Consider the following 288,358-nt stretch of genomic DNA (forward strand, 5'->3'; position numbering starts at 1 on the left):
CAAATTAGGTAGGTGATTCTAATGTCTGCTAAAGTTTGAGAACCACTGGAGTTATGTTTCAATTGGGCTCTTGTTTCCATTTTGCATCATCCATGGGTGTGTGTGTGTGTGTGTGTGTTTAAAACTTTGGAAGAGGATACTAACCGTTAAATTTTTGCTTGCTTTAATCCTGGGGTGTTAGTGAAGAGATTAATAAACACAAAAGTTGTGTCAATAAATAGCAATAAATAATCTAAAATGGTAGAAAAAGGCCAATAGGGAAATATACAAATAGTTTTTTTATATTGTTTTGCTTACCAGTCAAGTGTGAGTCACTTGAACTTCCATTGATTTAAAAATCATATCTGTTTTCATTTACAAGGAAACTTAAGGACGTCTGCTACCACCTTCTCACTTTACAGATGAGGCACCTCACTGGGTAAGGATTTATTGACACACCCAGGTTAAACAGAAATTCGTGAGCCTGGGTCTGAGGAAGAAGGATCACAAGTAATAGTTTCAGTTGAGTAGATATTCTTGATTCGGAGGGAAAATAAAATATTTACCCACGTTTTATGAAATTAAATGGCTCATTTAACTGTTTTCCCCATCTCCTGGCTGTTGCCAGAGGCTGCTGGCTAAGACTCGCGTTGCTGGAGGAACACGTGTTCTCTCAGGAGGCCGTGGATCAGCAGAGGGGACCGTGGCCCCAGCTGCAAGCCTGCCTTTGCCAGGGGAATGAAAGAGCCCTTTCTCTGCCTGTTGCTTCCCTCCCCCATGCCAGGCGCAGGACCAGCAACAGCCCCCACCTTCCTTCTGTGAATCCTTTCTTCAATTCTGGAAGGAAATCATAAGCGACTTGTCCAGGAGGCTTGCTCTTAGTGAGTGAAGGGATAAACTTTACTATAATTATTAATCACTATTACTTTATTTATGCACTACATCCCTCCTTCTTTCAGAAGGTATTTAAGAGAGGACTTCATTTTTAAGAGCTGGTTAGCTGTCCCACCGTCTCCCTGGTCTCAACATCTTCAGAAGGCAAGGAAATGGAGAGTCAGACCTAGAGCCACGTCTCAGTTCTTCCCACAGTGCTGAGTTCACTGTCTTGCACCCTGTAAGGGCACCAGGACTATTTGATGGATTAGTGAGTCAATGTGAGAGAGGAAAGGGGGAGATCGGCAAAGGAAAGCGTGGGGGCAATTTCCCCTTTGCTGGATGAAGGGCTAGTTCCTGAGAGTTGAATCCTTTGTTTTCTACTCTACTTTGAGGAGTAAAGGTAGTGAGAGCCCACAGAGTCACGTTAGGATCACCCCGAAGTGAAGCATGGTAAAAGAGATCCTTGTGAGCTTCCACGTCTGGACAAAGAGATCTTCCGTATTTTCTTCGAGGAAAGTGCCTTGGGTTTGGAATTGCTCCCAGCCAGAGTCCAGGCAGTCTTCACAAGCGGGATGAGTTATGGTCCCAGACGAAAATGAAAACTCAGAGCTAACAAAAGAAACAGTGGTGGAATCGTTGCAAGATTTGGAGCCAGATTGTGTCGTAGGCCATCATACAGCTAGGGTATCTGCCAATACTGCTGGTACTAATAAAGGTCAATACCTATCATCCCAACGAGTATAAAACTGAAATGCCAAATAAACTCTCCATTGAAATACTTCCAATAATTCTGTTATTTTTTTATACTACAACTTTTGTGATAGTTTTTAAGTGACTAAATGAATTAATGTAAGCTTTTTCATTCTGCCTGGGTCTCTTGCTATTTAAACTCTTAATAAACAGTGAAGTGGACAAGACGTTGACACTTGGGAGAAAAGAAAGATGGGAAGCAGATGACTTTGGAAGAAAATCAATAGCTGATTTAATTTAGGGAAAAATAGAAGTATTTAAAGAAAAAATTCTGCAATTTATTTTTTAATCATTATATTTGTGCTCAAAAACTATGATGTAATATATTAGGATTTAAAATTTTAGCTTCAGTAATAACTGATTGGAAAATGTAAAACAAACACCTATAATATATATATAGCTTGACTTCTCTAAATATTGAATTTGATGCATAGTAACCAACTATTAAATTGACAAGATTTTTTAAGTTCTGACACTTCGGCTATCAACTCTATTAGGAAAGGCATATAAACGACATATTAAAAATAACTTTCTATTGGCAATTTTTCTAAAGTAAGGAGAAATAAAAATATCTTGGCTGAGAATCTTAGAGATTGTGGGGAAGTAATATTCTGTTTCCATGATTGAGAAACATGAACTGAATGCTGAAATTTTCTCCGTTCCTTTTTGGACGGTCCCTCTTCCCCACAAGCTTTCCAGATTGGTTTTTGTTTCTATGTAAGCCCAGTGAGGGCAGGGGACATACCTGTGCTGTTTATTCCTATTATTCCTCAGCAGCTAATGAAGTGCCTGACACATGTTGGTAAAATGGAAGGGAGAAAGGAAGGAACAAAAGAAACAATATTTTTTGTTGACATGTTTAAAATATCCTTCACTAATCATTTCCTTGAAAGAAAAGCAATAAGCCTTAAAGTTTTATAGCCATGGTCATCTTACTTAGTGACCAGTGTTTATGAATAGTAATATACGTGTATTGAATCCTTTTCTTGTTTGTAATATTTAGACCTAAGGCATGTTGCAACAAGAATAAGGAAAGCACAAATAAATTATGCACTGTAAATTTGCAGAGGCAAATGATTATTTATCCTTATTCAGAGAACGTATTATTTTTTTAAAGCTTAATAAAAATAATTTTACTATTTGTGCCTATAGTTATGTTTGGACCCAAAAATTTTTAGGATATATTTAATTGAACTAGAACCCTGTACCAGACGACTCCATCATCACACTGGTGAGAGAAAGGATGTCACAGGGAAGCAGAAGTTCTGCTCCTTCTTTGCCTGCTCAAAGAAAAAGGCTGAGAAAACACTGACATCTGCCTCCCTGTTTGCTCTCAGATACCCTGTTCTAGGAGGAGCTCAAATTACATTATTTTAAAACAAAAAAAGTGCATGTAGGTTTCAGCCTTTTATAGCTAATGTATTTTCAGAACTCAGCTGCTCTCAAAATTTCAGCTGGAAGCTGAGTTGAGTATCTTAAATGGAGTCAGTACTTTGCACATAAAGTGTACTCACATATTTGACTGATCCTTTAAAATTCCTCATGCAGAGTTCCTACTCAGGCAGGAAGTTGGAATGGGGAGATTATCTTTGAAATAATGGGGAAATGTAAAGGGTTACAGGGAGGTGAGCAAGGCAAGGGTAGTAGTGGTGGCAACAGTGGTGACAGTAGTGTGATAATTTTGGTGGAGGAATAGGACAAGTACTCAAGGAATTTGTGGCATTTGGGATAGATCTCAAAAGCAAAGAGTTGTGGAAAGCAAAGTCTGTTCTGGAACAGCTGAAAGTGTGTGTGGCTGGAGCCATAGAAGATGTAAAGAGAACAAAAGAAGAGAGAGGAGGCTGAGATAGAAAGTCAGACCAGAGTTTATGGTGGGTCTTGGGTACCTTTCTAAAGAGTTTAGGTTTATTCTCTATGCAATATGGAATCATTAAAGCTTTTTAAGAAGGAAAGTGAAGTGAACAGATTGTGTTTTAGACAACTCTGGTCACAGATGGAGAAAGGATTAGGTTAGAGAGATCAGTGGGAGGAGGCAGTTGCAGAAATCCAGGAAAGAAATGACACTAGTCTGAAGTAGGGTGCTGGTGGTGGGCTATTTAAAGACATTTTGAAGGAGGAAGTCACAGGATGTGGCTGTTGGTTTTGTGTGAGAAGGGTAAGGAAATCAGAGGGAGAGACTTTACCCCCAAGACACTGGGCACTCTAAGGTGAGGTGATATGTCTTTCGTCCCCTCATTCATTCCACAAATATTCATTCACTACCTATTCTGTGTTAGGTATTGTACTAGACTCTGACGCCACACAGATAAAAAGGTATGGTCATTATTCTAAAGGCATCAACAGTATATAAAATTATATCATTACAAATTACATCATTAAAAAGTCAAAGGACTAAAGATAAAGTTGAAAAACTATTGTAACACATATGACCAATATCCTTAGTATAGGCTCTATGGAGAAGTGGGTAGATATCAATAGGCAGTTCTCGGGAGAAGAAACACCTGAAGAGGTGCTTGGCTTTCTTAGTAATCAAGGAGATTTGCATTAAAACAACAACAAAAAAAACATTTGTGGGAAGAGTCTGGCAGACTGATAAAAATCAAGAAGAATAGGGGCTGGCCCCGTGGCCGAGTGGTTAAGTTCGCGCGCTCCGCTGCAGGCAGCCCAGTGTTTCGACGGTTCGAATCCTGGGCGCGGACATGGCACTGCTCGTCAGACCACGCTGAGGCAGCGTCCCACATGCCACAACTAGAGGAACCCACAACGAAGAATACACAACTATGTACTGGGGGGCTTTGGGGAGAAAAAGGAAAAAATAAAATCTTTAAAAAAAAAAAAAAAAAATCAAGAAGAATAGGGGCCAGCCCTGTGGCTCAGCAGTTAAGTTTGCCCATTCCACTTTGGCAGTCCGGGGTTCGCCGGTTTGGATCCCAGGTGCGGACATGGCACCACTTGGCAAGCCATGCTGTGGCAGGCATCCCACATACAAAGTAGAGGAAGATGGGCACGGATGTTAGTTCAGGGCCAGTCTTCCTCAGCAAAAAGAGGAGGAATGGCAGCATTTAGCTCAGGGCTAATCCTCCTCAAAAAAATTTAAAAAATAAAAATAAATCAAGAAGAATAATACTATAGTAATGTATCCCAATTTTATAGGCAAGAACACACACACACACACACTGGCATGTAGGAAAAATGGAAAGCGTATACATTAAATTGTTAGGAGTGGTTCTTCCTGGACAATGGGGTTACAGATCTGGTGGGTTTTGTTTAATTTTTTGTGCTTTTTTTTGTTTTGTATAATCTTTTAATTTGAACTCTGTCTTACTTGAATAAGCTAAAAATAACTAATAATGCCATTTTTACTTTGGAAAAAATGATAAAGGGAATCAAGTGTACAGAGATTGGAAAGAGAGAAGTGCCAGCAGCGGGAAGGGCATGTGGAACAGAGTTGGAAGCCTGAGTGTGGGAGAGAGCCACTAGCATTCAGCATCACACAGCATCAACTGCCAGAGACAGCCTGGAAGTCATGCAAAAGAGTTTATCACTTCACTGAAAAGTAACAGGGAACTAAGTACAGCTTCTCATCAGGAGAGAGACATGGTCCCATATCCCTCTGGGGTCAGCATGGAGAATGGACTGAAGCGGGGTTGGTTAGAGGTCGGACGATCACATAGAGGCCAAGAGATGATGGAACTTCCCATGGCAGGGGGACCCTGGTCTCCCTGTGCCTCAGTTTTCTCAGTGTAAAATGGAAATAAGAACAGCAGCTGCCTTAAAGGCAGATGCATCATGAAACTAATGGAGATCAATTTTCAGCATTCCTCACTTCCACCAGTCCAAGTATTTACTTTTGTAGGTACTAATTTTGATATTTGTAATTTTATTTCTTTAAGTTTATTTTCTTGCAGTAAGAATACTTAACGTGAGATCTACCCTGTTAATAAGATTCTAAGTGCACAACACAATGTTGTTAACTATAGCCATGAGGTTCTAAAGCAGATCTCTAGAATTTATTCATCTTGCATAACTGAAACTTTATATCCATTGAAAAGCAACTTCCCACTTCCCTCTCCTGCCAGTCCCTGGTAACCAGCATTCTACTCTCTGATTCTATGAGTTTGACTATTTCAGAAATCTCATGTTGATGGAATCACATAGTGATTGTCCTTCTGTGACAGGCTTATTTCACTTAGCATAATGTTTTTCTTCAAGGTTCATCCATGTTGTAGCATATTACAGGATTTCTTGATATTTGTACTTTTCTATTCTTTTTCTTTAAAAGGGCCCCTAATACTGTACAAGTTTCAGGCCTCAGGAAACTTGGAGCCATTCCTGACAATGCTCAGGATGAAATGAGCTAAGCTATGTTGGCTGTATGGCACGTGATCCTTATCTGCCACAGGAGTATCAGCTGTTTTTACTATGTGGCGGTGGACTATGGCTGGTGGATACATCTAGGATGATCCCTGGATATTCTGGTGTGGGTTGCAGGGTGCTATTCACCCATATAGAGACCACTTAGCTTAAAAATGAAGGAATACTGGTCCAATTTTGGATATGTTGAAGTTTAAAGTGTATAAAGTACAAAATATTCAGTGGGTGTCCAGAAGTAGCCCATGAAATAGTTAGGTGTAAGCTCAACAGAGAGGTTAGGTTATCAATTTGGGAATTATCCAAATACAAACGATAGCTGACATCATCATTACGGATGAGAAGGTCCACAGAGAGTATGAAGAATGAAAACCGAATAGGGCGCAGGACAGAATCTTGGGGAACACCAACATTTAACAATCAGTTGGATTGTGATGATGGTTACATGAATCTATATAATTTCATAGTACTGTGGACTCCTCTCTCCCAAAGAAAAGGGTGCATGTAAAACCTGGTGAAATCCAAATCCAGTCTGTAGTTGAGTTAACAGTACTGTACAAGTGTAAAATTCCTGTTCCTGGTAATGTACTATTGTTATGGAAGATGTGATCCTTGGGGAAAGCTGTGTGAAGGTTACATGAGACCAGTATTTTTGCATCTTCATCTGGGTCTTTATTTCAAACTAAAAAGTTAAAAAAAAAAAATTAAAACTAGACTGCAGCAAAATCACTATGGATAGCCTTGGAAATGCCCATTTAGACAAGGCTGATCCAAAGTTGCCGGATAATTTTGAGTAAGATATTGTGTGCTGATATTATTTTATGGTTCTTTTGAACTGTGATCTAATTTCAGGTTAATTTCAAAAGAATGCAACCAACTGCACTAGCTAACACAACTGTGACATTCCTGCTACAATCTGTCTCCGGTCAATAAAAGCCCTAAATCTTTATGGGGAAAAAAATCAGGCAGAGGCAGAGGAGACAAGATGGGAAAATTCCGAGAAGGGGGTGGACCAGGCGGCAGCAGCTCAGCCCTTCTCTGTGGCACTGGGGATGCAAGAGAGAGAGAAATGCCTATTCAACCCAACACCTGGTTTATTCCCAGACACGAGGAAAAAGAATTCTATTTTATTCGGATACTTCCATAGAAAAATTAATAAATGAAAAATAAAATCAGATAGATTTCTTTTGGATTGTTGTTGCTTTCAGGAAAAATAAAAATCATCAATAATCTTTAGATTTATCCTATTCTCATAGATCCTAGGAGAGATAAGGACTGTTTGAAGTGATTTAGTTCCATGCTACTCAAAATCTGGTCTGCGGACCAGCAACATTGGCAACCCCTGGGGGCTTGCTAGAAACGCAGCGCTTCAGGCACCATCCCAGACCTCCTGAATCTGAATCTGTAGTTTCTAAAGTATTCAGAGGATGTGCATGCATGATAAAGAATGCAAAGCCCCGTCTAGTCAGTCCTGCCTTTCAATGACATTCATAATCACCAACAGAAAATTAATAAAGGGGACAATCACTTCCAGTACTTGGGAAAATAACCTCACATAACCAAAAAGAGCAGTGGAATAAAATATTAATTTTTAATTTCCCTAGGGAAAAACCTCACTTAGAAAAATCTTCCTCTTCCACATTACGGTCTGCTTTCTTGCTGTTGGTTTCGGGTTAGTAGCTGAGAGGCAGCAGGCCGTGGAGCTTTCTCAGGCACCAAGCAAGCTCTGTGGATGAGCTAGGTGGAGGGGAAGGGCCCACACTTTGGCCCATGCAGCTTCCCCTTGGCCAAGGGCATGAGTTTCCTCTTCACTGCGGTATGGAGGCCGCCTGAGAGAGACTGGAGTGCAGGAAGAGCCCAAAGGGGAGAGAGCCATTAGGGATTCTCCATCCTGGGATTTGTCCCTGTCTGACAGCAATGCCTCCTTTAGAGGGTGATATGGGAATGCATTTTTTTTTCAATAACTGAGTCTTTGACAGGTTGTTTGGCAGAGATGTAGGAAATACATTGCACTCAGTTGTGACTCATGAGCTCTGTCTTTAGCCAAGCCCCTTCATGACAGCCTCCATTTCTTCTTCCATAATACATGGGTAATATTTGCACATGTCCTGTGAGTGATAACAATGCCCACCTAAAACTAAGGGTCGTAGGGATTGCCAAGGTAGTATCTGCACAAGCATGCTGGCAACCAGGAAGCATCAGAGAAGCATAAAATATATTTATTATTGATATTCACAAGATCAAGAATTATCTTAAAAACAAAGAGCAAAAATATTGATTGTAAATATATTTGTTGTAATCAGTACAGCTGGATTATAAGAATGTTGTAATATTATTTATAAAAGCAAATAGTAGCAACAAATAGTAGAGTTTAGAACATTTTCAGTTTCAGTTTTCCATCAGAATGAAAAGAGGGCTTTTGAAGGATGTGGGAATTTTAAAAATAACTATGGTAGTTAATGTTCCCTGAGATTTAGGAGCTATGCTCTTTATGATCTATTAGGTGGAACCATATGAAAGAACTGGTATCAGCACTTTCATATGGTTCCACCTAACATTTGCACTACAGTAAATTTTAAAAATGAATGGCAATTTCCTCTGGTGATGCTTTCGTTTGAAAACTTCATGGGTTCTATGATTTAGAACTTGTTTCTTGGTTAGAGACTTCAGAAATATCACCCTTAAAAAGACAAGTTCTTTTGACTATTTGAGGTTCTGCTTAGTTTAATGCCTTTTGTTCCCAAAAGTTTGAGGTAATACAGATGGCATGCATTATCCAGAAGATTGGAATAGAAACATGCATACTTCAATTTGCTTCCGGTTGGAACCAATTACGTTATATTAACGTTGAAATTGATATAGACAATTTAACTAGGTTAATGTGCAATATTGTTACACCGTGAATTTTAGCTTCATGATAGTATGTCTGTGCCTAATGTAAGAATTAGAGAAATACAGCAACTCCTATGATATTTCTGGGCAGAATAATCTAACTACTACATATTTTCAAGTTATTACTGAACTTTAGAGCGTGCATGGCGTTTCAAAAGGTTCTTTGTCTACGGAGGTATGAAAGGAACCAGGAATAAGAAAGGGTCACTTGGGGTTGAAAGTGGTGACTACTCTAACACACCAACATATGTATTAATGTGAAAATTCAGAACTTAATGGCGAGGGAGGAGGCGGGAAAAAGAATTCTTAGCACTTTATGTAAAAAATTTTTACTTGACAGGTTGATTCACTTGCCTATATGGCACAACACACTTCTTCAAAGATTTTCACAATCTAGAAAATGGAGAGAATAATACCCACAGACAAGTTCTGACAGGGAAATAAGGTGATATGTACACAAAGTGCCCAGCACAATACTTGGGACGTGGGAGATACTAAACAATTGTTAGTCCTCTTTCTCCTCGCCTTCCCGTATGTGAGTTCCTTCTCCAGTGTCCCCCATTTCATTTGATGGCACCTAGAGACACATCCAGTTGCTTAAACTCCAAATCTGAAAAACACACTAACGCCTTCCTCCCCACCTCTCCTCCCCCTCCCCAGCTCCAGAGAACTTATTACAGTAGCTGTAAGACTAATCATTCTGGGGCTGCTGATTTAGTTTTACATATTTCTTTAACAGCAATGAAGGAATTTTCTCTCCAAAGATCAAAAATTTAAATTGCAGTTAAAAAATATATATATATACACGTATATGGTTTTTAAATCACCCAGGCAATTGCAGAGAAAAATAGCTACTATTTATTCAGCATCCTGGTATGTTCAAAGAATATTTTTAAAATTTAACAACCTTTTAAATAGTGCTACAATGTGCCAGGCACATTTAACTTGATAGAGACAATTTTTATTCTAAGTACTTTACACATACTGATTCATGAAGTAGTTATTATGGTTACCGCCATTTACCAGCGAGAAAATGATGGCACACAGGGATAAAGTAAATTTGCCCAAGATCACAGAGACAACCAGTGGCAGACTCAGAATTTTAACTCAGGCAGCTGGTTTTAGGATCTCTGCTCTTAACCACTCCAACCTGCAGCCTGTTGTGGTGTAAGAGCGTTGCATACATTATCTTATTTAATCATTGGCACAGTCCTATGAAGTAGTTATTGTTATCCCAGTTATACAAAGGCGAGAACTGAAGCTCTGAGGGTAAGTTGCCCAAGTTTGTGTAGGCAGTAGGTAAAATTGCTAGGATTCAAACACAAGTCCATTTGATAGTCCATGATTCATGGTACATGTTTATTTTTAGAACCAAACCAAAGAAACCATCAAATTTCTAGTCTTGGCAAAATTTTCTCTTTACTAGAATATTGCAGATTATTCCAAAGTATGTTACCTTTTGGGAATTGGAAAACAACAATAAGACACTGCATTATAGTAGAAAACACTAAAGTTTTAAAGTCAAAGACTGCAGTTTAAGCTATAACTCTACCACTTACCAGCCAGGAGATTTTGATCGTGTTACTTAATGTTAATAAACCCTATCCATATGGTTTTGGGGAGAATTCAAAGATAAGACGTGGAAACTACTCATACTGAGCATACAGTGGTAGTTATTCAAGAAAACATTAATTTCAACAAAATAATCCTGAAAACAATCTTTGGGAATCCTAGCTTTGTCAGGTACTTGCTGTGTGGTTTGGAATATATTACATAAACTTTCTGAGCTTCCATTTCTTCATCTGGCGATGGTCGCGTTATTGATTCAGTGAGAGGTGAAATAAAATGAGGGAGATAAAATGGCCAGCAGAGGACCTTCCTTAGTTGGGCTTCAAAAAATCACATTTATTACTATTGCCCCAGATTTAATTTTTCAGAAAATTTAATGGAACCTGTTTTTTTCTCAAAGAGCTAATCAAATTCCAAAAGTCTTTCTTTAACTTATTCCAAGGGAGTAATTTATAGACTTTGAGAGTAGGCTTAATATATACGTAGTTTCTGTGGGCTGTACGAAACCGGATTTTGTTAGCATTTTAATTTCTATCGCTTCAGAGCTGTATAAGAAGCACCCCATTGTTACAATCAAGGCTTACGACTGCATTCAGTTCAGCAGTGCTTAGCTGTACTGTGATCTGACACCATAGGGATTTGTCTACGTGTAAATTATGCTAAGGAAATTTTTTGCGTGGCAGAACTGGCTCTTTTAAAAGAAACAGGTATTCTCAAGATCTACTTCTTTCCTGAGTGTGACTTTTTTTTTTTTTTTAAGATTTTATTTTTTCCTTTTTCTCCCCAAAGCCCCCTGGTACATAGTTGTGTATTCTTCGTTGTGGGTTCTTCCAGTTGTGGCATGTGGAACGCTGCCCCAGCGTGGTCCGATGAGCAGTGCCATGTCCGCGCCCAGGATTCGAACCAACGAAACACTGGGCCGCCTGCAGCGGAGCGCGTGAACCCAACCACTCGGCCACGGGGCCAGCCCCCTGAGTGTGACTTTTTAATAGCCAATAAACTTTTTGTTTGTAATAACAATACCAATTGTTCCCGACAAGCTGGGAACATAGGGAAAAAATAGACAAATTCAAATTTATTTGATTCCTCGTCTTCATATACTAGTCATGCTACCAACTCTTTGCAGCTATGTTACGGAGATGGAGGTTTTGTAAAGTTTGTATTGCTCTGGGAAAAGAGACTTTATTTTTAAAGATACACCATCAATTAGAAATCCAAACACACACAAAAAGACTAAGAAACACAGACTATTGAGGAAATAGATATGAGTGAACAACAAAGAAAGAATTTCAGGAAAGAATTGTTTGAAAATTTTAACTGTGAAAATGTAACCCTTGGTGTATTTTTACAAAGTCTCATAAAAGAGCAGGCTTTTCTTTTCATGTTTTCCATGAACAGCATCTTTGCTTATGAACTCTCTATGAACTGATATATTCAAACCCATGTTGAGTGCTGTGTTTCTGGTCATCTGCTATAACACCAGTTTATTTATTTTGGGATGGGCCAGCCCCAAGAACTGAGAGTGCTGAAGATGGAATTTCTGGATCTAGATCTTTCCATCCAAATTGCCCAAATATTGCCAAAAAAGTGTTAGCTCTTCTGGAATGGGAATCTCTCCAAGACAATCAGGGATGTCCAGTAATGAATTCCTGGTGTTCAGTGGATTTTGCCAGCAATTCATCACGTACTTTTCTTTTTAGCTTCCCCAACAGCTGATATACTCAAGAAGGGGAAGGGGCTAGTGTCTAACTGGTGTTACAGCCAACCAGCACTAAAGATACCCTCTTCTCTTTATTCTCTTTTTTTTTTCTCCCCAAAGCCCCAGTACGTAGTTATCTATCCTAGGTATAGCTCATTCTGGTTCTTCTACGTGGGGTGCCACCACAGCATGGCTTGATGAGCGGTGTAGGTCCACACCCAGAATTCAAACCTGTGAACCCCGGGCCACCAAAGTAGAGTGTGTGAACTTGACCTCTGGGCCATGGGGCTGGCCCCTCTCTTTATTCTTTTTTTTTTTCTGCTTTATCTTCCAAAATCCCCCCTGGTACATAGTTGTATATCTGAGTGGCAGGTCCTTCTAGTTGTGGCATGTGGGACGCCACCTCAACATGGCCTGACAAGCGGTGCCATGTCTGTGCTCAGGATCTGAACCAGCGAAACCCTTGGCCACCGCAGCAGAGCGAGCAAACTTAACCACTCAGCCACGGGGCTGGCCCCCTCTCTTGATTCTTATAATCCCTAATTATGCAGAACTTGGAAAACCTTTACAAGTATACATGAAATATTTAAATATAACTACCATTTTAATAATGTATAAAATGTAACTGTTTTGCTGTTTTATCAAGGGGTTCTTTCGCATTCTGTTTACAGGTTTCTTCTATAAAAAGACAAGCAGTGTTTAAACAGAAGTTCAAACTTCAGATATATTCTAGTAGTCTTTGGCTGAAGGGCAGTGACATTTTCTTCGAGCCTCCATCTCTACCTCTTGTAGAAAATCTGATGCTCTCTTCAAAACATCCAAAGATTCCCAAGGGGGTGCATAGTCTCAAGGACACCTTTGGTTCTGAGCCTGTGCTTTCTCTAATTTAGTTCAATTCATGGATTGTCTCAGCATCATTCATATATTTGTCTTGTTCTGGACCATGTAAACAAGGTAGAGATTGAAACTCTTTCTTAAATTTCTAGCCAAAACAAAGCACAAAGTACTTTTTGCAAATGGATTCAGGAAATTTAGGCTTTTTATGTCACAATAGCAAAAACAACTTCAAATACGAAATTAGGCAACTTTTTTCCTCTGAGTACTTTGTCAATCTACCATGTTGCTTGGTTTCTCCTCCCAGTTTTCATTGCGCCTCATTCCCCTCTCCACGTGTTGCCAATCTTTGCTCGTTTCTAATACAGTGATAGTATTACAAAATGCTGTAAACATTCTTTCATTTATTTGTCTCTTATTTGCCTGTGTCCTCTGGAACTTACTTCAACTCTCAGTGGCTTACCAAGATTTCCTAAAACTGGAGGCCGGCCCCGTGGCCGAGTGGTTAAGTGCGCGCGCTCCACTTAGCCCGTTCGGATCCTGTACGCAGACATGGCACCGCTCATCAGGCCATGTTGAGGCGGTGTCCCACGTGTCACAACTGGAAGGACCCACAACTGAAATATGCAACTATGTGCTGGGGGGGTTTGGGGAGAAAAAGCAATTAAAAACAGAGAAAATATTGGCAACAGTTGTTAGCTCAGGTGCCAATCTTTAAAAAAGAAAAGATTTCCTGAAACAATACAGTTGCTACAAGAAGAATTTTGGAGTTTGGTATTAAACTCCACCCTACCACTCTGTTATGTGTATAAGTACACGGAATATAAGGTACTTCACTGAATAAGCCATTAGCCTCTCTATGATATAATATAAAAAATATAGATGTGGCTAGAACAAAGCCACAAATCAGGTCAGTAAGAAATGTTAAAAGAATTATCTTCCATACTTCAATTAGTAGATTTTTTTAAAGAGTATACATGTATTTTTGCTAAGGAACAGACTGAATATTTTATATGGAAATATGAGATTTACGAAGCCTACATATGTATCTCCAACTCTGAGTAAGAAATTACTTTTATCTATTTATTATTCAATTTTTAATATGCTGCATTTGCTCATCATCCATTATTTGGTCTGCAAGAGGAAAATTGTACTGTACTAAGCTCATCACAATAATTGATCTTTTGTCAAATGCTTTTCATATACAAATAGTTTAAGGAAGAAAAATGTAAGGAGATCATAGATTGTACACCTAGCCTCATGTCAAACTTTTAGAAAATTATTACCACATTAGCCCTCAACATAATATACTTAGCAGGAGTTTGATTTTACACGGAGTCACCCTATTGATTTCAACATGAGCTTGGAGCAATTAGGTTATATCACCAGTGATAACCTAGATCAGTTCATGAGATGGATGCACTAAAATCTAACTCAATTCATGTCTAAAGTAATTTGGACATTTTTCATTTTAATGATATCCATAATTATCTGATACACTCTCTGGGTTTTCTAATCCCCCTTGACAATATTATATAATAGATGAAGAGGAAAAAATACAATGTATTTTCAGCATGTGGATAAAACAAACAGGACAACATGGATGAAATTGAATCTAGCATAATTTATGATAAAACTTTTAGTACATTCATCTAACTAAAATGCAGGCTTCTACTCAAGAGTCTTTAACATTATCACCCAGGAATTTTAATTATAATGACTATTACATGTCTAAATACTTAAATAGAGTATATCATACCTAAAGACCACTAACAAGTAGATTTTTCTTCTAAGAACATTTATATTATCAAAATAATGCTATATGTAATATTACTGTTTTTATTAGTGGCACTGTGAAAGGGTTAAAATAGTATTCACATTTACTCTTTATTTGTACTGTGAAGTAAATTCTCGATTAAAAGAAAACAACTTCATCACTCATGAAAACAAACTTAAGTGTTTAAAAAATTATTCAGATCTGCTTAGAACAAAATCACTCTTTGCTAATCATTAAAGAATTTTAGCATGAGAAGAATAGCAAATGTGATTACTAGTATTTATTGATCACCAACCTTAAATGAGTTATTTCTGTTAATTTAGGTAACTATCCTATGAGGTAGATCCTATTGTCACACCCCCATATTACAGATGAGAAAAGAGGCTCACAGTGGTTAAATAGTAGCCACTGTGAGATGAAGCTGAATTCCAACTCAGGCACTCGGATTCCGGAACCAGTGGTCTCAGGCACTCAGCTACAGTACGTGATGTGTCTACCCTCCTTAAAGCGGGCATGCATACCACTGGCGGCATGCCAGGACTTTAAAGGACAAAGGAATTTCCAGATACTCAATTTCCAGATTTTAATTTCTTATGTGATATTTTCTGGCCTCTCTTCTCCTACTTCTCCTTTCATATTGAAACTTCTCTCACTTTATACAGAAATGCACAGCTCTCACCTCCCCAAATCTTACTCTAGCTCTTTGCCCAGGGTGTAAAAATCCAAGAATGTCAATTAAAAGGAAAATTCAAAGTACTACTTGGGGAGAAAACTCCCCTAAACCACCATAAACCTAACTTAGGCTTTCCTGTATTTCCCTGTCTTAGACATCCACACTGCAGGTAAAGGCCTTAGAAAAGGAGCGGCATTTTGCGGGGATGTTACTAAATCGCTTATATTGTAGAGTGTGGGGAGGGTGTGAAAAATGGTAATTTTCATTTAAAGACCTCACCCACCTCTTCCAATTCTTCATTGTTGTTAGAGAATGCATTATTTTTTGAGAAGAATCCGGTGAGGACAAAAAACAGGGGAAATATGTTGGAAGTTGAACATTAGCAACTGGTCTATAACCAATTCATACTTATGCTTGGATGCCCGGGTGGAAATGACCAAGTCAAATCTCCTTGCAAACGTGCTAATTGGACCAAGGTACATACTGGTGGAAGGATAATGGAGAGTCCTTGTCCATGAAACGCTTTTAGCAGGGCATACCTGGTCTGTGCAGATGGTTTAAGGTAACTAAACCTGGAATTTATGGATGCACATGGAATGGCCCACTGGAGAATATCAGTGTCAGCCATATAATTAGTATAAACTGGAGATAGTTCCTGACTGAAATAGTTTTGTTAGTGTAACTGATACCTGGCATACCTTCCATAGCGACCTCAAGTGCTAAATCTGGGCCAGAGTGTGTTCTTAGGTGGGATGGAAAAACCTGGGGAGGTGGGTTTCTGGTTTCAGACATCTCCATTATTTTCTTGTGTCTCATGGTCACCTGTATTCTTTTAAATTATTAGTAAAGTTTAATATTGGATAAAAACTCTGATCCTTGTCTGTCTGTTTTGACTGTCTGGTTCTTTTTTTATCTCAGTAAAATATAATGAATGTTGAAAATGGCTTTTTACATATTTTTAAAGATTTTTTTGTATTTTACTTTTTTTTTCCCTTTTTCTCCCAAAGCCCCCCAGCACATAGTTGTGTATTCTTAGTTGTGGGTCCTTCTAGTTGTGGCATGTGGGACGCTGCCTCAGCGTGGTTTGATGAGCAGTGCCATGTCCACGCCCAGGATCCAAATCAGGGAAACCCTGGGCTGCTGAAGTGGAGCCCTAGAACTTAACCACTCAGCCACGGGGCTGGCCCCTGCATGTTTTTAAATATAAGCAATTATTTTCTGCTAATCTCAAGAACCACTTCAGCCTAAGCAGCAGGGACAGATCCAGGTTGTATGGTGCTTGTTGCTTTTTCAATTTGGTTGGCCTTCTGTAAGAAAATGCAAAATTAGGAACAAAAGCAAATATCTGGGGTGAGCCTGGTGGCATAGCGGTTAAGTTCGCGTGCTCCACTTGGGCAGCCTGGGGTTCAGCGGTTCAGATCCTGGGCGTGGACCTAGCACCACTCATCACCCATGCTGCAGCGGCGTCCCTCATAGAAGAACTGGAAGGATCTACAACTAGGATATACAACTCTGTACTGGGGCTTTGGGGAGTAAAAAAAAAAAACAGGAAGATTGGCAACAGATGCTGGCTCAGGGCCAGTCTTCCTAAAAGAAAAAAAAAAAATGAATATTTATTTTGAATGAAAAAATAAAGCACAAAAATTACAAATTTTTAAAAGCTGAGAAATACTACAGACATTACAAAATCCAGAAAAATAACATAATTTATTAATCAAGTGCTTGACAGATCCTATGATACTTTTTTTCTTACCTTTCTTGGCTCTATACTCTTTAAGCACTTTTTCATATGAAAATGATTTTGCAATATAGCCCATGGAGAGAGAATTCAGTTTTTCCACTAGCATGGTTTGTCAGGATTAGTTTTTAAAAGATAATATAGGAAAGTTTATTTCAGTTTCATAATTCAATATTGATACTGTCATACAAATTTTTACACTTGTCAAATTTATAAGTGCTAGAAATTTTAAAAACTTATATGTTTTGACTAGACATTGATGAGAACCAAATTATTTGCTTATACTTTTACTAATCTGATGACTACAATAATTTTCCGTAGATTAGTTTCTGGCCCTATATACTTCAAACCTTGTTTCTCCTCCACCCGTGTTCTTCTGATGCTGTGCACTACAGGACACATTTACAAAGCAATACGACCCCTGGCTGGTATCTTTATGTTATGGCACCAGGGAAGCGAGCAGAGTAGCAATGCCCCTTGAAGTCAATGCTACACCACTGTGACTCACATAATAAAGTTAATTATTCACCATACACTGAAGCGACTGTAAACTCAGATCCCAAAAGTGCTACAGGCATTTCAACACCAAGGACAAAAAGGGAAATCAAGTGTAAAGAGTCAGTGGTCTTAACTGATTGTGGCTAAAATCTTTGTCTTTCTGTGAGTTTTACCAAAAATAACTGTGAGCACATTTCAAGGACTGCCTTGGAAAAAGCCTGTGCAAATAAGGGGCCCTGATGATTAATCAAATAACACATATTATGCTGATCATTTTAAATATAATGGTAATGTTTTTCCGGGCTACCAAATTAATCAAGTTATATGGGATAAAACACAAAGATGAAAATTTTAACACGATTTTTGCTTTGCTGTGCATTTTTAATAAGGCAATTAAAATCTACCTTATTGAGAGTTCCACTTCTAGTAAGCAGGGTGAGGAGCTTGGCAGACCACTCCCCAGAGAAATTGGTGAGTGTTGTTTTTTTAAAAGCCACTTAAAGGGACCGGCCCAGTGGTGTAGTGGTTAAGTTGGCATGCTCTGCTTTGGTGGCCCTGGGTTTGCAGGTTCAGATCCCAGGCACGGACTTACATACCATACATCAAGCCATGCTGTGGCGGCATTCCACATATAAAAGAGAGGAAGACTGGCAACAGATGTTAGCTCAGGGATGATCTTCCTCACAAAACAAACAAACCAACCAAAAAAACCATTAAAGTCTTTGGAACTGGTCCAAAGAGCATATCATAAATGAAGAAATATTGATTTGTGAAAGTCTAAAACTCCATAAAAACAGTGAGAATCTGTGGTTCAGTCATGTGCTGCATAACATTTCAATCAATGAGGGACTGCATATACAGTGGTGGTCCCATAAGATTATAACAGAGCCAAAAAATTCCTATCATCTAGTGACATCATAGCCATTGTAATGTCGTGGTGCAATGCACTACTCATGTGTTTGTGGTGATGTTGGTGTAAACAAACCTATTGCACTGCCAGGTGTATAAAATTATAGCACACACAATTATGTACAGTACATAATATGAGATAATGATAATAAATGACTATGTTACTGGTTTATCTATTTACTACACTATACTTTTATCATTATTTTACAATATACTCTTTCTACTTACAAAAGAAAAGTTTACTGTAAAATAGGATTCCATGTTACACTGGCAACAGCTTCATACATCTCGTGTTTACCACATCTCTTGATTGCATCATTTTCTCTTGTGCTTTATTTAATCTTATGTTGTTTTGTTCATCATGGCCCCTAAGTGTACAAAATCCCCTTTAATGTTGCCAGTAAGAGGCCACATTGAGTGATTGGCCTGGAAACAAAATTAAAAGTGATTGAAGGGGCCAGCCCTGTGGCCCAGTGGTTAAGTTTGTGCACTCCATTTTGGCGGCCCGGGGTTTTGCTGGTTTGGATCCTGGGTATGGACACAGCACTGCTCATCAAGCCATGCTGAGGCAGCGTCCCACATAGCACAGCCAGAAGGACCTGCAACTAGAATATACAATTATGTACTGGGGGGCTTTGGGGAGAAGAAGAAGAAGAAGAAAAAGAAGATTGGCAACAGATGTTAGCTCAGGTGCCAATCTTTAAAGAAAAAAAAGTGATTGAGGACTACAAAGGTGGAAAATGAGTGATGGTTATTGCTCGTCAGTCAGGCATGTCCTATTCCACCATAGCTAGCATCCCGAAGAACAAGAACAAAGTGTTGGAAGCTGTTAAAAGATCTGCTTCACTGAAGGCAATGAGACTAACAAAAATTTGAGAAGGGCCTATTTCAGACATGGAGAAACTTCTAATGACCTAAATCAAAGACCAGACACAGACGAGTATTCCTCTCAGCACCATGATGATCAAAGCAAAGCCAAAAATTTGCAATGTTGAAAGAAAAGGCTGGACCCGACTACGATGTTGAATTTATTGCTAGCTCTGGGTGGTTTAAATGATTCAAGAATTGTTATTCATTACATATTGTAATGTGAAAATGAGTGGTGAGTCTGCGACTGCTGATGTGAAGGCAGCTGAAAAATTTTTGTAAACTCTAAATAAGCTGATTGTGGAGGAAAATTACTTGCCAGAACAAATATTCAATACGGATGAAACCTCCTTATTCTGGAAATGAATGCCTGAAAAGACTTTCACTCATAAGGAGGCCAAGTCAATGCCAGGTTTCAAGGCTTTTAAGGACAGGGTAACAGTCTTGCTTGGGGGCAATATTGCAGACTACAAACGGAAACCTTTTGCGATCTGGCACAGTGAGAACCCCAGGGCTTCCAAGCATATCAATAAGCACGCACTGCCAGTGTACTGCAGGAGCATTAAGAAGTCATGGATGACCCAGTGCCTCTTCCAAGTTGTGTCCTGAATTGCTATGCCAGTGAAATGGAGAAGTACCGTTTGGAGAATAACATACTTTCAAGATTTTGCTATTGTTATAATGCTCCTGGGCATCCTCCTTTTATTGGTGATCTTCATCTCAATATCAAAGCAGTGTTTCTCCCACCAAACAGCACCTCCTTGATCCAACTAATGGATTGGATCATTTGCTCACTGGATCCTTGATTGGATCCAACCATTGGTTGGATCAAGGAGTTGTAGCAGCTTTTAGGGCCTACTACCTGAGGAGGATCTTTGCCCAGGCTATTGCTGCAACTGAGGAAGACACTGATGCAGTTCTGGAAGGATTACAACACCCTAGACTGCATCAAGAATGTTGCTTGGGCTTGGGGTGACGTCACCAAGGAGTATATGAATGGCATCCGGAAGAAGAAACTCAGGAGGTTCATTCATGACTGCAAAGGATTTGCCAAGGGTGAGGAGGTTACAAAAATCAACAAGGCTGTGGTTGAAATGGCAAACAGCTTTCCCCTGGGTGTGGATGAGGATGACATTGAGGAACTCCTAGAGACGGTTCCTGAGGAACTGACTGATGAGTGGTTGGAACTGGAATAGGAATGCATAGCTGAAGAAGAGGCAAGAGAAAAGGAAACTGCAGGAGGAGAAAAAGAAGAACCTCCACAAAAATTCACAGCGAAGGGTTTAGCAGAAGCTTTTGCAGACCTCCACAAGCTGCTTAAAAAGTTTGAAAACATGGACCCCAACACTGAAAGGTTTTCATTAATACAAAAGAATGTTCATGGGGCATTATCTGCTTACGAGCAAATGTATGATGAAAAAAAGAAAGAAACCAAGCAAACCACCATGGACACATTTCTGAAAAGAGTGACACCTCCTCAAGAAAAGCCTCAGGCAGGTACTTCAGGAGGTATTCCAGAAGAAAGCATTGTTGTCATAGGAGATGACAGTTTCATGTGTGTTATGACCCCTGAAGACCTTCCAGTGGGACAAGATGTGGACGTGGAAGACAGTGATATTGATGACCTTCAGCTTGTGTAGGCCTAGGCTAATGTGTGTGTTTATGTCTTAGTTTTTGACCAAAAAAGTTTAAAAAGTGAAAAAATACAATTTTTAAAAATATAAAATAGCTTATACAATGAGGATACAAAGAAAATATTTTGTACAGCTGTACAATGTGTTTATGTTTTAAGTTAGCTGTTATTAAAAAGGAGTCAAAATCTTCTAAAAAATTAAGAATTTTATAAAGTAAAAATGTTACGGTAAGCTGAGGTTATTATTGAACAAAGAAACATATTTTTTTATAAATGTAGCATAGCCTAAGTGTACAGTGTGCATAAAGTCTACGGTAGTGTAATATCCTAGGCCTTCAGGTTCACTCGCCACTCACTCACTGACCACTCTGAGCAACTTCCAGTCCTGCAAGCTCCATTCAGGGTAAGTGCCCTATACAGGTGTACCATATTTTATATTGTATTTTTACTGTACCTTTTCTATGTTTAGATGCATAAAAACTTACCATTGTGTTACAGTTGCCTACAGTATTCAGTACAGTAACATGCTATACAGGTTTGTAGCCTAGGAGCAATAGGCTATACCATAGAGCCTAAGTATGTAGTGGGCTATACCATCTAGGTTTGTGTAAGTACACTGTAGATGTTTGCACAATGATGAAATCGCCTAACAATGCATTTCTCAGAATGAATCCCTGTCTTTAACCGATGCATGACTGAATTTAAATCAAGAGCCATTCCCTTCTTCTCCCCTCCCAGCTCAGCGAGGCAGAAACTCCTCTCCAGACTGGTACAATCATGAACGCAAGACTCCCTCATCCCACAGATAGCAGTGGGAGGGCCATCTGCCTGGGCGGAGCAGGGCTCCAGCATTTCTCCTCCTGACCCCAGCTCCCTATCACTGAAGCTAAGTTCTAGGTGAGTGTGGAAGGGAGGTGAGGGCCCCCTTCTGCCCAGCCACCACTAACAGGAGGCAGGCACTACCTTGAGCATGGAATCACTGAGAACTGGGGCCTCCATGGTCCCAAGATGGTCAATCTTAGTAAAGCTTTTTTGGTGTTTTCCCCAGAAATTGAGGAAGTGAATAACTAACCACGTGGTGACAAATTTTTTTTTTTTAAAGATTTGATTGTTTTTCCTTTTTCTCCCCAAAGCCCGCCAGTACATAGTTGTATATTCTTCGTTGTGGGTCCTTCTAGTTGTAGCATATGGGACGCTGCCTCAGCGTGGTTTGAGCAGTGCCATGTCCGCGCCCAGGATTCGAACCAATGAAACACTGGGCCGCCTGCAGCGGAGTGCACGAACTTAACCACTCGGCCACGGGGCCAGTCCCTGGTGACAAATATTTTTGCATTCAAGTGATTTCCAATTTCTTAATTGAAAAAAATGGAAGAAGGATCTGTTGGATTAAAAAACAAAATGATATATTGTAAAGTGATTTGGGGCATATGATTTAGAAGTAGCTCAAAGAATTGAGTGACAATGCTCATATAGCAAGTCTACGTATAACTTTTTAAGAAACTGTAAAATTGTTTACCAAAACATGGCTGCATCATTTTACATTGCTACCAGTAATGTGTGAGGTTTTGAATTTCTCCAAATCCTTGTCAACACTCATTAGTATCTACTTTTTTATTACAGCCACTCTAGTGCATAACTAATGACACCTCATTCTGTTTTTGATTTGCATTTTGCTAAAGATTAATAATACTGAGCAACTTTTTATGTGCTTTCTGGACATTTGTATATCTTTGGAGAAATGTCTATACAAATCCTTTGCCCATTTTTAAATTGTTATTTATCTTGCTAATTATTGAGTTATGAGTTCTTTATTCTAAATATGTCAGATATAATGATTCACAAATATTTTCTCATAGTTATATTTTCAATTTTTTTCTTTCTTTTTTTTTTTTTGGCTGAAGAAGATTCACCTTGAGCCAACATCCATTGCCAACCCTCCTTTTCTTGAAGAAGACCAACCCCAAGCCAACACCCTCACCAGGCCTCCTCTACCCTGCATGTGGGTCACCGCCACAGCACAGCCACTGACTGGTGCAGGTCCATGACCAGGAACCGAACCTGCGCTGCTGTAGTGGAGCACACCAAACTCAACCGCTAGGCCACAGGGCAGGCCCCTGTATTTTCAGTTTCTTGATGATGTCTTTTGAAGAGCAAAAGGTTTTAATTTTGATGAAATACAACTTACCAATTTTTTCTTGTATTGCTTATATTTTGGGGGTCATATCTAAGAAATCATTGCTTAGCCTAAGTTTATGAAGATTTACTCCTATGTTTTCTTCTAAGAGTTTTACAGTTTTAGCTCTTACATTTAGGTCTGTGATCCATTTCGTGTTAATTTTTGAGTATGGTGTGAGGTAGAGGTCCAAATTCACCTTTTTGAATGGATTTTCAATTGTCCCATTCGTTGAAAAGACTATCTCTTTCCCATTGAATTTTCTTGGCACTTTTGTTGAAAGTTAGTTGACTGTAAATGCAAGGGTTTATTTCTGGGCTCTTAATTCCACATATGTCTGGCCTTACGCCACGACTACACTGAAGTGATTACTTTGCAGCTTTGCAGCAAATTTGGAAATCAGGAAGTGTGAGTCCTCCAACTTTGTTCTTTTTCAAGATTGTTTTCACTATTCTGGATCCCTTGTATTTCCATTTAATTTAGGATTACCTTGCCAATTTCTGCAAAACAGTTACCTGGGATTTTGGTACGGGTTGCATCTGTAGATCAATTTGAGGAGTACTGCCATTGTAACAATGTTAACTCTTTCAATCCATGAACACGGAATGTCTTTTCTCGCATTTAGGTCTACTTTAAATCCTCTCAGCAATGTTTTATAGTTTTTGGTGTACAAATCTTGTGCTTATTTTGTTAAATTTATCCCCAAGTATTTCATTATTCTTGATAGTATTGTTAATGAAATTCTTAATTTCATTTTTGGAGTGTTCATTGCTAGTGTATAGAAACGCTACCGATTTTTCTATGTTGATCTTTTATTCTATAACCTTGATGAACCCGATTAGTTTTAGTAGCTTTGTAGTAAACTTTAGGGTTTTCCATGTATATAGAAATTTTACATTTTTAAACACTTTAACATTTATGGCTATTGCAAAATTTTAAAATTAGATTTAAATTTATGTACTTACTTATGATACAGAGAAGTACGGCAGGTGATCAAAGATTCTCCAGAATAAAAAAATATTACATTGGGATAAAACGTCATGAAGTGATATAGAATTATGAGTTTAAGAAGAAAAGGAAGCTGTATTTTTTCTCCTATTAAAGAAAAGCTTGTTAATGTAGTTTTAAAAATTGATGATGGATATCAGATTGCCGGATATTTAAGTTCTACTGGCTACATTTAAGAGTGATACAGGGGCTGGCGCCGTGGCCGAGTGGTTAAGTTCGCGCGCTCCGCTGCAGGCGGCCCAGTGTTTCGTTGGTTCGAATCCTGGGCGCGGACATGGCACTGCTCATCAAACCACGCTGAGGCAGCGTCCCACATGCCACAACTAGAAGGACCCACAACGAAGAATATACAACCCCGTACTGGGGGGCTTTGGGGAGAAAAAGGAAAAAAAATAAAATCTTTAAGAAAAAAAAAAAAGAGTGATACAACGGTTTTATTTTAAAATGTCAATTTACAATAAAACAATTTGCATCCTTTGCAACTAATTAAGTTAGACAAAAAATTTTGATGGCCAATCTAAAAATGAGGGAGAAGGTACACAGTCACAGCTTTTCAGAATTCTTTTAGGAAGTATAAGAACAAAATTAAAACCCCTATATTAATGTATACCTCCCTAACAGGTTTTTCTGTTTGGGATGAGTTACCTTTCTGAGATTTGAGGGAACTACCAAATGACCCCTAATTTTAAATTTAAAAGCCTCTCCCAAGACTCATTCAACGGTCCCCATCATTAATTTTGATTGAAGGAAGTAATAACTCAGCTGGAATTAAATCACTGCCATCCTTAAATCACTTAGTCTTAAATGCTCGGGGCAATATATATAAACATATGTATATATATGTCTGTGTATATAATTTTTCCAAGGCAGGTCTATTCAAAAGTATAAAATCTGTCATTTATAGAATTTTACTAATTTTAAAGAACTCTTGAAGAACAGTAAAGTATGTTCACTTTGATCTTCCCCTTTCAGCCTTCCATAATCATAAATGGTATGAGCACAGCTGCTGTTTAGCCGTAGGAGTTAGGAATTTAACATTGTTTACTACACTGACACGGATTTCCAGCACGTGCACGCGCACACACACCCAGGCAGACACTCGACTGAGACTTTTATCACGTAGTTTCTGGGGGCTTTCCAGGTAAACGTCCTCTTTGATACGTTAGTCACAAAGGTTAGGTTGCAGAGTTGACTCAGCCTTTGTTCTCCCACGTGCACTGTGCCCACGGCTCCCTCTAGCCGTCACAGCTCCCGGCGCCCGGCACTCTCTCCTAGTCCGTCCAGGTCCTCGGTCGGCGGCGGGAAAGGGATTGCGCAAGCGCGGGGGCTGCCGACGTGGCCGCGGGAGACCCTAGGCGAGGGTCCGCGCTGAGCCGCATCGCCCCCGCTCCTTTGCTCGCCGCCAGAGACTTTTACGGTGACTCCAGGGCTCGAAGCGGACAGACGTCTCCCCAGACAGCATTTGGAAAGTAAGAGTGGACAGAACTTCGGCTGTGCGGGCGTGTGACAAGTTCGCGGAGAAGACGACCGAGAGGGCGTCACGTGAGAGCAGCCTGCGACCGCAGCGAGCTCGGGTCCTAGCGTGGGCGCGAGGGCCGGCGGGTGGGGCCGGCGCGTGACGTGACATGGCGTGACGCGGCGCACGGCGGAGCGCGTGGCTGGGCACGCTCTGAGAGTCCCGGCGTGCAGTCGGGCGCGCGGGGCGCTGGGCACCTTGGGGCCGGCCAAGGCTGAGCGCTTCACAGCGGCGCCGCGTCCGAGGGAGCCGGCCCGTGGGCTGCGGCGGCGGGCGGGGAGGTCTGCGGGCGGCGCCGAGGCGCCCGAGCTCCGGAGGCACAGGTGGGGCGGCTTGGGGGCGGCCGGCGGGGAGGCTCTTGCCCCTGCGTGGGTCCCCAAAGCGGGCGAGTGGCGTGTGCGCCCGGGGCCCCGCGGACTGGGCGGGGTGCGGGGAGGGCCGAGAAGGCCGGGAGCCGTCCCCAGGTCTCAGAGATGAAACTTTCGTTGAAGGGAGCAAATTGCAGAGGGAATAGTTGGAGAAATTGTTCTTAGTTAACGCCTGTCTCACATTTATGGAACCTTCGAGTTCCCTGCGCCTCCTCCCCCTGTTTACAGTTGGGAGGGAGAGCGCTGCCCTTTTCCTCACTTCCACCACCGTCCTTATGCATCGCAGTGACCTTTCTTGCTGCCCTACCCACCCCTGTTTACTTCAGCTTCGAAAATCGCAGTAATTATTCGCCCTTACCAGTGCTGACAGCTTCGTGAAAGTTCGGTAGGCTTTCTTTTCAAAAAGGTCAGCAAGCAGCAGCAGTTTTATTGAGAATGGACAGGGCCCGATTTTACTCTTTCGAATACATTCGTTCGTGTTTATTAGGCATTTAGCCCCGCAGAGGATCCCTCCCACCTAATTTCTGTGTCGGAAAGTTTTTCTTGGAATGCGCACCGTTCCGTGACGCGGCATTATTGCGTTGCTGGAGGGTTGGCCCAGTTTTCCACACTCTAATGGTGCTAATGAATTGCTTTACTTTGTCTCTTGAGGATCCTCGAGATTTGCTTTATTGAATTGTAATTTAATGAATTTGCTTTCAAAATCGTTGCCTTTGAAATATAGCCTTAAATATTTCAGAGTTCAACGATTTTTTCTTTGAAATTTCCAAAAGCAAAACAAAACAAAAGGAGTGTAAGAATGTTGCCAATTACAAATGGAGCTATTTTTTGATTCGCTGTCCTTTACAATAGCACAGCTCATTTGGTGACTCTGTGAAAACTGTTTGAAACTGAAAGCTTCTCTCTTACGTGGGTTCCATCTCGTTTGTGGGGCTTTCTGAAACGTCAGTGGGGTGAGATGCTACGGGAGGGAGTTATACAGGTGTTTGCAGCAAGTTTCCTCTCCTTTTTTTGTGAAGGGCCAGATAGGCAGTAGAGCAATTTCTGCTGCTTGCTTTAGGGAAATAAATGCTGTATTATTGAAGACTACTGGTGATGTGGATGTTAGCGTGATTCTTACTACTCTGGTGTATGGAATTGAGCTACGTTGGCAAGTATTTGGTTCAGAATTTTACCTTTGCTCCTGAGTATTTTTTAAAGCGCGCACACACGCAGATATACTCAAGATTATGTTTGAAACAAATACATTTTACTTATTTTATTCGAAAGTTTAAAAAATAGCTGAAGTGCACCATTGGTATCTGGAACCAGCTTTTGGTTTGGGATTTAAGACGATTATACTGGGGTAGGTGCTGTTTTATTTATTTAATAATTCAAATTGACATTTCAAAGACTTTTTCTCTTCTCACCTTTAAAAATTAAAGCATGTGAAATCATGTAATAATGGTTTTTATCTTGTCAAGATGTTTGATAAGCACTTAATTGTGCTTAGGAATAGGATAGGAATTGTTTAACAAGAAAAGCCACCATCATGTGGTCCCTAGCCCTGTGAAATGCATTTTCTCAGAGGCTACTGAGAATATAGCAACGCCCAGAATAAATCACAAAATAAAAATAGAATATTTTAATACAGAATTTTTTGTGTGCTGAGATTCCCGACTACACTTAATGTGCTAGATTTCCAGGCTCTTCTGCTTGCTGAACTTTTTTTTTCTCTTCAAGATGGAGGTGGCCAGCAAGGAATGCTATTCAGCAGCAGCTGACCCGTGGAATCCCCCCTCCCACATACCTTCTGTCTTAATAGCCAGCCCATTTTCTCTAGTGACCCATTAGTTAGGAAATCTTTCAGCACACTATGTAAAATAAGCTTTGAGTAAAGATGTACACAAGGTAATATTGCTTCTATCTAGAGTTCCTTTATAACTTCCTTCTGCCTTCACATGCTTGCTACCTATTCTTTAAGGCTTAAGCCAAATGCCCTTCTTCCTTGAAACGCTCCAAGTTCCCATCATCCTTTCCTCACTCTGTTAACTTGTAAGCCTAGTAGGAACTTCAAGTTTGGAATCAGACATTTCATTTCATTGTCTTGACAAGTATCTGTTGAACCTGAGTCTTTGAATCTCTCTTGCATTTACATCTCTCTCCTTGGGCAAGCAGTTCAATATTTGTAAAACATTCTCTAAATCTGGTATTCACTTCCAAGCATATGAGGATTAAATGGAGCTTAGAGCAGTGCCAAGCACATCTAATGAGCTGAAGAGCTTAATAAAAGGTAGTAAATTATGGTGCTTCTAAGGACCAGAGACCGTGTACATTTTATGTTTGCAATATAATATAGTAGTCAGTGGTTTTAGAGCAGTGTTGGGGTTTTTTTTTGCTGAGGAAGATTCACCCTGAGCTAACATTTGTGCCAGTTTTCCTCTGTTTTGTGTGTGGGTCGTGTCCACACCATGGCTGCCTACAAGTGGTGTAGTTCCATGCCCAGGAGCCAACCTAGGCTGCCGACCTGGAGCATGCCAGACTTAACCAACAGGCCGCGGGGCTGACCCCAGTAGTGTTTTTAATTCACTTGTGAACCCCAAATAAATTTTGTAAAAGTGACCCCCTTTCACATGTTTACATTGATTTATAACATTTTACATCATACTTTTTAGTTAGTTGCAAAGGATGCAATTTCCCATATGGTATAGATGCTGACATTTTAGTATAAAATTGGTATGTCACTCAACTGTATCCAAAGGAGTGTAATGTTGCACTTTTTTATCCATCACCATTAATTTTAAAAATGCATGGTATTTTAACAGTTCCTTTTTCTTGAAATTATACTTTGCTTTTTATCCTTCCCCACAGAATGTTATCTTAATTTAGCTTATTTATGCTTGAAATCTTTTTATTCTCTATCATGGGTGTCTTTAATAAAAATATTGTATACATTGAAATTAAGTTTTAAAAATTTTCTATGGTGATAACTGTAGGAATTGGTTTTCTTCTGGACTGAGTTATTACAAGTAGTAAAATCGTCAGAAAAGCATGATACTGGATGATTTTGATAAATAATAATTAAATATGAGAAGTAGGAGTTTAGTGGAAATTTGTGTCTTAAAGAGATGGATAGTTGGAGTTGTGCGTAAATTAAAATTGACACCTTTTGCTTTGGTTGGGCTGTTCATCCTAGGGGGCTTTTCCTTCCTGGGGTAGTGCACCATAGTAAGAATAGGAATGGGTGAGAGGTATAACTTTATTTTTTAAAGTGAGAAGATTGTGAAAGGAGACCAGGAGAGGAAAAAACAGCGTGATAATTGAACTACAGTCTATTCCCAGCCAAAGCAGTTTTAGTGAGGAGTACTAAATGGAAGGAGAGGGGTCTGGAAGCCTTTTTCTTAGAATTATTCATGTTGTTGGAACACGTTCCGTTGAAAAGTCCTTATGTTCTCCAGGGTACACTTCCCCCATTTGAAGACCGTTTAGAGCATTGGTTCTTGACGAGGATGATTTTGCTGCCCAGGGTATATTTGGCAATGTCTGGAGACATTTTTGGTTGTCACTTAGCGGGGGGCACGGAGGGGTTTGCCGCTATTGGCATTTAGTAGGAGGAGATCAGAGATGCCACTAAACATCCTACAGTGAACAGGACAGCCTCCCATTAACAGTTATCCAGCTTAAAATGTCGATCAGAATGAGGTTGAGAAACCCTGATTTAGAAAATTAGTTTTGAAATCAGACTATTTTAACTCTGTAATTTAGGACAATGGCTTGGTAAACATCTTTTGTAAAGTGCCAGTTAGTAAATATTTTAGGCATTTTGAGCCACATATAATCTCTGTTGCATGTCATTCTTTGTTTTTATAACCCCTTAAGAAAGTAATAATTCTTAGCTCCAGGGTCTTTCAAAAACAGATGATCTGGGACAGAAGATCTAACTTTAAAACCTCAGTTTTTCCCTGAAAAGTAGTAGTAGTGGTAATAATGCCTCAAGAGTTGTTTATCAGGATTAAATGAGATAAACACCTAGCATAGTGTCCAACCACATTAAATACTCTATAAATGGTGCCTGGTGATAGTGGTGCCCTGTAGCATGTAGGAAAAAGTAGGTGCCAAGTTACAGTGTTTTTCAAGACCTTGTTCAAGTAGTTGGACAAACTTAATGATGCTAGTTAAGTTCCCAGATCAGCTCACAAAAATCTGTTTAACCTCTGCTATCTTGCTTTCTGAACTTTGAGCCTCTTTGTACCCCAAGGAACGTGGAGTGCAAAATTCCTAGCGCATGGTTTCTGAAGGAAGAAAGGAATGGGATCTGTGAAAAGGGGAGGCATTCTAATGACAGAGAGACAGGATGGAATTCCAGGGAAAGGGATTGTCAATTTTATAGGAGCTTTGGGTTAGGGCAAGTAAGGTAGGTCTGTATATGATCAGTTGTATATGATGTTTTCTAAATTGGGCACTGAGTATATTCCCTTGACTCCCATGAAGTTGCTGTGTGATGGTTTATGTTTCAGTTTAGAAAGTATGGGTATATCACTTAATCAGAAGCTAGACCAGATTCTGTAATGCCTTTATAGTGTAGATTGTTGTTAAAATAGTCTTAAATCATTGAAATTATCCAATCATAAGTTTTAATGAGATCACGGGAAAAGAATCTCCAAAACTGCAGTGGTGGCACATGTGGGTATTGAGCATTTGAAATGGGGCTAGCTGGAATTGAGATGACTCTTCGAGTGTAAAATGCACACTAGGTTTCGAAGACAATGCAAAAAAGAAGGTAAGATATGTCATTAGTAATTTTTATGTTGAGTACATGTTGAAGTAATATTTTGGATGTGGGACTGGCCCAGTGATGCAGCGGTTAAGTTCGCACATGCCGCTTCTCGGCAGCCCAGGGTTCGCCGGTTCCATTCCTGGGTGCGGACATGGCACTGCTTGGCAAAAGCCATGCTGTGGTAGGCATGCCACATATAAAGTAGAGGAAGATGGGCATGGATGTTAGCTCAGGACCAGTCTTCCTCAGCAAAAAGAGGAGGATTGGCAATAGTTAGCTCAGGGCTAATCTTCCTCAATAAAAAAAATAAGTAAATAAATAGAAGGCCTATAATTTACAAAATAATAATATTTTGGATGTATTTGAGTAAATAAAATGTCACTGAAATTAATTTCACCTGTTTCTGTTGTTTTTTAAGGTATGCTTTTTGGTGAGGAAGATTGGCCCTGAGCTAATGTTGCCAATCTTTTTTTCCCTGTATTTCCTCCTCAAAGCCCCAGTACATATTTGTGTATCCTAGTTGTAAGTCATTCTAGTTCTTCTATGTGGGATGCTGCCACAGCGTGGCTTGATGAGCCGTGTGTAGGTCCGCACCCAGGATCCTAGTGAACTCCAGGCCACTGAAGCAGAGCGTGCAAACTTAACCACTTGGCCACAGGGAAGCCCCATCTTTTTACTTTTTAAATGTGGCTATTAGAACATTTAGAATTACATATGGTTCACGTTATAATTCTATTAGACAATGCTGCTCTAAAGCTTCTGTTTACTTTTTTTAAATAGTAATTTTTTTTATCATGCGTGTAGTATTAAGAGTTAAATATTTTTATAAGGCGTGCAGTGAAAATCAGAGGTCTCACCACCCAAGCCTCAGCCCTTTCTCCTAAAGGCAGCTTGTATCAATTTTCTTAGCCAGTTCTTTTGGTCTTTCTAAGTCTCTAAACAAGATGCTTATATTGCTACTTTTTATTTTTCAGTTTTAGGCATTGTCCATGAATTTCCTAGTAGGAAAGATGAAGTTTTAGTTCTTTCATCCTATACCACATGCACACGAACTTTCTCTCCATCCATCTTCCCATCTTCTCAATATGGTTGTATCAGTTTTGCTTGTATCAAGATTCGTTATTTACATTGTTATACTAATTAAAACTAAAACATGCAGTATATTATGATTACTTTTTCTTTCTAGCTCAGCATCTTGTTTTCCCCAGTTAATAATTGTCTTGATTTTTATTTCCTTAGTTTTCTATGTATTTATCACTGATTAAACCCTGAATCCTCCCACAGTTATGTAGCTCTCTTCTCAAAACTTAGGAACACATTAAGTGTTCTATCAATTTTAGTTGCTTGAAGAAATCTTCTCTGGCATTCTGTCGTTTGCTCCAGTATGGACCGGTTGCCTAATAGTTATCTTGGGAACTCCCGTCATCAGCCTTGTGATTTCTTTCAGCAAATGTGGAATCCAAGAAACAGAAGATGCAATATCTGAGCAGCCACTTGGGTGGGTTTGGAAGTTATTTTCACTCCGAATTGCGAATTAATTCTACTATTTCCTTCTAACTTCTGCCTTTAAGAAGTTCCTTAGCAATCTTATTTCTCATTTTTTGTGTAATTCCTGTTAAGATGGTCCATTATGAGCCTCATGTTCTGAAATTTTATGGTGTACTCCTTGGTGTGGGTCTTTTTTCGTTCTTTATCCATTGGTCTTTTTAAATCTTGGAAATCGTGTTTTCTAGTTCTAGGATATTCTTTGAATTTTTTCTTCAACTCTTCCATCCCTTATTTTTTATTCTCTATTTCTGGAAGTTTTATTATTCAGATATTGGCTGTTATACACTGAGTCCTCTACATTTTCTGATCTATTCTTTCCTATTTTTCATTTCTTTGTCTTTTTGCTCTACTTTGCAGGCATTTTCTATGATTTACGACGTTTTCATCTATTTTGTGTCTAATTTCTAAGAGCCCTTTTAGTTTTATAAATGTCCTTTTTGTGCGTATCTTTTTGTGTCTGTATCCTGTTTTAATTTTATGGATGCAATATTTTGTTTTTTTATGTTGATATAAATTGTAGGTTTTAAAGTTTTCTTCTCCTTACATATTGTCCATTTCACCCAAATTGCATTACTCATTTTTTTCTTTCATACTAGGCATTTCCTCACATGTTTTGTGATCCTTGGCTGTCTGCTAATTGGAGACTCTCGGGTGGACTATCAACTATAGTTTTTCTCAAAAGTTAGTTTCCTGGACAGTTTTCCTTGGGGAACTCTCAGTGTCACTATCTTTAGGTCTTTCCTCTTGGTGATGATCAGATTCTCCAGAGAAGATACGTCTAATCTCCTTTCTGGAGAGGTACCAACCTGCCAGAACTCTAATAACCAAGGTGTGGGGGAGAAGGCTGAGGATCTCAATATTCAGTATGTAATTTTTCATTTACTTCTGCTTTTGATGTTTACCCTTAATTGTGCCTGATAGTCTGCTGTACAGAAACATTTTATTTTATGCTCCTTTGAATTAAAACATCCAACCTTCTTTCAGGGCTGAAATAGTGTCTTCAGTGCCTGGTGTAGGAGAGATCTGAGGGTCTTAATTTGTAAATTAGGTTTTAATCAGTCATGTTTTTCCAGCTCTACCTCTATTCCCTCTTCCAGAGGAAGACTGAATCAGTTCCTGTGGTTTTTGGAAGTTCTGTGATGTAAATGGGGCTGCTTCTCTGATATCCTCACTGACAGCTTAGGCTTCAGCTTTCACATGTCTGTTTTGTGAGTTACCAATTGTCTGTCTCGTTTTTCAGTACCAAAGCACTGTTGACTCTTCATCCTCCCTCTTTGTCCTTGTGAGTTATGACTTTGCTGTTTATTCTATTAAGGGGTAACACAAAGTGCATTTGGTGTACTAATATTAAATTTACAGCTTAATGATTTTTTAATATATGTATACACACATGTTATCATCACTCAGTTCAAGACAGTATTTTCATATGCCATAAGGTCCCTTCATGTCCGTTCCAAGTCCGTACCCTCCCCCTGTAATTACTGTCTTGATTTCTGTCATCATGGGCTAGTATTTTGCCTCTTCTTCAACTTCACTTATATAGAATCATATAGTACCTAGTCTCAATATGAACTCATTTGTGTCTGGCTTCTTTTGCTCAAAGCATTGGTGAGATTCATCAATGTTACAGGCATCAATATGTATTTTTTTAATTTCTGTGTATTTTTATGTTGTATAAATAGACCACTGTTTATCCCTTCTGTGGGTGGGTATTTGAGTTGTTTTGAGTTTTTGCCTTTGGAATAAAGTTGCTGTAAATATTGTTGTACATGTTTTTGATGTGCGTATTCATTCATTTCTCTTGATTATACACCTAGATTATATTCCTGGATCATAGAGTGGCTGAATGTTTAGCTTTCATAGAAATTGCCAGTTTTCCAAAGTGGCTGTACCATTTTTCACTTCCTCTAGCAATGCATAAGAGTTCTAGTTGCTGTCTTCCCTAATACTTGTCAGTCTTTTAAATTTTAGCCATTTGATAAGTATATAGTGGTATCATTGTGGATCCCATTTCCCTTAGGGAATAGTATATTCAACTCATTTTTACATGCCGTTTAAATATTCTCTTTTGTGGAGCACCTGTTCATGCCTTTTTCTCATTAAAAAGAATGGTTGTGTGTTTTTAATAATCTTGTTAGAGGCATTTCGGTAGTTTTAGGATGGAACAGAGCTAACTGCATGAGAGTAACCTGCCACCTTTAAATGAAAGTCAGGTAACTTTAAAGCTTCATCTAGATATTTTTTTCTCATTTCTTTACTCTCCAATGTGTGATTCAACCTAATTTTTAATTAGCTACCTGTCATCTGAATTTATATTGTAATGAATTTTAGAATGAGACTTTGGTTGTAATCTGAAAGATTGATATATGATAGGAAACTTTTATTTCTTATAAGAAACTGGAACAAGAAAATTATTCAATAAATGTATTCTGATTTATTCACTTCTGTTTTTAATTAAAGAGATGTTTAGGACCAAGAACATTATTTGTCCATTTAACAAATGCTTATTGAGTGCTTTCTCTTTGTCACATCTAATAGTAGGCTTAGGGAATACAATAGTGAACAAGGCAGACAAGCCTCCTGTCATCTTGAAATATATTCAGGTAGGAGAAATTGATGATAAATAAGTAAACAAGATTATTAAAGATAATGTTTCCTATTTTGCAGAAATGGAGCAAGAGCCACAAAATGGAGAACCTGCTGAAATTAAGATGATCAAGGAAGCGTACAAGAAGGCCTTTTTATTTGTTAATAAAGGACTGAATACAGATGAATTAGGTCAGAAGGAAGAAGCAAAGAACTACTATAAGCAAGGAATAGGACACTTGCTCAGAGGAATCAGCATTTCATCAACAGAGCCTGAACACGTAGGCCCTGGGTGGGAATCTGCTAGACAGATGCAGCAGAAAATGAAAGAAACACTACAGAATGTACGCACCAGGTTGGAAATTCTAGAGAAAGGTCTTGCCACTTCTCTACGGAATGATCTTCAGGAGGTGCCCAAGTTATATCCAGAATTTCCACCTAAAGATACTCCTGAAAAGTCACCAGAGCCTCAGCCCTTTAGTTTACCTCCTCCGCACAGTGAAGAATATGGAAGCACTCCAGCTACAAGTTCAGGGTTGGTTCCCACACCTAGTTCTTTATCCTTACCATCTCAAAGGCATCCAGCAGAAGCACCTCCTGCTTATACTCCTCAGGCTGCTGAGGGTCACTACACCGTATCCTATGGGACAGAATCTGGGGAATTTTCATCAGTTGGAGAAGACTTTTATAGGAATCATTCTCAGCCACCTCCTCTTGAGACCTTAGGGCTAGATGCAGATGAGTTGATTTTGATACCAAATGGAGTACAGATTTTTTTTGTAAATCCTGCAGGGGAGGTTAGTGCACCTTCATATCCTGGGTACCTTCGAATTGTGAGGTTCTTGGATAATTCTCTTGATACAGTTCTAAACCGTCCTCCTGGGTTTCTTCAGGTAAGCCGAAGAAAAGCATAAACATTATTTGAAATACGTGTGGGATACATCATTTTTGTTTAATACTTACAATGTGTCCAGGACAAGAAGTACAAAAAGATCGTTGTAAGTTCTAGTTCCTTTTAAATATGTTCCATGCAATTTATGAGCCTTGAACATCTGTTTGTGTTTGATAGCCTTTCTTTCTTTTTTAAGATATAAAGTCTTGTTTTAGTATTACATTTGTGATGATAGGACCTGAAGGGAATCAGAATATTCATCCTTAAAGTTTTAATTCTTTATCTGAAGAAGAAACTTAACTTTAATTTCAAGAGAGATTTATGTAGCTCATGTGGACATAATAACTGTAAATATCCACAAATGTCAAGCCCCGGCTGAAGGGCTGAAGTGGGCTAGACTAAACTCTGTCTAAAACAGTGGTTCTCAACTGGGGGCAATTTCCTGCAAGCCCCCTACTGCCACATTTGGCAATATCTGGAGACGTTTTTGCTTCTCACATTTGGTGGGGGATGGTATGCTACTGCTGCATATGGTGGAGAGGCCAGGAGTGCTGCTATACATCCAAATAGGATAGCTCCCATCAAAAAAGATATCCAACTCAAAATGTTAGTTGTGCCAAGGTTGAGAAACCCTGGTCTAGAAGTAGAGACTGCAATGATAATTTACGATGCAATTCTGATGTTCCAAGCAGATAAGTTTACCAGGATAGCCTTTGTCCAAGAGCAAAGACTGATGCTAAATAAAGGTTGTTAGGGCATTGTTGTGGAATTAATAAGGTATTTTGAAGGTGGTGGTCCAATTTTTAGAAGATTGGATATTGGTCCAGGGAGATAGGTTCCGGAAATGTGGGCTCAGTATACATTGATTATAATAAAGGAGTTTGCATGGAAGGGAGATGGCTATCTGAGCAAGGCAGAGTCCAGATGATATGGTTTAGTTATAGCACTGGTTATCTATATTCATTTTTTTCTTATGGTATACTCTAGTCTCAGTTCCTCTGCAGCTTTTGCATGGAATCAACTTGAAAGTTGTTTGAAGATAGAGACTTACGAGGGGTGTGTGAAGGAGATGTTTTGAGGTCATTGTTGAAAGGAAGACTTCATTATTGGTCAGGATGAATATTGTGAATCTCATAGGTGGTTTCAGGAAAGAAACCTTGAGGTTAAAAAGAGAAGGCTTATTGATTGAGATTGGGAGGGAGCTGATAAAAGCTATAACACTTTCTCCTGATCTGGTAATAGTACTGCATCGTAACAATGGAATTTTAAAAACCTTTGGGGCCTGGGCTGCTGGAGGTGCAGGAAATGAATATCAGAAATACTCTACCTGGACACATGAGCCCAACTGTTAAAATGACTTGTCCTCTAGTAAAATTTTGTCCTGTCTTGGTGCTTTTAATTTTGGTGGGTTTGTTTTTGTTTTTGTCTAAGAGAGTCACCTGAGCTAACAACTGTCACCAATCTTCTTTTTTCTTTTTTCTGCTTTTTCTCCCCGAATCCCCCCAGTGCATAGTTGTATACCCTAGTTGTGGGTCTAATTTTGTTTTTAGTCTTGCTAATAATCTCTTTTTCTGAGTGTTAAATAAGAAGTAAAATTGTACCCAAAGTCTAATTTGTGTCTTTTTAATGGGCTTGCATTTGCATGTATTCAGATATTTGTAGCAGTGTCCTAAAAGGGAGTTACCATATGTTTACTGAATGTTTTTATTCTAAAAAACAAATGATAAACAAACTAAGTATTAGAAGTTTTTTTTTTTTAAGATTTTATTTTTTTCCTTTTTCTCCCCAAAGCCCCCAGTACATAGTTGTATATTCTTCGTTGTGGGTCCTTCTAGTTGTGGCATGTGGGACGCTGCCTCAGCGTGGCTTGATGAGCAGTGCCATGTCCGCGCCCAGGATTCGAACCAACAAAACACTGGGCCGCCTGCAGTGGAGCACGCGAACTTAACCACTCGGCCACGGGGCCAGCCCCTAGAATTTTTATACTGTATTGGTCTATTTAGGAAATTAGAGTAAGATAATTTGGTTTTAAGTAGGCAGACTTAAATTCTAGGATCTCTAAAAGCTATTTTTCTCTTAGTGTTTTAATATACTTTTTAAACCTATTAAATCTGTAATCTCTTCATACAGAACTTGGTCATGAGATTGCCCTCTAAGGTGAAACTGGGAGAAATTAACCTATGATGGATGAGCTCACCAATCTGCAGTAATATGTCCTAACAAAGGTCTATAGAATAGTTTTGAGAAGATTGGGGGTACTCCAGTTCAGTCAAGCTGACCAGGATATATTTAATCTTAGAGACATCATGGAATAGTAAAAGAAACCTTTCCCAAACCTTAGTCATTTAAGTATAACGTTTACAGTTTTTTGTCAAATCCATACCTCTGCTATTACTTTCTTAATATTATTTAAATATCTCATTGTTAATTTCATCCTAAACAATATCAACTGTGAAATGGAAGCATAGATGTTGTATTTTGTCCTAATTCATATTAAAATACATAACTGCTTAAATTTAAATAGTTTGTGTATTACGTGAAGTCATTTCACATGCCACAGATGGTTATATATTATACTTTGGAAAACAGTAATCAGTTTTATTGTAACCTGTCTCAAGTTTGATTTTTATAAAAGATGGAGAGTGGCTTTTGACACAACTAAAAAAGATATTCAGTAAAAGAAAAAGAGTTTGAAAATATTTATTAAGCATTTTCCAGGCAAGAGTCACTTTAGTACTCTGATCCATGCAAGTTTATAGTCTGTTGGTCAGAGATGATGGTAGCATACCAGAATTTTCCATCATTTGTATGAAATCTTTCATGCTCTTTGACTGATGTTCACTACACAATGTTTTGATAATAGACTATTCTCCCAAGTTTCTAACTATTAGGAAGACAGTATCCTGGGCAAGGGGCACAATTATATTCTGGTCACTCAGAATTAACATAACAGTTTTCTCTTTTAGCTCTGTCATGTCTCAGATTCTCTTGGGCTTCATAAAATAATTATTCCATATTGTGAGTGCTGGGTTTCTAATTAAAATAATTGTTTGGCTTCTCTGGTGCCAGACTACATGTGTTCATAGCCTAGCTCCACTTTTTAGTTGTTGACTCTGAGCAACTTAATTAACCTCTCTGTACCTCAGTTTTCTTGTACGTGAAATGACAGTACTAACTAGCTTCATGGGATTGTTGTGAAGATTAAATCAGTAAATACATGTAGAGTGCTTGAAAACAGTTCGATTTTATTTATTTCCACAAAAGGATTCTAATTTGAATAATAAAGAAAACTTTAATTTACTTTGACCATTTATTTAAAACTAGGCTCATTGGTTAACACTGGAGTATTTAAGACCACCAGTTTTAAGGCTGTGTAATTAGTAGAGCATTAACATGTTTAGTATAGTTCTTGTCAGTAGTTTATGGGAAGATCAGACTAGCAGATGGCTAATTTTCATTGGGAATTTGTTGATGCTGATGCTTCTATACAGGTTTGTAAAACGCATTTCAACCTTTGAAATGTTTATTTTTTGATATAACAGTTTTAAACCTAGGTGGAAACCTAGTTCTATTCATTGATTTTTTTTTTTTAACTAATCCCTTCAGGTTTGTGACTGGTTGTATCCTCTAGTTCCTGATAGATCTCCAGTTCTTAAATGTACTGTGGGAGCCTACATGTTTCCTGATACTATGTTACAAGCATCGGGATGCTTTGTCGGGGTGGTCCTGTCTTCTGAATTACCGGAAGATGATAGAGAACTCTTCGAGGATCTGTTAAGACAAATGTCTGACCTTCGGCTTCAGGTAACTTGCATGATCATCTTCAAGTGAAAATCTACATTGACGTAAGAACTTCTGCTTTTAAAGAAACTATAATAGGCTCTAATGCGATCAAATTAGGAGACTGAGAGTATATAATTTGCTTGTGTGTTCACAATTACAAGTTGGGAATTGGCTGTAAATAGTGACTAAATGCTGTGCACCTGAAACTTACTTAATTTTTAAAAAAGACATTCTTTGTAATATGTTACTAGAGAACAGCACTGGATCTAGATAACACTTATTAAATACTAGAAACATTGTCAAAACTTCACACCTAAGTAAGGTTTTGAGGGATTTGTGTGTATTTACATGTATGTTTCTAAGGAGAATAATGAAACCCAATGTGAATAGAAATATTTTTTGTGATATTCTGTCAAATCCCCCCTCCAAAAAAGTGCTTAAGATTGTGGGCTCTGGAGTAGAATTGCCTGGGTTTGGATTTAATTCGAACTCTTCCACTTAGTAGCGGTTTGACTCAAGTTATTGTTCTCTATGCTTTACTTTCTTTATCATAAAATGGGAATAATGACAATATCCACTTCATTGGGCTGTGGTGAAGATTAAAAGTTAATACATTAAGGCACTTATATCAGTGCCAGCAAGTGGTAATGTTCTGTGAATGTTAACTCTTGTTATCAGCACTGCTTTACTGCTCAGTTGGAAAAGTGGGCTAATGGGACTCAATGGGTGAAGTGAAGGTAATTTTAGCATTAACAGATGGGTTATGTTGGACATCTTAGGGGTATGATTGGCATTTTGAGGAATTTGAGGTTTTGGTTGAGGGAATTATCTTTATTCTCATGGTAAATGAAGGCCAAATAAAGAGAAAAGAAAGTGTGATTTAAAATATAGTCGGTCATCTTGTGAACTTTACTTATGTAGCGTTTTTCTTCTCCCACATGCTTATCTGTTATGGAGAGTTGAAATAGAGTATTACAGAGAGGCTTCCTGTAGGTGTTCTTGCACATCCTAATGTAGGACAAAGGAGAAAAATATTTCTGATTGTGAATATTGACGGTTGAAGGAGATTGACAGCATGATAGTATAATCTTTTATTCTCTCCTTCAATCAGCAGATATTTAGAATCTGATATTTAACCAGGTACTGTGTTAAATGATGGGATGGGAAGAGTGTGAGAACAGGAGACAACAAAGTTATGTATATAACAGCCCCTATTCTCAAGCACCTTATAGTCTCTTGAATAACTACAATACAGTGTGATAGGTGATGAAATAAAAGTATATACAAAGTGCAGGAATGAGGTCAGAGAGAATTTCACAAAATAGTTTCCTTTGAATTCAGTCTTGCAAGATTTGTTCCTGTTTTCTCAGGAAGTAGAATACACTTTCAGTCCATTCCTATATTAAAAAGATCAAAGGTGATGGGAGCAGATTACCAGCTAAGTAAAGGGTCAGAGAGTCATCTTAGCATTAGGTTGTATAAATAGTCATGTACTGCATAACAATGTCTTGGTCAACAGCGGACCATGTATACAACAGTGGTCCATAAGAATAGTACCCTATAGGCTAGATGTGTAGTTGGCTATACTGTCTAGGTTTGTACATGTACACTCTATGATGTTCATACAATGACGAAATCGCCTAACGATGCATTTCTCAGAACATGTCCCCATCATTAAATGACACATGACTGTATATGAGAATGACATGGTGATCAGCATATACTTTAGCATAGCCAGTGCTAAACATTTAAGGTATTTTAACAAAACGCATGATCCCCATACAGAAGTGTGCGGCCTCCGTGTGCTCATGGAGAGAAGTTTACGCAGACAGGAACGTAGTCAAATGGATAGGGGTTCAAGTCTTAGCTTTACTCTTTGCTAGCTGAATGAAGTGACATTCTTAAGTATCCAGCCCTATTATAGCACCCTTTCTCCCTTCACCCTTACATTCATTGGACCTATATTCTTTGACTTTAGGAAAGAAATTAAACCCACTTTTAGGTTGTGAGCTTATTTTCTTTGTTGAGTTTTATATTTTGGTTGCATGCTCGTTTTAGTTTGCTCTATTGTCCCAGAACTCCAGCTGTAAACAAAAGCTAGTTACTAGCTATAATTTTGACTTGTCTTTACTCTTGAGCATTTATTCAGCAAAATGTATGTAGCAGAATACCTTTAATATGAAGTGCAAAAGCAAAAACCAAAGTCACTGTTCCAGTAATGAAGAGCAGTTAAATTGGACTCGTTTTGTTAATTGCCTTTAAACTCATTCAGTCTTGTATGTGTTTCCTAAAACTTACTATTTGTTGTTTAATTAAATTTAAATGTAGCTGCATCTGATTTAATGGTAACATATACCAACAACTGCTATAAATTTATCTTTTATGCTTTGTCTTTTGAAATTTGCTTTAGGCCACACGCCGTGAACCAAAGAACTCAAATATTTGACGTTTGATGATGAGATAAAGTAAAAGTATAGGGGAAACACAAGAAAAAGTAGTTGTATTTATACACTGTCAAACAGTGACATTTGAACAAGTGTATTATTAGAGCATATGGTGTGCCATAGCAGAAAGTCATCTGAGAAAATTTGCATTTGAGCTAAGCTTAGTCCTTTACTCCCTAGGCCAACTGGATCCGGGCAGAAGGAGAAAATGAATTCCAAATCCCTGGAAGAGCAAGATGTCCCTCTGACCAATTGAAGGAAGCCAGTGGCAGTGGTACTTCATTGGACCAAGGCAATAAGGATGTGCGTCCTAAAGGAAAACGGGGGAAAAAGGTAAGTAAAGTAAATAAAAGAGCAATAAGATGAGTGTGTGTGTTCTAGTCTAATGGCACTTTGCACCAGTTTCAGTTACTCATAAGATATTATCCCCGTTTGCTAAAGTGAAGCAACTTGCAGCATTACAGAGTGATCACTGGTAAAAATAATTAGAATCAGCTTTAGTATTTCCCTTTCTGAGTGTTACTTAAACTGTTTTAAAAGACAGTCTATGTTTTTGAGGGTAGATTTTTTTTTTCCCAACAATTTTAAAGATCTGTATATTTATATTAATGATGCATATACTTTATTTTGTGTTCTCCACCTTCCTACATACACCAAGATCTTGAGGCTAGATATGCTTTTACCCTGCCATTTTTATTGAGTTCCTTATTTCTTCGTGAATGGTCAAGAGGACAGAGATTGGCTTTTTAAAAATATGTTTAGTAGTTTCTTCTTTCGTTTCTTAGATTCTGAGAATACAGTATGCACTAAATGGTAAATGTGGATTATAGTTCAGTAAGTATTTATTGAGTGCTAGAGTGCTGAGTGTAATGGAAAAAGTTTAAATTTCTCATCTCAAGGAATTTACCATGTAGTGGAGAAGATAGATTAACAAAGAGGTAATTTCTATCTAATGTACAGCCTAGCCTCATAGATATGTGTGAGCATATAGGTGGTGTGGGAAGAAGTAAAGGGGCTCCTCCTAGAGGACATTATCTCTAAGATGAGTCCTGAAGGATGAAGAAAAGCCATACAAATAGCAGATTAAAGAGAGTTCTAGGCAGAAGTGGTAATATAAGCAAATGTATGAAGAAAGAAAATAGCGTTGTGTGAGTATTGAATTTCAAACAGATTGGTGGTGTTCATTGTGGTATTCCATATCATAAATGCTCAGTAACTAGCTTTGGAACGAATGAATATCACATGAATATTCTATATTTACTTGCAAAGTGTTACTGTGATTTATGTTGAACATCCTATACCAGCTTTATGAGGATGTTAGAAGCCCAAAATGGTTCCAAGAAATGTATTTGTTTTTTAAAATTTTTAAAAAGTTAATGCATGAGAAACCAAATTCAAAAAGAACAAAAAATAAGGTAGTGAAAAGCCTGCCTTCTGTTCCTATTCACCAGCCACCCAGCTCCCCTCTCCAGACTCATTGTTATTAGCTTCTTGCTGTTCTTCCAGATATATTTTATGCATATTCAAACATATGTAAACACACATATATTTATTTTGTATGTGAATATATATGTGTATACACATACATATAATTTTTAATACAAGTGGCAGCATGCAAGATATACTGATTTGCTTTTTGCTTTTTCATAACAATACATTTGGAAATTTTTTCATTTCATTTTTTAAAATTTAATTTCTTGGTTAAAATCAAATTATATAAAAAGGTATGTACATTGAAAAGCTTTACTCCCACATTTGTCCCTGTGCATGCCATTCCCCCTGCCACTATAATCACTTTTATTAGGATCTTGTGTTTCCTCCCAGGGTTTCTTGAGGCAGATAAAAGTAAATGAAAACTGTTATTATTTTTTTTCCTTTGTTATACAAAGGGTAACATATAGAGTGTCCTGTATATCATTTTTTTATTTGATAATAAATTCTGGGGATCTTTCCATGTTAGTAAGTAGAGAACTTCCTCTGTCTTTTTTACAGCTACCTTGTATCTCATTGTATGAATATACCATGGTTTCTTTAACCAGTCTCTTATTGAGAGGTATTTGACATGATTCCAGTTTTTTGCTATTATAAACATTGCTTCAGTGAGTAACTTTGTAGATCCATTGATTCATACATTTGTAGGCAATTCGTCAGATAAATTCTTAGGAATGGGGTTGCTGAGTCAGAAGTTAAGTGCATTTGTAATTTTGATAGATTTTGCTAAATTGCCTTCCCTGTGATTATACTATTCAGCACTCCCACCAGCACTATAGGAGAGTACCTGTTTCCCCATAGTCTGGTCAACAGAGTGGGTGCTCAGTCTTTCTGTATTTTGGCAGTCTTGATAGAAGTGGTATATTTCAGTATCTTAATTTGTATGGATTTTATCATGAGTGATGTTGAGCGTCTGCTTAAGGGTTCCTTGAATTTTTTGTGTGTGTGATGTCTGTTCATGTCTTTTGTCCATTTTTATTACTGGGTTGTTAGTCTGTCTTCTCAATTTCCAGGAGGTCTTTACATATTAGGGACATTGGTTCTCTGTCAGAGATAGAAGTTGCAAATGTTTTGTTCAGTTTGTCTTTCGGTTTTACTTATGAGGGCTTTTCCCTCCATATAGAAGTTTTTAAGTTGTTTTATATTTTAAGTGAAGTTCTCTTCGTGTTTCTTTTGGACAGTTTGATTTTCAAGTTAAAAAGGTCTGAGTTAGCCTGCTCCTAAGTTCTTAGAATGAATAAATTTAGCTTTGAAATTTTGAGTGTTGTCCCTAGCTCTCAAAACAGCTGTTAAATTAGAAAATTTCGCATATTTCTATGTTCCTCACTTATATTCAAATGGAATAGCAGGTTGTTCTGTGTTTATATATTTTTACTTGCTTTTACTTGATTTCTGTCAAAACCAGTTTATTTGAATACATCCTTCCTTAATGATTGAGTCATTTAACGAATCTTTTAACCTTACTGAGTACCATGTGCATACAGATATCTAGGGGCTGGTAGTTGTATGAAGGAACTCATAGTCTAGTCAAGGAAAGAAAACAGTTAGTCAATTTAAATATGTTTTGATAAATGGTATATTAGAGGTATGTTGGTATTTAAATCTTAGCACTCGGACCTTATATAAGAAGAGAACAGTTTTCAGCTTCCTGGCAGTTATGGTACTGTGCTTTATGTTATAAAATGTGCTGGTAACTAGATTGGCTGGAGATATTTTCATTAATTATATCTAATATTTGTTGGCTTAATGTTTTATTATTATTTATATTTATATAATATAGATATATTTATATTTTATAAATATATTATTTATATTTGTTATCATTTATTATTTTTCTCCCTCTTAGTACTGTTTCACATTTTGAAACATTTTTACTGTTTAGGCTAAAGATACTTCAAGTGAAGAAGTTAATTTGAGTCACATTGTACCCTGTGAGCCAGTTTCAGAAGAAAAAACAAAGGAATTACCTGAATGGAGTGAGAAAGTGGCTCAAAACATTTTGTCAGGTATTACAGTAATGTTAACTTTTTTCCCTTATAATGTGAAATCTTTGGAACCTGTAAGAGAATATTTAGAAAGATAATACTTTGTATTTTGGTTCTAAATGATCAGTTTATAAATATTTAAACAAAAATATAAGGAAAGAGACTCTTAGAACATCACATATTATCATATAGGTGTAAGTTCTTGGTCTGTTATTCGCTGTTTTACTCTTGGGAAAATTGGTAGTAAAAAGCTTCAGGAATCCCCAAACTCTCAGAATAGCTCTGAACATAAAATTAGTTATTTTCCTTTCCCCTTTGAAATTCCCTCTTAGTTGTTTTCTTTTCCCCCCTTCTCCTCTACCACAAAATGATGAGATATTCATCAATCTTTGAAAACAAAGCAGCACTCCTAATCATACAATTATGCAAGCATGAGATTTATAGCCAAGCTATTTGCAAAGTAGGCCCTACTATTTAATTATGGCTAGAAAGAGCTTCAGGTCAATTATTTTAAAACCAAAATGATCATTGCTCATATATATCTTTCTGCTTTAATTGGTTAACATTTTAACTTTTCAGCTATAGTAGCTCTCAGATTTAGACCTTCTATTTTGTGTTTAAAAACATTACCAGTCACTATTCAGTAAGCCGAATTCATGACCTATTAAAGGGATCTTGACCAGTCATTTAAAAGACTGTCAATATAAGTTTCTGTCTCTGTACTAAAAACCCATGAAAATAATAAAGGTGTCTAAAGCACAGGAAATCTTCGGTGTGAAAAACCAACAAGCTAAAATAAGTGAAAAATAATTAGCTAGGTGCTAACAAAATATTTTGCCCAGTATCAAATAGCTGCTTGAGACAAGAAGAAAAGATAAAGCCAATTTTTTCGAATATAATTGTAATAGTTGAAATGGACCCTTGAAAGGAGATTTTCAAATAAGTTGTAATGAAAAACCTTCACTCTTACTACCATGCCCTCTGACTTTATGCTAAGCTATTGTTAGGTCATTATTCAGAAAACTTGCCCGTATCCACGCATATGTAGATAACTAAATTCAAAGGTCATTTTTCTTAAGTTTTTTGAGTTTATACTGCTATAAGATTGTTCCATTTACTATCGCTGCATAACAAACCATCCCAAACTTAATGGCATGAAACAATAACCATTTCTTTATGCTTAGGAATTCTGTACATCAGGTATTCCAAAAGGTCACAGCAGAGGTGGCTTGCATCTGCTTCATGATGTCAGAGCCCAGCTAGGAAGACTCAAAGGCTGACTAGTGACTTGTCGCTGGGGGCTGAAATCATCTCAAGGCTCCTTTACTCATACATGTGACATCTGGGTTGGGAGAGCTCAAAATCTAGGATTGCCAAATAGAGTGCCTATACATGGCCTCTCCCTGTGCCTTGACTTCCTCACAGCATAGCAACCTTTAGCTAGTCTGGCTTCTACCTAGTAGCACAGGATTCCAACGGTGAATGGTCCAGCAAACAGGCAGAAGTTGCATCACCCTTTCTGACATATTCTTGGAAATTTCCAGTGTCACTCGTTACAAGCAAGTAACAAGCTTGCCTAGATTCAAGAGGATATGATACAGACCCCACTTCTCAATGGAAGGAATGTCAAGGTCATGTTGAAAGAACATATGGAATAGGAGATACTGTTTTTGGCCATCTTTGGAAAATACCACATGCCACAAAGTCTTAGGCCTCCTAGGTACCACACAGATTCCACACACTGGTTCTATTCAGTGAGGCAGAGCATCTTAGAGATCCAGCTAATACTGGGGAGAGATCTCTTTAGAGGTTGCAAAAGAGATCTCAGCAGTGCATCATTTGAAAATGAGCAAAAGCTGCATTCTGGTAGCACTTAGAGACCTTCTTTACTACTTGAAACCTCACTGTCTTCAGGCTTGTAACTCTGTTCCTTTTCATCCTGTACCCTCAGAGCTAGAGTTCTAGCAGTAGCCGTAATAGTGGGTGCCTATCAGAGTATGTCTCCCTATATGCTCTTTAGTGGGTATAATGAAAAGCAACTAGCTCACCAAACACTTAAGGTACTGTTACTTAACAAAGAAAGGTGCAGAAAATATCTAGGTCCTACTCCAAGGAGGATGATTTATCGAGAGACTGTTTCTACCTGACCCATGCAGGCTCTGTACAAAGATGAGTAAACAGGCATCTAAATTGAGCTCATTCACCTTATCCTTTGGTTGCTGTTCATTGTCAAAGGATGAGTAAATATCAGCAAAAGCTACAGTCCTAGGTTTTATGAATGTAAAAGGTAAAAAAAGTGAAATAACTGCTTAAAATTTACCTGTGTAGTCTATTGGCTTGAGAAGCCTTAAACTTTAAGAAGGCAGCTGCCACATATTTCTTTTTTTAAAGATTTTATTTTTCCTTTTTATCCCCAAAGCCCCCTGGTACATAGTTGTATATTTTTTAGTGGTGGGTCCTTCTAGTTGTGGCATATGGGATGCCACCTCAGCATGTCTTGCTGAGCAGTGCCATGTCCGTGCCCAGGATCTGAACCAGCGAAACCCTGGGCCACCGAAGCGGAGCGCATGAACTTAACCACTCAGTCACAGGGCCGGCCCCCTGCCACACATTTTAGATGGAGAGTCTAGTAAGCTAATTTTGGGGGAGGTAGAGGACTGATAACAATAGACTGATTAGAACACCATACTGGGTTAGGTTTATGTTAGATCATTTTCAGTCATCTGCCAACCTCTCATTTATTGAGCAAACATTCTTTGCCTGCTATATCTCAGCAATACTAGGTGCATAGGATGCAAAGATGGACAGAGTAAATCTATATCTGGCACTCACATGACATTTAAGAGACCTTAATAGCTACCGATGAATATTGTATTTCCTTATCTTCTATCACAGTGTCTGCAGTTTTAACGTATCACCTCTATTCTGTTCTTCCGTAGTGATAGCTTGTTCATAATTTGCATCTAGTATTTCTCTTTATTAGTCTTGTGACTTTTCATTTGTTTAATTTCCATTTATTTTTCTCAGTCATTGGTAGACGCCATTCCTCTTGTTACAGAGTTTCGTTATAGCAGTATAGTCTACTTGAGCTCTTCTTTGTTTCATTGTCATTTATTTTATGATTTATCAATCTTCCTTCTTCAAGTTCAGCTGGTTTTTTACTTCTTAGAACTTTTCCATCTGTAAGTTAACTCTAAAAACAATTTTTTTAAATAGACATCTTCAGTTGCTTTGTTGTTATGAGAACTCCTGGCTGGAACCTGTTTGCCTGGGTTTGAGACATGGTCCTTCCTCAGTGGTAGGGCAGTGGGAGTAGGGTTGGCGCTGGAAGTGGACATGTTGACTGAAACAGAAAGAGAAACATCAATTTTTCTAATCAGTTGCTAGTTGGCATTTTATGTTGTTAGCATTTTTAAATAAACAGGGCTGATTTTCACATCATCACTAGATGCCTGCTCACTCATGGGCTGAACTAATTATGTAAAAACCATGCCACAGACATGGGGAAAAGATGCATATTTTATATGTTCAGCTTGAAAAGCTCATTGTTTCAGGGTGTAGCCAAAAAGGAAATATTTAAAATTGTAAGTTCTCTCCAGAGGAGGGTAGCACTTTCCTTCTCGTCTTCAGGGAAGCCATTATCCTTATATCTTTTCTTCTCCCATCTCCTTCCCACTTCTTTCCCCACATGCTTCCTGGCTCAGGGCCTTTTCTCGTCACTAGAGAAGACTGCCATCCTGCTTTCTCTCTGACAATCTCTTCTTTCATTCATGCTGCAGGAAGCATAAGCAAAGCAAAGGACTAGAGCCTGCTCTCATGAGAAATAGCTAAACCATCTAGGCCTCTCAGTTTTCTTCTCTCAGGTTTTTTCTTCTTATGTATTCTTTGGTTGTTCTCCTATCTTTGCCATTCAGGTTTATTTTGCAAGCTAAAAGTTACTGAGATTGAAGGATTTGGGTTTGGGATTGAGGGAGGAACAGGACCCCCTCCCTTATGCCTTTAGCCTAAAGCAAGCAAGCAAGAGTTCTGCCTTGGTGTTTGAGATCCAGGTTTGTTGGTTTCCACTTAAGCATTGTTTGTGTCTGTCCACCTCAGGACTTCATGGGGAACAAGTGGTACCTGGACTAAGGCTGAAAGCACAAGGATACCTGGGTCCTCTAGTCAAATACCATCTTAATGACACCAAACCCCAAAATTAGTCCCTAACTATAGTATACTATGGTAAACAACATATAGAGATAACTACAAGTTGTAGTGGCAGTGTAAAGAATACAGGCTTCTATTATTGGGTGACATATGACCTAAGTATTGAGGGATGAATTTTCTTAGAAAAGGTATATATTCTAGGCAAAAGACTATAAGTTGGCTTGAAAGTTTATGGCATTTGGGATCCGAATATTGAACTCCTTGTTTTTCCTGTTGATCAGATATTTATTAAAGAATTTAAAGTTATAATCAGCCATAATATTGTGGAATTTTAAATTTTCCTTTAAAAAGGTGCTTCCTGGGTGAGTTGGGGTTTAGTCAAAGGTGCTGAATTTACTGGCAAAGCAATCCAGAAAGGTGCTTCTAAACTTCGAGAACGGATTCAACCAGAAGAAAAACCAGTGGAAGTTAGTCCAGCTGTGACCAAGGGACTGCATATAGCAAAGCAGGCTACTGGAGGAGCAGTGAAAGTCAGTCAGTTCCTAGGTAAAGTAGATGACTTTACTTCTTTTCAGGTAAATTAACAATAATCTCTTAATCCAGGTCAACATAAATGCTCATTTAGGTGATTTAACCTTTAGAGTAAAGAATTAGGACAAAGCAGTTTCATCTTGCTATTCATAGTGTGATCTATAGACCAGCAACATCAACCTATCTGAGAACCTTAGAAATAGTTCAGGCACTTGGCACGCCTACTGATTCAATATCTGCATTTTACGAGATCCCTAGATGATTCTTATTTGTGTATTAAAGTTTGAGAAACACTGGTTAAAAGGTTGTTTTAATGTGTTGGAGAGGAGACTGTGCCTTTGAAAAGGAATGGTTCTGAAAGTATTTGCTCTCCTTGAACATGACGTTCTTTTAAGGACAGCTCACAGCGTAGTATTTGAGGGTCAAGTGAGAGGAAAGTATTGCTTGAGTAAAGCTGGCTTAGTGATTCCTGTGTCAGCCTTCCCAAGCCATATACTGCCAACCCCTTCTTTGAGAATCATGGCCTCTAGAGTTTGTTATAAGACGGTCACATAGCTCCTTAATGGATCATTATATTTAGTAAGATTATCTGTTTGATATTTAGTATTCTTTTGAATCAGATTTTGATTTATTTACTTTTATATAGACTTAAATATCTTATTACTATTTCAATGAGAGATTTGCTGATATGGAGAGAAAGTATCCAAATACTCTTGGCTGGAAAACAGGAAAGGTGGACTTGCCAGTCTTGCATTGCAGTAATCACATAGAAAAAGTGGATGGTTTTTTTTTTTAAGCAAATTGCCAAAAAGAACATTATATTTCGAAAGCAGAGTTTAGACCCTACAAACACATCCTTAAACCAAACAATAGCCTCTGTTTAAATAATAGCCAGCCCTGGTTCTCATTCTTAAATAGAAATAGTAACAGCATGCTGCAAAACAACTTTAGATGTTCATATAAGAATTTTGCTGACTAAGAGTGGTAAAGCCAAGGGAAGAATACATTTTTTCTAAGTGTTTTTTTTTTTATGGTTGTATTAGTTGATGGAGTTTGCACTGTAGCAAATTGTGTTGGAAAGGAACTAGCTCCACATGTCAAGAAGCATGGAAGCAAACTTGTTCCAGAATCTCTTAAAAAAGACAGAAACGGAAAGTCTACCCTGGATGGTGCTATGGTCGTAGCAGCAAGTAGTGTTCAAGGTAACATAAAGGCCCAGAAATTTGATGGGGGAGGTCTGTTTTCTTAGGGCTTGTTTTACTCACTTTTAAATACATTTACAGGATTTTCAACTGTCTGGCAGGGATTGGAATGTGCAGCTAAATGCATTGTTAACAATGTTTCAGCAGAAACTGTACAGACTGTCAGATACAAGTAAGTTGAATTTTATCATTTTAATGACTAAGTCTCTTATAGCATTTGTAAAAATCCAGTTAAAATGATTATATAGTTAGTTTTGTTAAGTTATCTGATAAAACAAATTTTTTTCACTCGCTGTTTTTCTTAGGTAGGGAGAAGAATAATATTTTTAGAAAATTAATAGAATCACTGTGACTTTGGCTTATATTACTAATTGTTAGAAATATTTGTTCATCATTAATGGAAATGAGTTTAATTAAAAAAAAAAAGCCTGAAGTTTCTGTCTACCTTTTTAACTGCATGTTCTTGATGGGTGATGTTTACTTATAGTTTTGATGGGAAAAACTTGAATTATAATTAAACTATTGTACCTTGTTAATTTTAGCTCCTTCTGTGTACAAAGAATGTTAAATTTTCTCACATCTTATTGACTCTACCAATCTACGTTTGTATTGGAATGGACAGATGGTATGTCTCCTGTTTCATATGTTAAGAAACAGACAAACAGAAATAAATGACTTGCCCAAGCCCGTCTGATAAGTGGTATTTAAAACGAGACTTAAAACAGGATCTTCTGATTTTATCTGTTTATTCTGTCTTTACAAGTACTAGAGGAATCAAGGTCTAAAAATCTAGTATAGAGGACCTCAGTTGTTTTCTTAGCTTTGAATTAAGGTTAGATCTTAATATTTAATGTTTGTTTAGAAAGAAAAAGTAATACTAATAGTGTTCTCAACTCTTGATTCTTTTGTATTAATTATCCACTAACAACATTTGAGTTAATACTTATATATCAGATATTGTGTTCAGTGCTTTTCATAAGTATTATTTAATCTTTAACACTATCTCCATTTTACAAATGAGGAAACCAAAGCAGAGAGCCATTAAATACCTTATTAAAGACTATATCCCTAATAAGTAGCAGAGCTGGGATGTAAGCCAGCTCTGTCTCTCTCTGTCATGCAGTGTCAGAGAACGGTGCTGGGCCACCAACCCCATTGATGGGACAGCTGTGCAAGTTTAGCATCTAGAGTTATTTTCCATCATTGTCTAGCATGTGTTTAGATTCCCTTCCACCACAGTAAATTACCTTTGGCTTAGGAAATACTAACTTAGTTTCTAGCCTAAGTTGATGTGATCTGCTCAGTCTGGGGCATGCATACCTTTAAATCAAAGCAACATGGCATGTCATCTTGGAATGGCAATTTTACCAAAAGATTTGGAAAAGAAAATACAGATTAGATGTGAAATTCTTTTGATGCAAATGTAAAATCCAAGTTTCCCAGCTCACCTCTTGCTACTTGTGGCATTGACCTCTGACTAATACTAACTCTTTGTTATGCTCTGATGTTAGTACTTGGATGGATCGATCATAATTAGAAAAATAGTTTCTTTTGTTGCAAGAACAGGAGTTAGTCAGAAGTGCCTTTTAGGCCAAAACTGAATTATTTTTAGATTATCAGTGTCTTTTGTTAGCACAGATAATTAGGCTAACAAAAGACACTGTTACATAGGATCGGTTTGCTCTTTTCAATATGATAACTAAAGAAATATTTAAACACCATTATTATGTCCTTTACTTATTTTGTCTTCTAAATGCTACAAGTTCCTTTAACAGTTTCCTATATAGTATGATTTCCACATCCTTCATTCATCAGTGTTGTTTTCAAAATATGGAACCCAGAGTTGAATCTAATATTCCAAATGTGCTGTGACTGGATTGAATAGTGGGATTTGCCTCCTTTGTTTTGGTCATATTTAGCACTTGATAGATATGGCATACAAGACACAAAATATATCTTTTTAGTAGCTGTTACTTTATTGACCCATATCAAACTTGGAGGGTTATTTTAATTTTTAATGAACCGTTTTTTTAAAAAATCTGGACCATCATCTTATTTTTGGACAATTGCTGTTTACACATAAAATTAAGAACTTGACATTTACACTTGCTTAATTTTACTTTGTTGATTTTGACACATCATTAAGTCTGTCCATTTTGGCTTCAGATTTTGGTATTTGTCATATTAGCCAGCCTTCTATTTTGTGCTATCTGTAGATTAGAAAGACGTGTCTTTTTTACATCTTAGATTTTTTCCACGCAACTTTTCATGGATAAGGTCTAACCATTCGCTTTACTGTAGCCTCTCCCGATCGATTTTGCTCCAACATTTAACGCTTATTGAGATTGGAGAGTCAGCTCTCTACAAATCTCCTAGCAATATCCTCATTTAGCTCACCTTTCAGTTTTGTCTTATCAGACTACTTCCCAAGGTTGTTGTCTTCCACACCCATTCAATAAGTATTAGTTCTAAGGTTTTACTCTGTGCTCTAGTCTTCTCTGCTCTACGTGGATATCATCTCTACCTGTGGCTGTAGTTACCACCTATATGCCAGCAACTCTCAAATCTATGTTTCCTATTAACTGTTCTCTTAATCTTCAGGCTCATACATCCCAACTACATACCACCACAGCTATTCACTCACTAAGTCCTTTTGTTTTTTACATTCATCTCTTTCTCTCCAGCCTCATTAACACTACCTTAGAAGCGATCCTCACCATTTCTCATCCAGTTCACGGCTTGTTTCCTAACCCATTCCTCTGTCTCCAATGTTACACCCTTACAGTTTACAGTGCAACCTGAGTTAGATCTTTCTAAAACACAAATATGGTCATACCATTCCTATTGATTTCAAGATAAGGTTTAAACTCATCAGCTTGACCTACAAGGTCATTCATAAATTAGCCATAACCCATCTGTCTTTGATAGACTAATAAGAATCTATTTTAAATATTTAAGGTTAATATTTCTTCAAACAGTTTTGAAGATTGCATGTAAATTGAATTTTAGGCAGATTTATTTGAAAGTTGTTATGACTGAAATTGTGCTCTAATTAATGAAATCTAGAATCACTGCCAACGTGCTGTCTTTGTAGACATTACTAAATGCATTGGAGAAATTTCTGAAAAGTCTCATTCAAATTGTAAGTTGAACTACATTGACTTACTTAGAGCATACTTTATATTCATTTTTCATTGTTATTCAATTGGAAGTGTTACTCAGTATATAAAATCTAATTTAATAAGCTCTAATTAAGGTTAACTTTAAAAACTAAGAAATCAAAAATACGCTTTATCTTTTTTGCCAGAGATAGGCTTTCTATGAGTTTTTAGCAGTGTAGTTTGAATCTAAATGAAGAAAAGAACTGAGCAGTTATTTATCAAGGAAGAAAATAATAGGTGCCTGCCAGGAATACTGGTTCTAAGGCCATTTTGGGAAGCAGAGGTGATAGGTGAGGATATATTAAAAACATAACACAACTGCTGAAAAGCTATTTTACAGGGTCTTTAAAAATAATTATACATTTAGTACTATGGAATTTTCAAAGTACTTTAACATATACCTTTCATTTTATGAGGTAAAGAGGAGACTGATGAGGTGCAAAGAGATCGAGACTTTATTACTTATTGTCATAGTTAGTATTAGAATCTGCTTTTCTAACTCCTAGTTTGGTACTTTTTCTAAATTAACAGAAGTTGCTGCTGAAGTGGAGATAGCATGGAAGAACAAGCAAAATCATCAGAGTACCATAACAGACTCCTTCTTAGTACATTATTAAAAATAAGGTAGCTGTTAAAATTGTGTTATGTATAGAAATATCATGAATGCAGAGGTGTCAAACTGCATCAGTAGAATAGGGAACATTCCAAATATTCAGAAATGGAAGTTTATGAACCTGGAGGATTTCCTGTACTTGAAAACACCACTAGGGGCAAATTCTTAAGTTACCATAGGACTTCATTGTCACTCACTCAGTCCTGGAGAGATGAGTCCTAAGAGAAACCTGCTCAGCCAAGAGTTATGGTCACTCTTCCAATGCTGAAACTGCCCCGGCCCCTTTCTTCTCGTTTGCCTTAGCCATTGGCACCTGATGATGGTATTTGTGACTGGGGCTTGGTTGACAGTGAGAAGGCCGATGTCTTCTGCAACATCAGCAAATCCTGTGGAATGCTGAAGGGTTGCAAAGCAGCAGAGACTGGCAGAAAGCAGTTAAGGAGGCTTTTCTGGTAACTGGCGAGAAAGCCCCAATCAAGAGTGATGTAGATGTAGAGTTTGACAAATTGTAGGTTCTGCCCTGCTCTGGCATTAATTATTAACATTAGGCAAAGGACAGCATGGAATCATCATTCATAAGTATGATAAGATTACTTCACATTTCTAGCATGGAGGTTGAAAATAACCAAACATGAACAAGCCAGTAGGATCACAGACCACTGTTCTAGGCCAGGCTAATAGTAATAGAGGACTTGTTAATTCAAAGGACAGATCCACTGTTAATATAAAATGTCCAGATACACATCACAAAGCGCCTAGAAAACTTCAGTGTGTCCTGGAGAAAATTGTAAAATTTTGCCGTTTATTGTTATAATCAGGGGAATCCATGGGCAAAAAAAGGTTTTTAAAAGCCTGGTACTTAAAAAAGGGTAAGAAATGAAACAAAATAATAGTAGGATAAGTTTTAATATCCTTGGATAGGACTTCAAATTGTGTTTTCTCATAAAAATAGTATCAAGCACAGATATTGATTATCATCAATACTAACTACTTTTGTGCAGTGCTTTGTAATTTCTCAAGCACTTTGCTGTACATTTGATGCTCAAGACACTCTGAGATGGACAGCACAGGAATTACTCATTTCACTCATTCAACAAATACTGAATGTCAGGTACTAAGTGCTTAGGATTCATTAATGAACAAAGCAGAGTCCCTTTTCTAGTGGGGTTTATATTCTAGTGAGACAAACAATAAGTGAAACAAAAACAGTGGGCATAAGTAAGTTCTATAGTATGTATCAGGTGACAAGTTACAGAAGAAGAAAGCAGTTTAAGGAGGATTGACTGGCAATGGGTTAAGATGATGGGTAAGGCAATTTAAATAGGTCAGATACTGAGAAGACCATAGCCGACAAGAAGCAGGTGGGGTGGTTAGCCATGTGACTACCTGAAGTGAGAGTAGTTTAGGCAGATACCAGCCAATACAAAAGTTCTAAGGCAGCACACATGTGCTTGGTGGATTCAAAGAACAGCAAGGAGGCTGGTGAGTCTGCAGGGAGTGAGGAAGAGAGTGTTGTAGAGTCTCTGGTTAAAGACAAAGTCCACTTAAGGTAGAACTCAAAACCATTTATAGTGACTGTAGATTCTTTGTGTCCTCCAGTTGCTTCAGTGATAATTCTCTTATATTTCCAGAAGGGGGGTGGATTAAAAAAGGAAATAATGACTGATTAACAACCTTTATTATAATTTACATTTTATTCTTCAACATTTCACCATTTACATTTCCCATTACCATCTGCTGCACGGGGTGTGGGTGACTGGTATTGCAGTCATCAAACCTATGAAATGTAGGTAGGTGCCCCTGAGGGTGTTCTTCAATCTCAGCTAGCCTGAGTTTATTTTCACACACTGTTATTGCTGAAGGAGAAAATACAGCCTGAGCACAGTGTGATTTCATTCTTTACTGTTGTAAGCTATTAATTAAATTTAAACCTAACCTTTGATTTTGCTTTCAGGGATAACATGCTAATCATGTGACTTATTTAATACTAACTCAGAAGACCTTAATTTATAATTTCATTGTACTTTTTTTCCTAATCTTTCTTTTAAAGATATGGGCACACTGCGGGGGAAGCTACACATGATGCAGTAGATTCTGCCATCAATGTTGGTGTAACCGCCTATAATATCGACAACATTGGTATCAAAGCAATGGTGAAGAAAACTGCAAAACAAACAGGACACACACTCCTTGAGGACTATAAAATAATTGATAGTTCCAAGGGGAAAAATCAAGAAGAAAGGGCAAAGGTAAATATGAAAGAGGAGAAGGATGAGCAGGCAGAGGAACTAAAGAAGAATGAGGCAAAGAAGAAAGATAAATGATGGAAGTGCTGTAAATCACCTATACCAAAGCCTTACAAAATGGATGCAGGTTTGCTAAATAGGGAAATGTGGAATTCGCAACAGATAAACCAGTATTTTAAAAATGTGTTCATTCCTACAACATGACTGTTTCATAAGCTTTATGGCATATATCTACTTACAAGGAGAAGAATCAGTATTCTTGCATCTGACCTTTAGAAATACACAGTTATATTCTCAGTAAGTTTATTTTTTTCAAAATGTGGCTAAAATATTTTTGCAATTAAAATAAGACTAATAATACATGTGCTATAAACTTCATTAAACCTAATGTTAAACTATTTTTGTATTTGTTGTCTTTGAGAAAGCAAAGTAGGAAATTATTGTATATTTACATAAAATTTGGCATTTAGTAACCTTAGTTCTATTTTTTCTGGGAAGGAATGACTTAAAATACTATCTCTTCTTTTTGCACTAATTGTGGATTTTTTTTTTAGGTGCTTGTCAGAATTTTCAGTGTGTAAGCTAAAAAAAAAATGTAATCCTAAACTGAAAGAATTCTCAGATAACATTTAAAAGACTTTCAAAACAGGGGAATAGACTAATCATGAAAAATTAAGCAAGGTTCTAGAAAAGTATTTGGTAGCTTACCTCTTTGTTAGGAAATGGGATGGCGCTTTTTATTTTAAATGAATACAAATAGATTTTTAAGTCTTCTGGATTTAGACTGGTATTTGATCTCTTAAGAGGCTAGGAAATTTGGGGATATGACTGATATTGTATTAAAATTTGAAGTGATTATTATCAGCTTAATTGGACAAAAAAGTACTTCAAGAAATCGTTTTACCAGATCTGCTTCTGTAAGTCTTTACAAAAGACTAAAATTTTGTAAAAACTAAACTATAAATGGAATTCAGCTTATGGATAGGAAATATATTTTTATTTTGAGATTCACTCATTGGAATTTTTTATATGAAAAAGCCAATGAAGTAAGTTATTAAAAAGAAAAGTTTCTATTCATAATCAAATTAAAGAATGTGAAGACTTTAGCCTTAATCCATGGTGACTGGGCATAACAGTTTCCACTTAGGCAGAAGACAGGACATTTACAGACCTATAAGCTACAAATACATAAGTAAATACCAATGGCATTTTATTTCTGTTTAATGGTTTTAAAATATCGGTTTTCATAGCTATTGTCCATTCTAATATTTCTGAACTTCTATTGGCTACTTAGTTTATTGGACTTTATTTCAAACTGTCTAACAGAGTGTACTTTGTGAATAAACTGTCTCGGAATTACTTGGCCTCAGATGTATTCACAGGCTTGTACTTTGGGAACACAGAGAATTGATGGAACCTTCCCATAAGGCCTAGGATAATGTACTAGTTGTTAAAATGGAAATAAAATTGAATTGGTAAAGAGCTTCCAGTCAGTCTCTGCTTTGTTTAGGCTTAAGAAATGGAATGACAGATAGTGGAACCTAAAGTTTAAAGTTACTTTAGGGTCAGCAACATGGCGGCGTGAGCTCACCTGGGACTCTCTCCCCTCCAAAGTACAACCAAAAAGAGCAACTGCTTTCCAACCAAAAAAACAATCCTAATAACGGAAATCGTCAGAGACCCACAGCAGCCAAACGATGGAAGGTGGAGAGGCTGCAGCTGGCCTTGGAGGAGCTGGAACGGGATAGGAGAGAACTTCGCTCCTTCCCCTAGAGACTGGGATCGCTGCAGCGGGTGCAGGAAGGAGTGGGGGAGGGGCCGCACATCAGGGGATCATCCAGGACTCCCACCACTGGAGCAGCAGAAACCCTCTAACAGAGAAAAGCTTTTGCATGGGGAAGCCCCAGCAAGCCAGGGCCCCGGGAAACCAGAAAGTGAGAGCTGATCCAATACGGGTAGGCGTGAAAGTGCCCCTCCTCCCCAACCCACGCTGGGCGCTGCCATCTTGGCTGAAGGCGCAGGGCTCAGAAAACAAGCTTCTCGACCCCCATGTAGTGGCAACAGGCTATAATTGCAGCTGAATAACAGCATCATGCGCAAAAACCGCTCCTCTACCATCCAGCAATTTGTAAAAGCTCCAGTCCAAAAGGAAAACAATGAAAATACACAAGTAAGTCTTGAGGGCTTGGAAATGGGTAAACTAAGTGAAGAGGAGTTCAAAATAGCTATCCTCAAAATATTCAATGATGTAAAGGGAAATATAGAGAAACAAGTCAACAAGTTCTGGAGTTACTTCACAAAAGAGATTGAAATTATAAAGAAGAATCAATTAGAAATACTAGAGATGAAAAATACAATGAATCAGATAAAACAGAATACGGATTCCCTGAATGCTTGTGTAGACACCATAAAGGAGAAAATTAGCATAATCGAAGATAGACAGGCTGAATGGCTCCAGACAGAGGAAGAAAGAGAACTAAGAATTAAAAAAATTGAAAATCTCAGAGAAATAGCTGACTCAATGAGAAAATGCAACTTAAGAATCATCGGAATTCCTGAGTGCATGGAAAAGGAAAATGGAGCAGAAAGTGTGCTCAGTGAAATAGTAGAAGAGAACTTCCCAAATCTAGGGATTGAGAGAGAAATGTGTGTGGAGGAAGTTTTCAGATCTCCTAGATTTGTCAATGTAAAAAGACCTACTGCAGGGCACATAGTAGTAAAAATGGCAAAAATGAAGGACAAAGAAAGAATACTCAGGGCAGCAAGGCAGAAGAAAATAACCTACAAAGGAACCCCCATCAGACTTTCAGTGGATTTCTCTACAGAAACCTTACAAGCTAGGAGAGATTGGAGTGACATATTCAAAACTTTAAAGGATAAAAATCTTCAGCCAAGAATACTCTAGCCAGCAAAAATATCCTAAAGATATGAGGGAGAAATTAAATCTTTTCCAGACAAACAAATGCTGAGGGACTTTGTAGTCACCCGATCTCCACTACAAGATATCCTCAAGAAGGCTCTGATACCTGAAAAAAAAAAAAAAGGGAGTAAGGGGTCACAAAACACAGAGTAGAGAGACAGACAGAATCTGAATAGGATAGCAAATATTCAACCAAAGCATTAGGATAAAGGGAAGGAAATCACAAAAGCAGAGACAATCTTATCACTCTAACCACAAGCTCACAAGTTGGAATAAGAGATGAAAATAATAATTCAGGAGGGGAGGAGGAAAGGGACTGAAACAGTCTAGGCTAAGGAAGTAAGAGACCACCAGAAAATGGACTATGTTATACACGAGATTCTGAATACAAAATTCAGGGTAGCCACTAAACTAAACAACAGAACAGAGACACAAAGCATAAATAAGGAAAAGTCTAAGAAACCCAGTGTAAGAAATTGCAGGAGTCAATGGGTTGGCTAAAACACACAAGATGAGAAACAAAGGAAACACAGGAAAACTGGAAAACGAGCAACAGAATGACAGCATTAAGCCCTCATGCATCAATACTCACCCTCAATGTAAATGGATTGACCTCTCCAATAAAAAGACACAGAGTGGCAAAATGGATTAAAGAACAAGATCCAACAATTTGTTGCCTCCAGGAAACACACCTCACCTCCAAGGACAAACACAGGCTCAGAGTGAAGGGGTGGAAGACAATACTCCAAGCTAATAGCAAACAAAAGAAAGCAGGTGTCGCAATACTTAGACAAAACAGACTTCAAGATAAGGCAGGTAAAGAGAGACACAGAGGGCCGATACATAATGATCAAAGGGACACTTCATCAGGAAGAAATAACACTTATAAATATCTATGCACCCAACACAGGAGCACCAAAGTTCATAAAGCAACTATTAACAAACCTAAAAGAAGATACCAAAAATAACACAATAATAGTAGGGGACCTCAACACCCCACTCACATAAATGGAAAGATCATCCAGACAGAAAATCAACGAAGAAACAGTGGAGCTAAACAAAAAACTAAAATGGTTGGACTTAATAGACATATATAGAACACTTCATCCAAAAACAGCAGAATACACATTTTTCTCAAGTGTGCATGGAACATTCTCAAGGATGGACCATATGTTGGGAAACAAGGCAAGCCTCTACAAATTTAAAAAAATTGAAATAACAACAACCACAGATCAGCAACAGGTATCTAGTTGTCCATTTCACTTCATTCTACTCTCTTCACTTGGTTGTGGGTTGCCATTTCAGATTAACAGCTAGACAAAATTTTGGTAAGTATAGTTTCCATATTAGAGCTCTCCAGAGAAGCAGAACCAATAGAGGAGATATATCTGTAAAGAGATTTATTATAAGGAATTGACTCACACAGTTATGGAGGCTGAGAAGTTCCAAGGTCTGCAGTCAGTGAAGTAGAGACCCAGGAGAGCTGGTGTGTTATGCCAGTCCAAGTCTGAATGCCTGAGAACCAGGAGAGCCAGTGGTCTGTTCCACTTTGAAAGCCAACAGGCTCAAGACCCAAGAAGAGTCCATTTCAGTCTTGAATCTGAAGGCCAAAGACTAATATACCAACTAAAGCTGTCAGGTAGGGGGAGTTCCCTCTTAGCCTTTTTGTTCTGTTGGGTCTTGGATTGATTGGATGAGGTCCACCCACCTTAGGGGATGCATCTGCTTTACTTAGTCTGCTGATGGAAATGTTAATCCCATCCAGAAACACCCTCATGGACACAGCCTGCATTATACCGTCATGGGTTGCTTAAGATGAGGATATGTTCTGAGAAATGAGTTAGGCAATTTCATCATTATGCAAACATCATAGAGTGTACTTACACAAACGTGGACGGTATTGCCTGCTACACACAGGAGCTATATGGTACTAATCTTATGGGACCACCGTGGAATATGTGGTTTGTCCTTGATGGAAATGTTGTTATAAGGTGCATGTCTGTATTTGGCCAAATGTCTGGACACCTTGTGGCCCAGTCAAGCTGACAAAATTAACCATCACAGCTTCTGGGCCCAGTTTGCATTATCTAGAGGGCTTTACCTAGCTCTGCTTGGCTCTTTGAGACTCAACAGATACAGTATAGTGTATGGAAAACAACACTTCTCAATATTTACTGCTTCCAGGGTTTTTCTTCACTTTGCCTCTATAGACTGTTCCTTCCCCAGGTTGTACTGGGTAGTTTTCTGAGAGTGCCTCCAGGCTAGCTATAAAAATAATGGGAGCTAATTTTTTATAGTGCTTACCATGAACCAGCAATGTTCTAAGTGCTTTTACATAGATTAACTCATTTTAACCTCACAACGTTCCTATGAGGTGTATACTACTACAATCTTCATTTTATAGAAAGGGAAGCTGAGGTATGGAGAAGTTAACTTTTCCAAGATGGAAGAGAACAGTATGAAAGAAGAGGTCACACACTAGCCTCGAAAAGGAATGACCTACACAGAGTGTGTTAGGCCAGTCGTCTTGTCTTTCTTAAACAGGTCGATAGGGAAGGACAAATGATCTTTGTATATTTCCTGATTCCAGCTCCTTAACACTGACGAGATTTTCACATATTGAGGTATTTGGGGTAACTATTTGGGTTCAAAACTGCTTTGACTTGAAGTAAAAAGCCTGACTTATGGGCTATCAAACATACATTGTCCATCTGCTTAACCTTTAAAGTAAGGAATACACTCTGTTAAGAATGCATACTTCCCCTCCTATGCCCTAGTGGTAACGCCCTATTGGTAATGCCTGGATTAGTCCCTTTCTCAACGTCAGGGTTATGTTGACCTGCTAATTTGTAACTAAATACCTCTTTGAAACTTTGATGAAAATGTATGCTGGGTGTGTTTAATGTATGTTCTTTATTCTAAAAAGATATGAGACTGTACTGAACACCGTGCTTCTCTGGAACCTTTCCAAGGCCTTACTGGGTTAAATCCTTACTCTGGCTCAAGTAAAACTCACCTTATTTCTCTTATCTACAGAGTGGTTATTGGTTATTTTGCGTCGACAACACTTAGCATTTTTGTATTACAATTCCATTGGCTTAATAGTTGGTAGAAAACTTCCCAAGATATTAGCAAATAGATCATCAGTCCTAGATTTTGGTGATAGTGTGAACTTTTGTCTTTCTCTATTCTTCATAGGTATTATAGGGTAAACTAAGACAAGCCAGGCTTAAGTCTTGTTAGCCAGAAATCATTTCAGGTAAGTCTGATAAATAATGCTCTGCTCAAACAGAAGCTAGTTCTCTGGTCTCTCTTGCCAAACTCAAGACTAGGTGTTTTTAAGCAGACTTCTGACGAGATTTTTCACATATTGAGGTATATGGGGTAACTATTTGAGTTCAAAGCTGACTCGGCTTGAACTAGGAAGCCTGACTTACAGTTTATCAAACATACAGTGTACATCTGATTATCCATTAAAGTAAGGAATCTCTCTTGAGAGAAACAATGCATACTGCCCCTCCTACACTCCATTGGTAACAACGCCCTATTGGTAATGCCTGGATTAGTCCTTTTCCTGGCATCATGGTCATGTTGACCTGCTAATTTGCAACTGAATTCCTCTTTGAAAGTGTATCCTGGGTGTGTTTAATGTATCTTCTTTGTTCTAAAAAGATATAAGATGGTACTGAAACCCACGCTTCTCTCAAAGCCCTTCTGAGGCCTTCTCGGTTATAATTGTCACTCTGGCTCATAATAAATTTATTTATAATAAATTTAAATAAAATTGATTTATAGGTTGGTTATGGATTATTTGCATCAACACTGCCTAATGGATTTTGCCATTTTGTATTTAGTTTAACAACAGAAGTGCTTAAAAGAGAACATTTCATTGACTTCTGAATAGCTTGTTTTTCATTAAAATAATTATTTTCAGGGCCAGCCCAGTGGCGTAGTTGTTAAGTTCATGCACTCCACTGCAGTGGCCTGCAGTTCACCAGTTCAGATCCTGGGCGTGGACTCATCAAGCCATGCTCTGGAGGTGTCCCACATAGAAGAACTAGAAGGACTTACAACTATGTACTGCGGCTTTGCGGAGGGGGTAAAAAAAAGAGGAAGATTTGCAACAGATGTTAGCTCAGGGCCAATCTTTCTCACCAAAAAATAAAAAATTGCTATTCATAATATATTTTAAAGATTCAGAAAGATGATTTTAAAAAATCTGTAAGAACATACATCAGATGAAAAAAATAAACCCCAAATGATGTCTTTAAATGTATTCTATGCAAAAAGTTGTCTTATGTGAAGAAATAGTCTGATCACCAACAGCTCTCGACCCCCTTACCCTCAGCCATGGAGCCGGTGCACATCCCACCCCCCACCCCCCATCCCCCCACCCCCCCACCCCCGGCCATTCCGAGCAAGTCTCGCCCCCTCCACCACTTTGGCTTGGAAAGAGGAAAGGACGGAATGGACCACAGCCTGCGGGTCTTGCGAGGCGCTGTGGTGGAGGGCCTGTCCCTGGGATCGAGCCCTCTTCCCGTTTTAGCCATACTCGGGGGCCCCGCCTCTGCCCCGCCCCTATACTCCCGGTTAGCCCTCCCCCGCCCCTGGGCCACGCCCTGTGACGTCACCGTGAGGCGCCAGAGTGTGGACTGTGAGTCTGTTCGCCATGGCGACGACGCGTGACAATGCTTTCTGCCTCCCGGCCCCTGGGTGTCCCTTCAGGTCTTGGGTTCTGAGCTGTGTGAGAAGAAGGGAGAGGGAGGTCTCTGATCTGACACTATGGAGGAAGGGAAGGGCGACACCTTCGAGGGTGTCAGCACCGACCGCCTTAAATTGGAGTTACTGGAGGAAATCCACAGAAAGTGAGTTGGGGGCGGCGCGCGCGCTCCACGCCCGGCGGAGGGTTCGCGTCCAGGCCGCGCGGGCCCGCTCCTGTGGGCGCCCGCCGCGCGACGCTGCAGCCGCCGAGGTCGATGTGACGCCAGCCGTGTGATTACCCCGGCACATCTGGCGACATCTAAAAACTGTTGTATAGGAAGGATTGGTTCATTTGCCTCTGATTAATTAGGCATTTGGTCTTATAAATAGACAGGATTTGAGGTGGGGGTTCTGCCTTCACGATCAAATCAAGTGGTGTATATTGTGGGCATATACCCAGTGCTAAAATATGTTTTTCATCTTGATGTTCCACTAAATGCAGATTTTCTGTTTCAAATTCCAAAGGTTTCGTTTACTTATGCTTCTCTTTCATCCCTTCAGAAGAACTTAAGAAATGGTGACATTTTGTAAAAATGATGTCCCGCCTATTTGCTTTTTAGAATAGTGTCAGTGCTTCGTATTAAATCTGAAATATTTTACGATGCATAGCATTTTAATACACTACGTTCTTAAGATAACATTTTTTAAGGTACTGCCAACCCCACTCGCAGGCCCCATGAGAATTAGACTCTGCTGTGTTTCCCTATAGCTTCCTGTGCTTTCCTGTGTTGTAGGCCCAGTCACACTATTTTAACTGCTTGGTTACTTCTCTAGTTTGTAGTAAACTATAAGCAGTCAGAGGACAGGTTCTGTGTTCCCGGAGGCAGTAGAAGATAAGAGCAAGTACTTTAAAGAAATCCTGTATTAGTTCGAATCCCAGGACTACCTTCCTGATCTTGGGGAAGTTAACGAACCTCTTCTAAGCCTCAGTCTTCTCCACTCCAAGACTGGGGTGCAGGTCATTATCTCATACCCCATGTAGTTGCCAGGATTGAGTGAAATGTCCGTAAAGCACATCGGCCCGGAATAATTCAGTGGAACTGTGCTGCTGCTACTGCTATTGTTCTGTTCACTTATTCATTGTAGTATCTTCAAATATTTAGCACAATGCCTTGAACATAATAGGCATTCAAAGATATGTATGGAATAAATGATTCCGTCATCATCATATTTTGGTAATTAATGCGCTCTTTGCTGATATCCTAAACAGATAATCTCTGGAATGCTATGGAGGAAGGGTTAAATTAGTGTTTCTTTTTTCTTCTTTGTTTCGAGTTGTCAGTTGTTAGTTGCCCTGGCTGTTCCTTTCTATAATAATTTACGGCCCATTTGCTGGGCTTTGAGAAACAAAGATAACCAACTTCTTGGGATCCTATTTAAGTTAATAGTAAAGGATTTCTAGAGGTGGCCTGGGGGGCTTTGAGCTTTAGTGCATATTAGTGTCTTGGAACTGGGTAATCAGAAGCCATTATTTATCTAATTACTGGTTCTCAACCATGCCTTCAATAAGTGATGTTTCATAAATTGTTCTTGAAGTAGTGGTGGGTTAGTATGTATTATTTTTCTCATATTATTTTTTAATTGAGTCATAATTAACAAATTGTTTTTAAAAATAGGGATATAGTGCAACTCTCAATACTTGAAATAAGAGAGAAGATAGCAGAACTGGAAGCCAAACTCAATACTGACGATGAAGGTATATAAGTAAATACTTTTATACGTGACTCCTGTACAATTCTTGTTCGTTTTACGAAGTTACCTAGAGTGCATTAAATACGTATATGGAATAATAGTACCAAGATTTCAGTATTGCTTTTGGGCAGCATTAATAATAATTTCAGAGTGTCAAACCTGTTACTGTATAATTATTTACCTACTTATGAGTTCAAAATGTTCATTTATCAATTAGCTAAACCTTTGTTACGTGACATCAATACATTATTTCCTTAGTAAATAATAAAATATCACAACTTTTCTATTTAACTCAAGTCATATATACTTCTGGATTTTGGGATATAACTTTAAAATCTTTATCTTGGTTTTGTGTATTTGTGTTGGAAGAATGTGTGTGTGTAGGGGCGGACCAGTGTTGCACAAACACACATGCATATACCCATATATCCTTAAAATGTATAATATACACAAGATGTTAATTCATTCCACAAATATTGATTGAGGTCCTGCCATCTGTCAACACTTTGAATGGAAGACTTTATTTCCCTGTTCCAAAGAGGTTACTGACTATTGGGAGAAACTAAACTAAATACGTCAAACTAAACTATGAATATAAGGAATGATATAAGTTCTGCATAAGGAGAAATGGAAACACAGGTCAGGGAACCTAACACAGCTCAGAGGAGGGCATAGAGCCAGCCTTTCCAGAGGAGGCAGAGCTTGAACACAATGCTAAAAAACAGGAGGCGTTTATTAGGGTTATGGGGGTGGGCTTTGGTTCTTAAACCCATTTATTCTCTCTTCTGTTGGGGAAGCCATGAATGAAAAGGATTGGTAGCCATATGAGGAATAAAATGCTACTTTTTGTAAGTACCCACTGCTCTGTTAAAGCTTGATTGGAGAAAACTGCTTTGTCCCAAGGCTGAAGTAGCTTCCTATGTCCCCATATTTACATCTTGGATCTAACTGGCTCTGTGGGGACAGACTGTGAGTACACTTACCAGGTAGTTGCATGGGCAAGGCTAGCTGGGATTTCCTCATCCAACTAGTTACAGACAATTCAGACATGCTCACAGATACATATGCAATACAATAACTACCCACTAGTAAAATGTCAGCCCAACAAGTTCTATCAACAACTCTCATGGGGAGGAGCTGGAATGTTGGTATAAAGAGAAAAGGTAAAATGGTAAGTGAGGAAGTTCTTTCCTCAGTGGGTCAAAGCGAAAGCCTAAGGTGAAGGACAGAAACACTTCCCCTTCCCCTAACATTAACCAAGGCCTGGAACTGTGTCAGGTGAGGTGGTGATTATTATTCCTGTTTATGGAAAAATGGAATTCAGGAATTGAAATAACTTACTAAGATAATATCGCCAGGGAGTGGCAGAGCCAGGATTTCACCCTAGATCATCTGTCTGCCACTACCACTCTTGCTATGACAACTGCTGTCTACCACATCAGCACTCAACACTTGCGGTTATCTACCGCTGCATAGCCAACCACCCCTATAACTTAGGGGCTTAAAATAACAAATTCTCTTTCACAATTCCGTGGACTGGCTGGGTTCCCTGGGAGATTCTTAACTGATGTCTCTCATGTGGTTGCAGTCAGATGCTGTCTGGGGCTCAATCATCTGCAGGTTCAGCTGGGCTGGACATTCCAGGATGACTCACTCACATGGCTGGCGTCTGATACTGGCTGTTGGCTGGGAGCCCAGCTGGGGCTGCCTATCATAAATGGTGCCTGGGTTTCAAGAGGATGTATCCCAAGAACAAGCATCCCAAAAGGCACAAGTGACAGAAACTGCCAGGCCAGTTAAGGGCTACTCCCAGAACTGGCACACTATCATTTCCACTATATTCTGTTGGTGAAAACAGACAGATTCAAGAGGATGGAGAAGTGAACTCTACTTATGAAGGTCACATTCCAGAACAGCATGTGGGATGAGATACATTATTGCAGTCATCTTTGGGAAATACGGTCTGCCACAGGGAGCATTAAACTTAATGCCATTTGAGGAGAACCCTTAAGTAATTGATAAAGATGGAACTTAGATTGTAATGAGAATGTGACAGGAAATGAGATTAAGTTTTATGAAAAAGACAAATGAAGAATAGTCTTTAATATGGTGCAAATGAATTTGTATTTCTCCTGAAGGCAATGGGGCAATATTAAAGGAGTTTTAAAGTAAATTTATTGTTTTAACATTGTAAGAGACATACATGCACAAGTAACAACTGTGGATATGTCTGTTTAGATAATTCTTTCACACTTTCCACTCCTTCAAATCTCTACCACCTCTCTCTCCATCCTCACTCTCAGCTAATGAGCTTAACTTCCTCTTTCAAAGAGAAAAGAGAAGCAATCCGAGGAGAACTTCCACGTTTCCACCAAGAAAGCTACTCACCTCCCTGCATGTTTGCACATGCTCTTCCCTCCTGTTCCTCTGCATGTTCTGTCCTTAGTCTCACCTAAGGTTAGCCCCTCTACTTGTGCCGTAGATCCCATCTGCTCTCGCCCACTCAAGGATGTCACTCCAGCGATTGTCCTCAGTCTTTCCTGCACTGTCTGTTTCTCCTGCTCCACTGGATCTTTCCCAACAGCGTACAGAGATGCTGAATTTACTTTATCTAAAAGAAAATGACAAACCTCCTTTAGCCCCACATTTCCCCTTCTACTGTCATCCCCTTTGACTGTTCCATGTACAGCAAAACTCTTCAAAAGAGTAGTTTTCTATTTCTACTCTTGTCTGTTTATTCTTGTTATTCTATCTGGGTTAATTTTCAGGAAAACACAACCAACTCCAAAGAGCTTTGCATTTCCATAGTGGCCGTTGGAAGCCCTTTAGGATTCATAGGAAACTATTTACAGAAAGAGTGGTTTATGTTTTAATGAAGTCTGAATTTCGTTATCTTAAAGCTCAACTCAGACAAAGAACAGGGAAGAAAACGTTCAGGTGACTTGTTTAACAAGTGAGAAGAGTAATTGTCTAGACCTTTAAGTGCATTTTTAAAAACTGAAACCTCACAACAACCCTTAGAAAAAAGTATTATTACCCCTTGTATAGATGAAAAAACTGAGACTCAGGGGTTCTAAGTGGCTTTCTCAAGGCTACAGAGGTGGTGAGTGACAGCTCTGGAATTTGAATCCAAGCATTCTGGTGTCAAATCCCACCCTCATAGCCTCTATTTCTTTACACCCCTTAAGCTTACATTAGCTTCTCATTTTTTCTCAGATAGAGAATAGAACCTTAATTTACTGAGCCTCTGTGACATATGCTCGTCTAGGGTTAGAAATGGGCTGTATTTGCCCAGCACAAGCATGATTGTCTCATGCTCTCTTGAGCTCACTCCAATCAGAAGTCCTCTTGTCGAGGTCACCAGTGCCTTCCAGTTTGTTAAATCCAGTGTCAATTCTCAGTCCTTATCTTAGCAGCGTTGCCACTATTGATCACCCTCCTTAAAACCCTTTGCTCACCTGGCTTCTGGGACAGCACACGCTCTTGGTTTTCTTCCTACCTACTGGGTACTCATTCTCTTCATCTTCCTGATTCCTGACCTGCCCCACTGCTCAGTCCTCTGAATTTTCTTCAATAAATGCACCCACTGCTTAGGTGTTCTTTTCTGGTCATCTGGTATTAAATACCATCTGTATACCCACAACACACAAATTTACATCTCCATCCTGGACCTCTGTTTTGACCTCCTTTCAGTCTTCATATAGGCTGGTTTCTTTCACCAAACCGCTCTGGCTGTTAAGTAACATATTAATAGATCAAACATTTTTTTAAAAGTCATCTCAGTAAATGCTAAAAAATGTTTTCATAAAATTCAGTTTCTCTTCCTTATGTTGAAACAAGGAATACTTCTATTTATCTCAAACTGGCATAATACTTTATGATGAAATATCAGAGGCATTCCCATTCATGGGGAAAAAAGGTGTCTGCTGCCAACATTAAAATGTAGTAATGTTTTGAAAGTTCCAGTCAAGTAATAAAATAAGAAACAGAAATAAGACTTACAGCTATTAGACATGAAGATATAAAATTATTGTAATTTTCAGATTTTATAATTTGATATCCAGAACTTTCCGGAGTATCAATTGAAAAACTAATATATTAGTAAAGAATTAGAAAATGAGTGGATACAGTAATGGAAGAAATATTCAGTAAAAAACCCCAAAAAACAGGAGCCGGCCCCGTGTCCGAGTGGTTAAGTTTGCTCGCTCCGCTGCAGGCGGCCCAGTGTTACTGGTTCGAATCCTGGGCACAGACATGGCACTGCTCATCAAACCACGCTGAGGCAGCATCCCACATGCCACAACTAGAAGGACCCACAACGAAGAATATACAACTATGTACTGGGGGGCTTTGGGGAGAAAAAGGAAAAATAAAATCTTTAGGAAAAAAAAAAAAAAAAAAAAACACTTGCCACCAATAACCAGTTAGAGAATAGGTTGTTTAAATGATCACACCCACAATTCCAGTCCAAAGCATAAAATATCCGATAAGATCCTTGATAAGAAATATTCAGGAGCTATTTGAAGAGATAACAGAAGACTATGACTCTAAGGGAATAATTGCAGTTCATGCTGAATTCTCACCTTATTCAACATAAGCGATTTCATACTGGAGAGAACCTTTAGAATAAAATGAAACTGGGAAAGTTTGCAGCCTTGACACGTGCTTTGCTGAGCTTCAGAATCTTTATTGGTGGGTGACACACTCAACACCAAAAAGAAAGTCATTATGAACCTTCTTATAAACTTAATGAGCTAAACTTATTCATAGTAGATGTCAGGAAATTTCTCCTGGAGAGATGCTATGTGAGTTAATGAATAAGTAACAGCTTCGGCTGTGCTCAAGTCGCTGAGCATCTGAGAACCTGTGCTAGAGAGAAAAAAAATGCTGGAAGTTAGCCTGTATAAAGAGCATAGGCCTTAGAGTCAGATGGCCTCAGGGCTTAAAACTTAACTGTGGAACGTAAATATGTAACTTTGAATAAGTTGCTTAAAGTCCTTTTGGTCTCAATTTCCCTAACTGTAAGTTGGTAAAAAAAAATACATAACCCGTAGGGTTGTTTGAGGAATAAATTTGTGATGTGTAGAAATTTTTATTATCTTCAGTATTAAGATTTTAATAAGAAAAGGGACAGATACCTCTCCGATATGGGAGAACTGGATATTATAAATATGCTCATTCTCATCAAATTAATTTATTGATATGTAATTCTTTTTAAAACACAGATTTTTTTTTCTTGAATAACTTATTCGAAAGTTAACTGGATGAATGAAATAGACAAAGATAACTGCTAAGAAATTTTGAGGGAGGGACTCCCACAAAATGTAAAGCTACAATCATTAAAACTGGAAACAAATCAATAGTACAGAATAGATAGAGTATTAGTTTGCTACAGCTTACGTAACAAATTACCACAGGCAGGGTGGGTTAAACCATAGAACTTATTTTCTTACAGTTCTGGAGGCTAGAAGTCCAAGATCAAGATGTAGGCAGGGTTGGTTTCTTCTGAGGCCTCTCTCCTCTTCACATGGTCTTCCCTCTGTACAGCACTGTTTGTATCCTAATCTCTTCTGATAAGGAGACCAGTCATATTGGATTAGGGTCAACCATGTGACCTTATTTTATGTGAATTACCACTTTAAAGGTCCTGTCTCTAATCACATTCTGAGTACTGGGGGTTGGGACTTGAACCTATGAATTTAGGGGAAGGAAGAGAGGAAGGGAGGGGACACAATTCAGCCCATAACAGATAGAATAGAAACAGGTTCTAGTTTATAAAACTATGTTATAATGCTGTGAAGCTCAGGCCGGGTTATTGTTAAGTTAATTTAAAAAAAAAATCTTTTCAGTCTTTTAGCTATCTATGAAAAAAAAAGGAGAAAATCATTTTCATTTATGGGACTGTGGGAAATAGATTATTACAAACAAAATATGCACTGTACATTAAAATAGGAAAGTACCAAATGATCATTGTTTTAGTCTGGTTGGGCTGCCATAACAAAATACCATAGGCTGGGTGACTTAAACGACAGAAATTTATTTTTTCATGTTTCTGGAGCTGAGAAGTCCAGGATCAAGGTGCTGGCTGATTTGACTCCTAGGGAGGACCCACTTCCTGCCTTGCAGATGGCCACCTTCTCGTGTTCTCACATGGCAGAGAGAGCAAGCTGTGCTCTCTCTTCCTCTTCTTATAAGAGCACCAGCCCTATTGGATTAGGACCCCACCCTATCACCTCATTTAACCTTTATCACTTGCTCATAGGCCCTACCTCCAAATAAAGTCACATGGGGGCAGGGCTTCAACATAGGAATTTTTGAAGGACACAAACGTTCAGTCCATAAGAATCATGAAGCTGTCACTTTCTAACTACTATCTGCCCCTCTTCTCACCACCAAGAAGTAAGAACTTCAGCCTGTCTGCTCAGGTTTGGAAAAGGGCTTCCGGACAGAAAACTGGAACAAAGAAGTCAGTTACGAGTAATATTTTATTGGAATTTGTGTCATCACACAAACTTTTAAAGGAGCTAAAGGAAAAGTGATGAATTATTCAATAAATTCTGTTTGGAAAATTGATATAAGATTTAGAAAAGAATTCCTTTAGATCCTCACTCTATACTTAATTCTAAAACTTCCCAGATGGATTATAGAGTTAAACATGAAAAAATTAAACAAAAAAATATAGATGAATACATATCTGTTTATGGATAAGGAAGGCCTTTCTTAGTCTAAGAACAATAAAAGAAATCACTAAGGATATTAGGTGTGACTTCAGAAAAAAATAGCTTCCCTTTGATTAAAAGAAAAAGATCAAATGATAAGTCACACAGCAGTCTAGGAAAGATATTAGTAACCAGCATGGTGGATAAAAGGTCTATATTTTCTTTACATCTATGTCCTCTGCAATTCAGTTAGAAAACAGTGAGTTCCCAGTACTAAATAAATGTAAGTAGGACATAGAGACAATTCATGAGCATGGAAAAATATCCAACTTGTTTTTTTAGTCAAAGTAATTTGAATTGAATTGAAACAGATACAATTTTGTTGGCTATTGAAGAAATAGAGACTTTTTTTAAAAAGTGAATTAGAAATTTTATACATTACTGGTAGCAATGCAGTGCTACCATTTTTTATTTTTTGAGGAAGATTAGCCCTGAGCTAACATCTGCCACCAATCCTCCTCTTTTTTGCTGAGGAAGACTGGCCCTGACCTAACATCTGTGCCCATCTTCCTCTACTTTATATGTGGGATGCCTACCACAGCATGGCTTGACAAGTGGTGTGTAGGCCCTCACCCGGCATCCAAACCAGTGAACCCTGGGCCACCAAAGCAGAATGTGCAAACCTAACTGCTGCTCCACCAGGCCAGGCTCTGGTGCTACCATTTTTAAAAACAATTTCACAGTAAATTTATGATGATCATGATGATGATGAAAATGATCATGACAACTAACTTTTATAGCATTTTCTGTATGTCCTGCACTATTCTAAGCATTTTCCATGTTTTAATTAATCATCCCAATAGCCTATAAAGTAGGAACTTTAATTATCCTTATTTCTCAGATGAGAAATCGAGGCACAGAAAAGGTAACTTACTCAAGATCACAAATAAGCTAGTAAGCGGTGGAGACATGACTCAAACCCACTAGGCCTACTTTAGGGGATGTTTTTCCTCATTAAGTCTTCTGAAAATTTGGTGGGGGGCAAATTTACCCACAAGAGATACTCTTGGTACCATTGTATCGCCTCCTTTTTAGACACGTTGACATTTTTGTTCACCCTGTTCTCGCTGCTTGAATATACTTTCTCACCTTCTCTGTCTTGGAGCATGTGTCATTTCCCCCAATCACACAGGTGCCATTTCCTGACCCTCTTCAATCTTCCTCTTCCCATCTCTCATTCCGTTCTGCCACCTTCCAGATTGGCTGTCCTTCTGTGTATTCCATAGCATTCACTTAACCAAAATTTTTCTCAAATGTTCTGGCTTCATGTCTTTCCCGGCCCCTTGTCTTACTGCTGATTGACACCAGGGACTGTGTCTGGTGTTTTTGTATCCCTGTTGCCTAGTCTAGTGCCACATATTAGGCTTTTTCCTTTCCTTGTTAACATTTTCTTATTTTGGAAAGTCTTTTCAAATTAACATAACTTCATCACTGTGATCATTATAAATATAGCGAATGACACAATTAAACATGACTGAGTTATTAAAGTCCATGTAGGATCAAGTTTCAACCATTCAACTGTTCTTTTTAACACTATTATTTGGCATTGTTGTTCAGTGGGGCTTTGTTTATTTGTTTTGTTTTTGTTACTATGCTCTCTCTTTGGCAAAAAAAAAATTAAAAAAAATCCATATCTAAAAGATAGGACTCCACCTAATTTTCTCTTGCTTTGTAAACTTCCCCTTCCAAGGTCAATTCATAAGATTGACCATGAATCAAACTTCTAGAATTTTTCAATTTTTGGATTTTTGGTTTGATTTTGTTTTTCCTTGTTCTGATCCTAGCCGAGCTCCTTCTTTGAGATTACAAAGCAATTTGATTTTTCCTTTAAAAGAGTACAGTGCTTGAGTTTTTGTTTGTTTTTAGAGTTACTATAGAAGAAATGGTTTCCTGGAGTTATTACTCAGGGTGTTTTTCCCACAAGAGACACAAGTGTTTCTGCTAAATTTTTATCCTCATAATCTGTATTTTAAATAATGACTTAGTGTGTCTTAGGCCTTGATAGGTCAGCTATAGAGCTGAAGGTCAGGGGTCATCTTTTTTGGTGTCAGTTTATTGTAGCTGTCTCAAAGACACGTGTCTTATTTGGGCTGGTTTCATATGGCTCTGAACTTTCCTTAGTATCAAGACTATTCCAGAAACTCGCTAAAGCCTTTTAAACTGCCAGCCTTACTTCTAGTTGAAAACATACTTTAAGCATTATTGCATTTTAAAGACAGATGAAGAATGATGCAAAAATCACAAACTTTAGAATTTTCAGTGCTTTTGGGTTATCATAGAACAAAGTGTCATAGGGAGAGTAAAACTGAGTGTGGTCACTTTTAGAAAAAGAAAACAATTGATAAATAGGAAGTTGACTTGATTTGTGGGAGCCAATGTTATTTTGTGGAAAAAACCTATTAATGTCCAGTTTTGTGGGCCTCCATCCGCTTTCTAAGGAATTAGAAATTCCAACACATTTATTTGGTATTAGCCATATAAATCAGTGATGGCTGCAGATTTTGGTAAGTTATATAGTCTTTATTTTTATGCAATTGAATGTTAATTAATTAATTACTAATTAATGAATTTTTAGTAATGTACACATTATGTTACTATGGATAGAGACATAACTGACCTGGAACAAGTCAATGATATTGACTTAACTGTTCAATAGCGCTGTCTTGTTTTTTTCCATCAGTTCAACAACAGCAACTGATCAGTTGGGCCCAGTTAGTTAATGTCTCTTAAGATTTTTATGAAGTAGAGTCTCCTGTTTTATGTGTACCCCTCCTCATAGTAAGATCAAAACAGCAGTGAATGCCTTCTCACGTCAACTTGGACAATGTAGTAATAGTACAGGCAGGATAGATTAGATGTAGATATGAACTATTTCTAAAAATGTCCAACAAAGATATTTCAAATTAACTTTGGAAGCCAGTCTCAATCATAGCTTAGATAGCTTAGGAACAGTTTATTCTTTGCTCTATACTGATCAGTTTGTATTCTTTATTAGGAGTTTGACGGAACTAATTAAGCTTGCGTTCACAGCTGACCCTAGCTGACTTTATCCATCAGGCACAGTAGGCACATTATGAAGGGCCCATGATACTTTTAGAGACCCATGAGGTGGTTTTTTTAAAGCCTTTATTTTTATTTATTTTATTATTATTATTATTTACTTTTCCTTCCTCTCCCCAAAACCCCCAGTACATAGTTGTATATTTTAGTTGTGGGTCCTTCTAGTTGTGGCCTGTGGGATGCCACCACAGCATGGCTTGATGAGCAGTGCTAGGTCCGTGCCCAAGATCTGAAACCCTGGGTTGCCAAGTGGAAGACGTGAACTTAACCACTTGGCCACAGGCTGGTCCCCCATGAGATGTCTTAATTTCTTTTAAAATCAGAAGAAAAAAATGAATATGATTCAGCCTGGACTCTATTTGTCTTTATACCAATACAGTAGTAAAATAGAATTTTTAATATTTTTTTTATGGAGGAAGGGGTCCACAAAGGTAGAAGTACCTAGGGCCCATGAAAGCCAGAATGCACACCCACAGCAACATAAGACTATTTTCTTCCTGTTTTTATAGACACCACTGTTTTAAATTTTCTCCTTCAGTTCAACAATCCATACGCTTTTCTCTTTGTTCTTTTGTCCTCTACAATCCTGAGCCATCTGTGTACACTGAAGGAATTACACATTTGAGTGTATACGTTGTGCATCAGTTCACCACATTGGGAAACATAAATTTTGACATCATTACCTCCAAGGCCTTGCACTCATTAATATTAATACATCATAGTATAATATTAGGCTTATCCATATTTGACGATCTTTAGATTAATAATATTTTAAAGTAAAATAGGGTCAAACATAAACTACTCTCAGATGTGCTAAAAATAAATTACCTTCCTAATTTTTTGGTAGCGTTTCTCATCTTGCTTGAAAGCCCCATTCTCGTGGTGGAGAATGGGATCCGATTACAAGGAGAGACTTCAGCTAGCCAGTTATAAAGATAACTCTCTCTATTTGGGCTCAATGGCATCTTTTGGATAAGTGTTCAGTCTCTCACAGCTTCTCCTTTCTTCTTATTCCCTAAAGCATTTGGATTAATGACTTCCATCTTCAGTGTGAGAGGGTGTTTCTGCCCCTCCCTTTGGTAGACTATGTTTTTTGCTTAGAGATGAGGGGGGGTAAGGAGACATGTGGCAGGACTGGGGTGGTTGGCAGTGATGTGGGCTAATATTATCTTGCTACTTAAGACTCCTCCATCAACCGTTATGTAGCAGAAGTTGCCTCAGATATCTAAAGAATATTTAAAGTTTAGAAACAAGCCATCTTTTTTCTCTCTACAAAGTATGACTTTCAAGATTCAAAAAAATTAGCTTTGGACCTTGAATTTGAAAAAAATGTTTTAATTCTAGGCTGTATTCTCCTCCTGTCCTAGAGCAATAAGACAAATGTTTTGGCCTTAACAGCCAAAGAGGTTTAGTGAAAGAAATCAGCTTCAGGAGAAGAGAAGACGCCCGAATAAGTACCCAAATGTAAACCGTGTTACCATAGCTCAGTGGTGAGAGGATTCGCTTTCCAGTTAGATAAAACTGGGTTGAAACCCAGTTCCCCCACTTACTAGTTCTATCATCTTAAGAATGTTATTGGACACCTCTGAGCCTTGATTTCCTCATCTGTAAAATAGGTAATTAAGTTTTTTAAAATGAGTATTAAATTAGCTAATATATGTAAAACATTGTGTGCATTACACATAACAAACACATAAGTGGTAGTTATTTAAACAGACTTCAGAATTCTTCTGCAAAGGAAAAAAAAAATGAATGTGACATTGGATGGGAGGCTAGTACTGTTTAGGCTGTTATATACGGATATTTCAAGTTCCAAGGAAAGAAACATGTTCCTGATATTCCCTTAAGTAGAATTCCTTATAAAAATACAATGAGGAATTTAAAGGGAGTAAGGAAATCCAGGCATCAGAGGAGTGAGTGAGGTCTGGCTGTGTGGTAATCTGATGGTGAGTCTAGTCTCTGTGCTCTGAAAGAGCCTATCAAACATAGAAACACACACTTAAAAATCAGTCCATCGTAGTTCCTCTGTATTGCTAATAAAATCAAGTACAGTAACAGAGTAAGATTGAGCTGATTCATGTTATTTTAATGACTATGAGAGGTGGGAAGGTGATCTTGATTTTCCCCCTTCTGAACTCAGGTGGTGAGTGGAAGACCCGTTATGAGACACAACTTGAACTGAATGATCAGCTAGAAAAACAAATTGTTTCTCTCAAAGAGAAAATGGAAAAAATCCATGGAAACCCTGCAGGTACAGAAGCAACTATATATATGTTTTATCAGTTGAGTTAAAACTGATAAAATATCAACTGCTCATGTTTGTTTTATTGTAGATAGACTATCTTCTATTCGTGTGTATGAACGAATGCCAGTGGTGAGTAAAAGATGGTTAAACAAAAAGAATAATTGAAGGAAACCATGTACATTTTTTCCCCAGACAGATTCCAAACGAAAATTTAAAGACTGTGGCGAGGTCCAGATAAAATATTTGTTGAGTGGAGCTGTTCCTAGGCTGTGATGAATCCTGTAGCAAGGCCTTCACCTTAATCTCCCCCTTGTAAAACTGGGCAGGGATCCTGTCACAGATACAAAGTGGAAGAAAACGAATCCTAATAATCAGCTGTGTGGAAATAGAGTGTGTCTATTCCTTGTCACCTAAAAGAGCCTGTTTAACACACAAATACATATCTTATACCTATCTAAAAACATTTCCATTCCAGTTCCTTTGGAATACATACACATGCATATACGTATATGCACACACATACATTCCTATACACACACAGTCATATAGCGTATATAAAATCCAGCAACAGAGAACCCATAAATTTACCCCATAATGTGAATCCTCATTGAGCTACTCCATGTACTTTTTCTTTGGTTGTCCTAGTGACATCTTTCCCCCTTTGAGAGTTCATTTTAATCCCTGAGAAATTACTTAAACTTATATATTTGATACTTTACAAAGCACATTCATTTGTTTTGCATTCATTCAAATATTTCTCTTTTAAAATGTAGAGAACACCCAAAGCATTACTTATACTGGGCCCAAAACATGCTTAGAAATAGCCTTTTCCTCAGAACTCTTGCTAAATTTTTATTTCAAGAATACTCACAAAAAACATGGAAATGATGTAAAAAATCAAAGGTACTTTATATGAAAATGAAAATTCAATACTCAGTTAAGTTGGCAGGACTTAACATTACACTAATAATAATAATAACTTGTCCTTAATGAAATGTATATAGTATGCAAATTAATTTCATGTTCATTATCTCAGCTTCCAACAACCCTGTGAGATAAAATTTAATATTATTCTCTTTAATACATGTGACAATAAACTTAAAGAGATTAAGTGATTTGCTCAGAATCTCACCATCTGGAAGAGTGCAGCCAGATTCTGTCCCTCTAAAAAAACCTTTTCCCATTTGACTACACCATGCTGTGCCAACAGTCCTTCTATCCTGCTTATTAGAAAGGTTTTCTAATAGCTGCACATAGAGCACTAAGCTGACTGCTGTATCCACCAGAGCGTTTATGGAGATTGCTCTTTGAGTAACTGCAGATCTTTAGTGAAAGGTATAGAAAGATCTTGTATTTTTGTTAATAATGAGTCAGGGAGAGAAATAACCGTTTTTGCGCACCTCTCTTTTTCTATTTTCAACCCAGAAACACCTTTATTTCTATGCTTTGGAAAGTCAGGAAAATAACATTTGTTTCGTTTTGTTTTTTAATTGAAAAATTGTAGTGTGGGTTTTTTTCGCCTCTGCCATGGAGTCATATCCCCATCTTGTGGTATTTAGAAATTGCTGCAAGGGCCATTTTAAGCTTAGTGTTTCTTAACTGTAGGTAGAATTTTAATACTACCTGTAGAATATAAAATAGTACCTACAGAATATAAAATATTCTGGCTACCTTCTTCTTGATAACCCACCCCCAGTCCTAGCTGAAGAAACTGGGTATCACTGGCCTCATGGAGGGTGGCAACAGTGCTGGTGTGGCATGGCAAAATACTTTATAGCAGATGTAAGAAGCATTTAGTTAGTTTTCTAGCTGCCACCTCAGGCTCTGTAACATATTCATGTTGGGCAAAAATACGTTTATTTCTTTTGATGAATTTGTGTTATTTTTAAGTAAAATGTGGTTCTCTAAGAGGTTTAGATCTGGAGGCAGAGAATTAAATTTCTCTTCAATAAAGGATTAAAGAAATGTTAGAAGAACTCAGAGTGAGGCCACATACCAAGAAGAAAGGAAAGATAATGAAAGTTCAGGCTCTTAAGGGCCTGGTCCTCTCTGTTCTCTGGGCAGACACCCTGCATGAGCATTTGAGTTTTCTTGCACAGTGGAATCCAGGAGTGTTTTCCTGAACAGCAGGGGTGAGGATTCCAGAAAGGGACTTGGTGATGGAAGCTGCCAGTCAAGAAACCTCTCTCATCTGAGGACAAAAGAGATAGTCTCTCATGCTTTGTATAAAAACAATATTCATGAAATTCAGACATGTACGCTTTGTGTAATGCAAACACTTGCTTTTCTAGGGCTTAAATTAGTTGTTTTTGTGGGATAGAGTATAAATTCAAACACTATTTGTAAATTTATTGATTCCTTATCTTTGTTGTAGATTGTTTAGTCTTTGGGAGTAACCTGTAAAGACATACTTAAGCAATTGATGTCAGATAGTTTGAATACTAATTTTGAGTAACTTCAAATTGCAGGTTTGCTTGTGGGCAACAAAAAGGATGAACACTAGTTTTTAAACAACGTATGTGTTATTTTTTAAAATGTTGTCATTTGAAAAACAATATGAAATGTTAAGTTGTTTTCAATCTGGATCCCTAAAGTGGACTTGATTTTAATATTTTAGAAAAAAATATTCACTTAAGTGGGAATGAGGTTCTAGTCCTTGTTCTGATTCAGACCAGCTTCAAGCCTTTGACCTTTTTGAAGTTTCCTTTTCTCAACTGAAGGTGATATGGTTAGATAATCTTTAGAGTGCCTTTCAGTGGTATAATTTGTTAAAATTTAATTTTAGCAAGATGAAACCAACAGTTAACGGTCACCTTTGGCTGCATGTAAGAGGAAGGCTTACACAAGTACAGTATTGTTTTCTTTCCTGTGACAGAAAGTGTTAGAGGTCTGCAGTCCAGGGTTGGTGCAGGGGCTCTATGTTGCCTTCAGAAATCCAGGCTCCTCCTGACTTTCCGCTCTGCCATCCTCTGATGATGGGTTTTGTCTCCATGCTCACAAGATGCCTGCTTCACCTTCTCACCAGCTTCATATTCTCATTCAAAGAAAGAAGTCTGTGAAGGGAGAAGGGCAAAGCTGAAGGCTTTCTTTCCAAGAGCTTTCAACATGCTGCACCCAGCAATCTCCCTTTACATCTGATTGGTTAGACCTGCATCATATGGCCCCCCTGTATTTGCAAGAAAGGCGGGGAAATGTAGAGTTTTGCTGAGCACAGTAGGAAGAAGGGGAGACTGGAGGTTGGGGATGCAATTAGCTCTATCTGCCATAAGGTCGTTTAAAATCAATGCCATTTTATTTTTAAGTAATATGTATTCATTTAATATTATTTAGAAAATAAAAGACAGAAAAATAATATTAAGTCAAACATATCACTGACTTCTTTTTTTAGTAATTTTTTGTATGCATATATGTTGATTAAAAAGAACAGGTCAGGGGCTGGCCCGGTGGCACAGCGGTTAGGTTCGCACATTCTGCTTCGGCGGCCCGGTTTCGCTGGTTCAGATCCTGGGTGTGGACATGGGACTACTTGGCAAGCCATGCTGTGGTAGGTGTCCCACATATAAAGTGGTGGAAGATGGGCACGGATGTTAGCTCAGGGCCAGTCTTCCTCAGCAAAAAGAGGAGGATTGGCGGCAGATGTTAGCTCAGGGCTAATCTTCCTCAAAAAAAAAAAAAAGAAAAAAAGAACAGGTCATTTAATAAAGTAGCCAAAAAAATGAGTACACTTCATTTTGGTTTTATTTTTATTTTTTTTATTGAGGTAACATTGGTTTATAACGTTATATAAATTTCAGGTGCACATCATTATATGTCTATTTCTGTGTAGATTACATCATTTTCACCACCCAAAGACTAATTACCATCATCACCACACACATGTGCTCAGTCTTCCTTCCCTCTTCCCCTCTGGTAATCGCCAATCTAGTCTCTGTATCTATGTGCTTGTTTGTTGTTGTTATTTTTATCTTCCATCTATGAGTGAAAACATATAGTATTTGACTTTCTCTGTCTACTTATTTCGCTTACCATAATATCCTCAAGGTCCATCCATGGTGTTGTAAATGGCAAGATTTCATCTTTTTTTTATAGCTGAGGAGTATTCCATTCTGTATATATACCACGTCTTCTTTATCCATTCATCCTTTGATGGGCACTTAGTTTGTTTCCAAGTCTTGGCTGTTGTGAATAATGCCGCAATGAACATAGGGATTCATATATCTTTATGCATTCATGTTTTCATGTTCTTTGGATAAATACCCAGCAGTGGAAGAGCTGGATCATATGGTAATTCTATTCTCTGCCCGTTTGTCTCTCCCTTCTCCTTCTGGGACACCTATAATATGGATGGTAGTACACTTTATGTTGTCCCAGAGGTTCCTTAGCCTGTCTTTGTTCTTTTTAATTTGCCTTTCTTTTTTCTGTTCAGCTTGGGTAATTTCCTCTCGTCTTTTATCCAGATCACTAATCTGTTCATCTGTATCATTGACTCTGCTATTGAGTCCCTCTAGTGAATTTTTCATTTCCCTTATTAAATTCTTCAGTCCTGATTGGTTCTTTTTTATATTTTCCAGTCCTTTGTTGAAGTTCTCACTGTGTTCATCTATTCTTCTCCCAAGATCAGTGAGCATCCTTATCACTATTAGTTTGTACTCTTTATCAGGTAGATTGTTTATCTCTGTTTCATTTAGTTCTTTTACTAAGGATGTGTCCTGTTTCCTTATTTGGAACATATTTCTTTGTCTCCTCATTTTGCCTCTTTCTCTGTGCTTATATCTTTGTATTAGGTAGATCAGCTCCATTTCCTGATTTTGGAGAAGTGACCTTACATAAGAAATGCCTTATGAGGCCCTGCCTATGTAGACCCCCAAGTTGCCCAATGGCTTGTTTGTGGTTGAGGCCAGTCCCTAGGGCAGGCTGCATGCTGTGGCTGAACTGGATTAAGTCAATGCTCTAATCGGTGTGGCACACCCCTGGGAAGAACTCCAATGGTGTCTGCCAGCATCTGTGTCAGCATGCCTGTACAAAGTCTCAATAATGGCTGCCACCATTGTCTCAGTCCCTGTAGGGGTGGTCCAGCCACCTCCTGCCTCCCTGAGATGAGTCCAGAGCCTTTCAAGTGAGTCTCTTTCACCAAAAGACTGTGCACCTGTCTTTATGACCATATTGCATTGCTTTCTAAATGGATGAATTTGTGTGTGGGCCCTTTAAGAGCAGGCTTTTCTTTCTCTTATGTTCTATAGCTTTTCTGGGAGTATACCCTTTGGTTTTTTTTAAGGTATGCTTTTTGGTGAGGAAGATTGGCCCTGAGCTAACATCAGTTGCCAATCTTCCTTTTTTTCCTCACCAAAGCCACAGTACATAGTTGTACATCCTAGTTGTGTGTCCTTCTCATTCTTCTTTTTGGGATGCTGCCACAGCATGGCTTGATGAGCAGTGTGTAGGTCTGTGCCCAGGATTTGAACTGGCAAACCCTGGGCCACCAAAGTGGGAGTGCGTGAACTTAACCACTATGCTACCGGGCTGGCCCCTCCCCCCATTTTTAATAGCCAACCAAGCAGATATTATGACAATCGTCTCAGTTGTGCTGAGTTCAAAATCTGCTTATTATGGCAAAACTCTCCTGCTCAGATGCTCCACTCCTCTAGGAAAAGTATCACACTTAAGATTTCTCCCAGCCATGAGGCACTAAATTGTGGCTTTTTCCTCTCCAGAAAGGTATTTCTGCCTCTTCCACCTCAGTCAGTACTGTCCCTTGTTGTTGGAGTGCTCTTTATCCAGTTTCTGGTTCTCCCTCAGGGGCAGCTGTTCCAAGGGTATTTGTAAATTTGTTGTGTCCATGGGAGGAGGTGAGTTCAGAGTCCTCCTATGTCTCCATCTTCCCAGAAATCCTCTGCACTTTAAAAAATGTGTAATCGTAACCTTAATTCCTGGACAGTTTTGTATCCTGCACTAATCCTGGACAATTCAATCAATTATTTCTTATGTTTCCTTTCTGTATATGTTTAAGGGCTACATTATATTCCATTCCATTGGATTATTAATGTTCAATTGCTTTTCCCTATAGTTGAATATTTTATGTTATTTCTGGTTTTAATTTTGAATAAAAGAAACCCCACAGAGGATAATATGGCAGTATTAGCAAATCTTCAGATTTTTGTCACTTTTTGACTTCAATGTTTTTTTGTTTTTCTTTTTTTTTTTTTTTGAGGAAGATTAGCCCTGAGCTAACATCTGCTGCCAATCCTCCTCTTTTTGCTGAGGAAGACTAGCCCTGAGCTAACATCCATGCCCATCTTCCTCCACTTTATATGTGGGATGCCTACCACAGCATGGCCTGCCAAGTGGTGCCATGTCCGCACCCGGGATCCGAACTGGCAAACCCCTGGCTGCCGAAGCAGTATGTGTGCACCTAACCACTGTGCCACTGGGCTGGCCCCTTGACTTCAATGTTTTAATGAAAACAATTTGTAGGTAGAGTTAAGGTCCCTTTTGTTCCTCTCCCTGTCTCCTTCTATTTGCTTCCTCTTTATAGAGAGACTATCATGGATTTGGTGTATGTCATTCCAGTTTCTTTTTAAATACCTATCTGCTTATATTGTGTCTAAAAATGCATATAAAGATATCATACTGAACATATTGTTCTATTTGTTTTTTTATTCTATCCATGTTGATATATAAAGATCTAATAAATTTTATCTGTTATATAGTATTCCATTATATGTATATTACTAATTTATTTATTTATTCCCCTGTTTGTGTATGTCAAGGATTTTTCAAAATCTCACTGTGACAGACATTGCCACAGGGAACATCCTTGTACATGTCTTCTGGTACAAAGTGTTCCTCTAGGGTTGGCTAACTTTTCTGTAGAGGGCTAGGTAGTAAATATTTTCAGCTTTACGTGCTATACCATCTCTGTTGCAACTACTCACCTCTGCTGCTGTAGTGCAAAAGGAGCCACAGACAACACTTAAATGAATATGCTGTATTCAGATAAATCTGGGTTTACAAAAACAGGGCACAGCTGGATTTGGTCTTGAGGCTGTAGTAGTTTGCTGGCCCTTGCTGGTCTTCAAACTTTGATAGGCAATGGAATCACCTAGGGAACTTCATAAAAATACAAAGGGCAGGCCCTGTCCTTTAAGCAGCTTGCCACCTCTGTGTTCTTTATTAACTCTCCAGGTAATTCAGATACACAAAGTTTGAGAACCACTGCTCTAGGGTACATACACTTTGAGTGCAATTTTTAGATTATGAGATATGTACATTTTCAAATTTTCAAGTGATAAAGTCTCTCTGGATCAATATATTTGAAGATGCCCTTGGTTTGCAGTTCTTTTAGTATGTCTGGAATTAGTAAGAGAAGTGATAGAAGATGAGGCTGAAAATATATGCAGGGACTAGATAATAAAGGATTTTGTATCCATGTTAGGGAGTAAGAACCTTTTTTATGTGTGATAGGAAGCTATTGAAGTATTTTACATGGAGTTTAAAAGCCTTTTTTTCCACTCGTGAAGGAAGGATTCCCTGGGGGTGGATGAGACTCAAGGCAGAGAAACCAGTTAGGATGCTTTTGTAGTCCAAGTAAAAAAAGGTAAGTTTTTTAGCTTGGGCAGTAGAATATACGGATGGACCAGATGTGACAGATTAAAGAGATATCTAGAAATGGGGATTTCATCAATACTTGGATGCTGGGGTGAGCCTGGGAGAGGATTTGAGTACAATTAAGGGTTCTGGCTTGAATAACTTTGTGGATTACATGAATAGGACTATAGAAATCAGAACTAGTTGGGATGTTAGGAAATGATGAGTTTATTTTTGTGTGTATTACACAGATGATATTGGTCAATAAGAAACGGGAAATAGTTTTAGACTGTGGAAAATTGTCTCTGAAAGTAGAGGTCATGGAATCATCAGTGTCACTTGAAGTCATGAAAGTACAAGAGGTTGTTCAGGAAAAAAATATATAGGGGGCTAGCCCAGTGGCATACTAGTTAAGTTCTCATGCTCCACTGCAGCCCAGGGTTTGTGGGTTCAGATCCTGGGCATGGACCTACACACTGCTCATCAAGCCATGCTGTGGTAGCATCCAACATACAAAATAAAGGAAGATTGGCACAGATGTTAGCTCAGAGACAATCTTCCTCAAGCAAAAAAGAGGAAGATTGGCAACAGATGTTAGCTCGGGGCCAATCTTCCTCACCAAAATAAATAAATAAATAAATAAATATATATATATATATACATACTATATATGTATATATAGTATGAAAAATAGGATTAAGGATGGAACCCTGAATAATCCTAACATTTAAGGTGTTAGCTGAGAAGGAGATTCATTGAAGATAACTGAGAATAAAAAATATTGAGAAAGAGTGAGGGGGAGAACTGGAAAAGAGTAGAGGAGAAGGTTTTATTAATGTTCAGCAAAAGAATGTTCTCCAAGAAACTTCTGGTGTAGGGTGGGATAAAGCTCCTGGTCCAAAGTTTGCGCAAATTATTCAAAGGTGAAGAAAGTAAGTAAGTGCCAAGCAGAAGATAGGATATTGGGAGAACATGTGGTGTAGTGGAAAAGTAGGGGTGAGAAAATGGAGGGAGTAGAACCTACCTCACTTAGTAACGTGGCTTGTGGAATTAGACTGTCCTGGTTCACACTCAGACCGTGGGGCACTAAGGAAGTTATTTCATCTTTCTGAGGCTTAATTTCCTCATCTGTAAAGTGGAGTTAATTAAGCTCTCTTGCAAGGTTATTGTGAAGATTATTCGAGATAGCCAAAGCAAATAGCAGAGTGCCTGACATAGTAAGCAGTGTGTTAGTTCCCTTCCTCCCTTCCCTTGATAATGAAGTAAATTCCATTAAAACAAGCCTGTTATGACTCTTACCTTAATCCATTTGGAAGGAATAAGGGTAAGGGTAAGGCCCAAAGATGTGCGGTCTGTTTTCACTTATTCAGCTGGGCTGTTATGTAAATTGTGAATCTTCTGGTACCTTCTTAAAACTCTGGTAGAATTTTGTGGGTTTTGGTACCTGTTCAGAAAGCAGGGGCCTCACAAGGGCTTCAGTACTTCTAATAAACAGCAAAGAACCTTTACTTCCCTTGGGCTATCAAGGTGTACATTTTCTAGCCCCTTCTGTTTATGTCCACCAGAAAAGTAACCTAGTGCCTACATACTGTTCCCTCCAGGATTTTCCAGCTGTGTCCAGCAAAGATCTGTAGCCATTCACTGGAAGACTAGAATCTGTTTTAAGCATTCCAAATAACTAAAAGTTACAGCTAATTAGGTTGTGTTGTCTCTGATGAGCAATAACTATTCTTCAGGTTCTGACTCAGCACTCAGACTTCTTCGTTAATCTCCAGTTAGGATAAAAAGCCAAGGATGCAGCTGAGCTCTTTATCAGAACTTCATGGAGCCCCAGTACACAGCCCCACAGATGGTTCCCCAGCAATATTTTGAGTAATCTTTCAGTGCTTTACTGTCACTGTTAGCATCTGGTGGTGCTTGTCTTCTTTCTTAGACTAACTTATTTAGGCCACAAACAGGATGCTGTGCCACAAATAGGAAAGGTGATTGGCACATTTACTTCTCTACTTTCCTGTACTGTCCAGTACTGCCATGTCTTTAGTTGCTGGTCAATATATAGAGTTGTGGTTCTTTAATCTTCAAACTGTTTGAAGAGTCATGGATAATTTATTAAAAGTATACATTCTGAGACTTACCCCCAGAGATCCTCATTTGATAGGTCTGGGGTAAGGCCTGGACATTTGTATTCTTAGCAGGTATTTTAATAGCTTCCATTACAGAGTGGTCTTGCACCTCAATGCCAGGAAGAACCTTTCCTGGTTGTTGTATCCTACATTGGAGGGAGAGTGCATTGTTATTGGAAACCATTTAGGCTGCTTTTGAGTAACAAGGAGGGTTGGAGGGAGGGTCTCAGGCATTTCCCATCTAAAGACTATATTTCTCCAAGGTCATAGGTGTTGGAGATCACCTCAAAATGCTGAGCCAGCATCACCTTATTGGTCAGGTCAGTTTTACATAGGTTCAATAGGCAATAGGCACAGAACTTTACAATAAGTATACAGAGTAAGATTAAGAGCCATACTATATACCCAGTTTGCAAGATGGTTCTAAACCAGGAGCCCAGACCTAGAGGTAACCAGCTGACCACATCAAAAGACAGTGGATTGTTAAGTGAATTTGTTGTAGCCCATGTGCTTCTCTCTAATCTTATATGATTGGGTTTCTACTTTCCCAGAGGCATTTATCTATGCGACACAGGATTTCTTCACCATTGCATAGACACCTCCTTGCTCAGGACTACACGATTATCCAAAACTACCCTGGCCAATGAGTTAAGGCCAATGAGTTAACTACTGCTGAGCTAAAACTCTTTTGGCTGTGGAGGAAGCCATCTCTTCTAGGGTCAGGGAGAAATTCCTGACCATTGGGGTTCACTAGCACTCACTCCAATCCATGAGAAGAAAGCTCTCCCCACAGAGGAAAACCAGAATCACACATGCCTCCTGGAAGTTCTCATTTAAAGTGACTATGGAGATTCAATGGGAGAGTCCAATGAGAAGTCTTTGTTTGGTTATGCAGAGAGAACAGGACAGTAAATACAGCAAGGGCACACTGTCCTTGTATTCTCCAGCTATCAAAGCAATGAGTTGCCCAAGCATGAAGGCTGTTACTCAAACCTCCACAGATGAAGACAGAACCAGCGTTGTATATAAGGCTTCTGCATAAGTGATATCATTTATAGACTCATTCATTGGCATAAAGGTGTTAGCATTATATAACCAAGGCTCAGCTGCTATCTTTTTCCACAGCAAGAGGTTACCTAAATACATGGACATGTTAAGAAATATACAAAAAATTCAACTTACATTACATTCAAATTACATTGATAATTCCACAAAATTTTTCTTACAAATATTAAAAGATCTTGGTTTCTCATCTCAAGGCTGAGTTAAATTAAAGCAAGGAATGAGTTTAGGCAGGCTTAGCACTCTGATTGGGTAAAATGGGCCAACAGAGCAATTTAGACAAACAACAGCATCTGGAATTCTAGTGAAATCACTTATAGGGTGAACTAAAGGTTCATTACTGTCTTAGACAGACCAAGGTTTCTGATGGCAAATGCAGAAATCAGAGAGGTTTCCCTCTTTTAAAAGGGATTGGAAAATGTGGACAAGAGCATTGTCCTTCCAGGAAAGAGAAGGAGAAAATAAAGAAACAACAGTGGGAAGAGGGTATACAGGCCTGGTCTCATCATCTTAGGAAAGCTGTCTGCCTCAGATATTAGCTGCTTCTCTTCCTAGCCAACTTGATTTGTATAGTCAACTGGGGAGTATTTGTATAGGTCTAGAGGTCAGGTAGAGCCTTCTTTAGCTGCGAAATGTGCACCCAAGGCTAAAGTCCCTGAAGTTTGACTGCCATCTTGGTAGTGAGGAGGGCTCAGCATAGTCCCTTCCAAGGAGATTTCAAGGGCAATGAAATTGGAAACATCAGTTTAGAGAATTGTAGCCAGACCTTTAAGGAAACTAGAAGAATTTAGGATCCAGTCCAGTTTATCAGCATGTAACAAAACCTTAAAGACAATTAGTAGGACTAGAATTTAATATCTACAAAGGTGCAAACATTATTTCTGTTTTCTCAGGTACTCCCATTTTTGTTAAAGATAATCATAGTAAAAGTAATTTGTTTATATTAAACGTGGTCTACTTATTTATATAAATGTTGCAAAAATAGTAATTGACCATACAAGCTCTTTTTTAAAGATTGCTTTGCTGAAACCTTATAAGCAAGGTACTAGGCCAATTTTTCCAAGCAGTTCCTTAAAGCTGTCTGGTCATATCTGAGTCTATGTACATCTTTCTCAAATGTAACATTCTAGTCAAACCTGCGTAGTATAACCAATATTTCCAGTTGTGTCCTTTTATAAGGAGAATATACTCTCATTGCATTTATGCAACTATATATATTGTCATGAAAAGAATACTTAAGTTTCAGAATTCTGGAGGGATCAGGTAGAGAGAAAAAGATAAATGTTTCAACCCTTGTTGCAAAGATACACTTTACCAAATTGCTGTAAGATATAGATAACTTAAAGGAGAGGAGAAAAAAGGGTTCTTTACATTGGAAAAACAAAATATTAAAGCAATCAGTCCTCCATTGGAGTTCCAGAAACTCCCACCCAATTCAGTGTTATGATAAAGTTATCAAAACCTGTATTCCAGAGTACTTGTCAAAGTCTTTTCCATGAGGGGCCAGCCCCATGGCTGAGTGGTTAAGTTCACTCACTCTGCTTCAGCAGACCAGCGTTTTGCCAGTTTGGATCCTGGGCACGGACATAGCACCACTCGTCAGGCCATGCTGAGGTAGCATCCCACATGCCACAACTAGAAGGATCTACAACTGGAATATACAACTGCATACTAGGGGGCTTTGGGAAGAAGAAGAAGGAAAAAAAGAAGAAAAGATTGGCAACAGATGTTAGCTCAGGGCCAGTCTTTTTTAAAAAAAGTCTTTTCCATGAATCGCTTTGAAAATGAAGCAAATTTGTAAAAGCATCAGAGTAAAACAGTAACTGTCTTTAACTGACAAAAGACTTTTTAAAATGATAATGGGTAAATGCAATTGACAAGGAAATTTGGATGTTTTTATGACATACATTTTAGACAGTAACTAGAATTATAGGTAGTAGCATTATATTTGCACATATCAGATATTTAGGAATTTTAGACAATTTCTAGAGGACTTTTTAGTAATAGTCACCCATACAATATAACCTAAGAAGGCTTATTATCGCTTATTCAACCATGCTTCTCATGTAATTTGACATAACAAATAAGACTAATTAGTTTAATATCTCTCTTTTCATAAGGAGAGGGAACACATTTTTTGAGATGCCTGCAAGTGCCCTCTGGAAAATCTCAAAGTTACATCCAGGTCAAAAAGTCATTTAGAATTTAACTATCTGGGAAAGCTTGTAAAAAATATCAAAAGGCTTGGACACTTGAGCAGATAAGATTGCAGATCATTACAAAATAATACTTAAGTATCTATTTGACCAAAGTAGCAATAAGAGGTTTCGAAGGCAAATACAAAAGGTTACACAGTTGTAAGCAAAAGTTAACAACTCCCTCATTACTAGGAAGACTCAGTTTTCCTAAGTAATTAAAGACTTGATTTTTAAAAAAACACACACAGGAAATTATTTTCATAAAACACAAAAAAATCTGTTTTCTAGGCATATTACTGAAGGGTAAAGAAGCTTTCATGATCTGTTTCACCAGTAGACCATTAGCATGAGAAAACTTTGTCCTTTTAACAGAAAAAAAAGCCAATTTTGAACTTTGTATCAGCTTATTTTGATATTAAAATTCATTCACTCCAATCTTAGCCAATCTTGACTGCTTAGAAAATTCTTTTCCTGAGATTCTTTCCATAAACCTTCCAAGACTTTCTTTTTTACATTCAGATGTTGTCCTGTGTTTTCCTCTGTCCCATTACAAAATAACCAGACTCTCTTTAGGACAAAATTATTTTCTTTTCCCTTAACAAAATGCATTTCCATTCCTCATACCTTTTTTTTGTCAAACACACATCCTACTTTCCTTGCCTGTGGAGATGTTTCCCTTTTTATTTCTACTATCTGTAGTTTCATATATTAGAATTCTTAACTTTTAGAATTCCTAATTCCTAGTGAAAACTAAGAAGTAAGCAATCGTGGACTGGCAGATTTATAAATACATTTCCTATTTTCTAGGAGCATATGCCCTTTTGAATAATACAGTTTTTCAGTGTGGCACAAGACATGGCTACTAACAGACCCAAATTTATCTTTAGTTTCTCTGCAATAGGAAGCCAAAAGTAGATAAGCCTATGTTCAGTAACTAATGTTTTAGTATTTTATCTTGTTTGGAAAATAATTTTGGTATTCAATGACTATCCATTAATTTAGTATAAACTTCGATCTTATTTACCTGTATTTCAATTACTTGCTTTTAAAATCATGCTTGAGGGGGCCAGCCTGGTGCCACAGCAATTAGGTTCACACATTCTGCTTTGGCAGCCCAGGGTTCGCTGGCCTATGCACCACTTGTCAAGCCATGCTGTGGCAGGCATCCCACATATAACGTAGAGGGAGATGGGCAAAGATGGCACCTCAGGGCCAATCTTCCTCAGCAAAAAAGAGGAGGATTTGTGGCAGATGTTAGCTCAAGGCTAATCTTCCTCAAAAAAATAATCACGTTTGGATTATATATTAAATAGCCAACCATGATCTTAAGTGATTTTCTTGTGACAAATTCTGAAATAGAGACAGCATGAGCCTACCTGACTAGTAAACCCAGGCAGAGAAAAAAGTTGCACATTTGCATTACACCCAATACTAACAATTCTGAAGACAAGCTTGTCTTTTATTTACACCAACAACCTTAAGCTAGCTAGCTTTTATTTACTAAAGATTTATCCTATATCATGTAAACATGAAAAGTATTTGTTAATTTCTATTATATTTCTGAGATTTAAAAATAATTTATAAGCACTTAATTTCAGGCCAATTAAATAGAGCTTTTTATAAATCAATTCTGGCAATACCGTCCAGAGGTAGAAAAATATCACACCTCTATAACACACTTACATAGACATACATAACAGACAGACAGAGCTCTCATAGCTTTTATTTTAAAACTTTAGCTATGTCTCAGGTACAGTAATACAAAACTCAAAAGAATACTCGGATCCAAATTGCATTTCTGGCAGATGAACTAAGTTAAGGTTACTTTTTCAGATGGTCACTGTCTCCTACTAAAGATTTTTATTTGCATTCTGTAAAGATCCTTTTAGAGCTGTTTTTGGAGTCATTTTGTCTATTATCAAAAGTCTAGGGCAGAGCCAGCCCTGGTTGCCTAGTGGTTAAAGTTCGGCACACTCTGCTTTGGTGGCCCACATCAGTTCCGGGGCACAGAACAGTAGCCATGCTGTGGTGGCTGCTCACACAGAGGAACTAGAAGGACTTACAACTAGAATATACAACTATGTCCTTGGGCTTTGGGGAAGAAGAAAAAATAAAAAGAAATCTTTAAAAAAAAAGCCTAAGGCAATTGCTATTTAAAATTTTCCTTCTAGTTATTTGTTCCAGTTAACTTAGAAATAGTAATTAGGGGCCCAGCATTTGAATGCTCAGAGGGTCTGATTTTAAAGGGGGCAGGTTTTCATAGATGGGAAAAGAAGATGGCATTGGGGGTGGAGCCTGAGCATAAGATGCTGCCAGAGTGGAGTCTGAAACAAAGGAGTCTGGGAAGACAAACAAGATGGCACCTGAAACAAAGAAGAAAGGGGAGGAGAACATGAAGCTTCAGAAGCCATTTTGTTCTCTCTCAGTTTTTTAGTTGTTTCAGCTAATTTAGACACGGTATCTTGTAGTGAGGTGATTTTAGAGCTTTGTGTGTGTCCAGAAGCCTCCAGGTACGAATAAAAATAGTCATACCATTTGGTTTGCTTAATTTTAGAGCTGTGGTCTTCCAATTTGGTTTTAAGAAAAGTGAGTCTGGGGGCCGGCCCGGTGGCACAGCAGTTAAGTGCACACATTCTGCTTAGCGGCCAGGGGTTTGGTGGTTCGGATCCTGGGTGCGGACATGGCACCACTTGGCATGCCATGCTGTGGTAGGCGTCCCATATAGAAAGTAGAGGAAGATGGGCATGGATGTTAGCTCAGGGCCAGTCTTCCTCAGCAAAAAGAGGAGCATTGGCAGCAGATGTTACTTCAGGGCTAATATTCCTCAAAAAAAAAAAAAATTAATAAACCAACACAGGAATAAAAAAAAGAAAAGTGAGTTTGGGGAGATTGAAAGTTCTCTATAATGGCCAGTGGAAATGGCATTTTGGACAGCTTTTGGTCTGTTTGGCCCATATAGTTGAAAATGCACATATAGGGGACCCAAAGTTCTTAAACAAAAGCCTGCTTGGGGTCCCTGAAGAAGGGCTGCCCTCAGAACATTTAGATGACTGGGATGCCATTTCTGAAATTTCTTCTGAAACCCCAAGAAATTTGCTAGAGTCCTAGCCCTGATCCCCAAAGGAATCTAAAAACAGAACAAAATTGCTAGAGGGGCCAGCCTGGTGGCATAGCACTTAAGTTCACATGCTCTGCTTCAGTGGCCTAGGGTTCACTGGTTTGGATCCTGGGCACAGACCTACACCACTCATCAAGCCATGCTGTGGTAGTGACCCACATAAAAAAAAGAAAGAAAGATCGGCACAGATGTTAGCTCAGGGCCAATCTTCCTCACCCAAAAAAGAGAAAGAGAGAAAGAAAAGAAAGGAAGGAAGGGAAGAAATTTGCTGGGTTCCTAGCCTTGATTCCAAAAGGAATCTGAAAACCAAAGAAAAATTCCTGGATCCTCAGCAAGCCTGAGCCCCAAAAGGAACTGTGTTACCTTCAGAAAATAACTGATTACTCACCAAGGATGATGCCTCGAACCCAACGACAGAGCCTTGAACCAGAAGGACAAAGTCCCTTCCCAAAAAGGACAAAGCCCCTCCCAATTCTGAATAAAGCTGGAGAACTCAGAATGCAGAGAGAGCAGAGCTCAAAATCTGAGAGAGGACTCTCCAAACTGAAAGCGGGTGGCAATTCACAGAAGTGATGAACCCAAGGGGCTCAGTGTTGGTACCTCACTCAATTCTGGGGGTTGCCATCTCTTGGAGGTCACCTCCTTCGGATCCTACTTCTCACACCAAATTTGTCAGCTGAAAAAACAAATTTGTCTGTTATTTTACCCTTAAAATGAGTTTAGGGGCTGGCCCCATGGCTGAGTGGTTGGGTTGGTGCGCTCTGCTTCAGCGGCCCAGGGTTTTGCCTGTTCGGATCTGGGGCGTGGACCTGGCGCCACTGGTCGGGCCATGCTGGAGTGGCATCCCATGTGCCATGGCTAGAAGGACCCACAACTAAAAAATATACAGCTATGTACTGGGGCGCTTTGGGGAGAAGAAGGAAAAATAAAAAATCTTTTTGTAAGAAAAAGGAGTTTATTTGGGAATAGCCAAAAGAATTGCAACTTGGGATGTGCATGCTATGGCAAACCATAGGCAAATCCAGAAAACAAAGGAGGGGAGCTTACTTTTCTAGACGAAAATCAGGAGTAGGGAAGGGCTGCTCTAAACAAAGTCGATTGGGGGAAAGTAACACTTCACTGTGGCAATGACTTCTCATTGACCAAGCAGTGGCATTTCTCATTGGCTGGGTTGTTGTCAGGTGAGGAGAGAAACCTTCCTTCACTTGTAAAGTAGTTCTACTTCCTGTGAGAGATGCAAGCTTATATCTCTTCCTGTTTGGAGCAATTGGCAATGTTCAATAGGGCATGAGATCTCCCCTTACAGGTCTTCCTGACTCCAACTTAATTGAGGTTTCTCTTACTCATTTTGCACTCCATGCAATTTTCCTGACCATGATATTTATTTCCCTCCTTTACTGCAATTCAGATTCTGCTTTTAGTTATGCTGCTTCAAGGGCCCCTGGATAAACATCCAGCTCAGTTTGGACCTCCCTGGGAACCCTACCTCACTCACTGCTGCATCCAGTCAGTCGTGCTCCCACTGGGCCCACTCTGGTCATTTCCAACTTCAGAACATTCTTAGAAATTTTGTTTTTTAAGTCATAAATATACATTTTAGAACCTAATAACCAGGCATTGAAATTAATTACCCTAGAGTGCTATTGACACCCGTAAATATATTTGTGATTAAAGTGATTTACCAGCCATATAGTGAAAAGATTAATGAAAGGATCTTGGATTCTCAAGTGGGTGATATAAACAAAGCAAGGTAGGAATTCTCACCAGCCCTCTGGCTGGTAGTAGATCTGTAGAGTCAACGCGAGACTGCCCACTGAGGTATTCTGTCACAGACGTCACCAGGTTTGTGTTCTCCCCAAGGATCGGAATGGTCAGTTTGGCAACAGTTGTAGCCTCAAATCAGAGAAGAGTTAGTTTAAAGAGATTTTATGTAGAATTCTAATAACAACATTGTCCACAAGGGGGCACTGGGTATTTAAGCATGCAGAGTGCTGCGATCCTTCATTGTTTGCGATTGCCTTCATTGAAAAGTACTGCATATTGAGGAGCTGTGATTAATTGTTTTCTCATTTTTCTCTTGTAAGCATTCAATAGGGTGATTTTTTTTTAACTTGCAGTTTTTATGTGTTCTTTAGTACTATAGCAACTACAATTTGTATACTAAATTGCAATAAAAAAAATAGGTGGCTAATAGAGCACTAGTGTGTGACCATTGAGTCTACAATCAGATGAAATGAACTCCTTAGGAAAAGAAGAACGTTAAGTTATGGGTCTCCCAATGAATTAGAAGTGATTAGATGACAGAGCATGTGCCTCTGATAAAATAATTTTAAAAATAATTAGTTCATTTTGGAGTCAGTAAGATAAAGAATCAAAATCTAGAATGCACTTTAAAGTTATTATAGTATAATTTTATAAATTGTAAAGGATTTCCGATGTCTATAATAATTTTATAAATGGATAATCACAAATATTTTGCTTTTAATGGTTCAAGATATTTAATGACTAATATAGTTTTTACAAAATCCAGGATGTGTTCTCTCCCCAGGACAATTTTTTAAATTAATTAGTTAGTTAATACTTTGTTTTTTTAGAGCACTTAAGTTCACAACAAAATGAGAGGAAGGTACCGAGATTTCTCATATATCTCCTACTCCCACACATGCATAGCCTCTGCCATTATCAACATCACTTACCGGAATGAACCTACCACGTTGACACATCATAATCACCCAAAGTCCATAGTTTATCTTAGGGTTTACTCTTGGTGTTGTACATTCATTCTATGGGTTTGGACAAATAATGACCTATAGCCATCATGGTAATACCATACAGAGTATTTTCACTGCCCTTAAAATCCTCTGAGCTCTGTCTATTCATCCCTTCCCCCTCCCTCTTATCCCTGACAACCACTGATCTTTTTATTATCTCCATAGTTTTGCCTTTTCCAGAATGTCAAATAGTTGGAATCATACAGTATGTATCCTTTTCAGATTGGCTTCTTTCACTTAGTAATGTGCATTTAAGTTTCCTCCGTGTCCTTCCATGGCTTGATAGCTCATTTCTTTTTAGCGTTGAATAATATTCCATTGTCTGAATGTACCACAGTTTATTTATCATTCACCTACTGAGAGACATCTTGGTTACTTCCAAATTTTGGCAGCTATGAATAAAGCTGCTATAAATATCCATGTTCAGGTTTTTGTGTGGATATAAGCTTTCAACTCCTTTGTGTAAATATCAAGGAGTGTGGTTGCTGGATTATATGGTAACACTATGTTTAGCTTTGTAAGAAACCACCAGACTGTCTTCCAAAGTGGCTCTTCTATTTTGCATTTCTGCCAGCAATGAATGAGAGTTTCTATTGCTCCACATTCTCGTCAGCATTGACAACATGTCAGTGTTCTGGGTTATGGCTATTCTAATAGATGTGTAGTGGTATCTCATTGTTGTTGTTGTTTTTGCTGAGGAAGATTCACTCTGAACTAACATCAGCTGCCAACCTTCCTCCTTTTATATGTGAGCTGCTGCCACAGCACGGCCAATGACAGAAGAGTGGTGTAGGTCTGCACCCAGGAATGGAACCTAGGCTGCCGAAGCAGAGCACACCAAAGTTAACCACTAGGCTACTGGGGCTGGTGCTATCTCATTGTTGTTTTAATTTGCATTTCCCTGATGCCATATGATGTGAAGCATCTTTTCACATGCTTATTTTGCACCTGTATATCTTCTTTGGTGAGGTGTTTGTTAAGGTTCTTGGCCCATTTTTTATTTATTTATTTATTTATTTATTTTTTTTCATGGACTTGGAAAAATTTATTCTTAACAATCAAGTTATCCTGGATGGAAATGTATATAAACATTCTTTCAACAACCAGTAAACAGGTGCTTTTTTGTTGGTAAAAATTCAAGAATTTCTTTACTTCGGGGCAGCTTTCAAATCATTGGCCCTTATACTGGTCACTTCTGAAAGTTTATTCTGTGGTCATTTTCCTTGTCTCTCCTCTTTTATTTTATTTATTTTATTTTTTTTATTGAGTTATTGATAGGTTACAATCTTGTGAAATTTCAGTTGTATATTAATGTTCGTCAGTCATGTTGTAGGTGCACCACTTCACCCTTTGTGCCCACCCCCCACCCCACCTTTCCCCTGGTATCCACTAAACTGTTCTTAGTCCATAGTTTTAAATTCCTCATATGAGTGGAGTCATACACAGATTATCCTTCTCTTGCTGGCTTATTTCACTTAACATAATTCTCTCAAGGTCCGTCCATGTTATTGCAAATGGAATGATTTTGTTCTGTTTTGCAGCTGAGTAGTATTCCATTGTATATATGTACCACATCTTCTTTATCCATTCGTCTGTTGCTGGACACTTAGGTTGCTTCCATGTCTTGGCTATTGTAAATAATGCTGCAATGAACATTGGGGTGCATAGGACTTTTGGGATTGCTGACTTCAAGCTCTTTGGATAGATACCCAGTAGTGGGATGGCTGGATCGTATGGTAGTTCTATTTTTAATTTTTTGAGGAATCTCCATACTGTTTTCCATAGTGGCTGCACCAGTTTGCATTCCCACCAGCAGTGTATGAGGGTTCCTTTTTCTCCGCAACTTCTCCAACATTTGTTGCTATTAGTTTTAGATATTTTTGTCATTCTAACGGGTGTAAGGTGATATCTTAGTGTAGTTTTGATTTGCATTTCCCTGATGATCAGCGATGATGAGCATCTTTTCATGTGCCTATTGGCGATCCATATATCTTCTTTGGAGAAATGTCTGTTCATGTCTCCAGCCCATTTTTTGATTGGGTTGTTTGATGTTTTGTTGTTGAGTTGCGAGAGTTCTTTATATATTATGGATATTAAGCCTTTGTCAGATATATGACTTGCAAATATTTTTTCCCAGTTAGTGGGTTGTTTTTTTGTTTCAATCCTGTTTTCATTTGCCTTGAAGAAGCTCTTTAATCTGATTAAGTCCCATTTGTTTATTCTTTCTATTGTTTCCCTTCTCTGAGAAGGCAGGGTGTCTGAAAAGATCCTTTTAATACTGATGTCAAAGAGTGTACTGCCTACGTTTTCTTCCAGAAGCCTTATGGTTTCAGGTCTCACCTTTAGGTCTTTGAACCATTTTGAGTTTATTTTGATGAATGGTGAAAAAGAATGGTCAATTTTCATTCTTTTACATGTGGCTTTCCAGTTTTCCCAGCACCATTTGTTGAAAAGACTTTCTTTTCTCCATTGTATGCCCTCAGCTCCTTTGTCAAAGATAAGCTGTTCTTGGCCCATTTTTTAATTTATTGTTTGTTGTTGTTGAGTTTTAATAGTTTTTGTATAGTTTAGATAACAATCCTTTATCATATGTGTCTTTTGTAAATATTTTCTCTCAGTCTGTGGCTTGTCTTCTGATTCTCTTGACAGTGTCTTTCACAGAGCAGAAATTTTTCATTTTAATGAAGACCAGCTCATCTATTATTTCTTGCATGGATAATGTCTTTCATATTTTCGTATTGTATCTAAAAAGGCATCACCATATCCAAGGTCATCTAGGTTTTCTCCTATGTCATCATCTAGGAATTTTATAGTTTTGCATTTTACATTTAGTTCTGTGATCCACTTTGAGTTAATTTTTATAAAGGGCATAAGGTATTGTCTAAATCCATTTTTTTGCATGTGGATGTCTAGTTGTTCTGGCATCGTTTGTTGAAGAGACTATATCTGCTCTCTTGTGTTGCCTTTGCTCCTTTGCTAAAGATCAGTTGACAAAGGCTCTGTTTGTCCTGGGGGTCTATTTCAGAGTTCCCTATTCTGTACCAGTGATCTGTTTGCCTATTCTTTTGCCAATACCACACTGTCTTGATTACTGTAGCTTTATTGTAAGTCTTGAAGTTGGTTAGTGTCAATCATCCAACTCTGCTCTTCTCCTTTCATATTGTGTTGGCTATTTTGGGTCTTTTGCCTCACCATATAAACTTTAGAATCAGTTTGTCGATATCCACAATATACTTGTTGGGATTTTGATTGGGATTGCACTGAATCTATAGATCTAGTTGCAAAGAACTGACACCTTGACAATATTGAATCTTCCTATCCATGAACATGGAATATCCCTCCATTTATTCGGCTCTTTGGTTTCATTCATCACAGTTTTGTAGTTTTCTTCATAAAGATCTTGTATTTACTTTGTTAGATTTATACCCAAGTATTTCTCTTTTGGGGGTGCATGTGAATGGAATTGTGTTTTTAATTTCAAATTCTACTTGTTCATTGCTGGTATATAGTAAAGCAATTGACTTTTGTATATTAACCTTGTATCCTGTAGCTTTGCTATAATCACTTATTAGTTCCTGGGGGTTTTTGTTGATTCTTTTGAATATTCTACATAGATAATCAGGTCATCTGCAGACAAAGACAGCTTTTTATCTTCTTTCCAAATCTATATACATTTACTTTCCTTTTCTTGCCTTATTGCATTAGCCAGGACTTCCAGTGCAATCTTGAAAAGGAGTGGTGAGAGGGGACAGACTTGCCTTGTACCTCATCTTAGTGGGAAAGCTTCAAGTTTCTCACCAATGGGTATGATGTTATTATATGGCTTTTTTGTAGATATTCTTTATCAAGTTGAGAAAATTCCCTTCTATTCCTAGTTTACTGAGAGTTTTCATCATGAATGAGTGTTGGATTTTTGTCAAATGCTTTTTCTGCATCTATTGATATAATCATTTGATTTTTCTTTTTTAGTCTGTTGATGTGATAGATTACATTACTTGAGACAATTTATTTTTATGCTTGCATTATTTCCATGAGATTACCACCATGAACTGTCCTAATTTCCTGAGTTATAGCATAATTTCAGAGTATAGTGCATCTAAAACTCAACTATAGGAAGCAGATGTAGGGAAGGAGAGTGAGACAGGTCCCAGGAATTCTACTTGTGGGGGCAGTCTTGAGGCTAACTAGAGAAGATAAAATACCTTATGTCTCTATGCTGAGCCTAGAGGGAACCAACAAGCACAGAGCAGAAGACAAAGTGGTATGTTACAGGCTGGAAGGATAAGAAATCAAGATGTTAAAGTTGAAGATGGTAATGTAGAAAGTCAGAAGGACAAGGCAAGTGGTCCAAATCTGATATGAAGTTACTGCTTAAGACATTTTCCACATGGCATCTATAAGGTTTATGAAATTAGTACATTGCAAAAAGAAATGTTTTTAAATTTTTTAGGAATTCTTAACTCTAGTACAAGATAGGTGGTTAATGTCTCAAATGTGATCTATTTTAAAATTCATCGTGTTTCAGTATAAAATTATTGACGGGGGCCGGCCCAGTGGCGCAGCAGTTAAGTGTGCATGGTCCACTTCGGCGGCCCAGAGTTCACCGGTTCGGATCCCGGGTGCGGACATGGCACCGCTTGGCAAGCCATGCTGTGGTAGGCATCCCACATATAGAGTAGAGGAAGATGGGAACGGATGTTAGCTCAGGGCCACTTTTCCTCAGCAAAAAGAGGAGGATGGGCAGCAGTTAGCTCAGGGCTAATCTTCCTCAAAAAGAAAAAAAAATTATTGACAAAATATTATTGAAGTAATAGTAGTATGGGGCTTTAAAAAATGTGCTTAATTGGAATGGTTCCCATTTTAGTCAAGACTATTTTGACTGTGAAACTAATAAGGGAGAGAATACATGTAGTAGGCTCCCAGGTCTGAGCTCCGTTAAGAAATTTTATTTTATTTTATTTTTTTTGAGGAAGATAAACCCTGAGCTAACTACTGCCAATCCTCTTCTTTTTGCTGAGGAAGACTGGCCCTGAGCTAACATCCATGTCCATCTTCCTCTGCTTTACATGTGGGATGCCTACCACAGCATGGCTTTTGCCAAGTGGTGCCATGTCTGCACTCGGGATCTGAACCGGCGAACCCTGGGCCGCCGAGAAATGGAAAGTGCACACCTAACTTCTGTGCCACCGGGCCTGCCCCAGGAAATTTTATTTTAAATGACTACGACAGTTCATTGTTTGGCATAGTCACCCTTACATGCTACTGTCTCACAAACCCGTACTCTTCTTCCCATGTAAAAAATTCCTAAAATACTCTCAGCTAACCAATCCAAATATCCCATGTGAAATTAGAAAACTATGCTTGGGGGGCCGGCCTGGTGCTGCAGCGGTTAAGTTCGCACGTGCCGCTTCTAGGCGGCCCGGGGTTCGCCGGTTCGGATCCCGGGTGCGGACATGGCACAGCTTGGCAGCCATACTGTGGTAGGCACCCCACGTATAAAGCAGAGGAAGATGGGCACGATGTTAGCTCAGGGCCAGGCTTCCTCAGCAAAAATGAGGAGGACTGGCAGTAAATAGCTCAGGGCTAATCTTCCTCAAAAAAAAAAAAAAAGAAAAAGAAAAAAAGAAAACTATGCTTGGTACCATTAAAAAACTGAGTTTATCAGGGTACAATTTGTGTAAGTAAAATCATAAAGTTGGTTTTGGAAAAGTTGAGTTTCAGATGTCAAGAAAATGTTAAGAATATGCACCCTGGGCTCTAGTTTTAGATTTAGATATGATATTTATTAGCAGAGAAACATAGTTGATAACTGAAGTGAGTCATAAGAAGAATAGAGACAGAGATCTCAGTGAGTGAGAGATTTAAACAAATATTGGAAGACCCAAAGTTAGAGGAATAGTCATTGACTTGGCAGAGCTGAGGAAGCAACTACGGGCCTGCAGAGAAGAATGTCAGTGAAAACAAAGCAGTCGCCCTCAGACCTGCTGAGTGCTTTAGGACTGGCAGCACCAGATGCTGAGGAAGGCAGGGTGAGGAAGGAACTGAAAACTGGGCATTCAGTGGAACGTATATACCTAGAGCAGTTGGCCACTGGGACCCCTCTGCTACCCCACATAGCCAGGATGCTCTCCTTCAGTCCATAGTCTATTTTCTGGAGAAATTAAGCTGCAATAGCTCTGGACTTTGGGGCTTCAGGCACAGAGAGATAGAGGTTTAAAAATGATGGAATTAAGGGAAAATATGCAATCTGAATAATGGAACTCTCAGCTCTCTTCCCGTGCCCTACTCCCAGAAAGCCAGAGCCAGGATTAAACCTCACAGGGTAAGAGATTGGCGGATTCTTCGGTTTGTAAAACTGAAATGCCCTTTAGAAAACGTAGTTAATATAGTGGCCCAAAGAATGCACTTCACAGACTTCACAGACCAGGCAGGGTAATTGACTGGAGGCCCAGGTGTTGGGCTTTGAAATTCATCACTGCTCTTGCATCAAGACCACACCTCCCACAGGCTATTCCCTGCCCATGATTGAGTGTAGTCAGGATACTAAGGCAGACTCATTCCAGGGAAACAAAGAATTCCATTGTCTGCTGACTTTGGAATTTAAGGATGCCCTGATGGCTTTGACAAACTTTCCCTAGGCTGCATGCCATCCTAAGATGCTTCCACTTCCACCCAACCTTCTTTCTCTCTCCTCTTCACTAAACCTCAGACTTGCATTGCTATCGGACTGCTTTCCCAGCCTTCTCCTGCTCCCTCCCTATTTCCTTTCATACAGGCATTGCTTTTTTTTTTTAAAGATTGGCACCTGAGTTAACAAGTGTTGCCAATCTTTTTTTTTTTCCCTTCTCCTTCCTCTCCCCAAAGCTCCCCAATACATAGTTGTATATTCTAGGTGCAGGTCCTTCTGGTCATGCTATGTGGGACACCATCTCAGCATGGCCTGATGAGTGGTGCCATGTCGGCACCCAGAATCTGAACCAGTGAATACCCCAGGCCACCAAAGCAGAGCACGCGAACCCAACAACTTGGCTATGGGGCTGGCCCGCATGGAGCAGGCATTCACATTTAATCCTGTTTCGGTGTCTCCTTCTCAGAAGACCAAATCTAAAACTAGTGGCACTGAGAGTGATACAAGAAAACAGAGGGTAAGACGGGGATTTGGGACTGGCTCACTTACTGCTTGACAGGCAGAGGATGCTGTCCTGATTGGTAGATGTGGCACCAACAGAACTTGGCCCAGCGTGGCAGTTCAATTGTTAAAGATTTCACTTGTTAATTGTTAAAGATGTTGACCTCAGAAAATGTTCTGGTGGAGGAGAATACTGTGGAAGAAGCCATGATGTGGGCATTTGGAAAATATGGGGTTATTGCTAAATTGTATTGACACCTTGCATAAGGATAATGAGAGACTGAGAACAGTTAACAAGCACTTAATATCTAAGAGTGAAAACCAGAGAGTCTTGGTGGTAGCCTCTAAAGAGCCCTCCTATAATGGTAGAGGAAGGGCAGACACAACAGAACAGTAGGCCGAAGACCTGATCGTGAGAGTTACAGAGCTCCAGAGGCCTTTGAATGCTCGGTCCATTCAGGTCTGTTATGTGAAGGGCAGGGCCCTGACAGGGACAATTGGAGATCCTGAAAACTGTGACAGGACATCTGGATGGATGCACCTGAGGATGCTGACTCTACAAGTCCACCTGGACTCTCTGGGCATGCAGAGGCAGCCCACTTCTAGCTCTAGTAAGTGCTAGAGCATTCACTGTCCTGGAAGATGCTGCAGAGGCGTCTCCCCAACAAGGCAACAGGCTCCCTGCCCCGGAGCTGCCCCCACCTCCTCTCCTGGTGCCAGGCCAATTAATGAGGGTGCTGTTCAACATCTATAACAAAAAAAGGCAAGAACAGGGGCCGGCGTGGTGGCATAGTGGTTAAGTTTGTGCACTCTGCTGTGGCAGCCAGGGGTTTGCAGGTTCAGATCCCAGATGTGGACCTACACACTGCTCAACAAGCCATGCTGTGGTGGCATCCCACATACAAAAGAGAGGAAGATTGGGACAGATGTTAGCTCAGGGACAATCTTCCTCAAGCAAAAAGAGGAAGATAGGCTACAGATGTTAGCTCAGGGTCAATCTTCCGCACTAAAAAAAACCGAAACAAATGAGAACAGAGGAGTAGGAGGCTGAGGACAATTAACCCAATAGAAAGCACAATTTTTTGCTCATTTCTCAGGCTTGAACCAGTAATCATTGACCAAAGAGCTGACTGGGTTCCCAGGAGGAAGGACCCTGAAATAACAGTCCAAGTATATATCATGACGGTATCTCCAGGCTTCCTGCAAAGGGATCTCTGGCCACTTATACAGGTTACTGTATGCTGTGGAAAAGGAAATAACCAGACATTTTGAGGTCTGAGTTGACAATGATTCCCAGAATGGGATCTATGCTTAAAGTCCCAATCACACTGGGCCCAATGTGCCCACAGACTCCCCTGCCCCACAGAGATAATTTTCCCAGTCCCTGAGCACATAATTGAAATAGATATACTTGGCAGTTGATATTAACTTCCACACTGGGCCCTCATTGCTGAAGGAAAAGCTATCATGTTGGGGAAGACAAAATGGAAACTTTAGAAACTGTGTCCTCTCACCCAAGGCCAAAATTATAAAACAAAACAATTTCGTAACCCAAGGAAGACAGAGAGATTAGTCCCACAACCAAAGAACTAACAGATGCAAAGGAGCTGGTGCCCATCATAGCTCTGATTAATTTGCCAGTCTGGCCCCTGCAAAAACTGGATGCACCTCGGAGAAAGACTGTAGGCTACCACAGACGTAACCAGTTAGTGGCCCCAACTGCAGCTGCTTTGCCAGATGTGGTAAAACTGCTAGAGCAGACTAATAAGTCTTCAGGTGTAGGATATGCAGCCGTTGATTTGGAGAATGCATTATTTCCATTCCACTTAGAAAAGAGGATCAAGAAAGGCTTGCACTTTCCAGTTTTAGCTCCAATGTATAAGTGCTTGGAAGTCATCAGTCCTATCATCACAACAAGAAAAAAGGTGGATCACCTGAAAGTCAGTGACTCTTCTTGACTCATTAGAGAACTGAGTTTGCAGGGCAAACTTCCACCTTGAAATCTACATAAACAGACAAATCCAGACGGTCACTGAGAACTGCTTGTCTGGAACTGAAGCTGCTGGAAACATAAACTAGTAGGAACACTTAATTGGTAATTTTGGTGAATTACTGGAGGGAAAATAGGCAAGTACATTATGAAAGTTGGAGACTTCAACACCCCCCTGTCAGTAATTGATAGACCAAACAGGCAGAAAAATCAGTAAAGATATAGTTGACCTGAACAGCACTATCAATCAACTTAGTCTATTGACATTTATAGAATATTCCATCCAACAACAGTAGAATACAGATTCTTCTCAAGCTCATGTCTTATATTCACCAAGATGGACCACATTCTGGCCTCCTGTTAGACTCTCAGCTCCATGAGGACAGGGTCTGAGTTTGTAATTCTTACTGTGGCATCCTAGCACAATGCCTGACACACAGGAGGTGCTTGATGAATAATTTCTGAATAAATGAATGAATTGTAAAATTAGGCGACAAGACAAGGAAACTAGTCAGGATGGGAATAGCAGCAAGACATAGTCTGACATAAATAATCATTTCTGACGCAAGACTATAACCAATACATAGCTCCCCTGGCCCCTCATTTTGCCCATCCCAATCCTTCCCATGTCGAGGACCTGACTGCTTTAGCCCACATGGATCAGCCTCTTTTAAAAACTTGTGAAGCGTTTATTATCTGTTTCTCATTTTGGCGTTTAATCATACATTGCCTTGAATTGTAACTGTTTCATATATACACTTCTCATATGAGCTTCCAGAGTTTGGGATCATATCTCATCAAATCATCTGTAATATAAAAATAATTTGTATTCCAGTAGTTTATTTGTAAGCTAACTTCTTTTAGGACTTAGAGTGCATTTTCCCATTGAAACAATATTAAAAAGGGGTTAGATTCTCTTTAACATCTATAAAAATGTACTTAACGGTGATGCAACTGAACCGTATCACTACGATAGGCTAAGCTTGGAAGCCTCAGAGCAAGGGTTCATGCAGCAAAATCTGAAGGGCTTCCATCAGTCCCTGATTATCCCTTCAAAAGCTTTCATGCTTGAGCAGTGGTTTATTTCATAAGGTTTTAGATATTTTCTATAAAGTAACTCATTTTAGCCACTTATATTTGCAGGGCTTTCATTGATTTTTTTCTGGAGCAAGTTCGTACTTGAGGGAGGGGGACTGAAACTCATTGATGATGCCAGTGCATAATTTTCAAAGACAAATAATGCCTGCCTGAGCTATCACCCGATTACGTTTGAACAGGGATGTTAATCAAATATGCATGGTGGAGGATTGTCACTTCCAAGGCATTTGTTTTATCACTGGTGTTATTTTTAGAGACCAGAACTTGCTCTGTTTCAGCTGACCTAATTATCCTGTTGATACAATTTTTTAAATTCTAGAAATTATTAACAAGTACCTAAGAATAAGTAAAGTTTTTAGAGAATTAGCTGTGTTTCAAGAGGAGGCTATGAGCTCTAAAGTATCCTGCAGTTTAGCTTTGTGGAGATTTAAATCAGCTGCTTCCGTTTTTCTTTGTTTCTTTTAATAGAGTCAGTGACCTAGATCATGACCAAGAAGAGTTGTATAGAATTCAACTTGGAGATTTTTTTATTTAATGTGTAAGAATATGAGAAATAATTGAAGGCACTGAAAATGATCAGTTATTAGTTTGGGGACTAAAATTTTAAACCAAATTGGTGTACTGCCTTGTCACTCTGGCACTTCGCTAACTCTCTTCTTTACTCAGCTTCAGCTGTTTGTGATGAGGGGTATCTGGATGGAGGTCTTAGTTTCCGGAACTGCCTTGCTCTGCAATATTCTCACAATTCCCCTGGTTATCAACCTTATTGCCTGTTCTACCACTGCACTTCTGTTTCACTGGTAGCAATCGTGCGAACACACACAGAATAACTGTTGAGCACGTGTGGCCTTTTGAGTCAGATAACCTGTGTTCTAATTACAGCTCCACCATTTATTAGCTGTGCATCTTTGGGCCAGTTATTTAACCTATCAGATGCAATTTTCTCAACAGTAAAATGGAAATAAATATATTAGCCATCTCAAGGGCTGTAATAAGGATTAAATCAAATACTCTATGGAAACCACTTAGCACAGGATGTGGCATGTTGTTAGGGTTCAAGAAATCTTGTAATTATTATTACTACTATTACTTGAAAGGTACATATTATAACATTATGAAATCACAAATTGTTATGAGGTAGAAGGCATTCACCTGTGAACAAATTGTTGGTCATTTCTTACTGTTGTTTAGAACATGAGTACATGTAAAACTTTGCTATTTATACTTTCAGGAATCCTTAAACACATTACTTAAACAGCTAGAAAAAGAAAAGAGGAGTCTTGAAAATCAAGTGAAAAACTATGCACTGAGACTGGAACAAGAGTCAAAGGTTTGTTTTTCTTCTATACTAAGAAATTCCTTTGAAACTGCCATAATTTTTAGTATGTTATCTACAAACCTACTATATAATTATTACAAAATAGTTACAAAACTATTTCCTACACTATTTTTTAGAAAACAAGATTGAGACTTAGTAAAAGTCTTGCTAGTATTGTCAATCTCCTCTCATGCTGGATTCTTTACTTTGGTATCTTCCGTATAGGCGTACCACAAGACCAACAATGAACGCCGTATATACCTAGCTGAGATGTCTCAGGTAACATTTTTTATTTTTTACTTCCAAATTCTAAGAGTTTCCTTTTACTTTATGTTTTTCACTTTTCTAGGTTTTTGATTGGTTTGGGTTAGTAGAGAAACAGATGTTGGAATTATGGGAGAAAAGGTACCAAGTTTCTGAATATGGAGGGTGAAAAGGAAAGTACATAACTTTTATGAAAAGGTAAAAAGGAGGTAAAAGTTTCCCAAATTAAGACAATTTTTTGCATACTTGTTTCCTTAGTTATGCTTTTAGTTTGATCTGTGATTGCTAGAATTCAAACAAATAAGCAGTTATCCCTCTGCTATCATGAAATTCAAGGCGCTTCACTTCATAATTATGTGTGTTGAGGTCTAAGATAGAGCATTGCTATTGCTAGAACAAGTGTACTTACAAATGACAGGACAGGAATGTGAACAGTAAATTATGAAAGATGTTGCACATATTTTCCACAGTTTTTCATTTGCCTTTCAGTTTTATTTATGATGTTGATATTAATAGAGTTTTTGTTTCGATGTTGTCAGAGCTATCTTTTATTTATGGCCTCTGATGTCATAGTTTAAAAGACTATCTGCATCTTAATGTTTCACAACATTCATCACATCTCTTTTAGTACTTATATTGCTTAACATTTGACATTTAAACATTTAGTCCTTATTAACTTCATTTTCGTATGTGTTTTAAGATTAGGATACGAGTTCAGTTTTCAATGTGCATTATCCAAATGGACGTGTCCAAAGATCAGTTGGATATGTGAATCTCAGAAAAAAAAAGATAAAGATTGGAGATATAAATTTGGAAATTATTAGCATATAGATAGTAAATCACGCCATGTGAATGAATGAAACATATCAGGGAGAATACACAGGGTGAAAAGAAAAGATAGTCTAGGATATAGCTCTGAAGAGTTTCAACAGTGATAGTCAAGGGAAGAAGAGCCAAAAAGAGGGTGGGAGTCCTCAGGACATAGCCAGGTGAGGCAAAGAGGTAGAGGACCTCGAGGGCTGGGTTTGTCATAAAGGTAATCTGCTAATCACTGATCCAGAGTATCCATTGAATCAACAAAAGGATTGAGAGCGAGTGAGTTAGGTTTGAGAATTGGAGCTGACAAAGGAAGCATAGAACGATTTGAGAATGGAAGTCAGGGCAATAGTGGGTAATGGGCGGCTTGGACTTCTAGTGCTAAGGTGAGTAGGAAATTGAGACAAGATAGGGTCACTCCTTGTGGTCTCTTACCCATAATATGGACAATCAATTCAAGCTTTATGGTCCCAGGTCCTTGGCTGGAAGCACTGCTTCCTCCTGCAGTGCAGGCACCCTCATCCCTTTCCTCAGACCATGTGCTCCACTTGGAATGTGCTGCTTCTCATACACGCCAGTTCTGTTTCCTTCAAGGGTCCAGCACAAATGCTGCCTCCTTTATGAAGCCGTGATGTGATGAAAGGCCACAGACTTTGGAGTCATTGCAAATTTGGATTTGAATCCCAGCTTTGTATTTACTGCAGTGTGACCTTTTTGTGCCTTAGTTTCTTTCCTCCTCTGTATCAGGGAAATAATAGCAGCATCTTTCAGGGGGATTGTGAATGTTTAGAGATTATATGTATGTAAAGTGCTGAGTGAAATGCCCGGCACGTAATAGGTTCCAAATTCCAGTAAATGGTGGACATTGTCTTCCTGTTTTTCTTTCCTGATCTCCCTAGCCCCTCTCACTGTGACAGGGATGTCAGAATTTCTACTTGCCTTAGCCTTCCTCCTTTGTTTTGATTAGCTGAAAAATTCATGTAGGTGGAATAGTTCCTACCCTGATTATACAGGATCACTGAACATTTAATCAAAGCCTATTTTAACAGCTTCCCAGGAAGATGTTAATCCTGTTCCCCAGTATAAATGTTAATAGGGATTTTCACTCTAGAGTGAATTGTTCATCTTTATAGTCAAAGATGGTTCTGACCATGTGGATACATGGTGACTGGAAAGGTCAATGGATGATTTGCAGTTCTTTCCAAGCTGAATACATGAATAATTGATTCTTTGGTAGATAACTAGAGCTATTTGCTGAGTCTGCTCTTTATACTTCTGCTGTCTTCACTGTTTTGACTGAAACTGAGTTTCTACATCTCAGGATTCTTCTATTTTACACAGTGTGCATAAAGTACAGACATTATTTTTAAAGAATATTCAGGTAGTGCATTACTTAAAAGTCAGACAGAAAGACTGACTAGAGCTTCTTGCAACACATAATAAACACAACTTCTATTCCCATAAATATAGAATTTTAGCAATGGATCTGAAAGTTTGTTGAATATATTGCTTTGGTTTACAGATAAGGAAACTGAGGCCATTTTGTTTTCGTTGTTAGTTAATTCTAGACGTGGTAAAGCATCTTATGATGCTCGTTATTCTCCTTCCCTGGAGCTTCCTTAAAATCCATTGATTTTATTTCCATCCTCTGAAGAACACAGAACAATTCTACACTCCCCTTCTATATGACAACTTTTCAAAGAATTGAAAATAACTCTCAGTCTGCCTATAGTTTTTTTTTTTTTCTGAACTAAAATATTAAGTTACATTAGCCATTCCTCATAACAGGTTCCAGACTATCCAGCTATTTCTGCTGCCTTTTTTGTCAACTCTTATTTTGTTATTGTTCATTTAAAAGTAGAGGTCCCCAGCTTTAAATCTAGACTTAAGATATAATCTCAACAGCATAGCTGTTAACATCTTGTCCTCACCATACTCATTTTTCTTCTCTGCTGCCCAAGCGATCATTCTGAAATACAGATATTATGGTGTTGTTCCTCATTTAAAACCTTCAGTGACTTTGCATTGTAAAAGGATCTCAGCAAAGCTCTTTGGTGTGTTCTACAAGGTCCTCTCTGACACCAGTGCCTGCCTCTTCAGCCTTGTCCCTACTCACAGCCTGTACTCCAGCTAGACCAACAATATGCGCAATTCTTAGGTCTATCACGGTACTTTATACCCTAGGCTCTTGCTGCTCCTTCTGCCTGGAATGTCCTTTCTCTAGTTCTTCATTGACTACTCTTCCATGTGGAGCCCCCTATAGCCTGAATTTGTTGTATGCTTACAAAGCACCTATGCAGACCTCTGCCAAGGCAGTGAATTGTACAATCTATTTGTTTTGCTGTTTCCCCAATAGATTGTAAGAACCATGATTTGTCTTCGTACCCCAGTGCCTCATCTAGTGGTGACACATAGTAGATACTCAATAACATTTGCTGAGTAGATAAATGAGCAAATTCCATCTTCTTGTCCAACGTGCCCAAAGTTATCACTCTTAGCCGGTGATCTAGCATTTTACTTCACAAAAAAAAGAGTGTTCATCAGGTGTGAAATCCAACTATCTTCCCTTTTACCTTCAGATGTGTCTATATCTTTATCCACCATTCCTGTTCCCCATCCTGTCTTAAAGAAAAAGCAGCCCAAACTTCTTCCCAAGTCTATCTACTGCCTCTAGGACTCAGTTAATAATTATTTCCTCTTATATTTTTAATCTCTCTTCTGTTGGCTGTGGCTTAGCCCTTTACAACATGCTCATTTCTTCCACCAAAACAAAATGAAAACAAACTTTTATTTTACTCGGACTATCCTCATAAAATTACTACCTTAGCTTTCTTTTTCTCAGCCAAACTTCGTGAAAGAGTGGCTATACTCGCTGCCTTTGCTTTTCCCTCCTTCTGACCCCACCATTGGACCCTGACACAGTTTAGCTTTTAATAGCCAAATACATTGATTCCCTTCAAGCCTCCTGGTAGTAGACATCTCTGAGGCATTCCATAGTCTAACTATGCTCACTTTTTAAAATATTCCCCCCTCTTGACTTTCATAACAGTATTTTTTCCTGGGCTTTTCTATTGTTTAGATGATGGCCTTATCTATCTTGACTGATTCTCCTATCCCTTAAAAGTTGCTTTCCCAAGTTTATATCATCAACTCTCTTATTTCTCTGTGTGCTCTCAATGAATGATCTCAGTTACTTGTGGCTTCAATTGCCATCTCTAAGGTCATCAGCCTCAATTGCTCCTGAATTGCAGATTATATTTACACCACCCACAAGCAGTCTCTACTTCTGTCTCCTGGAAGAATTTCAAAATAGACAAACATGAAAATATAATCTTGTCTTTCCATTTCAACATATCTACATTTTCTATTGTCTTATCTACCTTAATGACAGAGTCCAAGTATTATTTATATTTAGTGTCTATTACAAAATCCTTAATAATCTATACCATGTAGACGATATGATTTTCACAGTTCTATATTTATTTTTTCACACACTATATTTATTTTTAAAATGGTATGGAGTGTGAGCTTGCGATAGAGGGGTTTATACTAACTTTAGAAGCCTCGTACTGCTGGAGAGGGCCAGAATTTCCCATTATTTTTAGCTTCTCTTATACGTGCTACTAACGGACTTGGTTAACAGTTAATTGAGAATTGATTGTTCCTCTTATCTCTGAAATCAATCATGAAATAAGAGGATGAATGCTTAAATGTTTGTATTTCAGGTCTCTGGCTCATACCAAATGTCTAAAAGACAACAGAAGGATCAACTGCCTAGAATGAAGCAGAATCTCGTGAAAACGTAAGTCTAACTGTATCTTTCCTTTCTAATTAGTTATATTTGAAAGTGAGTGGTACTGACAAAACAGGTGTCCATTATATTTTGGAAGCTGAACATCTAGATTTTATAGCAATGATATAAAGTAGCAGATGGTAAGAGAACTTAAAGAAGTTTGTCCTCTCCTTTCACTATTTATATACATTTTATAGATCACAGGAACATTTTTTGTCCTCCAACATGAAAAGTTCACATTTTCTAAGGTAAAACAATACTGTACCCAAGGAGAGCTTAAAACTACACCATTAACAACAATATAAATACAATTAAATTATCAGCCTTAACCGTTTTAGTGAGGAAATAAATGTAGATGATAGTGCAGTTTAAACTATGTTTTTCTATGTAAACAAAAACAATTTAAGATGAATAAAGAACAGAGGAACGTTTTATGGGTCTAGGAGGTTATATCTACACACAGTTGTTCCTGGTCCTGTACTAAGTACAGAAGAATTACTCGGGCATTCCCTGTCTTATAAAATTTATCCTATGTACGGGAATATATTCACATATAACTTAATATAAAAAACGTAAACCAAGACATAAATTATCTATAAATCAGAATCCTTTTCAAATACAGGCACTCAAGGGGTATGCAAGATAGTAAGTTTCTTTGGTGGAAATTCATAGGATAACAACATTTTGTCCAATATTTGGCTAGATGGATAAGAGTACTGTTCCTTGAGTAGTCATAATACTTTAAATTATAATTATCTTTGTACATTTTCATCAATGGAAATATAATGTAGTTAAAACATTAAAGTACATTTTGGAAAAGGACTTCCCTTTGAAAACTATTATACCTCTGTGTTGCGGGCCCCAAGACCACTCCCACGTTCAGTGATTCCCTAGAATGACTCATGGGACTCAGAATATATTTGTGATGTGGCTAAAATTTATTACAATAAAAGGATATGAAGGAAAAGGTCTATGGGATGAAGTCTGGAGGAAAGTTGGTGCAAGCTTCTAAACATCCCCTGTGGAGTCACAGAGACACGCTTAATTTCTCCAGCAGTGAGTTGCGACAACACTTGCGACAACGTGTGAAGTTTACCTTCCAGAGAAACTCATTAGATATTTAGTGCTCAATGTTTTTACTGAGGACTGATCATGGAGGTACCTCTGCCTAGCACATACCAAAATTCCAGACTCCCAGAAGGAAAACAGACGTTCAGCATAAACCATGTTATTTGTACAGGTTAAGCACGGCAAATCATTCTTTTCATTTAAGGAAAATTTTATATCAGAGTAGAGAACTGTTTACCACGAAGTTCCCAGACACCAGCAAAGGGCCAGCCTTGCCAGCAGGGCTTTCTAAGGATAACAGGCTTGCTATGTTAACTCTTTTCTGCACAATCACCCTAAAAATTTATTTTTTATTTTTACGTTTATCTTTCAGTTCAAATTTCTTTTAAAAAGATATCACCTCTGTTATTCAAATTTACTTAAGTAGTGAAAGGAGAAATATTTTGAAAATAAAAATAAAACAGCTTCATTCTAAGCATATATTAACATACATATACATATATATATCACTAGATTATAGGACTGTGAGGCAGTTTGATTTTCTATTGAATACTGTTGTAGGTTGGATCTCTCAGGGAGTGGACTCTGAAATGGAACCCGGCATGCAGGAAGTTTACTAGTGAACATTCTTACAATCAATGGCAGAAGGGAAGGAAACAGGTTTGGGCAGAGGGACTAGGGTTACAGTGCAGCTGCAGCCCCCCGTACCAAGCTGATTCATCAGTGAACCAAGTGTGGGCCTCCTCTTCCCCTGATGGGATGACCTAGACCTTTCTACAACTGAGAGTCTGAGCCCTGTTTTGCTATGTCCTTTCCAAGCCATGGCTAAGGTTCTGGTCCACTTACTGTCAAAACTGGGAAAGGTAGTACTAAAGGACGATCAAGTAGATCACCCAGGTGCCAAACCCATTCCTCCTTGTCCTCTTGTAGCAGCAGCTGTATATCATTCTGATGATCAGTTGTCTGTGGGGCCCTCCACGCCATAGGTTTGAGCTGAACTTGAGGTGCTGGCACGTCAGAGATGGATGATGATCTTGGATACCTGCTCAGTAAGCTTATTTGTGCCCTCTGGCGCTGCTCATGCTTGATCTTGGATATATCACTTTCATCTTTGATAGAACCTGGCGTTGAATACAGTGCCTGGCATAAATAGGTGTTTAGTAATATTTGAATGAATGAATGGTCACACAAATGGACAAAAACTCCTTCACTTTCTGGAAATATGAATAACCCAAATAACTCATATACTAGAAATATTTCTGTATACCTGTAATCTTCCAAATTAGATGTATATAACTGGCACTACATTAAAATGTTGTTCTGAGTTTCTGACTTAACTCTGGAATTTAGTATACTTCTTTAGTTGATGATTCAATCTTTTTGCCTTAAAAACAAGTTTTGGTGTTAGGTTCCTCACAGAAGAGGATAGCCAAATGGCCAGTGGGCATATAAAAAGTTATTCAACACCATTACTCATCAGCAGAATGCAAATTAAAATTATGAGATACCACCACAAATTTTAAAGATTGATGATTCCAAGCGCTGTCAAAGATGTGGAGGAATTGAGGACTCTCATACACTGCTGGTAGGAGTATGAATTTGTACAATCACTTGGAATACTATTTACATTACTTTCTACATTTAGCTGATTATACACCTATGATCCAACAATTCCACTTCTAGTTACATCCCTAACAGAATGGTGCATACGTTTACACCAAAAGACCTGTACAAGAATGTTCACGGCAGCTTTATTCGTAATGGCTCCAAACTGAAAAAACAACAAATGTCTATCAATAAAAGAATGGATAAAAATTTTTGAGAGATATATATATGAATATTTGTTTTTTATTACTGTTATTATTCATATATATGAATTATTCATATATTATATATTATTTTATATATTATATTATACAATATATTATATTGTATATATTATTCATATATATGAATAATAACAGCAATTAAAAACAAATATTCATTTATTTAAATAAATGATAACAAAAATAAAAGCAAATAAACCACAGCTCACACAACATTATAAACAGTTATCACAGTGTTGGATGAAAGAGGCCAGAAATGAGACTATTTACGTATAATATGATTCTATTCATATAACGTTCAAAGACAGGCAAAACTGTCTGTGGGGTCAGAAGACAGGATACTGGTTACCAAAAGTGGAGGAGAAAGGGAATAATAATTGGCGGGACATGAGGGCATCTTCCAGTGTGATGACGATCTTCTGTGTGCTGACCTGGGTGGTAGTTACACGAGTATGTGCTTTCTTATAATTCATGGAGCTGTACATTTATGTTTTGTGCACTATTCTGTATATGTTATACTTAATACAATGTTTGTTTGTTTTTTAGATTTTTAACTTTTTCCTTCTTCTCCCCCAAGCCCCTCAGTACATGGTTGTATATTTTTAGTTGTGAGTCCTTCTAGTTGTGGCATGTGGAACGCCACCTCAGCATGGCTTGACGAGAGGTGCCATGTCCACGCCCCAGGATCTGAACCAATGAAACCCTGGGCTGCCGAAGCAAAGTGCGCGAACTTAACCACTCAGCCATGGGGCTGGCCCCTAAAACAATGTTTTAAAAGTCAAGTTTTTATTGGCTTTTAATGTTTGCTTTGGTTAATATTCTCATATACACTAATGTTAAAATAGTGACATTTATTTCTAAAGTTCATAATAAATCAGAGCAGTAGAAAATACCCATTTAACTGAAATTCTATTAAAAAATCTATCAGAGGGATAGTGCCTGATTGACTATTAGCTATTATATTCTTGCTGTGTGGAACTATGGCCACAAATGAACAAGATTTCTATACTGCTATTGAAAGATATATTCTAGAAATCCTTAGATATACTGATTGAAAAAAGGCTCTTTAAGATAATAGGAGAAATAGTCTTTGTAGGATGAGGTTTGGAAGTTGCCGAAAGCTTCTAGACAAGTTACTAGGTAACCTTATTGATTGTGACCCGTGGCATGTATTAGCAATGAAATATCATATGCCTGTGAGCAAGGAGCTCAAAAACTGATACCAAAGCAGTGGTTCCTAAAAGTAGAAAACTGTAAAATTAATTTTATTCTTCAGTGTGCAGCCTTGGTTTTTTCCTGCTTATGAAGAGTTTTAGAGTTATTAAAGGCCCAAGAGGAAGAAAATAACAAGACAGTCCTTACTGTCCTGAGAGAAATTGATTGTAGGACTCATTAAGAGAGAGGGCGTTAGGGGAACATCCTTTTGATAAGAAAAGCAGCTAGAATGGAGAAATCACAACCCAAATATCAAACACTAACGGAAAAATTCAATAAACTATAATGATATTATGAAGTTACAAAAAATTGCATTCTGGGAAAATATATAGCTGACATGGGAAAATGTTTACCTATAGTAGTAAATAAAAATTACAATACAAAACAGTAGAGTGGGATTGTGGATAGCTTATTTTTATACTTTTTAGTATTTTCTGTAAGAATATGTATACTTTTAACACAACTTAAAGTACCTAAAGCTCATAAAAGATATTCAAGAAATTGAGGTATTTTTATAAGGTTCTTCTAAGGAAAGAACAATAAAGATTTTAAGTAGGTATAGGAAAAAAGTTAAACTCTGAGAACTTCTTAATTTGGAACTAGATGTATATAGGAAAAGTCACAGTAGTAATTAAGGGAATCCTTGTGTCTAATTGCTTAAGGGTTTGTGTGTTTTTGTAGAATAGTATTGGGACAGCCAATAACAAAAGAATATGTGTACTTTGTGATCATTTTTAATTACTTTCTATTGAAAGAGAAAAATTAAGAGAAACTCTATCTACTAGATAGACTATGGAAGCCCTGAAGTCAAAATAATAGTGTGAATGCTTGAGTAGCTGCTACAGTACAGCATTTTAAAAAATAGTGAGAAGTGGTAAATGAAAATTTGCATTGGCTTTGAAGCAGGTAGACTTGAATCAATTTTTGCCTCTGGCATTTACTATTTAATATGGCTTTATGTAAGTAACCCATCTCAGAACCAGTTTATTCACCTACAAAACAGGGTTGATGGAAACCAAATTGAATAGTTAGTATGAAATTTAGAGTTTATTGAAAAATCCCTACCTCGATAAATGTTAGCTATTCTTCTTCAATGTATAGTACTTTGTTGAATATAAAGAATTAGCTAAGCGGGCCAGCCTGGTAGCGAAGTGGTTAAGTTCACATGTTCCACTTCGGTGGCCTGGGGTTCGCCAGTTTGGATCCCGGGTGCAGACATGGCACCGCTTGGCAAGCCATGCTGTGGCAAGCATCCCACATATAAAGTAGAGAAATATGGGCACAGATGTTAGCTCAGGGCCAGTCTTCCTCAGCAAAAAGAGGAGGATTGGCAGCAGATGTAAGCTCAGGGCTAATCTTCCTCAAAAAAAAAAAAAGAAGAAGAAGAATTAGCTAAGCAACAAAGAATTGATTTGTGGGAAGAGAATAAGACATATGACAATAATTTGAAACTGCAAGTGACAAATCTACAACACTGTTGTGCTAACATAATCTTGCATGGATCTTAGCCACTATCATTTCTTTAAAAACAACAATACTCAGGAGTGTAAAATGTTTTCCAAACTCTGTTGCTTGGGACTGATAGCATATTGTGACCCAGTATACCCAATATATATTTATATGTAACTGAAACAATTTTTGAAATAACACGTACCCTTACTGTGTGTGATGCATACTTATATTTTCTATTCTGTTCTACTTTTTAATGTTGCTATTGTAATTCACTAAATCAGTCCACTAATGAGTTGTATTCTGCAGTTCAAGAAACACTGCTCTAAAAGATGTCTAGGAGATTAAACATATTTTTAGAATGATGTACCTCAGCTTGATGGTTAGTGTCATCATGTCAGTTAGATCTTTTAGAAATGGTTCATATTTAGGAAGCTATTTAAAACATTCTCAAAGTATTATGTAAGCATTTAGTATGGCAAACAATAAATATCCATAGTGAACTATTAATTAAATATGATATAATTAATGCTTGTGGTTAATTCCATATTACACCTAAAGATGGAATTATTCTAAAACATTATTTAACTAAAAATTTTTTCAACACAGGCAACCGTTTATTCCCCAAATACAACATTTAAAAAAATATTTTCAGGGCCAGCCTGGCAGCGCAGCAGTTAAGTTTGCACATTCCACTTTGGTGGCCTGGGGTTCGCGGGTTCGGATCCCAAGTGCAGACATGGCACTGCTTGGCAAGCCATGCTGTGGTAGGCGTCCCACATATAAAGTAGAGGAAGATGGGCATGGATGTTAGCTCAGGGCCAGTCTTCCTCAGCAAAAAGAGGAGGATTGGCGGCAGATGTTAGCTCAGGGCTAATCTTCCTAAAAAAAAATAAGAAAATAAAAATTAAAAATATTTTCAAGGGTGGGCGGAGCAAAATGGCGGGGTGAGCTGACCTGGGACTCTCTCCCCTCCAAACTACAACAAAGGATTGGAAAATATTGAATTTCAGCAAATAAACCTAATGCCAGGACGTCAGAGACGTACAATACCACAAAACAGAGGACAGAGACCCTGCAGCAGGCCTTGGAGGAGCTGGAGCGGGATAGGAGAGAACTTCGCTCCCTCCCCTAGAGACCAGGATCGCTACTGCAGGTGCGGGAAGGAGTGGGGGAGGGGCCGCGCCACCAGGGGATCGTCTAGGACTCCCGCCGCGAGTACAGTGGAAACCAGCTGACGGGGAAAAGCTTCCATGCATGGGGACCCCATAAAGCCAGGGCCCCAGGAGTCCAGAGAACAGAGCTGATCTGAATCCGGATCAGCATGTGAGAAAAACAGCCCTTCCCCCCATCAAACCACGCTGGGCGCTGCCATCTTGCCTGAAGGCGGAGAGCTCAGAATGCATGGCTCTCAACCCCCATCTAGTGGCGACAGGCTGTAACTGCAACCAAATTCTACCATCATGCGCAAAAACCACTCCTCTACCATCCAGCAATTTATAAAAGCTCCAGACCAGAAGGAAAACAATAAAAACACAGAATTAACTCCTGAGGACTTGGAAATAGGTAAACTAAGTGAAAATGAGTTCAGAGTAGCTATAATCAAAAAACTCAATGAGGTAGAGAGAAAGATAGAGAAACAAGCCAACGCATTCTGGAGTTACTTCACAAAAGAGATTGAAATTATAAAGAAGAATCAAACAGAATTACTAGAGATGAAAAACACAATGGACCAGATAAAACAGAATATGGATTCCCTGAATGCTGTGTAGACACCATAGAGGAGAAAATTAGCATAATTGAAGATAGACAGGCTGAATGGCTCCAGACAGAGGAAGAAAGAGAACTAAGAATTTAAAAAAATGAGGAAAATCTCTGAGAGATAGCAGACTCAATGAGGAGAAAGAACTTAAGGATCATAGGAATTCCCGAGAACATGGAAAAGGAAAATGGAGCAGAAAGTGTGCTTAATGAAATTATAGAAGAGAACTTCCCAAATCTAGGGATTGAGAGAGAAATGTGTGTAGAGGAAGCTTTCAGATCTCCTAGATTTGTCAATGTAAAAAGACCTACTGCAAGGCATATAGTAATACAAATGGCAAAAAGAAAGACAAAGAAAGAATACTCAGGGCAGCAAGACAGAAGAAAATAACCTACAAGGGAACTCCCATCAGACTTTCAGTGGATTTCTCTACAGAAACCTTACAAACTAGGAGAGAATGGAGTGACATATTCAAAACTTTAAAAGATAAAAATCTTCAGCCAAGAATACTCTATCCAGCAAGAATATCCTTCAGATATGAGGGAGAAAATAAATCTTTTCCAGACAAACAAAAGTTAAGGGAATTTGTAACCAAAAGTCCTCCACTACAAGAAATCCTCAAGAAGGCTCTCATACCTGAAAAAAAGAAAAAAGGGAGAAAGGGGTCATCAATAGGATAGCAAATATTCAACTATAGCATTAGGATAAAGGTAAGGAAACTACCAAAGCAAAGACGATCTTATCACTCTAACTACAAACTCATAACACAAGTTGGAATAAGAAATGAAAATAATAATTTAGGAGGGGAAGAGCAAAGGGACTAAATCAGTCTAGGCCAAGTAAGTAAGAGACCACCAGAGAATAGACTATATTACACACGAGATTCTAAATACAAACTTCAGGGTAGCCACTAAACTGAAAAACAGAACAGAGCCAGAAAACATAAATAAGGAAAAATCTAAGAAACCCAGCATAAGAAATTGCAGTATTAAATGGGTAGGCTAAAGCACACAGGAAGAGAAATGCAGGAAAACCAGATAACGAGTGACAGATTGACAGCATGAAGTCCACATGCATCAATAATCACTCTCAATGTAAACAGATTGAATTCTCCAATAAAAAGACACAGAGTGGCAAAATGGATTAAAGAACAAGATCCAACAATTTGTTGCCTCCAGGAAACACACCTCAGCCCAAAGGACAAACACAGGCTCAGAGTGAAGGGATGGAGGACAATACTTCAAGCTAATAGCAAACAAAAAAAAAGCAGGTGTTGCAATTCTTATATCAGACAAAGCGGATTTCAAAATAAGACAGGTAAAGAGAGACACAGAGGGACAATATATAAAGATCAAAGGGACACTTCATCAAGAAGAAATAACGCTTATAAATATCTATGCACCCAACATAGGAGCACCAAGGTTCATAAAGCAACTATTAACAGACCTAAAGGAAGATATTAAAAACAACACAATAATAGTAGGGGACCTGAACACCCCACTCACATCAATGGACAGATCATCCAGACAGAAAATCAACAAGGAAATAGTGGAGCTAAACGAAAAACTAAAACAATTGGACTTAATAGACAAATATGGATCACTTCATCCTAAAACAGCAGAATACACATTCTTCTCAAGTGCACATGGAACATTCTCAAGGATAAACCATATGTTGGGAAACAAGGCAAGCCTCTACAAATTTAAAAAAATTGAAATAATAACAACCATCTTCTCCAATCATAATGCTATAAGGCTAGAAATTAATTACAAGAAAAAAGCTGAGAAAGGCACAAAGATGTGGAGACTAAACAATACACTACTGAACAAGCAATGGATCATTGAAGAAATTGAAGAAGAAATAAAAAAATACCTGGAAACACTAGGGATTGCCGGAGATCTCGGAGAGGACTGGGGCTGGAGAGAGTTCCAGAGACCCAGCTTAGTAGCCTAGGGGGAAACCCTACAGGCTCACAGCAGCCTTAGGGAAAGCCTCTGCACAGCACCAGTAGAAGGCACCCAGCCGCCAGCCACAAGGCTGGAAGACCCCAGGGCAAAAGCAGCATAGCTAGGTGTACTAACCACAGACTGTAGAAGATGCCAATAGCTCTCCTGCGACCCATAGAGGACAAGTGAGATTTGGTGGGTGCCGACAGCAACGGAGCGACAAATATAAGTGATCCCACCCCTGGCCGCTGGAAAAGCCCCTAACACCGTTGCAGACCCCAAGGAGAGAGCACATCTAGGTGGGCTGCAACAGTAGGCACCTGCAGCCTGAAGCCCCCCTGTGACGGCCCCCACGGCAGAGGAGGGAATCCAAAGGGCCACTGTGGCTACGAAGAGGGGCCCAGGCCCAGTTAGCAACTACGGACAGGGTCCCTGGTTGGTGAAGTATAAACAGCTGCTCCCCCCACCGCAGCAGCTGAAACAAGTGAAAGGAGCAACTAAACTCTATCTCCATGCAGAGGCACAAATCAACAACATCAAGCAATATGAAAAAATACATTAAATCTCCAGAACAGAAAGAAACAAATACACAGAAAACAATCCCAAAGAAAATGAGATATATAACCTAAATGATGATGACTTCAAAACAGCCATCATTAAGACTCTCAATGAGTTAAGAGAGAACTCTGACCGACAACTCAACGAGTTCAGGAGCTATGTCACAAAAGAGTTTGATACGATAAAGAAGAACCAAACAGAAATATTGGAAATGAAGAACACAATAGAGGAGATTAAGAAAAATCTAGATGCTCTGAACAGTAGGGCCGATAATATGGAGGAAAGAATTAGCAATTTGGAAGATGGCAATATAGAATTGTTGCAGGCAGAGGAGGAGAGAGAAGCAAGACTTAAAAGAAATGAAGAAACTCTCCGAGAATTATCAGACACAATTAGGAGATGCAACGTAAGGATTATAGGTATACCAGAGGGAGAAGAGAAGGAGAAAGGGGCAGAAAACCTATTCAAAGAAATAATGGCTGAGAACTTCCCAAATCTGGTGAGGGAGATGGATCTTCAGGTGACAGAAGCCAATAGATCTCCAAACTTTATCAATGCAAGAAGACCAACTCCACGGCATATAGTAGTGAAGCTAGCAAAAGTCAACGACAAGGAGAAAATATTAAGGACAGCCAGGCAAAAGAAACTAACCTACAAAGGAACCCCCATCAGGCTATCAGCAGATTTCTCAGCAGAAACTTTACAGGCTAGAAGAGAGTGGAATGATATATTCAAAAATCTGAAGGACAAAAATCTACAGCCGAGAATTCTCTACCCAGCGAAAATATCCTTCAAATACGATGGAGAAATAAAAACTTTCCCAGATAAACAAAAATTAAGGGAGTTCATTGCCACAAAACCTCCTCTTCAGGAAATCCTCAGGAAAACCCGCATTCCTGAAAAATCCAAAAAAGGAAAGGGGCTACAAAACCAAGAGCAGAGGAGATAAGTAGAAGGACAACAACAGAGAGTAGCAGCTCTACATCAGAACAGATTAAACCATGGGACGAGAAATAAAGGAAACTGAAGAAAACTGGAAAACAAGACACAAAATGGGAGTGGTAGGCCCCCACGTCTCAATAATCACTCTAAATGTAAATGGATTGAACTCCCCAATCAAAAGACACAGAGTGGCAGGATGGATCAAAGAACAAGATCCAACAATATGCTGCCTCCAGGAAACACACCTCAGCCCCAAAGACAAACACAGACTCAGAGTCAAGGGATGGAGAACAATACTCCAAGCTAATAATGAACAAAAGAAAGCAGGTGTCGCTATACTAATATCAGACAAGGTAGATTTCAAAGCAAAACAGATAAAGAAAGATAAAGAGGGACAGTATATAATGATAAAAGGGACTCTCCACCAAGAAGACATAACACTTATAAATATATACGCACCCAACACAGGAGCACCAAAATTTGTAAAGCAACTCTTAATAGAACTAAAAGAAGACATCAACAACAATACAATAATAGTAGGGGACCTCAACACACCATTAACACCAATGGACAGAACATCCAGACAGAAAATCAACAAGGAAATAATAGAATTAAATGAAAAATTAGACCAGATGGACTTAATAGATATATATAGAACACTTCATCCAAAAACAGCAGGTTACACATTCTTCTCAAGTGCACATGGAACATTCTCAAGGATTGACCATATTTTGGGAACCAAAGCAAACATCAATAAATACAAGAGAGTTGAAATAATATCAAGCATCTTTTCTGATCATAACGCTATTAAACTAGAAATCAACTACAAGAAAAAAGCAGAGAAAGGTGCAAAAATGTGGAGACTAAACAACACGCTTCTCAACAAACAATGGATCATTGAAGAAATTAAAGAAGAAATCAAATATTATCTGGAGACAAATGAAAATGAGAACACGACATACCAAATCATTTGGGATGCAGCAAAAGCAGTCCTAAGAGGGAAATTCATCGCAATACAGGCTCACCTCACTAAACAAGAAAAAGCTCACATAAGCAACCTCAAACGACACCTAACAGAACTAGAAAAAGAAGAACAAACAAAGCCCAGAGTCAGTAGAAGGAGGGAAATAATAAAAATAAGAGCAGAAATAAACGATATTGAAACAAAAAAGACAATAGAAAGGATCAATGAAACAAAGAGTTGGTTCTTCGAAAGAATTAACAAAATTGACAAACCCCTAGCCAGACTCACCAAGAAAAGAAGAGAGAAATCGCAAATTAATAAAATCAGGAATGACAGAGGAGAAATCACAACAGATACCAATGAAATACAAGAGATCATAAGAGAATACTATGAAAAACTATATGCCAACAAATTGAACAACCTGGAAGAAATAGACAAATTCCTAGACTCCTACAATCTCCCCAAACTGAATCAGGAAGAAATGGAGAATCTGAATAGACCAATCACAAGTAAGGAAATAGAAACGGTAATCAAAAACCTCCCCAAAAACAAGAGTCCAGGACCAGACGGCTTCTCTGGAGAATTCTACCAAACATTCAAAGAAGACTTAATACCTATTCTCCTCAAACTGTTCCAGAAAATTGAGAAAGATGGAGAACTCCCTAACACATTCTATGAAGCCAACATCACTCTGATCCCCAAACCTGATAAGGACAACACAAAGAAGGAGAACTACAGGCCGATATCACTGATGAACATAGATGCAAAAATCCTCAACAAAATTTTGGCAAACCGACTACAGCAATACATCAAAAAGATTATACACCATGATCAAGTGGGATTTATACCAGGGACACAGGGATGGTTCAACATCCGCAAGTCAATCAACGTGATACACTACATCAACAAAATGAAAAACAAAAACCACATGATCATCTCAATAGATGCAGAGAAAGCATTCGACAAGATCCAACACCCATTTATGATAAAAACCCTCAGTAAAATGGGTATAGAAGGAAAGTACCTCAACATAATAAAGGCCATATATGATAGACCCACAGCCAACATCATACTCAATGGACAAAAGCTGAAAGCCATCCCTCTGAGGACAGGAACAAGACAAGGGTGCCCACTTTCACCACTCCTATTCAACATAGTACTGGAGGTGCTGGCCAGAGCAATTCGGCAGGAAAAAGAAATAAAAGGAATCCAAATAGGTAACGAAGAAGTAAAACTCGCGTTGTTTGCAGACGACATGATCCTATACATAGAAAACCCCAAAGAATCCACAGAAAAACTATTAGAAATAATCAACAACTACAGCAAAGTAGCAGGGTATAAAATTAACGTGCATAAATCAGTAGCATTTCTATACACTAACAATAAACTAACAGAAAAAGAACTCAAGAACTCTATCCCATTCACAATCACAACGAAAAGAATAAAATACCTTGGGATAAACTTAACCAAGGAAGTGAAGGATCTATACAATGAAAACTACAAGACTTTCTTGAAAGAAATAGGCGATGACATAAAGAGATGGAAAAACATTCCTTGCACATGGATTGGAAGAATAAACATAGTTAAAATGTCCATACTACCTAAAGCAATATACAGATTCAATGCTATCCCAATCAGAATCCCAAGAACATTCTTCACAGAAATTGAACAAACAATCCTAAAATTCATATGGGGGAACAAAAGACCGCGAATTGCTAAAGCAATCCTGAGCAAGAAAAACAAAGCCGGCGGAATCACAATCCCTGATTTCAAAACATACTACAAAGCTACAGTGATCAAAACAGCATGGTACTGGTACAAAAACAGGTCCACAGATCAATGGAACAGAATTGAAAGCCCAGAGATAAAACCACACATCTATGGACAGCTAATCTTCGACAAAGGAGCAGAGGGCCTACAATGGAGAAAAGAAAGTCTCTTCAACAAATGGTGCTGGGAAAACTGGACAGCCACATGCAAAAGATTGAAAATTGACCATTCTTTTTCACCACACACCAAAATAAACTCAAAATGGATCAAAGACCTAAAGATTAGGCCTGAGACAATAAGTCTTTTGGAAGAGAATATAGGCAGTACACTCTTTGACATCAGTTTCAAAAGAATCTTTTCGGACACTGTAACTCCTCAGTTGAGGGAAACAATAGAAAGAATAAACAAATGGGACTTCATCAGACTAAAGAGCTTCTTCAAGGCAAGGGAAAACAGAATTGAAACAAAAAAACAGCTCACTAATTGGGAAAAAATATTTACAAGCCACTTATCCGACAAAGGGTTAATCTCCATAATATACAAAGAACTCACACTGCTTAACAACAAAAAAACAAACAACCCGATCAAAAAATGGGCAGAGGACATGAACAGACATTTCTCAAAAGAAGATATGAATATGGCCAATAGACACATGAAAAGATGTTCATCATCGCTAATCATCAGGGAAATGCAAATCAAAACTACACTAAGATATCACCTTACCCCCGTTAGATTGGCAAAAACATCCAAAACCAAGAACGACAAATGTTGGAGAGGTTGTGGAGAAAGAGGAACCCTCATACACTGTTGGTGGGAATGCAAACTGGTACAGCCACTATGGAAAACAGTATGGAGATTTCTCAAAAAGTTAAAAATAGAAATACCCTATGACCCAGCCATCCCATTACTGGGTATCTATCCTAAGAACCTGATATCAGATATCTCAAGAGTCCGTTGCACCCCTATGTTCATCGCAGCATTATTTACAATAGCCAAGACGTGGAACCAGCCTACATTCCCAGAAACTGATGATTGGATAAAGAAGATGTGGTATATATACACAATGGAATACTACTCAGCCAAAAAAAAAGACGAAATTGGCCCATTCACAACAACGTGGATGGACCTCGAGGGCATTATGTTAAGAGAAATAAGTCAGTCAGAGAAAGACGAACTCTATATGACTCCACTCATAGGTGGAAATTAGTATATTGAGAAGGAGATCTGATCGGTGGTTACCAGGGAAAAGGGGGGGTGGGGGGAGGGTACGGAGGGGGAAGTGGTGTACCCACAACATGACTAACAAAAATGTACAACTGAAATCTCACAAGGTTGTAATCTATCATAACATTCATAAAAAAAAAAAATACCAGGAAACAAATGAAAATGATAACATGTCATACCAACTCATATGGGATACAGCAAAAGCTGTATTAAGAGGAAAATTCATCGCAATACAGGCACATCTTAACAAACAAGAAAAATCCCAATAAGCAATCTTAAACTACACCTAACTGAACGAGAGAAAGAAGAACAAATAAAACCAAAAGTCAGCAGAAGGAGAGAAATAATAAAAATCAGAGCAGAAATAAGTACTATTGAAACAAACAAGGTGGTAGAAAGGATCAATGAAACAAAGAGCCGGTTCTTTGAGAAGATAAATAAAATAGACAAACCCCTAGCCAGACTTACAAAGAAAAAAAAGGGAAAAAGCTCAAATAAACAAAATCAGAAATGAAAGAGGAGAAATAACAACAGACTCTGCAGAAATACAATGGATTATAAGAGAATACTATGAAAAACTATATGCCAAAAGAATGGATAACATAGAGGAAATGGATAAATTCTTGGACTCCTACAATCTCCCAAATCTCCCTCAAGAAGAAGCAGACAATTTGAACAGACAAATCACAAGAAAAGAGATTGAAACAACAATCAGAAACATCCCAAAGAATAAAACCCCAGGACCAGATGGCTTTCCTGGGGAATTCTACCAAACTTTCAGAGAGGATTTAATACCTATCCTTTTCAAGCTATTCCAAAAAATTAGGGAGGATAGAACACTTCCTAACACATTCTATGAGGCCAACATCATGCTGATACCAAAGCCGGACAAGGACACCACAAAAAAAGAGAACTACAGGCCAATATCACTGATGAACATAGATGCAAAAATTCTAAACAAAATTTTGGCAACCAGAATTCAGCAATTCATCAAAAGGATCACACATCATGATCAGGTGGGATTCATACCAGGGACACAGGGATGGTTCAACGTCTGCAAATCAATCAACGTGATACACCACATCAACAAACTGAGGAATAAAAACCACATGATCATCTCAAATAGATGCAGAGAAAGCATTTGACAAGATCCAACAGCGATTTATGATAAAAACTCTGAACAAAATGGGCATAGAAGGGAACTACCTCAACATAATAAAGGCCATATATGACAAACCCACAGCCAACATCATACTCAATGGGCAAAAACCGAGTGCCATCCCCCTGAAAACAGGAACGAGACAAGGATGCCCTCCATCACCACTCTTATTTAACATAGTACTGGAGGTCCTGGCCAGAGCAATCAGGCAAGAAAAATGAATAAAAGGAATCCAAATAGGGAGGGAAGAAGTGAAACTCTCACTGTTTGCAGACGACATGATCTTATATATAGAAAACCCCAAAGAATCCATTGGAAAACTCTTAGAAGTAATCAACAACTACAGCAAAGTTTCAGGGTATAAAATCAATTTGCATAAATCAGTAGCATTTCTATATTCTAATAATGAACTAACAGAAAAAGAACTCAAGAACACAATACCATTCACAATCGCAACAAAGAGAATAAAATACCTCGGAGTAAATTTAACTAAGGAAGTGAAGGACCCATATAATGAAAATTACAAGGCCTTTCTGAGAGAATTGGATGACGACATAAGGAGATGGAAAGACATTCCATGTACATGGATTGGAAGAATAAACATAGTTAAAATGTCCCTTCTACCTAAAGCAATCTACAGATTCAACACTATCCCAATCAGAATCCCAATGTCATTCTTTACAGAATTAGAACAAAGAATCCTAAAATTCATATGGGGCAACAAAAGACCCCAAATTGCTAAAGCCATCCTGAGAAAAAAGAACAAAACGGGAGACATCACAATCCCTGACTTCAAAACATACTACAAAGCTACAGTAATCAAAACAGTATGATACCGGTACAAAAACAGGTGCACAGATCAATGGAACAGAATTGAAAGCCCAGAAATACAACCACGCGTCTATGGACAGCTTATCTTTGACAAAGGAGCTGAGGGCATACAATGGAGAAAAGAAAGTCTTCTCAACAAATGCTGCTGGGAAAACTGGAAAGCCACATGTAAAAGAATGAAAATTGACCATTCTTTTTCACCATTCACCAAAATAAACTCAAAATGGATCAAAGACCTAAAGCTGAGACCTGAAACCATAAGGCTTCTGGAAGAAAACATAGGCAGTACACTCTTTGACATCAGTATTAAAAGGATCTTTTCAGACACCATGTCTTCTCAGACAAGGGAAACAATAGAAAGAATAAACAAATGGGACTTCATCAGACTAAAGAGCTTCTTCAAGGCATATGAAAACAGGATTGAAACAAAAAAACAACCCACTAACTGGGAAAAAATATTTACAAGTCATATATCTGACAAAGGCTTAATATCCGTAATATATGAAGAACTCTGACAACTCAACAACAAAAAATCAAACAACCCAATCAAAAAATGGGCTGGAGACATGAACAGACATTTCTCCAAAGAAGATATATGGATCGCCAATAGGCACATGAAAAGATGCTCATCATCGCTGATCATCAGGGAAATGCAAATCAAAACTACACTAAGATATCACCTTACACCCGTTAGAATGACAAAAATATCTAAAACTAATAGCAACAAATGTTGGAGAGGTTGCGGAGAAAAAGGAACCCTCATACACTGCTGGTGGGAATGCAAACTGGTGCAGCCACTATGGAAAACAGTATGGAGATTCCTCAAAAAATTAAAAATAGAACTACCATACGATCCAGCCATCCCACTACTGGGTATCTATCCAAAGAGCTTGAAGTCAGCAATCCCAAAAGTCCTATGCACCCCAATGTTCATTGCAGCATTATTTACAATAGCCAAGACATGGAAGCAACCTAAGTGTCCAGCAACAGACGAATGGATAAAGAAGATGTGGTACATATATACAATGGAATACTACTCAGCTGCAAAACAGAACAAAATCATTCCATTTGCAATAACATGGACGGACCTTGAGAGAATTATGTTAAGTGAAATAAGCCAGCAAGAGAAGGATAATCTGTGTATGACTCCACTCATATGAGGAATTTAAAAATGTGGACAAAGAGAACAGATTAGTGGCTACCAGGGGAAACGTGGGGTGGGGGGTGGGCACAAAGGGTAAAGTGGTGCACCTACAACACGAATGACAAACATTAATGTACAACTGAAATTTCACAAGATTGTAACCTATCATTAACTCAATAAAAAAAATTAAAAATATTTTCAAGATATAATTCATATACCAAAAATTGTACCCTTTCAAAGAATGTAATTCATTGATTTTTAGTATATTCATAAAGTTGTGCAACCGTCATCCCTATATAATTCCAGAACACTTTCATCACCCCGGAAAGAAACCCCATACCCATTAGCAGCCCCAGCCCGCCCTCCTCCCAGCCCCTGGCAATCATTAATCTACTTTCTGTCTCTATGGATTTGTCGATTCTTGTTAGTTCATATAAATGGAAGCAAACAATATGTGCCCTTGCATGTCTGACTTTGTCACTTAGCATAGTGTTTTCAAGGTTCATCCATGTAGGAGCATGTATTAGTACTTTATTCCTTTTTGTGGCTGAATAATCCAGTTTTTGGATATACCACATTTTATTTATCCATTAATCAATTAATGAACATTTGGATTGTTTACATCTTTTGGCTATTTTGAATAATGCTGCTATGAACATTCCTACACAAGTTTGTGTGCATACACGTTTTCAATTCTGTTGGGTATATACCTAAGAATGGAATTGCTCGGTCAAGTGCTAACTCTGTTTATCTTTTTGAGGAACTGCCAAATTTTTTTCCAAAATGGCACACCATTTTATATTTCCACTAGCAATGTATGAGGGTTCCAATTTCTCCACATCCCTATCAATACTTATTATCCGTTTTTGCTTTTTTTTTTTAGCCATCCTTGTGGATGTGAGATGGTATCTCATTGTGGTTTTGATTTGCACCTCCCTAAGGACTAATGACATTGAGCATCTTTACATATATTTGCTGGCCATTTGTATATCTTCTCTGGAGAAATGTCTTTTCAAGTCCTTTGCCCATTTCTTAATTGAATTTGTCTTATTGTTGTGTTATAAGAGTTCTTTGTATATTCTGGCTGTTAGACCTTATCGGATATATGATTGCAAATATTTTCTCACATTCTTTGGAGTTTTTTTCTTTCTTGATGATGCCCTTTGAAGCACAAATGTTTTGATTTTGATTAAATCCACCTGATCTTGGCTTCCTAGGATTTTTTTTTTCTTATTGTATGACCATATCTAAGAACCATTGCCTAATCCAAGAACACAAAGATTTATACGTATTTTTTCTTCTAAGAGTTTTATAGTTTTAGCTCCTTTTTGATCCATTTTGAGTTAATTTTTGTATATGGTGTGAGATAGGGGTCCAATTTCAGTCTTTTGCATGTGTCTATCCTAGCACCATTTCTGGAAAACACTATTCTTCTCCAATTGAATTGTCTTGGCACCCTTTTAAAAAGTCAACTAACCATAAACAAATGCATTTATTTCTAGACTCTCAGTTCTATTCTGTTGGTTTATAAATCTATCCTTATGCCAGTACCATGCTGTCTTGATGACTGTAGCTTTTTAGTAAGTTTTGAAATCAGTAATTGTGAGTCCTCCAACTTTATTATTTTCAAGATCGTTTTGATTGTTCAGAGTGTCTTTCATTTCCATATGAATTTTAGGATCAGTTTATCATTTTCTTCACAGGGATACCACAGAGCTGGGGAAAGGAGGAGTAGGGCAAGTTAAAATGCCACAAAGCTGTGTTCTTACTGAATTTCAGCTGTGTGTGGGTGGGTGGGTTTAATAAATTCTCCAGGATTGCTGCAAGCCTTTGATTATTTCCAGAGTTTTGAAAAAGTTGCTTCTGACCATTTTTGCCAATTTTCTCAGTGCTTTCTTGAAAGAGAGAATTTTGGGGGGTCTTATTCTGTCATTTTTACTGACATTACTCCCTGATTGATTTAAAAACACATTGCAAGGAATTGAAACTGACTCTTACCATCTCAAGTAAGAGTGTGGGGAGGTTGGTTTTATAAACATACGTAAGTCAATAAGGGAAAGATTGTCCCACGGAAGTCCAAGAACAGGAATTCCAGTATAACTGGGCCTACAGATATTAGAACTAGGATTCAAGGAAGCTTTAAAAACAGCAGTAGTTCAGTTGAACAGTCCTTGGCGCAGGGTGCTATTATGTGCTATACAGGTGTTGCTATTTTTATTTCTAGTATAATCAACCACTCATTGTCTCTACTTTTACTTCTCATTACTGACTGCCATCTTCACTTTCTATATCTTTTTTATGTCACAGTACGTCATAGTTTCAATTTTATTATAATTTTAGCTAAGTTATATCTTTGGCTTAGTCATGGGTCCTTATTTCCTTATTGTCCCTGGTCTACTTCATAGCTTCTCTGTATATTTTCTTAGCTTCAATTCAAATTTCCATGGGCAAATATTAGAATGGTCCATCTCCTTCCTTTTTGGACAGAGATTTCCACATTAGACCACCTCATGGGCTGCTTCCAAGCTTTGGATTATCTGCCCTTGGGTAGGTTGCCTCTCTAGTCGTGGTGAGATGATATAGTATGACATATGGCTGCCTAGGATTGTTCAGTAAGCAGAAAACCTGCACAGGGAGACTTCCGTGTGAAGGACTGTGGGCTCGGGGAACTAGGTACCATATATACTTCTTCCCGTGTGGCATATAATGTTTTTGTTGTATACAATGATGACTGGAAAATCACGATTAACACTTATTTTTTCCAGGGGAAGATGCAATCCAGTTAATCAGAAGCTAATGAATGCCAAGAGAGGACCGGTGAAAAAGATTACAAGATCAAACCATCTTCCAAAACTCAATCCATGATTCCAAAACTGGGTGGATTTCTATTTCTTCCCTTTTTTCACCTGTAATATTCAACTTGTGAAGTTAACGTTCAACACGTTTTTCAGGGAGTGAAATAGATAAGAAATAGCTATCAAAATTCTCTTTAGCTCCTTTTCCAGAAGTTTGTCCCTTTGGCTACATGAAAGTAATTTTCTCAAGTGACTCTAAAATATTTATAGCAGTGCTTATGATTTTTAAAATATCCTAGGAAGCCTGAAGGTTGGCATTATTACACTTGCTTTTAATAGTATATCCCTGATCTGCTCTGATAGTGACATTGCTATTATATTTGGTTTCTAGTTGGCTGTTAGCTAAAAATGTGAGTTTATCAAAACTCTTTGCTATTTTAAGCTATATTATTTTTAGTTTTTTTAAACTAAAGTTTTAAACAAAGCTGCAAATCAAATGCATTTAAAACTTTGACTTGAACTGTCTTGGTGTTGTGGAAACAGCCTTCAATCAGGAATCCACTTGGTTATAGCCCCACCCTTCTTATGAGATCTTGGGTAAATTCCTTCACCTCATCTTTATTTCCACATCTGTAAAATGACTGAGTCAAACTATACAATTTCTAAGGTTACTATTCCAGAAAACCAATACTTATTCAGCCTCAGGGTCCTGCTACTTAGCACATGGTGATTTAAGTCATTTTGTGTTTATTAATTCATAGTGATGGCCTAGTTCTTTGGACCAAACTTTGCAAGTGTTCACAATCCTCAAGTCTAGAAGTGGAGATAGAATGAGGACAGGAGAAGCGTTCTTTTAATGCATTTATAAAATTTATTGAATTCTCCAATTCATGTTTAGACTGTTTTGTAACTATTACTTAAGTCTGGGACATACATATAATTTACTTGCCCAACTTAATAAGTGAAATTATTGGACTTTAAATTTCCAGAAATCACCCAAATTTAAGTATAGTTTCCAGCTAGTGGTGTTCTCACCTTATATCTGGCACTAAAACCTAAATTCTATTCAGTATCACCAGTAATGAACACCCAATGCATTTCTATAACTATCTCTATAGGCATTTGCTTTCTTTAAGGAAGAATACTTAAATTTCACACAGGAAAATCAGTCTTTTATATGACTTTAAAATGTAATGCAGAGAAATATAAAGTAAGTTCCTGTAAATTATTCTACATGGGAACTGTTTTGAAATATTTTCTCCTGTTCTTAAGCGAACTACAATATCAGGTACCATATTAGAGTATGGTTATTATTAAACACACAGTAGATTTTTATGTCTTGGATCATCTTTCTTAGCATTAACAGTAAATTGATTATTTAAATATTGGTAATAATTATAACAATCACAGAATCATCCCTGAAAAATAAATAAATTTCTTTCTATCATACAGAGCTAAGCCATTATAGGGGACTGGATTGAGGAACATTTAAAGTTATCTCAATCACGGGGATGGTATATTAGTTGAACATCTTACTACAGGGACTCTATCGCCTTTAAGTGTTAGTTCTACAGGAACTACTTTGAGATGTTTTCCAGATGTCAGAAAATGTCTGTCTTAAACAGAGTGATGGAATGTTGGTGAGAGTATAAAGAAGTGAAATGGGGGCGCTCTAGGACCTGCGTTCTAATATCAGTTTTGCTACATCTAAGCTTCTGACTTTGAGTAAATTACTTTTGCCTCACTTTGATCATTTGTAGAGTTTGGAATATTTACCCTAACTACTGCCTTGGGATAGCTGTGCAGGTCAAGGGTGCTTACTACATATTTTTTTATTTACCTCTGTATACCCTATTTCCCTCTAAAAAGAATGTGCATTAGCTTTTACTAAACATAGAGGTAGAAAAACAACACCCACAAGATAAAAGATGAAAATAAAAGTTAAAGTTTTGAATTCTTGATTAAGAAAAGCTCTAGAGCCAGCCCTGATGGCCCAGTGGTTAAAGTTCGGCGTGCTCCACTTCAGCAGCCTGGGTTCAGTTCCTGGGCACGGAACCACACCACTCATCTGTCAGTAGCCATGCCGTGGCAGTGGTTCACATGGAAGAACTAGAAGGACAGCTGTGTACTAGAATATACAACTATGTACTGGGACTTTGGGGAGGAAGAAAAATAAATAAAAGCTCTAGCTATAAGCTTTTTAGCAATCAGTACAGAGAAGGAATGAGTTAGACAGCTCTCATATTTTTGTAGAAGGCATATACAGGTAGAAAAAAACCTTTACGTAGTTCTAAGTTCTGAAGGTAATTTGTCATGTGAAGTTTTATATGAAAATGCAATTATTTATTGAAGTAACCAGAGCAAAAATGATAATTTGAGGTCTTTATTTTGTTTAATACTGAAATATGTATTAATATCAGTATTTGGTTTTTTTGAAGAGTTCAGAATTCATAAAGCAAAAAATCAGTACAATAATATTTAATATATTTCAAAATTTTAAATGTCTAAAATGTATTGCAAAATATCAAACATTACTATAATCAAAAAGATGGATAATAACAAATACTGGTGAGGATATAGAGAAATTGGACACTTGTAGACTTCTGGTGGGATGTAAAATGGCACAACCACTTTGGAAAGCAGTCTGTCAGTTCCTCAAGGTTAAACACAGAATTACTATATGGCCTAGAAGTTCCACTCCTCTGTATATACCTAAGAGAAATGAAAACCTATGTCCATATCAAAACGTGTACGCTAATATTTATAGCACCATTATTTATAATAACTAAAAAGTAGAAACTCAAATGTCCACCAACTTGATGACTGAATAAACAAAATGTGTTACATCTAAACAATGGAATATTATTCAGCAATAAAAAGGAATGAAGTACTGACACATGCTACAACATGGATGAACCTTGAAAACATCAGCCTGAGTGAAAGAAGCCAGACACAAAAGATCACGTATTGTATGATTCCATTTATATGAGATGTCCAGAATAGGCACATCCATATGAACAGAAAATAGATGAGTAGTAGTTGCCTAGGGCTGGTGGGCACGGGGGGAGGGGGAGTGATGGGAAGTGACTGCTAACACATACAGAGTTTCTTTTTAGGGTGATGAAAGTGTTCTAAAATTAACTGTGTGATGTTTGCACAATTCTGTGAATATACTAAAAACCCTTGAATTGTATACTTTAAGTGGGTTAATTGCATGTTATGATTTATACCTCAATTAAGGTGTTACAAAACAACAAATGTAAACATATAGCATTTTAAGGTAAATTAGCAGATACGTTTTAATGAAATATTATTTTATCTTTCTCAGAATATATGATCTTAAAAATCAAAATGCATTGTCACTAGTGCTATTGTTGAGTCAAAGCATATTTTTGAGCAGAGTCTTCCAACTAAGAAACGATTTCAGATACTACACTAGTCAGAAGAAGAAGGATTGTATGCTGCTTTCCAATATTTCCTTGACTTCTTTAACTTTGAATCTTCCCATTTCTTGCTTGATAACCTTGTAAAAATATTTATAAAACATCTTTTGATTTTTGACTAGGATTAGATTTTTTAAAAAATTTGTAGGGGCCAGCCCCGTGGCCGAGTGGTTAAGTTTATGCCCTCTGCTTTGGCTGCCCAAGGTTTCGCCGGTTCAAATCCTGGGCGCAGACATGGCACCACTCATCAGGCCATGCTGAGGTGGCATCCCACATGCCACAACTAGAAAGACCCACAACTAGAAATACACGACTATGTACCAGGGGGCTTTTGGAGAAAAAGGAAAAATAAAATCTTTAAAAAAAAAAATTTGTAGAGAGCCATATTCAAGGACTGGGATTTACTGTATGATATGCTTTTTGTTTTTGTTTCAAAGAAATTATTTCCAGTTTTTTTTAGTCACTTTCATTAGTTTTATCATGTATAGCTGGAAATTCCAAAGCAGAGTTACCTATATCAATTTTGGCACTATGCTATTCTAGTCTACTGGACAAGAAATTCTTTATTTTGGACTAACAATTATTCTTGCAACAGAAGCTTATCAATAACACCGTCTGGTTTCTTTTTCCCCTGTGTACTAGTGAGGACTTGCCTAGACTCATAGACCACATATCATATGTATTTTTTTTCACAAATTGAGTAATATTTATTTCAAAATGCAAATAATTTAGGTTTTTTAAAATACCAGAATAACAGAATTATGACAACAAGGCTAGGATTTTGGTATTTAAAGAGAGCAGAGTATAGCAGAATACTAAAAACTGCTATTAAAATCACTAGACATGATTGGGGTATAAAAAAGTACCTTTAAAATAATAAAGCACTTCTTAAATGTAAGATCATATCATTATTGACAGTAGGGCACTATTTTTTAAACAAGTTAACACCAGATCAATCTGCCCTATGAATTAGAAAAGTCTTGAATTTATATGCATCCTTTTAACTTTATCAAAGCAATTTCATACTTACTGTCTCAGTTACAAGGAAAGTATTACTCTCTGTAGGACTACCAAACAGCGAGTTTATCATCATTGGAATTGGTCAAGCAGAGGCTAGGTGACCCTTTGTCAGGAATATTAGAGGATTCATGCAGTGGGTGGAAATTGGATTCAAAGACTTTCGATATCCCTTCTGATGCTATGATACTGTGACTCCCTGCTCATTTCTCAGATAAGGAAACTAGAGGCAAAAATAACTTCCTAAAATATATGTTGATTGAATCATATAGGCTGTAACTATGGACTTTCAAACCAAAGTTAGTAGCCAAAACTGACAAAATCAGCTGTCATATTATTAATGGCCATCTATTAAATGTAAACTAAAATTAGATACCATTTTTCATCTATAAAATGGTTTTCAAAAAGATAATTTCCAGTGCTAATATATCTGAAGTTAAAAAATTCTAATATACTGCTGGCTAAAGTATAAATTAATATAATTCTTTTGGAAAACAATTCTATTATATTCTTGAGTAGCCTTAATGTTCATACATTGGCTCGGTAATTGTACTTCTAGTAATCTATTCTAAAAATCTTGCATACAGGAAACATAGGACAGTCATTTTATCACCATTTTTTACAATATCAAAACAAAATGGAGATTTCCTCAGTGGATTGTGGTACTTTCATGTGGTTGAATATTATGCAATAATTAACACTTCCTATCTTGTACTAAAATTCTTTGTTCTCATGTATTTCCTACATTCTGAAGCACTTCAGTGTCATTTATCTCCAGCACCTTAATGTAGTGAACAATCTTATCATTTGTCACCAGTTAGCTTAGCACCTAGGATATGACATGCACTTAATGCATTTTGTTTAACTTAAATGGATATTTGCAAAACAGAGTTTATAATATCATGGGAGGACTTCACATTAGAATGTTAACACAATGGTACAAAGTCACACATAGAATATGATTTTAACTATTTAAAAATGTCTATAGGAGAGGCTGCAAAAAGCAGACTTTAGTCTACTAATAACGCCAAAAGATGTGTTTCTGTTCTACAAATTTACTGTCCACCTCCACAGAGGAAGGTGAGGTAGGCTCCAAATGATGATCAAGAGATAGGTGGAAGGGGGATGGGGATACTTGTGAAGCAGGAGAAGGGAACATGCTTAACGGGCTGCATAACGTAGGGAAGCTAACTTTCCTGTCTTAAATTTTTATTCTGTAGAATTAAGACAGAACTAATTGATTTCAAAGATACCTTTCTGTGCGTGTGACGGGCAAGGGGGGGGGTGTCAAAAATGTTTTTATTGTAACAATTCTGATATCTTAATGTAATAAAAATAAGTAATAGAAATCACAAAACATCATAAGGTATCTAGAAAACATATATTGACTTAACCAGTGTATAAATAAAGTCTTGAAAGCAGATGACAGCATTAGAGTAATTTGTCTAGATAATGTTAAAGGAATTGGAGCAAAGAATAAGTAAATAGTGGGAAGAGGTCAATGAAACAACCACACTAGGATTTGGGAGATTTCAAGGAGAATATTTTCCTTTACCTCTATCCTTTCCTTTTTCTTTTTCTTCTCATTTCCTTTTCTTCTCACTTAGTTAAGGCCTTTTTTATTGTCAGATAGCTAGACAAAGGAGAAAAAGGCGATGAAAATGTCATACTTGGGTGTTGAGAGTCAGTTAATAACACTTACTGATGATGGATGTGGAGAATCATTTAATCTCCCTAAATGAAATTGATGTCTTTCTTAACTGAACACCTATGATTAACTTCCTTGCTTATGCCACTTCTGTGGTTCTAATCACCTTCTATCCTGAATGATAGGTTTATTTTGTTTTATCTTTTGCGTGTCTTTCTCTGTTACAAGAGAGTTAGCTTCTTGGAGGGTAGAGCCATGTCTGACTCATCTTTGTATCTCCATAAGGACTTAGCCCAAGGACATGTATATTTTGGATGCTCAGTAAACATTTGGAATGAAAAGGTGGACCTACACACAGGTAGAGGTTTTTTAAGGACCCTTAAGGACCTAGAGAATTAGTGACTCATAGTATGAGAAATAATGGAGTAGCAAAGTATGAACTAACAACCCAAGGATCAGAGCCTTAAGAATAGGAACCCCAGCTTGGAAGTAACTCTTATAATGATAACATGCAAAGAGCTAAAGTGAAATGAGAAGTATGGGGACATGGCACTAAAATGATTTTTTATGATTAATATAGACCTAGTTTGTATGATATAGTAAGCAGAGTACTAAAGAAGTGAAAAGGAAAACCAAGAATGCAGGTAGTGATTTTAGAAGAGAAATCTTCCCTCTTCTCTTGAGATGTGGCAGCAAAAAAGTCAACCATTATGAGAATCTTCCATTTGGTAACTACACTGGGCCTATTTTGATAATCTTAAGCATATAAAATAAGCACATAGTAAGCTGTATAAATGTTTGATATTATCATCCTTTCATTAATCCCCTTTGCGAGAGTTTAGACACCTGAGAAGTTAGAGGGAACAGTAGTCCACAGAAGACTGACCCCATTTCTGACCCCAATTGTAAGTTTAGGGGGTTGCTATACCATCTTCAGATTCAATAATTTGTTAGACGTGGTCATAGAACTAAGAGCCGTCATACTCATGGTTACAATTTATTATTGAGAGAGGTAAGGTGAAAATCAGTCGAGGGATGACACACATGGAGTATTGTCAACTAGAGAAGCTCACTTGATCCTAGGTGTCCAGATTTTTTTATTGGGGTTCAATCACATATTCCCAGCATGACCGAGCTTTAATCTCCAGCCTTCAAGAAGTAGAGCTAATATCACGTGGCCCAAAACCCCCATCATAAATCACATTGTTAGTCTGTCTGGTAGCCAAAACCACTAGGTAAACAAAGATACTCCTATCAAGCAAAATGTTCTATGGGCCTGGAAATCACCTCCTAGTAGCTGAGAGCAAAGGCCAGACCTCTCTTTGGGTAAGGTTAATTCTTCACTACACACCCATCCTTAAAATATTAAGATGGTAATATCTATCTGGCATTTTATAAGGATGTAATAAGTTAATGCATGTGAAGCTGCTTGCAAACTCTCAAGTCTGACCCAGTGTGAGGTATCACTGCTGCTGTTTTTTTGATCAACTTTGACCCCATTATTCTAATAAGCCACAGTAACTTTCCTTGGAAACCCATCCATTTAAATTTATATTTACTCACATATTTGTCATTTCTGGCATTCTTCAATCCTTTGTGTAGATCCCAGTTTCCATCTGGTATTATTTTCCTCCCACTTGAAGAACTTACTTTAACATTGCCTGAAGTGCAGGTCTGCTGGCAATAAAATTCCCTCTGCTTTTGTTTGTCTGAAAAAGTCTTTATTTCACCTTCATTTTTGAAAGAGATTTTCACTGCTGTGTACAGCTTAACTGTCAACTCTACAGAGGAACAGGAGTAGGCCCCAAATGATGATTCCAGGTGTTGGAAGCGAGGGAGGAGAGGAATCCTTCTGGAATAGAAGGGAACATGCAAGGTTGATAGTTTTAGTTTTTCAGCACATTAAAGATTCCATTCCGTTGTCTTATGGCATCCACAGTTTCCAACGAGAGGTGTATGGTTTTCTCGGTTCCTTTGTACGTAATTTGGCTTTTTCATAACTGGCTCTTTTGAAGATTTTCTATCATTAGGTTTCAGGAATTGCTTCTAAAGAGCCTTAGTGTGGTTTTGCATTTATCCTGCACAAGGTTCATTGAGCTTTTTGGATCTGTGGGTTTTGAGTTTTCATCAAATTTGGAAAAATTTTGGTCATTTTTTTCAAGTTATTTTTCTGCCCACCCCTCCTTCCAGGACTTTAGTTACTACCTGTGGTACACCACTTGATGTCGTTCCATTGGTTCTTTATTCTTCACACCTTCTATTTCTCTCACTGTATTTACATTTTCCTTTAAATAACTGAATAGAGTTATAATAGCTGTTTTAACTTGCTTATTTGCTAATTCCTTTATCTTTAACTCTATCATCTCTAGGTCTGTTTCTAGTGACTCATTCTCCTGGCTTTGGGTCTCATTTTCTGCTTCTTGTCATATCTACTAATATTTTTATTGATTGTTGGACATTAGTGTTTTCACATTGTCGGTTATAGATTTTTGTTGGGCTTTGTTCTTATAGACGGTTCAGTTACTTGGGGTTCAGTTTAATCTTTTCAGGCCTTTGTTAAGGTGGGTATAGAGTAATCTTTAACCTAGAGATGGTGTAGCCCCATTGCTAAGGCATAGCTGTTGTGGTCTTTAGTAAATGTCGTGAGTGATCACCAAGGACACTCAACTCTGGTTGGAGCTCAAACTCCTCTTAGCACTATGTGAGCGCTCCTCCTGACCTTAGAGAGTTTCACTCTAAGTTTATGTCTTAGTGTCCAACAAAGACCCCAGAGCCCCCGTGTATATTTCTGGAGTTCCGGTTTTGTATAACTCCTTTATCTCCAGTACTCTGCCCTGCAACTTGAGCTACTTTAGCCTCCATGAACTCCAGTCTCTGTCTCCTCAGTTGTGTGAAACTACCATGGATCACCCTCCTGCTCTGAGGTCTGGAATGTACCTCGAGGCAGAACTCTAGAGTGATACTAGGGCTCACTTCATTTCTCTCAGGGATCACAGTCTTATGGTGCATGTTTCTTAATATCTGCAAACAATTGTTTCACGTATTTTTGCGCAGTTCTCTCTTTGTTCACAGCAAGAGAGTAAATCTTGCCCCTGACACTCCATGAAGGCCCGAAGTAAAGGATACATCCCATTTAAATGTAAAGCATCAAAACAGCAAAGAAAATGTTTTAAAATCCAATATAAAAATTCATTTTACTTTGAGTCTATAACATTTTCTTATGTTATCTCCTAAATATATTTTTCTCACCTTAATCCCTGGAATTTGCACTGGATAAAATAACTGGACAGGGTTTTGTCTTGTCTTCCTTGGTGGGGAGGTAAGTGCATCCTGGGAAGAAAGGAGCAAAAGGATATTTTATGATCAAATTGATGGACTGTGGCAAAGACTGCTATGTGCTGTTTCCTTTTTCTGTGGGACACAGAACTAGGCTATGTTTTCCACGTGTGAAATACTTCATGTGCCGGTGCATGGTACACACACTACTTTGTTTAGTGATGTATATGTAAAATGCTCCATTAGTAGTGTATGGTATGTATGCTACTGTGTTTAGAGATAGAGGTGTGAAACACTGTGTGCAGCTAGGTGTGGCCCTGTTACTGACTTCAGGCCAATATAATCTAGGCACACATGGCATGTGTCATTTCTGTGACCAGCCCATTAAAACCTCCCAGGTGATCCTTCTTGGTTGTATGCTTTTTAAATTTTGTTTGATGGGTGGACGTTGAGGGTCTAGAAGTAAACTCCAAGGCCCCAAGCGATGGGAGAAATGGAAGAAAGTTAGGTACTTGAATCACTGCATATAGCAGATCCATTTTTCTCCCCTTGCTAACCCTCAATTGTGGTATGCGTGAAAAGTAAATCCTTGTGAGTGAGTGTGTGTGTGTGTGTTAAGTTACTGAGATTTGGGTTTTACTTGTTGAGGCAGTTAGCCTATGCTCACTAATATAGTATCAAACAGTATTTTTAGTGAGGCTTACAGGTATTTGGATTTTTTTTTCAGTAGATAATATCATTCTTTGAAGCTACATAGTAAACTCAGCTATTCATTGATAGTGATGCCCCTGGCTTGCCTGCATCACTGAGTCACATTCTAGAATATCAATTGCTATTTTTGAATTGATTCTAACTCAGCGTATTTTCCAGTCTGTTGAACATAACTAGAATCTTTCTTTTTTTACTAAACAGAATTTCTTGCTTTCCATCAATGTCTTTCAAGGATGTTGTTCTTTTAAGCCTTGGTACAAATGCTGTACAATCTGATAACCACATGCAGGCTGGGCCCAAACAACTGTGGAATGGACCAATCGGTGTCTGAGTGAGGAAGGAAGCCCATACCCACTTTCACTCAGAAAAGGAAGAATGCACACCATCTCTGGTCCCCAGCGTTTATGGAATCCCGTTGGGCAGACATGATGAAAGCCCTCTGCCCTGGGGAAGGGCTAGGTTCCTCGATTAGGTTTGATTCTGCTTCCAGGAAGGAATGTCCTTGTCTACTTTTCTCAGTGGCCTCTGGCTCTACTCCATGGAAATGTCTTCCTTTTCAATCTTCTTGCCCATATTTGAAGTGGTGCTGGAGGCTCTGCTTTGGGGATACACAGCTTTCAGAGCCCATTTTCTGTTTGAACCAATGTGAGTGCCCAGAGGTGGCTTTATAGTTTAAAAAGTCAAAGCTTTTTAGTTCAAGCTTATGGTTTCTTGAATGATATGATTCTATCAAAATAGTAGTCAGTTCCATATATAACAATGATAATTTCAGAGCATGAGTTGTTTCTTTGGCCTATATCTCTCTCTACCTATTGCAGCTACCTTGCAGCTATTTGAAATAATAGGTTAGGCTGTGAAGTTAACACCCATGGTCTGATCTTTGCCACAAGGCTGACTCTTAGTGGCCTCTTGTTGCTCAAAACCCTTCTCAGTCTTACCTCTTCCTCTTTTTTTTTTAAAGATTGGCACCTGAGCTAACATCTATTGCCAATCTTCTTCTCCCAAAGCCTCCCAGTGCATAGCTGTATATTCTAGTTGTAGGTCTTTCTGGTTGTGCCCTCTTACTCTTTGAGGTCTAGAAGTATTTGGCCTTTTCAACCCTTTAATGCCCTTTGATGCCCCAAATTTCTAGATTCTCCCTTAGACTCTCTTCTCTTTTGTTTCTCCTTGCAAACTGGCTAATTATTTCCCAAGCTCATCTTTTTCTTCTGTCTTGTCAAAGGCAGCCAGTAACATCCAGCACACATTGTTATTAGGGCTTTTTCAACATCTTTTCCTTGACCCAAATTTGGTAAGCACTTCGTCTGTTATGACATAACAGGGATCTCCCTGCTTCCACTTCTGTATTTGTTTTCCTGCATCCCACTGCAGACCTGCTAAGTCATGGCCACACCACTTGTGTTAGTATTTTGTTAAAGCAGCACCTAAATTCGAGTAATCAGCCTCTGTATTATAACCATAAGAAACAACTCCAGACCCCAGAGGCTAAAAACAAAGGTTTATTTCTCTCTCACAACACAGTTCATTCAGGTTTCAGCAGTAAAAAAAAGTGTAAATAAATAGTCTTTATATCTTGGGAGAGAGAAAGGGGGATGGAAGAGGCACATAAGAGATTTCAAAATTACTGGTAGTGGCTGTTAGGCTGGGTGGTAGCTACATATACATTCATATACTTTATATTGTACATCTCTAATATGTATATAATATATATTCTTTGATATGTATGCCATTTTTGGTAATAAAAAAATAAAAATTACTCCAGCTGACTTTTTCTATTTTTTTGAGGAAGATTAGCCGTGAGCTAAAATCCACCGCCAATCCTCCTCTTTTTTTGCTGAGGAAGGTTGGCCCTGAGCTAACAGCCGTGTCCTTCTTCCTCTACTTTATATGTGGGACACCTGCCACAGCATGGCTTGACAAGCAGTGCATAGGTCTGTGCCTGGTATCTGAACTGGCGAACCCCGGGCCGCCGAAGTGGAACGTGTGAATTTAACTGCTGCACCACCAGGCCAGCCCCCAGCTGACCTTTAACTCATGTTAGTATACATCTAAGAATTTACAAGGAAAGTGTGAACAGTACTTTTTCTCCTTCACCTCATCCCCCACCTTCACAAACCAGAAACTTCTCTTCTTTAAGATTGTGTCACTCGTTTGTGATGTAGAAATTCCTCCTGACTTCAAGTCGGCAGTCATTGTGGCTAACGGAAAATTAGTTAGACTGTAACTCCATGGTCTCCTCAGGTAGTAGAGCCAGAATCAGTGACTCCAGGGCAGCTGCATCTAATGGTTTTGCTGTGTTGTTACCCTGGGAGGATGCCTTTTAAATTGACCAACATGGCAGTGCCTAGCCTCACTCTGGACCTTGTATGACACAGCTCCTCATCCATAGTTACAGTGTCACCTTGATAAAGCTCCACATTTCCTAGCAAAGACTTGTGGCTAAAATGAGACAGATTTGCCTCATTTTAATTCAGTAGAACTAAACCCTGCTGTTGAAAGTGAATTGGTGTATTGGATGAGGAGAAAACTGTCACTTAGTGCAATCAATTGCGGGGCATCATTAGAAGTTGGTCCTATTTTTAGACCTTTGTCACTGCCTACTGGCAAGGGTCCCTAACTCATTGGGGAAAACTTGTATTTACTGATCACCCTCTATATACCAGATACTAGGATATAAAGTCTAGCAACACAATCTCTGCCTTATCACGCTACTGAAATAGAGTTCTAATTGCTGAGCAGAGGTGTGAGATGGAATGAGGAATATTTTGAGAATTTTCCTGTTGTCTTCCCAGATGAACCACAAAAGGAAAGTGTGAGTCAGAGGGTAGTGTGGGAGAGACCCCAAGCCAAGACAAATGAGAATGCTCAGTGGTAAGTGTGCTAACCCCTACCCAATGCAGTTGTCAGAACTGAACTTGGAGGTTAGGAGATCTGTGCCAGAGGCAGGAAGGAGGCATGTGAGCAGGAGGCGTCCTATCCTCTTTGATGCAGGGATAACAGGACAGGAAAAGGTTTTAGGCTGAGGGCAGAACCAAAGAAGACCAAGGGATAAATGAGTTAGCAGCTGGGGAGGATGAGAAGAAATATCCAGGGCAGTTCCCAAATCACTGAACAATGCTATCCCTTAAAGGTGGCTCAGGACTTCTTAAGGCTTCAGGGAATTCATCCCATCAGCACTACAGTTCCAAGGAAAGAGGTTACTCTCTCTGTGGTGGGCATCCTACATTGGGTCCTGCTGAGGGGAATCCCAGGACACCAGCAGGAAATAGAAACTACTCTACTTAGCCAAAAGCTGAATCTAGAAAGCCAGATTGGCACAAGATAATGTGGACCCTCATGTCACACTGAGGAATGAGAACTTAATTTGATAAGCAGAGGAGTCCTGCACGTTTTTAAATAGGGAAAGAACATGATTGAAATGGATCTTTCTATCTTTCCTGTGCCAACAACAATACAATTTATTTTAGTTTCAGCCTTGAGATACCAAGCTTGTCATTTTGGTGCATGCAATATTTTATCCTTTCCTCCAAACTCTTTTTCTTTCCACTACAAAATGAATGGAAATATGAAATAGAAGACAGATGGTAGGCCTTGCCTTGGAGCCAGAAAGACCGAAATCTGAGTTCACATATACCAATAAATACTGAAATAACTTTCCATTCATTCATTCAAATATTTTAAGTGCCTGCTATGAGCCAGGCACTTTTCTAGACCAAGGTGATGGTAGTAGATAGTTCAGACAAATTCTCTGTTCTAGAGAGGGGAGAAAGAGAAATAAAAACAAATAAATATGTTATATAACATTAGAAAAATGATGTTAAGAAAAATAAAGAAGTTATTCCATTTGACAGGGAGTGTTGGAGGAGATGACATCATAACAGAAATCTAAATGAAATGGAGACGTCTGGGGGAGGGGGAAAATGGGGAAGACCATTCCAAACAGGAGGAAGAACAAGGGCAAAGTGTAGCTTTGCACTTACTGGTATTGTAGCAAGAAGAAGGCAGTGTGACCAGAGGTTGGGAAAGCTTGTAACAATGGTGAGAGACAAGGCTGGAGAGTCAGATGATAGAAAGTCTTGTGGGACATGGGAAAGAATTTGGACTTTTTTCTGAGTGGATCGTTTTGAGAAAAGGAGTTAATATTCTGATTTGTATTTTAAAAGCTCATTCTGGCTATTCTACGGTGAATTGCCTGAAAGGAGAAGGGGGAAGATGGCAAAAGTGGAAGCAAAAATCAACTTCCTCAGTTAACATTATGAAAATATCCTTGTTCGTATTCTATAATAGAACTTAATGGTTAGTCAAGTTATGGTAGACTCTTGGATTTAATATCCCACAGATAGTGCAAGCATGGTGTGTAAAACTGCATGTACAGTAGTCTCCCCCTTATCTGCGAGGAACACATTCCAAGACCCCGAGTGATCCCTTAAATGGCAGACAGTACTGAGTCCTATATATACTATATGTTTTCCTATACATACATATCTATGATAAAGTCTAACATAAATTAGGCACAGTAAGAGATGAACGACAACTAATAATAAAATAGAATTTTTATAACTATACTGTAATAAAACGTACCATAGATCTTAGCAACCTCAGCATACGATTTTTTTTCTTGCCTTATTAAGTCGAGAACTTCCACCTTTTCACTTAAAGGAGGCACTTTACAGCTTCTCCTTGGCTTATCAGAATGGCCAGCATCACTACTCTTTCACTTTGAGGCCATTATTAAGTAAAATGGGTTACTTGAACACAAGCACCGTGATACTGCAAGAGTTGAGCTGATAACCGAGATGGCTGCTAAGTGACTAACGGACGGGTAGTGTATACAGCTGGACACACTGGACAAAGGGATGATTCACTTCCCAGGGCGGGATGGAGCAGGATGGTGGGAGATTTCATCATGCTACTCAGAACCCATGCAATTTAAAACATATATTGTTTATTTCTGAAATTTTCCATTTAGTATTTTTGGAACTTGGTTGGCTGCAGGTACCTGAAACTGTGGAAAATGAAACGGTGGATAAGGGGAAACTACTGTATTTAAAAAGTGAGTTTAGTGCATTAGTAAATGTAAAAATATAGTAAGTAAAAAAATGGTTGAAATTAATTAATTCTCTGACCTTCAACTTCCATGGTTATATTCCTTATGAGAGCATTCTCTGGGCCTTAGCATCTTTGAAAGGGAAGACAATTAGGTAATCTCTAGGGTCCCATCGAGTTCTAAAGTTCTGTAATTCCAAGAACAAGTCAGTAAGCAACAATTTTGGACATAGCTTATATATAACAGTTCCTGTAAAATAGCTGGATGGAAAATTTGGAAACCATTTATGCATAGGTGCTTGATAAGAGTTCATTTGAACAGACCATGGATACCATATTACTTACAAGCCTATTCAGAATATAGGCATATTGTGAAAAACAATATTTTCGGGGAAAATAATGTAAAGCATATACAATGAATGCCAATAATTTTAAATTACCAGAAAACTATTTTCTAAGAGATGATTTGAATTGTTAATTTTGAGTGCAAGTTTTAAAATATATTTCTCTATGTAGAATTATTCTTGTCATATTTTGTAATTCATAATATTCAGTTTTTCATCAAGAGCATAAGTAGCATATTTTTACTCTTGGGAACCACAAAGAGCATCCATCTGCACATTTGTATCCAATAATATAACGAGTATGATTCAAGAATGTTAAAAGCTTCACGGAAATCGAGCAAAGAATCCTAAAATTCATATGGGGCAACCAAAGACCCTTAATTGCTAAGGCAATCCTGAGAAAAAAAAAACAAAGCTGGAGGTATCACAATCCCTGACTTCAAAATGTACTACAAAGCCATAGTAATCAAAACAGCATGGCACTGATACAAAAACAGACACATAGATCAATGGAACAGAACTGAAAGCCCAGAAATAAAACCACACATCTATGGACAGCTAATCTTCGACAAAGGTGCCAAGAACATACAATGGAGAAAAGATAGTCACTTCAATAAATGGTGTTGGGGAAACCAGACAGCCACATGCAAAAGAATGAAGGTAGACTATTATCTCACGCCATACACAAAAATAAACTCAAAATGGATCAAAGACTTGAAGATAAGTCCTGAAACTATAAAACCTCACCTCCTGGAAGATAATATAGGTAGTACACTCTTTGACATCAACTAAAAAGGATCTTTTTGAATACCATGTCTTCTCAGACAAGGGAAACAGAGGAAAAAATAAACAAGTGGGAGTTCAGACTAAAGAGCGTCTACAAGGCAAAAGAAACTAGAATCAAAACAAAGAGACAACCCACCAATTGGGAGAAAATATTTGCAAATCATATGTCTAACAACAGGTTAATCTCTGTAGTATATAAGGAACTCACACAACTGAACAATAAAGAAAACCCGATCAAAAAATGGGCAGAGGATATGAACATTTTTCCAAAGAAGATATACAGATGGCCAATAAACACATGAAAAGATGTTCAACGTCACTAATCATCAGGGAAATGCAAATCAAAACTACACTAAGATACCACCTTATGCCTGTTAAAATGGCTATAATCACTAAGACTAAAAATAACAAATGTTAGAGAGGGTGTGGAGAGAAGGGAACCCTCATACACTGCTGGTGGGAATGCAGACTGGTGCAGCCACTATGGGAAACAATATGGAGATTGCTCAAAAAACTGAAAATAGAACTTCCGTATGGCCCAGTTATCCTACTACTGGGTATCTACCCAAACAACTTGAAATCAACAAAGTAAATATGTACCCCTATGTTCACTGCAGCACTATTCACAATAGCCAAGACGTGGAAACAATCCAAGTGCCCATTGACTGATGACTGGATAAAGAAGATGTGGTATATACATATGATGGAATACTACTCAGCCTTAAAAAAGACAAATTCATCCCATTTGCAATAACATGGAAGGACCTGGAGGGAATTATGCTAATTGAAATAAGTCAGACTGAGAAAGACAAACACCAGATGATTTCACTCATTTGTGGCATATAAACAAACACATGGACAAAGAAGACAGTTCAGTGGTTACCAGGGGAAGGAGGGTGGGGGGCACAGGGGGTGAAGGGGAGCACTTATGTGGAGACAGATAAGAAATAATGTACAACTGAAATCTCACATCAATGTAAACTATTATGAACTCAATAAAAAAATATACAAAATAAAAACAAAGAATGTTAAAGGTGACAAAGAAATTCTATGTTATAATTCAGAAGCTTTATAGTAGAACTTCTCACCCCCAGCACTAATGACACTTTGGGCCAGATAATTCTCTCTTGTAGGGGGCTCTTCGGTGCATTGTAGGATGTTTAGCAACATCCCTGACCTCTCCCCACTAGATGCCAGTTTTGACAACCGAAGTGTCTCCGGACATTGGCAAATGTCCCTTGGGGAGCAAAATTGCCTCCAGTGAGAGTCATTGTTTTATAGTAGATGGCTGCTCATTTATAAAATAAGCTTTCTTTTTTTTTCTTTTAGGAAATTGGAAACTATTAAAATAATTTTATTCCTATGAAGTTTGGAATCTTCTATTCTTGATGCAGAAGAGATTTATTCTCTTTTTTGCTTCTTGCAACACAGGAATGATTATTTCCTCTCACATAAACTTTGGGGTACTGTCCACTCAAATTTGAAAGTAATGAGTCGGCATCAGTTTCAACAATGTCTTTGTCACTGTTAGTGTCAGACTTGCTAATCTAGAACTCTGGAGCAATGCAAACCTGATTACCATATGGGGGAAAATGCTCCAAACTGCCTCAATTCACACCCCACCCTGTGGCTGGGTATGACTTCCCCTTTGTCCTATTTTGCTGAGCTGACAGCCTCACAGACGTTTATCTAGATACTCTCAGTATTAATTAACTCCAATTGATTAATTGGAAAAGCAATCAAGAGTCAAAATTCCTATCTATTAAAACATGTGGGAGCCAACCCTTTGGCCGAGTGGTTAAGTTTGCCATTCTGCCTTGGCAGCTGGGGTTTCGCCAGTTCAGATCCTGGGCCTGGACCCAGCACTGCTCAGCAGGCAATGCTGAGGCAGTGTCCCCCATAGAGAGCCAGAAGGACCTACAACTAGAATATACAACTATGTACTGGGGGGCTTCGGGGAGAAGAAGGGGAAAAACAAAAAGAAGATTGGCAACACATGTTAGCTTAGGTGGCTTCCGTGGCCAGGGGTTCGCCAGTTGGAATCCAGGATGCGGACCTACACACCTCTTGGCAAGCCATGCTGTGGCAGGCGTCCCACATACAAAAAGTAGAGGCAGATGGGCACGGATGTTAGCTCAGGGTTATTCTTCCTCAAAAGAAAAAAACCACACACACACACACATATATATATATACATTTACTGCCAAAAATAATGCAGAATGATCCCATCAGAAATTTATCTGCACCTCTTCTTCCATCAGAATCATAGAGAACCACCATAATATTTTTGGACGCTCTCATGATCTAAATCAGGCCCCCAGAACACACCACCACCTGCTCAGGAAATAGGAGGCTTACCCAGAGGTCAGGTCCTGGGGGTTCAAGGAGAGCACGTTTGTATGACATGTTCAAGTGAGATCAAGAGTCTAGGCAAATCCAATGTGACAGAACGTCAGATACCTCCCTCTCCCTCCCCTCAACTTCCAGCAATAGAAAATCCAGGACGGTAGTCAAGACGGCAAGAGGAAGGATCCGATACAGGTCCTGGCACGCAGTAGGTCTCAATAAAATCTCTAGAGACGGCGGAACGAAGCGGGTTACGTAGCCGCGGCGACCAGAAGACTTTCTCATTGCTTCACTGTCTCCGTTGAGAAAATGGGAATACTTGTTCAATCACAGGACAAAATGAAATGCTTCTAAACTTTTTAATTTCTCGCTAGTTTGGAAGGAAAGCACCATGGCAGCACTCTCCTTCCCTATCCTCTACATACATTCGTCTAGTAAAAAGAAATTAATCTGTTTGGTAATTCCTAACATTTAAACTTGAAAGATTTCCACTGATAACCTTAAGATTTTTAGACCAACCTCAGGCGGGACAGGGGCCGTTCTACGTTAGGCCTGGGGCCCCGCGATCGCCCAGGGAATAGGGAATGGAACTTTGGGTGGGCAGCGTGCCAATGACAGGGTCCCCTAAGGACCTCCAGCGCACCTGGGGCAGCCCCTCCCCGGCAGCGCCCCCAGCAGCCCGGGTCCTGCGGGGCCCACTGTCCTGCTCCGCCAGGCGCCCAGGCCAGGGTGGCAGGGCCGCTTTAAGGGCGGCCGGGGCGTGCGCGGCCGCAGCTGCGGGCCACGAGGCATTAGCGCGGCCAGGCGGCCTGGACGCGGCGCCTTTGCGAGCTCCTCCTGCGGGGAGGCTGCCCCAGGACCCGGCACGTGGGCAACGGGCCATGGCGGCCTCAATTATCGGCTGTGAGCTCGGCCGAATCTCTGGCCAGGTAAGGGGCGGAGGACGAGGAAGGGGAGGCAGCTGCGCTGATAGCCGCGCGCGGCCCGGGCGGCCCCCTGAGCCAGCGCGGCGGGCGCAGGCGTCTCCCATTCTGGGGACAGCCCGGGAGGGCGGCGGCAGGCAGGGCCCCCGCCAGGGCGCGGGCGAGCATTGGGCCTTGCCCTCCTGGGGTTGGGGACTGGCTAAATCATCCCAGGAAAGGAGGCCGAAGGAGGAGAGTGGACTGAACCGATGTACCAAGAAATCCCTCTCTAGCTCTTGACTCTTGCCCAGCTTAAAATCATGTTTCAAGCTGAAGACCGTTTGCAGTTACCTAGGGCCAAAACTCCGTAGGTATTTGGGGCTGATGGCCAGACAAAATGTGAATGACGACAGTTTTGGTTTTAGTTTGAACAGAGGAAAGTTTATTTTCAGCTTTCTTGTCTCTCCACAACTTAGCATGCCCTGCTCAGGTTGTTTACTGACCTGGCGTCCCAAAGTGTCCTCCTACGTCCGTCCTCAGTCTTACACCCAAACAGGCACTTGTGCCTGGAAACCAAAGTCGAGGGCAGGAAGAGGCATCTGCTGGCTTCACACATCCTGCCCCCCTCCGTGGAACGCAGAAAGCCCACTGGCCTCTTGTGAGAGCATCTGATTTATTCTCCCCTTAGCAGAAGTACAAGATCACTTTTGTGACTGTTTTAGATAAAAATGAAAGACGATTACTGGCCTACTAGGAAGAAAGCATACACAAAACCTCACCCACCCCAGAAAGCAAGGCAAGCCGGTGTTGGTTTTCTCTTATTCAGTATTTCACACATCTTCATAAATATGAGGGGGACACTTTTCGGGCTGTGTGAAGCTTTATTGCCCTTTAGAAGGTTCTGCATACTTAAATCTCCTCACTTCTTAAGGACGGGTTTTCTGAAATGGAATTGTTACCACTTTGGAGTGGACCAGTTTAATGTTTTCTTAATTATTTCAAAATGGAGGCACCTGCTTAAACGCAAAGGAAAAATAGTATTTTATGGTGCAGGATTAGGAAAAGCTGCACAAAATGGAACTCGGAATAAAATATTTGATTATCTAGTAGGACGTAAATAATTGTGGTTTCCTGCCCCTAAGAAAGTCCAAAGCCGCAACGGACGCTTTGTTTGCATCCTAAGAGCAGCTTGCTCAGTTTCTCCAGACAGAGCTGTTTAAATCCCTTGACTCCTGGGGAAACTGGAGGCCCTCGATGGCCCCGTGAGAGCGTCAGCCCCTGCAGCTGCTGCTGATTGTCCTGATTGTCAGCGCTGCTCCCGGTGATAAGAGTGACATAAATAACAACTCACTAAAGTGTAGGCGTGGTTTACTTTAAGCACTTCGGCACCTGCTGTTACTAATTAAGGGTTTAGCCTGCCACAGATTGCAAATGGAAATCCAGTGTTTTAAAAACTGTGGAGCCTGGAGTGCCCTGCGTGTTACTGTGATCTCAGCAATCAGAGTGGATAGAGAGCATTGGTGGGGATGATGTCAAGTCGTAAAAAGTGCTCACACTTGAAAGAGCCACACCAAGGTGTTCGTAGTGTTTATCCCTGAGTGGTGGAATTACAGATGCTTTTTATTTTCTCTTTAGGCTTTTTTGAATTTTCCAGTCTTTCCCAATGGATATGGACTGGTTTTGTTTAAAAAAAAATAAGAAAGGTGCAGTAAGCGATTCAAATAGAGAAAAATTTTCTGCCAAATGAAGTTGGAATCAGTTCCAGTTGTGGCGCTTATAGGTGAAAATCAGATGTACTGAAAGGCAGTTTTCCAGAGCAGAATGTGCTAGGAAGTTCTATTCCTTTTCCTTGTATTATTCAGTGGATCCTTCTCATCACCTATGTTCCTGTTACGCCATCAACAAGATATTTTTAACTGAATAAATATTCAGATTTAAGTTGATGAGAAGCTGTTTGGTTAATTCGAGTTACCTTGGGATGGTGGACTCGGACAGTGGACTAATTTGTCTGATTATTAATGTTCCGAGTGTGTGATGGCACTGATTTTGGAGGGCAGGGGAGGAAGACCTGGCAGGGGAGCAAATCAGTTCTTTCCAGAGCTGCTTTGTTTCATGCCCCCTGTCGTGCTGCAACGCACTCTGCAAGACTTCAGACTCCCGCGCTGAACCGCCAGCTAGTGCTGCTGCACCGCCTCGTCCCGTCTGGATCTCCTTCCCACCTCCTCTTGGATTTCTTCCCACTCCCCAGCACCTGTGTTCTGCCCTTCAGAGCTCACTCCCAACTGTTCTCCACAAGACTAGCTGAAAGGTTCTGGGGAAATTGGGAAGTGAGCCTGAGGGGAAACACTCAGGCAGTCAGAAGCCCCGGGGCTAGCCGGGAAAGGGTTCAAGTTAGCAGCTGATATCTGCTGTTCCAGACTTACTTTTGCTCCTCCGTAGGCCGTGTTCTCCGAGCCCTATGGCTCAAGTAATGCAGAGAGCAGTTTGATTTTGGGCTGTTTTTGCTGCCTGGCATGGGTGCATTTTCCGCTCTCATTCTGCCTCTCACCTCCTTCTTCCCCATCAGATTGATTTGACATCTTCTGTGTTCTTTGTGCTCAAGTTCGGTATTATTTGAGAAAACATGGCAGTAAATACCACCTAGAGGGCATTGTACAAACATTTCTCAGTATAACAGTCTTGTGATATAAGTATTGTTCTCCCCGGGATGGAGATCACTTAAGTATCTTACTCAAAGCCACCAGAAAGTGGCTGAACTAGGTGACAGACTCTGGTCTATGTGCCTCCAAAGCCTTTGCCTTCTTCCCGCTGCATCAGGCTTTTAAACAAGAGTCAGTAACAGCTTTGGTAGAACTGAGGCTCATACACCATTCTTCCTGTGTTCCAAGGATTGAAAGCCATCCTTTCTTATCATCAGCAGGAAAAAAGACCTCTAGAGTGTAAGCCCTGTGAGGGCAGGGACCTGTCTGTCTGTTCACCTGTATTCCCAGTACAGGGTCTGCCCTGTAGTAGGGGCTCAATAAATATTCATGTAGAGAATAAATAGATATCAAGCATATTTAAAGAGATGCATAAAGTGCATCTTATGGATGTTTTAAGGGAAAAAGAAAATAAACCTTTCTAATAGAAAGTTGTTTTTTGGGGTTTTTTTTGGTCAGGAAGATTGGCCTTGAGCTAACATCTGTTGCCAACCTTCTTCTTTTTGCTTGAGGAAGATTGTCACTGAGCTAACATCTGTGCCAGTCTTCCTCTGTTTTATATGGGATGCCGCCTCAGTGTGGCCTGATGAGCAGTGCCATGTCCGTGCCCAGGATCCAAACCAGTGAAACCCTGGGTCGCAGAAGCGGAGTGCACAAATTTAACCACTCGGCCACAGGGCCGGCACCATTATTTTTTTTTTTTGATTTTGTCTTTTTTATGGCTAAGTAGTATCCTATTGTGTGTGTGTGTGTGTGTGTGTGTGTGTGTGTGTACACATCTTCTTTACCCATTCATCCATTGATGGGTACTTGAGTTGCTTCCACGTCTTGGCTATAGTGAACAGTGCTGTGATGAACACAGGGATGCATAAATCTCTTTGAATTGTTCATTTCACGTTCTTTGGATAAATATCCAATAGTAGCTAGCTGGATTGTATGGTATTTCTATTTTTAATTTTTTGAGAAATCTCCACACTGTTCTCCAGAGTGGCTGAACCAGTTTGCATTCCCACCAGCAGTGTATGAGTTCCCTTTTCTCTACATTCTCTCTAACATTTGTTATTTCTTGTTAATTCTAGCCATTCTGACAGGTGTGAGGTGATATCTCATTGTAGTTTTGATTTGTATTTCCCTAATAGTGATGTTGAACATCTTTTCATGTGCCTGTTGACCATCTGTATATCTTCTTTGGAAAAATGTCTGTTCATGTCCTCTGGCCATTTTTTGATTGGATCTTTGTTTCTTTGTTGTTGAGTTGTATGAGTTCTTTATGTATTTTGGAAATTAACGCTTTGTTGGATATGTGATTTGCAAATATTTTCTCTCGGTTGGTGGATTGTCTTTTCGTTTTGTTTGTGGTTTGCTTTACCTTGCAGAAGGTTTTTAGTCTGATGTAGTCCCATTTGTTTATTCTTTCTTTTGTTTTCCTTGCCTGAGTAGACATGGTATTTGAAAAGATATGGCTAAGACTGATGCCTATAGTTTCTTCTAGGAGTTTTATGTTTTCAGGTCTTACATTCAAGTCTTTAATCCATTTAAAGTTAATTTTTGTGTATGGTGTAAGCTAATGTTCTACTTTCATTCTTTTGCACGTGGCTATCCAGTTTTCCCAACACCATTTGTTGAAGAGACTTTCCTTTCTTCGTTGTATGTTCTTGGCTCCTTTGTTGAAGATCAGGTGTCCATAGATGTGTGGTTTTGTTTCTGGGCTTTCAATTCTGTGCCATTGATCTGTGTGTCTGTTTTTGTGCCAGTACCATGCTGTTTTGATTCCAATAGCTTTGTAGTATATTTTGAAGTCAGGGATTGTGATACCTCCAGTTTTGTTCTTTTTTCTCAGGATTGCTTTGGCTATTGAGGGTCTTTTGTTGTTACATATAAATTTTAGGATTCCTTGTTCTATTTCCATGAAGAAGATTGTCATTGGAATTCTGATTGGGATTGCACTGAATCTGAAAAAAGGAACAAGGTGCCCACTCTCACCACTCTTATTCAACATAATACTAGAAGTTTTGGCCAGAGCAATTAGGCAAGAAAAAGAAATAAAATTGGAAAGGAAGAAAAGTAAAACTCACAGTTTGTGGATTACATGATTCTATATATGGAATACTCTAAAGAATCCACCAAAAACTATTAGAAATAATCAAAAACTACAGCAAAGTTGTAGGGTACAAATTCAACATATAAAAATCAGTTGCATTTCTATACACTAATGATGAACTAGCAGAAAGAGAAGTCAAGAATACAATCCCATTTATAATTGCAACAAAAAGAACAAAATAACTAGGAATAAATTTAACCAAGGAGGTGAAAGACCTCTATCCTGAAAACGATAAGACATTATTGAAATAAATTGAAGACATAAAGAAATGGAAAGATATTCCATGCTCATGGATTGGAAGAATAAACATAGTTAAAATGTCCATATTACCTAAAGAAATCTAATAGAAAGTTTTACAAGTTATTCATGGCCCAGAACACTCTGGGTTTATACATGTTATTTTTGTGTAATTATCAATAACACCCCCTTTCATTCTCAAAAGTGTCTCAGCTTGGAAGGTAAATATGGTTACTTTAGCAGATGGGTTATTTTGGGACATTCATAGGTTGCTTCAATAAATCAGGTTAATTCAAAAAACTATAATCACTCCTTTTATGACAACTTGTTAATGATTGTTTCAATGTTTGGCATTTGGTTCACAAATGAAGATACTGGTGTGGAAGAAATCCTGTGCTCTGGTGGAGAGTCACAAACAGTCTGCACTCAAAAGTGTCATGGTGGCTGTTGAAAATGAGGAATGTTTATAAAATGAAAAGGAAATACTCTTGAAGGGTGCTGATACTCTCAACTGTAGAAATTCCAAATTTCATAGCTCATGTGAAAGTATTCTGCTGTCTTCTTAGAACACAAGATATTTGAGGGAAGTGGAGGGAAATAAGGCTGGTGATGTGGGTTGATATTAGGCTGTGAAAGGCCATGCTAAGGAGTTTGGATTTTTATCCTATTTAAAATAGGGGTTGGCAGATGAGTGAGATTGGCTCATGATGGTGAAATGAGCACAAATATCAGCTTCCCCACCCTCCCCAACCTCCAAAGCAGGAAATACTTAAAAATGTGCTGATACCTTCAGTACTTAAAGTAAATATCATGGGGAATAGTGGTGGGGTGGATTCCAAATTAAAAGTCCAAGGGGACATAACAACAAATATAATGCATAGTCCTTAATGGACTCTTGGTCTGAACAAAGCAGCTGCTCTCTGAACATTAAAAAAAAACCCAAAACACAGGAAGACTTGAAATTTAGAAAGCAAGTGGGATCAAATTGCCACTAACACAAAAGCAGAAATCCACAGGTTAGAAGATATGGAGAAGAGAAGAAATGCAAAGGTAAAACAATTCTAGTGATAGTCCAGGCCGAAGGGTAACAGAAACAAAGATGCAAGTGAGCCAGAGGGTGCTCAGCTGGTGAAGAGCTGGCTGTATGCAGAACGCCGCAGCCAGGTGGGCCCCTGGATTCTTTAGCCTTGGACTCTCCCAGCTCATTCCTACCACAGCTGGAGCTATGGTACTTTTAACCCGTGTAAAAGAAAGAGTAAAAAACCAGAAAGTGTAAAAGAGAAGTAACTGCTCTTTCCAAAGAAAATGAACTATGTGGGGGACATGGGCTCCTCGTATTGATAATTTCCAGACCTCTGTAACTGACAAGAATTAAAAGAAAGGCAGCTCTGCCCAGGAGGGAAATAAACTCAAGTGCTTAGTTTTCAGAGTAAAGCCTGCCTTTTTTTGACAAATAATGGTCCCAGCCTCTTTGCTCCCCAGCCTTTGCTTCCACTGTCCGACCCACTCACACTAAACTCTTGGTCAGTTGTCCCTTTAAAGCAAGCAGCCACTGCAGAAACAGAGCACCCAACTGCTGGGGAAACTGCTTATACACGTCACCTGAGTCCTTGATTCATCATTATGTTTGGATAACCAAGGATGGCCAGATGTTAATGGAACCAGACTGCAGATGTGCAGACACTAGACACAACTATTCCAGAGACAGAGTATTAAGGGGATAGGAAAAAATGTTTAAAATTGTAATTTTTGTCCTCAGAGAGTGGTATCACATCCTAGAAATAATGGGTTATGAAAAATTACCAAAGAAGAAAAAAGTGAGCAATTCACATTAAGTTAACTGAAATTGTAAAAATCTTTAGAAGGACCGAAGACTGAGCTGGTGATATGAAAAATAAAGTTAAGGAGGTCTCTCAGAAGTTGAGACATGAAGGATCAATCTAGGATGTCCAACATCTAATAGAGGATTTCTAAGGAGAGACAAAGACAATAGAGAGGAGGAAATTATCGAAAAAATAAAAGAAGGAAATTTCCAGAGCCAAAGATCCACTGAGTGCCAAGTAGGATGTGCCAACAGACACATCCTAGAGAACTATCAGAACCCATAGCAGAAGAGAAAAGCACCAAAAGAGAAACAAAACAGCTTATTCTTTGCATCTGCCACTCTGAGCGTGAGAAGAAATGGCCCGATATCATCAAAGTTCAGAGACAAAGACATTTTGATGATAGAAGTTTTACCATGTAAAGTAAGCGCTGGATTGTGGGCCCCAATTCCACTTAAAGAACACAAATAAGATGTTTAACTTCCAGAGTATTGTAGGAGCAGCAGGAGAGAAAGGAAAATTTGATCAGCGTAACAGAAGGTATGGGAAAAAAGAAACAAAATTATAGTAAACAGGAAACCTGAAAGAACAAATGAAAGGAGTAAGACCATTTCTCATTAAGTTGTAAATGTTTCACAATTAATTAATATTAGTTAATTACATCATATTAGTTAATGCCATTAATATAATCAATTACTTAAATTCCTATATTAAAAACTGAAATCTCAGATTGTGAAAAAAACCCCTAAAAATTCAAATCTATGCTATTTACAAAATTCACACAAAATCAAAATATGTAGAAAGGCTCAAAATAAAGAGGTATAAAAAACTAAGTGCCATATATCAGAAAAAATAAAAATTTCAGGTGAAAAGCATTAAAAGGACAAAGAAGTATATTTCATATATATAGTTTTCTCTCTATATAATTGTCAACATATGAATTTATATATATTAATATATACTATGTAAATATAGGTCAATGTAGAGTATATATTAAATATTATAGTTATATATATGAATATGTATAACTATTATGAACCTTTATGTACCTAACCCATAATTAGAAATAAATGCTAGAGCTGGCCTGGTGGTGCAGCGGTTAAGTGCACATGTTCCGCTTTGGTGGCCCGGGGTTCGCTGATCCGGATCCTGGGTGTGACATGGCACCACTTGGCAACCCATGCTGTGGTAGGCGTCCAACATGTAAAGTAGAGGAAGATGGGCATGGATGTTAGCTCAGGGCCAGACTTCCTCAGCAAAAAGAGGAGGATTGGCAGGAGTTAGCTCAAGGCTAATCTTCCTCAAAAAAAAAAAAAAAAAAGGAAAAGAAATAGATTCTATAGTTAGACAAATTGATATATTGACAAACCATAATTAGAGAGGGAAGATTTTGACACATCTATCTCATGAACTGAAAGATCAAGTAGACCCAAAATAAACAAGAAAGCAATGAGCAAGTTTGATCTAAAGGATATGTAGAGAATATATGCCCAACAGAAAATAACATTGTTTTCAAATATCCATGGAACATTAATAGAAATTGGCTGTGTGTCAGGCCACAAAGAAAATATCAACAAATTCTAAAATGTAGGAGTTATGTAGGGTGCATCTGCTATTGACAAGGCACTAAAATAAGAAATGAGCAACTAGTCAATAGCCAAAAAAATAGAGAATCAAAACCAAAACCACTATCCTCTTGAAAATTAAAAACATCTCTATATAGGTGTTTAATATAACTCTTTGGTTAAAATGGAAATATAAAAAATTACGAACTAGCAATGAATGAACATGAATGCAATATATATTAAAATCTGTAGGGTACGACAAAGTGCCATTTAGAGGGCTATGTCGTCCAATATAACTTTCTGCAACAATGAAAATGCTCTGTGATTATGCTTCCTGAGACGGTAGCCACTTGTCATATGTGGATGTCAAGCACTTGAAATGTGGCTAGTGTAACTGAACTGAATTTCAAACTTTAAATTTAATTAAACATGACTTGAAATAGCCACTTGTGACCACCATATTGGACCACACAGTTACATAGTCTCTAATAAAACATTTCTAGAAAAAGAAGATAGAAAAAATTTAATTACATTTTCCTCTAGTTACAAAAAAGCATGAACTCAGCACAATAAATATTATTTGCATTTAAAAATTAATACATTTGAAAAGATAGATGAATGTATTTTTTAAAATATAAACAAAATTCACTTTAGAAAAGATAGAAAACTTAAATTTACTAGTAATCACTAGGAGCTGTAAAAGGTAGTCTAAAATCCACTTCTCTAAATGGCTTCAGGCCCAGATTTCACAGACGTTTTACTTAAACCTTGAGAAGCAGGTAATTTCTATGTTTTATAAAATAGTCAAGACCATAGAATAATGTTGAAGCTTTCTCTTTCATTCTTAAAGGCTGGCATAACCCTGATACCCAAACCGGATAAGACAATACAATACAACAAAATTGTATCTGGTTTCACTTATACACATAGATGCAAAATCTAAAATAGAATGAATGAATTGAATCTATTACATATTATGTATAGGTTTATCCCACCAATGCAATGATGGCTTGACATTAGGAAATCTGTTAATGTAATTCACTACCTAACAGATCGAAGGAGAAAAAAAATAATACCATTTTGAAAAAGCATTTGATAAATTTCAGCGCTCATTTCTAATTTAAAATTCTTAGCCTCCAAATAGAAACTTCTTTAACTTGATAAAGGGTATTGGCCAGAAACCTTCCATATCATGTTTAGTGGTAATAACCTTTGAAATATTCCCACTAAAGTCAGGAACAAGGTGAGAATGCCCATGGTCACCTCTGCTGTCAGCATTGTTTTGAATGTTCTAGCCAATGCTTTAAGATCAATAAATAAAAGGTATAAATTCTTGAAACAGGGACAAAAATGTTATTTTTGAAGTCAGTATGATTACCTACCTAGGAAATTTGGAAGAATCATCTAAAACATATTGGAACTTAATAGAGAGTGTTATATAGTACTTGAAGCGAAGTCCTCACAGAGACATCAATAGCATTCTCTATGTCGACCATAATCAGTCAGAGAATGCAATGACAAAAGCCTTCACAGTGACTCCAAAATCTTGAAATATCTAGCAATAAACACATGAGAACACATGCAAAATCTATGTGAAGGTAAGTGTAAAGCTGAAGGACATCAAAAAAGGCCTGAATTCTCTGAGTCATACTTCCCAAATAGGGAGACTTACTACAGTAATGATGTTCCCTAACTAATCTTTAACAGAGATACAACCGTAATCAGAATTTTAACAGGGTTCCTTATGGAACTTGACAAGCTGATGCTAAAATTCTATTGGAAGAAAAATTGTGGGAAAATATCTAAGAACCAAATTGAAAAACGGCAAGGAGGGAAACATATGTTCTATCAAATATAAACATACTATAAATAGCTAGTAGTTAAACAGTGTGGTATTAACCAAGAGTAGGCAAAGAGATCAATGGATCAGAATGAAGCCCGGAAAAACATACAAATGTATATATATATGGCATTTCAAAATACTGAGAGAAGTTTAACCTATTCAATAATTATTCAGTAATGCTGTTGGGCAGATAACTCTGCATTTGAAAAAGATGAAATTAGACACCTACCTCACGTTAATCACCAAATAAATTCCAGATGGGATAAAAAGCTAAATGTAAAAAATAACACCATGAAAATATTAGAATGCACTATTAAAGCATATTTCAATAATACAGAGATGGCTTTGAAAGCGAGACAAAATTCACCAAAGCCATAAAGGAAACTGTTGGTAGATTTGTTACTAAATAGTAAACATATTTGTGACAAGAGACCTTATAATCCGAGTTAAAAGCCCTGACAGACTAGGAAAAAATAGTTGACTTATATCCAGAATATGTATATAAACTCCTCCAGAGCAAGAAGAAGAAGTTAAACAACAAATAGGAAGGTGGACAAAGTTAATAAATAGGCAAGCATCATAAGTAGACTATGCAATAAATAGAAATGGAAATCACCACTAAAATTAAAAGATACTCAGCTTTACTATTAATTAGAAAAATGCAAGTGAAAGGGGAAATTGAGGGGTTTTTTGCTCACATATTGGCAAAAAATAAAAAAAAGTATAATCAGTCTTACTAAGGATTTGGGGAAATAGGTACCCAGATGCACTTGGTGGGGACATAAATTTTTGTATCTTTTGGGGACAACAGTTTGGCATTAAGTTGAAAAGCAAAAGCAAAAACTTACCTTCTGATCTTACAATTTTGTCTCTAAGATATATGCTTATTTGCACAAAGATATATTTATAAAGGTGTTCATCGCAGCATTGTAATAACATCAAAATCCAGCATTAGGAGAATGGTTCAATACATTATCATCATCATAAATGAGGGACATTGGATCAAGGTGACAGAGGAGCACATGTTCTCCTTCCTCCTCAGATCACAACAAATGATAAAAAACGTGTTTCAAAGAATAAATCAAAACATCCTGAAAAATGAGAAAGAATGTTCCCGGCGAACCAGCATTTTTAAGGAGTTGTTGAACTGTATTAAGTGAGAAAAGCAACTCACTTTTAAAAATATAATATCCTATTTATGAAAAAAGCTATCTATGTGCATGCACATTATACTTATGTGTTTGACGTAGAAATTATCTGACAGAATATAGATCAAACACTTGACAGTGGTTGCTTCTAGGGAGGGAACTGAATTAGGATATGAGAGATGGGTACGGGAAGACTCGCTATTTTTTTTTTTTTAACAAAAGAAGGAAGAAAATTAGCAGGTAGATAGAAGTGAGAAGTACACAAGCTTTGCTTACTTTGAACTCACCTAGTTTCTTGCGCCTCACGTTTTCTTTCCAGCAGCCCTTGAGAAACCAGGCTGAAAGGGGAGGTGCACCCCATGGTGGGCCACCTGTGCCAGCATTCTGCCCTGCAGGGTTGTGTCTTTGGCGAGCTGCCTTTCTTTTTGTACAGGTATTTCCAACTCCTTCACCCACTTCTTTTGGCTTCAACTCTGGTCAACTCCCAAATCTGTTTTCTCATGTGGAGCTGTCTATGGCCTGGCATTTCCAACTGTTTCTATTAATTCAGGCATCTCCATTCTTTGACACTTTCAGTGGATTGTGTTCAGTAGCTGTAGAGAATAAAACAGAGAGAAATAGAAGATGAAGATGGAAATTATATTTTTCCCAACTGACTATATTTGAAAATATCCCCAAATGGAAATAAAGAGGCTTTTTAGTTCCTAATGTTGGGATGTGAATATCATGTATATTCCATGTAAACAAAGGACTTTATTTGAGAGTTTCTTAGGATTTGGGAATTTAGATCTTACTCTGTTGTATGGAATGTGTGTTTCATCAAAATAGTGTGAAAGAGTCCAAAAAATAGTTTGAGAGAGTCACCAGTTTGGTTCTCTCATTAGTGAACAGATTTTCCAGCAGGACAGGGGATTGGGAAACTGGGCCATAAGAATCCTGTGTATTGTTAATAGGACAAGAGAGAAACTTGCAGGAAAGCCACTGGGGAATAGTATTTGTAGGCAAAACTTTTAAAAATAGCACGACCTTCAGATCCGTTGACTATCCTAGGTCCTGAGGACTTGAAATTAATAGTTCCTGGCCTTGAGGTACTTATAGTTGACCATTCAGTCCAGCTATATAGTCAGTCATTGTGTTATTTGTAGCCTTTACTTATTTTTTCCTCTGATACATGACATTTTCTCTGTTCCCAAATAATAATTATGTGGCACTTCTGCTTTTTTTTCTTGTCTTTCAGGCAAAAATAGACCTCTTATTAGTTGGAGACGTCACTGTTCAGTACCTGGCTGACACTGCACAGAAATTCTTTTCGAATACAGCAGAAGTCACCATCACCATCAGTGATGTGAAGAAGGCAGCTGTGCTTCTGAATGACTGCACCTTCAACATGCTTTTCCTGAAGATGACTTCTTTACCGACGGCCGAGGAACTGGAAACTGTCCGACTAATTAGGTAAACTCCAAACACCTTGACTCTGTATCTTTAGGATAGTTTTTATTAAAGCCTATTTCTACAAAAATCCATAAGAGATGATGCTATTTCTACTTTAATTTTTAAGATGAGGGACATTTTCATGGGCAGAATCTACATACGTTGCTTTTATTGCTAGTTTGACATACTATTATAAAAATTATCATTTTAACTTAAAAAGTAATAGGTGTGGGTGAGAATGGAAGGGTTAATTGTTCACTGAAATTTACTTGGTATATAATGCTTACCTTTATGCCATAGGTGCTACTTTTTAATAAGTATGTCATTAAAATGGCCCATCTCTTCAGAGTTCATTAGTTGTTATGGCAGATACTAAAGCAGGTGAGCACTCTGAGCTCCATGTCATGTTAACTGTGGCCTGAAGGTGTCTCTTTTAAGATGTGCAAGAGCTCTGAAGCTCTCTGGGTCCATTGAGTCCGGATCAACACTGCTTCCAGTATTCTTGTTTATCTTGCAGCTCCACAGAAGTTCTGCTTCTGTTTGACCCAGTCCACTCTGGAGATCTGGAGTCTAGTGGAGAGAGTTAGGTTCTTCCATATATGACTACATAAGATTTTGACCCATTTGGGGTGTTTCTGAACAGGATTAGGTCAGAATGAATTTGTTCCCCTTCCACGAGAAGACTTGATAGAGAAAGTGTAATGGTAGATAATATTGGGATATGAAGGACTTCTCATAATTATAGAACAGACCCTTCTAGACTAAAGGAGAAAGTTCAGAGGTAACTGTGATCCCTGAATAAAAAGGAGCAAGCATATTCTGTTAGGGGAAAAGAAAGGTTGGAATGGCAAGAAGACAAAGCCACTGGTTACTTGGTAAAGAGAGAGACGGACAGACAGACACTGCTCCTGGGATTTCTTAGAACAGTTGGTCTTCTGCATTTCTTTTGGCTTTCCACTGGGAATATGAACTCTAAACAAGCCAGGCAAACTGCCTCAAAGTGGATTTCACTTCCAAAACATGTTGTAAACTATCCTCCTTCTGAAGATATGCCTATTTTATTGCTTACCTTAAAAAAAAAAACTCCTATAGATAGAGTGCCCCTGGTCGAGGGCTCATAATAATGTCTCATTTACATAATATTTAAAAATTTTTACAACAGCTTTATGAGGCAGGTAGAGCAGTGTTTCATCATCCCTACCTGACAGATTAGAAAACTGAGGCTGAGGACTTGACTGAGACCACATGGCTTATTTTCATACAACTCAGACTGGAACTGTTTACTTTTCCCTTCTGTTCTTTCTAGAAGCCTGTAATTGTTTGGCTTCTATTTTGAAGCCCCTTCTTTTCCACCTCTGAGATTCAGTATGTGCCAAGCTTAGGAGGAAGTAAACATACTTATGGTGTTGGGAGAGCCCTGGACAAATCAGTCTGGCTGATCTCTCTCTACGTTCCAAAAGGGGGATCCTAGCTGTGCCTCTCCGAGTGCAGGAAAGGCTTTGTATTTGCTCACTGCTGAAGCTACATTTTGAACAGGATAGCGGTAACATTCTGTTTAAGAACAAGCTTTATGTCTAGTCACAGTAACTAAAAGCCGGGGGTTAGAGGAGAGAACTTCCTGTCTGATACTCACCTCTGTGGGTTCTCAACACTGCTACTTTCTTTGCTCCGAATAACAAAGCTTAAGATCTCCTAGCACGGAAAAGAAGGTAGGTAAAGGTACTAAATGTACGTACATGCAAATGGTAGTTCTACTATTTTGCTGTAAAAGCAATGGTTGAAAAGAAAAAAAGGGTAATTTGTGGAGTACACCTGAATTTGTTTTTCTTGCCTCTTATTACGCTATTCCCGATACCCAGCATAGGTCTTGACTGATAGCAGGTATCTGATACCTTGCTGTAGGTGTGACTGTGGATAAGTGGGAGAAATGCCATTCTAGGGCAGGCAGTTGAGTTCTAGCTTTTGTGTTCCTCTCTGAAAAGGGGACAAAGCTTTCTTTGTGGAAGCTGTGCCTTTCATGATTCTGGCCTCAGAGGCTAGAAGTGTCTCTGAAATTCCCTTTTTTTGTCCTCAGAACTGTTATGAGTTTATGATTCATGAATTATTCAGACCCTTGTAGAATATGTTTGTATTTTTGAACCTATAGTTTTTCTTTGGGGCATGAGTCCTATACACATACTGCCCCATTTATAAGGCAGTTAAACCTGTATCTTTCCTAAAGCACTGTATCTTTTGAGTTTGAGTTAACATTTAATGACTAAACCAAAAGGAAAAGTCTTGGTTCAGCTTTTCTTCTGCTGTATTTTAGATTTTTTTCCTCTTAGATGTTTGTTATTGTTTTGTAATATCTCAAAATCAGGATAAATCTAGGAAAACATGCAGCTGTTTACCTTAGTCTTCTCTCTCTGGGCATTTTATGTGCCCTTCCAGGGAATGAGGAATTTACTGTGGAGTAGAAGTGTCCACACTTATTTTCACTATTAGAGCTCATGATCACAAATCTATCTATCTTAAGATACATGGATTTCTATTGAAAATAAGAATGAAGTATAGCCTGATAACTGTACCATTGGGTTTATTTTGGAATAAAATGTCAGAAACTTTCTTAAAAAGATTCTCAAATTTATTCTTATAGAGGCCAGCCCAGTGGCATAGAGGTTAAGTGCACACACTTTACTTTGGCGTCCTGGGGTGTGCAGGTTTGAATCCCGGGTGCAGACCTACACCATTCATCAAGCCATTCTGTGGCAGCATCCCCCATACAAAATAGAAGAAGACTGGCACAGATGTTAGCTCAGGGACAATCTTCCCCATGCAAAAAGGGGAAGATTGAGGCCGGGCCGGTGGCACAGCGGTTAAGTACACTCGTTCTGCTTCTCAGCGGCCTGGGGTTTGCTGGTTCGGATCCCAGGTGCGGACATGGCACCGCTTTGCACGCCATGCTGTGGTAGGCGTCCCACATGTAAAGTAGAGGAAGATGGGCACAGATGTTAGCTCAGGACCAGGCTTCCTCAGCAAGAAGAGGAGGATTGGCAATAGTTAGCTCAGGGCTAATCTTCCTCAAAAAAAAAAAACGGGAAGATCAGCAAAGATGTTAGCTCAGGACCAATCTTCCTCACTAAAAAAGAGAAAATTTCTTCTTCTAGAAAAACTAGTTTTCTGCTTTGAGCTAATCATTGATCACTTTTAACAATTCATAAAAATATTGGTACTTTACAGACTGATATTCTCAAGAATTATAGTGCATCTCAGTTGTAGGGTAACTTTCTTAATAGTACTCCCCAATTTGGTTTCATTTCATGAACACATTTTTGTTGAGCCAGATGAACTCAAACACTACCCAGTGGTAAAACGTTTTAAGATAGTCTTGGGTTCCTATGCTTGGCTCCAGAATTCCAGAGATAGTTGACTCTTGGCTTAAGTGAGCTCTCAAAATTGAGCCACACTCAAAGGGCAGATACTTGATAATTCAGGTACATCCTGACACTTTATCTTCCAAAGACAGGTACAAAAAATTGAAATATGGGGGCCAGCCCCGTGGCTGAGTGGTTAAGTTCATGTGCTCCACTTCGGCGGCCCCGGGTTTCGCCAGTGCAGATCCTGGGCGCGGATGTGGCACCGCTCATCAGGCCATGCTGAGGTGGCGTCCCACACAGCACAACCAGAAGATCTACAGCTAGAATATACTTCTATGTACTGGGGGGCTTTGGGGAGGAGAAGAGGGAAAAAAAAAAGATGGGCAACAGATGTTAGCTCAGGTGCCAATCTTTAGGAAAACAAAATTAAAATACGTTTCAAATCCATCAACATTGTGTGGATCCTGTCTGAAATTGTGATTTTCTGTTCCATGAAACGTCTCTACAGTTCTTAAAATTCTGTGATTCTCACGAGCTCAGAGCAGTTCAGCAATAGGAAAAGAATGCGGAATGTGGTTCCATCTGCTCAGTCTACAAATCAAATTTGGATCTGATTTCATTTTCCTCATGTAGTTTCCATTGTCTAATCTGTTAACTTATTCTTTCCCTAAGAAAATCCAATCTTGTGAGCCATGGGGATCTAACAAATTGTCCTTTTACGTCCGCAATTCCCAAACATCCTTGACCTGACAGTGCAACTCAGTAAGTCTTATTAGCCAGTTTGCATGACCTAGTCCCCTGAACACTTGACAATCAACACAATAACGACAAAACATCTAAGTAGTTTTACTAAAAACGTTATTCTGTAAACCGATGGTGGGTGTAAATAGGAACTGAGGAAAATTCTAGATCTTTATCATTTCTAGCATCATGTCATGCGGTGAAGCTGACTTAGGAGGTTCACAGAAGGTGTTCTTCTGACAAACAGCATAGTGGGAGGAGGGTGCACCAGCCTTCACTGTTGACCAGAGGACACTCTCAGGACTCACTAAATTTTATCACAGGTGTCCTATTAATAGCAAGTGAACTCAGTGTTTACATATTTATGGTAGAACTCTCAATTTTCTTACCGAAAATTTTTTTTTAATTAATTAAGTAAATAACAACAGTATTTGTTACGAGTCCCAAATAGGCGGCACCAGGTTATTGTGGCTGCATTGGGTCCACAGACAGCATAATGGGTAACTGTACTCAAGATGGCCGCAACACAAACATGACACTGGCTTTTGTCCCTTGAAGTCTTTTTGCTTCTAGAAATTTCCTCTGGCTTTATAGGGACATATAAGAACGCTTTGGTCCTCTGATTAGATGATAAATTTCAGAGGCAAGGACTTTCCTGAGGTTCTTTGGTCAGCAAAGGGTACAACTCAGCTCAAAAGACTTCTGTGTGATCATTTTTTTTTTCAGTTACTAGGGACCAAATCTGAGGGTGGGGGCAAGACCAGGATTGGGTACTGTTGCAGTTTGAGCTTATGGCTGCCCCCAGTTCCAGAGAGAACGGAGGCAGGCATAGGAATGGACACTAGAATATCAATATCCAATTTCGTATGTGGAGTATAGTCTCAGGAACCACCATGATAGTTAAACGTGTATTCTGTGAAACCTGAGGAGAAATGAGTTGTCCCCCAATGAACTGCGAATTTTTTAAAACCCAAGGGACTTCAATTGAGAAAGGTACTCATAAGGTCTCGGAACCTGCAATTTGGTTTTAGTATATGGGAGAAAAAGTGACATTAGTTGAGGTGAATAAAGGGGATCTTTGTTTTGTTTTTGTGTTGCTTAGTTTTGTTTTAAGGAACAATTCTGTTTCATTAGAAAGAGGACCTTTTTTTGGTCATCCTGGAAATTAGAAACTCTTTTAGCTTATTGATTTGTAGAGAATGTGAATGAGCAGCTGAGCTTCAGACCAGAGTGTTGGATTCTGGGAACTGCATTGATCACTGGAGTTCCTGTCCAGCTCTACAGTTAGGGCTCCACTGGCAGGGGAAGTGTTTGGGTTGGTAATTGATTCTGTGCTAATGGCAAAAAGTCCAGGAATTCCAACTGTCTGATGTAAGGCTTGAAATTCAAAATTCGTGAGGGCATATAAATCCATATATCCAAATCTAACTTATTTTCATGTCAGTAAAATCAACTTATAAAATTTAAAAAAATAGACACAGGACTATTTCTGAAAGCAAAGAATCGGTTTTTTAAAAAATCTTCTGATTCTAGACTTTTTAAACTTATGATAATTAATTTTTTTGTGAATCTGCAAAGTATTTTTATTTCAAAAGTTGGACTAAACTACCCAATAAGTTTCTTTCAGTGATCCTGTCTGTTCAGTGCACTTTTCTCTTCTACCTCTCTTTCCTCATCCTCTTATCCATACCTCCATTATACCCCACACTTTTTTATCACTTAAAAAATATATATGAAATGCTTACATTGTGGTAGGTGTCATTCTTGTCACTCCATTCCCACCATGCCACCCACCCCAACATACTAATATGACTCTCTTGCCACCACACTCAGTCAAATCCTGTCCTCCCTCTCACATAGGCCTATTTTGATGGTAGTACTTCTGCCTGAGCTTCTCATTTCCTTATAGAAACCATTCATTCTTTCCTTTCTTCTCTTTCAGCCCAAACTCCTCAGAATTCATAGAACAGAATTAAGCCTGAATAGACCTCAACTGGGTGAATTTTAGCAATATCCTGCTTATGTGAAGTAATTAACTTAGTAAATATCGTGAGTTATTTCTTTTTTAGAGGAAGTTCTTGGTTATGTTACTCCTTTCTACCATCAGCTCTTGCCTGGATAATCACAATATGTTCTCTCAAATCCACCCTGTGCCACCCTTGTCAATCCATCCTACCATAGGCAGAGTGGTCTTTCTAAAATGTAAATATAATCATGTTACTCCCAAGTTTAATAGTTTCATATTGCTCATTTTAATTAAATACCAAATCTTTAATTTGGCCTAAGAGGCCTACTGTAGTCAGACTCCAGCCCTATCTACCTCTCTGGTCTCATCTTAGATGTGTCTCCATCAGACGCTCTGTGCTAGGGCCATCTTGAACATCTTCACTTTCTCAAACTCACCTGTTCTCTACACCCCAAGGCCTATGCACCTGCTCTTCCCTTTGCCCAGAATGTACTTTATTGCTTATCTGCTTCCTGCCCTTCTCCCAGTCCCTAACTTTCATGTGGCAAACTCCTAGCCAGCTGCTGAGGCATTTCTGCCTGGGAGCCTCTCTGAGGCGGCAGAGCACGTTGGTGCCCATGTGCTCCCATTGGACCGTATGGCTTTCCTTCACAGCACTGGGCACAAATATTTGGCCACTTAATTAATTATCTATGGTAATTTGTTCAATGTCTGTCCTCCCCAAGAAACCGTAACTCCTTGAGATCAGGGACCTTGTCTTTCTGTCTGTTGACGATATTCTCTGGAGCTTAGCACAGGGTAGGTTCTCAATATAGTTGACTCAGATATATAAATTATATATAATGTAATTTAGAATACAGAATAATATAAATTTACTTTCAAATGCATATATAAGATAACCTAACAATATTATGCAGTCGGGGTTCTTCCAGGTCTTGCTTTAAAGACTAAATAATAACAATGTATAACCACACACTAATAAATGATGCTTTATAGATTTAAGAATAGTTTGTTTTTCTTAAGCAGTTTTAGCTGTTCTTGTTAAATTCTGGTTCACAGTAATATTCTCCTTGGAAAATCATTTTCTTTTAGCTAATGCTAATGCTCAGTATCCATCAAATTATCAGAAATTCCAACTTACTGGACTCCTAAGTGTAGTTAAAAATAATGCCCCAATTTTTTTTTGTTTTATTTAGGAAATTTTCAAGCATATAAAAGTGGAGACAATAGTGTAATGAACTTCCATATACCCATAATGCCACTTTAATAGTTATCAACAGATGGCCAGTCTTACTCCATCTCTGCCCTCTCCCACACCTCCTTCTCCTCCCTCTCACCCCTGCTCACTGGTGGATCACTCTAAAGCAAATCTAAGACTTCATTTCCTTTCATGCATAAATAGTTTAATAGATACCTCTCTAAGATAAGGAGTCTTAAAAAAAATAACCACAATACCAATATCACACCTAAAAATTCATAACAATTCCTTAATATTGTCAAATATCCAATTGTATCCAATTGTATTCAAATTTCTTTTGTATTATCTTACGATTTCTTTTTTAAACTGGGAGTTTGTATAAATCAGGATTTAATGTTCCCTTCCTTCTGTTTTATTCATTTTGTCTTGCTCTTTATTTATATATGTTTTAAAAAAGCAGTCATTTGTCTTATAGAATTTCCCACATGCTGGATTTTGCTGATTTCCTCCCCATAACATTCTTTAAAATATTCTTTTCCTTAAATTGCTTGTAAACTGGTAGTTAGATCAAGAATCTGCTTAAGAGTTAGGCTCATTTTTCTTAAAGCAAGAATAAAAGTGGTCCATCTTACATTCCACCTAATACCTGAGTAGTATTCTCAAAACTGTCAAGATCATCAAAAACAAGGTTAGCAAAAGTGTCACAGTCCTGGGGAGCCTAGGAGACATGATGACTAAATATAATGGGATCCTGGAACAGAACAAAAGAGTATGTTATGTAAACACTGAGGAAATCTGAATAAAGTATGAACTTAAATTAATAATAATGTATCAATATTGGCTCATTAATTGTGAAAAATGTGCCATGCTAATGTTAGATGTTAGCAATACAGGAAATTGAGTTCAGGATGTATGGGAACTCTCTCCTATTTTCATATTTTTTTCTGTTAATATAAAATTATTCTAAAAGTTTATTTTTAAAACATCGCCTATTCTCTCATTTACTCTTTCCCCAGTTGTAAAGAACCAGGCGTTAGTGGGCCATAGATACGAATCACAGAAAGACTCTTCTTATTAACAGAGTGAACTTCTGCTCAGGGAAGCCGTGGGTTTGAGTAAAGACTCAGAATTTAGATTTCCTTGCCCGTTAAACTGAAACAGAGAGCCTTAAACATCTATTATAAATAAAGCTTTAAACAGAGTAAATATTAGTTTCAGGAGAGTCTCCCCCTCCCTTGCATTTCTCAATTAATCTGTGACTGTCCTGCCCATCCCAGCCACTCACTTCAGAATTCTCCTTATGCAGTTGTATGAAATGAAAATATAGTCCCTTTCCTTATAAGCTGTAAAAAAAAAAAAAAAAAAATCTTTTCCCTCACTGATTCGAGATGCTACTTTTACTAAATTTCCATATTAATGCCATCAGTTTAAATTCTAAGATATAATGAAAATCACTCTAATTTAGTTCCTCATTAGCTAAACTATTGAATCCCAAGTTTTGGAATGATGATTTTTCTTTCATATTAACTTTTTTTTCCTCTTAGACTTGGCAAGAAGAAAAATACACATTTGCTGTTTGTTTTTATAATCCCTGAAAATTTTAAAGGTATGTGCCTGCTGGATGCATTATTTGTTTTTCCTCCAAAGAGAAATCATATAAGGTCAGTGTTTAACGCAAAGATTCTTAGGTTGTATTTCAGGGCACGGAGCTGATATTACTTTAACTGAACCACTGACAATGGAAAAAATGAGTATTGTGGTAAAATACTGGAAAACATATTTCTCAAATACTGGTGAGTGCAAAACAAATTTCCAAAAGTTTGAAAAATTCTACAAAAACTATATTTATACCTTTTATGGTTGGTTTTCCACGTATGCCGTTCATTTGCTAAGGATTAACTGTTTGCTGTATACTGTAAAGAACATGTAACCCCTGCTATTTACAGTCTGAAGAAAACAAGTGCAAATAAAATAAAGAGAAACATATGTTCTCTACCTGTGAGGAAAAAATTTACATCTTCACAGTTTAAAATGTGTTGCACAAGGACAAATAGAGTAGGGTGGTAGGCATAGATTTTTTTTTTTTCTAGTGGAGAGATTGTGTTACTTTGTTTTTGGTGGCCTAGCTACTCACCATCGTTTCTTAGTCATTCAGATAGAATCAATCCTGCTATCATCTTATGATTGTCTAAAAGCAAGGGCCACTAACCTTCATTTATATCGTACTTTCTGCTTTGCAAATACTTGCATATAAATTATTTTACTTCTTTAAGTTAATAAGGTAGTTATCCTTTCTGTTTTAGATTTTTAGACACAGATAATTAATGTCAATCCTTCAATTAGACCTCACATTTCTAAACTCTTCACCTATATTGTATTATGCGTATCACCAGCATCTAAACACTTAAGCTAATTAAATTAGCTTTAATTTGGTTTGTAAAAGGACAGACTGCAATTTCTAGAATTAAATTCTACTGGAATCATTGTTGGACATTGGCTATTTATGGTCTTATATTATTTATTTATAGGTCTGGGATACCAGCTAGGAAATCTTTTAAAATTAAGATGAAATTTTTCTTAAAATAGGCCTGAAAGACGCTTTCAGGATTGTTCTCTGTAAGTGCATTCTCCGGATGATACAGGATTCAGTACACCTCTCCTTTTTTTTTATGTTCTTTTTTAATATTCAGGGAAGATTAGTGAGTCTGTTTTTCAACATTCCGATGGCTCCCAGCCCTTGCAGTGTCAGAGTTCTTCCTGGAAATGGCTAGTGGTGGTGACCAAAGTCCTTGTTGTCACCTCTTCTTATTTTTCTCAGTGGAAATAGAGCAGCTGCTCATTACCACCTGTCTAGCACCCTTCCCATTGGTCATAACCATGTCTGCTTCCACTCATCTCATCTTTGCTCTGAGGATGAGCAGCTGCAAAAAGAAAACCAACAAAACCATCAGATCCCATATTTTAACAAGGCAGCTGCTTACTAAGACTCATACATATTTTCTGTTTCTGCTGTTCACCTGTGAATAAGAACTTAAGAAGTGAACTCAGTTGAATGTGTTTTGTGCACACTTATCGCTAAGTCACTAGAATCTTGTTGAAAGAGGATGTCCTGGGGTAAATAGTATGTATTATTTTAATTTTTCTTTCTAACCTGGGTGGTTTTATGCTTCACAGGCTGAAATCTATAAAATACTTAATGTTTTAAAAATACTGCTTTGTAAAATCTGAGTAAAAAGTGAGAATTGCTTTTAATTGGGGCTTGTATGTGTGATTAACATCATCCCCATCAATGATTTTAGAATTAAAATGGTCCCTTTTAAAACTTTCAGTGAAGAATGAAAATTCTGTGAAGCCGGAAGAACTTGGATTGTCCCTGCAGAAGTCCTGCAGCGAACACCTGGGATATTTTTCTACTGATCTCTTTGCTTGGTTAGGTTTTTTTTCACTTTTTTCATAATAGCAATTTTTACTGTGTACATTTAATTAAAAAAATTTCTGAAGAACTTATTGATGGTGGAACCCTAGCTCAAGTGCTGGGTGGGGAGGGTGGGGGGTGATACAAAAGAAAAAATAGGCTATTTTGTGGAAGAGGGATGCAAGTTTTTCTGTATTTCAGAATCCTGAGCTGGGACTATGGGAACACATCACAGAAGCATTCAACACACTGTAAGGAAGCACTTCCTAACAATGAGAGTTGACCACAGGGGAGCGGGGTGAATTGTAAGGTAGTAAGTTTCCCATCACTGGGTGTGTTAGAGTCTAGGTTATCACTAGTCAAAGTTAAATAATAGTAGTGGTGTTCAAACGTTTTTAAGAGTGGAATCTTCAAACAAAACTTTTACATATAACCTCAGTATTTAAACAGAGAAGAGCAGCCTCAGCTCTTATCCATCTAGCACTAAGCTTCTCCCTGAAGTCTTTTTTGAGCTCATGAACCTGTTCCCTCAGTTACTGAAAACAACCCTCTGTTGGATAGGCAGTTGAACTGGGGGTCAGACCTTCCAATGCTAGCATTGTATGTCTATAAAAATTCAATTTTTGTGAAGTTCTTCACTTCATTTTCTGCTGATTTCCAAGGAGGTTTTAAATAGCGCATAACTGCTGAGGATATGAGTGATGATGATGGGAATTTTGAGTCAGTCACTTCTGGAATTTGTAGAATGTGACCAACTATTTGTAGAAATGTGACCATCTACTATTTTGAACAAGGTAGAGACTTGGCAACCACTAAGTATGGTTAAACCAAAGATGCGCTCGTTTAAGTAGTGCAGAGATGTCAACAGCTTTCTTGATTTTATTTAACATTATAACCTCAAAGAGATTTACAGTCACACACCACGTAGCGATGTTTCTGTCAACAGGAGTCCACATATACGACAGTGGCCCCGTAAGATTAGTGCCATATAGCCTAGGTGTGTAGTGGGCTGTGTCATCTAGGTTTGTGTAAGTACACTCTATGATGTTGACACAATGACAAAATCACCTCGAAACACATTTCTCAGAGCACACCCTGCCGTTAAGGGCTGCATGACTGTACTGTATTACACCTTCTCTGGGATATGAGGTGGGGAAGGGTTTTGGAAGACTTGATAATTTTTTTGTATTACTTGCAACTACTTTTTGGAGCCCTCCTCATCTAGAATCTTTCTTTGTTTTTCCTCAGAATCCTACCACTATAAATAAACGTAGATTTTCAAATCAAGTTATGTCCCTTCGGATAAAGGAGATAATATTAGTTTGTAAATTTACTGGGGAAATATTGTTTTTAAAAATCAATCAAAATGCTTGGAGAAGTTCTAGAAAAATGTTCATTAAATGACACATTTTTAAATGGGGGGAACCTGCCCTTTGCTGATCAAGTTGGAATGGTGCATCTTGACCCTCTCGTCCTTTCTGCTTTTTTCCTGTAATTCCTTTAGATGCAATCAGATAATTTGGGATAGTTGTAATCAGTAGGGTCAGAATATTTTACTCCCCTGTATCTGTTATTCTTTTTCAGTATATTTTAGAATTTTGATCCATCATTGAATTTATGAAGATCTTGCTAATAAATTCTTTTGAAATTTTGAAATAAAATATCTTGTCCCAATATGAAAGGTAAAGTGCTTTGATATTTACTGCACCTTTCTATGAAGCAAGAGACTTCGAGAGGTGCCCTTTGATAGTGTATCTGTGCTTTTGTTTAACATTACCTGAGAATATTCCTCTTAAATGCACAATATGATTTCTCTCATTTCCAGCTCTGAATCTCTAAGAAATGACTTTGGGCTTGAACTAAAGGCTCCATTGTCAGATTTTGAGAAAAGCAAAAAGATTTCTCTTCTTCATTCAAGCAAGGAAAAGCTGAGAAGGTGAATTATGATAAGCCCTTTTTTAGCATTATTCCTTTGTAGGAAGAGATTATTTTGATGAATTTCATAATTTTTTGTAATATTGTTAAAAGTCTATGTGAAACTAGTAAATCTGACAACTAAATACATGCCACTCACTCATTTATTTACTCACTCACCAAATATCTATAAGTATCTACTATATGCCAGAACATGATTCAAGAACTGAGATAAAAAATAAACCCTTGTCTTCAAGGATGTCTTAGTCTAGTGCTCAGACAGACTTCTAAATAGGCTATTTTTTGTTTTAATAAATGTCATCATCAAGACGAACATACAGTAAGCATACCAGGAAAGTTACCTAAGACAGAATAAGGCGGCCAGGAGGGCTTTCTTAAGAAGATGATGGCTAAATTGAGCTTTAAACAAAAAGTCACTATTAATTTGGCTTAGAAGTCGGGCAAGGATGTTTCCTATGGCAGGGGTAGCAGGTACAGAGGCTGGTAATCTAACAAAGTGAATTTATGGAACTGTAAGTATTGCCATGTACTATAAGGGCACAAATGGGGAGAGGCAAGAACTGAGAGGTAGTTGGTAAGGGCTGGGTATGTCATGTTAAGGAATTTGAATTTGAATCTGAACCATTCATTGGGAGGGACACTGAAGGATTTTAACAAAGGAGTGATGAGGTAATGAACACTGTAGCAGGATGTTAAAGAGTGGATTGAATCTGGAGGTCAGTGGAGTCTGTAATGAGAAATGATGAAATCCTGGACTATGGTGTTAGAAATGGGATAGCAAGGAATAAGCCAATCCCAGAGATATTAAGTGGATAGAATCAGTATGAGCATGGCTGAACGAGGAGTCAAGAGTAACATCCAAGTGGATATTGATACCATTGACTGACTGGGAAGTACAGTAGAATGGCAATCCGTTAGTGGGTGGGGGGTGAATTTTTCTCTTGTTGAGTTTGAACACCTCCGGGTTTAAATGGTTCTGTCCAGTCAGGAGTTGGCCCTTAGGTTCTAGAGAAAGATCTAGGCTAGAAATATAGACTTAGAGCTCTCACCATACAGCATCTATTTGACATAGTGGATGCAGGAATGGATATGATGACTTTGAAAATCATATAGGGAAGAAATAAGTGGAAAAAAGAACGTTGGGGAAAATCTCAATATTTAAGGTACAGGCAGCAGAGAAGAAATCAGGGGAAAAAGAGTTACTAGGAAGATAAGAAGAAAACCAAGATGGTATGGTATTGAGACTAGGGAAGAAAAGAGTTTCCTAAAGGAAAGAGTATCACATGACACAGAGATCAGGTAAGGTAAGAACTGATAATTGATTATTTGTATTTAACTAAACCTAAATGTCATGCATCTAGGCAAAAATAATTTATTGGCCTGATTAGGGAAGAAGCACCATTGCAGAAAGATGGAAAATGACAGGTGGGAGCATAGATGAAATGAAAGAGAAAATGAAGATGTTTGGTACGTAAAAGGGAATTTAGGATAAAATGAGAAATTTTGATAAGACTGAGCCAGACTTGAGCATGTTTATATTTATATTCCAGAAGAATATAGCTGGAAGAGAGACAGAATTCTTGAAGATACTTATGTTCTGGTTATCTGTGGCTGCAAAAAAAATGAACCCAAAATTTATTGGCTTGATACATGGTTTTATGGGTTAGCAGTTTGAGCAGAGCTCAGCTAGGCAATTCTTCTGCCTACATGACATTAATTGAAGTCACTTAGTAGTATTCAGCTGGTGGATGGTCTAGTCAGGAAAGTGCAAGGCGTTCCATCTGGAGCCTTTGCAGGGATGGCTGGAAGGCTAAGCTCAGCTGGCGCTGTCAACTGAAGCTTCTCCAACATGGTAGTATCAGGGTTGTCAGACTTCTTACATGGCAGCCCAGGCGTCCTAGAGAGAGTGTTCCAAGAGACAGGAAGAAGGAACTGCCAGTCTCTTAAGGCCTGGAACCAGAAGATGGCCCAGTGCCACTTCTATCATATGCTATTGGTCAAAGAGGTCACAGAGCCTACCCAGATCCAAGGCAAGGGTACTTAGACCCCACTTCTCAGTGGGAGGGATGTCAAAGAATTTTAATCCCCTCCTGCTGGGGAGTGGGGTTGGTGATGGATTTAGCCTATTTCTGAGGTGGCAGAAGTCTTCAGAATCTAGAACCAGGTGAAAGAATACCTCTTCTACTGAAAATAGAGAGAAGGAGCTAAAGCTAAGTGTGGATGAAGATGAGTCTTTTGATGGCGACCAGAAAGGAGGAGGAAGTTGAGCGAATTCTGCCAAATGGCCTCTGTTATCTGCCAAAGATTAATGGGAAGATGGGGTTTGGGGCTTGATAAGATGTGCTGGTGAATGGGCTAGTCTGGTGCCAAAGGACTTCACTCACAAGTCTGCTGCTTTGGCCAAGTGAAGACTGCAGGCCTGCTGACCAGTGCTCTTCTGTAGAGGTCACTGATCTGCAGTGAAAGGAGAAAAATGCAGTGCAATGAGGATTTTTAAAGCTACATATTATACAATTCATATTCTAAGATTGTTTTTCATACTTTATTTGGTGTGAAAATTGTGATATTAGTAAGTGATTCCAACAAAATGATGTTGGGAGATGGTACCTTTCTTTCATTACTTTTCATGTCCAGATCTAACTTTGGCGATCCTTTATTGGTCCCGCAAAGCTCTGTGTTGTTTTTATTTTTCAATTTTAATGATTGATGAAAACTAAAATCTGAGAACCACACCTGGTAGACTAAAAAGATACTTTGGGGGTCTCCACCCCTGTTGCATTATTTAAGGGCTGGAAATCTTTGTTTCCCCAAAAGAAAAGCTGTAGCCAGGACCCCCTCTATTCCCCTTTAGAGATTTGCTTGAGAGATACCAGAAAGTGAACAATTCATCCATATAACTAATTATTTTTTTACCTTTTCTTCCTCTTAACGCTTCTGATTATGCCTGTGAATCTTGAAACTGATTCTTCTAGTCTGTTTCCTTTCCTGCTCCTCTTCCTCCCAATCATCCGCTTTACATAGGTTTGGTCTTTTTTGTTTTGTTTTGCTCTTTTTTGTTTGTAAGCAGCATAGGGTAACATGATGTTTGCTAATGTTAAGGAAATAATGATCCCAGCTGGTGGTTTTGAATATTTGCATTTGAGAATTTCTTTTTTAAACAGCTCTAACATCTCTGTTTTCTTTATCAGAATAGATTAATAAAAATTAGCTACATAATTTCAATATTCTTGGTGAATTCCCTTTCATTATACGTTTTAAATACATAAATATTTCTTTATCTTGGTAAAGTATGTATTTTTCAAAGGGATGCCATCATTTTGTTTGTGTGACCAGAAGTCTGAAATGATGTGGTTTAATAGTTTTCAGGATGTCTACTCACTTGAAAAGAAGTGAAAGTGAGCTTCGCCATGGTATCTCACAAATGAAGGCTTTTTCAGGGCTAGTCAAGTACTAGAAATTCAAGGAAGGTAGAACAGGAAGTTCTCAGAAGGTGCCAAGTCATATCTGGCCAAGAGACCTTTCTCTGTGAGTTCTTGTTTGCTTGAGACACATTTATACAGAGGAGAGACCCAAAGACTTAGTTGGGACCAAGACCTTGAGCTTCAGATCTCTTTCTGCCTCTCAGAATCACTCTTAACTGGGAAAGAATGAAACCAGATTGATTCTTTTCCTGACTTAGTTGGATTGGGTCGTATTGAAGCTGGCTTCTGTGGCAGATGACAAAGACAAAACACACTCTGTGAACTGTGTTGTCCGTTGCTGCTTCTATACACAAAGGAAAAAGAAAAGACAAGACCATATGGAGTCCCTGGAGCCTGTTATCCTCCTTCTTTGAGCTGATATTTGAGCTGATCCTTCAAAAAGTTTCACTAAACCTTTCCTTCTCATTCTTCTGTTTTTTCAGTTTTTCAAAAATTGTGACATAATTAACATACAATGAAATGCCATGAAATTAATATACAATAAAATCTTAAGTGTATTTTTTTTCTCTTTTTACTGGATTTTTCTGTTTTTATTTTGTTTTGTTTTGTTTGAGGAAGATTAGCCATGAGCTAGCATGTGCCGCCAATCCTCCTCTTTTTGCTGAGGAAGGCTGGTCCTGAGCTGACAACCATGCCCATCTTCCTCCACTTTTTTTTTTATATGTGGGATGCCTGCCACAGCATGGCTTGCCAAGCAGTGCCACGTCTGCACCCGGGATCTGAACCGGTGAACCCCGGGCCGCTGAAGTGGAACATGCGCACTTAACCACTGTGCCACTGGGCCTGCCCCAGTGTTTTTGGTTTTTTAAATTGATTTTTAGAAGTTCGTTATATATTCTGTATACTAGCCTTTTGCCAGATATCTATGTTGCAAATATCTTCTTTCAGACGTATTACATATTTTTAGCTAATACATATGACTTGAGTGAAATTCTGCTCAGAAGAGGTCACTTCAAAGGATGAAACTTTACTTACGTATTTGCTCCACTATTACTTATTCCCCAGCCTTGTCTTAGCCTCGAGTTCCTAACCTTGATGTTAGAACCAGAAAGATTTCAAGACACAGTGAAAGAGGCTAGATCCATAAGATTTGCTGATACACTTCATAGTCTTGGGAATATTAAAGAATTTAGGATAAAGAGTTACCTTCAATGGGTATCAAGAAGATCAAGTGAGTGTTTATAAGAGATGGGTTGCTTGTGTCTGAGTCTATGGTTTGATGAGTTTTGAAGAGATGGTTTGTTGCTCAGTTCCCAGGAGAAAGGGGTACACCACACTGTGGCTCACGGCCTCATAGGGAAGCACCAGGGTTGGGTAGGAGGCAGACAAATGCTTACACTCATCTAAACTACAACACTTCCGTCATATTAAGATATTCCCTTGTATATTAAGTGTCTCTTTTTGTTCTGATGTTTTGACATCTGGGCCCTTACTGACCATGGGGAGACTGCCTCTCCCAGGGCTAGCCAGTTTTTAGAGAGAGTAAATGATTTGCCTGAGAGCGCACCTTCCATATGCAAACTGACCAATTCAGAGGCCGCCCACACCTGCCTCCTCTGTTAAGCTGTTATGCTTCAGGCCAACATTCCCCTGCCCTAATCACCTCAGGGCTGGGCACCAGACAACTCGGGACAGCCGCTACACCCCAGAGCCTGATGAAGTTATTCAGGCTAGCCAGACCTAAGCCTGCTTACCCGCCTTGCCCATTCCTTCCCTCAGAAACCACAATAAAGGCTCTTGCCCACGTTTTTCTCCAACTCTTTCTGCCTCCTAACTGCCCCTGGTGCTTCTCCATGTGGCCCTGTGTGGTGTGAAGTGCCCCCTCCTCTTGCGAACTGTTAGTAACAAACTATCTTTTTAATGGCAGTCTTCTCCTGATCTGTCGGCCCCACCATACCTGACTAATAATAAAACCTACATTTTAAATCACCTGGTGCTCTTTCCTGGTCTATCCTTTCCCATCCCACAGAGACAACTAACCATTCTGTTTTCTATCACCATGGCTTTGTTGTGCTTGTTCTAGAACTTTATATAAATGGAACCATCAATATGTACACTTCAGTCTGGCTTCTTTCACCCATTTCATTAATTCTGTTAGGTGTATCAGTAGTTTGTTCCTCTTTATTGTTGAGGAGTACTACATTTTGGTTATTCATTCTCTGGGTTTTGTCTTTTAAGAAGAAAGCTGCTGTAAACATTCTTTTATATATATCTTGTGAACCTCAATTTCCATTTCTCTTGACTATGTACCCAGAAATAGAATTGCCTGTCATAGGATTGGGTGTATGTTTCTCTTTTTAGGAGACTTCCAAGCAGATTTCCAAAACTGTAGCACCATTTTGCACTCCCACCAGCAATGTGTGAGAGTACTGTTTGCTCCATATCCTCACTAATGTTTAGTATCCTTAGCCCTTTTCATTTTAGCTATTCTAGTGGTTGCAGAGTGTGATCTAATTGTGCTTTAAATTTGCATTTCCCTGATGATTAATGAGGTTGAGCACGCTTTCATCTGCTTATGGCCATTTGTATATCTTCTTTTATGAACAGTCTGTTCGAATCTTTTTGCCCATTAAAAAGATTTGATTACTTTTGTTTTTGTTATTGAGTTCTAGGAACTCTTTAATAGTCTGGATTCAGATCCTTTGTCAGATTTATGTCTTGAAATATTTCTTCTAGTCCGTGGCTCACTATTCATTTTTGTAACAGTGTCTTTTGATGAACAGAATTTTTTTTTAATTTATCAGTATTATAAATACATATCTTGCTTTCTCTATCCTGTATTAGAAATCATTGCTTACCACCAAGTTGCAATGACATGTCCCTATTGTTTACAAGAAGTTCTATAGCTTTATTCTTTATGATTATTTTATTCATCTTAATTTTTATGTATGTCATGAAGTAAGTCTTAAGGTTTTTTTTTCTCAGATGGATATTTTCAAGATTTTATTGAAAAGACTTTTAATTCTCTAGTGAATTGCTTTGGTACTTTCATAAAAATTAATTGTCATATACCAGAGGCCCCCTTACCCTTGAGGGATACATTCCAAGACCCCCAGTGGATGCCTTAAAACAGTGGATAGTACTGAACCCTATATATACTATGTCTTTTCCTATACGTACATACCTATGATAAAGTTTAATTTATAAATTAGGCACAGTAAGAGATTAACAATAACTCATAATAAAGTAAGACATTTATAACCATGTACTATAATAAAAGTTATATGACTGTGGCCTCTGTCTCACCCATTTAATATTTTTGGACCACAGAAAATGAAACCGTGGATAAGGGAGGACCATTGTCATTATCAGTGTATTTCTGGATTTCTTATTTTATTCCACTCATCTATTTATCTATCTTCTTCACTCTGGTATTCTACTTTCATGATTATAGTAGCCTTGTATGAAGTCTCAAAATCAGACAAAGTCCTCCAACGTTGTTCATTTTCAAATTGCTTTGTATGTTAAAAGTCCTTTGACTTTTCATGTAAATTTTTACATAAGCTGGTAAATTTTTTTGGAGGAAGATTAGCCCTGAGCTAACTACTGCCAATCCTCCTCTTTTTGCTGAGGAAGACTGGCCCTGAGCTAACATCCATGCCCACCTTCCTCTGCTTTATACATGGGATGCCTACCACAGCATGGCTTTTGCCAAGCAGTGCCATGTCCCCACCCAGGATCCGAACTGGCGAACCTCGGGCCACCAAGAAGTGGAATATGTGAACTTTGCTGCACCACCAGGCCGGCCCCTAAATTTTTTTTAAAAAACATCCTACTAAGATATGGATTAAGATTGTGTTGAATCAATAGATCAGTTTAGGGGGAAATTGGCATTGAATAATATTGATTCTTCCAGTCTTTCTCTCCATTTTTTAATGATTGTCTTTGATTTATTTCAGCCATGTTTTGTAGTTTATTAAGTTTATTCCTGAATGATTTGTGGGTCTTTAAAAATTTTATTGTTAACAATATTTTTTAGTCCTATTTTCAAAATTTTTATTACTAGCATGTAGAATTAAATTTATTTTGTATGTTGACCTAGTATCCTGTGACCTTGCTGTATCTATTAATCACTTCTAGTCATTTTTTGTGGATTCCTTAGGATTTTTTACATATGTAATTATGTCATCTGTGAATAAAAACACTTTACATCTTCCTTTCCAATCTTTGTGGCTTTTATGTTTGTTTCTTCCTTAATCCCCTGGCTAGGTCCACCAGTTTTTTGAATTGGAAGTGATGCGAGTAGACATCCTTGCCTATGTTTCAATTTTATAGAGAAAGTGTGAAGTCTTACCATTACACATGATGTAAGCTGCAAGTTTTTGTCCGTGCCCTTTAACAGCTTAAGAAAGTTTCCTTCTACTCCTAGTTCAAGTTTTTATCATGAATGGATGTAAAATTTTGTCAGTGTGTTTTCAGTATCTGTTAAATATCTATGATTTTCTCTTTTTTTCTGTTAAGGTAATGATTACATTGGTTTTTTAAAATGTTATACCCTACTTTGTCTTGATGTACAATCCTTTTTGTTTATTGCTGGATTAGATTTGCTAATATTTTGTTAACAATTTTGCATCGGTGTTCATGAAGGACACTGGTCTGTGGTTTTCTTATAATGTCTTTATCGGATTTCAGTATCAAGGAACTGCTGACCTCATAAAAAGGAATAAAAAGTCTTTCTTTTCGAAAGAGTTGTGTAGGATTGATATGTTTGATAGAACTCAACAGTGAAGTCATCTAGGCTTGAAATTTTCTCTGTGGGAACATTTTAATTAGAAATTCAATTTCCTTAATGATTATAGGACTGGTTTTTCTTTATTTTTCCTGTGAGTTTGGTTTAATTTATGTCTTTCAAGAAATTTGTCCATTTAGTCAAAGTTATCAAACTTATTGGATGACTTTATATTCATAATACTCTCTTAATATCATTTTAATGTCTGTAGGTCTCTGATGATGTTCCTTCTTTCATTTCTGGCATTGATAGTTTGTTTTCTCTCTTTTTCTCTTGATCAGTCTAGCAAGGGATTTATCAGTTGTATTGATTTTTTCAGTGAACCAATTTTTTTTTTCTTCTTTTTCTCCCCAAATCCCCCCAGTACATAGTTGCATATTTTAGTTGTGGGTCCCTCTAGTTGTGGCATGTGGGATGCCACCGCAGCATGGCCTGATGAGCGGTGCCATGTCCACACCCAGGATCCAAACTGCCAAAACCCTGGGCTGCTGAAGTGGAGCATGAACTTAACCACTCGGCCACGGGGCCAGCCAGATTTTTATTCACTGATTTTCTCTATTATTGGCTCATTTTATATTTCATTGATTTTGCTCTTTGTCATTTCCTTTTTTCTATACTTTGCTTTTGTTTTCTCTTCTTAGGTAGAAACTTAAATAATTGATTTTAACCTTTTCTTCTTTTGTAATACAAGCATTTAAAACTATAAATTTCCCTTTATAAAAGTTTCTCTTTTAGCAGTGCTTTAGCTGTGTCTCATAGATTTTGATATATTTTCACTATCATTCAGTTTAAAATATTTTTCTCATATCCCTTGTGATTTTTTCTTTGACCAATGATTATTTAGAAGTATGTAACTTAATTTCCAAGTGTTTGGAGATTTTCCAGGTATTGATTTATAATTTAATTACATTGTCATCTGAGAACATGCTCTGTGAGGTTTTATAAGCTTTGATATTTTCTGAGACTTGCTTTATGGCCCAAAGTTTGGTCTCCCTTGATGAATATTCCATGTGCACTTGAAAAGAATGTGGAGTTTGCTGATTATGGGTATAGTGTTCCATAAATATTAATTAGGTAGAATTGTTGGTAGTTTCTCACATATTCTGTACCCTTATTGATTTTTGGAGGGGGTTAAAATCTTCATGCTGACTATAGATTGGCCTATTTTTCACATTACTTCTGTCAGTTTTTGCTTCATGTATTTTGAAGCTCTGATTTTAAGTGCCTGTCTTCTTAATGAATTGACCGTTTGTCATTAGGAAATGATAAATGCTAATTTATGTATGCTAATACTGTGTCTTAAAATCTACTTTGATATATAGCTTTCTTGTGATTAGTGTTTGCATGGTTGTCTTGTAACCTACATATATCCTTATTTAAAGAATATCTCTTGTAAACAGCCTGTAGTTGAATCTCGTTTTTCTTTTTTATTTGCCCATTCTGACAATCTCTGCTGTTCATCTGGAGTGTTTAGTCTGTTTGCATATAGTTTAATTACTAAGTTTAGCTTTAGGTCCACGATTTTTCTGTTTGTTTTCACTAGTCTAATCTATTGTCTGTTCCTTTTTTTTTTTTCTTATTGTTTGCCTTCCTTTGGATTAATCAAGTATGTTTTAGCATTCCTTTTTATCTCTATTGGATTTTTAGCTAAAACTATGATTTTTAGTGGTTGTTCTTGGATTATAATATTCATCCTTAACCTATCATAGTCTACCTTGCGTTGATATTATGCCATTTAACATGTAATGGTAGATTTCCATTTACCCACTCCTATTTTCTTTTATTGTTGTACGTTTTACCTTTACATATGTTATCGACCCCACATTTTTATTATTTTTGCTTTAAACAGTAAGCTGTTATTCCAGTTAACTATTTCTATGTAACAAATTGCCCTGAAACTTGGTGGCTTAAAACAACAACCCGTTTATCAAATCTCATAATTTTATGAGTCATCCATTTGAGCAGAACTTGCCTCTGGTTCTTCTCCATGTGGTGTTTACTCTGATTACTCCATGGTGTTCAGCTGGCAAATGACCTGTCTGCAGAGCCCACCGCATTATCATCCACAAGGATGGTCTCTTAGTGGGCATGGTTGGAAGGTGGTGCTCAAATGGGTTGCTTTCTTTCCCTGTAGTCTCAGCACCTCCGCAGCAAGCTCGACAGATCTCTTACATGACAGCTCAGGGTTTCATGAGGCCAACGCTGAAGCTACATCTGCTTATATGCTTGTCCTAGAACTGTTGTAGGGTCACTTCTCCAGATAGCTCTTGGTTAAAGCAGACACAGGCCAGCAGAGATTCAAGGGAAGGGAACATAGACCTTACCTCTTCATCGAGGAAATGGTGAATAATTTTTAGTCATCTTAATCTGTAACTATTGTTTGTCTTTTAACTCAAAGTTTAGATTTTTTTTTTTAGTAAAACAGGCTCTCCATTGTTTATGAGGTTATTTCTGAGTTGCAAAAATTCTCTCTTCATCTTTTTCTCTGTATTACCATGTCTTTCTCCTCTATTCCCCCTTTCAATCTTGGCTGCCACAGTCAGACACATAGAAAGTGCGAGAACACTTTATTCTTGCCTCTCTAGTGGAAACCCTAGCAGCAGATGTAACTGCTCCAGGTCTGTCAGATAGATGTACTGTTGGTTTTTAAGATGTTAATAAGTTAGAAAACTAACCTTTTATGTATGCTACCATATTTATCATGTCTGATGCCCTTCACTTCTTTGTGTGAATCGTATTTCCATCAGTTATTATTTCCCAACAGCAAATAGTAAAATAAAGACATTTCAGATAAAAGACAACTTATAGATTTTGACACAGCAGACCTGCTGGGTAAGAAAACTAAAGGGAATTCTTTAGGCTGAAGGGAAATGATAACAAATGGAAACTTGAATCTCCAGAAAGGACTGAATAGCATCAGAAATGATAAATATGTGAGTAAATATTAGAAAAACAGACATTTTCCCTCTTTATTTATTTAAAATGCTTCAGATTATTATAACTAAAAATATAGCATTAAATTATGGCGATGGTAATATATGTAAATTTAATACGTATGACAACTGTAACCTGAAGAGTGAGTCGGATAAATGTACTTATGTGATTGCAGCATTTATATATTTTATGTGATGTTATAAAATATTAACTCTAAATAGAGTATGAAAAGTTACTGATATGCGTTGTCATCCCTAGAGCAATCCTAAAGAGATATGCAAAAGGCATAGCTATGAAGCCAACAGACAATTAAAACTGGACTTTGAAAATTATTCAAAAATAAGTCAAGAAAGGAAGAACAGAAGAACGAAAAAGCCAAAGAGACTACAGGGAAAAAAACAGTAAAATGGTAGACCTTTATCCAACTGTATTCAACTTATAGGCAGGGATTGTCAGAATGGGTAAAAGAAAAACAAAAAACAAGACCCATCTATCTGCTGTTTGTAAGAGACCAAGTAAATATAAAGACACAGTAAAGTGAATTAATAGAAAAATATATACTGTGAAACAGTATGTACAAGAAAACCAGCTTGGCTTTGTTAACACTAAATAAAGTAGACTTCAAGACAGACAGTGTCATTGAGGTAAAAAGCGAACATTTCCTAATGATGAAAGTGTCAGCTTATCAGAATGATAATAACAATCACAAATAACATGTGACTATGTATTGGAAACAAAAATTCACAGGATTAAAGGGACAAGTAGCAACCAACATTGTTGGAGATTTAACATCTCTCTCTCAGCAACTGATATAACAGACGCCAAAAATCAGTAAGATACGGAAGATGTGGATGTGATTAACCACCTTGATCTAATAGATATTTGTAAAACACTATTCCCAAAAACTACTGCAGAATACCTCATTCTTTTCAAAGGCACGTGGTACATTCACTTAGATAAACTCTATGCTGGGGGGTAAAATACATTTTAGTACCTTTAAGAGAGTTGAATTCACAAGGAGTATCATCCCTGACCACAATGAAGCTAAATTAGAAATCAATAAAAATTAGATATAAAGGAAAACCTCAAATATTTGGAAATCTAAAAACACACTTCTAAATAATCCATGGGTAAAAGAAAAAAAATCACAAGGAAAATTAGAAAATATTGCAAACAATGATTATGAGAATAGACTCTTTCAAAATTTGTGAGATGCAGCTAAAGCAAAGCTTATGGAAAACACTATGGCTTTAAGGAAAAATGTATAAAAATCAGTGAACTAAGGGAGCATTTTAAGGAGCTGGAAAAAGTAAATTGAAATATTTCCAAAGGAAATAGAAAGGGAGGCAGGCAGGTGAGAAGAGAGACCAAAAACATTTTACCAACATTATGAATGAAAGAGGGATTATCACTACAGATCCTATAAACATTTAGATTCATGAAGGGTATATTTTGAATGATTTTATGCCAAGAAGTTCAACCATTTAGAAGAAATGGACAAATTTTTGAAAAACACAATTTACTAAAACTGATACCAGATGAAGCAGAAAATTTGAGTAGCTCCTTTATACTAAAGAGTATATAAAGAGTAGCTCTTTATACTAAAGAAACTGAACTTTCTATAAAAGCCTTATCAAAGAGAAAACACCAAACCCAAATGGTTTTATTGATGAATTCTGTCAAATCTTTAAAGAAGAAGTAATACCAATCTTAAATTCTTACAGAAAATAGAGGAGGAGGGAACAGTTCCTAACCTATTTTGTGAGGCCAGTGTAATCTTAAACCTGATAAAGACATTATAAAAAAAGAAAATTATACATCCCTCATGAGCAGAGACATAAAAGTACTTAACATAATTTTAGCAAATCAAATTAAGTAATATATAAAGATGTACTGCATCATGGCCACACAGGGTTTATCCTAGGAAAACAAGGCTGGTGTAGCATTCGAAAATCAATGCAATTCACCACATTAAACAGAGAAAAGGAGAAAAACCACATGGTTAACAGATTCTGAAAAATTATTTGACAACATTCAACACTGCTTCAAGATTTAAAAAAAAAACAACCTTTCAACAAATTAGAAGAGAACAAATTGGAAGAGAACCTCCTCAATCTGTTAGAGGGCATCTGTGAAAAACCTATAGCTAATATTACACTAGACAAAATTTTGACCCTTTGTTCCTTGAAAAAATCTGGAGCAAAGTAAGGGTGCCCATTCTTACCACTTCTGTTCATCATTGAATAAGCTGTCATAGCCATTGCAATTAGGTAAGAAAAAGAAATAAAAGACATACAGGTTAGAAAGGAAGAAACAAAACTCTCTGATTTATAGTTTATGTATAAGGTCCTAAGACACCTACAAAAAACTACTAGAACCAAAACGTGAATATAGCAATGTTTCAGGATGTAAGGTCAATGTACAAAAATCAATTTTATTTTTATATATTAGCAAATAATTGGAAAATGAAAAATTTAAAAATAGTTATGTTTACAATAGAGTAAAAAAGCCTTAGGATACTTAGGAACAAATATGCAAAAAGACATATAGGATCTGTACATTGATCACTTAAAATATTGCTGTGAGAAACTGAAGAAAACCTAAATCATGCGTTATACCATAATTATGAATTGAAAGACTCATTATTGTTAAGATGTCACTTATCACCAAACTGAAATATAACTTTATTTGAATCTAAATCATAATCCCAATGGGCTTTTTTTCGGTAAGAATTGACAATCTGATTCAAAATGTATGAAAAGGACTTCAAATAGAAAAGGACTTAGAATAAAGCAATCTTGAAAAAGCATAACGACGTTGGAGAACTTAAAACTATCTCAATTGAAGCCTTAGTAGGCGGCTGCAGTAATCAATATGCTGCTAGCGTATAGGTTGACTAGTAGATCAGTGGAACACAACAGCCCAGTACTGGACCCACACGTTTATGGTCATTTGATTTTCAACAAAACCAGAGTAAACAAATTGGGAAACAAAAATCTTTTCTATAAATAATACTGAAACAATTGGATATCCATTTGGAAAAACTATGAACTGTGGCCGCTTATACCATAAAAAAAAGTTAATTCAAGATGGAGCATAGACAGAGCTGTACTATAAAGTTAAAACTACACCGCTTCTAGAACAGCACTGTTCAATAGAACTTTCTGCAGTGTTAGGAATGGCCTCTATCTGTGTCCATCGTCCAATAAGGTAGCTGCTAGCGACATGTAGTTATTGAGTAGTATTTGAACTGTGGCTATTGCAACTTAGGATATGAATCTTTAATTTATATTTAAATAGATTTATGTGGCTAATGGTTATTGTATTGGACAGTACAGTTCCAGAAGAAAGCATAGGAGAATGTCTTCACAACCTAAGCACAGGCAGTTCTTCCTTAGACAGGACACAGAAAGCAATAACCATAAGACAGAGTAGATAAATTAGACTCGTCAAAATGTAAAACTTTTGCTATCAAAGGACACCACTAAGAAAATAAATAGGGAAACCACAAACTAGGAGAAAATATTTGCAAAACAGATATACTGGCAAAATACTTACATTAAAGATATATAAATAACTGCTAAAGTTCAATAATAAAAAGACCCGCAATCCAATTAAATTATAGGTAAAATATCTGAACAGTCACTTAACAAATGAAGATATGCTAGTGCCCAATAAGCACTAGAAAAAATGCTCAACATAATTTGTTGTCATGGAAATGCAAATTAAAGCATGAGGTACTACCACATATCCTTCAGAAAGGCCAAAATGCTAAAGTTACAACTACTGACAATGCTAAATGTTATCAAAGATTTGGAACAACGGGAAATCTCATACATTGATGGTGGGAGTGTGGAATGGTACTTATTTTTTGAAAACTTCTGCTGCTTTCTTATAAATTTATAAAATAACCCATCAACTCTATTCCTAGATATTTACCCAAGAGAAATAAAAGCATACATTCACAAAAAGGTGTACAGAATGATCTAGCAGTTTTATTAATAACCCCAAACTGGAAACAGCCAAAGTGTTCATCAATAAGAGAATGGATAAATAAGCTTGGCATATTTATACTATGGAATACTATTACTCAATAAAAAGAAACAAACTGATATATGCAGCCATGAGGATAAATCTCAAAAACGTCCTTTGTGGAGAAACCTTCCATGAAAGGGCACATGCTGTAAGATTGGACTTGTATGAAGTTCAAGTACAGGCAAAACTAATGTGAGTAGGAAAATATCAGAATGAGGTTGCCTCTTACAGAGGATGAGATTAGAAAAGACTGTAAGGAACTTTCTGAGGTCAGGATAATGTTTCTTAGGGTTTATGTTACATGGTTTTGTGAATTTGTCAAAACTCATGGAATGGTACCCTTAAGATCTGTATATTTTATTTTGTGTGCCTTTTACCTGAAAATGAAATAATCTGAGCTTCAACTACTGATAGGTTTAGGGGTTTAGTGTGCTGAAATCTACAACTTACTTTAAATGCTTCAGTGTAATAAAATCGATGGATGCATGGCCAGTGGGATGATTCATATATGAGGACAGAAATCAAGGACAGGAGATGTTCACTATAGACTCTAGGTAATGAGTATGTAAGTGTTCCCTATACAAATTCTTAATTCTCCCAACTTTAATGATTAAGAATTCTTAGTTCTTTAAATCTTTCTGTATATTTGAACATTTTCCTAAGGAATGTTGGAAAAAATGTTTAACATGATTTTTCATTTTAAAAGTGACATATACCCAGCAAAAATATTTGGAAACCATAGAAAATAAAAGAAAGAAAGCATATTTTCCATAGCCCAACCATCCAGAAATAACCGTTACTTGATGTTTTTGCTTTCAGTCTTTTTTTCTGTACTTTATTTTTGCTTTATTTAATAGCTCTGGTCATATTTTATATGCTGTCTTATATCTTACACTTGTCTCCTATAAAAATATCCTATTTTTCCTCAATAAACTTTATGTCATTTCCACTGCCAGATAATATTCTACTGAGCTAATATACTACAGCTTACTTAAGCATCCACTTATTTTGTGTTTAGATTATTTTCATATTTTACTGATATATTGCTATAGTGATATCTTTTTACGAAGTTTTTTCTGTTTTATGTCCTTGTAAGTAGAAGTACCACGTCAAAGGTAGTTAAAAGTTTCAAAGCCCTTCTTTTTTTTTCTTTTTTTTTTCTTTTATTTTTTCCTTTTTCTCCCCAAAACCCCCCGGTACATAGTTGTGTATTCTTCGTTGTGGGTTCTTCTAGTTGTGGCATGTGGGACGCTGCCTCAGCGTGGTCTGATGAGCAGTGCCATGTCCGCGCCCAGGATTCGAACTAACGAAACACTGGGCCGCCTGCAGCGGAGCGCGCGAACTTAACCACTCGGCCACGGGGCCAGCCCCTCAAAGCCCTTCTTACACATTGTCAAATTATTGACTCCTCCAACCCTTTCTTTCCAGAATAGTCCTTGAGACACCTCCACAGAATCCCCAGAGCTCAAAGCCCAGTTAAAACACCGCTGATCCAGAATAAGTTTTTTACTGGCTGTATATCAAACTAGATTTTTTGTTTTTTAAAGATTGGCCCTGAGCTAACATTGGTTGCCAATCTTTCCTCTTTTTTCTTCTCCCCAAAGCCCCCCAAGTACATAGTACATGTATTCTAGTTGGAGGCCCTTCTGGTTGTGCTATGTGGGACGCTGCCTCAGCATGGCCTGATGAGTGGTGCCATGTCTGCACCCAGGATCCCAACCAGTGAAACCCTGGGCCACCGAAGCAGAGTACATGAACTTAACCACTCAGCCATGGGGCCAGCCTCCAACTTAGATTTTTTAATTGATTTTTTTTTTTTGCTATTATGAGGTTCAGCGAGGTTTAATAACTTGCTGAAGGTCCCAGCTCATAATTGGCAGGGCCACCATTTGACCCTATATATGTCAAGGCAGTATTCAGCATAAGACAGGTGTTTAATAATGTTTATTAAGTGAACAAATGCATAAATGAAGGTACCAAAGACTTAGATCAATTTACATTTACATTTCCTATGTATTTCCATTCAGAACTATGAAACACTTAGGTTAATTTCTCTCTGATACTAGCCCAGGCGATGGTCTCATTTGCATACTGGTTTATTTGTTCTGTCCATACCTACCTCATGTAAAGGAAACAGCCTTCTGATTTTCCTTTGGCTCAGAACATAAAGTTACGTGTAAAGCCCATGTATTACAAGATGCTAATTGATCTATTGTTGGAAATGTAGTCGAGGTCACAGTGACATGAATATCCTGACTACTCTTTGCCTTCAAGGCTTCCAGTGTGAATTGCAAAAGGATTTATGTACAGTATGCAATCTTCTCCTCTGAGGGGAGCATCGTCTATAGGTTTCTGTAGGCAGGGGTGTGCCTTCTCTCCAGGGTCTAGGTATCCTGCAGCAGGCCTGGAGCAAGTGAGCTGGGGCTGCCGTCAGCACAAACATTGTACTTGGCAGCAGTGTGAGCAGACGCGCCAGGAAGTTGTGATTCCAGGGGCAGGGGGGCTGCTGGCTTGTGGGGACACAGCCTTTCTCTGAAATGGAGACTGGATGGGGAGGGGGCACTTCCTTTATAAACAAGCCTAGGAGGAAGGATTGTTTGTCCTTGTGTACAAGGGAGAAAATGAGACTAATTATTCCTTGTTTATTACAATTCTCTGCTTAGAGAACGAATCAAGTATTGCTGTGAGCAGCTGCGGACTCTGCTGCCATATATAAAGGGGAGAAAAAATGATGCCGCTTCGATTCTTGAGGCAACAGTTGATTATGTGAGGTATATCCGGGAGAAAATCCCTCCAGACGTTATGGGCCAGGTATTGGACTTTCAAGCCCTTGAATTTTGTTCTCATTGACAATGCTTTAGTGCTACAATTTTATTTCTGTTTTTTTATAGTTGGAAATGTACGCTTGTTTGTATATATGAAAAAATATCTATAGCTATCTGAATAGATCCCTCTTTCTCTCTTGTAGATTACAGAAGCACTTCAGAGTGATAGGCGGTTTTGTAAGAAACAAATGCCCATCCAGCTATCCCTCCCAGGCACGGTCATGGCACAAAGGTATGAGAGGGCTCTTGAGAATCTGAAGTCGGCTTGTTATTTTCCTCTGATGCTGATGCTAGAAGTGTAGACAGGCACTTAACCCACTCATAATGAAAACTCAGGTATTTATTGAGAATCAGTGAACTTTTCTCATTTCCGATGTGTGTCATTTAATTACAGTATTAGAACATGTAATATTCTCAGGCCCATGATCCTGTCATCGTTTGACTCTCTCTTATTTCTTCTTTTGTTATTTCTGAGAATCTTAAAATGAGGCCTTGCCGGTAGTGGTAGTGATGGTTGTGACTGTGGCAACGCACTTGGGGCACAATGAGTTTGAGCTTTTCTCTGTTACAGGAGGTCACAGGCCCTGGAGCAGTCCAGCCCTGCTTCACTTGGGAGTTCTTAAAGAAATTGCTGGTACAAAATGTGATGTGCCCAATGGAAGCTTCCTTATTTAAATTTATTAGAATATGTAAACAAAGAAAAACTGTAGAGGAAAAGCAAATCATTCCTCCACATCCTAAAGAATTCTCCTGAGGCCTGGCCAACAATTGGTCCTTATATTTAATCCACAGTTTAGGCTCTGTGTGTGTTTTTTAGAACTTAAATCATAGAAGAGCAATTGAACTCAGCAATGTTCATATTGTCTTCTTGAGAAATGTGTGAAGTCTTTCTTTCTTTCTTTTAAGGGAAAGCAGTGTGTTGGCAAGCACTTGCTCACCTGTGAGAGGGATAAGATTCCTGGCTAATAAGTGCCTGAATGTGTACTCTCTTCCTGCCTCAGGCAGCTCCTTGGATGAAGCTGGGAGAGGTAAGCCCTGCCTGACGCCCTGGGTTGTAGTGGGCTTGGACCTGCGTGGATGTCCTTCACTGCCACAGCAGGAAAAGGAGCAGAGCTGAAAGATTATACCATGAGTCCTTCTGGTGTTGTCTACTTGAAGCACACAAGCTGGCCACAGGCATTTAAACAGTGTCATCCCAGAAACTGGGCTCAAAATTGACCATCATTATCAGAAAGCTCATCTTTTTTTTTTTGAGGTATAATTGACATATAACGTTATATTAGTTTCAGGTGTACAACATAATGATTTGTTGTTTGTCTACATTATGAAATGATCACCAAAATAAGTCTGCTTAACATCTTTCACAGTACAAAGTTGCAAATTTTCTTTGCTTGTGATGAGAAATTTTAGGATCTAGTTTCTTAGCAACTTTCAAATATGCAATATACTATTATTAACTATAGTCACCATGCTGTAATTACATCCCATGACTTATTTATTTTATAACTAGAAGTTTATACCTTTGGACTGCATTTACCCATTTTGCCCACCCCCTGGGTCCTGCCTCTGGCAACCACCAGTCTATTCTATCTATGAGATTGGTTTTGGGTTTTTTTGTGGTTTTTTCTGCCATTCCATATATAAGTGAGATGATATGGTATTTGTCTTTTTCTGTCTCACTTATTTCACTTAGCATAATGCCCTCAGGGTCCATCCATGTTGTCAAAAATGGCAAGATTCCATTCTTTCTTATGGCTGAATAATATTCCTGTATTTGTGTATACATTTTCTTTATCCATTCATCCACTGATGGACACTTAGGTTGTTTCCATATCTTGGCTATTGTAAATAATGCTATAGTGAAATGGGAGTGCATATATCTTTTCAAGTTAGTGTTTTTGTTTTCTTCAGATAAATGCCCAGAAGTGGGATTGCTGGATGATACGGTAGTTCTATTTTCAACTTTTTTTTTTTTTAAAGATTGGCACCTGAGCTAACAACTGTTGCCAATCTTTTTTTTTTTCTTTTTCTGCTTTTTCTCCCCAAATCCCCCCAGTATATAGTTGTATATTTTAGTTGTGGGTCTTTTTAGTTGTGGCGTGTGGGACGCTGCCTCAGCGTGGCCTGACAAGCGGTGCCATGTCTGTGCCCAGGATCCGAACCAGCGAGACCCTGGGCCATCAAAGCAGAGCACGTGAACTTCACCACTCGGCCACGGGGCCAGCCTCTATTTTCAACTTTTTAAGGAACTCCTGTACTGTTTTCCATCGTACCTGCACCAATTTACAGTGCAGAAGGGTTCCCTTTTCTCCACATCCTCACCAATGTTTGTTGTTTGTTGTCTTTTTGCTAACAGCCATTCTGACAGGTGTGAGGTGATGTCTTATTGTGGTTTTGATTTGCATTTCCCTGACTAGAGATATTGAGCATATTTTCATGTACCTGTTGGCCATCTGTATGTGTTTTTTGGAAAAATATCTGTTCAGATCCTCTGTCCATTTTTTATTGGTTTTTATCACTATTGAGTGTATGAGTTCTTTATATATTTTGGATATTAACCCCTTATCAGATACATAATTTACAAATATTTTCTCCCATTCCATAGGTTGACTTTTTCATTTTTGATGGTTTCTTTTGCTATACAGAAGCTTTTTAGTTTGATGTAGTCCCACTTGTTTATTTTTTCTTTTGTTACCTTTGCTTTTGGTATCAAATCCAAAAAATCATTGCCAACACCAAGTCAAGGAGTTGACCCCCTGTTTTCTTCTGGGAGTTTTATGGTTTCAGGTATTACATTCAAGTCTTTAATCCATTTTGAGTTAATTTTTTTGTATAGTGGTCCAATTTCATCCTTTTACATGTGGCTGTCCAGGATAAAACTCATCTTCCTGATAGCTGACAAGCACACTGGTGACTTTATTATGGGAATAGAATATGAAGGGAGGCGTAGTATTCATATGAATTGAGTACTAACTGTGTACTGAGCATTTAACATATTAGCTTATTTAGCTCCTTCCTGTCTTTGCTTAAGTGTCACCTTCTCAGTGAGTCTTTCTCAACCATCCAATAAATACTGCCCACTCCTTCTCGGTGTCCCGTAATGCCTGGGGCTCCTTATCCACTTTCTCTGCTGTATTTTTCTTCATAGCACTTATCACTTTCTAGTAGTTTTTACTTGCATATTTTTCTATTGCCTGTCTTCTCCCACTAGAATATCAACTCCATGAAGATGGGGAGGGTTTTTTCCTGTTTTGTTCATTCCTGTATTTGTAGCACCCAGAGCAATGACTACCATGCAGTAGGGGCTCAAGAAACATTCATTATATGAATATTCATTGTGAAACAAATAGTTATGCACTGTGAGGCATTTTTGTTATTTGTGTTATCAAGTCTAGGCATGCCCATGTGCTTGTAGAAATAAGAAAATAGAAAAAAGCAGAGCCCGAGTAAAAGAACACAGCTCCCAGTGACTTTCAGGGCTCCTGAAGGTTTCTCTTCATTGAGAAACCAGTAAAATATTGAGCTCCTAACCTGCATGTTAGATGCTGGAGGGCAGGACGCCCTACCCATCTCCTCAGCCCCGAGTCTGAGGTCCCCCTTCTGCTGACTTCCTCGAAGGGACTCCACTCTCGCTTCAGCACGTTCCCAATGCTGGGAATGTCCTTGGCCACACTCCACCTGGTTAAGTCCAAGTTCATCCTTAGTTCTTAGCTTAGACACCCCTGCCTCAAAGATGGGGACACAAGGATGAACAAGATCTAGGGTCTTGCCCTTACGGAGCTCACAGATTTGTAGCAGAATATGAGTCCTATGGTATTTTGAGTGCTGCGGTAGAGATACCATGCATATTATGGGGAGATAGTGGAAGCCACGGGGACAAATGAGGTCACTAGGGATGGTGTCTAAAGTCGAAAGAGAAAAGGACCAAAAAAAGAGTATAGCCCTCCTTGTTTATATAACCAAATCAGCCCCAGACTGTTTTATTACTCAATTTAGACTGTTCTCCTGACTTAGAGGAAAGGGGAGGAGAATAGAAAAAAAGTAGCCATGAGCCATGGTTAATCTCCTTAAAGTAGCTGTGGCTGGATGTCACACGGAATGATTAAATCAGCCCAGATTAAATCAGATGGAGGTCATGCCATAGGCATATGCCTGTCAATGTTACTTCTTGCACATACATTACTTCTGTGCTCTATTTATATCCTGCAGAAACTCTGAAATGCTCTTTCCGTGGTCGTGAGCTCAGGCCTTTCTGTGCCCAGCATCTCTGGGTATCGTATCACCTACAGCAACTGCTCTTGGGAACACACTGTATACTAGGACCACAGACACAGGGCATGGTCACACTGGAGGAGATCTTGCAGGTCTTTGAGTTAAAACCCTCATTTTAATTTTATTTATATACATTTCTCCATTTAAAAAGCAATATTAGGGGCCGGCCCAGTGGTGTAGCAGTTCAGTTCACATGCTCTGCTTCAGGAGCTCAGAGTTCAGCAGTTCGGATGCCAGGCACACACCTATGCACCACTTGTCAAGCCATGCTGTGGCAGGTGTCCCACATATAAAATAGAGGAAGATGGGCACAGTTGTTCGCTCAGGGCCAATCTTCGTCATCAAAAAGAGAAGAATTGGTGGTAGATGTTAGCTCAGGGCTAATCTTCCTCAAAAAAAATAGAATAAATAAAATAAAATAAAAAGCAATATTAGTCCTTTATTAACTGAGCTAACTGCGTTCATTTTTTATGTATTTCCTTTGTTTTTTTCTATGTATATTTTTCTATAGTAGTATTTATATTGAACATCCAATTTTGTCTCCTGCTTTTTTTATGTAACATGTCATATGTACTTTAATTTTTATTATGCAGCCCTCATCACCGTTTTAATGGTTTTAGTAGTTTATCAAATGATTTATAGAATAATTTTCTTAGCCATCCTCCAGCTGCTAGATTTAGTATTTCTGACTGTGTGGGGAGAGTGATTTTATATATAATATGATAGGAAATATTTCCCCAAATATACATTTTTCTATATTCTGGACTTTTCCTTGGGCTGGATACCTGGAAGTCTGTGATGAATGAGTTCCGGAACGTGAGCACACGTGTAGCTCATAATGCGTGTTGCCAAATTGTTTTTGAAAGAGGATTAGAACACTTGAAGACACTTAAGTCTTTAGAAGTCCACTTTCACAGCCCAAGTCAATCAACTGAAGGCTGGAGAAATTGAATGAGCACCTGAGGTCACCAGGTTTCTGTGCCAAAGTCTGGCCTGTAACACAGAAGGGCTGGCTCATTCAGCGTTTAGACTTTATTAGGTTTCCTTTGCTTGTCCTTTTCCATAAATCTCTGTACACATTTGCTGAAATGATTTTTCTGAAATATTCCAGATAAATTTGTATTTAAACTAGACATGAAATTACATTATTTTACTTTCTGTATTATTAATGTCCAGAGGAAAATAGATATTCACAGCGCTGAGATTACATTAACATTCATTATATAGTTAAAAAAAAATTTTCTGCCTTCTAGTTACTATGCAGAATATAGTTATATAAGGATATAACCCACTTCATTGATAGAAAATCAACCAAACTTTATTCATGGCTGAATGGCGTTCTTTCCAACATTCTTCCTTGCTTTATAAGGATGGTCACAATTTTGATTATGGTGAAAGCTACACACACACACACATACCCCCCCTCCCCGCAAAGACACAGAGATCTGATATTCCTCTAAAATCTCTATCTTTTAAGGATATGTGAACACTAATTTATAGTGTGTGTGTTGCACTAAATGTCACTAGTGAAAAGTACAATTCATTTTTTCATCGGCATTTGAGTGTAGCAGTGGTATAAGTTTGTAACATGAGGAAATGAAATAGAGGACAATTCTTTTTAAATACAATAGTTCAGAATTAAGATTTGTGTATACTGATGGATATTTGTTTTCTTTTTTATTAAAGGTCATTCCAGCGCCACTTCAGAGAATGCTATTGGTGATGGATATAAAACTCGAATTCCCAGCACAGCTCTCTCTCTTAATGCCTTCCATGCTGTCAGATACTATTCTAAAGTCATCCCTTCCTGTGATGCAGCTGCTGTAACAAATCAGAACCTTTCAGTTCATTTTCCATCAGCCATGCCCAGAGTCTCGAAGTTTCTTCCTCAGCACTGCAATTCTGTGCTGGGCCAGACCTGCGCAACACATCCCAACTGTCTGGTAAGTCTTCTCGCGTCTTAGATCAGACTGGACTCTTTCATTCCAGCCAGCAGGAGTCCCTGACTTGACATCTCTTAGACTGGGAGCGGGTGCAGTTAACTCAGGCTCTGTTCCCCATGCTGCACGACTGGTATCTAGATCTCCAGAATCAGCGAATCTGGATGTGGCTCTGCTGGTGTGACCTTAAGTGATCAGATGGAACCTGCTTTTCTCTAGAGCCCCTCCTGTCTTCCCCTCTGCATCTACAATGCCACATCCCATTTCCCCAGCCTCACCCTCAACTGGCCCCATAACTGGCTGCTGCTTACCTCTTAGGCTGGCAGCAGTCACTCACACTATGTGAAAACCTGTTCTTCCAACACCAACCAGGCTGATTTCGGATCCCAGATGTCCTCGTATCACAGATGTCTATTGAGCACCCACTATGGTCTATTGTTGTGCTACCCTAAGAATATAGTGTATAAAGACAGACGTGCTCCCTGCCCTCATGAAGCTTTAGTGTCATAGAGAAGCAGACATAGAAGCAGGCAACTGTGATATGCATTGGGGCACATAGGAGGAGTACCCTAGTATATACAGTACAGTCTAGATTTGGGAGAGGTTAGGCACTGCTTACCCCTGGAAGAAGTACTGTCTAAACTGAAGAGTAAGATTTAGCCCAGTAGAGGAGTTAGGAGGTGAGAATGAGGAAAGGAAGAGCATTCTAGGCAGATGGGTCAGCGTATGTAAACAGTGGCATCTTCATTTTTTAGAACTGTCCAGTTCTAGAAGAAGACCCAAACCAGACTGCCCTGCTTAAAATGGACTTCTGATAACCCTAAGATAGTTGCTAATACTTTTGCATATTAGTAATAGCTAAAATGTTTTGAACACTCCATACGTAATGTGCCACCTACTCTATGTACTTAACGTGGATGATCTAATGAATCTCTGGACAATCTTTTGAGGTCGGTACTATTATTATTTCCTCATGAAATCTATAAAATGGGACTGATAGAGACCTTACCAAAAAAGTTGGAGAGAAATATTCTAAAGGGAATTACAAAGAAATTTTAAAATATGAAGTATCTACAGATATAATACTGTTGCTAATGATCATCAGTCTATCAATAGGAAAACCAGGGTAAATGAAAATACATTACAACGTTATTTTTGTTGTTGTTGACCTATAATTACTCTCTGTAGTTTTTGTTGGAGAATTGTTCTAAGAAAATAGTTACTTTTAATAACAATCAGTAATGCATGTTTTAAAACCTGTAGGTTTATTCACCTCAAGATTTCACATGGTTTTGCAAATCATTTCATATTGCTTTACGACATAGAAAATGCATTTGTGACATTAAGAGTAAGGACACGTCAGGATTCAGTTAATGTGGTTTTCCCTTTGCAGCAACGGTTTTGGGCACATTAACAGCACGTGTTTGAAATTCACAGTCTAGACCACCTACTGGGCGCAGTTTGACAATACAGGATGAATGGCACAGAGAAGGACCTTGAAAGCTATACCCAGAGACGTAATATCAAAAGAGTTAGCGTTGTATGGCTTGTGATGAACGTGCTCAAAGCTTCTGCAGATAGAAAGACAAGCAGCAAAAATGCCAGCCACAAGCTTTCACTTATCTCCCTGCATGCTTGGATCTCCCCCGACCAGAAAGGTACAAGAACAAATGGCCTAGTGACCTAGAGTCTTTTGTTGCTCAAAAGATATTCCACAATTTATGAAGAAAAAAAGCACTATAGAGAAGATCCCTGCAGCCTTGATAAAGTGATAAGATTGGGGAGGGGCATTGATACTCCAGTGTCACTGAGTACAGATACTGCAACTTGATTCTTCTTTTTAGTATCACTGTGAACTCCTGTTACTTATTTCCAGGTGGTGTCTTTTCTAGAGCTGACATTTAAGAGAGCTTCCTTCGTTATTCACCATCCAAACTAAGTTATCTTAGTTTGAGAGAGGTGTTTCCCTCCTCACTTGACTACTAATGAATAAATTGATGTGTTTGTTTTTGCATTTCATAATCCCTTGCGTGAAATGATAGCTAACAGGTAAATTTTTCCTTCTAGATCTTAGACTAGCAAGTCTTTCTTTGTTTTTCATCTCCTCTCTATGGGTATTAGAAAAGACTGTTGAAAATAACAGAAGAAAAATGTTTCTTTTATATTTCACTGAAATGTTCTTATGCAATATAAGTTTTATTGTTAAAGAAAGTATTCAGTTTTGACCCTGAAAATGGTAATTCATTTTTGTTTTGGTTAATAAAATGTGTTCCCTCTTTTAGTATTACTATGTAGGGAATTTAATTTTACTAGATTTTTGAGTTTAAAAATTACTTTAGGCATAGCCTAATTTTCATGTCCAATTGTAAAACTTTTCTTTGAGGATGCCATGATGATGGAATCTGTAGATGTTTGACAAACTTTATAAAGGAACTAGAAGTTTTCAGCTAAGATTCTATGCTTATTATTACAAATGTGTGCTTGGCTCTTTATACTCTTGCCTTTAGGAGTAATTGCTTTGACATTTTGTAAGAGAACCTGTTGAGGTATTTTGGGTACTGAGACTGCTTCCTCTGGTCACAGCTGGTCTTCATTGCTGCAGGGACTTTTAGTGCGCATCAGGGTCTCCCTGGATCCACATGTGGGCCGTGAGAGACAGCTTGTGGCTGGGAATTCAACAGAGGACATATAGAGTACAACCCATAGTTCCTGTCTGCTTGCTAGTCTCAGTCCCCTTTATCCTTTCAACGTGAATAGGAGACTAGTGGATCCATTGTTAAAGCTCTGTATTTGTTTCAAGGCTAGTTCCCATGATCCTGAACTACATGCGAGTGTCCAAATTCATTTCTAATACGAGAATTTCATTTTTAGTAAATCATGCTCTACCAGCTAAGTTCAACTTTCAACCAAGGAAGAAAGACTAGTTGGGCTTCAGCCCATAGAAAAAGAGCAGGTTTTCCTTTGTAAAATCAAGTTAGCTGGTCATGAGACAGTCGCAGTGTTATTTTCTCAATGAAAAATTGCAGAGAGTTTACCTAGAAAAGATGACAGCTTGCAGGTTTCACACTGGTGGTGTAGCAGTCCCTGTCCCTGTTTGAACAGGGAGTAGGGCAGAAATAAACGTTTCCTGAGCCCTTTCTGTGACTCAGGCAAATTATTAGACATTTCCTTGAGGAGAGGGACTTAGCCTTATTTATTTCTGTATCCTCAATGTCAGCCGTACTGCTGGTTGGAGGGATGGATGCATAAATGCTTGTTTAGATACCTGGGTGAATGAGGAGCCAAGAGGAAGTAAAGATCTGAACTCAGGTAACGCCTATGCCAAAGGAAAGCAGGAGACATAGTCGAGCACGTAGGAACCATTTGAAGTTAAGAGAGAGGGAAGAGTGGAAGTTGATATTTAGCCATCACTATCATTTTTATTGATAGCGTATCAATCTGTTTACACCCATTTCCTACCCCTCACTTTTCAGATGTATGAGTTGGACCATTCCCCAACATGGTACAAATGACAGTAATTGGTAGTATTCACAAACAAACTGTTGTGTGTTCTGTGGAGAACACTCAAATGTTGAACAACTCAAAAATCATTCAGTTATTTATTAGTTTGTTCAGGCATTGTCTTAAATGCTGGGAATACAACTATATATAAGGTGTAGTCTTTTTTACTTTTTAGATCTGGGAGCTTAGAGTCTGCTGGGAGAGGCAGGTAAAACAGAATTGCAATTGAGTTTGCTGAGTGCTACGAAAGGGGAGAATATGAAGTCCTGCTGGAGTCCATCGGAGCAGCACCCCAGTCTCATGGGAGGCTTTGGGGGCTAGTGACATCTAAGCTCTCCTCATCTCTAAAATTGGTGAGGACAGTACTTGCCTCTTAAGGTGCTTGTGAATAAATGAGATAATATATATAAAAGCCCTTAAAACAATGCCTGGAATATAGTAAGCATTTAATACACGTTAATTATAATTGTGGTGATGATGAAGGTGATGATTAAGCTTAGATTTTTAAGGACAAGTAGGCATAACCTAAGCCAAGAGGTCGAGATTTGGGGACTGATTAGGGAGATGAGTTTTCAGGCAGATAGAATTTCACTTGCAAAGGTACCGAGAAAAGGACAGCGTCACATGTTTGGAGAAGTGAACGTGATTCCACATGTCTATGCCTAGAGTTCAGGTGTAGGATGGAGGAAGGATGGAGCAAGAAGATAGGCAAGAGCAGAGGGAGACAGACTAGGGCCATGTGATGTTGCCCTGTTTGTCCTTTTTAATGGTGCCTCGTTGCCATCATGATACTGACATGATCAGATTTGCATTTTGGGGTGCCTACTCTGGCTTCAGTGAATTAAAGGCAAAATGAATTGAAGGGAGCTAAAACCAATGGCGAGGGGTAGGGGGAGCATTCTAGTAATTTAGGCAAGCGATGGCCCCAAATGAGTTATTGGCAGTGAGGATGAAGAGAAGTTGACAAATTTGATCACTGTTAAGGGGATGGAATCAGCAAGACTTGGTAGATGATTCAAGATAGACGTTGTGAATGAGGGCAAAGAAGTAAGGCTAACACCCAGGTTTTGGGCTTTGGTGGCTGGATAGGTAGTATTGATGTTCACTGAGGGAACACAAGGAAAAGAGCATCTGGAGGGATGGCGCTGGAAGATGACAATTTTATCTGGGAACGTGTGTTTGGGTATTTGTAGGACATCCTAGTAGAGGTACCTAAAATATATTCAGATTGGAGCAGCACAGGTGGGAGATCTGGATGAGAGATGACGTGATTTGGGGAGTCATCACCCTGGGGCAGCGGGAATGTTAAAGTGGGACATTCAAACATTAGATGGTGAGTTTGCCTAGATGACGCACAGGGACCTTCTGACCCTACAATTCTACTGTAATTCATCATAAGAAGTCACTTGGTCAGGCCTCCAGTATTGCATGACATTACAAGTTACCAGAGATTCGTGGTTCATGGGTAAAACCCTCAAAAGCAGAGGGCACAATTTGCCCATGGCAGCTGTGTTTGTTTACTTATTGTTTTTTACTTGTGAGAATTTAAATTTCTTTGAATTTCTGGCTTAAGAAAAATTCAAAACTTAGGTAATACTAGACCTATTGCTAGTATGGTAAAATAACAACAAACTCAAGTAAGTTGTGCCTGCTCCTTTATATGGGGCATCAGGTTCCCTCTGGTCACTTCCCACCCAGCTTGCCTCATTCGTGGAAGTGACTTGCCTGGTCCCTGCAGGTCTTCTAGTATGACTCCTATACAGGGGAATCACTGAGGTGGGAGGAGGCAGCATGCTAAAATGCAGATTACCAGGCCATACTCCACAGGGTCAGATTGGTAGGCTTGGCTGGGCATCTGGGAATCTACCTTTTAGCAAACACTGCCAGATGTGTTAGACATATCTGATTATCCTATTTAAAAACACCAAATGCACATAAATGGATGCAGATACCCATCAGGGACACAGAACCAGACACAAATTAAAACCATACGTCATTGTCTTCCAAACCTGGCAGTGCATGAGAAGCACTTGTTGATTTTTGAAAACGATACGCATCAGGACTCCTATCCTGGATTCTGATTCCGTAGTTCTAGACTGGGGTCTCGTACTCTGCATAGGATGATTCTGATGTGCAGCCAGGTTTGGGAGCCACTGTTTAATTTATAATATGCTAATCACATCCATGTTAAGGGCTGACACCAAGAGGTGAAGCACAAGGGGCATGGCCTCCTAAATCGAGACAGGTCAGCATGGAGAGAATCATTACTTCCATACATGAGAAAGCTGGGGAGGTGAGTTTCAGAAACCTCTTTGGTTAAGATAGAAAGATGATTAGACAAAAGCACTTCATGCCCAGAGTTGAGTTATGGGTGGGAGTGGACCCAGGGATTCTGAGTAGGTCTAACGAGAAGAAGAGTGAGGACCAGGAAGATGAGAGAGGGCTTCACTCACTTCAGTTTATCTAGATGGCAATGGAAGCTGCTTGTGTGAAGGGAGGTGCTTTCCCATTTTTATTAAATTTTTCATGTTTTATAAAATTACTCAAAAGGTTTGTTAAAAGCACGATGCCACTTTTGCAAAATAATGAACATTGAAAAAGATATGTCATTTCTCTGAATACTTGGCACTGACATGTCATAACAAAATTTTGAAACCAGAACCTGAACCTCCTGGCAATTTTCTATCCAACTATCGAGAATGCCCTGGTTTTCCCCTTTCCTTCAGCCTGTCTCCCTGTTACATAGAATGAGGAAGGAGGAAGCAGGAAGCCCACAGATCACCTTAGTTAATCGGGTATCAAGTGCTGGTTTCGTCACCATGGAAACATGACACTCAGATGGAAGACAGAGAAGCCTCTTATCTCTGTATTTTTCAAGATTGTTTTTATATCCCAGAATAATGTCCTTTCTGAAAACAAAATAACAGGAAGATACACACACATACACACGATTACGTTGCATAGTATGTTATATATGCTGTTGAATTTTTACTCATCAGACTCTGGTAAAAAATTCTTTTTTGCTCAAAGCAAAGACTTCTAGAAGCTAGGTGGACTTGAGCATTCCTGGGAGAAACTTCGGAGAAATAGACTGCTAAAATGCACGGATAAACTTGGTCTGAAAAGTGGTCTGCTAAACTGTGTCTCCCGAGAAGTCTTTGCAAACAGATACTCCTGTCCACTTATTTCTTCCCCAGATGTCTTAAGGCTAGGGGAGGGTGTTGGGAGTGATGTATTTTCTAAAACACGGAATTCTTTCTCCTTTCATTCTGTCTCAGGCTCTTTTCTTGTGTCCTTCCAAATAATAGCCCAATTTTTAAAAATTCTCTGGGTTAGGACTTCGGAGACTTCATGCCATTTTTAAATCCCCACTAACAGGTCTCAACGTTGCAAGCACTGTGAAAACCCTTGCAGGTTGTTTTCCCCATAGATCTAAAGTTGATCTCAGTTTTGAACTAGAAACTGTTGGGAAGTAGGAAGTCATTCCCATAGCCCTGTGTATGTTAGGTTGGGTACCAGAAACAAGAGAACAAACACTGATTTCTTTTCCTTTACTGCTTTGAACTAATAGCTGGTTCTCCCATGTTGTGGTATGCTAATAGTCCTGAATCTTTTGTTTATTAGGCATTAAGGAAGAGGTGAAAAACCCATAGGATTACTTCCCTCTGGGTAATTACTTGTTTAATATTTTTAGATTTTATTTACTATCATCAAGAAGAAGGCCAACGTGGTTTAAGCATTGATTTTTATCTCCTAATGGAACACTATAATTGAACTGCCCTTTTATGACATTTAACTGGTAAGGTAATGATTTTAAATATCTTGCTAAAGGAGACAGCACAGACTTTTTGTTTTCAGTGTGACAAGAAATTCCACTCTTTTATAGGGTTAGTGAGTCAGGACCTGGACCAAAATGCCTCTAAGCCTTTGGCAGAGTCAAGGAAAGGGGAGAGATGTGAGATGTCAGTTAAGTAATTTTTTTTCTTTACAAGCAAAGAAAAATTTTTTTTGGAAAAGTTTGAATATGAACATATTTTCAAAAAATTTGAATATGAACATACTTTTTGGAAAATTTTGAATATGAACATATTGTCTTGGCATAAAAAGACTTTTTAAAGGGTTAATCCTAGTCTTAGGCAACTGAGAAACTACCGCAGGATTTACTCTGAGCTCAAAATACTCCCTTGCCTTCTTGAGCCATGTGAAAGGAATCGTCTGGGGGGCAGGGAATTCCTTTCTTGACCATCATTGCCCTCACCCTGTGAAGCAAGAGCTGAGTTTCAATATAAATATTATTGCTGGCCACAAGACTTCCCAGCTCCTTTTTAAAAACTTAGCCACAGAGTTTGAGTGGCAGAGAATGTGTTTATACTTAGTATCACTATCAATTCTCCCTAAAATGGAAAATCTACAACAAAGGATGCAATAAAATACTGCTCTCCGGGATGGGGCACGATTGGGTCAGCCCAAGGGGCACTTACAGGGAGATCCTGTTAAGGGATTTGCACCATAAGCTTGGCTCTGGTCCAGTCAAGGCTGGGAAAAATACTCCCAGTTCTCCAGCCCCACAGCAAATGATGTAAATTCACTCTACAAGGAGGCATGTCCTCTGGCCTGGTTTGGTGGAGGTGATCCTGAAGGTGCTCGTATAAATGGTTTGCTTGTTGAGACCCAAAATAGTCTGCGAAAAGGAGATGCCTAACCAGGTTAACTGCGTTAGAGAAATTGAATTAAAATGTTAACTCTCAGCTACTGGAATTGGCTTTGTGTCATTTGGGTATTTCCTTCAAATGCTAATGAAAGCTCAGGAATACTAATCAGATCCCATTGGCAAAGCCAAGCCAGACGCAGCAGGCTTCCGCCTGAAAATATTTCACTGTCTACACATGGATGTTCTGCTGCCCCTGAAACAAAGGCAAGCAAAGCCATTGGTGATTGTGTGCCTCCTCTGCCCAGTCCAGGACTCCCACAACATGTCCCTAATCCTGCTTGCTCTTTTTCATTTCCCTGGCCCTTACATCTTCCTCATCAATGCCTAATGCTCTTCCTCACTGTTCAGCTCTGGGCACTGATAACCTTACATATGGGCCCCTAAGCTACCCAGAGAGGCAGCTTAGTGTCTTGCAAAGAGCATGCGGTTAGAAGTCAAAATGGTGTGAGCGTAGCCTAGTTCCACCTCTTGTTAGCTGCATATATTTGGGTAAATTATTTACCTCCTTGCACCTTCTGTAAAGTGGAGGTAACAATATTCGTTTACTTATTCAGGTGCTGAGGGTTGAAGAGAACGTTTATAAAGTTCCTGCGGTACATCCTCCCCAAAAGGTAGCTGCTCTTATCTCGCCTCCTTCCCTTCCTGCAGCCTCTCTGCTCACCAGGGCACTGCTGCACAGGAGGAAAAGGAACGTGGTTCTCAATGTCCTTTCGTGTCACTCTTGTCAGCTTTGTACGATCCTAAAAGGTGAGGGTGTTTGGGATTCTCTCACCCGTAACGGTGAGTGGTCAAGTCCTGCACAAGCTGTCTCCCTTCCCTTGTGACTATCCGCCCAGCAGAGCAGAACACTTAGTTTGACACCATCTTCCCCACTCTCCGCCACTCCAGACACCTCCCCCCAGAGTCAGGCTGCAGCACTCTTGTAGAAGGGAGGGAATAAGCAGTTTGTGTGGGTTCTGCACAGGACTCCGGGCTTGCTAAGGAGCCCACTCCTGGGTTGGTAATCTTCAGGTCCAGGGTTTCTCTTCTGCCCCAGCCTTGGGGCTTCATTTATGTGAGAGGCAGCCCTCGCATAAATGGTAGATCTGAGCCCAAGCTCCGTTGCTTCTGGTCTTAACTCAGCTGGTGAGCAGTCTGTTTCTCTGAGCCTCATTTCTCTCATCTATAGAGGTAATACCTGACTTGCGTGTCTGTTCTGAGGATTCGAGAAAATTCAAGCAACGTCCTTAAGGATAGCACCTTTCCCATAGTAGGGGCTCAGTAAATATTGTATATTTATTGTATGAATGTTGTAAATATTGTATAAGTATTGCTCGTTATACTTGCTTACTCCTTTTTGCACAAGCTTTGCTCTGTCTCTTTGCTGAGAGCTTGCAGCATCCCGCTGTTCAGTTTCTCCCATAACTTCTGCTTTCCTGCCTCTTACTCAGACCCACAGACACCATCAACAAACAACATCAATCGTTGGGATCTTTTTTTATCTTTTGAAAGATGTTGTAATTTGTGCTGTAAAAGTAACATGGGTTTATAACATTTAAACAAAACAGAACTGTATAAAATAGAGTAAAACATCTCCCTCTTCTGAAATCCCACTCTATGGAGGTAAGTACTCTTAACAAATTGGTGTGTTTCCTTCTAGATTTTCTTTTATACATAAAAAAACATAATTATGCAAATATAGAGACACTTAGATTTCTTACAAAATTGGAATCATTCTATTTTTCTGCACTCATTTTTTCCCAGTTATTTGTGGACATTTTCCATAACAATATATCAAAATGTCACCCTTTTTAATAACTGACACTGTATTCTATTTTAAGAATATCTCAAAATATATTTAATTTCCCAATGACAGAGATTTAGGTTATTTTTTCATTTTTTCAAACAATATTACAATACACGTCATAATTGTATCTGTGCACAGTTATGAAAATATATCTGCATGATACATTCAGCCAACAAATATTTATTGAGTACCCTCTATATAACAGGCACTGTTCTAGCAAACTCCATAACTTCGGGGAGTTTAAGTTCTAAGGGGGAAATGCATAAAATAAATATCAAATGCATGTCAGTTAGTCACGAGCTGTGATAAATACCTCAAGGAAGGGAGGAAGTAGGAGCAGGGCCCAGGTGGGATGCTATTTTAGACAGAGAGGTCAAAGGAGATTCTTTGAGAAGCTGGCATTTGGAAGAAACTTGACTAAAATGAGAGAGCAAGCTGTTTGGTGATCCAGTAAGAGAGCATTCCAGGTAAAAGGCACGAGGACTGCAAAGGCTCTGTCGTGGTGTATTAGGAGCAGCACAGAGGCCCGTGAGGCTGGAGTGGAGGGAAAGAGGAGAGAATAGGGAGCAATACGATGTAGATCCTCAAAGGCCACTGTTAGGACATTGGTTTCTTATGATGGAAGCCAGTCTAAGAGAGAGCAAAGGAGGCACCTGATCTGATGCACATTTTGAAAGGACCAGTCTAAATACTGGGCACAGCATGGACCATAAGGAACAAGAGCAGAAGTAGAGGGATCAGTTAGAAAGTTCTTCCGTATGAGGCAACTGAATGATGGTGCTTTGATGGTGGGTGGTGAAAAGTAGTTATTGAAAATAATGGTTTTGGTGGCCTGGGGAGGATATAAGCCTGATTGGAGGGGTCCAAGAGAGAATGAGAGAAGAGGTAGAGACAGCAAGAATCCACGGCTCTTATTGGAGTTTTTCTACAAAGAGGGGGTTGAGAAATGGGGCAGTTGCTGGGGGCATGTGGGTTAGAACAGGGTGTTTTTAAGATAGGAGAAATTTCTGCATGTTTGTATGCTGATAGAAATTGTCTTGTAAAGATGGAAAGATTTATAATGCAAAGAGATAAAGGCTCAGGCCAGAGCAATGTTCTTGAGTAGACCAAAGGGTTGCGGAGACAAGAACAGATGCAGCCCATCCTTGGTAATTGGAGGGAAGATGGAGTACATGGGCTCAGATGCAGGAGAGATGACGAATGTGATGGTGGCAGTTATGAAAGGGTGGTGAAGAGAGGAGAACATCTGAAATAATTTTCTAGGAGAGTGGGAGAGTGAATAAACTATGGCAATGGAGGGTTGCTGTGCAGCACGAGAATTCACTTGAGGTATGCGGTCATGAATCTAAAGTGAGACCACTCAGAACATGTTTGTGTGTTTTTCTCCAGGCAGATTCAGCTGCCTGGATGTTGGTGTTGAATAGGCAGAGATTCAATTGGGGTTTCACTGAGAACTTTTGACAGAAAAGATAGGGGCTAGGAAGTCAAGGGAATGTGCAAGAGAGTCAGGATAATGAAGAAATGGGGAATCTTGGGTAGGCAAGGGGGGCGGGAAGGACTCTGTAAAGGGGATCAGTGGATGGAGGTCTCAGTCCTGTGTGGCTAAACAATCATTGGCATCAAAGCACTAGATAGAAAGATGAGATGTAAGGATAAGATAGGGGGTAAGATCAGATGGTTAGAGTGCGATTCTCAGAATTGGGGGTGTGGAGAGGGTAGTGTTGGTGGTTTAACCTTGGGAACATTCTTTCTCATTTGTGGACAAGTGAAATGTGCTCGTACAAAATTATGGAGAGAACTCACACCTCAATAACTGCAGCAAGGCCTCCTTTATCCTGCATTGTCATCAATTGAGAATCCCATTCATACGAATGTTCTAGAAAACAAATACTTAAAGCCTATATTTTATTTGATGATTTTGATTGGTAGGTTCAACCATACTACTAAGAAAGATGTACTCGAAGAGAATACATGCATAGAGAGAGGAAGAGCACAAGAGAGTAAGAGAGAATGTGTGAGCACTTTAAGGAAAAATATACCATCAGCCAATATTTTCAGAGATCACCCATTTCCAGGAAGTTAAAAAAGTCTTCATAGGGGCCCTCCTGGTGGCGTAGGGGTTAAGTTCACGCACTCTACTTCCACAGCCTAGGGTTTGCTAGCACCACTTATCAAGCCATGCTGTGACATGTATCCTACATGTAAAATAGAGGAAGATGGACACAGATGTTAGCTCAGGGCCAATCTTCCTCTGCAAAAAAGAGGAGGATTGGCAGTGGATGTTAGGGCTAATCTTCCTCAAAAGAAAAAAGTCTTCATAGCGTAATAAACTTCTATTTCTATAACAAATGTAGGAAGAGGATTCTAATTAATTATTTGCTGATGACTCATTTATTTCCAATCAATAGCAATAAGTAGGAAATTAATGTATTAAAGACACAGAAACACAGTAAGAGACTCAGATTAATGTCACCCCAGATAACAGAGTTCAGAACTGTGGATCAAGTGCCAAGTACTCCATGTGCTGAGAAAGAAGAAGAGTAAGTCCTTAGATTGATAGAGTGTGGCTGGATCCAGATGAGCCCTCCTCTTGAGCGGAATGGTAAGTACTTTTAAAACAAGGAGGATAAAGTTAGCATTTCAAGTATGTTAAGGGAAAACAGATTATTCCAGAAACAGTGATGGGAGCACTGCTAGCTATTTGGAAGAAAAAATAGAAGCATTAAAGCTGCATTCCTAACTCACTCAGCAAAATTAATTCCTGATATATGAAAGACTTAGGAATTAAAAAACAAAACCAAAAAAATCTAATGAAAACAGATGTATATTTTTATAACTTGAAGTGATGACTTAAAGAATGACAGTGAAACCCAGATGCGTGTAATTAAACACACACACACACCATATTTTTAATTAATAATTCTGGCAGATGGCTTGTTTCCCTAAAACAAAGAGATCTTTTGAATCAGTAAGGAAAAGACAAGCAACCAGAGAGAAAAGTGGGCAAAGGTCAAGAACAGATTCCCATAAAGAAGAAATACAAGGAAAATATACATATGTAAAGATGTTTACAATAATCATTGATAAAGCAATGAGCTATTTTCCACTTACTAGATTTGGCAAAGATTATAAACTTTGCACAGTGTTGGCAAGGGAGTGGGGAAAAACTATCATATGTGGCTAGGAGTTTAAATTTGCATCACCTCTTTAGCAATATCCATCAAGATTTTAAATGTACATAATGTACATACCTTTAATTCCACAATTCCATATCTAGGAATTCATTATAACGTGAAGAGTTCCTCCTCCAGAGATGGCGGAGGCCATAAGAGAACCATTGTCTTTTTTTCTTCCTACCCAACACAATCTGTCCCACCACTGTAAATTGAAACCAGTCTGCCAAGAGGTTATAGTTAGAAATGATTGCCCAACTTTCGCTAAAAGCCCAGGGGCCTAACTAGTCCCAGCACTGTTTCCATGTCTATTTAATTCAGTCGCCACCCAAAGTCTAAGCTTCTCATGTCACACTGGGAGAGTGACCGTTAGAGCTCTTGACATCTCCTGTTTGGACCCAGCTCATCCTGAACCTGAACTGAGACTCTTCTGGAATTTGGTCGTCATCAGCAAAATCCTTTGTACCCTGCTTCTTTCTGGGCCCACCCCTCCACTCGCACCCTGGGTCTCAACCCCTCTTGACTACTCAACAACGTTCCTCTAGCAGTTGTCCCCTCTCCCTCTTGAACACTGGATAGTCCTTTACACAGGATAGATCTCATAGCACAATAAACATGCTTTAAAACCTCTCGTTTTAAAAAAAAAAAACAAAAAACCTTTTGACTCCACCTTCCTTCCTTCCAGTTACTGCTCCATATTTCTGTTGTCCTTTAGAGTAAAACTCCTTGAAAGAATTGTTTTCTGCTTGACTTCTTCACTTCCTCACCTCCCATTCTCTCTGGTGAGCATTTTACTGAAGTATAGTTAACTTACTGGAAGGTGCACAAATCGTAGGTGTACAACTCAATGAATTATCACAAAGTGAACCGCCATGTACCAACAACACCCAGGTCAAAAAATAGAACACTGGCCACACCCCAGGAACCTTGTTCCCCTTGGACTTACTTCAGTCCCTCCTCCCCCAAAATAACTACTATCATTACTTTTAACGCATCACATTATTTTGCCTACTGTTTAAAAATTGTTGTGGAATAATACCATATGTATTTCTTTGTGCGTGTTTTCTTTTGCCCAACATTATTTTTGTGAGATCCATTCAAGTTGTGGTGCATAGCAGGTGCTCGATTGCCCAGGGCTTACGGATTGATTCCCTTTTTTTCTGAGCAGAAATGAAGCCTTGAAAGGTTTTAACAGAGGACTGACATGATAGGATTTTTGCACTGAAAGGCTCACGAGGCTGCACCTTGAGAATAGAGTGTGGGCTGGAGGGCGAGGATGAATGTGAATGCAGAGAGTCTGGCTAGGAAGCTATTGCAGCAATCCAATCACACTCTTAAATTCTCCGGCTTTACAAAGAAAAGGCATTTCAGGTCAGTCCCTCAGTGGAGCTAAACAAAGCAATAATAAACTAAGCTCAGTGTTGGACCTGCAATAATTAGGCCAGCCATCACAATTTAGGCCCAGAAAATAATTAACACCTTTACAACAAAAATAGCCTTCGGAAGCAACTATAATTTTTAAAATTAAAATATGATAATTTATGGCTGAAAATAAATAGAAGCTTCAGTATTTTTTTTTTAATTTTTTTTAAAGATTTTATTTTTTCCTTTTTCTCCCCAAAGACCCCCGGTACATAGTTGCATACTCTTCGTTGTGGGTCCTTCTAGTTGTGGCATGTGGGACGCTGCCTCAGCGTGGCTTGATGAGCAGTGCCATGTCCGCGCCCAGGATTCGAACCAAGGAAACACTGGGCCACCTGCAGCGGAGCGCGCGAACTTAACCACTCGGCCACAGGGCCAGCCCCGAAGCTTCAGTATTTTGAAACTTTGCATCTTCAAAGTAATACCTCATCAAACACAGAAAGCATATTCAAGGCCAGAAAAACCACACTAATTTCAGCTCCAAGGGGGAAGGACGGGATGGTAATGGCTCGTCAAAAGCTGACTGATAAGCAGTGTTGACTCTATGGATTGCCTAGACATAGATGTTGGAGATACAGGAACACTCTCCAGTTGTAAGGTTTTGCATTGCTGTTTACATTTATCCTTGTTATTCTTAGCACTTGTGACATCACAAATTGATAACAAGTGTTTTCAAATGACTCGGTTGAAACCAAGCATTACACGTGGTTGGGTTTTCATCGATGACTGCACATTTTTTCCTGGTCCTGAGAGTTCTCAGTTTTTGAAATGGAAGTTTTAACATTTTACTCAGATACAAATATTTGGTTCTGTGTTAGTTTTCACAGCATCCTGGGCAGAAAATGGGGCTGGAACTTGGTAGATTTTAAATCTAGGAGTATGACAGACCCCTATGTCTCACCATACACAAAAATCAACTCCAAATAGATTAAAGACATGTATGTAAGACCTGAAACCATAAAACTCCTAGAAGAAAACAGGCAGTAAGCTCCTTGACATTGGTCTTGGTAGTGGTCTTTGGGATTTGACAACTAATCGAGAGGCAAAAAAAGGAAAAATGAACAACTGGGACTGCATCAAACTAAAAAACTCTGCACAGCAAAGGAAACCATCAATAAAATGAAAAGGCAACCTATGGAATGGGAGAAAATATTTGCAAACCACATATCTGATAAGGGGTTAATATCCAAAATATACAAGGAGCTCATACACTCAATAGCAGAAAAACCAAACAACTCAATTGAAAAATGGGAAAAGAATCTGAATGACGTTTTTCCAAAGAAGTCACACAAATGGCCAACAGGTACATGAAAAGGTGCTCAACATCACTAATCATCAGGGAAATGCACTCCAAAACCACAGTGAGATATCACCTCGCACCTGTTACCATGTCTGTTGTCAAAGACAAGAGATAACAAATGCTAGTGAGGATGTGGAGAAAAGGGAACCCATGTGCACTGTTGGTGAGAATATAAACTGGTGTAGCCATGATGGAAAACAGTTTGGAGGTTCCTCAAAAAATTAAAAATAGAACTACCTTATGATGCAGCATTCCCACTTCTGGGTATGCATCCAAAGGAAATGAAATCACTGTCTTGAAGAGATGTCTGTGCTCCATGTTCACGACAGCATTATTCACAATAGCCAAGGTATGGAAACTATCTAAGTGTCTGGGGACAAATGAATGGATAAAGAGACTGTGGTATATCTGTACAATGAGATATTATTTGGTCTTAGAAAAGGAAGGAAATCCTGCAATTTGTCACAACGTGGATAAACCTGGAGGGCATCATGCTCAGTGAAATGAGCCAGATAGAAACAAATGCTACACAATATCACTTACGTGTGGAATCTGAAAAAAACAAAAAAAAACAAAACACAGTCAAGCTCAGAGTAACAGAGAGCAGAAAAGTGGTTGCCAAGGGCTGGAGGGTGGAGGAAATGGGGAAAGGTTGGTCAAAGGGTACAACCTTCCAGTTATAAGATGAATAAGGTCTGAGTATTTAATCTCTAACATGGTGGCTATAGTAGATAACACTGTATTATATAACTGAAATTCGCCAAGAGAGTAAAACTTAAATGTTCTCACCAAAAATAAAAAGGGTAAATAAATGAAAAATCAATCTAGGAACATGGCAAATAATATCAGACTACTGCCCTGTCCAGTTCAGTAATTTCTCTAGAGCAGCGGCACCAATGAATATTTTGGTGGGGAAGCTCCCTTTTGGAGCAAAATCCTTCAAAGGGTTTATACTTTTTGTCTCCAATTTCTCTCTCTAATTCTCTCTTAAACCCACTTCTGCAGGCTTTTGTGCCCCGTATGTCTTGTTAAGGTAGCCAAATACTGGCTCTTGCTGCCCCTACACCAACCGCTCAGTGTGTCTTTTCTACCAACCTTCCGAAGATAGTTTCTTTGCCTATATCTTCTGACCAAAAAAGTGATTCGAATGAGAGTTTGGAGCCAGTTTGGACATGAAGCCAGTATTGCAAGAGCTTTGCAGTCATACAAACCTAAACTGAAGGTTTGCCAGTGGCTGACTCACCCTTCACCTTGGTTTCCCCATCTGTGAAAGTGAGGAGTTAATAGAACCTGCCTCCCAAGGTTGTGGGAAAATTCGGTGAGCGATGGGCCCAGCCATCAGTAGTAACCATTCACTGTGTGTCAGCTGCTGTCATTATTGTTGTTGACGATGATGCTATTATTCCCATCGGAGGCTATGGGGACAAATGAGTTTTGTGCCAATAGATTCCTCCCCACAAATCCTCCTGGGTAAGCAGCTGCCTCTGCTTCTTTCTCAGGTCACTGCCCGCTCCAGGCACCAATCAATAACTTGAATGATAGGTGCCGCTGCCATGCGTGAGATGCTGCGGGAGAGTGAGGTTATCACTGAAGGTGATAACACTGAGAGGGGGGTGATCAGTGAAAAACTAACTCCAGGTCTATAAACCCAGCACCCCATGGATGCAGGAAATGCTAGCATTAGATTGGCCTTTGTCTCGTTGCATCTGGAGTGTCTAATAAAATTGTAAGCTTTCCAAAGATAGGGGGGGTGTCCTCTATTTCTTCCGAGTCCCTCCACACTGCTGTCCTTAGGGAGCTAAGTCAGTAGCGCTCCATCCTTTTTCTGCTGACTCACACAATAGATACCATTCACATGAGGGTTCACTTTCACGGGGATGCTCAAGATCCTGTGGCATTCTGAACACGCGAGCGAGCCATAATTCTACCTTAGACTCTCTCTAGAATGAAAGGGACAGCGACAATAACATAGGAACACATTTTAGCCGGCTCCAATTCACTTTTCAAAAGATAAATAATTTGCAAGCTTATCTTTATTCTTAGTAGTAAGTTCCTTCTGACACCTTACAGTGATTACCTTCACCACTTGAACAGCAACTTTCTGGATGTGATGTAGTTAGACAGTGATGCCAGGGAGCCACAAGGAGAGAGGATGAGGAGAGCATGGGGACATTTATCTATGTTTCCCAGCAAGTGTTACGGGGCCTTTCTTTTCAGCTTGACCCTCGTGCAGGGGCACAAAGTTTCTTGACAAAAGAGGCTTAAAGATCTCTCCCTTTGTCTTTAGCAGATTAGAACCTTCATAGAAAGGAATTAATTGCTCAGGTGAGAGCAGTGAGTCTCAATGGCTGATGTCCGAGACAAAAAAGAAGAATCTCAATATTTTTATGACACCAACTTCTGAAAATGATGTTTAGCAAATTTTTCCTACATAATGGAAATGTGAAGAAGGTGCCAAATAATTATGAAAGGGGAAGATCTGGAGGAGAGAGCTGAATCAAGTCAAAGGAGATGGTCAAGGGGCTTGGGAGCCAATTAACACACTGTGAAAAGACACTAGTTAAGGGGGGTGTAGAGCCAGCCCTGATGGCCTAGGAGTTAAAGTTCAGTGCACTCTGCTTCAGTGGCCTGGGTTTGGTTCCTGGCCATGGAACCACGCCACTTGTCTATCACTGGCCATCATGTGGTGATGGCTCACACAGAAGAACCAACAGAACTTACGTATGTACTGGGCCTTTGGGGGAGAAAAAAAAGAAAGGAAAAAAAAAGGAGGGAGACTGGCAACAGGTGGCAGCTTAAAGCAAATCTTCCCCTGCAAAAAAAAAAAAAAAAAGGCTTATATTTTTTAAAAAGGGGGTTTTAGGGGTTGAAGCAAAACAAAAGCTGAACTCTTGATCATGTTCCCTCAGCCGTCCCTCTGACTAAATGACAAATCCATTCCTCAGCGAGACAGAAAACTCTGAGTCTTCCTTGACTCTTCTCTTTTTCTCATACCCTCCATCTGACTGATGAGCAAATCCTGTCTGCTCAGCTTTCAAAATGTTACTAGAACCTGACCACTTCACCCCAGCTCCATGGTACCCATTCTGGTCCAAGCCAGTATCTCCCACCTGGGTTATTGCAACAGCCTTCTAACTAGTCTTCCTGCGTCCACTCTTTTCCCTCTTCAATTTGATTTCTTTTCCCACACAGTTGCCATGGTGATCTTTTTAACATTTAAATCAGATGTCGTTTCATTGCAAACATCCAATTGACGATCATCTCTTTCAGTGAAAACCAAAGGCTTGACCATGGGTCTAAGAGACCTTGTATGACCTTCGTCCTTGCAACCTCTCCAACGTCATCTCCTTCACTCTTCCCCTCCCTCACTCTGCTCAATCCCAGTGGTCACCTGGGTGTTCTTGAACAAGCCCACCTTAGGGACTTTGCAGGTCTTTCTGCATGAAGTATTTTCTTCCAGAAATCTCCTTGGCTAACTTATTTCATTCAGGTCGCTGCTCAAAGGTTCCGTTATCAAGGAGGCCTAGACATTCTTTATGGGCGTCTTGATCATAGGCACCTGGTTCAGCAGGCAATACCTGTGAGCAAACTGGCAACGTCAAACTGCAAAATTTCTAGAAAGTTTTTTTAAGGACTGTCTGGCCACATGCCCAGTTGGGTGAGCAGTGCGGCCAAAGAGAAGACCCGGAGTTGGCAAATGAGACATGTAGGTTTTTAGGGAGTTACTTACAGGGAGGTCTAGTCGCGGCTGGCTGGACAGCATTGTGCACCTGCTGCTGCAGGTGGGGAGGGGGTGTCTTATATAGGCGGGGGACACAAAGGCTATATGCTTGCCAAGAGGCTGTCCTTGGTACGGCCAGTGTTCCCAGGAACAGTAGCTCACGTGGAGGGGCTCAGTGTCCCTTCAAGACACAATTTTCTTTGAGTGAGATAAGGTGGGATCCGGGCTGGCCAGGCCCTGGATTGTTACACATCCCAGTAGCTGGGCGTCCTGCCTGGAAGGGAGCTAGAAGGACACGTGGTTACAACTGGCTTTGGGGCTTTTGCTGAGCAAGCAAGGTCCAGGCCTTACAAGTACTTAAAATGGAATGTTTATGTCTCAGAGATTAGTTAAGGTTGAATTTTTTGTTCATTAGCCTCAGCACATTGTTGCTTTTCCATTACAAACTCCTTCTTCACTTGTTTTAAAGAATGGTAATTTGAGGAATTTTGGAATTTAAATCCATTTTTTAACATGAGTATATCTTCTTTTAACTATTGTTTTTGACACTGGCACTGATTGTTCTATCCACTCTTAGTTCCAGAGACCCTTCATCACAGAAAGCTACCCAGGGAAGCACAAGATGAAGCCAATCGTATTGATGAGAAAGAAAATAGCAAATTAGGAGACCTAATGACTTGTAATCTAAGATATACATGAAGGGCTTTTTTCTCCCGCTTCTTCAAAACATAGGTAGGTGTAATGTTATGTGAAGTCAGGAAAGTCATAACTCATCCTGACAATTGAAACCCCCAGAGCTATTTATTTATGAGGCTTCGGGTATTTTGTAGTCACCTAATTCAATCACGTGGTGAAAATTATGCTCGGGTGTAAATTCCTGCATGGAAATATGCATCCCCTTATTGTGTTCACACAGACCTTTGGCATCTCCAGGGAGATGAGCAGCTGTTGTGGAGTCTGATGAGCTCGGCTTTGCATGAGAAGGAGCACTGGAGAGGCCCTGGTGAGGCTGGAGGGAGGGCACAGAGGTGATTTCATTTGGGGACCCTGGGGGAAAGCAAGCAGGGGGTCATTACAGGGCCTCCCACCAGCCAGGTTGTTGATCCCTCACCAGCCTGCTGGCAACGCTCAATGCTCATGGCTCGGGGAGGACGACCAGGCTGCACCATTGTCACTGGCAGCTCCCTCCTGCTCCTGGGAGACCCTGTCATGACCTCTGCCCTCGGGCCTGACAGCTGGGCACCCAGCCCCCCTGCCTCTACTGTCAGTCATAGGTAGCCAGTGGTTAGTAATCAGCTCCATCATCAGTGTGGGAGGTGCATGACCCAGGCTTTTACATGCAGCCTGTCACCCAAAACCTGGAAATTCCCTTCACCGTCTGCTTGTGTATCTAGAAACCAAAGGTAATTAAAGTAATACGTTTAACTCCTGTCCCTGGGGCTGAGAAGAGTGTTATAGCTCAGTAAACCACTGCTCCCAAGGAAGAGTTATTTCTTTCTCTGCCACCTTGGCTCCCAGTTCTTTTTGTTCTCCTGACCAGGGAGACAATGACAGAAGTGCGACTGCAGTGGCTGATTATAGCCAGAGCGGAAAGACATCCACACCAGTTCCTACTAACACACTAAATGCCCAGCCAGTAATCCTGAGCTTCCTCAATTGTAAAAGAAAGAATTTATAAGTTGAGTCACTCTCTGAGCATCCATCAAACTCCAAAAACTGAGGCAGTTCCTGGACTAAGATCAGTAGCAATTCCATCTGCTATTTTCATATAGCAATATCCTCTTCAATGAAAGGGAAAATTAATTGTGATCAATTTGCTAGAAATTGATTTTGGTAAAATTTTTACCGTTCTTTCTTCTTTTCAGTTTGTTGAAGTGTAACTGACATATAAAATTTGTAACATATTTAATAGTGTAATATATTTAAAGTGTACAATGTGATGACTTGATATACGTCTACATTGTGCAATGAGGCCCACAATTGAGGGAAGTACCACATCCATCATCTCACATAGTTACCTTTTTTGTGTGTGAGAACACTTTTCTACTCTCTTAGCAAGTTTTAATTATATAAAACAGTGTTATCAACTATAGTCACCATGTTATACATAAATCCTCAGACCTTATTCATCTTATAACTGAAAGTTTGTACCCTTTGACCAACCTTTCCCCATTTCCTCTATGCCTCAGCCCGTGGCAACCACTTTTCTACTCTCTGTTACTCTGAGCTTGACTGTTTTTTTCCTCAGATTCCACATGTAAGTGATACTGTGCAGCATTTGTCTTTTTCTATCTGGCTCATTTCACTTGGCATGATGCCCTCCAGGTTTATCCATGTTGTTGCAAATGGCAGGATTTCCTTCTCTTTTTTAAGACCAAATAATATTCCATTTATAGATATACCACAGTTTCTTTATCCATTCATCTGTCCCCAGAACTTAGGTAGTTTCCATACCTTGGCTGTTGTGAATAATGCTGTGAATGAACAAGGGAGTACAGATATCTCTTTGAGAGAATGGTTTCATTTCCTTTGGTTACATACGCAGACATATAATTGCCAGATCATATGGTAGTCTTATTTTTAATTTCTTGAGGAACTGCCAAACCATTTTCCATGGTGGCTGTACCAGTTTACATTGTCACCAACAGTGCACAAGGAGTCTCTTTTCTTCACATCCTCACCAGCATGATATCTCTTGTCTTTTTGATAACAGACATCCTAACAGGTGTGAGGTGATACCTCATAGTGGTTTTGATGTGCATTTCCCTGATGGTTAGTGATGTTGAAAACCTTTTCATGTACCTATTGGCCATTTGTATCACTTCTTTGTAAAAATGTCTATTCAGGTCCTTTGCCCATTTTTAAATTGGGTTATTTACTTATTTCTATTGAGTTGTATGAATTCCTCATATATTTTGGACGTTAACCCCTTATCAGATATGTGGTTTGCATATCTGATTCCATAGATTACCTTTCATTTTGTTGATGATTTCCTTCGCTGTGCAGAAGCTTTTTAGTTTGATGTAGTCCTACTTGTTTATTTTTGGTTTTGTTGCCTTTGCTTTTGTTGTGAAATCCCAAAAATCATTGCCAAGACTGATGTCAAGGAGCTTCTTCTCTGTTTTCTTCTAGGAGTTTTATAGTTGCAGGTCTTATGTTCAAGTTTTTCATGCATTTTGAGTTTATTGTTGTCTATTGTGTAATATAGGCATCATTCTTTGCATGTGGATATCCAGTTTTCCAAAGATTATTGTATATTCTTGGCACATTTGTCAAAAATTAATTGATTTCATATGCATGGGTTTATTTCTGGGCTGTCTACTCTGTTTTATTTATCTATGTGTCTGTTTTTCTGCTAGTACCATCTCGTTTTGATTACCATAGCTTTGTTGCATAGTTTGAGATCAGAAAGTAGTATAATGCCTTCAGCTTTGTTCTTCTTAAGATTTCTTTGGAAATTCTGGGTCTTTTGTGGTTCCATACAAATTTTAGGATAGCTTGTCCCATTTTTGTGAAAAATGCCATTGGAATTTTGATGGGGATTACATTGAATCTGTAGATTGCTTTGGGTAGTATGGACATTTTAACAATATTAATATTTTGTTGAGGATTTCTGCATTTACCGTCTTGATTTTTCATTTTGCATTAAAGTTTCCCAGTCACCCCAGACCTGGGATGGAAGAGGAGAGTTGAGTCACTGTGGGGCATGGTTCTGTTTAGTTACCGTGAACCTTTCCTCAGCAGACTCCCAGTGCTCAGGTGCTTTGTCCCTCCTATCACTCTAGCTCCATCCCCTGCTCTTGGTACTTACTACCCAGCCCAGGCCCCAGGAGAAGAGTGCTTAGGGACTGGGTCAAATGTTTTGCCTTCCTCACTTGTTCTTCAGAATGGTCTTCATCTTCTTCCCTCATTTGTTCATTTCATTAGTTTCAGGAAGCCCAGAGTCTAGTCCTCGTTCCCCTCCATCAGACTAGAGGAAGTCTAAGCCCCTTCCAGAGTGTCTCCTGCAAAGTGGATCACACAATTGTTTGCTTAAGTCAAGCCTCAGGGAAAATCCCTGTGTTCATCATCTTTTCCTCCGTCCTCTGGGAATGATCCATCTCATAGTTTACCAATAGTTTACCATATTCCACAACATCTAAGTTTCCTCAAGGTTTTGAAATGAAAAAGACATGGAATGAATTTAACCAAGGAGGTAAAGGACTTATACAATGAAAACTATAAGATGTTACTGAGAGAAATTGATAATGACTTAAAGAGATGGAAGGAGATTCCTTGCTCATGGATCGGAAGAATAAACATAGTTAAAATGTGCACACTACCCAAAGCAGTCTACAGATTCAATGCAATCCCAATCAGAATCCCAATGACATTCTTCATGGAAATAGAGCAAAGAATACTAAAATTCATGTGGGGCAAAGACCCCGAATTGCTAAGGCGATCCTGAGAAAAAGGAACAAAGCTGGAGGTATCACAATCTCTGACTTCAAAATGTACTACAAAGCCATAGTGATCAAAACAGCTTGGTACTGGTACAAAACAGGCACACAGATCAATGGAACAGAACTGAAAGCCCAGCAATAAAACCACACATCTACGGACAGCTAATCTTCGACAAAGGTGCCAAGAACATACAATGGAGAAAAGACAGTCTCTTCAATAAACGGTGTTGGGGAAACCGGACAGCCACATGCAAAAGAATGAAGGTAGACCACTATCTCACGCCATACACAAAAATAAACTCGAAATGGATCAAAGACTTGAAGATATGTCCTGAAACTATAAAATTCCTGGAAAATAAATTGGTAGTACACTCTTTGACATCGAACTAAAAAGGATCTTTTCAAACACCATATCCTCTCAGACAAGGGAAACTAAAGAAAAAATAAACAAGTGGGAATTCATCAAACTAAAGGGTTTCTGCAAGGCAAAAGAAACTAGAATCAAAACAAAGAGACAACCCACCAATTGGGAGAAAATATTTGCAAATCATGTATCTGACAAGGGATTAATCTCCATAATATATAAGGAACTCACAACTGAATATTAAGAAAGCAAACAACCTGATCAAAAAGTGAACAGAGGAGATGAACAGACATTTTTACAAAGAAGATATACAGATGGCCAATAAACACATGAAAAGATGTTCAACATCACTAATCATCAGGGAAATGCAAATCAAAACCACACTAAGATACCACCTTCTGCCTGATAAAATGGCTATAATCACTAAGACTAAAAAGAACAAATGTTGGAGAGGGTGTGGAGAGAAGGGAACCCTCATACACTGCTGGTGGGAATGCAAACTGGTGCAGCCACTATGGGAAACAGTATGGAGATTCCTCAAAAAATTAAAAATAGAACTACCATATGACCCAGCTATCCCACTACTGAGTATCTACCCAAACAACTTGAAATCAACAATCCAAAGTAAGTATGTACCCCTATGTTCATTGTAGCACTATTCACAATAGCCAAGACATGGAAGCAACCCAAGTGCCCGTTGACTGATGATTGGATAAAGAAGATGTGGTATATATATATGATGGAATACTGCTCAGCCATAAAAAAAGACAAATTCATCCCATTTGCAATAACATGGAAGGACCTAGAGGGAAATATGCTAAGCAAAATAAGCCATACTGAGAAAGACAAACACCAGATGATTTCACTCATGTGTGGAATATAAACAAACACATGGACAAAGAAAACAGTTCAGTGTGGGGTGAGCACAGGGGGTGAAAGGGAGCACTTATGTGCTGACAGTCAAGAAATCATGTACAACTGCAATCTGACATTGATGTAAACTATTATGAACTCAAGAAAAAAAAAGAATTGATATTAAAAAAAAAAAACTGCACTTACTCTTGAGGCCTAGGTTTCAAAGGGACACAGTGTCTCTTCTGCAATAGAATGGAAAGCCAGCCTAGACTCTATCTCATGATGAGAGAACCTAGAAAACCACACTGCAGAAGGGGAAATAATGGGTCACAGTCATTTGTGCAGCCCACCGTGTGTGCTCTAACTGCTACGGTGCTCTCTAAAGAAGCCATAGTAATTTATGTTCCCACTTGCAGAATGTGAGAGTTTCTATTCCCCTACATTCTTGCCAACACTTGATAGGATACAGTTTTTCAAAATCAATCTGATAATATAAGATAACTGGCATCACATTGTTATTTAATTTTCATTTCCTTATTGCTAGTGATGTTGAGCTTATCTTTCAATGTGTATTAGCAAGTTGGATTTCTTCTGAGAATTGTCAGTTCATATCCTGCTAAATTTTTTTTTTTTAAAGATTTTATTTTTTCCTTTTTCTCCCCAAAGCCCCCCAGTACATAGTTGTATATTCTTCGTTGTGGGTCCTTCTAGTTGTGGCATATGGGACGCTGCCTCAGCGTGGTTTGATGAACAGTGCCATGTCCGCGCCCAGGATTCGAACCAACGAAACACTGGGCCGCCTGCAGCGGAGTGCACGAACTTAACCACTCGGCCACGGGGCCAGCCCCCATATCCTGCTAATTTTTGTATTGCAATGTTTGGCTTGGTTTGCTGGATTTTTATGAATCTTTTCATATTCTAATTTTTTAAATGCCGTATCACAGCAAATTTCTTTCCTTTCATTCATTTATCCTTTTAACTTTCCCTGTGATGTCCTTAGCCACAGGCAAAAATGTTGAATTTTTATGCAATAAAATATGCCAGTCTTTTCTTTTATACATTGTGCTTTTTGTGACTTAAGCTATCCTCAATTTCAAGATCATTAATATGTAAACCCTACTTTTTTCTAAAAACAGTTTTAAAATTTGCATTTTATATTTAGTTCTTTAATATATCTGGGATTTATTTCTGTGTATGACGTGAAGGCAAGGATCTAATTTTATTTTTTCTCTGTGGCGAACCAATATTCTCAATCCACTTTTTGAAGATTGCTTTTTTTCACTGAGTTTTGGAGCCATCTCTATTGCATACCAAGACTCCACATATGAGTGGGATTGTTTCTAGACTCTCTGAATGTTCCACTGATCTGTCTGTTGTGGCACCAAAAATTTGCTATTTTATTTATAGTGACTTTGACTATGAAATAGTTTCTAATGAACAATAATTATTGTTCATTAATATTAATGAACTAATAATTTTATTATTTGCAAGATTGCTTAGCTACTTGTGTATCTGTACTTTTCTATATGAATTCTGTGTGGACAAGCATTTTTAAAAATCTGCTTTACCTTTGACTTTCCTCTCTGAAATGCAGTGGGGCACACATCTAGCAATGGTCTGTTTTCACTGGGCATAGAGAGCTTACTCCTCCCAAATTCATGGTCATTCCTAGTCAAGGGAACATGTGCCCAGTAGAAAAAGGCTGGAATTTTGCTTTAACACCTCTCATCCAGGTAGAATCATTTCTCTGTTTCTCAGTGTTCCTACTTGTTGAATAATATTAATATAGAATCTTAAAAACTGTAGGAATGTTTCATTAAAAGATAAGTAGTTACTATGAAGCCTATTTCTAATTAGAGCTCTAGTTCTTTCTGAGTTCATATATAAAGTCTCATCTCATATGTCTCAGAATTTAGCCTCTTCCCTTATTTGTTCAGCAAATATTTAATTCAAATATTTACTTAGATCCTATTACACGGCTGTTACTGCTTTATGTTCAGGGGATAGAGTAGCTTATGCATCAGTTCTTTGAAAAAGAAGAAACAATAATTTAAAAAATTTTATACACAAAAGAACTAGGGCACAAAAAATCTGTTTAACTAATTTGATTCCATCCAACTTGCATTTGCTGAGTACTGACAGAGGTTTCATCTGAGACTATAGGTTAATGTGTCGGGTGCACAGGGATGAAGTGTAGAGGATGAAGAAGAAAGATCTTCCCCTCTTCTGGTCTCAACCAACATGACACATTACACTCAACACATACACATATACACTTGAGTCCATAGAAGACGATTTGCCTCCTTTCTGAGTAGGTTTTGACTGCTTCCTCAAAGTAGGTATGCTCTAAATTGACTGAAGAATGAGAGTACCATCATCTGATTTCTAATGAGATTATCATGTGAGACGTATTGTAGGCCGGAGGACATACTGGAACGAAAAAGGGACTTCAGGAGAAATATGACATTGCACAGACAGGAGGAGGAGAGGATGTTAGGCTGGTTGGAATGGAGCAAGAATTTGGAACATACAGAGATGGAGTGAATGGTGAACAGCACTCAGCTCTCCTGCACCTCCCAGTAGAAGTCAGTGGGTTAGGAGACCTGACGTAAATTACAGTCATGCACTGGCTGTCTAAGCTTTCTCATTTCAATGCTAATTCCTTTCCAGACGTAGCTCCAGTGTAATCTCCTCTACAAAGCCTTTTGTAATTCACCACCCATACTTAACTATTCTTCCATTTATGCCTGATGTACTCTGTGCATTTTTAAAGCACAGCATCTATAATTGTCAGCGTGCTTGTTAATTTGTCTGTCTCCCTGTGAACAGAGATCACGTCTTTTTGACCTTTGTGTCCTCAGCAACTAGCACAGTGCCTATTAGTTGAATGAATTTCTGTTGACCAACTCACCCGGTAAGCCCTCTTCTCTACTGGGTAACTAGAATTCCTTGGGTTTCTATTTCTTTAAATCTGTGCATCTAATCCATCTTCTGAGGTAGTAACCTGCGGCACGGATGGGACACTTCTGTCACAGAATCTTGTGATTATGTGGGAGGATGGGTATTGATGCAGAATGTGGTGTGATCCTGAAAGAAAGCTCTAGAGAGTAGACCCGGCCAATAGTGCAGAGGGAACCATCATTGAGCCACATGTCTAGGACTAGTCTAAGGCCTGCTGGGATTTACAGGGAAAACATTTTCTTAGTAATTAGAAATTTTCTTCCTAAATACATGTACTTACATTGTTCTACAAAGTGTGAACTCAAAGTTTTTTTTAAAAAAAAAAAAAAAAATCTTTGAAAACCAAATAAGAATGGTGTTTCCTGTATTTGGATTCTCTTTTGTTTTTAGATTAAACATTCCTTCTGCATTTCCCAGAGACCCTTTATGATATTTGTCTTGAACTTTGAAAGAATGTTCATTTGGACACAGATGATGTGACACAGCTAGGAAAGTCATTAACTGTCTCTTCCACGGGAAAAGCATAAACTTTTCAAGTTGATTTTGTCAACTTGATAAGCATTTCCTGAGAATTTGCCAGAAGTCTAGTACCATTCTGAGGAAGAGAAAGAACATTGAGGTTAAAAAAAAAAACTAACTTCTTCAAAGAGCACACTGCAGTTCTGTTGGGGAATCAAGACAAAAACTCAGAAAGCAGCAAATCAGGCAAAATAAAAACATGAGTTGCTGGATGCTTCAGAATGTAAGTGCTGGAGGAATCAGAGGAGGAAGGAGGCAGTAAAAAGGATCTTGGGAGGTAGGACAGGATCCTGGGCTTTGGAGTCACGTAAGTCCTGTTATGAATCCTAGTTCTGTATCACTAAGGAGACATGCAACCTAGGGCAAGTGACATAACCTGTAAACCTCCGTTTACTCACTTGTAAAAGTGAGCTACTACTTACCTCACAGGTTATTACAAATAAAGAATAGGATAATATATATAAAACACAAGTGTCTGGTACATCAGTGGGCTCAGTAAGCAAAAGCTTCTTTTATAATTAATAAAATCAGAGGAACTATGTTCAACTACACTCACCAGAAACATAATTAGTAATAATAATAAGTAATAGTGAACCCCAATGTGCCAGGCATGCTGTTGAGAATGCCTTTTCTTTTCCTGCCTTTTCTCATGTAATGCTTACAACAATTTTATGAGGAGTATTACCACTTTCATCTTACAAAAGAGAAAAACCAAGATTCGGAGAGGTTGCTGAAGTTTTCCAAAATTTGACAACTAGTAAATCTAGGATTTGAACACGTCCTATATTTAATAGACACTGGACAGGTTTAATTCTTCAGAATGTCTTATCAGATCAGAATGTCTCATTTGAAATTTGAATGTTGCTGCTGATCTGTACATATTTAGTCAATCTTTGGACTTAATTCACTTCCCAGTTTGAATATTATTTAACAGAACAAAAATCCTCTTTCAGAAAGTCAGCTTCATACTGGACTCTAGTCTATTCTTGGATTCTAGCTGTAGAGGGCGGTATAACCTGGTAGCCTCGTGCCATTGCTGTCAGTTCACTGATTAGAACCCAAGAAGAAAATCAGGCCACGTTGTGCTAAGACCTCCTCTGAAGGACCCTCCATGGTTATTGCTCCTCCTAACCTGCCAGAGAGAGCACATGTCCAACCAGACACAGGACATTGAAGGTGAGTGTGAGGTAGTTGGCCAGGCCAAGAATGAGATAATAAATTTAAGAGAACAAGACACCAACATCTTACCTCCTACATTACCTACATTACCTCCTACGTATTGCGAGGAGAAATACCTGAGCAGGTTTAGACCTCCCTCAAGCAGTTTATGGTCTAGTGGAGGGAGGGAGACAGACGTGTGCAAGTGACACAGGACAGTGGAGCCAGCTGGGCTGAGGGAGGTCAGGGCAACACTTTGGTGCTGCAGATGATGCCTCCCAAGAAGCCTGCTGCGCTTGGTCAACACCCCAGCTTTACAGACAGGCAAAACGTGGAATATGCTTTCCTGGTGTGTGAACCCTGCCTCAGTGTGTATAAAAAAGGACTTTGCTCTTCTAATCCCTTCTGGGACTGTGTACTGCTTTAGACTAGAATCTCAGTCGGGGAACTCTGAATCTTTTAATATGAGTTGAGAAACTGCCAACATTAAGGAAACTGCACTTCACTCTACAGACAGAGAAGGACTAGAAACTCTGTCCAAAAAGTGCTTAGGGATAGAAAAACATCAAAACAACTCCATAAAAAGCTACTGTGAAAAAACAATAGAAAATTCAAATCAAAACACTTCAGCTAATGAGTATTCTTCCTCAAAAACTGATACCAAAACACAAAAAAATAAACATAATACTCCAAACTCTACTAAATATTCTGTAATAAGCATTTTGAGATATTAAAAATATCCACAGTAAAAAATTCTAAAACTACTGGTAAAAATGGACAAAACAGACAAACAAACAAACAATAGGAAGAAATGCAATAAAAGGTGATTAAGTTCAGAAAGCAATTCAAGAATAAATGATTAGCGGCCAAGAGAGAGCAGAGTTAAATGGAAATATATCAATGGACATTTAAGCAGGAAAACAATAAAGAAAATGAAAATGAAATAAACAAAAATAGAGGAAAAGTGGTGGAAGTGAACAATGGGCAACGAAGGCCCAACTCATAGGTATAATGGAGTCCCTAAAAGAAAAACAAAATAATGGAACACAACTAATTTAAAGCTATGATACAAGAAATCTTTCTTCAAATAAGAGAAAACTTAAGTCTACTTATTGAAAGGGTTGACCAAGTACCTGGAATTTGATCTGGAAAGATTAACTGTGATATGTACCCTAGTAAAACAATGAAAAGTCCTCAGGGCATCCAGGCAAAAAGATTGCATTACCCATAATAGTAAGAAAATTAGGCTGGCATCAGATTCAAGAGCAACGTACAAAGGGAAAGAGTAGTGGAGCAATGTTTGCAACTCATGAATCTTTTATCCTGCTGAGACGTTCTTCAAGTATCAAGACTACTTAAAAATAGAAAAACCAAAACAGTTTTGAACACGCAATGACTCAAAGAATATCAAATACACAAGTACTTTCTCAGGAATCTACTACAGATGAGCTTATCCAACCAACAGAATACTGGGGAAACTTTTCCAAAAATGGTGAGAATTTAATATATTTAAGTGTAAAGCTAATATTTAAGCAAAGATAGACACATTAGTGGAAGAATAATATGTAAAGGCAACATGATCTGACACAGTAGAAAGAATATAACTGAAAAATGAGAGAAGAGAGAAAAGAATAAGATCATTGACTCTCTTACGGGTAGTTGGTGGGTATTGAAGGAGGCCATTTTAAACTGACAGACAAAATAGTAAAAGGTTAAATAAGAAGAAAAGGAGATTAACGGCACCATAAATGATAAAAATACAAAACACCCACTAGAACAAAAATACAAATCTTCCTAAAACCAAAACAAATGTTTAAAAGAAGCGAGGAAGACATGCCAAATAAAGAAAAAAAGCAAAGTAAATGTAACATCATACATGCATGATAAAATAAGACAGAATTGAGACTAAATAAATTGGTCATACTAATAAATGTGAGTGGGTTTAACTCGTCCGTTAAAAGAAAATTTTCAAGTTGGCCCCTAAAGCGAAACCCAACTCTATGCCATTTACAAGGAACATAGCTAAAGCACTCCTGTTTCAGGCCAGACTCGTTGACTCTGGGCTCTTTAGACCCTACTCGTGATGCTGGTCCCCTGCAGAACTCTCAGAATGCAGTGTGCTTTCGTGCCAGGTCCCCAAATGTATTGAATCCTACTCTACATCACATTCTTGCCTTTACTTTTCTTCTATAATTTCCAGCTCTAATTTTTGTAATCTTATTATATTTTATATTTTTAATCTGCCTTAAATCCTTTATGGAAAGGATGCAATGTAAATGAACAAATAAACAAATGAATGAAATATTTTAAATTTTCCTTACTGTTACAAATACTGAAAAGATCAGGTTGCCTGGGAAGGGAATAAATAATTTTCTGCCTTAAAAGATCCAGTGCCATCTCAGTTCCCTCATCTGGGCAATGGGGGTTAGGAGGTTGTCTTAAGTTCCCTAGGAAGCTCTGAACTTCTGCTCATGACCATTTCCTGAACTACTTCCATCAGAATTTTTTGCTTATGTAAACATTTGTTTATCCTCTTTGTTGACTTTTAAGGGTGGAAAGCTTACACATGATGAGGCAAGTTTTCCTACACTCTCATTAGTTTGTTCCTTGCTTTGGGGGAATATTTTAAATCCTTAATTTTATAACTTTTTCTTAAAGTGCTTCTCTTTAATAAACTTGAAAAAATTATAGTTTCAGTCTCCACGAGTTTTACTCTTGTGTGTTTTCCTTTCTCAATTTTATAGCGTCCAGTGCCAAATATTATCTATAGTATTTAAAATGCACTTTAAGTATTTATAGATATGAATTTTGTTTTTTATGCTTTTAACTACTTTTTCTGTACTTGTATCCTCCCGTAAGATGACAGTGCCGTCTTCCGTTCTTTCTCTTATCCCACTCTTCACCAGTGACCAAGCCAAGTTGCTCTAGTGTAGAGTCTTATTTGGGGAGAAAATGCATAGCTGACAGGCCAAAAAAAAAATAGAGAGAGAGAAGAAGAACAGGACATATGGTAAGGACTTCAAGAATATGAGGACTAACGTAGCAAGAAAAAGTAGTCATTCGTTCATTCATTCATTCATTCAACAGACATTTGTTGAACACCTAATATGTTGCAGTCACTAACCAACCTCTGGGGATAAAATGCTGAGAAAAAAACAGCAACATAGCTTTTGACTTTACAAAGTTTGGCAGGGAAGACAGTAAGCAGGTTTGCAAGGAGGCAAGTAAACAATAGTAGAGTCTAAGTACTGTGATGGGGTGAACAAGTGATCTGGTAGCACACCACCTGGACACCTAGCCTAGATTTGGGTCAGAAGTTATAGGAAGTAATACCTAGGATGAGAACTTAAGAGTGAGTAAGCAGCAACAAAATAGAAGAGAGAAGAAGGAAAGAAGGAAGGGAGGAAGGGAGGGAGGGAGGGAGGGAGGAAGGACGGAAGGAAGGAAGGAAGGGGAGGAAGAAAGGAGGGGGAGTAGGAAGGAAGAAAGAGAAATAAAGGACAGGAGAGAGGAAGGAAAGAAGGAAAAGAAAACTAGAAAAAAGAAAAGTTGAGAGAATGAGAAGAAAATTTTAGGCAAAGAAAATACCAAAGGCCTATTTTTGAGAAAAAGCTTGACATCCTTAGGGAACAGAAAATACATTATTATGGCCGTAATACAGAGTTCAAGATGGTGAGGGGAGACCAGAAGAGAAGCTTGGGTAGCAGAGAGATCATAAAGGGTCGCAGTGCTTCTCAAACTATTTGTGGTGAAAGATCAATTTTTAAAAAATTTTAATTTGTTGCTGACCTTCGATTTTGTAAATTACTGGAAAAAGGAATGACTGATGACATGTTTGCGTGTCATAGTAATATCAGATGACTATGAAGGTTCCCAACTGCTTACTCTCCATTTCTGTCCTGATTTTGTTGGGGACCAGTAGCAGCTGGCCAACTCATGCCAGTCAGGGACCACACTTGAAGAGGACTGTCGCACATCATAACAAACATCCCCATCCTGAGAGTGACGTGGAGCCAAGGAAGGCTAATAAGGGGAGTGATACTCTGACTGCAACGTGCAAATATGTGGTTTACCCTTTAAGTGTCTCTTCCCCCTTTTGATCATCTTTATCTATGTTTCTGGCTCAGATAGTCTTTCCTGTAAGTCATCCCTCCCAACCATTCTTGTAAGGTTGGCATAGTCCTGATCTCCTCTGGGGCATTGAAAGTTGATCCCATATAAGTTGCTCCAGAATCTGCTCCTGGATCTTTTGTGAAAGTATTACCACCTTATTCAGTAGCAGTGATTATACAGAGCTCTACAGTTGAATTTTAAACTTTTTCCTCAATGGGAGTTAAATACCATTTAGGCTCATGCTGAGAAATCAGACACTTTTGTTAGATATTATTAAGGGCACAGATAAAGTAAAATCAACGTAGAGGAGACTTCTGGTTAGGGTGTAAAAAGTTGCAAGAGACCATCAGTCCTACCCTAACAATAAGATAAAGAAGATAAGTAAAAAATAAGAAAAGAACTGAAGATGCAAATATATTTCAATAAACTAATTGCAAAATTGATGAACCCTTCCCAGAAGTGGAGTCTCACCAATGCTTTCATCCTCAGTGGCGTGATGGGAAGAGAGGAAATATACCATAGATGAAAGGAGGAGAAATCAGCTTGCTAAACTTTTATTTAAGTATAAACAAATACATACTTACTGAGGTATAATTGACATAAAATAAACTGTACATAAAGTGTATAATTTGATAAGCTTTTCCAAACGTATATGCCTGAGTAATCATTGACACAATCAAAATAATGACCATGTCCATTGCCCCCAAGTTTCCTCCTGCCCCTTGATGATGCCTCCTTCCTGCGACTCATTCCATCTCAAGGCAACCACTGATCTGCTTAGTGTCACTAAGGATTAGTTGAATTTTCTAGAGTTTATACGAATGGAATTATGTAATCATTATTCTTTTTTTATCTGGCTTTTTTGACTCAGCATGATTATCTTGAGATGTACGCATGTTTTGTGTATCAGCATTTCATTTCTTTTTATTGCTGAGTACTGTTCCACTATATGGAGGTACCACAATTTATTGATCTGGTACTTGCTGATGCACATTTGGCTTATTTCTAATCTTGGGCTATTACAGATAAAGCTGGTAGCAACATTCCTGTACAAGTCTTTGTATGGAAATATGCTTTCCTTTCTCTTGCGTAATTAACTAGGAAAAGAATGGCTATATCGTATGGTAGAGTGTACATTTACATTTATTACTAAATGGCCAAAGTGTTTTCCAAAGTGGTTGTACCACTTTATGTACATTCCCACTGTATATGAGCCCCAATCCCTTTGTGTCCTTGTCAACACTTGGTAAGGTCAGTTTTTTAATTTTAGCCATTCCATTAGATGTTTAGTGCTGTCTTGTTGGTTTGATTTGCCTTTACCAAGCGACTAATGATGCTGAGTTTATTTGCATAAATATATGTTCTTTGTATCTATTCAAATCTTTTGCCCACTTTTTATTTGGGTTGTTTGTCTTATTGTTGAGTTTTGAGAGTTGTTTACATATTCTGCATTCAAGTCCTTCATCAGAAATATGATTTGCAAATATTTTCTCAAATCAGGGCTTATCTTTTTATTCTCTTAATTTTCAGTCTCTTACCAATTCTTTTCAGCCTCAGTTCTTTCAATCGCTTAATAATTCTTTTAATTTCTCTTAATCTTTTTAATTTTGGCAAAATGTAATTATCTTCTTTTTATGATTGTGCTTTTGGCATTGTACCTAAGAAAAAATTGCCTGACCCAAGGTCGCAAAACTTTCTCCTATGTTTTCTTATAGAGGTTTTATATCTTTAGGTTTTATGTCTTGATCTATGACCCACTTTAAGTTAATTTTTGTATACGGCATGAAGTATGAATCAAAGTTCATTTTTTTGTATATAGATAGTGACTTTTCCAGCACTATCTGTTGCAAAGGGTAGCCTTTTGCCATTGAATTGCTTCTGTACCCTTGCTGAAAATCAGTTGTCTGCATGTATGCGGCTCTATTTCTGTATTCTTTATTCTGCCCCATTGATCTACTTGCTTTCTTTACACCAATACCACACAGTCATGATTACTGTAGCTTTATAAGTCCACAAATCAGGTTGTGTTAACCTGCTACTTTATTCTTTTTGTTTTGTTTTGTTTTTAAGATTGGTACCTGAGCTAACATCTGTTGCCAATCTTTTTTTTCTTCTTCTCCTCCTCCCCAAAGCCCCCCACTACATAGTTGTATATTCTAGTTGTAGGTCCTTCTGGTTGTGCTATGTGGGACACCGCCTCAACATGGCCTGATGAGCGGTGCCATGTTCGTGCCCAGGATCTGAACTGGTGAAACCCTGTGCCGCCAAAGCGGAGTGCACGAACTTAACCACGTGGCCACGGGGCTGGCCCCTGCCACTTTATTCTTATTTGACAAAGTTGCTTTGGCTCCTCTAGGTTCTTTGCATTTCTGTATGAATTTTAGACTCGCTTTGTCAATTTCCTCAAAAAACACTTGATATTTTTATTGAGAATGAATCTATATGGACCAATTTTGGAAAAATTAACATCTTAACAATATTGAGTCCCTTTTTAGGTCTTTCTTTACTTTCTCTCAGTGGTGCTCAGTAGTTTTCAGTGTACACATTTCGTACATCTTTTATCAGGTTTTCCCTTAAGTATTTCATATACTTTGATGCTACTGTAAATGTAATTGTTTATTTAATTTTTACTTCTGACTGTTGCTAATATAAAGAAATGCAATTGATTTTTGTGCATTAATCTTTTGTCCTGCAACCTTTCTAAACTCATTTATAAATAACTTCTTTGTAGATTTCATCAAATCCTCTACATAATGTTGTCTTTGAATAGAGACCATTTTACTTATTTCTTTCCAATCTGGATGACTTATTTCTTTTACTGTCTTATGCCAGTTAGCGAAACCTCTAGAACAATGTCGAATGAAAGTTGTGAGAATTGACATCCTTATTTTGTTCTTAATCTTAGATGGAAAGCATCATCCTTTACTATTAAGTATGATCTAACTGTAGGTTTTTTGTAGATGCCCATTTTCATATTAAGGAGGTTCCCATTTCTTCCTAATATGGTGAGAAACATACTCAGCGTGGATCAGTAGATGTTAGTTTCATCAAATGCCTTTCCAGGATCTATCGAAATTATTCCATGGTTTTAATTTTTTTTCTAGTAGAGTGAATTACATTGTTTCATTTGTAAATGTTAATTCAACCTTGCCTTCTTGGTAAGTCCCACTTGGTGATGCAATATTATCCTCTTTATATATTGTTGGACTTGATTTCCTAAAATTTTGTTTAGGAAATTTGCATATATGTTCATGAGGGATGTTGGTCTATAGTTTTCTTTTGTGATTATTCATTGGCTACTGGAGTGCTCCAAAGAATTTCAGAAGAAGAGAGGTCTATGTTTTATAGACTATAGTAAAGCCTTTGACTGCATGGATCATGAAAAGCTGTGGCCTACTCTGAAAGAAATGGGCGTGCCTCAGCACTCACTTATCCTGATGCATAACCTGTGTTGTGGACAAGAAGCCACTGTCAGGGCAGAATACGGAGAGACAGAATGGTTTCCCATAGGCAAAGGTGTCAGACAAGGGTGCCTTTTGTCTCCCTATCTGTTTAATCTGTATGCAGAACATATTATACAAAAAACTTGGCTAGACTCAAATGAATGAAGAATGAAAACTGGTGGAAGAAATATTAACAATCTAAGATATGCAGATGACACCATCTTACTGGCAGAAAGCAGCAATGACTTGAAATGACTTTTAACAAAAGTGAAAGAAGAAAATGTCAAAGCAGGACTGCACTTGAACAAGAAGACAAAAACCGTAACTACAGAAGAACTATACAACTTTAACATGAACAATGAAAACATTGAAATTGTAAAGATTTTGGTTACCTTCGTTATGTCATTAACTTAAATGGAGACTGCAGCCAAGAAATCAAGAGAGGACTGAGACTCAGAAAGGCAGCGATGAAAGAACTAGGAAAGACCATCAAGTGTAAGAAAGTGTCTTTAGAGACCAAGGCCAAGATTATCCACACCCTCGTATTCCTAATTCCTATGTACCAGTGAGAAAGCTGGACAGTAAAGAAAGTTGACAGGAAAAAAATGGATTCATTTGAAATATGGTGTTGGAGGAGTTCAGGAGTTCAGGAGTTCACTGTGTCTGTGAACCCTGGACTGTCAGAAAGACGAACAAGTTGGTCCTAGAGCAAATTAAGCCTGAACTATCACTTGTAATTGGTATTATTTCTTCTTTAATTATTTGGTGTAATTCACCAGTGAAGCCATCTAGGCCTGGAGTTTTCTTTGTGGGAAGGTTTTTAAAGTACAAATTCAACTTCTTTAATAGGTAAAGGGCTATTTTAAGTTATCTGTTACTTCTTGACAAAGCTTTGGTAGTTTGTCTTTTTAAGAATGTGCCTTTTTCTTCTAAGTTGTGGGAATTATGGGCATCAAGTTGTTAGTAACATTCCATTATTATTTTAGTACCTGTAAAATCTGTATTGATGTTACCTTTCACATTTCTGTTATTAGTAATTTGTATCTTCTCTCTTTTTTCTCATGAGTCTTTCTAGAGGTTTATCAATTGTATTGATCTTCTCAAAGAACTAGCTTTTGGTTTCATTGATTTTTCTCTATTGTTTTTCTGTTTTCTATTTCATTGAGTTCTGCTTTGATCCTTATTATTTCCTTGTTAGGTTTTACTTGTGAAGCTAGTTAGAAAGACTAGAGGTATTTTGTGAGGTGGCTGTGGAATTTGTAATGAAAATGAATTCTTTGTGTGTATATGGTTTTAGGAATAAGACTGACTTTTTGGAGAATAAAAGGGCTATTTGCTACTTTATTAATAGCTGTATCAAGAAGAAATGGCAGCAAGAAGCCAACGGAATACTGCGGTTTATGTGGCCTGTTGCAGAGTTGTAGAAAGGCTGTGCACAAGTTCCAGATTTAGCATGCTGCATCTTTAGATCCACTTTTTATCAATGTGATGAATCATGTAATTTGAACAATAGCCAACATTAGGAAAAAAGGAAATAAAGAACAACCTGATTTCTGGGTTTGGGTCATTTCTTTACAAATGCAGTAACCATTGTAGGACAAATTCTCTTGATGTGTTTACTTTCATTAGTTCTATTCCAACTGTGAGTTACATTATGTTACTCTACCTATGAATACATTTCTATTTTATTTTCCCCACCTCCTTGCTTTTTATTCCTCTTTCCCGAAATGTATTTGGTCTCTAGGCACTTTCTAGGCTTAATGGTATAGTAGAAGGTGCTCTGACTTTTGAGATAGATTTGCTCCCAAATCCTTATTCTGCCACCATATAATTATGAGAACTTCAGAAAGTTACTTTCTCTCTCGCTGAGCATAATATTCTTAATAAGTAAAAATGAAACGAAAAAGCCTATGTCAAGGAGTTGGGAGAATTAAGTGAGAGAACACATACAAAGTGGCTGGCATACAGCAGATCCTCAGCAAATGTTAATTCTCTTTCTTTTTCATTATGTAATAATGAAAATATATTAATATAATATTTTGATCTGAAGTTATGATAAAATAGATTTGTTAGACCTTTTTTTTCTCATATCTATTACTTCTATCACTAAATTTCAATGCTTTTGTTAATTTCAATCTCTTTTATTTATTTATTTGTTTATTTATTTTGAGGAAGATTAGCCCTGAGCTGACTGCTGCCAATCCTCCTCTTTTTGCTGAGGAAGACTGGCCCTGAGCTAACATCCATGCCCATCTTCCTCTACTTTCTACGTGAGACACCTACTACAGCATGGCTTTTGCCAAGTGGTGCCATGTCTGCATCCAGGATCGGAACTGGCGAACGCCGGGCCACTGAGAAGCGGAACGTGCAAACTTCACCGCTGTGCCACCGGGCCGGCCGCATTTCAATCTCTTTTAAACTCATAATTGACACTTAAAGGTGAACTGAGATTAATCCTGATACTTGTTGCAAATATAGAATTTAACATATTAGTAGATAGATTTGGAGCCAATACAGTTCATGCTAATGGCTAATAATATCTGTACATTTATACTGAATATGAAAAACGTAAAGGGGAAACATGACATTTACTATTATAGTGTGTGTTCCATAATTGGGAGGTGTGGTGGAAGTAGAAGACATGCTTTTGCCAGTCCTTTACTCCTGCTTCCTGGGAACACTTCCTGAGTAACTTTAACCTAAATTCAAGCTGATTGCATCATTTCAGTCGTCTTCATCCATCCTTTATTAAACATCTGAATTGGACACCTGTGCCCATAGAAATCTTCCAGTTCTCATCCCATATTGTAGCTATTTCTTTAACAGTCAGGTACAGGGAGGCCTTTACCAACTGTAGGTGTAGTCTGGCAGCACTTGGCCTGGGGCTTCATGCTGAGCACCTCTTACCTCCTGCCCCAGACCTTTTCTGACTCAGGTATTGGTTTCCAGACGAGTCTGCTCCACACTCTGCTGTGTGCAGCCCAGACTCAAGGAGAGTTAAAGCTGTGGACATCCTTGAACAACAAGGGATGGAAACGAACGGATGAATTCTTCCGCCTTTCATTAGAAAGACAGTCCTGAAGGTGTTTCGCAAGGCTCTTCAGATGGTCCAGTGGGATAATTCATCAGTTGGCTCTAGTAGTGGCTAATTTGATAGCTTATCCTTGTACCGGATTTCTTTCCTTTCCTCTTTCTCTCCCCCTCTCCCTCACAACTGCTTCCTGAGCTCATTTCCCAAATAAACCTCTTGCACCCAAGACTTTGTTTCAGGCTCTGCCTTGGGAGAAAGGCAGAGGAAACATCTATTATGTATAATACCTTGTGCTAAATGCTGGAGAAACAAAGTTGAGAGAGGTGCCTGCCCTGGAGTCCTTCACGATGTCATGCAGGAAATTTATTATACATACTTAATACGTTTAATATTTAATTTGAACATAATTTTAATTCATCTGTTTATGCAGTTTATATTTACTGCATACTTATCAGTTAACCAATTCAAAGCTTAAAGGAATAGTCTAATGTGGGAGACAGGCATTTAAGAAGATAATTTCCAAATAATGACTCTGTATATTTTAATTGGTTGAATATATCAGTTAAGCAAACAGAAACTGATTGGCATTTTCGCTCAACTGTAAAAAGATTCACCTTGTGAGACTCATCTAAGTCAGTGTGGGTGACTGTAGTTCATTCGTTCTATCTGCAGTATAGTTTGCCATTAGAAAAATGTATCACGTGGTTTATCCATTTATTCACTTTTCCATTGATGTGTACTTGGGTTATTTATACTTGTACATTTTTTCTGTTATAAATAGTGCCTCCAGGAACATTCTTGGACTGTCTTTGGGAGAGCAGGGGCAAGTCTTTCCCTAGGGTATGTATTTAGAAGTAGGTATGCTCATATGTGCAGTATGCCTACCCGCAATTTTACTACATAGTACCAACTGGTTTGCCGAAGTGATTATACCAATGTGCACCTCTTCCAGCACTGTGAAAGATTTCTGGTTTCTCCACAATTTCATCACACTTCATACTGTCAGACACTATTTCATTTTTGCCAATGTGGTATATATGAAATGGTATCTTGTGATTTTAATTTGAATTTCTCTAACTACTAAGGGAATCGAGCTTTTGTTCATGTTTATTCACTAAGCTTCTTTTTTTGTGAAATGCCTGTTCAAGTTTTTTGCCTATTTTTCTATTTATTCGTTGTTTTAATTCTTAGTGTAGAAGCTGTTTATAAATTGGATATTAGTCCTTTGTCAATTTTATGGGTTCCAAATTTTGTCAACTCAGTTGATGGCCTCTCAGTTTACTTTTTTTATAAGATCTCTTGACAAATAGAAATCCTTAATATAGTTTATTATTAATCTTTTTCTTTATAGATTTTTTGGTGAAGAAGATTCACCCAGAGCTAACATCCATTGCCCATCTTCCTCTTTTTTTTGCTTGAGGAAAATTATTCCTGAGCTAACATCTGAGCCAGTCATCCTCTGTTTTGTATGTGGGTCGCCACCACAGCATGGCTGACGAGTGGAGTAGGTCTGTGCCGGGGTCTGAAGCCACGAACCTGGGCCACCGAAGCAGAGTGTGACGAACTTTAACCACTTGGCTATAGGGCCAGCCCCTCCTTTATCTGTTTATGTGTGTCTTTTTGAGAAATGTTGTCATGTCTTAATATCAAAAATGTATTCTTTTACAAATTTGTTTATTTGTTACTTTTCTGTTTTCACAAAAATCTTCAATCCATCTGGAATTGCTTCTTGAGTATGAAATGCTCAAGGAGCTTAATTTTATTTATTTTTTCCCCCATCAGGATAATCAATTACCTAAAACATCATTTACTAAAAGACTCTCTTTTCCTCTCTGGTCTGCAATGCCCACGTGGTTATAAAACATAGAACATTTTATATACATAGTGGTCTATTCCTGGACTCTCTATTCTGTTCCATTTTTCTTTTTCCAGTCTTGTGCCAACATCATAATGTCTTAAATAATATAACTTTGCCAGTAAGCAAGTCCCTCCACCTTGTTCTTTGTCTTCAGTAGAGTCTTGGCTATTTATTCTTTGCTGTTTGCTTTTCCATGGAAAAGCTTGTCACATTTCACAAAAATGAAAACAAAAACAAAAAGATGGTTGGCATTTTCACTGGAATCACATTAAATGAATAGATCAATTTGGAAAAAATTTACTTTTGTATTATTTAATTCATCCAATCCATAGGCGTGGTATATCTGTCCGTTTGTTTGTCTTCTGTAATGCCTTTCAACACAATTTTCTAACTTTTTCATAAAGATCTTGCACATCTGTTCTAATATTTATTCCCAGGTACTATATACTTTTAATGCTATTTTGAATGACTTAATTTTAATTACATTTCCTAGGTGTTTTGCTGGTATGTAGAAATGTAACTGATTTTTATATATTCATTCTATATCAGCCTTACTAAATTATCTTATTAATTCCAGTAATTTGTTAGTAGGTTTACTTGACTTTCTATTCAGCTGGTCATATTATCTAAGAATGCTGAATTTTGTTTCTTCCTTTCTAGTCTTTATACTTTTTAGTTCTTTATCTTGCTTTATCGTGTTTGAATAGTAGTATAATAATGAGCATTGTTGTCATGTCCCTGATTTAAAAGAATGTTTTAAATATTTTTTTATTTTGTGTAATGATTGCTGTAGAATTTTGAGACTTTTTTATTAGAATTTCCCTTCTATTGCTAAGGTATTTTTTTATTATGAATGCATGTTGAATTTTTTCTTAATTAATTAATTTTTTTTTGAGGAAGATTAGCCCTGAGCTAATATCTGCTGTCAATCCTCCTATTTTTTTTCTTTTTGCTGAGGAAGACCAGCCCTTAGCTAACATCTCTGCCCTTCCTCTACTTTATATGTGGGACACTTTGCCACAGCATGGCTTGACAAGCTGTGCATAGGTCTGCACCCAGGATCTGAACCGGCAAACCCCAGGCCGCCGAAGTGGAATGTGTGAACTTAACCACTGCACCACTGGGCCAGCCCCACGTGTTGAATTTTTATTTAATACTTTTCTAGGTTTATTGAGATTTTTATATGATTTTTCTCCTGTAAGTTATATTAGGGATGAATAACATTAATTGATTTTTCTTCTGTCAAACCAATCTTGCTTTCCTTGGATTAAAACTACTAGCTCAAGGTGTGTTTCATTTTTTTTGTATGACTGAATTTGTTTTGATAATTTTTGTATCTATTTTTATAGGTGAGATTGGATTATAATTGCCTTTTTAAAAAACTGCCCTTGTTAGGTTTTGAGATCATGGTTTTGCTAGTCCCTTACAATGCATTAAGGAGAATGTTCTCTCTTCTTTTACTCAGAAATAGTTTATACAAGACTGAAATCATTCATTCCTTGAATATTTGGTAGAACTCACCCGTTTTTGTGGGGTTGTTGTTTTCATTGTGGGAGGATTTTAATCCTGATGCAATTTTTATTTTAGAGAGTCAGATTTGTTAAATTATATTTTCTGAGAATTCACCTCATCTAAGCTTTAAAATATATTGGTATAAGTTGTTTATAATATCTTCATATTATCTTTAAATAACTGTAGAGTCTGCAGTTATGTCCACCTTTTTTTTAATATGACTCATTTTCACCTTCGTTATTTTATTCTTACTTGATATTGCCAAAGGTTGGTCTATTTTATTAGTATTTTTAAGGAACCAACTTTTGTTTTTGATGATTCTCTGTATTGTATCTTTGTTTTCTATGACATTGTCAGCTTTATATTAGTTTTCTATTGCTGTGTGACAAATTACCTGCAAACTTAGCAGCTTGAGCAACAATGGGTTAGCTGGATCCCCTGCCCAGGGTCCCACCAGGCTGAAATCAAGATGTTAGCTGGGGCTATAATTCTTATCTGCAATGTGAGATCATCTTCCAAGCTCACTGGTTTTGGCAGAACTCATTCCCTTGTGGTTACATGAAGTCCTCATTTTCTTGCTAGCTGGTGACTGGGCACCACTCTCAGCTTTGAAAAGCCAAACACAGTTCTTAGGTATGTGGCCGCCATAGGCAGTTCACAACATGGCTATTTGCTTTGTTCCAGACCAGTAGGAGAGCCCATGCTGAAGCTTTGAGTCTCTCTGACTTCTGTCTCTGACCTCTAGATCCTCTTTTAAAGGGGCTCACCTAATTAGGTAGGGCTCACCCAACACTCAACAAGTGGGGATTATATGAGGTGTGTGCACAAAGAGGCAGAAAACTTGAGAGCCATCTTAAAATTTTTGCTATAAGAATTCTTATATTTACCTTTTCAAAAAACATATATTGGTTTTATTTTGATGTTTTCTTTTTAGCTTCTGAAAATAGATATTTAGTTCATTGGTTTTCTAATGTATTTCTAAAATCCATTATAATTTCTTCTTTGAGCAATGTATTATTAAAAGTATATTTGAAAATTTTTCAATGTATGGATTTTTAAATTAATTTCCCTTTACTCATTTCCTTCTTAATTGCATTGTAGGAAAGAAATTGACTGTATGATGTCACTATTTGGAAATTTTTTCCATTTCTTATAATTCTGTCAATTCTTGACCTATATTATTGAGGTCATGTTATTTCCTGCATACCAATTCATGACCATTGTATGTTCTTGATCAATTAAATCTTTTACCACTATGTAAGACCTCTTTATCACCAACATTTTTAACTTAATTTGCTTATCTCTAACTTTGTTTTGTTGATATAATTTTTCCATTTTTATATTTAAATTTTATTGTATCATTATATTTTAGACGTGTCTCTTATCAACAGCATATAACTGGATTTTAAAAATCAAATCTAACAGCTTGGCCTGCTAATCGGAATTTTCAGCACAGTTATATTTTTGATAATTACTGATATATTTGGGTTATTTCCAGTATCTTGTGCTTTCTATTTGTTCCACCTGTTCTGTTTCATTTCCTTTCCTTTTATATCTTATTTTACATTAATTTGAAAAAAGAATTCTATTATTTTTTCTCCATTATTTTGGAAATCACACATCCCAAATCTTTTTTTTTTTTTAATGATTTTCCTACATATTTAAGCCTTCAAGCTTAATAAGTTAATATGTAAGTTGGGAATCTTTTTCTCCTCTACCTAACACCAAATTTTGAGACAGATTCTCTTTCTGAGTCTGTGGCTTGTGGAGGTCACAGCTTTGTGAACAGGGTTTCCTTGTCAGTGCTTCATGCTGGGTATATCCTAGGCTTTGTTTCCAGTCCTTGAGTCTTGGAAGGCTGTGAAAACAAACTTGGTGCCTTCAGGGAAAAGCCACTTCTGGTTCTTTTCCCCCTGTGTGTATTTGTTACTTGAATCACACTTACTGATTTTTTAAAAAACAATATATTCAATCATTTGGCCTCATGTCTTATTAGAACCAAGAAAGGGCAGTTTTTCAGAGTTTAGTGGCACATGCATGCACTCTAGATCAGTGTTTTGAAAACTCCAGACTATAAGGAGGCAGGGTAAGAGTCGGGGTGGGGGGGGGGGGGGGGGGTGTATGTTTCACTCTGTGTGCAGTCTTCAAAGCTATTTTCTTGAATTTTCTTTTCAAATGACAAAAGCAATAAGTGTTCATTGTAGCAGGTCATTAAACATAGAGATACATACAAAAAAAGGGCAGCAATCCCTCATTGTTTCTTTGGCAACAATACCAAAACAAAAGGCAGCCAATATTTACACTATAAAATGTATGCTTATCCATAGTTCTGTAAGCTCATACGATTATATGCAAGCGTGATACACAATATAGATTTTCTTTCTTTATTTTTATTACCAAATAATGCAATCACACTATAAGTATTTCTGCAACTTAGCTTTTCATATAACAGTATATTATGGTCATTGCTGCATGTCAATATACAAAGCCTAACATACATTATTAACAGCAGCATAATATTCTGTAGTATGTATATATTTACTCTTATTTATTCAGCCATTTCCCTATTTATAAACAGTAATCTCTTCAGATTTTTACCATTGTGGGTAGGGACAGACCAGCAATTAAAATCCTTGTACACAAATCCTTACATACTGGTGCTTTTATTTTTGTAGGATAGATTCTGCTGGATCAAGGGCTCTGAACATTTGTAATTTGCGTTCCAAAGAGATTATAGCTATTATAACTAGTGAGAGTTTCCTTTCCTCCATATCCTCACCAGCAATACGTGTTATCAGTGTTTCTAATAGATGCCAAATTGATGAGGGAAAATGCATCTCATGTTTGTTTATGTGCATCTGACCTTCCAGTAAGGCAGAGCATCTCTTCATATCATTAATAGCCATTTGCATTAACCCTAATGTGAAAAACTGTATATACTTGGTCCATTTTTCTATCAGATTATTTGATGTTTACCTAAAAATTGCTATGGCTCTTTGTAAGTTAGGAATAGTAACTCTTGTCTGGCATATATATTTCAATTATTTTCTCTCAGCCTCTCGTTTGTCTTCTGGCTTTGCATTTAGCATACAGAAAATTTTAATTAGCTCTCTTAAGCTATAATTTACATATAGTAAAAAGTATCTGTTCTAAGTGTATGGGTTTTCACAAATGGATACTGCAGGTAAGTAACCACCACTGTGATGATGGTATAGAACATTTCCATCATGCCCAAAATTTCACTTATGCCTCTTTACAATCATTTACCAACTCCAGCCCCTGCAACCACTAATCTGCTTTCTCTGCCTTTTCTAGAATTTCATTCATATAAGTGGAACTACATAGTGTGTAGTCTTTTGTGCCTGTCTTCTTTCATTTAACATAATGCTTGGAGATCCATTCCATGTTGTTGCATGTAACAGTAGTCCATCCATTTTTTAAATTGCTGGATTTGTTTATCTATTCACCAGTAAATGTACATTTGGGTAGTTTTTAGCTACTATGAATACAACTGCGATGAAAATTTGAATACAAGTCTTTGTGTAAACATGTTTTTATTTCTCCTGGGTGCATATCTAGGAGTGGGGTTGCTACATCATAAAGTAGGAGTATGTTTAACTTTATAAGAAACTGGCAAATTATTTTTCAAAGTGCCCGTATCATTTTGCGTTCCAGCCAGCAATGAAAGAGAGTTCCAGCTGCTCAACATCCCCCCCAACTTGGTATCATCAGTCTTTTTATTTTTAGCTATTATTGGATGTGTAGTGGTATCTCATTGTGATTTTAGTTTGCATGTCCCTAAAGACTAATGATGTTGAGCATTCTTATGTGTTCTTCAGTGAAGACTAATGATGTTGAGCATTCTTTTTTGTTCTTTGGTGAAGCGTCTATTCAAATCTTTTGCTCCCTCCTTTCTTTTTGTTCTTCTTCTTGAGCTATAAGGATTCTGTATTCTGAATACCTCTATCAGATAGACGTTTTGCAAATATTTTCTGCTAGTCTGTGGCTTGCTTTTTCATTTTCGTAACAGCGTCTTTTGAAAAGCAAAAGTTTTAAAATCTCATAAAAACAACTTGTTTAATCCTTCTTTATGTTTCATGTTTTTGTGTCTTCTCTAAGTAATCTTTGTATAAGCAAAGGTCACTCAGGTTTTTCTCCCTATATTTTCTTCTAGAAGTTTTATAGTTTTAGTTTTTGCATTTAGAATTATGACGCATTTTGAGTTAATTGTTTAAAGAATAAGAGTTATAAAACATTATATATATTACCATTCCACTTTTTTGTATTTAAAATTATATTTTTGTATGAGTACATACATAGGAAAAAGTTTAGGAGAATATATATACACTAAAAATTCTTCGACTTTTTTTTCACGTAGAATAGTATCAACAGCAGAAATTTGGTAAGTTTTTTCTTTGTTTGGGAGATACCTTTAAGAATCCACTCCCACAAATATAAAATAAAATAAAGTAAAATAAAATAAAATAAGACTGGTTGGGATACATTAAAAAGTTGCCAAAGATTCTTTGACTTTATTGATGAATTTATTCAGAATACAGGCATATCTGATAAAAGGATGATCACTATTGTCTGAGCTGCAGGTCTAAAAAGTCCTAGATGTTCCTGGTGAGTTCTGCCACATTCAGAGAGTGCTGACACAACTATTGTGACTTCTGAAGTGTCCTCTAGAATCGGTGAGATTCTCAGGAAATGGGAATTAAGAAAGTGGTTCATTTTAATACGCGTGCCTTAATGAATATAAAAAGTGAATTGTCTATTTAAGAAACTTCTGGAAGGAAGAGTGTGGCAAAACAGATTTTTATTTGAATGCTTTCCAGCAAAGGTAACTATTTTTGAGGTTAATTTTAGGGTCCTTAAGTAAAATGGTCATTAGTTGAGGGGATGACTCCATTCCTTGGGCCAGTGATAGAATAAACAAATATACACTTTTAAATATTTTTTCTGAAAAGATTGTATCAAAAACAACCTGTAATTTTAAACAATAATATTTTTCATTGGGAGATGCCATATTTAATCCATGGACTTAAAAAACTCCATGGGCTTGAATACTTTCATAAGTTCAGATTCACATCACAACAAGGGAACCATAGCAGACATATAACAACTCAGAGTTTTCCTCCCACCCACTGTTCTCCCTTGCTCCCCTCTCTAACCACAACCTTGGCAGTAAAATTGTTATCATTCCCCCTATCCTTCTCCAATATGCTCTGACAGCAGCCAGAAAAGCTATAGGAGCTCTTAAACACGCAAATCTGATCTTGCCAGTTTCCTGCCTAAAACCCTTCAGTGATTTCCCCTTTTCTCTTAGGACAAAGTCTACCTTCCTCAATATGGCCCATGGCCCCTGGAGCACTGGTGCCGGCCCAACTACCTTTGCAGCTGCACCTTCTCCATTTCACCTGGCTCGCTGGTTTCCAGCCGCTCCACCCATCTCTTGCTCCTTGAGCAAACTGCTTCCCACTCAGTCTTCAGAAAGAGAGCTCTTTCTTCTGCTTGGAATCATATTCTTCTGCCCTGTTGCCTGGCTAGCTTCAGGTCCCTTCTTAAATGTTACTTCCTCAGGGAAGGGAAGCTCTCTCTGAAGTTCTTTGTTCTTTACCTCCACTGTACTTAGTGATATGGAAATTAAGTAATTATTTGTGTAATATGCATTTAACATCTGTCTCCCCACAGGCTGTTAATGTCCTGGGCCAAGAATACTTGTAATTCTTCCTCATAATTGTATTACTCCCACCTCGCACAGTGCCTGGCACATTGAAGACACTGGAAAATTATTTATTAGATAAATGGATGAAAGAATGAAAACTTGTGTAATCTATAAATACTCATGACCGCAAAATGGTATCGAAGTCAAGGATATAATCCTAGGTGTAAAAATGTGAATTTTAGCTATCACTGGATCTCTAGATATTTATTTGCTGCAGAGAACCTGTTAACCTCCGTAATTACCCAAGTACATTCAGAGAGTCATTTGCCACCAACTATCAACCTGGAGAGAGATCCTGGGCAGTGAGCTGAGGGAGCCTGCTGTGACCATGTTCCTGTTGAAAGCTTTTATCAACAACTGAGATGAGGATGTTGGTGCAGTGTTAATCAGACTGTTGGGAAACTGGAGGGATCACTCTTGTGTAAGGTGACATGTGTCCAAACGATCTCACTCAACAGGTTAGAAAAGTAGATCAAATAACAACACACAATTCAATAAGGAAAATACAGAGCACTGGACTTAGGTCCTCCAAATCTAATTGAACAAATACAGAAGGAGGACGTTAAGAACAAAACATGTGAAACACATGGAGATTTTAATTGACTGGCTGACTCAATAGTGTCACGCCTGCCAGAGACACTGATTTGCTGTTAGGCTCCTTTAATATAAGCAATGTGTTGAGGGCAACGGAAGCCATGGAGCTTCCCCAGTCAGACCACCGTTGCCATTTTGAGTCCAGTTTTGAGAGGCAGATGTTGAGGGAGGTACAGACCATTGAGCACCACTGACGCTTCCAAACCATGTCATATGAGAAACAGTTGAAGGGCTGGGGATCCCTAGTTAATGAGGAGCAGAATTTGGTAGAATATAATAGGGCTGAAAATTAAAAGGCAGGGCCATTAGATTTGTTCTCTGTAGATGCAAAGAGAACCCTGGGGCCACCAGGGAAGTGGCTCTGAGTTAAATTTGAGGAGCCGCCCGGCAGGGGTGTGGACTTTGCTGAGTTCCCCTCTCCTAAAGGAAATCACACTTTGTCAGGAAAGGGAGAAATGAGCTCTGGGAAGCTGTCGGCTGAGGGAGGGTGCCTAGGGTGGGAGAAGCCCTTCCTCCTTTGTGCAGGTCCAGAACCTTATGTAGTTTGGCCTCTCAGCATGTTTGGAGCGCCAAGCTGGAGATAAATGGCCAGTTTAAAAATTACTTTTAAAGATCTCATCCATTATGTCTAGGATCCCCTGACCTATCCTAACTCTCAGAGGATAGTCTTACTTCTCTTCACTTTTGTCACATGGGCCACCTTTAGAAGCAGCAGAGTAGAGACTGCAAGATCACTTGTTGTGGAGGGAATTCATGTATGGGGTAAAACCTGGACAGGCTGTGGCCAAGGTCCATCACCATGGAGTTTCTTTCATTCCCACAGAAGGCAGAAATGTCCTGTAATTAGGGGCAATTGTGAAATGATGTGGAAAATGCCATCAAGATCTTTACCATAGGGGAAGAAATACGAAGGGAAATTAGAATGATGATCGTATTCTATAAAACTATTTCTCACAATTGAGATAGGCACTAAATATCCTTGGTACCCCAACCCAGGAGCACCGCATGCCTTTGGCCCCAGAGGAGAACTGAAGAGAGATTATGAACTGGACAGAGCAAACTCCCCTCCTAGAGGGGAAAACAGGAAGTGCATCTCTTCCTGCCAATCTCCCGGAATCTGTAATTCTCTGTGAATCTACATGATTGAGCATATTTTCTATGAAGAAGCCAATAACAAGTACCTAAAAAGAGATACATGGTCAACTAAAAATTATTATTCTTTAGTTCTTTTTCTCTTCCCTGGTTGGTACCTGAAAACTTAGTTTCAGGAAAAAAAAAAGCACACATAGATAAGATTGCCCACCAGCTTTGTGTCAGAGGGTGAAGTGCAAATGTTCTCCTGAAAAGTTTAGCTCCAAACAGACACGTTTGATGGCGCCCATCGCTACAGGAAGCAGCGTTCACCAAAGTGAGAGCTGTCTTCTCTTTCTGTTACAAAATAAAAATTCATTGATTAAAAGACTGTATTTCCCAAAAGAGATTACACTTCACACTAGAATTTGGTATTGCTTTATAAGCATATGGCCTAGCAATTGGAAAACTGACTTGAATTTTAAAACACAGGGATTTTAAAAATTGGAGTTGGGCTCGACATTTATTAGCTGAGTGACTCTGGGCAAATGAGGTACCTCCCCATGCCTACATTCCTTCCTCTTAAGATGAAGATAATAATGCCTACCTTGAATGGTTCTTGTGAGAAGGAAATAAGAAAATGTATTAAAGCCCCTGGCACAGCAAAAAGCAAGTACTCAATAAGAGCCACTGACAGAACTGTGGCCAAGCCATTGTCATCCTGCAGGATGCAGAGCTGGGGCTGCTTGGAACAGCATTTGGGGTACACAGCTTAAAGAGCATTTGCTTTGGGGAGTTAGCGTGAGATCTCTGTTAACCTCAGATTTTCACAGGAAAAAGGATGCATTCATTCCACTCACTTCTTTCACCAGTACCCTGGTGATGTAAAGGAAGTAACATTAGTTTTTTAAAAATTACTTGAATTAGGAGTTTCTTGGTTAAATTTCATTTCAGTTAAGAATTATTATTATTGTTATTATTATTTTTTAAAGATTGGCACCTGAGCTAACAACTGTTGCCAATCTTTTTTTTTTTCTTTTCTGCTTCTCCCCCAATCCCCCCAGTACATAGTTGGATATTTTAGTTGTGGGTCCTTCCAGTTGTGGGATGTGGGACGCTGCCTCAGCATGGCCTGATGAGTGGTGCCATGTCCGCGCCCAGGATCCGAACAGGCGAAATCCTGGGCTGCCCAAGCGGAGCGTGCACACTTAACCACTCAGCCACGGCGGGACAGCTCCCAAGAATTATTATTGAATAGGAGTTAGATTTGCTAAAGGCTACCCTGGAAGTGGCTTAGGCACTTCTGTAGTTAACTTCTGTCAGGTCTCTGGGTACCGTTTAGTACCAGCCTGCTGTCCCGACTAAATGATACCACCACAGTATAGTGGCCAGTGGGTACTACTTAGTGTCCCATCTACTGAATGGCCAGGTGCCCCTTGGTGCACTGGAAAGGTTATTTCTACTGAGAGCACATTGCAAACGAGAGAATCAGACCCAAAGGTCTTTCTTTGAACACGTTATCTGCATGTCCCAGGTAGAAGAGCTAAGAGAGAGGTAAGATACGGTTGAGTTACTTAAAGTGCTTAAGAAATGACCCTCATAGAATATCCATAGGGGTTAGGAGATGGAATTTATTTCTTGGTTTAGCATTTTGGCAGAAATCATTTGGCATTTGTCACTGGAAAGATAAACAGAAGCTCTGATTTTTGTTCTCAAGAAAATACACTTGGCTCCTTACTTTCTCTACACGTATGCCATGGCCCTCATTTTGCATTAGAATTTGAAGGGATAGGCTCCGGACTTTGCATTTAGTTAATTTGGTGAGTTCATTGTACTCTCATCCCTGGGCTATGCACTTGTTCAAAAATAAATGCTGCAGAACTTGTTGAATATGTAACATGCATCTCATTTCAGCTGCATGTTATAACAAATGGTAATTACTTAGTATTTACATAATACTTTGAAATTACTTCAGAATAGCTCTTATTAATAATAAGTAGTCAAATACATAACTGGGCTCAGTGGGGGAGGGAAAAATAAAATTTGATTTTCCATTGAAAGGTGCAAACTCAGGAAGAGAAAAAATACATATGTGTACTCGTACATGTATAGGTATTTGAGACAAATAAATGTCTCAAGTGACATGACTGAAAGTCAGGAGATTAAGTGAACCAAAATTCCGGCTGCTGGCTGAAACAGGCTAAGGTTTCAGGGAAGTCTGAGACCTGCTCCCACTCACTGGACTTTTGTGTAAAAACTGGAGGAAGCTGTGAACAGCCTGGGCTCTGAGAACATTCCTGCCTTGGGAAGGAAGGCTCATGTGAGCTCATGGGGCTTTCCAGCACGGACCGCCGGCCTTGGCAGCCTGGAGGTGTCCAGCAGTGAGTCCTGGCCCTTAATTTATCAAGGGCCCACCATGACATATTTGGTTCCAAGCAGAGGTCACTATTTCAGGGGTGACTCAAGTCTTGAGGTCAAGTGGAGATGACAGGTGGGATCTATGAGCAGATCTGGCCCTTCCCAATTACGGGGGCTGAGGGTGACACCAGAATGGGTAGGTTGGGAGGTCCGGGATTGGTCCTCCCAGAAGGCGCTGCATTGATGTATCCTGGGCAAGAAATGATGAGAGGGCTATCACATGGGCTTCCATATCCCAGGAAGGGTGTCAAACCATGAGGTCACACGAAAGTGTGTGTGTATGGTGGGAGGAGGAACTATTTCCCTTGCCTCCCCTGGGGGCGGGGGTCTCACCGCTGGGCCACACCTCACCTCTCTGCCTTGCACGTTTCCTGGCTCAGACGTAGCCCGGTCCACGTTCTCTTCCTCTGACCTCAGGTCCACCATCCCATCCGCCCCTATCTCCAGACAACCAGTGCTGGGGACCGGGGAGGTTTGGGGCTTTGCTCAAGCCAGATGCACTGAGGTCGCTGCGGCCGGAGAGGGCGCGAGGAGGAGGCGGACCCTGGGCGCAGCCGTGGTGGGTGCGCCCTGCCAAGAAGGGCGGGGGCGCCGGGGCGCGCACGCGGAGGCGGAGAAGGAGGGAGCAGGGAGGGTGTGGGAGCGAGTGAGGCACAAGAAAAGGGAGCGCGCCCGCCGCCGCCGCCGCCCTCCTCTGGAGAGAGAGGCTGGAGTGAGGCTGTGCGAAGCGCCGCATTTCAATGAGGTCGGGCCAAGGCACATCCCTGCACTAGCGGCTGCAGCCGAGACGCCCGCGCGCCCGCAGCTGCTGCAGCCCAGCCCCGGCCCCGCAGCCCCGCAGCCCCGGCCGCGCCCAGCCCGGCGAGGACAGCACCAGGAGGCGGCCCCGCGCGCGGCGACAAAGACCCCCGGCGGCGTCTCTCCGCGGACCGGTGCGTGGTTTGCCTTCTCTGCGGAAGGGAGTTTCGGGGCGCGCCGGCCGGGGGCCAGCCGGCGGCTCGCCGCGCCCGCTCCTCCCGCAGCCGTGGGGCGCCGGGGAGCGCGGGGAGCGGAGGGCAGGGCAGACCCCCGCCTCGGCCTCCGCCGCCCCGCCCGCCGTTCCTCGAAAGGCGCTGCCCTGCCCTGGCCAGCCTGGCCGCGGCTGGGGCGGCGTGTGAGGGCGGCCCCGGGGCTGCTGGCACCTGCCTCTTTTGTCTGGTGCCACCCAGCTTAAAACGCGGCGTCGGGCGAGTGGGGCCCCCATGCTTTTCTCCGCATTGTTAGTGGAGATGGAGAGTCAGGGCGGAGGAGCTGGGAAAGGTGTGTGTCATTGTCAGAAGTGGCCGCGGAGCGAGCGCCAAGTCTGCGCCTGGAAGGAGTGGCCCGGCCAGGCCTCTTATTGTGTGTATGCTTTTCCGTGTGCCCGGGAGGGTGATTGAGGATGGGGCGTTCTGTGCGTGGTGGGTGGCTGCAGTGTGGGTGTTGCAAGTACATTTCCAGGGTCTCAAGTTCCTTCAGGGACAGCGAGGCTGCCTCATGTACAAATTACTACCTGCAGGGCTAAAAGCATGCGGAGAGGGAATGGCATTTTCCTGCTGGTGGGAGTGCACGCACAGCCCTGCATTGCCCCACAAAAGAGGCTGCTTTTGAAAATCAGGTTTGGCAAGGAGATCCTTGTAGGAGAGGGAGCAGATGAAAGGTTTCATTCAAAACGGCTCCCACTCTCCGCACCTGTGAATGTGTGTTCAGATTATGGTGCACACGCGTTCAGGGGCCACACTGCAGGGTGTTCCGTGAATAGGTTTTGTGAATGTTCCTAAATCTATTGCCTTTCGACGGGAAAGGAAAGTAGGACGGCGCTCTAAGTATGAAATGTCACATGAATGGCGGTCAGAAGAGATTTTAAGACAGGTTATATGTAGGTTACATGTATAGAAGATACGCACACGTCCTGTGATATCTATGATCCAGGGTGGTGCATGCACTCTGAAGGTGTGTGTGCCTCTTATTCCACACCTCTCCATGCACCTGCATCCTAATCCCACTGGCAAAATATGCCTTGGGATTCCCAGGTTCAGCATGTATTTAGAGGCGGTAGTGTTTGGGGGGTGTGTGTGTGTTTGTGGAAATCTCTGAAACAGAAGTCATTTGCTCATCTAGAGGAGGATGAACACAGAGGTTCCTCAAAATGGTGAGAAATCCCACAGAGAACAATCGAGGATGCTGATTTCTTAGCATGGCAGTTTATAGGAAAATCTCTCATAAGAGCCAGGCCCTCTTCCACTCCCAAATGTCCCTGATCTGTGGCTAAAGCGCTGTAGTTACCTTCTTGGCACCATGACGCGTGTGTACCCAGGCCCTTAGCCACTTATGATCTGTGAAGTATGGCTCTGTGCTGTAGTGGGCTTCCTGTGGAGAAAGTGGGACCCTGTGGAAACCCAGTGAATGTTCTTCAGGAGCTCTTGGTTCAGATATATGACTAAGCCAACTGAAGAACTGAGCCAGCCAAGGCAAGGGAAAGGATCCCTATTTTGATGCCACACATAAATACTGGAACACTAGGGTATGTAGTGTGGCTTTTGACATTTATTTAGTGGTAGCCTTGAAAATGATTTCACTTTGAGTGTGGTTTTTCTTTGTCGCCAACATCACTGCCTACTTTTGGGCAGGCTCAGTGAAGGGAAATAAAAGATGTGTTCCTTGCCCTGGTTGAAGGTATGATCCGGTGTGAGGAAATAGGCAAATAAAGAACAAACAAGATCAACTTTTCTCTTTTAAATTGATCTTTTTTCATTTGTTGTGGAATTCTTGGTTCAAAAAGCCTGTTTCCTCTAGGGAGGTTCAACACTTGCTAAATTATTTGCTCTTTGCAAATTATGAAGTGACCTGAGCCCCTTTGAACTAGATTTGAACTCTCTGGTGACAGAATTGTGCCATCCTTTGCTATAGTCCAGCTTGTTTTCCTTTGGTTTGTATATAGATTGGGGAGGAAACCCCTGGGCCTGGAAGAATGATCACTGCCTTTAAAAATAAAACCAAACCTTCAAAAGTCAATCTGGCTTTTGTAATTTACTGGTTTGAAGGGCTTAGTGAGTTGGCATGAGTACTGGCAGTATCATTCCGCCCCCGACACACACCCCCGTTTCGGAAGACAAAAGAACGCCTTTTAGAAAAGCAAATAAATAAAATAGGAGCAGTTATGATATCATGGGCAAAATATTGGTTCTGTTGCTCAGTTAATAGCTGCCTGAAAAGACTGCATATCAACTGATAATTGTTTTGAAATTATCTAACTTCAAAATCAATGAAACCAGTTCCTACCTACCTATGTATGGTATAACTTTTTCTGGAAAATGCAAATTTAGACTATTATGAATTATTAAGAGGCATGAGGTAGTTTTCATATTTGGAGGAAAAAATACACTGGACTAATAATCACTCCTATTTAAATCACATTCTGCTGCCCCCCTCCCCCACTCTTCAGGGGGGTTGGCGAGAGAATCTTGATGACCACTGCTGCCTCTGTCTGCAGATAAGGTCTTCAGCAGTTAAGTGGCCTGCCCAAGGTCACAGAGCTAGTTAGGAGTGAGGGCTTTAAAAACCCCTACTTTACATGTGACGAGGGGCCAATCTCCTGGCGTCTGGGTCACTAGGACACAGCACATGGGGCAGAAAGGAGGGAATCAGTCAGAGTAAATCTGCGTTCAAATCCCAACTTCCTCAATTATGACTTTGAGACCTTGGGTATATCCTGTACTCACACTCAGTCACAATAATCTTACCTACCTCATTGGATTGCCATGAGGTTTAGAAGAGAATTTTTAGCATATTACACGATTGATTGCTGAATAATAGTGTCAGGCACATCATAGCCGTTCAATAAATGTTAGCTCTTTCCACTTCATTCATTTCGGGAGTACACAATCTCTAGCAGTGGCTTTTGAGCGTGAATTTTTAGCCACTCTGAATGGATCGGAGGTCAGTTTCCTGAGGGTCAGGGAAAGGTCAGGGGGCTTGGCAGTACTTTAGGTTACTTTGAACTGACCTTCGGAAAGGTGACGTAATCTAAGTGGTGGGATTTGGGAAGCCCTTATGAAGTTCTTGCCCCAAATTTTCCATTTCCCTTATATTTTATTTCACCATGCCTGACATTTTATCATTGAAACTTCTTCCTTTGAGTTCTGAGTTTTTTCCGCTTTCTGGATTGTCCTCTTAAAACGCAGATCCCCCTGCAAGGGGTAACACCACAAGCCCTTACCAGCTAACCCCCTAGCAAGGATCAATTGATCCCACGGCAGCTTGCTGGTAACAAGCCTCCATGGAAAGTAAAATGGGGCCATGGGGGTGCAGGCATACCTTTCTGAACGTCATAAGATGGAAATGAGGACTCACCAGGAGCCTCCTTCACCAGAAGGGGAAGATTCTATTCCTACTAGTTCTTTCTGGAACAGAGTCAGGAACAGAAAAGCAGATTTTATTAATAAAAATATTAATACCACATGCTAGACACTATCTTACGTGCTTCATGTATTAATGTTAACATTAGTTGCGAGGTAGGTACTGTTAGCATTCCCATGTGTGATTGAGTAAATCGAGGTTTAAAGATGTTCATCCAGACTTGACCCGTACCAGCTGTGTAACCTTGAGAAATCTACTTGATCAACCTTTTTAAGCCTCGGTTTCCTTAACCATGGAGATAGAGCCTTAGCGGAGGGAACAGCAGAGCTCTCCAAAGAAGAAGTAATTCTTACCCCTTGTTCTTCCTCTTCTCCTCTTCCTCCTCCTTTTTCTTAACCCAACTTAGCTGAAGTAGTAAATGTCAGTAACTGAATTACGGTGAATTCACATTAAAAAATTTTTATTGAATATATGAATGTGTCAGAAAATCTTCCTTAAATTGGTGGAACCTATGAACTGATTCAGTTTGCTCTCTAGCTGGCCATGGGGAGCACAGTTTGTAAAACGTTTACAGTGTGACTTAAATGCTGCCCGTCCTCTTTTGCGTCCTGGCCCACCACCTCTTTAGTCTATAGTTATAGGAAAGCTTATTTGCCACCTGCCCCCAGGATTAGCACACTGCCCTGCAGGAAACCTGGGGCTTTGAAGTCAGGCAAACCTGGGTCAGAGTTTTTGGTTCAAACATTTCTTAACCATGTTACTGGGAGAAATTCAGGAGAAATTTTTCCGTGCCTCAGTTTCTTCATCTGTAAATAGGGATGATAATACTTTGAAAGATTTGTTGTGGCTATTGGAAATAAGAGCTGTTGGAAGTCTGAAACTTATAGGTGATCAATATGTAGGAGATGTTACTGACAAAACTGGGGTTGATTAATAAGCTGTTTCCACTGGGGGCTGCCACGTCTGTTGCTGTGTCGTCTTCCTTCTCTCCCAACTTGAAAACTCAAATATATCATCAATTATAGCAATATTTCCACCAGCTGCTCTCAAGCTGAGCCTTTCAAATCATGATCTTAAAATAACATCAGTATGTATCTCTGTTTTTGTTTCTGTGCCTCATAGGTTCAACGTTAACTCCGTCATGTCCTTCGGCAGAGACATGGAGCTGGAGCACTTTGATGAGCGCGATAAGGCGCAGAGATACAGCAGAGGGTCGCGGGTGAACGGGCTGCCCAGCCCAACGCACAGCGCCCACTGCAGCTTTTACCGAACGCGCACCCTGCAGACCCTCAGCTCTGAGAAGAAGGCCAAGAAAGTTCGTTTCTATCGAAACGGAGATCGATACTTCAAAGGGATTGTGTATGCCATCTCCCCAGACCGGTTCCGATCTTTTGAGGCCCTGCTGGCTGATTTGACCCGAACTCTGTCGGATAACGTGAATTTGCCCCAGGGAGTGAGAACAATCTACACCATTGATGGGCTCAAGAAGATATCCAGCCTGGACCAACTGGTGGAAGGTGAGCATTATGAAATAACTAGCAGGTGACTCTAGAGGATACTTCTCACATTTCCACGTTGTTCTGGCCATCTCCCACTTGCGCCATCAGAGGTATCCTTCAGCCTTAGGGCTGTGGTCCCTATTGTTTCACACATTTAAGACTTCACTTTGCTGTATTGTAGTGTAAAAAGAAAAAAACTAATGGTGTTAAGTCAGGTAGCTTAGAATACTGGGTTGAGGGAAGAAAGGTCTTAATTCTACAGCATTCTCTCTTTTTTTGTCCCATCCATGCTACATTAGTTTTAAAAGTCCATTTTCAGATCTTAAATCACATACTTCGTATTCTTTTCTAGGTGCAAATCGAACTTTTGCTTTCACAATTTCTGAAAGTACTTGAACTGAAAATTACTAATGGATCATGAAATTTTAGAGTTGAAAGGAATTTTAGATAGGTGTCAGACCCATTAATTGAGACTGAGACCCAGAAAATTCATGTGACGTGTCTGTGGTTATATGGTAATTAGTGGTGATGCTGGACCAAAAATTAGGATTTCTAGCAATTCTTTCTAATATGATGCTTCCTTTTAAGGTTAAAGGGTTGTTGTCTTTGTATGGTATTTGGGGATATAAAGGAATCAATCTGTTTGGTTTATTTTTTTTAAGTCCAATTTAGGTTAATAGTAATGATCTGTTTTAGACATTTCGTGTGGCTGTGGGACTGTTTGGGTCCACAGATGAGGCCTGGTGTCCTGTGCAAGCAGAGTTGATTCCCTGCTCTGAGCTACTCTTGCCTTGGTACCAACTCCATTTGACAGGACATAAAGCGTTTAATCGCCTTAGAAACCATAAGCAAAGTAGAATGACTTGGAGAGAAATAACTGGGGTTAAATTGATTGCTAAGGTATAAACGGGGATGGCTGATCCTCTTTGGAGGGTAGGTTTTTCTAAGACTGAGGTCTCAAGGTCCTGATGGGGTAATACATGGCAGAGAGGAACATGGAAAGGAAGTCTGGAGGGTTGGAAGTACATGTTTTCACCCGGAGTTCATCTTTCCTCCAGACACGATTGCCCAGACCCTGTTATCTTACTGGATCCTGGAGGAATGCCCTGCATGTAACGTCCTCCCTCTGTTGTGCGGGGAGCAGGAAGCTTCCCTTCCAGCCCTCCGTGGAGCTTTGGGTTGCTCTGCCCTGACCGCACACAGGGAAGCTCGCTTGTCCTCCTTTGGAACCAGAGTTTGTATGTGGTTCAGGGCTGAGGCCTTCTTGTGTCTTTCTCCCATTTTCCTTCCCTTTATCCCCTGGCAGGATGCCAGGCCAGTCACAGTATGACCGGACTTGAGAGGATGCGGAGGAGCCTGGGTTTGGTGTGTTTATTTTGTGGGAATTCACATCTCTTTTCGATGACTTGTCATCCTGCCAAGATGCCTGTAGGCTTGGCCTTTTTCCTTCTATTCAGATGTTGGAACTTCCAGTAAATTAAAGGGGAAGAATAAACATGAAATCTTTCTGCAGCAGCTTTGATTTTTGCGCCCTGTCCTTTTCATGACCTTGGAAAATATAAGGATAAATAAAACGTTTAGGGGGATATTACAGGGGATCTGGATAGAGATTAAATGCAAAGTCAGGTGCATGACCCGTCACCAAACCATCCTTTTGAGGGTTGATGGTGTTGTAGGGAAATGTGCCAAGATCTCAAAGCACATTCTCGGACAGCCGGAGTTTGATTCCTCATCTGTGCAGCATCCATGGTGGGAGGGAGACTTCAGTCAGTTTCCCACTCAGACTTGATCTTTTCTGAGAAGTGGCCAGAGATATTTCCATAATTCCCATCCACCAAAGAGAGGGTACAAGAGGTAGGAAATGACGCTATTTTACATCCAGGGACCAGCAAAATCATGACATGCCTGCCGCCGTCTTCTTTGTCAGTTTTTTAACACAAAAGAATGCCTGCTCTGAGAGACTGCTGTCCTGACCGAGGATATTCATGATAGCTCACAGTTATTGAGCATGTGCCTTGCAAGTACGAACACATTTAATTCTCTCAATGATCCTAGGAGGTAAGTACTGTTATCATCTTACACTAAGATGAGAAAAGTGAGGTACAGTGTGGTTAAGTGATCTGCTCATAGTCACACAGCAAGGCATGGTAGAGTCAGGATTTGAACCCAGGAAGGCTGGTGCCAGAGCTGGAGCTCATAACCGCCACTAATAAGATACTGACTGGGGTATTCTTAGTGGCTTTTAAATGAAATTTTATTGTATTAGCTTCTTGGAAACAAATGTTTTTAACCTTGACTTAATTCCAGGAGTGACAGATACTGCTCCTAGAAACACTAATGTTCTCATTTGCCTCCAAATACTTTTCCCCAATCAATATGAAGTAGCTGCGTATTGACTATTCCGATGTTAAAAAATTACTTTTTTGGAAATAAATACTTTTTTCTGATTGAATGAATGAATAACTTCAGTACAGTATTTAAGTTCACATATTACAGCATTTTAAAAAAATTTTCATTTTAAACAGATTTTTTTCTCATTTATAACACTGACAATTAGTGTGCAGCTGCACTTACTGGTGAAAGAGCTGAAATTCATTTGGATTCGCCTCTTTGTCAATTACATTTTTGCTTAGTCTGTTGAAATGCAAACCATTGCTTCATATTCATCATTAAGTTCATATCTCTCACTTTACATACTAATTTTATGTAAACGTCAGTGCGTGTTGTTAGCTTCTCATTTCCTCTTCCAAAATGATGATGTTTGAGTTTTAAATTAAATCCTTTTAGTGAGTACATTGTCAAGTGCATTTGACTTGTAATTTTTCTTTTGTTTGTTGTTTCTCACTTATCTCAGACTAAAAATTCTGAATTACAATCACAAGGACATGTGAGTTTCTTTATTTTTAATGGTCTCACCGTCACCTGCATGGCTTTATTATTGTTATATGCAGATTCTTATGCCTAAATTTGGTTTAAGCACGTTGATAGAGCTGGCTCTTAGCCTGAAGTATAAATGCATGAGTGAGTGTATGTTTGTGTGTGCATAAATATGATTGTGTCTGTCATCGCACGTATGTATATATACACAGACATGCACACACACACTTAAGAGGAGACCATGAATGACACTCTTAATTGTTTGCTTTCAGAGTGGCCTTCATATGTTTTAAAAAAATCTTGATGCTTAATAAGGAAAGTTGAATTGTAGCCTATTTCTGCAAGTAATTCACCTTGAGACTTGGCCTCATTTTCCCTTTATTGCCTCTTTTTCCCCAATTTTGCACTATTTATATTCCACAGTAGGTGTGTAAATTCTGTCGAGATAAATGAAGGAATAACATTTAAAACCTTTGAACTCTTAGGAGAAAGATGTACTATAAATCCCAAGCATTGATTGGTGGGTTGGTTTTTTTTCTTCATCAGATGCTTAAGCATCAGTGACGTATCTGTTGAGGGACAGGCATCTCCCCCTGCCCCCCTGCCACATTTAAGTAGACTTTTATTTTTAGTGCAGTTTTAGGTGCACAGCAAAATTGAGCAGAAAGTACAGAGATTTCCCATATCCCCCTGCCCCCACTCATGAGCAACCTCCCCCATTATCACCAGGGGGGTATATTTGTTGACAATTGATGAGTCTGCGCTGACATGTCATTATCACCCCAAGTCCACAGTTTACATTAGGGTCCGTTCTTGGTGTTATACATTCTGTGGGTTTTGACAAAGGTGTAATGACATCCAGCATCATAGTATCACACTGTGTAGTTTCACCGTCCTAAAAATCCTCTGTGCTCCTCCTATTCATCCCCCTTCCTCCCTAACTCCTGGCAACCACTGATCTTTTACTATCTCAGGCATTCTTTTAACATCTTGTGTGAATGTAGATATGAGAGGGCCAGAACATTTCCTTTAAGCATTAGGATAAAAACTATGCAGATGTGTTATCTTCAGGATATAAATACGGTAATTTGTACATCAGATTTGCCTGTATTAGAAACAAGTCCCACATCTTCCTCGGCTCCCATGCACAGCTTGACAGCCCCGCCAGTGGACACTGCCTGACTCTGGAGCTGCAATGTGAGGGCTTTTCCCAGGTCCCCAACAGAATAAACCCATGTGTCACCCCATGGTTAGGGAATCTCTCTCCAACCATGATTTCCAGGCATCCAGCTCTCTTGACAATTTTTCTTTCCCCTGACTAGGTGTCATCTACTTTCTTTCTCTAATGCACTGGCTTCCTCTATGCCTCTCCTTGCTATATTAAACATTTTTAAATTAATTTTTGAAAATTTATAAAACATACTCTCTCTAAAATTCCCCAGTGGCAATGAATTTACTAGTTTTTTGAGTAACCTCTCAGACATAGCAGTGTATGGTGAACATATACATGTCATTTGCCCAGAAGGTAACTTTGCTCACAGCTCTGCACCTTGCTTTGTGCACTTAACAATGTATCATATCATACATCTAGAACTGATGTGTTCTTTTTACTGACTTCATAGCATTCCTTTATACAAATGTTCCATAATTTATTTAACCTGTGTTTTATTGGTGGGCATTTAGGTTGTGTCCAATCCTTTGTTATTAGAAACAGTTTTGCAGTAAATATCCGTGGATATAAGTTTTCCACTCTTGTAGGAGAATATCTGTAGGATAAATTCCTGGAAGTAATATTGTTGGATAGAGAGGTACAAGCAGTAAACTTTTAAGAGCTGTTGCAAAATTCTCTTCATAGAGGTGGTACCAGTTTACACACCCCCCAGTAATGTATGAGTGGCCGTTTTTCTACACCCCCAGCAAGACAATGTGTTACCAAATATTTTGCCATTTGCCAATCTATTAAGAAAAGAAAAACGTGTATCTTGTTATAGTTTTAATTTTGATCTTTTCATATGATTAAAAGGCATTTGTATTTATTTTTTGATGTATTGTCTCTTCATAGCTTTTGACCATTTTTCTACCTGATTGAGGTCTTTTTTAATTGGCTTGTAGGATTTTTTTCTTTTAAAGATGTTAGCCCTTTGTGATATTAATTGAAAGTATTTTTTTCCAGATTTTCCTTTATCTACTGACTTGTTTATTATGATTTTTGCTATGCAGATTTAAAAAAAAATTATATAATCAAAAGTATCTCTTTTCATTTATGGCTTGATCTTCATGCCTCTTGGGCCCTCTGTACTCTGAGATTATGAAGCCATTTCCCTCATCTTCTAGTATTTATATGTTTTTGTTAAAAAGAATATTCTAATGGGAGTTGTATTAGGACAGTATGTGAAGTAGGGATTCAATTTTATTTTTTCCAGGCTACCTGGCTCATGTTTTAAAGTTTTTATTTTGAAATTAATTTGCACTTATCAGAAGTGTCACAAAGATAGGGAGTTCCCATATGCCCTTCACCCATTTTCCCCTAGTGGAACATCTTACACAATCATGGTACAATTATCAGAAGTAAAAATTAACTTTAGAACAATGCTGGTAACAAAACTACAGGCTTTATTCAGCCTTCATCAATTTTTCCACTAATGGCCTTTTTATGGTTCCAGAATCACATATTGCATTTCGTTGTCATATCTCCTTCATGTCCTCCAAGTTGTGACAGTTCTTCAGTCTTTCCTTATCTTTAATGACATGACAGTTTTGAAGATTACTGGTCAGTTGTTTTGTAGAATGTCTCTCAATTTGGGTTTACCTGATGGGTTTAGCTTCAGTTTGGGTTGAAGTTATGCATTTGTGGCGAGAATTCCGTAGAAGTGATATTATGTCCTTCTCAGTGTGTCATTTCAGGGGGTACATGATATTGCTGTGTCTAACCGCTGGTGAAGTTAACCATGATCAGTTGGTTAAGGTGGTGTCTGCCAGCTATCTTCACTCTACAGTTACTATTCCCCCTTTTGTAATTAATACATATTTTGGGGAGAAACTTTGAGGCTATGTAAATATCTTGTTTCTCCTTAAACTTTTGCCCATGAATGTTGGCATTTATTGGTGGGTTTTATCTGTAGCAATGATTACTTACTGTCTTGTTCTAATGGTGATTTTCTATCCCTTTTTACTTGTCTCACCTTTAAACAAGGTGTCCTCCACTTTTCTGTCTTTGGATCATCTCCTGTGGTGTCCCATTATTTAAACTACTCTTTTAAGAGCAATTACTCCTAACCAGTCCTTTCTTTGGCACTGCAACCACCTGGATATAGACAACTGATACTCTCATCATTAGTCCTTTCAGACTCAACATGTATTAATGTGACCTCATTCTTTTCCATTATCCAGAATTCATTCTTCTCATGTTCTGGATCTTGTTAAATGGTCTCACCATCTAACTTAACATCACCCTTGACTCCTTCTCTTCATCTCTCAAATACAAGCTATCACCAAATTCTGTTGATTCTGCTTAAGGCAGTTCTTCAATTTTTTTCTCTTCTCTCCACCACCATTATTATAGTTTTCAAGTCCTTATTACTGTTTTAACAATGTTATTTTTTTTTGACTGAAGGAGTGATACATTTTTCTACAGTGAGCATTTTGTAGAAAATTTTGAAAGATACAAAAAGTTAAAAAATATTAAATTATAACTCCTTGTATTCCTACCACTTGACTCCTGTCATCTCTTCCCTATACTATTGTAATAGGCTCCTAAGATAAGAATACATATCTTAGTTTTTCTTTCTCAGTTAGTTTTTCTTTTTCCATATAGAATCTGTATTTGCCCCTGCTTTTCTGTTCCCTTTACGGCTTCTCTTAGATCAGGTCCTTTAGGACACATGTGTCCTATATAGTAGTCTTCCAACCAGTTTCCTGCCTATAAACCTGGCCACAGACAAACCACTTTGTGCTATAATGGCTCCTCTGCTTACATGTAGAATACACCCAGTCTTTCAGTCTTGAACGTGTTTCTCTTGGCTATTGCGCTCCTGTTCCTTCCTTCCAATCTGGCCTTGTCTCCTCTTACCCATTGATACACTCAGCACTGAGCTCATCTGCTCTCTTCTTGTACTCTCCCATCTCTGGGCCTCCCTTCTCTCCTGTAAGGAGGGTGAGATGGGTGCCCTCCTGAGAGTGCGTGGCTCATGGTTAAGTCATGGCTCTGGAGTCAGACCATCTGTGTCTGAATCCTGGCTCCACCTTTGCTAGCCAGGTGACCTTGAGCAAGCTGCCTAACTCTTTGTGCCTCAGTTTGCCCTCTGATAAGTGGTGTGTTCATACTTAGCTCATGGGGTTGTGGTGAGGATTACAGGTAAAATAGCATGTGTTAGAACAGGGTCTGCTATGTGGCAAACATTCAGATAACCTGTTCTGCCTATAACATCTCCATTCTCATCCCCTCAGCCTACAGGTATACAAGTCTCCCACAATCTAAAAATTTTGTTCCTTTATCTTGCTGACCTCTCAAATGCAGAGCTCTTCCATGATAAATATCTGTGTTTGCTGCCTTTACTTCCTCAACTTCCAATCTTACTTCAGTCCCCTGATTAGCATCATTACACTGTAATATGCTTATTTATTTTATATCAAGGAGCCATTGGAGTCCTCGCTGCCTAACACAGTAGTTGCAAGTACTCAATAAATATCACTGGAAGAAAGGAGAAAGAGAGAATGAATAGATAAATGAATGAATGCAAGTAATCTGGCATCACTACCTACCTGAAGTGGCCATTACAGGTGGCCTCCTAATGGCCAGGCCAGTGATCTCTGCTGTCCCTGGAGCACTGGATGCTGATGTCTGGAACTCTTCCAGCCATGTACTCACCAACCCTTGGTTTTGGTGGCTCCAGGCACCTGATTTCTCTCACTTCCCTTCAATGGCTCCTCCAGCTCTGGGTACTCTTTAAATACTGGTGTTGCCCTAGAGTTCATCTTGTCCTGCTGGGTGTGGTCTCCCTGAGCATTTTCTTCAATTCCCACAACTGCTGCTGTCTCATCCGTTTTCCCTCCCAAACTCTAGACCGATGTTTCTAGCTGCTTGCTGGAATTCTCCAACTGGTTGGCTCCTAGCAACTTCAAATTCAATATGTACACAACCAAATTAATTTCCTTTCTTACCGTCTAATCCAAACTTGTTTCCCTTCTTATTTTATCTATTGTGGTGTATGGGAATTGGCCAAAATAGAAATTTCAATGTCATCATTTCAGTGTTGTCATTGACTCGTATTCCCTTGGGCCCCACATCCAATCAGTTGCCAATTCTGCAATCCCATTGATTGATTCTATCTGCTAAGGACTCCTCATAGCATCTACTTCTCTCTGTCCCTAGCACAGATGTGTAAAGTTCAGTTATCCATCTGCTCTCCCGCTCTATTGTAATAGCTTTCTAAATGGTATCTTGACTTCTGTCTCCCCACATCCTAACTTCAGCCCTTTCTTCATACTGCAAGCAGTGTGATCTTTCTAAAACCCAGGTCTGATCATGCATAAAAACTTTGACCTTGTTACCTACTGCAGTCTTACTCTAACTTGTTTGTCCATGGCACCATATTATTTTATTTTTTGAGAGAGATACATTAATATTTCACAGACTGTCCCTTTATAGTATTCTGCAGTAGAGCATGTTATTATTTTATCTTGATCTGAAATGCTGTCCTCTTTAGTTTTTGCCAATGAAAATCCTACCGTTGCTTTCAAGGTCAGCATGAATTCCATTTCTCCTTTGATCGCTCAGTGGGAAGTGGGAATTGATTTCTTTCTCCTCTGAATTAGGATTGCCTGACTACTGATTTAGCAATGATCATTTATTGCTTTGTGGTGGAGTCTTTTCATATACATGTCTTGCTTTCTAAGCTCTTTGGAGACAAGCTCATGACTTAGGATACTTTTCACTCCCCAGAGTAGCTAATTCAGGTCTTGTACCTATTATTGAGGATTTATGAGGTTGTTTCCAATTTTGGGGTTTCATGGCTGATGCTGTATGTACTTGTTGCAATTTTGTTATTTGTTTTTCTGTTATTTCCTTAGGAGAAATTTTTAGCAATGAGAATGAACGCTTTCATGGCTCTAAATCCAGTTTGCCATGTTGCTTCTAAAAGGGTTGTTACCAGTTTACAATTTCTCTAGTGGTGTTTTCTATTGATATTTTGTACAGTTTTTATCCTTTGTCATATATTTAGTACCTTGTATTTTTGTAAATTCTAGTAGGCTTTGTACATTATGTTAACCCATTATTGTATTATAAGTCTTCAGTCAGTTTTCCTCTTTTTATTGTAGTTTCTCTACTTTTCAGTTATATCAGTTTCAAGTTTAAAAAAAATTGGATCTCTCAGTTTTTTCCTTTATGTTATTTTTCTGTTGCTTTGAATTTGAGAAGTTGGCATTTTCCACAGGCCTGACATGCACATTCAAATTTTATTTTCTGTGAGCTTATTTTTATGTACTGTTGTATTATGAAAGACTTCCAAGGAAGAATGATCCGTCAGTGCCTTTGGGGAATCTTGTTTTTTTTGCCTTTAATGACACTATCAAAATCATCTTCTTAAACCAGCGCCTTCCAGGTAGGTTATGAAATATTATTGTGTATATCAGAGATAGACTCATAAAATATAATATGCAGAAGGCACTTTATGATATTTTATTCTGTAAATAGTATCTTTCGTGTAATTTAACTCAGTTCAATTTCAGAAGTTTCAATATATATTTGAATATTTCTAAGCTTTTGCTATAACTCACAATAGTAAATTTTAATTGCCAGAGTTTTCAATGAGGGAGTTTTATACTCGGGAAAAATGAAATATATTACAGGTACCCCTCATTTCAGATACTTTTGAATATGCCACGTTTTGAACTTGAAGGAATCCTAGAAGAGGAAGCAACCAACTTTAGTAATGTGAAGAATGGAGAATAGGTCATTTTTAGACTAAGGTCAAGTGATGTCACAGCTGGAATTTACAAATCACAACTCTTAGCCAATGAAGAACCTCCAGCAATAAGGGGAAACAGGACAAACTTCTGGAATCTCCTAATATGGGATGTTGTAGAGGAACACCTTCCTAGCTGACTCACCACAAGCCTGGTCAACCAGGGAGCTGGCACCATATTACTGGAAGTTTTCGATGGTGACTTAGAATTTCTTTTAAATGGAAGTCCTCTAAGTTCATAATGGGAGTCCATGGCCAAGTAGAATTAACTTTGTATATTTTATAATAATAAACTTTGTTAGAGAAAATTTATTTCCGTACTTTGAAGAATAATGGTGAATACAGTAATTTAAAGATGCATCTGTTATTTTTTTAAAACAAAATAAAACATGGACTCTTCAGTATCTTAAAAATAATCTAATATGATTATACAGAAATGATTCCATATTCTAAACTTCCCAAAATACCTAAGTCTTTGAGAGAAAAGTTACCATTTTCTGATATTTTAGGAGGTGTTGGTTGGATGCAAACATAGTTTCATGCTTCATTTTCTTACCTTTCGTTTGTTTGTTTGAACTGTCATTTTCTTTGTCTCCATTTAAAAGCAAATGTTAGTTTTTTGGCTTTTGTAAGTGCATAGCAATTCAGAAAGATGGCTGCTTCTGTAGTTCTTGCTATTTGTTTGGGGTGTGTTGGACACCCAGGGTATTAAATTTTGAGTTAAAGATCAGTCTTAACGCAAAAATTTTTGGCTTGAGTAAACTGGGACAAATTCGCAGTATGATAGCCAGCTAGCAAGTCCTTATGTTTGGTAAATTCTATTCACCTTTACCTCTAAACAGATTTTTATGCCATTTCCTTTAAACCATCTATGATCTTTGCCATCTTACTGTCCTTGTTAACTTCACCTATAGAAACTAATCCAAAATTTTCAAAGCGAATTTTGGGCTAGTTTGCTCAAATATACCTTGGTTTAGATAAATCGACTTTTATTTCATTGTTGCGGTAGAAATTACACCAAAAAAACTTTAGGATGGCTTTGTGTATATAAGAAGTACATTACAGTAATTATAAGTTTTACTTTATCATGTTATTTTTATTGTTTTTTTTCTTTTTTTAAGGATTGGCACCTGAGCTAACAACTGTTGCCACTTTTTTTTTTTCTTCTTCTTCTCCCCAAAGCCCTCCAGTACATAGTTGTATATTCTAGTTGTAGGTCCTTCTGGTTGTGCTATCTGGGATGCCGCCTCAGCGTGGCCTGGTGAGCCATGCCATGTCCATGCCCAGGATCCGAACCAGTGGAACCCTGAGCCGCCGAAGCAGAGTGTGCAAACTTAACCACTCGGCCACGGGGCCTGTCCCTCGTGTTATTTTTGAATGGCCTTTAACACATGCACCTCATGTCATGATTTGAATGCAACCTATTGCTGATTCTCGAATCAAGAATATAGCATATCTCTTAACTCTCAGCCTGATTCAGGAAGAGGTTAAACACTGGATATCCAGAGCTATTTGATCAAATCAAGACCATGTGTTCTTCCCATTCAGAGCAATTACATTTATTAATTTACAATTATCTATCATATTACCACATTAATTGAAAAGCTATTTTTTACAAAATCATAAAATACAATCAACTTTAATTGAGTTAGGACAGAGGCTGCATCTCTAGCAGTGGGGGGAAATTCAGAATTATGATTAAAATAAAAGTAGTCAAAATGTGAGGTCAAATAAATTTAATGCAAATATATTTGCACAATTAAAAAGAAGGTTATTAATGTAAGGAAAGCCATCTTGGCTTTTCCTGAATTCCTAAATAGTGTATTAGATTCTAAACGACAGCACTATGTGGTGTGTGATCCTGGGTCTGGTGGCCAGCTCCTCCCTCTCCCTTTAGCACAATGTCATCCTTTCCTGGAGTCGCACACCCGCCTCCAACATTTCCTTCCAGTCTTTGAATCTGATAAACCAGGCAGAGGCACCTCAAAGTGACAGCACAGATTAAATACGGATTTCTTTTCATTGTTGTTATTTGACACAAACCGCTATCACCTTCTCAAAGTTGTCATGCTTGTAAAAATTTTTAGAGTGCTTTATCTCAGAAGATGTGAAAGAAGAAGTGTTTTTCTCCTCCAACAAACCATTCCATATTGTTATGTATTTTAAAATTCTTCCCTTTCCTAATTATTCTTTTTCTAAAATTAAAAAAGTTTTCTTTGTTGAAGTGTAAACCCGTCCATGTTTCTGTTTTGATTTTAATTATTGGCTTAGTATATACACTTAGAAAAAATCAGACAATCGTGTATCTCCAATGAGCACAGAATTCTGACCAAGACTGGTTTTGCCAGCTAAATGATGGCCTGTGTGCCTTGTTGGGGACTGTTTGGGGCACCCTCACATTGAGATGGATCCAAAGTGATGTCTACCGGTAACTTTGTAGTTATAAGCAATTAACACCTGATAATAGAAGACCTGCTTACTGATTTCTAGTAATTGTGTTTTTTAATTTCCCTTTCAGCCTAGCTGTACAGTCAGGGGAATGCAGCCTCAGATGATTGTCATTTGTATGGCACTTTTGCATTTGAGATCACTTTGATGTCTACTGTCTAGTTTGATCTTCACAAAAACCTGATGAGATGAGAGTGGCCACTGGAATATCCTTCGTATGATGGATGAATAAACCACTACCAGGAGGTCTGGGGGACTTGCCCAAGGTCACATGCTTGGAGAGGCCAGGCCTTGAGCCCAGACCTCCAGTGCTGTCCTCCCACTGTCACATTCACACTGTGTCTCCACATAGTCTTCAGAAAATACCCCTGTCGCTGCAGCCTCATGTGTGTGTTTTTGATATCTACATGAACCTTGAGAAAAGCATAGTTGGGACCAGTCATAATCTGCTAGGTGCATAGAAAGGGGATTTGCTGAATTTGTATTATTTGTACAACTTCTAGCGAGGCGTAATGTATAAACACACATTAGAGTATATTTTAAAAACATTTGCAAAGTAAATATTTGATAACAGGTATTACTGTACTTTTCAGTTTTAGAAACCCCGGTTCAGTTATTATTATGTGAATATTTATTCTGTAACCCTGGATGCTTGCACTATTAATTTAAAAATAGGAGAAGGACTTAGATACAAGGAAATGGGCTGTGTTGGATATGTCCTAGGTGACTTTATCTGCAATTATGAAGGCTTTTAGCATTTTTACCTATTCCCAGCTATAAAGACTTACTAACACAGAAAGAAGCCATTATAAAATCTTTAATTTCAAATGGCTGTGACCTAACTTTACGAAATGTGTATTTCAGATCAGTCGTTTTGTAATTTGTGATTGTTTAGTACATGGGTTACTTACTTTTTGTATGATCCACATCTCCTTAATAGTCTGAGTATTTTCATTAAGCTATTCTCTAAGGAGTAATTTTTAATAAAAATTTAATTATATTTATTCACTATTTTCTTTTTTTCCAGCTTTATTGGGGGTATAATTGACAAATAAAACTGTAAGATATTTTAAATGTACCTTGTGATGGTTTGATATACCTAGACATCGTGAGAGAATTCCTTCTGGCTAGTTAATTAACACATTCATCACCTCACATACTTATTTGTGTGTGTGTGTGTGAGAACATTTAGGTTTTAATCTCTTAGCAAATTTCAGTTATACTAGACAGTATTATCAACTGTAGTCACCATGTTACACATTAGATCCTTAGATATTTTCATATTATATAATTATAGTTATTTTAGAGTCAGTTTATGACTCTACAGTTTGTAAGTTGACCACTCAAAACCTTTTATCTATAAACAAGTATAAATTGGCTTCTTAGTGTGTGTGGATCACTGTTCTGGGCCCTGTGTAGCTGGGAGAAAGGGAAGGGGGGTTATTTTGCTTGCTTTCAGAATTTCACTTGACTTTACGAAATGTTTAGCAAACACTCCTGTCAAACTTATAAATTACGTAGCTATTTTAAGAAGCTATTTTCTGATCCATTTTTAGTTATTAAATTATTTCAGGTGGCAAATATAAGTACCTCTGATTTTGAAGTTTTCTGCAAATATAAATATTCCTAAATCCCAAAGAATACTTTCTCTCTTGAATTCAATTTCTTATCTTTCTGAGGTCTATTCAGGTATGTCAGTGTTACTATCACCAATCTGAAGATGAAGAAAGGGAGGCATGATGAGTTTTTTTGTACCTATGATGCCAATCTATTAATAACAGAGCCAGATTAGAAGTCAAAAATCTCTCTTTTGCATTAATTATTAATCATGCTTTCGTTGTTTAAAAAGTCACAATTAGTTCTTGCCTCTAATTAGAAAAGGAAAAATCGAAGACTAGGAAATGAGTTTACCTTGGCGTAAGTTTAAATTTATTTCTCTCTTTCTTAGGAGAGAGTTATGTGTGTGGCTCAATAGAGCCCTTCAAGAAGCTGGAATACACCAAGAACGTGAACCCCAACTGGTCTGTGAATGTCAAGACCACCTCGGCGTCCCGGGCGGTATCATCACTGGCCACTGCCAAAGGGAGCCCTTCAGAGGTGCGGGAGAATAAGGATTTCATTCGGCCCAAGCTGGTCACCATCATCCGAAGTGGGGTGAAGCCACGGAAAGCTGTCAGGATTCTGCTGAACAAGAAAACTGCTCATTCCTTTGAGCAGGTTCTCACTGACATAACTGATGCCATCAAGCTGGACTCGGGTGTGGTGAAACGCCTGTACACCCTGGATGGGAAACAGGTAAGAGAGGTACCATGGTATGACCTTGACTTTACAGGCAAGAACTAGGGACTTGGGGGAGATATATGGCATGCGGTGGGGATCTGAAGCATACATTTTACTGAAGTTGAGGGAGTTGGGTCATTGAGTCAACAAATACATAGCTGTTGGCCTCAAACCAGCCCAAGGATAGAGTTAGATAGGCTTAACAATAGGAATAAAGTAAAAATGCCTGTTTCTGAAGCTTAAATGGTTATTCAGAGATTTCTGCTTTTTCAGTTATTAATTGCTTCACATAATGGTGCTTTTCAGCCGTCTGTTTTCAATTTTGTCATATAGTAATGTCTTACAGCCTTAAGCATGACTGGAATGTAGAGGTAAATTCTGACCAGAGGGGAAAAATCTAATTCCTTTCTTTGGCCTAAATAATATTTTATAATTTTATGTCTCAGTAATGTTCACTAGTGAGATTTATTTGAAATTTATAGATTTCCACGTACATATCTAAGGAATGAAATATTTCCATCTGGATGGCTTTAACAAGCATATTTTGAGAATGTTATATGTCTTCTATTAAAAACATAATTTCAGAATTAAAGTTAAGGGGGCATTTCTTTAGCTGTGGAATAGACATCTGTTGACTTGGATGAGTGGACGTTTTCATGTGAGTTGCTCAGATGAACTTTTTTAAAGGTTTGGCAGAACCCCGATGGTGAGCTGAATAAATAAACAGTGACATATGTACAGTGGGATTTGCTGGTCATTCAGAGTTTACCAATGTCTTTTTGTTTAAGATTATAATTTTTAGCATGCTATCTTTGCTTTAAACTTAGTTTTTAATGTGGCTCTGTCTAAATACTTTTTAACTTATTACTTTGAGAGATAATTTGAATGATTTGTACATACAGTACTTAATCCTCAAAACTGGATTCACAGATTAAAAAGTTGATCTTATTAAATAGAAGACTCCTTCAAAGACTTGTATGAGGCTAACACATTGAAATTTTATGAATTAGAAAAAGATGCAAGTACTAGAAATCATGTTAGTCATGAAAGAATTCCTCCCCCAGGGATCCGTTCAAATGCTTTAAGTTATAAAATTCATCAAGAAAGAAGGACTGTCTGCCAGTTGTTCATTTCTATTCACCAATCTTCTGCTTGTTTTGTAAAACTTCCCCTAAGTGTCATGTGGATAAGGATTCTGAGGGATGAAATTCCCAGTCTTCTAGATCTAAGAGGGTGTAGCCTGAATGTCACAATGTATCAGTGATCAGAGTCCACTGCTGGCTTGTGAATTAGAGAACAGTAAGATGGCAAAATTTGCATTTAAACATTTAAGTCCTTCACTGTTTCTATTTGTAGTGAGTTACTCAACCATCTTGTGGTTCTGCCTTTTCATGTATTGAGTTTTCTCAAGACAGAGGTTTACCTGTTTTCCTAAAAGGTGAAATTTAGAACCAAAAAACCACATATTGATAAATCTTCTCTTCCTCCCTCATTTCAGAATTTTGGGGCTTCCAAATTGCTACACACTGAGTTTAGAAATCAGCACTAACTACTTTAGATAAATTCTGCTATCAACTGATCATTTTTTTTATTCCAAGAATGAAGTTCTAGAATAGGTACTCTGATGTTCTCAATAGTTTTCTTCTTTTAGGAATTTATCTAGTGTCTGTATTTTATAATGCCTGTTTTTGCTGTGTTTTACATGTAAATTATCCAGTGTAATGGAGAAGAATCCAAGGGTTAATGTCAAAAGAGCAGGATTCAAATCTTGGCTCAGTCAGTCACAGATTATTTATGTTTTTAGCAAATCACTTAACTGAACCTCATATACTTTACTCATCAGTAAAACATGGATAAAATGATTGCCTCTGTTTCATAGTGTTTGTGGGATCAACTATAATGATACGTGTGAAAGGAATTTTGAACTGTAATAATAATAATCAGAGCTTTGTTGAGTATTATTCTAAATGCTTTGCATTTATTAGCATGTTTAATCCTCATAACAGCTGGATTGTTATCCCAATCTATCAGATGAGGATACTAAGGCACAGAACTCGTTAAAAAAGCATGTCCAAGACCACATGGAACAAATGGCAGAGTTGGGATTTAATCAACTCTCTCCAGATCTGGTGCTCATTACCACTATACCACAGCAGATTGTATTAAAACACCAAAGAGATGTCAATGTACTGAGAAAGAATTTTCAAGTGAGTAATTTGTCCAAGGAGGATCATCTGAATGTTTTCTGCTGTATGTTTTCTCCTGCCATCATTCTGCTGACTGTTGTAGTCAACAGCTTTTTGTGGAGCGTTCAGTTTGCTGTTGTGGCATTTCCTCAATCGTAGCATGTTCTCTTCAGAGCACAAGTGGTGAAAAGCTGCAGAGGAATTGGAGGGTAAAGTGGAAAGAATGTAAAGACTTTTTGCTTGGGTTTCCAGAAGGAACAAAGATGCTTCCTCACGGACCCCAGGAGTCTTTAGAATCGCTTCCGTTCAAAAGAGAAATCTGCCTTCATGAGTGGTGTGTTAGAATTGAATTCTTTGACAGCCTTGGCAGAGTCTAAGGCTTGATAAGCCTCTGAGAATAAACCCTTTTCCTCCAAGCCTTCCTGTGACATGATGCTCTGCCATAGTAGGGTGGTATCGCGTGCTGTCACTGTGGCACTGGGGTCCATCCACCTGCTGTCAGTAGGACATCATCCTTAAGATCACTTGTCCACTTGTCCCACTTGTTTTCTTGTTTGTTTTTTAATAGAGTAACTGAACCCTTGTAGCAACCCCAAAAATGATATGGGAAATCCAATGAAGCTTTTAAAGGTAATTTTGTTTATTTGTTTTGAGGAAATAGAATTGTTTAAAAAAGTAATAGCTTGAGGGCTTTAGGTTAATGAGTAGACAGCAAGATATGCGAGCACAGATGCCTTTTCAGATTACCTTCATGCGGCCTGCAGATGTATCCATGGGATGGAAACTGGGGACTCTGGGGTTCCTGACAATGGAGCAATGAGAGCCCCTCCTGCTGTTCCATATGTCACCCAGAGATGGGCGCTGGAGGGTGTGGACCACATGCCACTCTCCCTTATTCTTCCCACCACCAAGCCTCCTTGCTCATTGGCCTCCTGGGTTTGCTTTAGACAGTGCTTTTTTGAGGTGTTTAGGCTGAGATAAGGAAATCAGCATATTGGAAATGCTGCACCATATAGAAGATATTTGACAGGAAGCTGCAAATTCCCCAGATGACACTGAGGCTCATTTGTGAGCAAACCCTTTGTAATTATTTCAACTCCATTCTTTTTTTTTTTTTTTGAGGAAGATTAGCCCTGAGCTAACATCCGCTGTCAGTCCTCCTCTTTTTGCTGAGGAAGACTGGCCCTGAGCTAACATCCGTGCCCATCTTCCTCTACGTTATATGTGGGACGCCTACCACAGCATGGCTTGCCACATGGTGCCATGTCCGCACCCGGATCTGAACCAGCGAACCCTGGGCCACCGAAGCGGAACATGCGAACTTAACCACTGCGCCACCAGGCCGGCCCCCATCAACTCCATTCTTTATTCAGGGGCATTGAAGCTCTGGTCGAAGGTTGCTGCAACCTTGCCACCCCTCCTGATACCTTTCGGGGGGCCTCTGCTGACCATGTGATGGCACTTTTTTTGCAGGCAGCTGGGGATGTCAAGGAAACACTTGCTGTGTGTTAATTTCAGTGATGCATTATTTATCTGGGCCCTGACTAAGGGCCCCCAAAGAAGGAAAAAGGGCATTTTCTGGCTGAAGGTGAAAGTCACGTCCCCTTTCTCCATATCCCAGGGGAGGCTTTACAGGGTGTGAGAGTCTTTTCTTCTTGCCCCAGTCCAGGCTCTGAATGTGGAATTTTCTGTGGGTTAGTCATGCTCCCTGACAGGTAGCTACTCCCAGAGGTCGTTTGGAGTGTGACTATTTTTTAAGCGATTTAAATAAACCCTAAAGGTACAAGATTTGTTGCAAAGATACACTTGCATATCTCCGGACTCGCTTTTTGGAACAGCTAATCTGGCTGTCTTGAGCTGCTAAGTCTTCTAAATCTGTCATTACTGACTCCTCGCTTAGAAACTGAACAACAGCAATCTTAGAAGGGCTAGTGCCTAAGCAGGCGATTGATACTGTAAAGATCCCAGATAAGGCCCTTCCCGATCATGCTCCTTCCCCACTGACATGTAGTAATGATAAGCTAGATTGCTCTTTAAGTACAAAATATATGCACATCCCCATCTTATCTACTTTTCGACATTGAAGATAGATAGAAAATAGCGTACTTCAGAAGCAGAGGAAAAACTCACTCAAGGATGTTATATTTTAGCTTATAGACGTTTCACAGAGGTCATGCACTTTGAAAAATCTGCCACTGCTAGTATGCTTTCTAATATGGAAAACACTAGGGATAACTCAGCTAAAGTAAAGGTAACTCATAAACTGATTTAGATGGTAAGCTGTGAGAACAGGCAGCGTAGCCGCTTAGTTCATTCAGGCTGCCATAACAAATACCACAGACTGGTGGCTTATAAACAACGGAAATTTATTTCTCACAGTTCTGGAGGCTGAAAGTCCAAGATGAAGGTGCCAGCAGATTTGGCGGATATGAGCCAGCTCCCTGGTTCATAGACAGTGCCTTTTGGCAGTGTCCTCGCACAGCAGAAGGGGCTAGGGAGCTCTTGGGTGTCTTTTATAAGAGCACTCATTCCATTCATGAGGGCTTTGCCCACATGACTTAATCACCTTCCAAAGGCCCCACCTCCTAGTAGAGTCATCTTGGGGGTTGGGTTTCAGCATATGAATTTTGCGGGGGGCACAAGCATTCAGACCATAGCAGCTGCCATGTAAAGGAAATCCCAGTAGCTGTCAATAAATCAGTTGTTATGTCTTCTCTTTGTCTTTTGATCATTGAATCCCCTTGCCTGTTATAATCATAAAGCTCAAAAGATGCTTGTAAATGTCATGATAATTACAGCCATTTATTTTAGGTAATTAGTGTATGAGTTTATTGGAATTCAGGAAATGGTAATATGATCAATAGGAATCTATAATGAGATATCATAAAATGATCTTTGGTTTTTTCCTTTGGTTTTTAATACCTAATTCTAATCTGAGGTAGAAATAATTTGGTTCACCCTTGAGTTTAGAGAGCTTAGACTGTTTGTTCCCTTTACAAATTAAAAAAGCAGTACACATTACTACCACATCTGACCTTGGCTGTAGCAATTAATGAGCATAGAAAATGTGAAAACCAGAGGTTTCCTAAGGAAAAGGGAGGAATTTAGGATGTGATAGGATTTGGTTGACTGGAAAAGGGGATTTTTTGTAGCTGTTGGTAATAATGGCTTTTTTTTCTATTTCATGAAACTTCTGTGACAGCTCTAATTAACTTTTTAAAGCATATTTAAACCCTTCATTCTTGTATACAGAGTTTTTACTGTTATGATTTGGTATATTATCTATATAACGAATAAGGAAAGTGAATGTAACACCTTTCAGTTTTGTTTGTAACGGATATAAAAAACAAATGACACAGATCATTTAGCTTATGTTTTAAAATGTCAGATTAAAATTTCCTCCCAAAGCTCAGAGCACATGTTAAACCATCCCAATGGTTTACTAGAGTCTGTCTCCACCAGTGGAAAATCTTAGCTGTTTTTCAAAGAAAAAGGAACTTAAGAATAATTATGATACTTCATTTAGGGCATTAAAGTGTCCAGAATAGAACTTTAGGTTACATACCTCTGGTTGATATTCAGGATTTATAAGCTACAACTGTCCCTACGTAGATATTAATTCCCCCAAATTGGGAAGAGTGAAGTCTGTTTCTTCCAGTCCGAGCTCCTCTGACAATGTAATTAATTATGGGTGCCTGCAGTGATGTATATTTTAAGGCTTGGATTAGTCTCAGGAAAAGTCAGTTTTTCTGTCGATTGAATTCTAATTTGCTGTGAAAAGAATTCTAAGTTTCCCTAGTGTCTCACTATGGAACTGAAGGTCCGTGCCCTGACGCCCGCCCTCCAGGATGGTGAGGGCCCTCTTACAAGAGTGGGCTTCGAGATCCTTTTCTGGTGGTGACTTCTGCTTTTGTGAAAACTGAGAGCCTGGTTTAGATTGAGCCTCCTCTGCCTGGAGGAAGCATGTTGGAGTGATGGAAAGAACTTGGACTTTAAAGTCAGCTGGCCCTGTGCTCAGGTTTCAGTCTGAAAAATCTAGCTTGATCCCATTTCTCATTCAGACCTAGAAAATTTAGTTCCCCACTTAATGGATTCAGTTTAAAAATCTTATTTATTGAATGTACTTGTAATGAGGAAATTTGCTCTGGCGTGCTGTAATTTAAGCATAGATATTTGCTGTAACATAATATAGAAGAAAAACACTAGTTTTTATAGGCTGGTTTGAAACACGTGGTTTTAAGACTGCTAGGCTTGGGTTCAAGTCTGTCCTCTACCCCTGGACACAGAGGAGTCTCTTCTCCCTTTGGAAAGAGTTAATTCTCTGATAGTCCTCAGATTTCTCATCTGTATAATGAGAATATTAATAATACCAGCTTTATAACTTGTCATGAGGATTAACTGAAACAATCCATGTGACAAACGTAGTACTGTGGTAGCATTCTATTATTTGTAATTATTATACCTGAAAAGCTGAGGGGTGATGTTTTTGAAAAATAAATCACATTTTAAATGTATTGAGGGAACTCACTATTTAAAATTATCCTTTAATAATTACTAATCATATCTGCCTTTCTAAATGTGGCTTTTCACATGAAAATGCTTCATGGTATAATGAAAAGAGCATGGAATTTGAAATGAGATGCTTATAAGATTGATACCGAACCTCTTAATCTCAAGTTCGTGTGCCGGATGTGCGGTAAACCAGTCACTGAGCCATCAGTGCTTGGAGATGGAGAAAGGGTTTATTTGAATTGGCCAAAACAAGAAGGGAGGATGGGTTCTCTCAAATCTGCCTTAACAAGAGAAGAAAGCAGGGGGATTTTGTAGAGCTAAGGGGCTTGGCAGGAGGACTTTCAGAGAAACAAAGGGGTAATCTTTCACTCCAGGGAAGCCCTGGGGCAATCTGATTTCTGGGCATCAATGGCAGCCAGAGGCTGGTCATCCAGTGATCACAACTTCCCTGAAGGTGTTCTCTTGCTTCTGCAAAACAAGCTCACAAATCCTCGGCACCCTTGAGTCACCCCTCAGATTAAATAAGAAAAAAGCACAAAAGGCACTCATGTTCTTATTGAATATCTACAGTAACCCTCAGGTACCTGGCTTCAAGATCAAATCCTGACTTTATCATTCATTAGCTGTGTGAGTCAATTAAACTCTGAACCTCAGTTTCCTCTTTAAAATGGCCGTAATAATGCGTGCCTCATAATATTGATGGGAAAATTAATTGAGAAAATGTGTATCTAAGGGCCCTGGCTTTTCATAGGTAGGTCCTCTATAAATATTAGTCCTCCTCCCTTCTGCTTTCGTTTTCCAGGCTTTCTTAAAAGTACAGAACACAGAGTTGTACAGTCATGTGCCACATAAAGACATTTCAGTCAACGATGGACTGCATGTATGACAGTGGTCCCATAAGATTAGTATATAGCCTGTGGGTGTGGTAGGCTATACCATCTAGGTTTGTGTAAGTACACTCTATAATATTCTCACAGGGACAAAATCGCCTAGTGACACATTTCTCAGAACATATCCCCATTGTTGTGCGACGCATGGCTGTATAATATTGTGTTTGTAGAATTGGTCATTATGCATTGTTTACATTGCCTGTACTGTAGCTAAACTACTAATGACTGTATTTTTATCATTCCATTTATTGTCAATCAGTTGTGAATATAATCTAGATATTATTTTCTTCACTTGCTTAAGAGTATCTTATTGGCAACCCATTACACCAGTATAGTAATGTCAACTTTGTTATAATTATCATTGATTGAACACCTTCTCTGTGTCTGGTGCTGTGGGCTGGTTGCTATATGTATGTTCATCTCATTGAGTCATCACCGCAGCTCTGGAAAGCAAGAATCTTCTCATTCAAACGGAACCTGCTTCATTTACTGTCCATTGTAGACAGCCCCTCAATTCTTGATTATGCTGGTGTGTTGACCATTGATTTGCCTGTTTTACCCTTTGGAATTTATAGGATTAGGCTAGGGAAGGTCTCCTATTGGCCTCTGAATCTCTAGGGCCTGACCCAGTAAATGCTTGTTCAATAAATGATTGAATGGCTAAATGACTGGACGATGGACCAGTTTGGCGTGGGCTACTCCTTTGGCATTAGCACACTGCTTTCGGTATCCTGCAGAGTACAGGTCATGGCCATGTAGATGCTGATTGGTCCCTGGGTTGTGGTTGTGTGTAGCTGTCAATGATGGTGGTGCTTTCTGCAGTGGAACCGCAGATAGTAAGGTGCTCATTTTCTAGTTCAGGCTCCTGCTTCTTGAAAGACCCTAGGATAATTGAAAAAAAGCTTATCTGCAATTTTAGAGCATTTTCTCTATTGAAAGAACTTTTATCCTGCGGGGAAACAACAGATAGTTTGTTAGAAAATTTTTGCTGTCTGAGTCAGGAGAATTGCTCTAAATCTTTCTGACATGCCCTCAGCCATCCAGTGAATAAAGAGGGTTAATCAATATGTTCTATGGTTTTAAAAATTGGTGATAGGCCAATAAGAGATTCGCATGAATAGCATCTGGCCCAATTATTGCAGAGACGCAAACCTGCAGTGTTCAAGGGTGTTGGTGGTAGAGCACAATATGGTGCAGCAGATTTTTCTGATTAGTTTAAATTCTTGAAACTGAATTAAATGAAAGAAGGCAGTTTCAGAAATTAAATGGAATTTTAAAAATCCAATTTTAAATCTGAACTATGTTGTAAACAACATGCCACGGAAACAAAAGGATAGATGAGATATTTGTTTTAATTGGCATCTTCCATTGTAAAATTCATATATAATCATTGTAAAGAGTTTTGAAGCAAATGAAGAAATATTAAGATAAATTAAAATGACCTACAGTCTCATTGACAAGATGCCTCTCATTAATTCAGATCCTACTTTATGTACAATTTGGTTTCTTGCATGTAATTTCACATGATACTATGTACATTCATGGGGGAAATGTCTTGAAATTATTATGCCATTCTCTCTCTACCTGTTATTTTATTGTCCAGTGTAAGATCCTTGGAAGACAAGTTGTCCCGTGTGCTTTCCTCTCTAGTAACTCATCTGCAGAACTTCTGTCTGTGTTCTGACTGATGGCTGAGAGCAGTAGTGTAATAGGAATAGTAATCTGACTCAAGTCAGATTGAGAAGCAAACATTATGTGGAGTAGTTGCTCTCGAGATGTTGTTCAGTGTAATCAGTTATTGGAGGTTAAAAGTATTTCAGAATTCATCCACTTTGTGTAGAGCTCTCTTGGAGAAAAAAAAAAAACTATAGACATATTTCAAAATCTATCTGTTGAAATAAGTCTAGTGTTTTTCCATAAATACCAGATAACTTAGGCTTTTTAGGTCAAGAGAAGCACACTCACCATGATCCTTTACGAATCTCTGCTGGCAGGAAGAACACAAGGTAATTCTCTTCTGTGCCTGATCACTTCTGCTTTGTGTTATAACCGTTGTGCACTTGTGTGAGACCAAAACATCCTGGAGAAAGAAGACAACACTTTAGTGACTTCTATATTCTTGACTACTCTTATTAGATGCTTACTATTCATTAAGTGACGTTTCTTGATTTTAACTTGTGGCTCAGATTCTGATGTGTAGAATCATAGAGTTGCAGGGCTAGGAGTGCCCCTATGAGAGATCTTCCCACTCTCTCTTTTCCTCTACTTGGAAGACCATAAACTAAACTTACATTGGCAGGAAGAAAGATAAAAAAAGTATTTTATTTTTAAAAAATCTCCTAGGAAGAAAATAACTCAAAGTAAGCATCGCCTTAAAAAAAAATAGAGTTGACATTTTATTTCTGATACTTTTTTGGAGGATTAGCATGGGAACTGGTAACTAGTTACACAACAGAAATAAGTTGTAAAAAGCCCTGCTGTGTGCTGAGGTATATGCTTCACCTATGCTCTTAAAAACCTTGCTACCAAGAGTGGTCTGAGGACAGCAGCAGTAATGCCACCAGGGAGCTTGTAGACATGCGCAGGCTCCACCCTAGACCTACTGAATCAGAAACTTCATT

At 38.6% G+C, this 288,358-nt stretch overlaps 3 protein-coding genes across 7 annotated transcripts in view; all 3 read left to right on the forward strand.

Annotated features, from left to right (window-relative positions):
• Positions 1–25,356: 25,356 nt before the first annotated feature.
• Positions 25,357–58,996, forward strand: SPART (spartin). 3 transcript variants are annotated; one of them, XM_046664282.1, is made up of 9 exons: positions 25,357–25,715; positions 35,102–35,913; positions 39,519–39,716; positions 42,320–42,472; positions 45,513–45,636; positions 50,113–50,307; positions 51,336–51,494; positions 51,576–51,666; positions 57,319–58,996. In XM_046664282.1, exons 2-9 carry the CDS (start codon positions 35,104–35,106, stop codon positions 57,590–57,592), a joined length of 2,004 nt encoding a protein of 667 aa, XP_046520238.1. In that variant the 5' UTR covers positions 25,357–25,715; positions 35,102–35,103; the 3' UTR covers positions 57,593–58,996. The 3 variants fall into 3 exon arrangements, with proteins under 3 accessions (XP_046520238.1, XP_046520240.1, XP_046520237.1); XM_046664281.1 differs by lacking the exon at positions 25,357–25,715 and adding an exon at positions 25,934–26,085; XM_046664284.1 differs by lacking the exons at positions 25,357–25,715; positions 50,113–50,307 and adding an exon at positions 25,933–26,085.
• Positions 58,997–65,126: 6,130 nt separating this feature from the next.
• SOHLH2 (spermatogenesis and oogenesis specific basic helix-loop-helix 2) lies at positions 65,127–205,544 on the forward strand. Its single transcript, XM_046663734.1, has 18 exons — positions 65,127–65,299; positions 66,812–66,891; positions 78,807–78,917; positions 79,000–79,040; positions 109,216–109,314; positions 109,528–109,581; positions 114,108–114,184; positions 148,020–148,053; positions 167,001–167,215; positions 176,000–176,061; positions 176,144–176,248; positions 177,785–177,884; positions 179,696–179,806; positions 197,649–197,796; positions 197,954–198,042; positions 198,717–198,838; positions 203,769–204,025; positions 205,416–205,544. Exons 1-18 carry the CDS (start codon positions 65,217–65,219, stop codon positions 205,434–205,436), a joined length of 1,809 nt encoding a protein of 602 aa, XP_046519690.1. The 5' UTR covers positions 65,127–65,216; the 3' UTR covers positions 205,437–205,544.
• A 52,808-nt stretch (positions 205,545–258,352) lies between these two features.
• DCLK1 (doublecortin like kinase 1) overlaps positions 258,353–288,358 on the forward strand; it is a 320,917-nt gene continuing 290,911 nt past the window's right edge. For all 3 annotated transcript variants that reach the window (XM_046664669.1, XM_046664671.1, XM_046664670.1), the window contains exons 1-3: positions 258,353–258,635; positions 263,203–263,597; positions 277,818–278,164. In XM_046664669.1, coding sequence (XP_046520625.1) covers positions 263,222–263,597; positions 277,818–278,164 — 723 coding nt within the window. In that variant the 5' untranslated portion in view covers positions 258,353–258,635; positions 263,203–263,221. The remainder of the gene's footprint in view (positions 258,636–263,202; positions 263,598–277,817; positions 278,165–288,358) is intronic.

This window comes from Equus quagga, chromosome 6 (genome assembly GCF_021613505.1).
Source record: "Equus quagga isolate Etosha38 chromosome 6, UCLA_HA_Equagga_1.0, whole genome shotgun sequence".
NCBI classification, from domain to species: domain Eukaryota; kingdom Metazoa; phylum Chordata; class Mammalia; order Perissodactyla; family Equidae; genus Equus; species Equus quagga.

Excerpts from the sequence above, each read along its gene's own strand:
- SOHLH2 (XM_046663734.1), top strand. The coding sequence starts at position 65,217 with ATGGAGGAAGGGAAGGGCGACACCTTCGAGGGTGTCAGCACCGACCGC. Across the intron at positions 176,062-176,143 it reads AATCCCTGAAAATTTTAAAG|GTTGTATTTCAGGGCACGGA; the intron begins GTATGTGCCTGC and ends AAAGATTCTTAG. Across the intron at positions 198,043-198,716 it reads GGCACGGTCATGGCACAAAG|GGAAAGCAGTGTGTTGGCAA; the intron begins GTATGAGAGGGC and ends CTTTCTTTTAAG.
- SPART (XM_046664282.1), top strand. The coding sequence starts at position 35,104 with ATGGAGCAAGAGCCACAAAATGGAGAACCTGCTGAAATTAAGATGATC. Across the intron at positions 39,717-42,319 it reads TGTCTGACCTTCGGCTTCAG|GCCAACTGGATCCGGGCAGA; the intron begins GTAACTTGCATG and ends TTTACTCCCTAG. Across the intron at positions 51,495-51,575 it reads AGCAGCAAGTAGTGTTCAAG|GATTTTCAACTGTCTGGCAG; the intron begins GTAACATAAAGG and ends ATACATTTACAG.